We start from the raw sequence: 288,020 nt of genomic DNA, 5'->3' as shown, positions 1-288,020 counted from the left end.
CTGTTTTACAGAAAGCCATCATACTTGGTAGAATTGCTTACTTGACCATAGTTTACTGTCAATTTTATCTGATCATTTTTACAAGAGAAATGGGACTTTTGAGTATTGTGACAATAACACCTTGTGAACGCAACTTCTCCAAGACCATTTTACAGAATGCCATCATATTTTGTACTATTGTTATGCAGCGATCATGTGTAGTTGACCATATACCGTTATTTTTATCCCAACCTTTTTACGGGAGTTATGGGACTTCAACCCTTTTTTTTTAGAGTATTGTAACAATAACACATTGCGAACGCAACTCCTCTGAGATCATTTGACAAAAAGCTCTCATATTTGGTAGAATTGTCTGTGTTGTTGACCATATTGTACTGTCATTTTTATTTGACCATTGTTATGGGAGTTATGGGACTTTTGAATATTGTACCACCATTACACAGTGACACCACAACTAAATTTCTCATTTATACAGCATGGGAGGGGGAATTAGGCAACAGAGTAGCAATGTTATTGCTCTTAAATAACGGGGTTTGACTAATATTTGTGTCATTAACAGAAAAGTAGTAACTGTAAACAGAAAAAATTATCAGCAATACAAGATCTACAAATTAGTCAACTGCATGACACCTTATAGGAGTAATTACCCTTCAAAGACAATTTTACCCACTTTTGCGTATTTTGTAGAAACTATGGTAGAAAGAAATTGAAAGAAGCAAAAATATTCAGCACAATAAAATCTCCAAATCAGTCGACATGGTGGAAATTGTCAATTGATTCTCTCTAGGAGTTATTGCCCATTTTGGATGATGTTTACCCATTTTTTGCTGATACTATACCAGATAGATGGAATTTTCATGTAATGAAAATGATCAGCAAATAAGTTTTCACAGCATGAATTGTCAACTGACACCTGATAAGAGTTATTGACCTTTAAATACAGTTTTAAACCAATATTTTAGGTTTCTTTTACAAAATGATAATAAAAAAAAGAAACAGTAGGCAGCAAAAATTATCAGCGCAAAAAGATCTGCATGTTGGAGTTGTGCATCTGCAATTATGAAATTGTTTGAAGAGTTTTTTCCACATTTTTCTGGACTTGGGAACTTCGTTATCTTCCAGCAAAATTTACAAAACAGGGTACCAAATTTTGGGTAATCAAACCCTCCTACAGTTATTGCAACCCAACAGTTATTGAGTCCTTGATCATTTTTGCGATTTTATTTGTTAAAATGGCAATTAAATATCCCTCTCCACAGTTGTTGAACCAAATAAATTTATACATCAATAAGGAGACCAGGAAAAAATGCTCAGGTCATCCAGTAAAACCAATTATTGATGGTCGTCCCTTAACAAGTTGACATTTTTGTCATTTTATTTATCAAGACGATATAATAGTGTAAAAAGAGCGAACATACCAAGGGTGCAATCGGAAATCTAAAGGCAAAAAAAAACACTATGTCCCAAAATAAAAACTACGAAAAAAACGAAATATTATTTGTGCCTGAAGTTGATTAGTTAATTAACTTGACTTGAATATATATATAGGCTTTCTCAAAATATTCTTTGTTATCCCTGTTGGTCAAGATATATGTGATTTTACTAGTTATCTGACTTTTTGTGTGTGTGTGTGTGTGTGTGTGTGCATTGCTCCCCAATAATACGGACTAAAATCAAAACAATCTAAGATGAAATACTAGACCTGAGTTTTCTTGACAATGGAAAAATACTAAAGTATGTATATTAAATTTTGACAACAAAGAATGCAACCAAACAATATAAAATAAACATACGGTCTGTGTTTGAGATGGAAAAGGGAAGGCTCGTGGTATCTTATATCGCCAAATTCAAGCTGCTGGAATGTTGCTACATAGAAATGAAAGTTCACACAATTGGAAAGCTGAAATCAGCCCTTTGGTCGAAAATTTTTGTTTTCAACCCATTCTTATTGTCAATTTCTAGATGTAACTTAAGCCAAGATATGAAGCAGACTTAACTGTATCTGTGGTACCCTTCCTCTTAAGTTGGATGGATTAAATTATTCAACACGTACGGCCTTCAACAATGAGCAAAACCCATACCGTATAGTAAGCTGTAAAAGGCATCGAAATGGCAAATGTAAAACAATTCAAACGAAAAAAACTAACTGCCTGATTTATATATACAGAACAATAAACGAAAAACAAATATGATATACAGCAACAAACGACAACCACTGCATTACATGCTCCTTCATATGAATAAAAGAACAAGTCAGATTTAAAATGTATAAAGGCGCTACGGCCCTATCTATCGTATCATATTGATATCTACTTATATAAAATCGATGTTTTGACTTTCGTTCGATTTGGGAACCGAGAGGTTTCGCTGATGTGTCCATAGCACATAATTTACTTCCAGGAGGGAGTTCGATTACCATTATCGGCAAATAACAATCTGCCAAATTCGAATTTAACCTTTTGAACTAATTCCAGTTGTGAACAGAAATAAGTAAATGTGCAGACTAATTAAATCAAATACAAAAAGGGGACCACTGAATATAATTTGATGACTTCATTCCAGTGACTGATTTAAAGGGGCACTAGCTGTCAAAATCATATTCACCGATTTGACTCAAATTCTCATATTTGATTTATAAAATACTAAAACACATATCCAAATTATAACATTTCTTAAATAAACAGTTAATAGTGCATATACTAGATAATATATATCAGAATTTCGTGTGTATTTTAGTCTAGACGTCATCTAATCAACTATCGAGATGACCCCGAAAACTACCGACGATCACATAACAAGTTTTTAACATAAACATAGATATACATAAAAATGGTCCTCGTGCAAATGGATTTTTCTATGTTTGTTTGATTTCGTGTTTTAGGTAAAAAAAAATAAGTTAATTTCGATTTTACTTGCATAAGAATGATTGTTTTGTGGATCGAACCAGTCAATCAAATGATGTACCTTTGTTTCACTTTCCATGTTGACATTCTTTTCTATTAATAACCAAACACGCATAAATCATGTGTAATCCATCTCTAGCTAAGGGGTTAAATTGAAGTTCACATGAATACGGATTCAACGAGGTCGAATTATTCACTTGCAAGTTAATATTTTATCATCAATGTTTCTTAGCTTATTTTGACAAAATTGAACTGTACTGGCTGCTAAAAGCGAATTATTATTTCACTATTTCACTTTCATTAACTATTGAACAAAAAAAATCGTGATTTAAATTTTTTATGTATCTCGTAGCTAGTGTCCCTTTAAGATTAAAGATTTTAAGAGTCTAGAAAAAGAAACCAAGGTAAATGAGTAGGCGGACGTCACAGCCAAGTGGAGAAGACAGTATTGGTGGTTGGTCTGGTTTGTTGTACTGTCCAGATATTCATGGTGATTCCTGTTATCCCTTTTATGTGTTTTATTCAAAAGTAGGTATTAAATTCCAATGTAGATATAAAACAAAAATTTACAACTTGAACAAAAGCTGTTACATGGAAATGTCAATGAGACTGTTAATTATAACCTACCTATGCGAGTTTACAAAAATTAACAGACAGAAATAATTTCCTTCTTAGCAACTCGAAAGTTCATGTATATTGAATGAGTTTTTTTTTTAAATCATCTAAAAAATTGTAGGTTTGTACAGATACGGATACAGGTACTATATGTCTCTGGTCAGTATTACCAATTGAACATAAATATAAAACATTTCATTTTATTTAAAATCATTCAGGACAAATCAAAGTAAAACTTTATTGATTTTATAGCACACCTGGCTCACAGGACCATAGTGAGTTATTGACATCACTTGTCAACTTTTATAAAAATTGAACCTACTGGGTTATTAAAACAATATTTAGCTAAAGAGTGTCTATTTAAAAAAGTATGATTATGATCCGCTGATATCTTGAACTTTATCGAAGTCAATGAAACGGAAAGGATAGGTTATTAACCAACTTTTTGACTACTACACCTTCCCCGTTCCGTAAAGCATCTATACACAAAAGTCCTACTTCGAGATACACTTGAACTATAAACTTTATGAGTGCAGTGTATATTTGTTAATTTCTGAGAAAGTTGTTATAGCTTAACGCCAGTGGTACTCCAATAGTCACTATATAACGATCTTTCGACTACAGAAATTTTGGATTTTTGGAAAATTATCACAAATGAACGATCTCATAAGGGAAGGATACCGTGTAATAGTGTAAAAACATAAAGTACAATTCAAATTAATTCAAATCTGCATTGGCTTTAAACTAAATGAGCTTGTTACAAATATACAAATAGAACACACAAAAAAATACTGTTAAGACATACAGAAAAATAAAATAATAAAATAACAAAATCAAGCTAGTAAATATATAAAGATTCTCATGTCCTTACTACGCAAAAGAGATTATTTGTTCTAATCCATATTTAGAATTTGCTTTTAGGATGCTTTCTCAAAATAAGGATATCATGATTTACTTTGCATCTTTGAGTGATGTCAGTAATATTTATTGACTCATGTGAAGAAGTATTAATTAAAAACTAAACGCAAAAAACTTCTCGGTCTGTAATATCCAAACCTACATTCAGTAAATGTTTAGCTTTGTTACACATCTTCAACTTCTATTGTTTTATTTATATTGCAACCTACTGACGTCTTTTGTTCGTCCGTAGTAAAAACAGTAGAATGCTGGACTAAACATCTCTTTCTTCTGAACCATAAATGTTGTTTAAGGTTCTTTCATAGACCCGTGGTTAATAAGCACATTTAAATAAACATTGCTTTACATATAAGACAACCCCTTTTTAGTCGCCGCACATAAATAGATTTAGACGAAGATTCTGTTTTTGAGTTCTTGCCACTGCAAATCGAGAATTGTATTTTTACTGAAACCTAACTGTCCAAACATTTTTTGTTGTTTCATACTAGATTAAGACAGATAGACATGTGTTGTGTCCAAAGGAAACGACCCCTTGCAAGAATTTATGTTACAAGACAAATGCAGGCCAAGTATTAATACCCGATCGGCTAATATATGGTAACCCCCTAGAGACTGAACCCAGTATACATAGCGCATTCTATTAGTAAACCAATGACCACATTAAATAACAGAAAACTGTCAATTACCGATCGACTTTAATATAATTGATTCTTATCACGATTTAATGGACACATGTATTTAAAATATATATCATTTACATGACCCCGCTAGGGGATGGACATTCTCCTCACCCGACTGACCAAACTACTCACCCGTTATTGACGTAAAATAACTATCTTATCTATTTGATTTATACACACAGGGTGATTCACTGTTGTGAATTTCAATATTTAAATTTTTTAACGTTTATAATTCCATTTGAAATTAGATAAGCCGATAGTTGAATTATCCGGCTGGTGACATCGTTATACATATGCCTAGAGGAAACCATTTCCGACACAAAGACATAAGATGTTTACTTAATCATGAGTAACTGTTGTATCACTATATTTAATAAAAATATTTAGACCATTGCACTTTATTCAACTTCCTTTATTACCACTTTAATAGTCTACATATAAGAAAATAACTTTTTAAATTTTTGGGGTAAATTTGACCGACTTAAGAAACAGCTATTTATAAAAGTAACATTGTGATATCATATAAATGTAAATGTGAATCATGCTCAGTCGTTTTGAGATCACGTAAAGTAAAACGACATCTACATTTTAATCCTATCCATAATTTACTAGTATATAAAAAATCTGAGATCGTCCACAGTAACAGATGCTTTGGTGAAAGTGCTTCTGGTTTAAAAAAAAATAAAGCTCCTCCCCTTCCTCCACAAACAATAACTGGTGCGACTTTCTTTCCAAGCTATACATGACAACAAATTCATCAATTGTGCAAAAATTAAAAGTAGTTGTGAAAATAATTCAAATGTGATGACTTGATTATCCGGGGCATATCATAAAGCTAGGATATTTCTTAAGTCATTCACGTAGATACGTTGGAAATAGCGGTACATTGTTCTTTTTAACATACATGTAGAAAAAAAAGAATATCGCAGAATTAACATTGTTATGAAAAGAATAAAAAACAAGTCTGAAATCCACTTTAAAGTTTTAAAAGTCCGAGGCAACAGCATACGACCAATTGTGCAGACATGTGCTTATGTAGCAGACAACACCCCAATCATAAGGTCCCTTCATGTTTTATCACAGAAACGCGTGCTCATGTTACAGACAACACCACATAAATGAGACAACCATACATCCAATCACAGCCAGGTGCCTATGTAAGAGACAATATTATTCCAAAAGTAAGACCACAACACGATCAACTGCACAGAGATGTGCTCGAGTAGCAGACATTAGATCACCTTAAGATCAAGCACATTTAGCGAACAACCTACCAACCACACGATCATCGGCAATTACATAGATATGTACTCACGTGATAGACATCACCTCTTAATATTAGATCAACACACGATCAATCGCAAATTATATACTCATTAAGCAGACATAATAAAAATTAGACCACCACATGATCAATCGTAAAGCATGTGCTCATAAAGCAGAGAACATATAAAAATAGACCACCACACCATAGACATATGCTTATGTAGTAGACGTCATAAAAAAATAGATCGTCTCACGATCAATCGCAAATCATGTGCTCATGTAGCAGACAACATAACAGAATTAGACCACCACACGATCAATCGCATAAACATATGCTTAGGTAGCAGGCATCATCAAAAATTAGATCTCCTAACGATCACTTTCAAATCGTGTGCTCGTGTAGCAGACACGATCAATCACATAGGCATATGTTTATATATAAGAGACACCATAAAACATTAGATCGCCTCACGATCGATCACTCACACAAATGTGCTTATATTATCTACAACAACGTAAAAATAAAGAACACACGATCAATCACACAAACATGCTCGTGTAGCAGACATCACCAAAAAATAAGAAGACAACCACATGTTCAATCGCCCTAACATCATGTGCTTACGATGCCGACATCCCCATATCAATAAGATCCCAATACAATAAATCACGCAAAAATGACACCCTAAAATAAGACCACCACGTGACCAATTGTACAAATATGCTCATTTGGCAGGCAGCCCCCCAGAAATAAGACGATCTTACAATCAATCACATAGACGTGATAATGTAGCAGACGCAACATAAAATTTCAACAGAGTCCCGGAACATATGTTGGCATAACAAGAGCTACAATGTGTCATGTTAGTACCTGCTTAGGCATTGTAACAAGGTGGTCTTTTGTCGCCAACGTCTGTTCGTGTCTATATCAAAACTCAGTACTACAATTAGGACCAAACACTGAATCTCAGAAAAGGGTTGTCTATCTTATAAAATACACAGTGACAAACGTACGGTTTACTTAGTTTGTGATAAAGAATTGACAACAGATGTGATATAGTACTACTTATAAAATACTGTATTGGCATGAAAATACGGATATTGTTTGATTGAAATTTGCGGTTATAAAACTTTGAAAATCATTTTAAATCAAAGAATATATCTCCCTCATGCAAAGCTCTGGTCCTTGTCCTGATTTGGCTATACGTTCGGTACTTTTTTTTTTAATTTTATCAGCTTTTCAACGTTTGTGTAACGTTTTGGATTCTCAAATAGTTTGGCTTCAAGTATCTGTCACCGGGGAAAGTGGTGATTTGTAGGATTGTCAGAAATGTAAATAGAAACCAAAATATAAAATGAATAATTAAACACAATGAATTTAAGTCCAAATTGTCAGAATTGTGAAATTTCAATAAAAGTCCAAAATGATAAGAGAACTTCACGTATCTTTTTGCTTGGTCACATATATCACTGATGAGACATTAATCGTCGAAGTGCGCATGTGTCTGGTCAAGGATACAAATCATTGGTCTGGTGCAGTAAAATTGGTACCGTTAATGTGTCTACCAGGCATAACAGAGGAACACACAAAAGTTGAAGGAATAATTTCAAATAAAAACGAAGAAAAAAGGAAGAAAATGAAAGATAAAACCTTATCGGCTACGTTAATTGGCATCAAACAAACAAACGTTCGCTTTTATCTGATCCAAACAATGTCACTTCTTATCCTATCCGATAAAAAAAAACATGTATATTTTGTGGTTTGCAGGTGTAAGCCACAATTATATTAACTTGATATGTGCCAAACTATCAATTTTCTTATCTAGATTTGAAATCTGGATTGCATGCAATATGTAATTTAAACTGATGAATCATACATATATCTTTGTAAACCTATATTTTCAAAATAATAGAAATTATATGTGCTCACCTTAAGACAGTCACCATTTGATATATACATTAAAATGTGACAAGTTAATTTTACAAAAGGAAAAAAAAAACAGAAAAAGAAACATTTCATTGTTAGATTCTTGAGAAGCATCATTCCAAATAAAAGAGAATGTTACTCAGTAAGGTGAGATGGCTAAAAAATGTTGAATGATAAATGAAAATATAGAATATGGGGAAATAGGAACTATTGGTAAAAATTGTGATTGATTGACAAATAAACAATGAAACCAATATGTACGTTCTGCAGGGTAGGTCGATCGGGATGAAGGGCGGTAAATTTGGACAACCATTAGACAATTAGGGGCAGATTTTTTTACCTTGTTACAGGCAACCCGTGGATCCCTCAGAGAGCTGCAGTAGGGTTCTTTAAACGTGCACAGGGCTTTGGTTTAACTATCATATTCCGACCATATATACATGGCAGCATATCATAATACACCCCGAGCAGCAGAACGATCGTCCAACACTAGTAAGAGTTGTATTGCCGGATTGGAGAAGTCACGGGATGGCCTTACATCTCAGTCAATCCTTACAGCAGTGATAACAACTGTGCCGGTATATGAACAAAGAGAAATATAAAATTAAGGACTTGTTATCTATATATTTACCATCTTTTCCTCAGTCGTATACCCTGTTTGTCAAACACAATTTTCCAACGCTATGACAGTCAAAATGTTGAGAGAGAGAAAAGCAACATGCAATCAAAATTACTTTAGGATTTTTTATAACACCCACATCGAAGTAAAGGCTTGAATATAATTTGAAATAAATGCCAAGCCTCGCCTTGTATATGAATAAAAAGATCTGAAGTGTGCACCAATAAGTTTAGTAACCTAGTCCAGACTAACAGCATGCAACTAAGCGACACAAAATCAATAAAAAACTGGAGGCGAAGAAACGGTCATCATTGTATTTAGTATAGATGATTCAGCGGGGAGGCATATATATCTGAGATATGACAAACATTATGGACCTCATTTTTATGGTTGACTGAATCCAAAATATTAGGAAAGCATTTTAGTAATTAGGACAGTTTTTTAGTTACTACATGGGGATAGTACTGATTTAGTACTCTCATGGTTTTTGAAGTACGTAATAGGTGCAATACAGTTGGCATATAGTCTGTCAAGGGGTGGGTTGACTGACGTTCGTTAAGTTGTATACATTTTGTTTTCGTTGTGATCGAAGTGATACGTAGGGTGAATCTCTATTAGACAGCAATCCAATAATACAAGTTTACAAATAAATCAGACTAAAAAGTACTGTTTACGTGATCGCTGCTGTCTGTTACATTATATATGTGATTTCAAGTCTTCTAGTGTACTTTTCAAATTATCATCATAATTATTAAGCAGGCTGTTAAGTTCAGTTTCTCCATCCCTATATCTGTTGGATTTTTGTTCTGCTTGTAAATTATTTGTTTGTTTTGTTTGTTTTGTGTTTTTAAGGGCGGGTGTTTTTGATTTGGCTTTTTTTTTTTGTCCGTCCGTCCGTCCGTTCGTTCGTTCGTTCGTTCGTTTTATATGGTTTGTCTTTTGATGAGTAGATTGAACAAAAGACTATGTCAATGTTGTGCAGCACTTAATCTTACAAACACGAAGTGATAACTTTTGAATGATCTCCCTAAAAGTATGAAGTGAACATTATGTAACTGAAACTCCAAAATTTCGTTCGCATCGACTCACAAAATGAATTCAATTACCAGAACTATTTAATAATGTTACATTTAATTTCTACACTTCGTAAATTATGCTTAAACACGCAACTTACATTTGACATATGTCATTGTTGAAATTTTTCAGCATTGTTGTATTGTTGTTTTTGCATACCACTCTAAGCTTATCTCATGTTTAATCAATTTGTGATACATCAGATGATATCGTGGGTTTTTTCGTTTGCTTTCGTCAGACGACGGAATCGCTGCGTCTCCCTAGCCAGAGAGGGTGTTAAGGAGACCTTTGAAGTTCATACAGTGTTACATTAAAATGCACTGTAAAAAGTGAATGAATGTTATTGAAATTTCCCCTACCATGCATGTAACTTTATTGGTCCGATTCATTTGTATTTTATTTTTTTAATTTATTTATTTATTTTTCCATTGTATGAGACAATACGTTTAAGCATTAGTATAATTATGTCGTTGCCCAGCATAATCTCACAGTTTGCTCATAATGTTTAAATTCCTAAAAAGGCTGTAATGAAGATTTGAAAGAGTCTCCAATAACCTTTCAGTTTTATTCAGAGATTTCATACAATTGCTTGTCGAATTTACCATTGATCGTTTTGAAATACGGACCCATTTGGCTAGATACATGGCTACTCAAAACTATTCGCAAAACAATACAGATGCGGATCAAGGATTTTGAGAAAAATGGGGGGGGGGGGCTCCAAACTAGGCAACATTTGGAGTGGAATAGGTAAAAAAATCTTAATTACCCATAAATGTATAGCTTCATACGTCCGCATCTGCAATATGAATACGAAAATAAAAAAATTAACAAACAATTTGTTCTCTCAAAATTTGATGATGATGATGATGATGGATGGCTGCTAAACGTCCTTCGGCAAATTAATATGCATATTCAGGACGAGAACATATTAATGTAATATGAATATTAACCCTGCTATGTACTAGACCGACATGCTGAGTCGGATTTTTAACGTGATAGTTCACAAAGTAACAGTCCGCAGGAAGACATGTCACCTTACCCGGACACATTATTCTGACTCCGAGTCGACCAGTCTTTGCTCTTACTCCTTAATGCCGCGTGCTTAGTGGAGAAGCAGCAAATACCAATTTTAAAGTCTATTGTTTGACTCGGCCGGGGTTCGAACCCACGACCTCCTGCTCTCGAGGCGAACACGCTACCACGAGACCACCGAGGCGGTTTCCCAAAATTTAAGGTATGCAAAGCGTCACAAAATATTATGAAGCACAATTTTACCTGTACAATAATATGCGATACACGATTCTTTGGATTAGCTTTTTAGAACCACCAGAAGTAAGGGACTGCTTTGTTTAGGACCTCATACTTGACATGGATCTATTTATCTATTTATTTATTTATGAAATGCTGAGGGGTTGAAGGAATACAAACAATACATTACAAATATATACACAATTATAAATTATCAAACATCATATATACCGATAGTAAATAAACGTGTCTTAATTAGAGCAAGCTTAAGATCTGAACTTGGAAATAATATGACCGACAGAAGGGGGAATGTTAGTACCTCAAAAATTTATCCCAATTGAGACTCAGAGTTTTAATATTACTTTAAATATTCGAGGGCTATAGCCTAAGCCCGAGATCGCATTTTCATCACAGTTTATATGACCCTTTTCAGAAACAGTTTTCAAAATATTAGTTTAAAATAGTTTGTTGTTCTTTGTAACGGCTGTTAAATCGTTATCATGTGATCTGATGTCTTTCCTAGTCTAAACAAATATATGTGTCCTCGTAATCTATTACGGACATATCGCACAGAAATTATATAAGAGTCCATAATAAGATGTCCCATTCGTCAAATGTTGTCTGGGTATAATCGACCCAGACTAACAAGGCGACTAAATACACCATTCGTGAAAAACACCAGTCAATTTAAGGACATATGATCACAAACTTTTTATTGTGATTAAACCGCTGAAATTAATTTTATTAAAAGAATATGTATAAACCGAAATATTAGGTTCCAATTTAATGAACAAAACCAAAATAGTACATTTTATATTTGAAATTTAAGCATTTTTTTTTATAATCTGATTAATTAAATGCCATTTTTTTGAAATATGAAGACTAACTATACATCTTTAAATGAATAAAACGCTTGTTTATAAGATGTACAACTGCATCAATCCATTCATTCATCTCTCATCTTAAAAATTAATCAACACGGAAAATCTTCATAGAACTGCATCAAATTTCCTACTGACAGTCACCTTTAAAAATCGTTTGATTCAACTTACTGGCGATATGATGTAAACTGTAGGCACAAAAAAATTGTAAAAGTTTATAATGAAATTCATTATTGAATTGAAATATTTAAAGACGAATGGGATATCTTATTATGGACTCTTATATATATATAATTTAAGTGCGATATGTCCGTTATAAATTACGAGGACACTTTCTAAACTATAGTAGAGTCATTTCAGTATTATACTTTATTCATAAACAACCAAAAAAGGCCATTTTAAAAATCACTTGTGAAAAATACAGTTGAATATTTTCAGAGTTGTCGACCTTTTGGTGTTTTGTTCGGTGAAAAAAAAACAAAGCATGTAAAATTTAATTAGTATCAATGTACATTTAATTATGGGTCACACACCTGGCAAACAATGAGATTAAATTTTAAAAACTTCAAACGTTATGATAGAATTAGCACCCATTTAGTTGATTGCAAACATAACACTTTCATCTGTCAATCTTATGAATATGTATGAGGTGGGCAGTATTAAAGGCGCTTGCTATTTACAAAGTACCCATTCATATGAAAACCATAAATTTGTACAGAAGGAATAAAAACTTTGCCGTTGACGTGGATTTTAGTTCAGACTGGCGTTTGATCAACAACACTACATTCGGTTTTCTGAAGGATATCTTTTTATGAATTTTATACTTATAGGTATCATCATCTTTAACGGTTTTGAAACGCCCCCTGTGTAAGCGTGTGCTCGTACTGATAGACACGGTATTTATCACTGGCAACAAAAACTGAGAGTCTGCAGTGTTTAAGTTAGGGAATAGGTAGACTTCTCGTAAATTTGAAACTAGATGCACGAAAACAAAAATATACGTAGTTTGCATTAGCTCTTGAAAAGTTATTTATTATATTCAGGAATTTACACTTGTATCGTATCATTATATCATAATGTGGAAATCATTATCACAAGTTTTATTTTGCTGCATTTTGTCAGTAGTGCTTTATTCCAACCTCTCATGTGCACAAACAGCACAACGGACAATAAATAGGTTCCAGACTTGCAGAGATGTCAATTTTTGTTGCCCTGGACGAAATAACACGTGCTATGCTTTCGGACCTCGGAGGGACGGCAACGTAAATGAATCAAAATGTTTTTGCGATGATAATTGTAGAGCTATGAATGATTGCTGTATAGACCATGAAAGTTATTGTGAATATCAAAGAGGTGAGTGTTTCCGATCATTAATATGTATAAGTGTGTGCAAAAATGTATCTGGCAAATGAAACGCTCTGGCGTAAGATAACACACGTGATTTATCAAATGTGTAGTTAGTAGAGTACACCCAAAGTGCATTTAGATATTCATAATTGAATTCCTCACTAGTTTTCAGAGGCGGATTTAGGGGTGTGTGTGTGGGGGGGGGGGGGGGTGGGCAGGGTGCCCGTCCCTCTTATGGAGCTACATTATTGGGTTAGGCATTATGCAGACTTTTTACCTGTACCACTTGAAACTTTGCCTAGTTTAGGGGCCAGACCCCCCCCCCCCCCCCCCCCCCCCCCCAAAACCCCTTTTTTTTTTTCAAAATCCTGGATCCACATCTGGTTTTGTTGGTAATTTGGGGATTGTTTGAACGGGGATGTGAGAAAGTGCGTGTGAATAAGTTGGGGGTAATTTCTGTATTCATATTGCAATAATTCAACTGTAAAATAAGATCTAATAAGAAAAGCAACTATTTTCATACCCATTCAAGAGGAAAAGTCTCTATTGGCAAGAAAATCTAATATGTGTAAAACTTTCCACTAGCAAGAATTTGTGATGAATTGATTCTTGAAAAACCAGTCAGTTGAAAATGACAAATTATGTTCATTACCCACACTTGAACAGCAATACACACATTGTATGTGCAACAATGCCAATTTTTGGTAGCTATCTGTTGAGGAGTTGTCTATAAACATCACATAAAATAACATTATTTATTTTTACAAATACTTTGACAGAGACTTAACTCTTTTATCTCCTGAGAAAATGTCATGTCACTTTGATCTTTAATTATTTTTACCTGATGAAATCTTCTTTTACCTGTAATGAAATTGTTACACAGAAAGAATTATTTGCAAAGATGTTCTGGAAGGATGACATGAAGCTTAACACATTATTGTCTTGAACTAGTATTGTAAATTTGATCTAAGAAAAAAAATCTTGGAATGTTTATACAAATGTCAATCATGTTACAATGGATAAATAAACAATCTGAAAATGCAGCTACATACATGCATGCCAAGTTTCATTGGAAAAGGATGAAAAATTAACACCTGTAGTTGAGAAATTTACAAATCTTATTAAAATGAACGACAATATGATTAGGCAATGTATGATATATTTATTATTTGATACACCCATCTATCTTTGGAAAGATAACAAGGATCCTGTCATGTCCAGGGGGCAGGTTAGGACTTACCTGACAAAATTTAATTACATATATTACAGTTATGTCATTGTATGTGTAATAGATTTGTTGTCGACTTAAGATTAAGGTAGCTAGGGGAGGGTGGAGGAAAATTACTTATATACATTGATAGGTTTTGTTATCCTCCCAAGTTCTACCACAACAATACCTATAAATCTTTTGAAGCTTGATTCATTACTTTGTCAAACCACATCCTTTGTTTTTGTTTACCACAACATCAGTGAAACTTATTTCTGCCGAATTTGTGATGTAAATGCATTTTAATAAGATTTATGAATAATTTACAGTGAACACTCTTTAATATTTTTTGTATGTTGAAAAGTGTAGAAAAATTAAAATAAAGAATTTATATGTTGCTACAATATTTCTGATCAACGTGTGTTTTGAGTTTAGAACCTTTATTATTAACACACCAGTCACATCTGTTAAGGAGAAATTGAAACCTGGATAAAAATTGCATCTTTAAAAAAGATGTACACCTACAGACTGATAAAGTTTCTTTGTCACCAGACATGTAGGTAATAGACAAGTATAGGACAAGGTTTTGACCGCTTGACCAAAGGACCCATGCAGTAGCCTAAGGAATAATGTCACATGTATGATAAGCTATAAAGATTAAATTGTCTTTATTGTCCAGTGTCCATCAATGACACCTTAACTGTGACCAGAACATGATAACTCATCATTGGTCAGTATTGCTTTAAAACCAGACAAGTGGAAGATTTTCCTTTTGTATCTAACACTAAATTGAATGAAGCGTAGAAGATGGATATTAGACCTCATCAGGTCAGATATAAGACCAGAAGCAACTCTAGTAATGGAATATTAATAAATTTTATGAAGAGTAGCTGAAGGTTTTGAAATGAAAAAATAAAATGGTTTTACATTGTATTAACTGATTTATATCAATAATGAAATCTCAGTTTGTGTTATAGTGAAAATAATAGATGTGTAAACTGGAAAGGGATTTACTTTTGACCAAACTTTAAAAATGAAATTGTATTGGAGTTCCCTCTATGTCCTTGTCTGAGGCCAAACCGAAGACTTAAGTTGGTATTGTCATTTCTTTACCAAGCAGTGGTATTAAAAGCAAAGACCATTTAACTTAAAATCAGAATGTTTCTCGTCTTCTTGAAGCTAGCTGTTAGTCTTTTGAATCTAGCTTAGGTGAGATACAAATGTATATATACATTTACATGTACATCACATTATGTTCTTATCTTGAAATCTGATTCTGCCCTAGACCATTAATATCTCTGATTCAGGTGGAACACCGTAACTTAGATAGATATCTATATATTTTTTGTACATTGATTTTGACCAAAGATTAGTTTATACTATATCAGCGTAATACTCAGTCCAAAAAATGACCCTTAACTTCATGACAAAGGCAACTAGTGATAGATCACCATCTGTAAGTTTGACCATCAACAGCAATTTGAACACAAAGCATTTTGGTCAGAAGTTTTTAGCAGATTTGTTTTCTACTAATTGATGATCACTGACCAATTTTGCAGTGCATTTTTTACCAAGTTTCTTTCCTTTTTATTATGGCCAAAAAGTTAGATATTCAAATTTGGCTCAAATATTATTTTGTTTTCTAAATTTCTTAATTCATTGAACAAGTTTGAATAATCATATAGCTAAAAAACTTAAGAACATGTGTAAACTTATAAGATTATTTAACTTTTAATCAGTTAAATATTTATTTAAAGTTCTTTATTCATTGACACATGAACTAAATATTGTTATACATGTTTTTAAGTCTCAACTGGAGGAAATTATCCCTGCCCTTACACCTGTTTGTTAGGTTATGCAGGAGCACTGTTAGGTCCATTTTAAGATTAACTTATGATTTCTTTAAATTATATGCCTCACTGGTAATCTATTGGAGAAGAGATTGGATTAGTTCATATATGAAAAGTTGAACCTACAAAATCATGTTATATAGTGCAGTTTATCCTTATAATAACTAGCCACAAGCTAAAAGTAACTTGTATGTTTCTAATACTTCTATTTAACAAATAACTACATTTATTAATATACAACATAAGTAAATTTAGACCACATGAATATTTATCCTTACTAAAACATTGTAAAAGGGAAAAATCTCCAGGGAAAAGTATGCACACATTAATGAAATAGAAAATGGAAACATGCAATGTGTCAAAGCTACAACAACCTGCGACCAAAGAGCAGAAAACAGCCCCAGGCCACCAATGGTTCTTCAACTTAGCAAGATAATATTGCACGGGGAAGTAGGGTTCAGCTGGCCCCTAAACAATAATGTATACTAGTTCAGCAAAATGGATGCAACACTAAACTCTGAAACATACAAAATGAACCAAAATTTAAAAAAAAACACAAGACTAACAAAGGCTAGAGGTTCGTGACTTGGGACTGGCGCAAAAGTTCGGCGGGGTTAAACATGTTTTGTGAGTTCTCAACCCTCCCCCTATACCTCTAGGCAATGTGGAATAAACAAACACACAGTACAACTCAGTTTAAAAGAAGTCGGTGTCCCATGTTAGATTAAGTAACTGAGGAAAGTGACTAAGCAAAATGTATAGATGAATTTTAATTTCTAAATACTCCAAATTTCTTGCTGTTTCTTTGGTGCATTGAATATCATCAGCTATTAACAATTACATAATTACTCTTCAACTCTTTTGAAAAAAAACAGGTAACAGATGGTACATGTTTCAATAATAGTTGGAGGCAAATTTTGCAAATCAGACCATAAAAGGTCCCTGATAAACCATAGGTAACATTAGGGCCAACAAGCAGCTTTACTTAACTTCTCATGAACAATAATAATACTCCAAAAAAAAAATCAGGGTGAATTCAGTAATTTATGAACATATTCTGAGATAATTACTTCAATGCTGTGAGGTGAATAAAAAGACTACAGCAGACACCTAAGTACTTAAAAACTACATGTATACAGTGTACTTTTTGATAGGTCAGACACTTTCCATGTTTGTATTGTGATAACACACAACCAGGGTTATCAACTTATTCTTTTAACACAGATAACAGTAGTTCAGTCAATATTTACACCAGAATGAATCTAATAAATGTTTACTTTAATAATAAAGACTCATGTCCTAAGACAACAGCAAACAGTTGTAAATTAATCATATCCACAATCCTGATAACATGCTTGCATACTTTATCCAAATATTGTGTGCTTAGCAAAATTGTCTCATTTGGTATCTAGGGTGGGGATGGGAAAAATAGCTTGATAGATTTTCAACAATCAGAAGATTAACTTTTGTCCAAATTTGTTTTGATGAAAGAGCTGTAATCCTTATTTAATTTTAGTGTAGTTAAATGTTCATTTGGAGGTTTTTCAATTCATGATGTCTACCAATAAGAAATTTGATTTTTCTGATAAAGTTGGAGTGTTAGTTACAATCTCAGTTGTTGATCATATTGTTTGCATGCTAGAATCTGCAGTATTTAGACCTTATATTGCACTGATCTGTTTTAAAATGACATGACTTTTTTTTAGCTTTAAAGAATTAACTTTATTAAGTTTAATAAATAAGTTTGTTAATTGTCCTGACATTTTTTTTCACCTAGCTTTCAGAAACTTTACATTTCTGCCTCAACACAAATTTATGACAAAAAGTTTTTTAGTTTTCATCTTGTAACAAATACGAAAAGTCTGATTTTTTTGTATGAGTATGGAATCTGCAATAAGCTGAGGTCCTTCAATGAAGTAATTAGCTTGAAGCAGAATTTTACAAGTAGGATCAAACATCTCTGTTGCCCCAGCCTGATCTGCCATTGTCTAAAAACATTCTCATATTCAGTGAGATAATTGAAGACAGATGTATAAGTAAATGTTTTGACCCATTATGTGCTTGACCACATGTTCTTGGCATAATTCACCTTTAAATGTAGACACGATGACCTGACTTTCTTGCCCAGGCAGTTCTTCTGGTAACCAGTTAAGTAAAAGTTTTAGTACCACTAAATCAGTGTCCATATCTATTTATACAACTTGCAAGGCTGCATTCATGGATAATTACAAACAATGAACGAAAAAAAGTAGGTCTGAGGATAAATTTGACCTGGTAATGAGTAACTGTTATCCTTTTGCTTATCTTGTAACCTTGTTGCAGGTTGAGGGTTTTTTGGTGTTAAACTCAACATCTTAATAATACTATGCTACAAACCATTGCTGTATACAAAGATTGATGTATAAACCCCAAATTACTATTCATAGTAATATGCACTAAGTTTATAAGATAAATACAGGTTTTGGGGTTTTGAATGATAGATCATAGATGTATAGATCTATGGTCAGGTGAACAATGTAACATTAACGTTGAATACTCTATAAATTTACTGAATAAGAATGAATTGTTAGTGAAAAATATTGAAGTTCATAAGCCAAACATGAAATTTTGTAATAAAAAGCTTCAGTAAATATAATTATAGGTATTTTATTTTTTTTTAAATTATTCAGATTCATGCTTTTTCTTAACTTAATTATAGTTTGCTTTGATATATTCACCTTGATGTAAATTGACGATCAGATTATTTAAGGATTTGGTAAAATAGAAAATTAGCGGTTAAGTCCTTTAAAAATCTTGGCCATTAATACCAGTCTTCAGGTGACAAGAATAGAGTTATGTTAACAAATCTATATGGGAAGAATTAGACATTTTGTTGTATGCAAGTTCATTGTGTTGAAAATTAGTATTATTGTTTAAAATTGTATAAGAAATTAGACTTTTTTTCCTGATCATTGGTGGATTTTGGACAGCATATAATTTGTTGTGCCTCCAAGGATTCAATTGACATCTTATGAATCTGATTTAAAATATTTTAAAACTGACTTTCTATCCTGCTATAATGTTCAGGTCATGATAGTTTTGTGTTATAGTTTTAAAATTAAGTATGGGGTTAGTTTTAATGTAGAAATTAATTGCAATTAGATTTAGATTATGATTAAAAAAAAAAGTATCCCCATTACAAGATCTGCTCATCATTACTCTCAGCAAAAGTTAAATTATGGAAGTACATGTATGTGGTATGAACGAGAGGGGAGATAAATCTAAATGAAAAATATAAAGGAAATAACTCCTAATGCTTTGTAAGTTCAATATATTAAATAAATTTATACAAAATGTAGATAGACATACAGAAATAAGTGTGGTCATTAACAGTCAATTGATCAACAAAGACAACACTGTTTATAGAAGTTTAGAGTAGGTAAAGTTGGTATTTATTTGGATTGAAAATATTTTCCCAATGCCTGGCAATTCCAAACAGGAAAAATATACTTTAAGTAAAAGTGATAAAATCTTAATGATAAAAGGAAGCTTAATAAGTGTAGTGAGATGAAAGAGGATATAATCCATGCATGCTAAATTGTAAATATTTTATTATCTTCATAATTTTTAGATCTTTTATGATTTATGATGTATAAAGTGATGACACTATAATTAATGGGTATATTTTTTACAAGTTGTGTTAGTGATAAGAAAATCTAAATATTAAGGAGGTAGACAAGCCACTAAGATCTCTTTTTTTTTTTTTTTTTTTTAAAGTATTAAATTGTTAAGATGTAAAAAAATACTTTTGAAAATTCCTGAAAAGTTTGACCATAACAGTTCAGTTTAAAAAAAAAAATCATTCAGCTTTTTTTTTTTGCAAGTATTAAAAAAGTATAAAACAAAAATTATATTTATGAGAAGTCATTTTCAGACTTCTTTGTATATGCTTAACAATTTTTCATCACAACAAAAAGTAAAATAACAAAAATACAGAACTCCAAGGAAAATTCAAAATGGAAAGTCCCTTTCTAATGGCAAAATCAAAAGCTCAAACACATCAAACAAATGGAAAACAACTGTCATATTCCTGACTTGTTACAGACATTTCCTTATGAAGAAAATGATGTATTAAACCTGGTTTTATAGCTAGCTAAACCTCTCACTTGTATGACAGTCGCCTAAAATTCCATCATTTTGACAAATATGTGTGAACAAAACAAACAGCAAATGGCTGTAATTTTAGTTTTTTATATGATACTGTTATTGTGTGCACCATTACCCCATCTTCTGAAGCCTCAAAATATTTGATTTCCAGACAGATAAGCTAATAAAACATGACTTCCACATGGTTAACTAATAAGTAGAGGTGTATAAACTCTCCCAAACACCTGTTAAAATAACACTTATCTTCTGCATGTTTAGATTGTGTGTGTGTGTGTGTGCATGTATTTTGTTAAAACTGCAAAGCTAATCCAAATTCTCAAAGGTAACTTTTGTGGGTTTCACCTTTTGCTTCTGTCATTTGATGCTGTCGGCAAACTTCCTCTGAAACAACAAGTTGGCATTTAACTTAGTGAGTCATTCATTTGCTATTCACAGTAAAAACTCCATTTTATGATGTAACGGACCTGAGACTACCATTACACATGTTATAGTAGTCTCTGAACGGACCATTATCAACATGGCAACTGGTACTATAAATAGACTTACAAAATGCATTAAGGTTGTAATTATTAGACACCAGTAATCATATTTTTATATATTGTGAAAAATAATCTTTTGTTCTGAATCTGAATTTAATGTGTTGGCTAAAATATGTTTGAAAAGATTGTCTTCATCAATTACTATACTAAGTAACCATTTGTTGAGTTAAGATGTTTGTTTTTATTTATTGTTGTGTATTTGGGTAGCTGTCTTGTTAATATATATCCGAACATATCTCCTTTAGTTCATATTTTGTGATATGCTTGATAAACCTTGGTTTCAAGGATAGATATATACATGAATGTGGGTTTATTAGGTGAAACACAGTGCATTTCTGAGTAGTAGGTTTTATGAATGGAAATCTCTCTAGTGAGCTTATATAGAAGTAGTGTGACTGTGTGAAGTCTTTAAATATGTCAAGGTATACAAAAGGTATATCTGGGTACAATTAAATGCCATTTTAAGTTTGATATATTTTCCACCACCTGCAAGTTAAACAAAAATTATCTGTCTGTAGATACTCTGAAATGAACAAAGCTAGCCAAATGTAAATGCCCTCTGTTAGGTAATTACGATATATGTTTTAGACTTTTAAGCAGATGTTAAATGAATAAATTCAGCTTTTTGATAGTGTCATATTAAATTATGTATTTATTTGAGCAGTTTTTTATGAGTGTGTCTGAGTAGGGTATAATTATAATATTTCATAAGTTTCCTGTTGTATAACAGTATATAAGCCATGGCAAAGGGCTAAACTAAGACTCAAAGGTTACTTGGATGTTGGCCATTTGTAGATTTATAATGTTATATGAAGTACATTGGTGAATTTCTTGATGATTAAAAAAATAAATTAAAAGCTTTCATATTTGTTTACTGAAAGTGTACATTCGAATATCCATTCTCTAGTATATATAAATATATCTTTCAAAGGCCAGTATACCTTAAAAAAGGTGCTTCTGGTGTGCAGGGAGGTGTATTTTTGTATTTGCTACTCAATACCTATATTGATTTATACAACTGTCAAGATAGGTAGTTTACTTTCATAGGTGCAAGCTTGTTTTAATAGTAACTTCAGAACTTTAACATACTAGGAGATGAATGAGCCTGGCCTTATTACACAGAAAGATTTTTTAGATAGAGCAGTAAATGACATAATCTGATCATAATTTAAATTTATATCTGTTATTTTGATTTATGGATAATAATTTCAAAGTGTTCATTTAGAGAGCATACTTGTATTTTGGGAAGACCTTGGGTTATATAATGTTTACTTGTCTGTCTAAAGCATTAATGGTTACAGAACATCTTAACTACCTGAATGCTCATTAAACTGGTACAATTCCTGATCACTGTTCTTTGTCAAGATCTATATATATACATGTATGTAAGTGCTGTGGTAACTCTTACATCTGATTAGATTTAGCCCTTTGTAATTGTGTATGTGTACTTTCATTCCTACATGTAGAACATCTGGTAGTGAAATGCATGATTATTTTTCTTCTTCACACTAGTGTATAATTCTATGGGAAATGAAACTTTTAGGAAAATATGTTGGAGGGGATTTTTACACCAAGTGTATTTCTTCCAAAGGATAGAGTACAAATTGAAAAGATTCATTGTTACACTAGGGGGGATTTTTACACTAGTTTTTCTTCCAAAGGATATAGTAGATTGAAAAGATGCATTGTTACACTTGAGGGGGGATTTTTACACTAGTGTATTTCTTCTGAAGGATAGAGTACAGATTGAAAAGATGCACAGTGTTACACTAGGGGGGATTTTTACACTAGTGTATTTCTTCCAAAGGATAGAGTACAGATTGAAAAGATTCATTGTTACACTACGGGGGATTTTTTCACTAGTGTATTTCTTCCAAAGGATAGAGTACAGATTGAAAAGATGCATTGTTACACTAGGGGGGATTTTTACACTAGTGTATTTCTTCTGAAGGATAGAGTACAGATTAAAAAGATGCACTGTTACACTAGGGGGGGATTTTGACGCTAGTGTATTTCTTCTGAAGGATAGAGTACAGATTGAAAAGATTCACTGTTACACTAGGGGGGATTTTTACACTAGTGTATTTCTTCTGAAGGATAGAGTACAGATTGAAAAGATTCACTGTTACACTAGCACATCATTATAAACTTATGTTTGTCAGATTTTATTATAAAGTATAACTGAATATGATAATTTGATTTACAGTGATCAGTTTACTTGTATAATATAGTGCAAATATACAATTGATCAGTTTAATAGTAATTACTTTGTACTTATGAAATTAATAAAAAATGCCTAGAGTCTTTCCTTTCTGTTGTATGTTTTCAAACAGAAGCAAAATTATACAAAAAATTTAATCAAGGATCAAATTTATTATACTATAGTAAAAAATTCTCCTTGATATAATGAATCATTACATTAATGTGGTTTACCTCTAACCACAACAATATTTAATAAAAACCATCAAACTTTAACAGCTCATAATTTTAACAAAGTCTCAATTGACAAATTGTTTATTAAAGGTTGTATGAGAAATTTAAGATGTTCCTTTTCTCTCAAATCTTGGTATGTGGTTAAAGGGTCATTTTACAGTAAATCTGTATTTTGAAATCCAATCATAGTTAGAAATTTTAATAAGATTTTATACACTGCTATATTGAAAATTAACTTCAACAGGTGCTTTTAAGATTTAACTATCATTTATCAAAAGAACAAATTTCCAAAATTAATTTATATTTATCAATATACTGTTGTGTCTGGAATGTGAACTGTAGAATATGTGAAGCATGAGGATAAGGCCTTTCATTTATTTTACTAGTAGGCTTAGCTAGACAACAAAAGAGTGCCAAGGACACTGTAGTTTGAGCCTTAACTAGATCATTGTAATCTTAAATCTTTACATGCAATGCAGACAGCTTTTTCATACCATAAGGCAACTGCCATTTTCCCATAATACTGGCAATGATACTGGCTTTAGTGCTATCTTAAATTAATCTAAAATAGCAAAACAAGATCTATAAACTATTTCAAAAGGTCAAAAACTCCAGACAACTCCTTATTAGAGTTATTGGCCTTAAATTACAAATTTTAAGTTTGGGCTTTTACACTTGAAAACAATATCAGATAGAGAGAAGCTCTTAGTAAAAAGCAAAAAAGATCAGCTATACCAGATCTACTAAAAAGTCAACTTGAGCGAAATTGTCAGTCGATTCCTTATAAGAGTTATTGCCCTTCAATGACAATTTTTCCCATTTGTTTGTGTTTTTTTGGGGGGCAAACTATTGATCATAAATCTTTGGTTAATAGAGAGAAACTGCAAACAGCAGAAATGATCAGGAATATTAAATAAACTATTATATGATGAAGAATAATCAGTAAGACAAGATTTTGGTCCACAAAGTTTTCCTTCAGCACAAATATTCTTGTTACATTGTATTGTGGTAATTGTATGTAAAAATACCAGGATATCAATACAGGACACTTCTTAGCCTCTAGTTTTTTGCTCAAATTTGAATCTACAACATATTGCTTCAATCTACTTTCCTCTTATGTTTGGTAACAGTACATTCATCTGCCACTCTGATTTTTATGCCCCCGCCGTAGTGGAGGGGGCATCAAGTTTTACCCTTGTCCGTCTGTACATCCCGAAATTGGTTTCCGTTCTCTAACTTTAGTTTGCCTCGACCAAATGTTATGAAACTTATACACAATGCTTATTACCTAAAAACTCAGATCAAGATGAATTTGGGTAGCGTCACTTTTACTGTTCTTGAGTTATGTCCCTTTATAACGTTGTATGCAAGTGGGGGCATCATCTGTGTCCCACGGACACATTCCCCATTTATTTTTTATTAACTTCTTTTTACATGTTTTAAAGAACAGAAAATGTTTTCTAAAAGAGTTATTAAGCTTAAAGCTCATTCTTAGAACAAAATTATAGTCTATGTCTTACTAGCTAAATACAGGTGTTACATGTTGACATAGCTTACCTGTTATGTTTCTCACCTGTAATCAAGGTTACCTGTCAAACTTCATTAATCTTATCATAATTACACAATCATTTATTACCTAAGTTGTCTATAAGTATTAGGGTGTTGACTTTTAATCCCTATTAATTATGCTGGGTCAATATTTGTTCAACAGTAAAGTGGTCTTTTGAGTCAGTTTGAAGTAGGGATTTTAGGTGAATTGAAATGTTTCCATAATATAAGGGTTATAGACAAGTATACAACTGGGCAAACTGTATTTTCAAAACCAGACTTATTAAATAGAGATGGGTATGGTCATCCACATACTAATTGCCAAAACATTGCATAATATAACTAAATATTATGCATTGTACTCATAAAGGGATATTCTGTGAAACCATGAAATAAATGTACTTGTATTCCCTTATGAAGAAACGACTCAAAGCTGTAAATTACATATAAATACACTTTAAACACAGGACACATTTACTGTGTTTATACCCCTCTTTTCCTACATTAGAAGATGAAGGATTTTAACATTTGACCAAATATTTATACTTATTAATCAACTGATTCTGGGTATCACATGTTGTTCTCAGTTAATTTTACAGTAATTATACTAATAAAATATAAGCATAATTTACACAAGATAATTCACCAAAACGTCTTCAAGAATGGTTTTCACTTCAGTATTCATGAAGTAGATGTAAGTATACTTTCCATCTGTGGTTGGTGAAGTGGTGTTCATTCAAAATACCAAGTTGAAATGACATGAAACTAAAAAAGATATTAAGGAAAATGGATAAAAAAGGTACAAAAAAAATTTACAGGAAATGGTAGTGAAAATGAACTTAAGCCAAGGATGTATTTTTCCTGTCTTCCATGTATATTTTCTGTCTTCCATGGCTAGTATTCAGTATAATTCTGGAAGAAACCTTTATTTAAACATTGTTTTCTTTTGCAGGACAAGACTGTGTGCTGAGTAAATGGACTGAATGGTCTAAGTGTGACAGTCAGTGTGGCAAAGGTATCCAGAAACGTAAACGTCATGTCATAGAGTCAGCAGCCCATGGTGGCAAACCCTGTGGTCATCAAAGACAGAAGCGTGTCTGTTATAACGAAAACTGTGAAGATGTACAAAGTGTAGAATACTCAGCCAGAGAATTGAGAGGTTTGTGGTTAAAGATAGGGATAGCAGCATTCATCGCATAAACTGCTGAAGGCAAATATGTATGGTCATGTACCATGCACCACATGAAAAAAGGAAGCTTTAAAACTGTGATATTGTATCTGTTTTGGGGAGGGTAGGGTGTTCATTTTGTAGACAAAAAGTTGGGGTCACACCTGATGGGAAATTGTTGACCTGGCTATGTATCAGTGTCCCTGTCCAATTTGGTATCACTGTTCAGAGATTTTCCTTCTTAATTTATTATGTCATGTATATATAAGACTTAAGTTATCAATCATTTCCAGTTTTTGCAAACATTCTGAATGGATGTAAACTTTATTTTCAACTATTAATTTATACTTCACCTCTCCAAGGCACACACCCATTATTTATTTTCAATTTTCTAAGCACCAGTGCACTTGGAATGAATGCTGTATATCATAACACAATAGTTCTGTGTATATATCTCTGTAAACATCACAGACAAACCACTATGTATATACATTCTAATCAAAGAAATGCAAGTTTGTTTAGCACTCATACTGAGATGGTTTATTTGTAAGATAAAAAATAACCCAATAATTCTACCAGATACAGGTTGTAAGATGTGAAGAAATACCCCTCAAAATGAGAAATAAGTGAAATATGAAAAAAACATTTAACACTTGACTAAGGTTTGTGACGAAGAAATTAAATATATATTTATCTACATATGACCATCAAGACTTATACATGTATTAACTTCTAAAGGTTGCATTAGCCCTTTGGTTTTCATCTATAAGCAGGAAGCACTCAACAGTTTTTACTTTTTTGAGTCCCTGCATTTTCATTTAGACTTTGTCAGCTGGTACCAGTCATCTCTTTCATTTAAGGTTAAAACTGTTTTAAAATGAATTTCCTTATTTTATTTTGATGTTGAGACTTGAGGATGACTTAAAGGCGTTGCTATTGTTTTTCTTCTGAACTTCAGACTTGCCATGCCAACAATAACAAGTTTCTACTCTTTTGAAGTGGTTTAGTTCCACAGTGAGAACCTAAGTAAGGCAATCTGGTAATGCATTTAAAGCTTGCACCTAAAGATTTGTTGATATTATCAGTTGTGTAAAATTCTTTTTATTTTTAGTGTATTAAACAATGAAAAACAATCATGATAGTCCTTAAATTTCTAAATCAGTGAATTATCAGTAGGAAAGGAATATTTGTAGCTTGTGCAGAGCAGAATTTTCAGTTGTATAGGAACCAAAACAGATAAAAATGGCATAGAAATATTGTAACAAACATGAATTTTTCTAAACAGTTTCAGTTCCTTCCTTTACAACAGCTTGCATGATTTTAATGTTGATAGTTAAACAAGAGAATTAAAAGACACTTAATTTTACGATGAGCAAGGTGTAGATCTAGAGAGAAAGTTTATTGGTGGTGTAATAATGAAGTAAAACTTTGATGGTAAAGTGAAAAACTTGGTCAAGTAATATTATGACGCAGATAACAGCGGTGTATAATATTCAGAATGAGGCAATACAACTATGTTGGTTTTGCGTATTTGCAAATATGTTTTTCATCGTGGCACCCTTTTGTGCATAACTTACATGACTTGTTGACTTGGTTTGTTCTCTTTTTCTTTGTAAGAAGGTCATTAGATGCTTAGACCGAAATGTTAATGAAAACTGTGTATAGCATAAAAAAAATATTATCTGACATATTGTTTATATCACTATGTTGATTACTGGTTAAAAGGGGAAACATTATGGCACTGGCTTTACAAGTGTTTTGGTAATTAGTTCATTGACTTGGCCCTACTAATCAAACCTCTGATAGTAATTATGTTGGTTACTTTTAACCATTTTCTTCATTGACTCAGTTATGTACAGGTGTTCTTTTTGATATAGTACTGCTTTTTGTTTTCCAATTAATTACAATTGTCAGGTCTGCACGTCTGTTAAGGATGGCTAAAATTAACAAAGAGGTTATTTGTTTTTGTATAAAAAACGCAAAATTAAATACTTTCATTTGAATGTTGGAGAAGGACTTGTAAGTGATAAGTCTGTGTTTTTCTTAATCTATTGACAATTGATTAAAAATAAATGTTACCAAGAAAATTTTGAAGAAAATGTTATTTCATAAATTTTGGGGGTAGAAGAAAGAGCTCTGAACAATTATTTTGAAACCTTTCCCAACATTACCAATTTTATTTCAAACAAAAACATTTTAAAGTAACAAATTCACAATTTTGAATCTCTTGTCTCATATTGGCAACAAAAACTAAGATATTCTACCAGAAAAAGAGAATTGTATCAATTCCATACATCTAACCAGGGCATTGGTCTCATGTTAGAGTGCTAACCTCATGTAGGGGAATTCCTGGGTTCTACCCCCAGCGAGGTTGAGAAAAGAGACTTCAAACTGATATTTTCTGCTACACGGCTAGTCTTACAGTATTTAGGAGTAAGAGCAAAGACTGGATAGCTGTGTCTGGGTGAGGTGAAATAGTTTCCTGAAGACTCGTGTTACTTTGAGAAGTAGCACGTTAAAAATCCTGCCCATTTTGTTGGTTTAAAACAAAGCAGGGTTCATATTCATATCACATTAATGTAGTCTTGTCCTGATATACATGTAATATTTGCCCCTGGATGATAAACACAAAGCCATTATCATTATCTTCTGTCAGTTATTTAATATGCAGTTTGCATCCATTAGCAATCAAAAACTAATTAATACCCAACTATGTTTGCATCAATATCAATAATTCACCATGTTTTTCACATTTAAGAGTAGTTGAATTTCTCAATAGGGTAATTGTAAGCACTTTTTCAACAGTTTGTATTTGCAATTGTATTGTGCAGTGATTTGCATCCTGGTTAAAGTCTACAGACTCATGGGTAAATTTGCATATTGTTGATATTTCTTCTTTGATTGAGTCCCTCTGGAAATGAAGCATCAATATTTACCCAGCAAATTTGTTTTATTTCTATTTCAATTATGGTATGACCTGGTTGAATATTGACAAAAATTGTTTGGCAAAAGACAGCTTTTTCCATTCTTTCTTTTACCAAAGAAATTAAATTATTCTAAAATGGATTTTGTGTTTATTAGAAAACAAATACTACTTCTGACTGTTTTCTATGATTGAATATAAGAGACATTGAGTACACTGAAAAACCATTATAGTATTTATTTACAACTTGAAATAAATAAAAATTACCTTGCTTGAATAAATTCAGAAAATTGGTTGCAACTAATATTAAGGCCTTCCTTCAAGTTTGTATCCAAAGAACCTTAAGTTTATTGTTCATTTGACAAGTGTAAATTTTGTGTAATGGTCAAATCAAGATCAGCATTGCCAATGTTTTCCAAGGTTTCTTAAAAGCAAAATTGTTATTAGAATGATGATCATTGTTATGAAGAAGGCCTTCAGATAAAAATTCTGAATAACTTGTTGGACAACAAAATGATGGTTTAAATGTGGCTATATTGATATCAAAATGACCATCAGTATTTGTAGAATTTTAATATAGTTGTGATTTTCACCTTGCTACTGGCATTTTGCAGGTGTGGGTTCCTTGAAAAGACATATTTGTATTAAAAATATTTTTTTGGATCAAAGCAGACTGTCACTTCTTGACACAAGAATAACAAACCTTGTCAAACTTTGTCTGAAATGATTTATGGAATCTAAACAACCAAGATAATAGATAAAGTGTTTGGTGGGTACTTAACTTTTATAACATGTAAATGATAGTTGAACAGAGACAAATGATCTTCAGGCCACTTAGAAATTTACATGAACACAATAACTGTAAGACAGTCAACAATCAAAGCAACCCATATCAGTGATTGTCAGGTCATTTTGTTATAGGTATGAGTACACTATATGTATACTTATTTTGGGATAGTATGTATGGTGTCTCATGCACATCTAAGCATCAACTCATAATGCACACATGGGTATGGTGACCTCTAGATGTCCATCTGACAGAATTTGTTTTGTTCATTTGCTATGGCAAAGATATTTATCTTACATCCTTTTTCATTAGTTATGTATGATTTTCTCTTGTCAATCAAGCCACTTAGATCACAACCAGAAATGAATGATTCTCTGAGCTTATACATCCAATAATTAAGTTATATTTGTTATCAGCCTGTGGCAGAATCGGTGAACCAATAAATATTACCAATAATGAAATGTTGCACCAAGTTATCCTTTTTATATGTGTCAATTACAACAAAAAACAGGAAAAATAGAAAGCTACAGAGCTGGTTAAGTTCATATAAGAGACTAATGTTTGATGAGTGCAGGTTTACTCTTGCAGAAAACTAGGAAATCATTATTTTTTGTTAAAAAAAAGTTCATTTCTTTCAATGACTGAATGTTATGCATGTGATTTGATGTGATGGATATTTTTTTTTGTGATCACTCAAGTATTGCTGATGTAAACTTAATGAGATGTTAAGTTCTTTAAGTAAATAAAAATGTAAGAATCAGTGCATTTGTGTGTTCTTTGTGGTCTCCCCTAAAGATGGGCTTGTTTTTGACACTATATATTCTTTGTTGCCATACAGCATCATCACAGTGATAGTTTAAAAGTTAAATTAAGTACAGACTATTGTGCTATTGTAAACTTCCAAATGACATCCATTTATTATTCAGAATGATTTGTCCAAACCAGCACTGAGAATAATTTATCAATCTTCAGGATAACATCACTGTAATATAAACCACAAATGTAGTGAAACCTGGTATATTTGTATACATTTGAAAAATTAATTTTACTAAATCACGTCATGAAAATTCTGTAAACAAAGACTGTAAACAATGCAATACAAATAAGATTGAATTTTATATGGTAAGGACTGTCAAAATTTAATATATAGAGAAAGTTACATCATTACAAACACACTTCAGAGATCTTTGTTCTTCATGTTTGGTCTTTGTGGTTTGTGGTGTCATCAAGTTCATCAATACAACAAATAAAGTGTGATCTATAATGTTAAGTGAGAAATTTAACACTTAATACATCAAATTTAGTGTGTTTTTTTTTTCAAATTGGTAACAAATTAGTTCTATTAGTATAGACATATGATTTGAAGGTTTCTAGATCTGGTGTTATCAAATTCTGAACCCACTTTTTAGCTCACCTGGCCCGAAGGGCCAAGTGAGCTTTTTTCATCACTTGGCGTCCGTCGTCCGTCGTCGGCGTCGTTTGTCGGCGTCGTCGTCGTCCGTCGTCATTAGCTTTTTACAAAAATCTTCTCCTCTGAAACCACTTGGCCAAATTTAACCAAACTTGCCCACAATCATCATTAGGGTATCTAGTTTTTTTTTTTTTTTTAAATGTGTCCGATGACCCCGCCAACGAACCAAGATGGCCGCCATGGCTAAAAATAGAACATAGGGGTAAAATGTAGATTTTGGCTTATATCTCTGAAACCAAAGCATTAAGGGTAAATCTGACATAGGGTAAAACTGATTATCAGGTCAGGATCTATCTGCCCTGAAATTTTCAGACAAATCTGAAAACCTGTTGTTGGGTTGCTGCCCCTAAATTGGTAATTTTAAGGAAATTTTGCAGTTTTTGGTTATTATCTTGAATATTATTATAGATAGTGATAAACTGTAAACAGCTATAATGTTCAGCAAAGTAAGATCTACAAATAAGTTGTCATGACCAAAATTGTCAGTCGACCCCTTTAGGAGTTATTGCCCTTAATAGTCAATTTTTAACAATTTTTTGTAAATTTTTGTAATCTTTTACAAAAATCTTCTTCTCTGAAACTACTGAGACAAATTTAACCATACTTGGCCATAATCATTATTAGGGTATCTAGTTTAAAAAATTTGTCCGATGACCCCGCCTTCCAACCATCATGGCCGACTTGGTTAAAAATAGAACATAGGGGTAAAATGCAGTTTTTGGTTTATATCTCTGAAACTAAAGCATTTAGAGCAAATCTGACAGGTGGCAAAAATGTTCATCAGATTTAGATTATCTGCCCTGAAATTTTCAGACGATTCCGACAACTCGTTGTTGGGTTGCTGCCCCTGAGTTAGTAATTTTTTACAAAAATTTTGCAGTTTTTTGTTATTATCTTAGATATCATTATAATATCTAATATCTAATACTATTAATTTTGATTTTAACCTTATTTTACGTGATTTCCAAAGCATCAGTAAATACAGGTGAGCGACACAGGCTCTTGAGAGCCTCTAGTTTTATGAGACGGTGCATTTGACTTGAGGCCAAGAGACTGATTACCAGTCAAACCCCTTTAATGTGGTTTCCTAATTATATCAACAAGCATCTTTTTTTGGACATAGTTCAAAAATTGACTTTACCAGCTATAATTCTAGCAAACTTTTAGTCTTAGATACATGATTTCTCTATTAGTTGTTATTGGCTTTGAACACCCAAGCTTTAAGTAGATGAGAATACTCTCAGATCTTATATGTTTCTTTTGTGTTTTTGTTACTTGTAGTTGTTTTTGCTTTGTATCAATGTGATCAGTTGAGCCCTTTTCAAATGATTTTTATAGTTTTTCTTATGTCGTGCTTTTCCATCACTGAGTGTTCTTGGTAAGGGGAGGGTTGGGCGTCTGCAAACATGTTCAAACTCGCCATATTGTGTATGTGCCTGTCCCAAATCAGGAGCCTATTATTCAGTGGATGTTATTCTTTGCTGTAAATCATATTTGTTTTTCATTTATTGTTTTGTATATATAAATCAGGCCATTAATTTTCTCATTTGAATCGTTTTACATTTGTTATTTCAGGGCCTATATATAGCTTGCTATGTGGTATGGGTTTTCCTCATTGCTTGAAGGCCATGAGGTGACCTATAGTTGATAACTTCTACATCATTTGGTATCTGGTGGAGATTTGTCTCATTGGCAATCATACCAAATCTTATTTTTATATTGAATCATTTAAATTTCCAATCATATAATTCTTAGCCACACGTGAGTTATAATGCTTCACTATGCAGTGGTTGTGTTTACTTCAACCTTTCAGGAAACTTATGATGGTATAAAAGAGATATTTGACTTTAGTAGTATTCTTAGTATTATTATGCCAAAGTTTGAGCTGTTTTGAATTTGGACTATGAACTGCATTGAAATTTGGCTTGATTTTATTTTTAGCCAGCAGAGCAAAGTGCCATCACTGCCATAACTTATTATTTCTGTGTTAACTTCATTAAATCTAGACTAATTCAACAGCTCCCTGTGGTTTGTCTGTTTCTTTCTTTGTTGAATCTTTTTATTTTATTACAGTTATTATTTGCTATAGACACTGTTGGAAATGAGATGGGGAAAATTTCATTAAAAATGTATTGAACTGTGTATGCAACTTCACACTTTAATAGTCTGAAGCATGAAGATGTAATTGAATGTTTTGAACACATGATGGGCTGAATTCAACTTCATAATCTATTGAAAAAATTATATTAAAAAGAAAACTCTTGATACTATTTATACAACGAATATTAATAGCTTTTAAGCATCAGTTTTTATTTGCTGCTGAAGACCATGGTGGTATATCAAAGAAAGCACTTGAAAATGTTGTGCGAAGGAACATAATTGGCTGATCTTTTGTTTTCTGTAAAAGGAAATATATTTGGTTATTTGGTTAGATTAAATCAATTCAGATCTTGTAGCTAACCAGTAATATTATAAACTAAAATCTTATTACACACATTTAACTCAATAAGCTATATAATATTGCTACTAAATGACTTATAGCCATGTTTATGCTCTTATTAGATTTACTTTGGATTTGATTAATAAAGGATCACAAATGCATTTATTCTGTATTTAGTTGGTTTTGTAAAAAAAGGTATACTCAAATCAAATTTTTTTAATAATATTTAATAATTAGTTCATAAAGTCGCTTTTATCAAAATATTATTAGCCTTTGAAGACTGCAATCACTAAGAAAACCTCATTATTTTTTACATCCCTATATGTTATTACATTGAAATTCATTATTTATTGGATCAGCTGATGTTAACTTTGCATTTCTGGTCTGTTTTAACCTATTTTGTATTAAAGAAGGGATGTCATTCTGGCTTATCAGATGTTTCAGTGAAGTTCAGTTCCATTCATCCGTAAACACATCTGTTCATTAGAATCTAAATTGTAGTTAAACTGTTGCCCCATTTGTAAATGAAGTTGTGGTTCGATAATAACCAGTAATCCAGTGTGAATGCTTTAAAAAATGGGGAAGACAAGAGAAATGACAGCTTTGCTCCCCCAGAGAATTAAATGATATTTTTTACACACTTGCAAAATGGGAAGGTAGTTAGTCGCCTGAAGCATAATATTTATTGGAAATTCTCAATTCAAAAATGATTCAAGGGTCTTGGGGTTGGATTCACTTCAGTATTTATTTGAGTTTGATTTCCCTGAAATGAAAAAAAAGAAGTTTTCTAAAGATATGCTTTCATAAGTCTCTTTACCTTTGTATGATACTGAAATACAAAGAGGTAATGTCATTTTAATAAATGATTATTGTATAAATTAGGCAATACAGCCTCCTTGATTAATGTGTGACATTTCTTTTTCTACCAAAATGTGAGAACTGAAAGCTCTGACTTAAACTAAAGTCAAATTTAAAACTGTTGCATATTAAAGTAAAGACAATAAAATTACTTCAATGATCCTTAAATATAACTATATGTAGATACCACAACCCTCCCTTGAAATTTGTAAGTACATCATTTGTGTTTATGGGTAGTGTTAGAACTTGTACAAGACATGACATTTCTAAATAATAAGGAGACAAGAATTAATAGGGGCTTTTGAATTGATATTTTATTACCATTTTTTAGCTACTGGACATAGAGAATGGGTGTAGTATGAAAGTTAATACTAAATCTTAAAGCTTATGTGAAACTCTTGACAGGTCATTTCTTTAAGTTTAACTTTTAATATCCCAATAAAAAGTTACTGATGACCCAAACTTTGGTATCAGTTTATGACCTTTTGATAAGTATATGTGATCTTTCAATAACTATATGTGGAAATCTGTTGAAGGACAATAACATTTTCAGCATGGACAAATCTTTATAAGACATTGAAAATAATTTTAAGGTTACAGTCAGATGATTTTCAGCTTGCAGAGTTTATTTCTAATTGACAATGCAGAATAAGATATATACAAATACTTAAAAGAATAATATAGTCCCATGTACATGTCCTTTTTTTCCAGATATAGTGTGAAATATCTTTAGAACATTTCAATTGATTGCTTCAAAACTAAAATTTGAAAGATTCCATGTACCGACTTCTCCTTTTACTCATATAGGGACAATCAACAGCATATAGTCTGACCTGGAAAAAGGCTTGGTTTTATATAAACCTTATTGCTTATTTTTATTCTTGTACATGTAAAAGATTTTTACTTTTTGCTTTAACCTATGATGTGATTAGAAAGGCTTTGGCATTGTTACAGTTATTTGTTTACGATATATGTAGACTTGTATACTACTAGGAGATTTAGCATGTTATTTTTTTAATGTGTTTTTATTATGATAAACCTACCACTGAAAAATGACTTTATATGATGACAGTCAGAAGCAATTTTACGGCACAATTTCGCTCTCTTTTTGTGCTATCAAGTTTTTTTTCGATCAGTTCAATTTTCTCAACATTACCAAAAAAAAAAGCAAGAGAAAACAACATTTAATATTTTAAAGTATGAACTTTTATAAGGATGTTCAAAGTCTGATGTAACATCATCATGTAATTTCACTTTTTTCACTGTAAGGGGGACAAGTAATTCTTATCCCCACATTCAGAAAAAATCATACAATATTATACAATATACAGTGATAAAATGAACCTTTGTTTAGTTGATAATATTGGTGACATCGGAAGTGAGGTGTCTCATCTGTTATAGGATAACATAAGATAACCCTTTGATAGCCCATAATTATATAATCAATGGTTGTTACCAACTAAAACAGGATTATCACTTCTTTGCATATTACACAAAAGAAGTGAAGCTTTATTATCATGTTTTGAAAGGAGGATTATGCAGAGAATTTTACTGGATAAGATAAAAATATTTATTTAGGAGTTTTTAAATAATATTTGGGAATTTAATTGAAATTTTTCACATGCCACTGATTTTGATTTTTGTTGATATAGCAAATTCGAAATTAAATTTGAAATTCTGCATTAAATTATGATCAATATATCATTCTACAAGTCTGTCATGGCATGATTTACTCTGCAGTTTCATAAATTTTGTCATAAAGTTGCAAATGCTTTTCCTTTCATTTGAAAAAGGGTCCAATAAAATTTGCTCTACTGAAAAATTAATACCCTATTAATCTTGGAAGAAAAAGAGGTATAAAGTGAAATGTCTGAAAAATTGGTGGTTGGTAATTGTCATATAGATTGTTAATGTACTTTTTAATGAAAAAGTCAATATCAGGACAAGCTTTTTAATAAGTCTTCATTGAAAAGCTTCTTGAACTAATTTCTTTGAAAGAGATGAAAATCTATTTAATGTAAAAATGTATTAAATTAAAAAGTCAACAAGAATTGTTGTAAGCCATGAATCACAGACATTGTCCGTGCTTGATGGGAAAATTGATTGGAAAATCGGTTTTCGAGATTGGTTATGAATTGCATCGTTTGGTTTTATGTGTTGCTTCCAGTTATGTTATCCTGTTAAGTGTGATTTAAAAGTGTTTCTTTTTTTAAGAGACTTTTTAATTTAAAAATTGATCTGTGCATGCATGGTACACATTATTTTTTCTTCAGGTAATTAGAAAGAAAAGATAGTAGCATATTGAAAAAAAATTATAATGGGGCTTTATATATCAATATATAATACTATTATTATTGAATTGTGATAATATGATTTTAATGTCGACATTTGGATGATTTCCACAAGTTTATTGCAATTGCTGGCTGTTGTAATATATTTGCATAAAATGCCCCAGGTTTAACCTAAACTGTCTTTAAGGCAAGACAAGTTATAAAAAAAAAACTGTGGTTGAATAAAGTAAAATTAATCGGAAGTCATATAAATTTCCACCCCATTCTCAACTCTGATTGTAATTGACTAAGATTGTCATTGATTTTAATTGACTAAGATTTTCAGTTTTTATGCTGAAGGTTTTTGTTCTCTCCATTGGCAATTCTCTCTCCACCAATAAAAACTGGCTGCAATGATATGTCCTGAAATTGGTGTTTAACACCAACAATCAATCATAATTTGCGGGATTGTATGTTTGCACTACACAACAATATAGCCAACCGATTCTCTAGCTGGCTTTCATTCTATATCTGATCTAGGACAAGCACCTTTAGTACTTTGTCATAAAACTATAGAGATTTCTCACTTTCAAGGTGTTCTGTGTGAAATATACATGATCAGGATAATTTACCACTTGAGAGATGAAAGAAAAACCCAGGTATAAGATAGATATGTGGGTAATTATAACCTGTTACTGATCTCAATTGATGATCTTTGTTAACTGGAGCAGAGAAACTGTTAGTACAGGTCTTCATGGCTGAAATTTACAATTTTGTATTGAGACTAAGATGCTTGTGTTGAATCTGCAGATTTTTATATACTTCAGTAATTGATGTTTTTTTATCCTTATTAAATGGGAATTGAGGTGGCAGGGGCAGTGCATTTGTGCCATCCAGACACATCTAAACTTATATTTACACCTTCTCAAGATTTTATGTGAATAGAAAAAGGGGCCAGTGTATTTGTGCCTTCCAGACACATTGTAACTTATATTCATGTCTTCTGAAGATTTTATGTGAATAGAAAAGGGGGCAGTGCATTTGTGCCTTCCAGACACATTGTAACTTATATTCATGTACGTCTTCTCAAGATTTTATGTGAATTGATAAGTCTTTAAATGAAAATATGAAAAATAAAAAGAAGGTGCACATCTTTATTTTCTTTTATTGAGAATACTTGATGCAGTTAGATATAGTATCCAGGCAGTAAAACCAGCAAATATGTTTAACTTGCAAAGATTATAAAGATAAAAGAAATTTAAGTAACTACAGTTTGCCATTTTTGCAGTAACTCTGCAACATCTGAAGACACTGATCTAATTATATCTGACTCAGATTGTAATAGAACACTGATTTACATGTGATGAATTTAGATGAACCTGACTTGCCTTTGAGATTTCCCCTGTAATTTGTACAATTAATCAAAAAACCTTTGAGATTAGCCTGCAATATGTCCAAATTGATTAGGAAGAAAATCATTTGTCACCAGAGACTTGCAATGACCACCCCTAGTTATGATAAATTGTTTATTGATATGAGCTGTTGGTCATTAGTTACACCATGGTACTGGTAATTAGTACCTAAATTATTGAGAGGTGTCTCAGGATAAATGGAGAAATGACTAGCTTATCAAAAGTTGTAAGACCGAATTATGTTATTTACAACATATGATTAATTTTACACCATAATTGAATGCTTGGCAGTGCCTTCTTAGTCCAGGACTTGTAATTACACTGTTCCAAAAGAAAAAGGTAATTAATACTGAATACAGGCACCAATCCAGGATTTGATGTTAGGGAGGGGGCACTCTTTAGAATTAGGAAATTATTGACCTAGTTTTGACACAAAATTGGCTGTAATTTAACCTTTATTATACCCATTTTTCCCCCTCTTTTTAAAGGGGGGGAGGGGGGGGGGGCGCTTGCAACTGTGTTGCACCCCTGTCTGACTCTTACGCCTGGAATGTGTTAATTTTTCTAACAAAGTCTTTTATTTGTGCGATTACATGTTGGCCTCATTTCTTGGAACAAATTCTGAAAAATGGTTTTGTAATGTTATGGAAATATACTCACTGAGAAATTATGTACCAATTTTTAAGTCCAAAGCAGAAAACATGGTCAAGGATTAAATAGCAATATTGGAGTTTTGATATATAAGCCGTTTTAACATTAAGGTTCATAATTTGCATCTTGAGAAATTTTCTATGCATCTGCTGATTTTTTTCACAGCTAATTAAGCAACTTAAATTAAATTAATTAATTAAAAAGATTTACCACTTAAAATATGTGATCACTCTTCTAAGTTGACCCTGCTTTCCCTGCTGAAAACCTACAGTTATGTGACATTAAGTTGATATTTCATGCAAATGTGTTATTTTTGACATTATCATGTGACTGGTGCATTTAAAATGAGATGGGACATTAGAGAAGGGGAGTCGTATAGTTTCCTCTTTTTTGTCTAACCTGTATCTCTTAATTTTGATTCTGCTGGTGTTAAATAGATGTTAAAATTAAGACTTAACTATTTATAATGAAATTCAAAAGCTGATTTAACTTCACCAAGTCAGGACTGGCGATTTAGATTTTGGTGTATGGTATAGATACAGTCATGTCTTATGTTGAAGACTGAATGTTGACCTTAAGATGTGTTGTGGGTTTTTTTGCGTTTCATTTGGTTGCTGTCTCATGGACACATAAACCCAATCATATCCTTTTATTCATACTAATCATATTTATTTACAAAAGTTTCAGCATTAAGACTACGACGACGTGAGTATTGAACATACCAAAATACAATAATGTACTTTTATAGATCGCTTCAAACATTTACCTTCAACTAACTATCCTTGCATTACAACATGTAAAAATTTTGTAATTTATATTCCAAATTGTTATAGATTTTTGTATTTGGCTGTATCCAATTATATCTTTAGATAAGCTGTTTAATTGTAATAGTTAATGTAATTCCTCTTAGATTTTATACCTTTGCTTAAAAATAGGTGGAATTATAGTAAATAGTCCAAATTTTTGGCACAAATTACAATCGAAAAAATCATAAAATTGAAATAGACTTATATATTGTCAGTTCTTAGTTGATTTTTATTTAAGTCTTTACTTTTTGAAACCAGGAAAGATTGTGTGACTGAAGGTCCCTTTTAGTGAAAAGTATGCTATCTTTGGTGATTGTCATGTGATCTATTAACTGGAGGGAGTTACCTAGCAACCATTAGTTCATTGACAGTATGTACACTGTACACCTTTTCATGTGGATGCTAAAGTAAAATTTGCTGATTAAGTATATTTTATCTGAATATAAATCGGTCAGTTGCCTAACATTGACAAAGCCACTAGATGTCAATGAAAAATACTAAATATTTTTATGCTCAATTAACATACAACTATAGAGTAAAAGTAAATCTGATCTATTGAGGAGGGCTTCCTGGATACCCCTGCTGATGTTAGTGAATTATACTTTTGTCCAAAGATTAGATTTCCCTCATTTCATATTCCTCCCCTACTTAATTAATTCAATTCTGTGTTGAATTGGTGTAAAGATAAAGTAAAATATGAGTCAAAGGTAAAAACATAGTTTAAATCTGTCTATATATTATTAGCTCAAAAAGTAGGGATCATCTCAAACTATCTCTAGTATAAACTACTGTACCTGTTCAGTTTAGATCTGATGAGCCTGCAACAACTTAAGTGGATATCCTTTCTAGTTGGTAGTTTTGTATACAGGGGTATATGGTCAATATATTTTGAAAGTTTGTAAACATAAGCTACCTGCATTATATATTACAGGTTATTAAATGGTTTTAATTTACTTGGGGCACCCTGTACTTTTTGGTTGGGGTTCCATTAAGGGTTAGGTTAGAGTTTGTTTTAGGTTAGGACTTTAATTTAAGGTTAGTTATGGGTAAGGGTTAGGTTTAGAGTAAGGGTTAACTAGTTTAGTATAGCCCTATATAGGTTGGGACCGGTAAAGTAAATGACAGCCAGAAACTATCACCTTGGTTGCAGTTGGGATTAGCCGTACTTTGGATGCAAGCTATAGATATTGAAACTGCAACACGCACCAGAATCTAGTAACAACAAGTCTCAATTTGTGAATAAAGACATTTGTGGGTAGGGAAGATTATATCCAGAAGCATCCTGTACCCTTATTAGAACTGATATAAATTTCATTGATTATGACTTCACATTCAGTTTAATTGACATTTGAGAGTGGAACACATTAGCATAGCATTAAAGACAATCTTCACATACTACGTAAGTTTAAGGAAATGTTGAATGTCGAAACATTTAAAATTACTAAAAATTCATTTGTTGATTCATGTTATTTTCTATTGAGATTCACAGGTGTGCATTATGTATATCTTTTAGAAAATATTTTGTCAGCTGTCAAATTCAATAATACTTATTTAATTTATATCTGTAAGAAAATATACTAACCAGGTGGAGAAAGAATAATTTGCTTTTCACAATTAGTGCAAGATCTTTTTAAAATGTTAGTCCCTTTAAAAAAAGAAACTCTTGCACAATGCATATATTGTATAAAGATTGTGCATAAACTGACATTTCTGATTGATTTACGACTTGGGTACAAGGGACATCATGTTATGTCAATGAAATTTTCATTCATCCAGTTTTCTTTAATTGCAACATTTTAAAGAAAAAAAGTCCCATTTGTTCAGATCTTCAGATTTTATCAGTGAAGTATAGCTATCGTGACAGGGACTATGTTTGATACTGTTTTCATCCAATACATATCAGAAAAAATCTAATACAACCCCACATGTTTGATCACCTAAGATAGCATTGTTGTTAAATGAACCTTAAAATCATTTGAATAGTTTGCCATTCTACCAATTTACTGTATTTTTTATGTAGGTCAAGTTTTATAAGTTAATTACAAGAAGATCATTTACTAAGAGCAATGTCTTGAAATGCTATGAGGGGGTGGAAGTGGATTTGTATTATGTCATTTGGCTTTTGCACAAAACTTGAGTAGGAAACGAATTAAGGCTAAGAATGTGATTTTTCATGTTTACCAGTAAAATTAGCTTGGTTCTTTAATAATACAGGATAGAGGTCAATAGTGAAAACTTCTGGTATTGTAGCAGATCAGATCTAAGAAAGGATGTTTTATCTTCTGTGAATTAACATTAATCATTCCAACAACAATTAATTCAAAAGTAGGAATCCAGTAGTAATTCATGGGACATCACAGCAATAAATAGTCTACCTAATGTCAATGAATAGTACACCTAATATCAGTAAATTGGGACATCACAGCAATAAATAGTTACGCATAATGTCAATAAATAGTACACCCAATGTCTTAAATTGGGACATCACAGCAATAAATAGTACACCTTATGTCAGTAAATTGGAACATCACAGCAATAAATAGTTACACATAATGTCAATAAATAGTACACCCAATGTCGTAAATTGGGACATCACAGCAATGAATAGTACACCTAATGTCAGTAAATTGGGACATCACAGCAATAAATAGTTACACATATATAAATGTCAATAAATAGTACACCCAATGTCAGTAAATTGGGACATCACAGCAATGAATAGTACACCTAATGTCAGTAAATTGGGACATCACAGCAATAAATAGTTACACATAGTGTCAATAAATAGTACACCCAATGTCGTAAATAGGGACATCACAGCAATGAATAGTACACCTAATGTCAGTAAATTGGGACATCACAGCAATAAATAGTTACACATATATAAAATGTCAATAAATAGTACACCTAATGTCAGTAAATTGGGACATCACAGCAATAAATAGTTACACATAGTGTCAATAAATAGTACACCCAATGTCGTAAATTGGGACATCACAGCAATGAATAGTACACCTTATGTCAGTAAATTGGAACATCACAGCAATAAATAGTTACACATAATGTCAATAAATAGTACACCCAATGTCGTAAATTGGGACATCACAGCAATGAATAGTACACCTAATGTCAGTAAATTGGGACATCACAGTAATAAATAGTTACACATATATAAATGTCAATAAATAGTACACCCAATGTCAGTAAATTGGGACATCACAGCAATAAATAATACACCCAATGTCAGTAAATTGGAACATCACAGCAATGAATAGTACACCCAATGTCAGTAAATTGGAACATCACAGCAATGAATAATACACCCAATGTCAGTAAATTGGAACATCACAGAAATGAATAGTACACCCAATGTCAGTAAACTGGGACATCACAGCAATAAATAGTACACCCAGTGTCAGTAAATTGGAACATCACAGCAATGAATAGTAAACCCCTAATGTCACTTTCATTGTATGTTTTAAATTAAGATTGATTTTTTTTTTAACAGTTGGTTGACTATATATCTTCTGCTTATAATATAAGTGGTAGTATTCTGGTGAGGATAAGAATTGAAAAAGTAAGATCCTTATACAAGTTCACTTACATTCTGCCAGGGCAAATTGTGGTACAAAGATTCAGTAAGCGTGAGGCTTTTTTACCCACTTCCTGATAGAACTATGGTGAGACCATTAGCTGTGCATGAACATATCCATAACATCACATAAAAATGACCTCTTTGGGATGGATTAACCAGGGATTTATCTTTGACTAAAGACTTCAGAAATAAACAAGGAAACAGATTGTACATATTTCAGTCAAAACAAACACAATGACACCATTCTTGCACCCTTATGAAAGTTTAGGACCTTTTTATGGCTTACTTTATTTGTGGAATGAAAGTAAAAATTTTATTGTAACATATTTTACTTTTATGCATGTATTTATGATAATATTTGACTATAAAAACGACAAGGATCTCAGTATTTTTATTGTGTACTTTAATATCATTAAAGGAAATTTTAATATCCTGCCAGATGCACATCATAAAATTTGGACAACTATAAGGTGTGTTTATGATGATTGTATTAACTGCTTTGTTAAATTTGAATACAATTTGCTTTATAAAATACAGGAATAAATTAGCTGTTATTTTCATTAAACTTTTAAGTTTCTGTTAATGATATTATGTATCCCATAATATGCACAGGTTGGAAACAGGCTTACATTGATTTCTTGGTCATTATTTTCCTTAAATGAGATGTAAGTGGTGACTTTTCAGCAAGCAGATTTACATTGGTTCACTAAATGCACCTTTTTTTTTGGTAAATGATTGGAGTGAATGATGTGTACTCAGATATATGTTAGTTAGCCTTAGGGTCATCTAGACCCAGTTTTTACTTAAATTTTGGTAATGCTAAAATTTATACTGCAGCATTATATACCTGTTCAGTTGATATAGTATTGTGCTATAATTGAGAGCTAATGCTAGCATTCAGAACAGTTTGAAGAATAAAGTTAACTAAAAATATAATCCGAATTTCCTCAATACTACCTTACAGAAAGTTTTGTTGAGACATGTCCCTCTGAGGACAGCAAACATATCTAAAGACCATTTGTTTTATGTAATGACTGAAGAGGTAAATAACATAAACCTGTCAGTTAATTGATAATGGGTAGGTGTGAAGTAGGTAGTTACCACATTGTGGTGTAATTACTGATTTAGTATACCTGAGTGTCCAACACCTGGTCACATCTGTAAACTTGTCAGGTGGACAATTTAATAGCTGACTTGTTTGCATACTAAAAATGCAATGATTCGAGAGAATTCAACATGCAAAGTGGAACATTCCTACATTTGTAAAAAAAATTTATAAAAGGCCGGGCTACCAAAACAGGTGATCAGATCCAATAAATCACGAGGCAAACATTTAATTTGCAAAATTACCATTCCTAGAAACATTTATAATATATCATCTAGGGGAAATTGGGATTGAACTTGAATACATGTTATATCAGATTCTTTAGTGGATTTTGTGCATTACATTGTAACCCTGTAGTAACAGATCTCTAGACTATATATTTGTTCTATTGATTATAAAAATTTTTTTTTTGCAAAAGGGAATTTTAACTTTTTAAATACTTGAAAAGTTTCACATTTATTTTGTTCTTCAAAGAAACAGATCTTATTTAAGGTGTCTACACCACAATGGTGCTGCTGGTCATTGGAGTGTCTCTGATAACTTCTGTTGTTAGATTCTGCTGAGTCAGTATAATTCTTACTTGTATTCTCTAATTGTATATAATGGAAAGAAGAGAAATCATCTCAGTCAAATATACATACTGGTATAGAAATTTATGAAAAATTAAATACTTATGATAACCATATTAGCTAGAGTCATTTTGCCACAGCATTAAGATATTAACAAGGATTTGTATAGTAAATCTTACTATACAAATCCTTGATATTAATAATTCAGTACAATACTTAAGTCATTAGATCATAACACTAATTTCATTATAAAATTGAGGTAAATTTGTTGTGATTCCTATACGCATGGTTCCGGCTTGAATTATAAATGAAAATTTCTAAGAAACAAAACATTAAAACAGAACTTTTACATCAAATGGAAGAATAAAATAGTTGGCTTGACAGTTATGTTTGTGATTGCTTGATTATAAATATTTAAAGCTTGGGATTCCAAAAGAGATACAACTACAAAATTAAACAAATACCCAAAGATTTAAATGGCAAGTCTCTGGAAAAACTAATTGTAAAAGACACCCATTAACTTGAAAATTCATTTGGATTTGACTGAACTAATAAAAAAAGGCATCTGAAAGAAAAAATACTGGTTAAAAAAGTTTCTAATAAGCAGTTATGCTTTACATTTGTTATCTAACACATTATTTCAGTGACTCAATAGAAAAGTGTTGTTTGTGTCTTAGTTGTTATTTCCTGCTCTATTGTATATATTATGTTATCGCTTTTATCATTGCACATTTTTATACTGAGCAGAAAATTCCCACAGCAATTGGACGGCTGAAGTCAAATTCATCACCCAGTATGATTGCTTGGCAATATCAGATACAAGAGCCAGTATTAATGGGTCTATAACTTGACTAACTAGTATATATCTTGTAAAACTTCACTCCAATGATAAATAGTTTAAATATCATTAACAGTGATTTATAGTTTCTTTGCTGAACAAAATCACTTTTAAATTGTAACCTTATTTAGACAATTTCAATAATTGACTTGTATTAATGTTAAAAGTAAGGATATTTTTTGTACTTTGAAGGTTAAGTTTGGTTCACAAGCAAAGCCACACCACACAGTTTACACATTAAGTAGTTAAATCACCATATTTTGAAAATTTAATTGAGCTAGCTGGTGTTATTTTTGGAAAAAAGTTGTGTATTAATAGTAGGAAAAAGCTTTCTTTATGAACAAACATGTTAAACAAAACACATACTTGACATGCTTTATCCCAAGTACCGGTAATCACTTTTGTATTTTTGTTTTTCATTATAATACTGTTTTGTATAATGTATAATAGGTTTCTATTGAAAGTTTTTCATTTGGTTTAGTCAGGTCCTTTTAAGGTTTTCTGTAGGATATGTGTCTTTTCTTATTGTTCAGGACTCATTTACAGAGACCTGTTTTAAATTTGTTTTTGTACTGCAGGTCTATGTGGTTGATAGTTGGCAATTATGGCATCACCTTATTTAAGATAAACCTGCAGCTTGTCATGATATTGATTAGTATACTACCGTATAGGGGGTTATTTTCGCGGGTGTAAAATTTCGCGATTTTCATTGAATAAGGTATACAAAATATTTTTGCGGTTATTATTTTGGCGGATTAAAATCTTTTATCAATACCATTACATGTGCACTTTTAAATTGGCGGAATTTATTTTGGCGATTTTGTTCTATCCGCGAAAATAAGCGAAAATTTACACCCCGCGAAAATAACCCGCTATATGGTATATAGACTTGCATATACTTGAACCGACTGTGCAAGACCCTCATGGGTAGTCAAGGTAGTTAAAAATCCTCCTCCTGGTATATACTTGTTGTGAATAATTTAACAAAATTTGATTAAAAGATGAAAGAAAATATTGACTTATTCCAGAAAATTATTAGAAAATATTCATCTTTGTATTAGTTTGGAAAATTAGATGGATATGATGTATCGTTTGTATTCTGACAACTAAAATGAAACCATTTAAAATTGCTTTTATGCAGCAATCATTTTTAAGCAAACTGAAAGCAACCTGAGTGTAATGGATGGAGTTTGGATGCTGTATGTCGGCCATTTTCAAGAGAGATTATTCCTAAAACTCCTCTCAGTGTTTTCATAGATTGTTTAAATATTTCATGATATGAGCTGTACTGAATTCCTCTAACAGCTGTAATGTTGCATATTATGTAAATGTCAAAACTACATAGATTAAAGACACTAAAATATTTAAATTTTTAACAAATTGTAAGAATCTGCATACTCAAGAATAGAAAGTATTCGATAAATGTTTAGGTTTAGACCAGGGTTACTAAGACCTCATAATAAATTTGATTTTTTTAAATTTCCCATCAGAAAAATCAATAGGATTAGACAATTTTTTTTTCAACAGACAGTCTAATAGATTGCTCCTAAAGTATTGCAACAGCAATTAAGTGAACTAAACACTACTTGTTTTTGATTGATAGATCTGATTCCAACTTAATGTAGCTGCATATTTAAGTTGGTATCTTGCACAGCCATAAACATGACCTACTAGGGAGACAGACTACTTGATTACAGTAATCCTGAGGAAGCAGCTACTTCAGTTTTTGTATAACTTTTTTGAAAAATAACAAACGATTGTCACAAGTCTTTTTGTGCTTAGAAAATGAGATTTATGCTTGTTTGGCAAATTTTTTTAAGACTAATGTTCACTGATAAAAGTGAAATGTTTTCATACTTTTGTCATTTATAACTTTCACATGAACCACCAGACCACAGGCTAAAAACAGGCTATTAAATGGATTTTTATGAATGTAAACATTAAACCCATGACAATGGTAAAGTATATTGTAGACACATAAATCCCTGTTTTCATGTGTGTTGGAATATCAATGAAAGATTTAAGATCATATATGGAAAATATAAAATAGGGTCGAGTACAAAGAAGATATAAAAAGATTTAAAAGGTCAGAAAAATGATAAACGGTAAGACAGACGATAGCCCAATTTGTCAGGACCCTTTACCCACCTATCTCTTTTATGTGAAAGAAAAGATTTTTTTCCAAATGATAAATTACTTTGATAGAACAGATAAACATAAGATAAAAACATTTAGCAGAATATGGGTCATTATGCCAGATTGTACTGGGGTAGACAGGTTAAAATTGTTGTGCAGTAATTATGCACCTTGTGCACTATAGGTTTTACAATACACTGTTATAATTCAATAATCCAAAATAAACATTTATAGGTCCACAAGACTTTTAAAGTACTTGAATTGCAAATTTGCAAGATAATGCTTAGTGTTTCATCAATTTGCTGTGAAGTTAAAGTAACAAACATCTTATTTTTTAAACATAAATTCTAGTCATTTGAATGCATTCTTGTTGAAATTGTTCGTCTGTCCAAGAAAATAATTGTTCAATAGAAAATCTTGTGTTTTTGGCAGTTGGGACGAATAATTAGTAACATTAAAGTTTGACTGTTGTATGACCAATAAGATGTGACTGTTCAAGTGTTGTATGTCCATTAAAGTTTGACTTTTGTTTGTTCACTAAAGTTTGACTGATGTGTATCCATTAAAGTTTGACTGATGTATATGCATTAAAGTTTGACTGTTGCAAGTTGACCGATGTAAATTCATTAAAGTTTGACTGTTGCAAGTTGACCGATGTAAATTCATTAATGTTTGACTGATGTATATCTATTAAAGTTTGACTGATGTGTATCCATTAAAGTTTGACTGATGTATATCTATTAAAGTTTGACTGATGTATATCCATTAAAGTTTGACTGATGTATATGCATTAAAGTTTGACTGTTGCAAGTTGACCGATGTAAATTCATTAAAGTTTGACTGATGTATATCTATTAAAGTTTGACTGTTGTATGTTCATTAATGTTTGACTGTTGTATACTGCTGTAGTTATGCCATTTTGGCATTTTTCATTTGAAAAACCAGCTGTAAAATGTTAGGTGGTTTAGTATTTATAATAAATTTGGAAAATGTTCATTACAATGCAGGAAGGAACCCAACAGTTGATGAGAATAACTAGTTTACCATTTTGATATTGTAAACAGATTGAAGTGTTTCAGGAAGATGTTAGAGTTTTGATTATGGCTCACATCTGGCAATGTATATTCTGTGTCTGACACATGCTTATGTAACATGTATTGTAAAATACATTAGATCTACTCTAATATTTGCTGACATGAAGTATTGAGGACTTGATGTGATTAAGCTACTTGATTTTGTTGTGTACAGTTTTAGTTGGCATGTCTACTACAAAAAGGTGGTGTTGACTACTATTGGCATGTACTACAAAAAGGTGGTGTTGACTACTATTGGCATATACTACAAAAAGTTGCTGTTGACCATCATACAATGCCAAGTATTTGTTGCTAAACTTGGAATTGTCATTCTACTGGCTCTGTTGGTCTGTGGTATATAGCATATACTTATCAAAGTATGGTACCATTGGTAAATGGGGGCAAAATTTCTACAAAAATGCTGTTGACATAATCTGTGTGTATGTGCTGTTTACCAACAGTGTCCAATATTTGTTGATATCAGAGAAACTTGAAGCTTAGAATTCCTATCACTCAAGACAGTTTGTTCTACCATAGTAGAACCTTTGCTGCTAGTTAAGATTTGATGGATGTAAATTACAGACAGTTTGACACAAACCTTATTTTATAGGGGCTGATCAGAAAAACCCATTGAACCAAATGCCATGCTCCAATACAGAAAGTCTTTTCAAAATGTTTGGTTTGCATTTTAAGATCAACATGCTACCAAATGTCTTTCACAATTCTTTGATAGTGATAATTATAATTAAGTGTGTGGATATGAAGTTGATCTTTAATCAATCTTCCGATTTGAAATGATGTGTAGTTTATGGGATTATTCATATGTGGATGTGTAGATTTTACCTTCATGTTATGGATTTTAAAAATATTTTTGGGTGCAACTGGTCCAGAAAACTTCACAATGGCCAAAAGAACTATTGTTCATTAACTTGCAATTGTTAATGTATTTCATGTTTTTCTGTTCTATTGGTCAGAATCATTGGCTAAAATGTTCTTTTTTTTGTATTACAGAAGTAGGAAGAATACTGCCTGCAGAGTTTGGTATTTTCAGAACAAGTGAAGTCTATAATCCACTTAAAGGCATCAGAAAGAATTTACCATTCTTCCAAGATCTAAAGAATGAAGTGCCTACTGTCACAGCGTAAGTAATAAGATCATAAAAGGTCACCATGGACTGGAATATGGACTAATTGGTGCAGATAAGTGTTATCCATTCTTATCCTTCCTTGATTGACATTTGAAAATTGAACAGTTGTCCAGACTTGTTTTCATCATGTCTATACCAGAAGTTATTAAACTGATTTTTGTTACTATGGATTCATTATAATTCATGGGATATCAATTTTTTTGGTGAATTCTGTGGGTACAGGTGAACCACAAATTATTTCAAGGAAGTACAAAATTTGCTAGTCCAAGAAATCAAATATCCATGGAAATAACATTTTTCTTCAATTCACAAAAATTGGTACCAATCATGGAGGCAATCAAATTATTCCACACATCTACATGTAGTCTTTCAAATGCAAAAAACAAGCGACTGCTCCTCAACCAACTTTTGGTACTCAGACAGTTTTAGATAAACTGGAAATATATTTACTTCTTTTTGTATGGTTGGCATATTTGAGTTTTAAAACCAATTTTATATACAAAAATGATCTTGAGTGTTTGACAAGATGAAAGAAAGTTATATTTTTTGTCAGAGAGATTTCTACTTTTGAGTTTAATAATTAATGTACTCCAATAGTAAGATTGAGCAGATAATTTGACATGGCAGATGGGTATAGTTGTTACCATTATCTTTAGATTAAAAGATGTTTTTGTGACATTATTCAACCATGTGTTGACTAGAATGTATTGGCTATTGAGTTGAAGACATTTATTGTCATCAGATTGTGGTATTAAAAAAAGATTCATTATTTTACTTGGACATCACTCTCTTCCCTGACACAGAACATGACAACTGAACTAAACACTATCATTACTGACAATAAAACTGGACAGTGGCCATTTATTGGCAACTTCTTTTAACAAAAGCTTTATTTATCACATTCAAATTGCTGGTCTAAAGGATTATTTTACTTTAAAATTTAATGAATATTTTCAACAGCAAATTGATACCCAGGGGCGAGCATAAAAGATATAGCATTGACCAGTTTGGGTAAACCTGATACTTAAAAATTAATTTTAAAAGTGTTAGATTTTCCCTCGGTAGCTATATTGAGACCCATCTTTAGTAAAATGTTTGTCAAGGTTAATTGCTGAAGGTGTTATTTTAGAATTGATGGTAGATTAGCTGAAATAAAAGCATATCAATTAAGCCTTAAAATTCCAGTGAGTAGCATGAACTGTGTACTTAAAAAATTCAAAATGGAAGTTTGTCACAGGCAGTGAGTCTTTGAAATATTGATTTAATGTGTGATGCAGGGATTGAAAGGGCTACAAATCTCTTAAATTTTTGAAGCAAGAAATGATAATCTGTTGTATCTCAAAATGGAAAGGTCCCTTAAAAGGGGGTCAATATTTCTTTGCTAATTTAGTACTATATAGTTGAGTATTCATCTCATTTTTATCGCAGGTATTTTCAAGCTTTTGCTGTAAGGGCTTTTGTTATACTTCCTAATATTCACTACAGCTAAAGTAATGGATTCCTTATTAAATCTCTGATCTCCCATTACCGTTCATCAGATAACTGTGCAGGAACTACCTGCTTATATTAACAAAGTAAAAAATTTTTATGGTAAAAAAATTGAAAGATCAGCAGTTTTTAGTTTGATAACATTTCAGCCCCTTTAAATGTACAAGATAAAAGTAGATATTTAAACTTTAAAACTAGTTTATCAGTCTTCTCATCTTTGTTGAATTGACTTAATCATTTTTAACCTGAAATAAATATTGAAAATATATATGGTTTTAAAATGTTTGAAATATATAATGTGTAGTGGTTCAAATGATTTTAAAGCTTCCAAAATTTAAGATTTAGGTATTAAGATGTTCCCATCAAATTTTTGGCAGCCTAGTGATAGTGAAAAATGTTATAAATCATAAACTTTATAACAGTATAATGTCACTAATAAAATTTTCAAGATCAAAAGCAAATATTAAATTTACACATCATGAACTATAATTAACTGGTTTTAATAAACAGATAATTTTTTTTTTAATAAAGACAAATGGACAATAAAAAAATTAAATATTTGTGATGGTGACTGACAAAAGCAAGTAAAATGAATGGTTTTGTCTACCATTGGCTATTTATTGCTCATGCATGTATCAACAAACAGACATTGTCTTATTAAGTTGAAAATGATCTAAAGCCACCCAAAGGGTAGAAAAATAAAACTTTTTACATGATCAGATCAAGAATATGGTTAATTTTCTGCCACAAGGTTGAATTCTTTTAAGCATTAACCTTAAATAGAGGTGTAAGCATGACTTTTTATCTATCCAGATGTTATCACAAAAATATAAATATCTATATCAAAGTGACTTTTCTTTGATTATTTGCTATTAAAAAGTGATTTACATAAAAAGTATTTAGCTACTGCACTGATAGTCATTAATTTGTTACATGGCAGGCTGAAGTTTAGATTTTAACATCTTTTTGAAGATATTTGTCATACATGTTGTGATTTTCTGAGACATCTCTCAGATATTTATTTTTTGTGTGTTAGTTTTGATGCATGGTAATGATATTTTCTAGGCCTTTCAAATGTTTTTTTTAAGTGATGTCTTTGCCTTTTTTGTTCATTTGAATTCTTTTAAATAAATTTTTAAAAAAAGTTTTAAAGAACCAATTTTTGTGCTTGGGATTTTGATCTTCAAGATTTGAATTAAAAGGAAAATTTCTTCAGACTTATGAACAATAAGAAATTGTTACAATGGTCAAATGGGAAACATTCTAATGTGGAATAAACATCTGCATTATATTTTAATGCAGAGGCAGATTCAGGCATAAAACACACCAAAATTTCCAGGGTTCGCTCCCACTAACCACAAATTCTGGATTGCCAACTGTAATACTTGTAAAATTTTTTAATTTTTAGGTTTTCTTTTTTTATTTAATTTGTAAAGAGTGTGCTGTATATATAAAAACTTAGGAAACTTTAAATATCAGTGAAAAGGGATATAATCAAATTAATGTCGTCTTTATATAATATTTTCTTTCCAAAAGACTGATAATGAATATCTTTTTTATTGAACTCTGTAAATAGGCTATCAAAGTAATAAAGACCATTAGTTATAATTATCTATATTTGAAAAGAGATATCATGGGATATTTTCACCTACCACTTCACTGACTACCTACCACCCACTGTCTGTGCAGTTGTATCTTAAATTACTGGGTTTTAAGGAAGTCATAGTAATGTGTTTTCTTGCATTATAAATATAGGATATTGGTATTTTTGGTAATGTTTAATGGATGGTATTAATTTAAAACAGAATATACTGAAAAAATAACAAATGACTGTTTTTCACCATGTCTACACTTAGTTAGGAGTTCGAAACAGTTTCTGTACATCTATAGTCATTGCCTTTGAGTGCAACATTACTGTTCATTAAAAAACTAAAACTTTGTTGATAGGCACATTTATGAAGCCTGCATGACAGCAATTTTCTTCTCCATTTGCAATTAACATGGATAATTTGTGAAGGTTGTCATGACCTTTGATGACTTATTTTCTTGTAGACAGATAATTGAGAGTGATAGTTATGGATGCAGTGGCCTTCATTTTTATTATATGTCCATCTTCCTTCGAAGACAGGACAAATTATGGTATACCAAAAACCTTCCGTCAACACTTCTTACAATAACTTAAATTTTGATAAAAGAATAGCTCCCTTTCATTTTTTTTAATTTTCTGGTTTGTTATTCCAGAGTCACAGGACTTTAATTGTCAGATTTATGTAGATTTTTTACTGGTCACTCCAGAGTTGTGGGACTTCAACAATCATATTTGACACACTATATGTGCGTCTAAGGATATCCTCATACATATTTTTCTACAGAGCTATTTCATTTGCTTAAATGCCTTCTAAATATCCCATTTTATTTTTACAACAATTTCGATATGCATAATAAGGGTATATCATGCACTTTTGGCACAGCTGTTAATTTCATTTTTATAAATGGCCTAACATACAAATAATCAATTAGCCTATGCTATACTGGAGAATGAGAGATTTGACCTATGTTCAAAATCTTGCAAAACAATCCCTGATTTTCATTTAGATGGGCATTAAATAAATGTAAACTATTGGTTGTCATATTTTAATTTGCTATCTTTTACCATTTTTGCTGACTGAATTTAATTTTAAGACATCAAATCATGGATTGACAGTGGTCATTTAATTCATTACAGTTTTGTAGTACAGATTTGTTTTTGAACTGGTTTCTTTTGATCAATATTCAGTAACTTTGATATTGCTATTTTTCAGTCAGTATTCAACAAGGGAATTGCATAATAGTTTTCCCACCTTTAATTTAACTACATTTTGAATTCAAATGTAGACTGATAGTGATCAAATTTTATTAACTACAGAGAAAAGGATGGTCCCATTATAGGACTATCACACTTTCTATTTTAGAACTTGAAAAGTTTGATTAGCTCAAGTCAGACAGAACAAACTGTATTCCTATCAATAACTAGTTTCATGCATTATTCAACTAGTTAAAGATAAGCACCGGAAATTTCACAGTTACATGATTTGGAATAATTTTGATTCATAGAACATAAATCAGTTTGCAAATTATGATGTAAATAATGAAAGTTTTGTCTGCCAGATCAATAATAAACTAATTTGTTGCCTATCTTATCAATGCAGAAATAGATAGTGCCATGTCTGGGGATTTATGAAAACTCTATCAAATTCTTTGTTTGTTATCTTTATATCTTGTATACTGGCAGAGTCTTTGAAAACATTCAGTTCTTTTGGCAAGACTGGTTGTTATGCAAATAATCTACTTGTTGAAAATGTTGGGCTGCTCTTTCTCACACCATATAAGCACAGGCATTTTTAGAATATATAAGGATTACTTAAGGGCAACTATTGTTGACCCAGTCACTTTGGCTCTTAAATAATGAACCTTAACCAATTGATCATACTTAGTAATTTATTTCATTTGATGCCTTTAATAATAAAACATGTTTATCATGGTTTGTAATAGTTATTTTTAAATGTACATGGTGCCGTTGTTATAGAGATATACCCATAATTATATTACACTATATTAAACTTGATTTGCAATTTTGAAATCAAATTGTGAAATTTTATGACAAAATTTGAGATTAAAGTGTGAGATAGAATTCGGTTCTTTCAGCAAGGAGAAATAAAATCTGTCACACATGCTGATAAAGATATTGATTCAGTAAGAGAGGATCTATTAAAAAGCCTTATTTGGAAGAAAGTGTTATTGTGGATTATGTAATTCATTGTTTAGGGTGAGTGACTCAGTGACAACAGCGTGTAAAAAGTCATGTAATTTGATTTAACAACAGAAATGTTTATTGCTTTATCAGAAAATAGTGGCTTTATTATATTTCGTCTTAAAATCCCAAAAGGTTATGTTGATGAAAGATTTCAGAAAAAGTATCAAATTTATAATGAAATAATTATGAAAATGGTGTCTGAAAGTTCAATAAAGTATAAAATTATCCATTATAAGGACAAATTTTAATATGCTAAAGTACTATTTTAAAAGTAATAATATTCTTGACACATGTATGAGGTTGCATAGTGAATCATCAGTCAGTAAATTTCAAGCACTACTCTAATAAGGTCAATTTGCTCTTAAATGCATAAGTTATTCTTTGGGAACATATTTTTATAAAAAATAAAACGAACTATATGATTGTATTGGCTAAGAAATTATTCAGATAATATCAACACTGGTCCATTAACATCTTTTTTCAGTCATGAAAAATATTTTTACAGGTGTCCTCTAAAGAAATAGAATTATGTCATTAATATTTGAAATAATCATAACCATTCAGTCTTGAATAATAAAGTCGCTGTTAATTTCAAAATTGTCATAGATGGTCGATACTCTAGATACAAAAAAAAATTTGATGCTTGTCATTGCTTGATTTGAAAATATGTCAGTACATGTGCTTCTTTGAAACTTCTGTGTCTGCAGCTGGTGTTTGACTTTTACTGGATAAACACCATACTTTGTCAGATAAGAATTTTTGATAGATCAGCGATTTTGATTAACTTTTTTAATTCCCAAACCTCAAAGTGTTTGTAGTTGGCAATTATTGATAAGTAAATATGTAAAAAGCTAACTTTTCTCAAGTCAGTTCTGTATGAATACAGAAAGCTAAATTTTCTCAAATTATTACTGATGAATGAATAAAGAAGGCTAACTTTTCTCAAGTCAGTGCTGTATGAATACAGAAAGCTAACTTTTCTCAAGTCAGTTCTGTATGAATACAGAAAGTTAACTTTTCTCAAGTCAGTGCTGTATGAATACAGACAGTAAACTTTTCTCAAGTCAGTTTTGTATGAATACAGAAAGCTAACTTTTCTCAAATTAGTACTGAAAGAATACAGAATGCTAACTTTTCTCAAGTCAGTGCTGTATGAATACAGAAAGTAAACTTTTCTTAAGTCAGTTCTGTATGAATACAGAAAGTAAACTTTTCTTTAGTCAGTGCTGTATGAATACAGAAAGTTAACTTTTCTCAAGTCAGTGATGTATGAATACAGAAAGTAAACTTTCTTTAAGTCAGTGCTGTATGAATACAGAAAGTTAACTTTTCTCAAGTCAGTGCTGTATGAATACAGAAAGTTAACTTTTCTCAAGTCAGTGCTGTATGAATACATAAATGCAACTTTTCTCAAGTCAGCACTGTATGAATACAGAAAGCTAACTTTTCTCAAATTAGTGCTGTCTACAGAAAGTTAACTTTTCTCAAGTCAGTGCTGTATGAATATAGAAAGTTAACTTTTCTCAAGTCAGTGCTGTATGAATACATAAATGCAACTTTTCTCAAGTCAGTGCTGTATGAATACAAAAATCTAACTTTTCTCAAGTCAGCACTGTATGAATACAGAAAGCTAACTTTTCTCAAGTCAGTGCTGTATCATACAGAAATGAACATGATTTGTTAATGTACTTCTAGATCTGTGAATACAGAAAGTTTTTAGATCCAAAATATCTTTCACAAGTTATTATATAGCTAGTTGGGAAGTATGAAATTATTCGATTATCCTAATCTGTAATACTGTGATAAATATTAAAAAAAAAACCAAAATGTTCATTTCGATCAAAACATGAGACTCCAAAATATTAAGAAGTTTTAAGATTTGACAAAATATATAATTATTGGCTGTCTCCAAGTACCAACCTAAATTTAAATGGAGGAGCTAATAGCAATAACAACAGAAATGTTGCTCTTACTTCTTTATGCATAGTGTCTGCCGCATGCAGCCTGTTCAAATTTACATTGTTTGGTTAATGTGAATTATGACTAACAGTAACAAATTTGAAGATCAAAGACATTTCTAACAATGTGATTTCATCTCTCACAGTTCTGGAAGTGTGATTTTCATTTTCTAGATCTAATTTATCCAGATCACCTGCCTAATGCCTTTTTGTTATAACAATTAGAAATCCATGTAATTTTGAAATTCTGGTGGGAAGCTGAATAATTAGTTTCGTTAGATCCTTTGACAAATCAACTCTTATGCAAAATTAGACATTTGTAATGTATTTATGAAAATAGGAAATTGATTTTTCTGCTGTGTCTTATTTCATTTGTTTATTTAGATGTTTCCTTTTGTTGTGTAGATTTAATGGTTGATGCACATAAGTCCCAACTCAAGAAATGTGTAAACAAATCAACTTTATTGGATTGTGAGGGTTGGGATAAGTTAACATGGAAGAAAAGTACAATATAAATATGACAATTAATAGACAAAAGTTAAGAAATATGGTACCATCAATTTCTAGATATCATATGTCACCCTAAAGCTTAATCAAAGTACTGAAGTACTGAACATCGGATGACTGCAAGTTCTTGTGGATGGTCACAAGCACTTGTCTCAGAAAAAAAAATCACATCTCTATACATATATGTACCTGAAAGTGAGGTTAATGTACAGATATATTTTTTTTCTTGGACAAGTTCGTGCATGGATGATAAATAAATGACAGGGAATTCAACCTCACCGTAATAAATATGATATTGAAGTGATACAAATCAGTATGTCTCTGGTTTGTTTTTATATATTATATTAATATTTGTATATTACAGTTACATGTATATATAATTTTCATCCATTTGTATATCATTCTATTCTACTATATTAGTAATAGTGCAGTCAAGTGCATGGTGGACACTCTTCTGTAATAATTCGATTTTTCTAATAGATTGGATTTGAGTAGGCATTCATATTTTCCCGCCAAACTTTCAATCTCCCATGCAGAGTTATCGGTCCTTGAGAGAGAGCGAGGATCGATAACTCTGCATGGGAGATTGCAAACGTTCTTGAGATATTCTTCTGCATGCGTTAACACACATTTTCTGTACGTGTGCATAGATATTAAAGATTTTTTACTTATATATATATTTCTAACGACAAAACATTTTCATATTATTAATTTATGTTCTAAAAAAAATATTTTTAGGAGTATCCATTGAAAAAATGAATTTATAACAAGCGATAAGGAATGTTATTTTGCACTCGATAATGTCCGCGTATTTATCATGTTTATAGACCGGTTACAATCCCAACACGAAAGTTAGTAATGGAAATCTAGGCGACAGCAATACACCGGAATGCCCTCACGGTCATCCGATGTAAAAAACAGCAAGACACAATTTAGGGTAGCAGGGGTGTAAATTGTCTTAGGAGGGATACATAGGTTGCATGTTGCAGCAAACATCTTTATGCACTCATTTTATAGTATCTGTCAAGTTCTGGATCACTCACCTTTCACAAACTTAATTAACACTATTGTTAGGTTCTCATCTTAACTTATGAAGAATACATATACTTTATATACCCCGGTATATCCTTTTTGAATTTAAAACATTATTCAATCAATCAGAAAGAGAGATAAAACCAATTTTTAACAGATCATCTAGAAGACAGTTATAAATAGGGCTAAACTGGATATGAAGTAACATGATCAGTAGCAGAAAAAGAGACAAAAAGGAGTGGAGAAGGAACCACAAAACTTTGGACCCACTGTTTGTCGTTTGTCAAAACACTCACTCATTCAGTCCTCATGTGTCATTTCTTGTTTGAAGTATTTGATTTATTGTTATTCAGAACCAATCATACCCTCACTGATAATGAGGGATTTGCACTGAGTAAAACACAATTGATTTGAAGGGAATACTTATGAATATCTATATAAGTATACTTCAAAGATACCTAAAGGTAAACTTTTTCATTTTGGGCATTAGGATAACACTTCATCTAATAATCTGGGCCAAGGGGTACTTTACATTTCTGAGTTGTTGTCTTATAGTAGATTTGAGTTGAATAAACTGCATATTGATCCTTATGAAATGGATAGATACAATGTCTAGAGAAATTAGAAATAATACCTTTCATTACAAAATGGATGGAATTATACATTAAGTCTCTCAATAATGCATTTATGCAAATTGAGTTGTGCATAGACATTAGAATATATGATGCATTTTGAATAGATAATAAATTATTTAGAAGAAATATGCAGTGTTTGGTTCCTTTACAGAATAATTTGAGAAGCTTCTGGAATAGATTAATTTTATATTGGACAGGGATTTAAGACATAGGCAGTCTTGGCATTCCATTTTAAATGTGATTAGCAGAGGCAGATTAAGCAGGGGGCCAGGGCCCCCTTTTGTGGGAAAAATTTGGTTGATTATTTAGGGAATGACTGGAGCGGGACCCCTCTTAGGCAGTCAGTGGGCCCCCACTTATGAAAATTTCTGGATCCGCCACTGATTAGGTTTAGAAACATTGAATGCCTCTACTGATCAGAATGTGAGAAAACATATGTAAAAGTCCTGAAATGACACTAATTTGTGGTTTATTTGATTGAATAAACATTTAAAAATCATTGTATGTATTGAAATATGATATTGGGTTATTTATATAAGTAAGGACAATGAAAAATCTAGGTGTCCAACTAACCTATATATCTTGCTAGGGTACAATTTCACTTTTACTGTCAGTTATAAATCACTTGATCTGCCAAATACTTTTTCAAATGTTATTTCTCAGTAATAGTAGATATTGTTTTGTTACTAATAATATTTTTCAGACTTAATTTTCTGTTACTTTTATGTTGATAAAGGTCTAGTATTTACTGTTTTGTTTAAATACACTTCTTTTGTAAAAGGTGAGAAAAAAAAAATGCCACTAAATGCCTTGAATATTGTCAGTCCTTTAGTCCTACAATAAGATCTCCTGCTCAGAAGCACTGGTTTGGTAGCACTTTTTGGACAACGTGACAAAAATTATAATAAAAATAAGCTTTTGTAATCCTTGAAGCTACATAAAAATCTGTAAAACTTTCAACATTCGACCATTTTTTGTACAGATGCTATGCCAGTTGGAAGCATTAGAAGTGCAATATAAAAGTGTTCTTGTTATATAAGATAAACAGGACAAATTTACTTTATTTAAGATTATTGAAAATGCAGTGATATTTGACATTTTTATTTAGGAGGGAAGGTCACATAATGTAGGAACTTCAAATTGGACAGAGAAAAGGTCAAATGATTTAGGCCTGCAAATCTTTAAACAAAAGATCTCACGATTAAAATAGGTAGTAATTTATATACTGTACATGAATTACTTTTATCTGGTAAGATTTTTTGTGAAAAGTCTCAGTCTCGTTTTTAATAGCACTAGAAGTAGTAACAGATTTAATCTTTAACAAAATTTAAGGTAGACTCAGATAAATATATTTACATCTAGGAATTCTAGATTGTACAAAATAATGTTAATGTTATAATTTCTTCCAATAAGGATGTCTAGGTCAAATTCTGTCAGAACAAACTTTGTAACATGCTAGAGACACCTTAAGGTTAAAATATTGATCACTATAGTAACATGAAAATGACATAATGTAGAGAAATTAATGTAAGGTTATAAAAATAAACATCAACTTTTAGACATAAGTAATTAGAAGGCTATTTAAATATTTTTGGAAGCTAAAATTGGTAATTAGTAATGACAAAGAAAAGTGTCCTGTTGTAATATCGTCTGGCCTATCTATTATTTTCTTTGAAAGAAGTAGTTATAGTCTTTGTAATATACATACACATTAACAAATAGTATGAGTATAATGAGTGATATAAAATAAATGTCACTATGACAGCAACCTAACTACTCTTTTATACCATTTGAAAAATAGACATCTAAAAGGTACTTAAGTCCTTGACTATATGAAAAGGTTCTAACCATATGGCATACTAAAAACCGACACACTGAATGAGTTAGTAGTAGCAAGGAAAAAACAGTAGGTGACAACCACTGATATATCTGATACATACACATATAGCTTATTGAGTACTCCCCCACTATCTCTGTCAGTGAAAAAAAAACAGATGGTATGGTGTAAGTGCTATTATCAAGTTATCAACCTTCAAGATGGAATATAAGCACAAATTTATACAGAGGCAAAATTTAGTCTGGCATAATATGCACACACACATCAAGAAATAAATAATCACTTGAGCTTAAAATATACAAATCAGATATTTTAAGGTCATCTGCCTGATTGAAGGCCCATGTTAACATTGGTTCTATAAGTGTATTGTACTATGAACAAAAGAAGGTTTTAAATGAAAATTATGAATTAAGTTAATGTTCCTCCTGAAACCATTTGTGTTTACAGAAATAACAAAATATCAGATTCAGGGTAGATAATTGTGTAATTGTGGTGGTTAGTTTGACACTTTTCTGAGTCACTTTTTGATAGGCAATTTTCATATCAATTATCGTTTTACAAGATGTCTCCATAATCTTTGAATGTGTGACCATTTACTTATATCCATTATGTCAGATCTTTTAAGGTATGACCGTTTACCAATCTATTATGTCAGAACCACAGGGTGTCAATTGTAAGTGAAAAGTCTCATATTTCTTCTCTGAATGATTGAGTTTTGTATATTGTAAGTAAAAAGGTCATTACACTTTGTAAAATATGAGATAGTTAACCTCAAAGAAGGACAAAAAGAAAGGTCAATATGTTTTTGTAAGATACACAAATCATACTGTATACCAGAAACTCAGCATAGTGTACAAATGTCTCTCTATGGTGCATGGAACATAGGACAGCTTCAAATTACAACAGCTTAGGATTTTATGTCATATTCAAATAGCTATGTTATTGTTGGTCCCTTTAATATATTACTTTATATTCTGCTGATTAAGATATTAGGCACACTGGTACTTAATTTTGTATTACATCCTTTGCATTTTATATTGGCCTCCAATCAATTATGTACTTTTATTAATGATTTATCACCTTTTTAAATAATAACAATAAAAATAGACAAATTGAACTTTAAAAGTTGACAAGGCACCAGATGTTCCAACTGTTAAGGGTGTACTTTAGTCTATATTTTTGTTCCAGTTCCAATTCATACAGGTGTAGTCACACCTGGGTAATTAGCTCATTAAGAACAGGTAGGGAGTGTTACAGTATTATATACCTCTTAAATGTAAAAAAAATCATTTAATAAGTAAAATATACAATAAAAAGGTAAAAAATTGTTTTTCTTCCTTAGATCACCCAAATTTTTTTTAGCTACTTAAGTCAATTTGTTTAAGAGTCTTTCTCTCGAAATTAATGTCAAAATGTTCATCTTTTTCATAGAAAGGTTTTATAGTTAATGCAGATCCTATTTTATATTTATGTATGCATTTTTATGATTTTTTTTTAAAGTTTTACAAGTATTTTTCTTTGTCAGCTTGCATTATATTGGTCATTTGTTTCTTTTTGGATGGTGTTTTATATATGTGTCAGGTACTTGTAACTTGTCAAGACAATTACATGAATTGCAAAATCATTGATTTTTAAGAAGTGAAAAATGATTCATTAATAAAACATTGAAATTATACATTTGCTTATATAAGTGTTCATATTAAACAGTACAAGTTATAAAGACAAATTATTTTGGTGCAATTTTTTTTCAAAAATCCAAGGACCTTCCATACATGACTGGTTCCACTTGTGAAACCTTCTGGAGCACATGAGTTTACCCATGGATTTTGGTGGGGTTTGTGTAGCACAATCTTAGTTTTTTCTGTATTCAGGTGTTAAATGGACTGTTGTTTGTCCTTTTGTCTTTTTCTTTTGTCTATATTTGTTGGTGTAGGCTTTTAATTCATTCTTGGAGTCTTCTTACTTCTTTTATTCCTATTAGTTCTAGTTAATGGTCAGTGTTTTCTGGGAAAAGATATCAGTGTCAAACATTAACAGAAGATGGATGCTATAATGGTAGCAATAGGTCATGCTGTCCATTTGGCCATCAGTCAAGAAGTGGTTATATATTTAGTTAATTTTAAATGGAATGTTCTTGCTCAATTTTTCAACCAAAATCAGACACAGATTTTTTTGTGTTGTTTCAACAAACAGACTTGACCAACTAGTAGTTATCCTTTTAAAAGCTTATGGTATAGATTACACATTATGATTTCGTTATTGAACACAGCTGATATGCAGATTTGAAATTCATCTAAATGAAAATACTGAAAAAAATTGGTTTTAAGAAAAAAAATCTTTTGAATAAAATAGGTACTTTAAAGTTTTTATTGATTAAAGATTGAATTTGTTTGATAATTACTGTACAAGATAATTTCAAAAATCTGCATTCTGGTCAGTTGACTGAATAAAGAGCATCTTCAAATAAGGATAGCTCTTTGATTACATGAACTATCATAGCTGTTTTTATACGCCCATTTACAGGACGTATTATGGTATACCGTTGACCGTCTGTCCGTCCATCCGTCGGTCTGTCCTTCCGTCGGTCTGTCCGTCCGTCGTCAACATGTCGGATATTAACTCAAAAACGCTTTAACCAATATGCATGAAACTTTATTGAATTGTTTATATTCTCATGAAAATTTGGTGAATTATTTATAGCTATTGATGTAATCTCCCTATTGATTTTCATAAATTTCAAATATGACATTGAGAAGAAATATCTATTGATGTGAGCTCCCTTTCATTTTTTTTAAATTTCTGATTTACCGTTTCCGAGTTTTGGGGTTTTATTCATTAAAAAAGGGGGGATTTTCCAGTTTTCCGACAATAACTCAAGAATGCTTTCACCAACTTGCAAGAAATTTTGGTGAATTGTTTATATCTATTGACATGAGCTCCCTTTCGATTTTTATGAATTTTAGATTTTATGTTTCCGAGTTACAGGGTTTTATTCATAAAAAAGGGGGATTTTCCAGTTTTCTGACAATAACTAAAAAATGCTTTCAGCAGTTCTCATGAAACTTTGGTGAATTATTTATATCTGTTGATGTAAGCTCCCTTTAGAATTTTATAAATTTTAGATTTTACATTTCTGAGTTATAGGGTTTTATTCATTAAAAAAGGGGGGATTTTCCAGTTTTTCGACAATAACTCAAAAATGCTTTCATCAGTTCTCATGAAAATTTGGTGAATTATTTATAGCTATTGATGTAATCTCCCTATTGATTTTCATAAATTTCAAATATGACATTGAGAAGAAATTGAACTTTATTTGTTTATAGTCTGACAACAGATTTACTTAGTATTGCACAACAGCACAGTGTATTGCACAACAGCAAGAAATCTTTAATTGAATATAATTTCAATTCATATAACTAATTTCAAGTTCTTTGAATACATTTATTCAGCAACCTTTAATATGTCAAATATTTAATTACAATCCAAATTCAGACCTGTGTCAAGCTTGAATATTGTGTCCATTTTTGCCCCAACTGTTCAGGGTTGAACCTCTGCGGGTGTATCCAGCTGCGCTTAGCGAAGCAGTTTATTCTAGTTTTCTTATGTATTGATCACCAGTATATCGATTTATTTTATTTTACAGATACTGTGGAACCTACAAAATAACAGAATCCTCCAGTAAATGTACCAATACTACACAAGAAAATCATAGCTGGGCTAATGTGCTGAAAATTAATGCTGAAGTTTGTGCCGAATGTCAGCCTTTTGCCATGCATAAACATTTTGGAATGAGATGCAAAGGACATGGTGTACCCGGAAAGATTACACGCTGGAGAGCCATTGATGTACCTCACTGCAGTGGAAAATGGGAGCTGAAAACTATTGATAGGGGTTGCACCTGTAACGTTCACCAAAACAAAGATTTCATCTTCATCTGAGCTCTTGGTTTTAAGAAACTTGTATTTGAATTCATCTTAAGGAAAAATAGATCAGTGTACTTGAGATGCTTGAAGACTAGTACTTGAATGTCAAATTGGTTGAATGGTTTTAACTGTAATGAGTTTTGCGCATCTGAATTTTTTTATTTTTTTTTAAATCATGTTTTTTTTTGGTTTTTTTTTTGGAGGATATTTCATTACAATGTATTTTATTAATTTTGTTATTTGTTTGTATATTAATCAAAATAAGGATAAGATTTATGATAATCCTCTTTTATTTTTACTCAGACATTTTAAAGTCATATATATCATGTATTGAGTATCGTTTGCTACAAATATTACAAATAACCTATCAGAATTTAGTGCTACTGTTGTGATTAGTTTGTGACCAGAAAACATAAGATATATACCCTTGAAAAAGAGAGGCAGAACATACTTAAGTATATATATGCAACTAATGCAATTAAGTTTGTTTCTCACTTTGTACACAGAAAACAGAAATCTAAATCATGACATCAATTTAGCACCTAAAAACCAACTTTTTCTCTACACAATAATGTTGAAAAGATAGAAACAGATTTTATTGTCCTATAATGGACTATTAACTGATAATCTTTATAGTAAGGCAATTTTGGATGAGTCTTTATATAGATATAAAAAGTTATGAATGTATGAATTTTGAAGACAATTATTAATATATGTTTGGAGAACTGCAGTTGTTTACATTTAAGGTAAAAGTAATAAAGATGTTCAAATTCTCAAACTGCTAGTGACATAAGCCGTTTTTAGCTCCAACGTTTAATAAACTTTAAATCCAAGCATCCAGCACAAAAATTCATGAACCACATTATTGTTCGCTGAGAATGGAATTTGAACATATCTGTAAACACTTTAGATGATACATTTTGCATTGTGTAAAATACTTTATTCTGCTGTAGTAATGTTTTACATCTGCTATGGTAATGTAAAAGCTTCACCATGAAGTTTTCATTGGCCAGTAATTTTCTCTTTATATGTGCATTTTCCTTGAGAGTATATGTTGAAAATTATAATAATTTCAATAACTGTCAGTGTGTCTTTTGCAGCATCATTGGCTTGTATAGTCATAGATAAGTCATCTTAAAATTGTGAATGTGAATCTTACTGGTTTTGCTAACTGGTCTATATGTCCAATCATATTAAGTTTAAGCAGCAGTAATTAGGTTACGTCTGTTATTTATAATTTTATTAATTAGAATCACATTAGATGTAGGCTTGAGTGATATATATAGCAATGTTTAATGTACCTGTATGTAACCTATATTGCATGCTCATATACCACATTTAATGTTAAATTCTGAGATATACTCACATAACTTCACAACTCAGTGTACAAGTTGTCTGACTCACATAACTTAACATCTCAGTATGCAAGTTGTATGACTTATTTGCTTTCACAGCTTAGTGTACAAGTTATCTGGCTTACATGTACCTTCCACACACAATGCACAAGTTTTCTGACATTGTTTTCACACTTAGCATACAAGATATTTACTATCATTGTTTCACACTCATTGTGCAAGTTGTCTGCTAACATACTTTCACAATCAGTGTACAAGTTGTCTGACAAATAACTTCATAACTGTAAGTACAAGTAGGTATGATTGTTTTATATATCAATGATTCCCTGAAGATTTTTGTGTACAATTTGCCTCTCATTTTATCAATTTCAGTGAGTCACAAACATTTAATGAAGTTTCATATCTAATGAGCATCTTTATATGATGGTTTTTGGCTTAAACTTTATAATAATGCAGCAATATATGTCTTGTATTTTCAGTACTAATTGTACAATTTATTGATACATTGACATCTTTTTTTATACATAAAAAGGAAATTTTAGATCTGAGTTATAGCCAGAATTTGTTTAATCAAATGCCAGATCTATCTCATAGTTATGTTAAATATGTTATTTTTGTCTAGTTTACATACTTCATCACAAAATACAGCAATTTGATGATTTCACCATCTGTTTTGATGCAATCATAGAAATTGAACATTTTTAAAATTAAAATATTTTCCTCATTTTTTACTGTCAACAAAGAACTTGTTCTTTTTACTTCTTTTTTTGTAAAATGGTGAAGTCAAAATATTGAATGTGACTTTTTTCTTCAAATTAACCATTGGTTAACAGGTTTGAATTTAAGAGTTTAAAATTTTACCAATTTAGCCAATGTAAAATATTTAAAATTTACTAGATAATGGCATTGATGAAATTTATATTAAATTTTAAATGGGTTCCTGAAATGTCAGTGGCAAGGAAAATGTAGTTAAAAAAAGAAGTTGAATTGTTTATTTGAGATTTTGTGTATGTAATATACATGTATTTGCTATCAATGTATATATATATGAACAAGGATTTAATTTGAAATAATTTTTGACCATTTTGTTGATGATGTTTGTAGTAGATTTTTATCAATAGCTTGAATATCACTATGATACCATAGTTGTATAATGGGTGATTATCTGTTTATGGTCACATATATCTAAATAATGAACTCGGCATGAACGTCAACTACATTCTTTAGGTAAAAATAGGAAATCCATGGTAGTTTGCTTGAACATTGTTTGTGCACATACTTCAAAAAGGGTTTTAATGTTGAGTTTCTGATATGAAGGCGACATTCTATATACCGATAAATCAAGAGCTTTCTATCTAAGCTACCTTTCAGGTTTCCAACAGTTTAGGCATATACAAGGGTGGTGATAAATTAATGTAAGAAAATATATAGAGGATATGTGTAGTTTATAGAAAGGGTGAAGACAACAAATGCTGATAAAAAAGGATGACATGTAAACATTATGGGGAAAGGCCAAAAGATGGTCTTCAAAGTGGAAATACAGAGAATATAGTATAAACTTTCTATACATAGCATTTTTCAATTCACTTTCATTCTCAATTTTTTGAGATTTCAAGTCTCTCAAATCCCACACAATTTATCTGAGAGGCACACATTTTTATCCCACATGTTTGGAAAATCCCCTTAATGTTGTATGTTTCCCCTTTGATCTTCATTCATTTTATCAAACTTCACGAAAATGGATTTCCAAATTTTGACATGCCTATGACTTTATACAGAAATGCTACATCATTAAGAAGTTTTTCAAGGTAACCCCTAATATTCTTTCAAAAGTGAACAGAATCTATTGTATTTTATCTATTTTAATATCAAGAAGATATTTAAGGAGTGATGATAGACTTTTATCTTTTATATAGTGTAGTCATGTGCAGTGTAGCAAGTCTTGTACATCTATGGTCTAGAATTATTCTTTTGTACAGATATTTGTAAATATTTTCTCTAAAATTTTTGATGCCATTGTTTATACTAGCATGTCTAGCATATATACATATAGGGGTAGATGTTAGCCTCTGTCCTGTTATATATTGTGTAAATAACTCAGCATTTCAGTTTTATACACTAAATGGACTTTTTAACAGTAATAAATACATTTATTTCATACTTGTTTTAAATTTTCTGCTAATGTATATAAACAAGAAGTTTGTGTAACAGACACACTACTTCATAAGCAGACAAAATCAAGACATCTAGAGTCGGCATACAGTCTATAATAATGGACATATGTATGTAAGTCAAGCACTTAACAAGAGGCTGTCCAGTGACAGCAAACCGGATTTTCTTGCAGAGGTCGAACCCTGAACAGTTGAGCAAGTATGGACACAACATCTAAGCTTAAAATAGCTGTGATTGAATATTTATAATAGATTTTTATCTAATTAATAATGAAAATGATATTTGCAAATCTGAACCCCAAACAGGATCATGTAAAAATTAAACATTAACACACACAACAAAAATAAAATACCACATAACAACTGTGACATCTATCTTTATAACACACATGACTTATTTAAAATAGTTATAAAAAAATTTTGATGTTACAAAAAATGTATCGTTACTGGTACATGGAATAACTTTGAGTTATTTCCTAAAAATAGTTCTCTAAAATTAGATATGATGTAACACAATGTATATCTATTTTCAAATTATAATCAAATATAATTATTAGTTCCAAATAATTTTTCTTTCATTTGTCACAAACTAATATAGATCTGCAACTTATCTATCAACTTTATCTACACAATGTAATGTAATGAAATATATCATTTAATAAAAATAGATTATAATCTAATTAAAGAAGTTCACTTCATAAAAAAAAATTATATATATATAGCATTCAGAAAATTAGTTTATACAGAATAACAAACAAACTTCCACAAAATTCTTCAAACAATTTACCCAAGAAAAGAAAAAAAAATCCAAAATGTCATTTATCACTAACACAATGTCTTTTAAAAATCTTTCAAAAAATGAGTTATTTCCCTTTGTACAGAAATGGATTAATTCATCAAAAAATGAATTCTTGGGAATGGGCTATTAACTGAACAACGAGAAAAGCTAAAATCATGAAAATTGAACTTGACCTTCATTTAGTCACAGGAAACAACATATCTAAATTTAAAAAATTTCTTCAAAGCATTTTCATGTAAATGAACAGACACTGATTGGCAGTCGCCTGCCCGCCCGCCCGCCGTTCATCACCAAATCAATAACCGATTTTATTTCGAAAATCCGGTTAAAAATGACTGGAATTTAGACATGCACTTTCAAGAATTAGTCCTGAATGGGCAATAAAAAAAAATCACCACTTATGATGGTTTGACGTAAAGAATCACTGATATGGGGGATGATAAAGTTTTATGAGTTCTTAACCCTCCCACTATTATTTCAGTTCAAAGAAAAATAGATCGAAAAAAATCAATCGTTCCAAAAAAAAATTCTAAAATGCTGGAGGTAAGACTCCACAAAATCAGGCCACATTAGACACAATACTAGACAACACCATATTAAAGAATGATTGCAGTCATTGACCACATGCTTATTGACATAGAAACCATTATTGTAGTTATTATACTACAGGAAAGTGGCTTTATTGTTCAGTTTAAGTTCAAGTATGTTAATGTACATCAAGCAAAAAGGTTGATCAGGAACAACTACACAATAAAAAAAAAGTGAAAAAAAAATCAGAAGTTGCCAGACAATAAGATGGATTGCTTTGTTGGATGAAGCAAAATTTGACCTCGCCCTTTGTTTCTGTTAACTGCAACTTTTCAGCAGACCTCAAACCCATTGACGTATTTGTCAGTTTCTTTGTTCCTCATGTCTTGTGGAAACTGTAAGGTTATAGTTGCATAGATAACATACATGGATCATACGTACTGCACCACCTTCATCCATTTAAAAACAGATCAGATGCAACTACTTACACAGATAAATTATGTGATACATGTATATCCAGTGGAAAATTTAGAGGATTCCTTGAACAAACCCTGCACTTATTAAAACTCCATTAAAAACAACAGGGTTGGATGATTTTGGAAATTTTTTTGCCCCCGCCATAGCGGAGGGGGCAATAAGTTTTACCCTTGTCCGTCCATACGTCCGTCCATACGTCCCAAAGTTGGTTTCTGTTCTCAAACTTAAGTTTGCCTCAACCAAATGTTATGAAACTTATACACAATACTTATTACCACAAAACTCAGATCAAGTACAAATTTGGGTAGCGTCACTTTTACCGTTCTTCAGTTATATGTCCCTTTATAACTTTATATGATATGCAAACAGGGGGCATCATCTGTGTCCCATGAACACATTCCCCATTTATTTGAATTATTTCTTGTAATGTAAGGCATTAATGTTTGTACTTGAAGTCATTGATATGGTAAGGAAGAGTGAATTTTTTAATTTACATGTAGTTGTGAAATCTGTTTTTGACAGACTTTTAACCAGAACTATTTTCTTTTGAAGGTATATATTTTTTAATATAATGTTTCAAATAGCTGAAAATGTAATAAATTATTCTTTGTATTTTTAAGGACACAAGTACAGATCTCTGTAAATAACCTGTTTTCACCCTTTTTTACAGTAGATAAGCACAGTGGGTTATATTTAATATAGTTCATTCTTATCTACATCTCCAGAAAATAATTGATTGTCATTGTTATCAACCAAATCAGCTCATTAACACAATTAATGATCCGACAAACGCATTCACAATCCTTCAATTTCACTCACCCATAAAAATACAATGTATTCATACAGGCAAAATATTAATTAGTAAATCTCAATTAGTATCTGGTGATTTAAGACTTGTGACATGCTTGGAATTTAATGTTACAATGTCAACTCGGTACAGTTCACATATACTGTAAATATTTCATAGGGTAATAAACCCAAATGTAATAAAGAATTATTATCTTTTGAATAATTCAAATTTTGATAATATTTACTTTATGTCGACAAAAATCAAATAAGAATTGTATGCTGATTTTAAGTATGAGTTGACCAAGGAAAAAGTTATGAAAGTTCTAGAGTTATGCCCCTTGACAAATCGAAAAAATTGCTAAATTTTTCATTTCTGACTCCTCTAACTTTAGTTTGCCTCAACCAAATGTTGTGAAACTTATGCACAATGCTAATTACCACAAAACTCAGATCAAGTTCGAATTTTGGTGGCGCCACTTTTACCTTTCTAGAGTTATGCCCCTTTACAAATGGAAAAATTGCTAATTTTTCGTTTCCGTTCTCTAACTTTAGTTTGCCTCAACCAAATGTTACGAAACTTATGCACAATGCTAATTACCGCAAAACTCAGATCAAGTTCGAATTTTGGTGGCGCCACTTTTACCTTTCTAGAGTTATGCCCCTTTACAAATGGAAAAATTGCTAATTTTTCGTTTCCGTTCTCTTACTTTAGTTTGCCTCAACCAAATGTTACGAAACTTATGCACAATGCTAATTACCACAAAACAAAGATCAAGTTTGAATTTTGGTGGCGTCACTATTACTGTTCTAGATTAATGCCCCTTTACAAATGGAAAAATAGCTAAATATTTTGTTTCCGTTCTCTAACTTAAGTCAAGATTGCCTCAACTAAATAGTACGAAATGTATACACAATGCTTATAACCACAAAACTCAGATCAAGTACAAATTTGGGTAGTGTCACTTTTACAGTTCTTGAGTTATGTCCCTTTATAACATATGCAAGCGGTTGCATCATCTGTGTCCCATGGACACATTCCCCATTTATTTCTTAAGAGTTTACCTACAGGCTTAAAATGGAGGAAAACATGATCACAGCCCACATTTTTGTCCTGCTCATTTTTATAATATTGGGTATTTTTATTATTTTTTTCTATTCACCTTTACTTCACACACATCCTTTCAAAAAATCTGTGGGCCAATTAACTATAAAACCATGCAGTAACCAAACATTGTATAAAACTGTGAAAATTAAATGACTGATATAATAAATCATAAAAAGTAAAAGTACAGTACATGTAGTAACTGATATTTTAGCCTGTAGGAACAAAGACTGCTTCTGTGTTGTCTTGTGTTAGTAATATAACCATCTATTATATTGCTTTTTATCATTTGGTCAAAAGTGTTCCAAGGACTACCATATGTAAATAAATAAACTAATTCTGTTACTTATCAGTTGACACTTCAAAGCTATCTTTTGCACAATGAAGTCTCTTTATCTATTTGTGTACATAATAGGTGCACATTTATTATTTAGATAAATGATATATGAACATTATTAGCTAAGTATCCCACCAAATCTTGTGATCAAATAGAGCCATAAGATCTGTTATGCAGTAAATCTTCCTCCTGTCAAACTACCAAACCATACCTTACTTATGGCAAGTTGATTTACTATTTATTCTAATTTCAAGATATCTAATAAACTTTATAAGATATCTCATATAGTTTATACGATATCTTATATACTAGTAGTTTATAAGATATCTTATATACTTTATGAGATATCATATATATTATATGAGATATCTTATATAATATATAAGATATCTTATATATCTAGTTTTTGTCTCGCCTTGACAGAGTCAAAAAGTGAGACGTTGGTATGCTGTTTCCGGCGTCGTCAGTGGTTTCAACAATGTATTAGTTTGTGATTAGGTCTAGTTTAAGGTGAACCACTAGTGGTTGGTCAATGATATTTGGTATGCAGTTGTATTAGCACTGGCACATCTCATTTCCATGGAGATTATTTGGCCCTGCCCCCTCAGCCATGGTCTATTGACTTTGAAACTTTTGCTTAGTTTACGTGTATTAGTTTGTGATTAGGTCAGTTTATAGGGAACCACTAGTGGTAAGTCAATGATATTTGACATGCAGTTGTATAAGCATTGTCATATCTTATTTCCATGGAGATTATTTGGCTCCGCCCCCTCAGTCATGGTCTATTGACTTTGAAACTTTTGCTTAGTTTACATTTATTAGCTAGTGATTAGGTCAGTTCAAGGGGAACAACTAGTGGTAAGTCAATGACATTTGGTATGCAGTTGTATAAGCATTGGCACATCTCATTTCCATGGAGAATATTTGGTCCCGACCCCTCAGTCATGGTCTATTGACTTTGAAACTTTTGCTTAGTTTACATGTATTAGTTTGTGATTAGATCAGTTTAAGATGGACCGATAATTTTAAGTCAATGATATTTGGTATGCAAATTTATTGCAAGTCTCGTTTCCATGGAGATTATATAGCCCCACCCCCTCGTCATGGTTCATTGACTTTGAAACTTATACAATGTTTGTGTTTAGGTTTGTTGAAAGGGAATGACTTATGATAAGTCTATGGTATTTGGTATGCAGTTGTATTAGCATTGGCACATCTCATTTCCATGGAGATTGTTTTGCCATGTACCTTCAGTCATGGTTCATTGACTTTGAATATTTGCATATCTTACATGTTAAAGTATTGCTATTTTAATTTCAACATTTTCATTATCAAAAGTACAAAAAGGTGAGACATATCTCTGTGTTAACAGTTTATTATAAGATATCTTATAAAGAAAATTATATGATATCTGATATTTTTTTCTTTATAAGATATCTTATAAACTTTATATGAGATATCTTATATAATTTATATGAGACATCTTATATAATTTATATGAAACATCTTATATAATTTATTAGATATCTTATAAAGTATATAAGATATATTATTAGGTATATAAGATATCTAATTAAGTATATACGATATCTTATAAAGTATATAAGATATCTTATTAGGTATATAAGATATCTAATTAAGTATATACGATATCTTATAAAGTATATAAGATATCTTATTATAAAATGCTCCGCTGGGGCGCAGCTTGATCCAACCACAGAGGTCGAACCCTGAACAGTTGGGGCAAGTATGGACACAACATTCAAGCTTGATACAGCACTGAATTTGGATTGTAATTAAATATTTGACACAGCATAGGTTTCTCACACAGAATGAAGTTGGTCTAAGAACTTAAAAATTTTTAATTTACCTATTCAAACCATATCATTATTATTTGTTTTTATATATAAATCAGAAATAACCAATTTAAAATGGAAAATTTTAAAGAATAAAAAGAAAAAAAAAATCCCCCCCCCCAAATTTTTTGAACCCCCTTATAATTCATCACCCCCAAACTCAATCCCAGCTTTCCCTTTGTGGTATGGTACCTTGCAGTACAATTTCAGAGAGCTCCATACACTTGAACACAAGTTATTGTCTGGAAACTAGAAAAATGCTTGTTTTTGGGCCCCTTTTTGGCCCCAAATTCCTAAAAATTTAGAGCAATTACCCCCAAACTCAAACCCAGCTTTCCCTTTGTGATATGGAACCTTGCAGTACAATTTCATAAAGATCCAAACAATTACACACAAGTTATTGTCCTGAAACTAGAAAAATGCTTGTTTTTTGCCCTTTTATGGCCCCTAATTACTAAAATTTTGAGGGAATTACCCCCAAAATCAATCCTAGCCTTCCCTTTGTGGTATGGTACCTTGCAGTACAATTTCAGAGAGATCCATACACTAGAACACAAGTTATTGTCTGGAAACTAGAAACATGCTTATTTTTGGCCCCTTTTTGGCCCCCAATTCCTAAAATTTGGAGGCAATTACCCCCAAAATCAATCCCAGCATTCCCTTTGTGATATGGAACCTTGTGATACAATGTCAGAGAGATCCATACACTAACACACAAGTTATTGTCATGAAACTAGAAAAATGCTTGTTTTTGCCCCTTTTTGGCCCCCAATTCCTAAAATTTTGAGGCAATTACCCCCAAAATCAATCCCAGAATTCCCTTTGTGATATGGAACCTTATGGTACAATGTCAGAGAGATCCATACACTTACACACAAGTTATGTCTGGAAGTTACAAAAATGCTTATTTTTGGGCCCTTTTTGGCCCCTAATTCCTTAACTGTTGGTACCATAACCCCCAAAATCAATCCCCACCTTTCTTTTGTGGTATTGAACCTTATGGTAAAATTTCATTGAGATCCATTCACTTAAACTAAAGTTAGAGTGCGAAAACTAATGTGTCTTCAGACTACGACGACGACGACGACGACGACGACGACGACGACGCCGACGACGACGCCAACGTCATACCAATATACGACCACAAATTTTTTTTTGCGGCCGTATAAAAACTAGACTATATTAGATATCTTATATATCATATGAGATATCTTATATCTCATATGAGATATCTTGAAGTTAGAATAAATAGTAAAACGGATTGTCATAATAGAATAAGAATAAGAATATTTATTATTCCAATCAAGGGCCCTTGATGGGCAGCATGACATGTATACACACAAAACAATACATAGTGATGTGTAACAGAAAACATTTTTTTTACATTAGAATGAAATATTAAAAGTTCAGATAGATGTTATCATGATAGAACTACATATATTTCTTCATTTTATATAAGTCATGTACATTGAATTCTAGGCAGGACCAGAACCATAAAATCATTACAATTATTATTGTTATTACATATATTAATTTACATTTCGTCTAACATCTAAACATTCAATAATATAGTTCCCTAAATATTTAAAGCCAGGCAAATTTTCATTTGTAAATAACCAAACAAATTTTGCCTCATTTGAGAGATATGAAAAATTAGGACAAATACTGTTTATCTCCTTGAAAAATATCTCCCTATCATCTTTGTATGCTGGACAACTAATAATAAAATGTTCAACCAAATTAAGGGTACATTTCTTATCTCTTTCTATATATAAAGTTTTATACCTGTCTCTTTCTATTTTGAGATCATGGGCACTGATTCTGATTTTACATGTGGCGCTTCTCAATATGAAAATTGTTTAAAGATAGATACATTTCTTTCGAAAAACAAGTTTTTAGTTTGAAATAAGTATCATTTACTACTATTTGTATCTGTTCTTTTTGTTTTCCAAAATTTACAAAACTATTACAAAGTTTTTGCTTAACTGACTTGATAAAAAAGTTAAGCTTTACCTCCAAATTATGAATATTCAGCTTTTTAAAAATGTAATGTATGGATGAATACCAGCATTTAATATTATTAGTAAACATGTTTTTGTTACACATATAGGTATCATACAGTAAACCATCTTTCATATTCTTTATTCTAAACCAATATTTCAACATTGATTGCCATACTTATTACCAAAAGGCTAAATATATCTGATGATGAAGTAAACAATTCCCATTTTTATTGGTTAATACAAAGGAAAGGGTAAAATGCAGTATTCAGCATTTCTGTGTTGACCTGAATAATCATTGATATGTTCATATATATTAACTGTTAACAAAACGTTGAATTTTTCGAAATACTAAGGATTTTCTACATCGAGAATAGTTTACTTTAGCTGTATCAAAATCTTTTGTAATTTTAGGTCTTCAATGCTCTGCAATTTAGTATTTTATTTTCTGTTTTTACCTTTTTTTATTCAAGCGTCATTGGTGAGTCTTTTGAAGACGAAACGCACATCTGGCGTACAAATTATTAATCCTGGTATCTATAATGATTTTATTCTACTCTTAACACAAGATTCAGCAGGTAACAATTTTTACATCGCGATGACCGTGAGGGCATTCCGATGTATTGCTATCGCCTAGATTTCCATTACGTAATATAATTTTCGTTTTGGGTTTGTAACCGATCTATAAACATTATAAATACGCGGATATTAACGAGTGCAAACTAACATTCCTTATCGTTTGTTATAAATACATCTCTTCAATGAATACTGATAAAAATATTTTTGTTTAGAACATAAATTAATAATATGAAAATGTTTTGTCATATATATATATAAGTAAAAAATCATTGATAATATCTATGCACACGTACCAAAAAATTGTGTTAAAGCATGCGGAAGAATATCTCAAGAATCCCGCCAAGGACCGGTAACTCTGTAATAGTTTTTGCGGGAAAATATGAATGCCTACTCATATTCAATCTTTTAGAAAAATCGAATTTTTACAGAAGAGTGTCCACCATGCACTTGCACTGCACTATTATTAGAATAGTATAATAGAATGATATACAAATGGATGAAAATTACATATATATGTAACTGTTATATTAATATAATATATAACAACAAACCAGCGTATTCTGATTTGTATCACTACAATATAATAGTTATTACGGTGAGGTTGAATTTCCTGTCATTTATTCATCCACGCAAGAACTTGTCTCAGAAAAAATATATCTCTGTACATTAACCTCAGTTTCAGGTATAGAGATGTGATTTTTTTCTGTGACAAGTGCTTTTGACCATCCACAAGAACTTGCGGTCATCCGATGTTCAGTACTTCAGTACTTTGATTAATGTTACCCTTTCATATGAACCAATAAAAAAAAACTTACAAAGCAAACACTATTTATTTAAAAGACAATAAAAAAAAGTATTCAATGTAAAAAGTTGAATAGAAAAGTACAACAACAACAAACAACCAAAAAAAAAATCCAAGGTAATATTTCAAAATTATATAAAAACTGACAAAATCAAAAGTTAGACTTTATCGACCAACAGAACGAATGGAAAACAACTGTCATATTCCCGACTTGGTACATGAATTTTCCAAAGAAAATACACAGCTGAGAAATTGATAGAGCAGATTGTTTATCGTCTAAAAAACATCGTAAACCTGTGCTTTACCTTATTGAAAACATGTTTCTTGACTATCCAATCTATAACCCTCTAAGCTATGTTTTACCATAGATATAATAGCCATAGCTATGGCTATTATATCTATGGTTTTACTTATATAATAACCTGAATTTACCTTTTCTTGTATGTGTTTTTTTTTATTCCTTGACTAAAACATTATGAAGTAATCAAATATAAAATTTATAATGGTACTGTTTATTTTTTCAAGGTAATGTTGGGGCTATTCATATTGGTAATTGCATTGTTTCTTTATAAATGTAATGTCACTGTCCATCTATAAGGGTCAATAAGACAGCTATTCATGTTGGAAATTTTATTGTTTGAAATAACTGGTGAATGTCACTCCATCTATAAGTCCAATAAGACGGCTATCCATATTGTTTATTTCATTGTTCATTTATAACTGTAATGGCACTGTCTATCTAAAAAGCTAGTGAGACAGCTATCCATAAAGGTTATGCCATTGTTCATTATAACTGTAATGTCACTTTCCATCTATAAGGCTAATGGGCAGCTCTCCATATTGGTAATTTCATTGTTCATTATAACTGATATGCCAATGTCCATTTATAAGGCCAATGAGACAGCTATCCATATTGGTTATTTCATTTTTCATCATAATTGTAATAGTATTGTCTATCTATAAGGCCAATTAGACAGCTATCCATGTTTGTAATTCCATGTTCATTTCAACCGTTATGTCACTATCCATCTATAAGGCCAATGAGACAGCTATCCATATTGGTTATTTCATTTTTCATCATAATTGTAATAGTGGTGTCTATCTATAAGGCCAATTAGACAGCTATCCATGTTTGTAATTCCATGTTCATTTCAACCGTTATGTCACTATTCATCTATAAGGCCAATGAGACAGCTATCCATATTGGTTATTTCATTTTTCATCATAATTGTAATAGTAGTGTCTATCTATAAGGCCAATTAGACAGCTATCCATGTTTGTAATTCCATGTTCATTTCAACCGTTATGTCACTATCCATCTATAAGGCCAATGAGACATTTGTCAATGTTGGTAATTTCATTGTTCATTATAATTGTAATGTAATTTTACATCTAAAAGGCCAATGAGACATTTGTCCATGTTGGTTATTTCATTGTTCATTATAACTGTAATATCACTGTCAGTCTTTTAGGCTTGCTACGAAAGTCGCAGAATGCGAGACATCGAGATGCTATCCGGCGGCGGCGGTGTAAAAATATTTTTATAAAGCTTTATATTCCAGAAGGTAGAAGACCTACATTGTAGATGCTTCTTACCTTGTATGCAGATCGATACCTTATGTTACGAAGATTCCGTCTGTTATATGTCCATTTTCCTGACCTAATTTTTATGGTTCAGCGACTACTTGAAATTTAAAAAAAAATGTTTGTCATGTGAATTTCTCACTTATTATGATAAATAGGATAACTATATATTTGATATATGGGCTCTTTGCAACGTCTTTATCAAAAAGAGATTCCAGCCATCTGTTCAGATAGTGTTACACTCAAACTACAGACATTGTCACTGTCCATCCACACCAGTAGTGTCATTTTCAATCTATAAAGAATATCTATGGTATCATATAGGTAATAGTGGCATTGACCTTTTATAAAGTAATGTCACTGTCCGTATATATAGGCTATAATTAATGCAGTTATCATAGGCGGATCCAGGGGGGCCCTGGGGGGCCCGGGCCCCCCCTTTTGTGGGAAAAATTTGGTTGATTATATAGGGAATCACTGAAGCATGACTGGACCGCCCCCCCCTTTTAGGTCAGTCAGCGGGCCCCCCCTTATGAAAAATTCTGGATCCGCCACTGGTTATTTCTGTTTGACGCATATCTTATATTATGTAATACAAACGATCATATGGGAAAACTGTTCATTCATAGATATTTTCTCAATCTTAAAATACTCTTAAAAAGTAATCTATAGTTTACACTAAACGTGTACTTATAGTTCAGAAACGATACCGACTTGTCACTGATTATAATAAGTCTTGACAGATCAAATAGATATCCCTTTTTTCAGGTATGAAAACTTGAGGACGTACTTGTGAATTTCTTTGTAGTTTACATCTGGTCATATAAAATCTGAAAGAAAAGAAAAACTGACTTGATTGATGGTATATAAATCAGTATTGAGTTACTATTCTCTCTATATTTAAATAAATGTGATTAAAATTACTGTCAACAGAAAAATGGAATCGCTAAACCATAAATTGTAATCGGTGTCTCAGAGCCAAAAGAGCACACCCCATGGGTCTTCCCAGATGAGCGATTTACGTTAAACTTCAAAAGTACAGAAGAAATATGATTCCAAAATTGGAACTTACATTAGGATACATGATATTTAAAAGATATAATAACATTTGTATTAACACCGTAAGCATTTTTATTAATGAATTGTCTATTTCACTCGCATAAATAAATATAACAAAGGTCGAGTTCTTTTAACGGGGGAATTGTCACTGTAGTACTGATTATTTTCAAATACATTTTTTTAATTTTATTTATTCAATAATTTTTATTTTATAAGTGACGTTAAAAAAAAATTATTTATAAAGTTACGGGTTTAATGGGAACACAAGCATGAGCAAGAGGTATTAATTGAAAAGCGGTAAGAAACGGGTAATACTTTTCTTTAAAAAAATGTTTTTTTATTGTTTGCTTGTTTTTTTTATTTTGTTTTCAACCTGGAGATCCGGGCTATGGTTCCATTAAATAGATCTGAAACGTCTTTATCCTGAATACGTACAAATCGATTGATTGATTGTTATTTGCTTGACATTCAGTGGCGAATATTCCATGCATGTTCTCGGAGAAAATAAATTAACAATAAATCCAATAGGTAGATTCTGCAAAGTGGATTGATAAGTTTCAAAGTTTCAAAGAGAATCATAGACTGATACTGGAAATTTTATGATATGTTGGATAGGCAGACATATTACTTTACAACAGACCAACGAACTTCGCAAAGAGATGTTGCACAGTTCTTTAACATGCAGAATGGGGTCGCTCTCTACACGAGGCATCGATTTAAGATCATTTAAACGTTTCCATGAAGCCCTTTTCCGCGTGAATTTAACTTTAACGGAGAAACCAGATGTCCAAATTTCCACACCCCAAGTCAACCCTTTGGGTATAAGTGCAAATTGAGAAACCGGAGTGTATACTGCAACAAAATCCTCCCCACATATAATACACTGTTGTCAGGGGGAAAATGCAAAAAGGGTTATTTTTTATTAATTATATCAATAGCTGTTATTATTTATCTTTACTTAAAAGTTATTCAGAGTCAATATGAACAAAAAATATTATCATTTAAGGATTTGTCAGATGCTGTCAGTACATAATGCATATCCTAGTAAAATGGAATTACAGTAATACATGTATATTATAAAGATACATTTCTCGGATATTTAAATGTGGTGTCTTCAAAAACCAATCACTTTTTGTTTGGCAAGTGCATGTACCAACACCATTTCAGTCGATCATTAATTGTTCCACTGTTGGTCGTTCGAAAAGATCTTCCCGTTAGTGCACATGGACTATTTATACCATTGAGTCTGGTACTTGTCTAGTTCCCTGTGATCCTTGTAAGATTTTAGAAAAATATTCACCAAATCACCCCTGAGTCAGGGTACTGCTATTTTGCATGTTGCATGTTGCATGTTGCGTGTTGCATGTTGCGTGTTGCGAGTTGCGTGTTGCGTGTTGTATGTTGACTTAAAGGATAAAGTTAAATGACATTTTTTTGTTTGTTGTTGTTTGATTTCTGTTTCAATGATGTCATTCAAAATTATATTACAATACCTTCATTGCATGTTAGATGAATGGTGGGTTGATTTTTAAGGGTGGTTCATTTATTATCATGAGAACAAATTTATGTATTTTATGTTTTTACCAGTGTCTGTAAATTTAAAAAGTAACAGAATCTGAAAAATAAAGGCTAAAAATTTTGAATATTCATTTGTTAAATTTACATGAGGTTCAATGTTTAGGTTTATATTATAACTAAATGTATATGAGTCAAATTTATTCTGCACTATATTATTCTTGGTAATAAATGGATCAAACATGAAACTATCTATTGACATAGTGTATCCTTCAATTTATTTGAAATTTATAATTAACCTATCAACAAAAGTCATCAAAACTTGGATTCTGGAGATTGATCTATAGTATTAATTAGATGATATGGGATAATTTGATAGAATTTTATGACCTGTTAATTATTTTCAATGACAGATTTTCTCTCAACATAGAGATTTTTATATTCCTGCTAAAATAAATAAACAATCAAGCTAAAGGTACATAGGTTTGCTCAGAATTAACCCCAGATTTAACTTGTGTTTTAAATTACCTGTTGTTTAAATCATGAGAATATCAACCTTAATGTCTCTTATTTTTGTAATATTGGTACATATCAGATCATTTATAATATCAGAGGGGCCTCGGTGGCCGAGTGGTCTAAGTAGTAACTACTGTAATCACTAGCCAGTCAACACTGAGGTTGTAAGTTCGAACCCCGCTCGTGCGGGTGCACTCGACTCCAATCTTAATTGACTAGGATTGTCAGTTTTCCTATCGAAGGTCGGTGGTTTTCTCCGGGCACTCCGGCTTCCTCCACCAATAAAAACTGGCCGCCACGAAATAGCCCAAAAGCGGTGCTTAAAAGTGGCGTTAAATCACCAAAAATCAAAAATCAAATAATATCAGAAGTATTATTCGTTTATACAAATATAAAAAAAAAACATTTTAAGAATGCAGTCTGGATTCAAACACAGCTGATATATATTTTCAAACATGTATGTTTGAACAAATGCTTTACTATTAAAAAGTCTACTTTATACGATTTATTTGTCCATTTAGGTATCTCCTACCAGTTCCTTCTTATTTGGTAGATATTCTAATAAATAATTAGCAATGTTTAATAGTTATTTTTGGAAAATTCAAATTTGCTTACAACAAGGATTTTATTCTGAATGATGGAAAACTGTATAAAAATAGTTATTTTATTAAGTACATCCTTCAGAAAGCAATAAGTTGCCACTCATTATAATGATTTCATAAAAAGAATACATATTTACGTATCTATGTTAACATATATTTACAGTAATTTTTATTGATTTTTTTTTTTTATGAGTCAGAAAATATCAGTCATATGTTGCATAAAATTGCACCGAGTGTATACATGCCATGCTTAATTAAATCATTATATATACATTCTAAAAAGTGATATTTTAACTTTTTATAGAGTGAAAATGAGATTTTTACAAATCAAATGACGACAAATAATGTACCGTTAAGTTGAATGATGTCACCATGTTCTGCCAGTTTATATTGTGTCAAACTTATCGAGTCAACTTACAATATAGGAGAACGTGGTTGCAGAGACTATCAAGGAATGTTCATCATGGTAACATCTTACACAACAGTAGTAACATAAGATTTAATCACGGGTTCTCAATTTCACAAAGAAGTTCAAATAAGGTTACATTGGAAAACATTATAGAATTACAACCTCATGCTGATGTAAATGACAATCACTTCGATCATTACCATTTATTATTTATATTAGACACGGGGGTCTCAACATGGGATTTTGGGTACAGTTGTGCAGCTGGGATTTAAAAAACACCCCCATTCATATATTGAATAATTGTGAAATCCCTACCTATATATATATATTTCACAGTGAAATCATAACCCATTCATATATTTATCAGCTCAAATAGTAACTCTATGCATATACAGTCTTATTATATATTAAAAACACTTTTCAATTATATAATATACTTTAATTATATAAAATAATTGAACTTTTCAAACAATAACAAGTAAAAACCCTGTTTTGAAGGTGCAATACTACCTATTGATATATTTCCTCGGTAAAATTGCACCCATTGATATATTTGACGTATCAAGGGATCCATTCCAGCGGCACATATGTATATACCTTCATATAGGAAGAGACCCCCCCCCCCCCCCTGGTGATATTAGAACCACATATATATCGCATAACTCATTTTAGTTATCTGTATACCTCTTTGTTTTGTCAAATTACCTCAGTCACTGGCCTGTGTGGTCTGGATGATACAGGATGTGCAATTATTTATTTCAATAATCGCTTTATCATAAAATTACTTACATAGATGGGTTATCTTTAGCAACAAAAGTTGCAGGTTTTGTTAATAATTTAAAAGACATACCAATAAAGCATAAGCTAATGAGAAGTGATTCACACACACACACACACACACACACACAAAACAGTTAGTGGTGACATTGGAATTATAAAAAACAATTATGATAAATTTCCAAAACGCAATTATTAATATAATATCAATTGCTGCTTTAATTGAGGCTGAATACATAAGATATTCGTTTATCTGTTTGCTTAATTTTTAATTTGTCTGTTTTATCGACTTTTATGTCTCACTGTTATGTTTGCTAAAATTATTTTTAAGTTGTCTATTCTTGTTTGAGATTTTTTTCTTGGTTTACTTCATCTTTTTAAGATATAATAAATAGATAAATAATATTATTGTCATATAAACAAATTAAACATGTTTGTGACAAAAACAAATATATATAAATAGGTTTGAACGTTGTTTTCAATTTCAATTTAGACATATATCTATAAGTACGTCCAAACAAGTTACAACCCTACGATAGATCCATCTATTGGATCACCAGTGAAGTGATACACGGCTGAAAACACATATTATATTCATAATTACTCTAAATATCAGCACACAATGTTAAATCTGCAAATTTGCGGGAGCAAATTTTTGTTCTTCCCTCGCCGGGATTCGAACTCATGCTATTGGGATATCGTAACAACACCGCCTGCACTTTGTCCAGCGCTCTTTTGTTTTTTTTGTTTTTTTATCTTTATTCAATAAAACATATAAAATCATAATTCACATTAATAATAAAAGAATAAAATATTCAATAGGGTATCACAGTATTTTTTAGGATGTCATTAAAAATGAAATATCAAAACACCATCCATTTCAATCACTTTACAATTATTCTTTAGAAAGTTCCTTTCAAAAATGTTCATCTTGTTTGTAATCTTACAGTACACATGATAATATGAAATATAATGTTTCAGTGTATACTTGAAAAATCTCATAAGATCTATATTCTTAACATCATTTTTGATCATTTGTCTCCTTTTGAAAATACAAAGTCTTGCCATAGAAAGTACAAAATTAACAAAATAGGTATTTACATCAATATAATTACTTGTTATACCAAGCAAAAACATCTGTCTATATCCTTGATTGACCAAGACATCAATTTTACATTTTTCTAGAAGTTCACATAAAAACTCAAACACATAGTTGTGAAAAACATCTAGATCCTGACAGTTCAAAAATAAGTAAACACATCTTCTACTACAGAATTACAACTATCACAAATGTCTGAGTCAGAAAGTCCTATTCTTTTTAGTTTCAAATTTGTAAATATTCTATTGTGAACAATTTTAAAATCTAATTGTACACAGTCTGGAGATTTCCAATAGCAGTGAACACTTGTCCATAAGAACTTAAAAGGAACATATTGGACATTGAAACTTTCTAACCAATATTGATGAGCATCAGGTTCAACATAACATTTATCTATTAAAATACCATAAAAATCTTTTGTTCTACAACATACAAAATCTTTTGTTTTGTTATTATAAAACCACTCGACCACCTAGACTGAACAAAATTCAGCTTTTGGTGGCCTAGTGTTACCTTTCCTCGTCAGTAGAATCTAGAGTTGTAACACAGTACATGATATATTAGACACGGAGATAGAATTTGTTGCAGATTAGTTAAATTATCTGTCGTGAAAGGATCGTAAGATGCAGTCACAGAAATAATTATTTGATAAATACGTCTAAACAAGTGATATATATAAATTTACAGTGATTGTATTGATCATTCCTGTATACTTAAGAATACATTTGTGTATTGCGTTTAGATGTCCTTGTTTAATTTCTACGAGAAGGTAACACCTACCGAAATAAAAGCTGTTTTTTATCATTTATAGTTAGGAGAGAGGGTAAGGCGTCTGCGCAATGCTAGGCGGTGTTGTCGTAAAAGTATGAAGTGAAAAGTACAGGTTCCAGCCGCGATCGGGAGGAAGTAAAGAATTACATCTACTCTAACATTAGGTTGATTTTCTAGGCACTTTATATATATATAAAATTGAGAATGGAAATGGGGAATGTGTCAAAGAGACAACGACCCGACCATAGAGCAGACAACAGCCGAAGGCCACCAATGGGTCTTCAATGCAGCGAGAAACTCCCGCACCCGGAGGCGTCCTTCAGCTGGCCCCTAAACAAATATGTATACTAGTTCAGTGATAATGGACGTCATACTAAACTCCAAATTATACACAGGAAACTAAAATAAAAAATGATACAAGACTAACAAAGGCCAGAGGCTCCTGACTTGGGACAGGCGCAAAAATGCGGCGGGGTTAAACATGTTTTTTGAGATCTCAACCCTCCCTTATACCTCTAGCCAATGTAGTAAAAACAAACGCACAACAGTACGCACAGTAAAACTCAGTATAAGAGAAGTCCGAGTCCGATGTCAGAATAGGAAACAAAAGAAATAAACAAAATGACAATAATACATAAATAACAACAGACTACTAGCAGTTACTGACATGCCAGCTCCAGACCTCAATTAAACTGATTGAAAGATTATGTTTCATCATATGAATATCAGGCACAATCCCTCCTGTTAGGGGTTTAGTATTATACCGTCATAAAATATATGAGAAGAACATAACCCGTGTCATGCCAACAACTGGTTTTAGAATAAATGTGTTTAATTTCGATGCAAAGACCCTATAAGTGAATCAATATTAAAGCCAAAATATGCAATCTTTAATGACCTGACAACAGTATCGTAACTATATCCCTTCTTAATAAGTCTGTTTAAAGGTTTTGTTAGCTTTTGAGGTGAATACTGACATTTTTGTGCTTTGTAAAGAATATTACCATAAAAGATTGGATGTGAAATACCCGAACGTATAAGATGTCTGCATGTTGAGTTATATTTACGAATGATGTCCTTGTACCGATGATAAAATTTAGTAAATGTTTTGACTAGTTTATGATATCGAAAACCCTGGTGTAATAATTTTTCAGTAATACATAAATTTCTCTCGCTAAAATCTAATACGTTGTTACATACACGAGCGAATCGTACAAGTTGAGATATATAAACACCATAAGATGGTGACAAGGGAACGTCACCATCTAAAAATGGATAATTAACGATAGGAAATGAAAAATCATCTCTTTTATCATAAATTTTTGTATTAAGCTTCCCGTTAATGATATAGATATCAAGATCGAGGAAAGGACAGTGGTCATTGTTAGTATTAGCTTTATTTAAAGTAAGTTCAACAGGATAAATTTCTTTAGTATACATACTGAAGTCGTCATTATTGAGAGCCAATATATCATCCAAATATCTAAAAGTATTGTTAAATTTTTGTATCAGATGTTGTTTCGATGGGTCTTTGCTGATTTTAGTCATAAATTGTAACTCATAACAATACAAAAACAGGTCCGCAATAAGTGGTGCACAGTTAGTCCCCATTGGAATTCCGATAACTTGACGATATACAGAATCTCCAAAGCGAACAAAAATGTTATCAAGTAAAAATTCAAGGGCAGATATAGTATCAAAGCATGTCCAATTGACATAGTTCTTTTGTTTGTTGCTACTAAAAAATGACCTAAAAGAGTTTGAACATATGTATTCGCATTCCGACTTTTTAAATGCCCATTTAATTAGGTGTGTGAATTTTTTCTTAATAAGAATATGAGGCAAAGTGGTATATAGGGTAGAAAAATCAAAACTTTGAACAGATTCAAAATCACCAATATATGCATGTAATTTATCAAGTTCTTCCAATGAGTTTAGACACTCCAAAAGTAATTAATTCCACTATTTTCAAAGGCCTTATTTGAACAATTTATTATCAGGTTTTTGATTGTACCAAGTGTACTAGTAAGTAGAATAGACAATTTAGTAGTGGAACAATGACTTGAAGACGAAATAAATCTATATTTGTAAGGTAATTTGTGTAGCTTCGGAAGCCAGTACATAGTTGGGACTTTCATTGTATTTGGTTCTGCTTGTAAAGAAGTAGCTAATAGTTTATGTTTGTTACAGATATCGTTTTCTGAAAATCAGTTGTTCGACCTGCTTAAACAAGTCTAAATTGAAAGCAACGTCCAAACCTATATATGATTGCGTTGGATAAAAACCGCAATTTTTATACGTGTGCATGCAAAACAAATTTCTTTTTAGAGGTGTCTAAATACAGCACAAACAACATTTTCCAAAAGACCAACTTGAAAAAGTGAAAAAGTATATTTTAACAAAACGCATTTGACTAACAGGTCGAACAACAAATGTTCTTAAACCCTGCTGACTGCCATCGGCGATTGCCAAATAAACAGATCACAAGGTGTAATAAATGGATCTTAACTTTAAATTTAATACCAAACAGAAAACAATAAACTTGCGGCAAGATGGTATACCGCAAACAAAGGTGCAAAGATTTTTTGTACACCATATCCGGATTTCGACAATTAATGTCTCTTCAGTGATGTAAGGAATCGAAACGGTTATTGTAAGGCCACATAATTTACCTCAATTTAGGATAGACTCTTGAATTTGAGGAGTCAAAATAGGATGAACGGATCATATAAACCCGAAGGCAAATATAATACAAGCCCAAACGAAAAAATATAAACAATTCTAAATTGAAAACAACGTTCAAACCTATGATTGCGTTGGATGAAAACCGCAATTTTTATATGTGTGCATGCAAAACAAATTTCTTGTTAGAGGGGTCTAAATACAGCACAAACAACATTTTCCAAAAGACCAAAAAAGTGAAAAAGTATATTTTAACAAAACGCATTTGACTAACAGGTCTATATATATCTGTCAATGTAATATAAATTGAACATGCATCATTAATGCAGTCAAGAAATATATATATATATATATATAAAAACATGAATACTTGTTATGAGGAAATGTTATTTTTTCCCCTAGATGTATAAAAAAAAATAACAGCCTTTGATCCGACTCTGGTGTACAACAGATTCCATCACAGAAATAATTATTTGATAAGTACGTCTAAACAAGTTTCTTTGAAACGGTCTATATGCAATAGGAAAATCAGTGGCATCTTTTCGGTTAACCTTAAATATAAAAAACGCGCCAAATAGTGACCTGAGACCTCAACATTTTTTTGAGAGTATGCAATGTATTTTAGTAGGATAATTTTTTTTTTAAAAACCATTGTTCTGCATCAGGGTTTGTGCTCCAAAACTGTTAAGTAACTATATAAGGTACAAGAATATGGCAAACACACAAATACTGGTATCTTTAAAACAAACATGTGTTATAAAAACATATCAGAAAATCGGATTTACGGATTTTCTGATATCATTTATCTTATCCAAAATAGTTTGATAACTTTACCAAAGAGAGACAATACACGTTTCCATGTAAGACAAACAGATTTATCTCTCGTAGGTCCCGAAAAGGCATTATACTGCTGGAGTTTAACCGAACATGTTGTTAATAAAGGAGTAGGGTAGATTCCCTTGTACTTGTTTCATTATCATGTTTTTCAATTTTACATATTTCCATAAAATCAAAAAGTTATTCAGCGGAACATGTTGTTGCTTGGTGGATTCTGATATAACATTGCCAATTTGTCATGTTTTTGTAAAATTTTGCATCGAAGGAAATCGCTGACCAAAATAAATTAAGTTTATCAGAGACAACACATATAGCTTCAGATAAGTTGCAATTGCAATTATTCAATGTGGTGAGCAGTTACTGAGTATACCTCATAGTTAAGTATGTTGGTCTGTTTTTACTTATTAGTCGAGACTTCTCCTTAAGGTACCAACTCTTTACGCCTTCTGTATATCTAATGGTCACAATACACTTCCCTGGTGTATATTTGGGTCTATGTCAACATAATATTGTTCTATTATAAAATAATGTGTACCCGAATATAAAAAAGAAGATATGGTATGATTGCCAATGAGACAACTCTTCACAAGAGACCAAATGACACAGGAATTAACAACTATATTTAAAAAAGAAGATGTGGTATGATTGCCAATGAGACAACTCTCCACAAGAGACCAAATGACACAGAAATTAACATCTATAGGTTACCGTTCGGCCTTCAACACTGAGCAAAGCCCATACCGCACAGTCAGCTATAAAAGGCCCCGAAATGACAATGTAAAACAATTCAAACGAGAAAACTAACGGCCTAATTTATGTACAAAAAATGAACGAAAAACAAATATGTAACACATAAACAAACGACAACCACTGAATTACAGGCTCCTGACTTGGGATCACTGTACGGCCTTCAACAATGAGCAAAGCCCATACCGCATAGTCAGCTATAAAAGGCCCCGAAATGACAAATGTAAAACAATTCAAACGAGAAAACTAACGGCCTAATTAATGTACAAAAAAATGAATGAAAAACAAATATGTAACACAGCAACAAGCGACAACCACTGAATTACAGGCTCCTGACTTGGGACAGGCACATACATACAGAATGAGGCGGGTTTAAACATGTTAGCGGGATCCCAAACCCTCCCCCTAACCTGGGACAGTGGTGTAACAGTACAACATAAGAACGAACTATAAAAATCAGTCGAAAAAGGCTTAACTCGATGGATACATGTAGACAGCTCTCTCACAAGCCAAAAACCCTAACTGTAAAAATATAAAGGCATACACTACAGGCACGGGGACACATTCTACTGCATCCACACATAATATTTGTTTTAATATGCTGTTAATTTCGTTTTTATTTATTATTACATGTCTAGTGTCTAGATTGCATATATACAACTGTTCTAAATTGTCACATCATATTGTTTATGTTATGCCCTCCAAAGACCCTAATTTGCCGATTTTTTTGCATCTCCGATACATTTTTGGGATAAAAAGGGGGGAAGGAGGGGTGTCATCCCAAATTCCCAAAAAAAATAGAGCATTCTTTGCCAGATCCCGATAAGATCCTGAATTCCCGCAAAAATAAAGGTCCAATCCTTCTGCTCCTCTATAAATATTGAAAATTTGTCAAAATCTCTCAAAATTTCGGCTTTGGTAATTCTTCAAGCGTTTAGAATTTGAACACTTGTTTCGAAATAAGCTAACATATTATTAGAACCTTAAAGTACAATTTTTGGGTTGTTATGCGATGTGTGAAAAGAGTTCAAGGGAAATTGGCCATATTCCATTTTCATCATATTCCCGAAGTTTCCGATCATCTTTATGTAAAGAGAACTTGTTATTATGGTTTTATAAGAAAGACAACAGCACTGAAGAATTGTAGTTGCCAAACTGGGCCCCTTTCAAAACAGAACTCTCCGCATGAGCGATTAGGAGGGAGAGGGGTGGGTTGGTCCACAAATTTAACATGATTATGTTGTACCTGTCAAAAGTCAGCAACATCGTTATAATTGTCTTCAGCTTAACTTAATTTAAGTTTGGTGTTCGAGGTAGTCCTTTGGTAATCTCTTTTGAATTTTGTTTACAGCTTAGTTATACTCGGGTTGGTTTACAGCTTGACATGTTATGTAGACATTTGTCTGTATTTTGGACCATGTGTTGACCTGTAGACGTCATCTGATTTTTGTGAATCTATATCATACAAAAACCATACAAGTTAATTCAACAACATCGGGTTGCTTTCATTGGCGTATACAAAATATTTATAAGATATCTTATAAAGTTTACAAGATATCTTATTAACTTTAGAAGATATCGTATAAAGTATAGAAGATATCTTATATATAAGATATCTTATAAAGTTTATTATATAAGATATCTCTATCTCTATTATATGAGATATCTTGAAGTTAAAATAAATAGTAAAACGGCTTGCCATAGGTCTGACATGGTTAAGAAGCAACCATTTAACTTCAAAGGGGGGAGTTATGGTTTTTTGTCTGAGTCAGAAGTCTTTTTTCGCGCAAAGCAAGAACAGTTTTAATTAGTTTTTCAACGCTATCAATCAAATAATTTTTTTTCAATATCTAACACTATAAGGTATGGGGAAAATCTGGATTCAGAATATATTTTTTTGTCATCTGCTTGACCAGAATATTTTTTTTCATCAAATTGGGGATCAGAATATTTTTTAGTAAAAAACCATACCCCCCCCCCCCCTTTTTGAAGTTAAATGGTCGTTCCCTTAAAATGACTGTTAACCAAAGAACCTTGAATATGAGGTGAAGGTCACTTTTAAGGAAAACTCTTACTCTTTAAGATGTATACCAGAACTGAGAACACAGCAGACCTACCACATGTGAGGACAACTGCATATGGCCTACAATCTTTAAGGTATGCGGGTGCTAAACTTTGAAATGAGCTGCCAGATGAGCTGTGTAAGCAATCATCTTTAAATCAATTCAAACAATTGACAAATTCTTGGTCTGACAGCTCATGCCAATGCTTTGCCTGCAAAATCAGTTAATTCTGTTCATTGTTTTAGTTTAATGCTTTGTTTTCAGCCTGGCAAATTGTTTGCTTCTGCTACATACTGATATGAATGTATTGTATAGATGATACAAATGAATGATTTCAGAATAAAAGGTGCACAAGAAAGATTAAAACACATAAACATTTATGAAATATTGCTTAAATCAGATAAACTAATCAACACAGTCAAAATAAGCAGTTTGTAAGTATTAAAGCCAAATTATATGATTAATTTATCTCAGTTTTAGTGAAAAGAAGCAATAGTTATAACATAAAAGTAAATATAAAATAGTGTTTGGTATCTGTTTATATGTGTGTTTTTGTGCTCAGCTATAATATATTTTTGAACAAGCTTATTGTGTTCTGATGCTGTATGCTTTGCTTTACGTGTACTAAAACAATGTTTTTATAGATTTTAATAGAATGTTTTTAAAAATGACTATCAGTAGAATACTTGTTAGAACTTAATATGTTATGTATGATTTATTATGAGTTAAAAATTTCTCACGGTTTACATTCTTTATACATAATTTTAATCCAAAATACTGAAAACTCACAGTGACCACAGTTTTCCAGTAGGAAATATTTGAGTTGTGTAATTTTGATATTGTCATCTTAAATGAACAGAGTTATCTTTCTTTGTACTGTATTGCAGGGTTATTATAAAAATTATTGACCTGTAGTTTTATATAAATATTTTTAAATATTATGCCTGTTTGTTAACCCTAATTCATGTTTTTATGTTTTGCAGGAAATCATTAATAGCAACTGAATCAAATGAAAAATCTTCAGAGTTTAATAAAAGAAAGAAAATAGTAAGGAATAGGCATAGAAAGCAAATATGAAGATAGATGACATAAGGAGAAGCAGTTAGGAATTTTGAAATTGGTATAAAGGAGAGGTCATACATCAGAGAAGACTTAAAGTAAAGTTCACAGGTAGGAGACTTGATTGGTTGATTTTTATCAATTGTCATAAATTGAAGAGATGTGGTATGATTGCCAATGATACAATTATCCACTAGTGTCGAAATAATGCACATTTAAGCAACTATAGTTACTTTACGGCTTTCAACAATGAGCCTAACCCATACCATATAGTCAGCTGCCCCAATATACCTTGTTAACTGTACTGTGGCTAATGTTTCATACATATTCAAGATGATATAAAAAAAGTAATAGATCACTTAAGTAGCTAGTGCAAATTTTGAAAAATTTGTTGGAGATGGGAGGAACTATCACTGAAAAATAGGATTTAAAGGTGATTGTCATAAATTTGCTTTGCAACAAACTTTCTGCAGATTCTTCATATAAAGAGTTGTTACACAGGAGACTTAGAAATAGGAGCATTTTTTATCAGTAATTTCCCTCAAAATCTTTTTTTTTAGATCCCTTTTTCTGTTAAAACATATTAGTATGCAATCCTATTAGCATTTGCCCGTCTCATTTCTATAAAGATTATATGGTCCTGTTCTTTATCATGGTTCACTGACTTTGAAACGCTTGTATTGCTTATATTTTCAAGGTTTTTTTTGTCCTGTTTAAAGTGAACCACTTATAATAAGTCAATGGTATTTGGTCATGTTGGTATTAAGTTGTATTGGCATCGGCATTTCTCTTCTCCACAGAAATTATTTAGCCCTGCGTCTCAGTCTTGGTTCATTGGCATTGTCAGAAACAATGGTTTTATACTTCTTTGGCATAGTTTACATGTTAAAGAATATCCATTTTAATTTCAGGAGAAAATTTAAGATTTAAAATATTTTGCTCATTTTCCATATTTTAACTTGGACTAATATCTATTAATTCCTTGTTTTACCTGTTACTATTATACTAGTATATAGGGTCAACATTTTGACCCAGTCCATTTAATTTGAATTTTACTTTTAAATGTTGGCATGGTTTTTTTGCAGTCAATATTTTGGTACAGTCTGATTATAAAGATTTTAAAACTTGAATAACTTTGTCAAAAACCTCCATGGAATTAAAAAGAAATTGGGACAGAAGCTTCTTCATAATCACGAGAGAATAGCCTGATCAAAATTTACTTTTCTTATTTATTTACTATATTTTACTAATAAATGGACTCAGGTTTTTGTCAGTCAACATTAAACTTTTGCACTGACAGTAGTAGTTGTGGGCAGGACACTGATTCTACTGAACCCTTTACTACCTGTTTTCAATCTGTACTAAAATTTAATCTTATTAAACATTTTATAAAGATATCTTATTTACTGTAATAAATCTGTTTTACGTTTTACAATATCTTATTGAGTAAAAAAGATATATTCTTCATCTTAACTGATCTTATATATTCTTTTGTTTTAAAGATATCTTATAAAGTAGATAAAATATATCTTATAAAGTAGATAAGATATATCTTATAAGCTAAATAAGATATCTTGTAAACTAAAAACGATATCTTATAAATTGAAACATATATCTTGCAAAGTAAATAAGATACATAGTATTCTTTATTTGATATCTTATTTAATTTGAAGTTAAAAATTTTAGATATCTTAAATACTTGATGAGATATTTTTATACATTTAAGATATCTTATATATTAAATAAGATATCTAATTAACTAATTGAGATATATTATAAACTAAAAAGATATTTTATAAAGTAAATAATTATAGGTTTCTTAACGAGTGAGAATTGGATATCGCTTGATATCAACCAGAGTTATTTAATTTCAATATAATAATAAACGAGCCTGTTTCTCATTGCCATTTAAGGCATCAGATACCTATTACATTGTCTAATTGACGGAGTCAAAAAGTGAGACATAGGTATGCTGTATCCGGTGAGGACACGATTATGATTTGTGATTAGGTCTAGTTTATGGTGAACCACTAGTGGTTGGTCAATGATATTTGGTAGTTGTATTAGCATTAGAACATCTCAATACCATGGAGATTATTTGGCCCTGCCCCCTCAGTCATGGTCTATTGACTTTGAAACTTTGCTTAGTTTACATGTATTAGTTTGTGATTAGGTCAGTTTATGGGGAACCACTAATGGTAGGTCAATGATATTTGGTATGCAGTTGTATAAGCATTGGCATATCTCATTTCCATGGAGATTATTTGGCCCCGCTCCCTCAGTCATGGTCTATTGACTTTGAAACTTTTGCTTAGTTTTCTTGTATTAGTTTGTGATTAGGTCAGTTCAAGGGGAACCTTTAGTGGTAGGCCAATAATAATTGGTATGCAGTTGTATAAGCATTAGCACATCTCATTTCCATGGAGAATATTTGGTCCTTACCCCTCAGTCATGGTCTATTGAATTTGAAACTTTTGCTTAGTTTACATGTATTAGTTTGTGATTAGGTCAGTTTAAGATGAACCAATAATGTTAAGTTAATGATATTTGGTATGCAAATGTATTGGCATTTGCAAGTCTCATTTCCATGATGATTATATAACCCCAACCCCTCATTATGGTTCATTGACTTTGAAACTTTAACATAGTTTACAAGTTAATTTTTGTGTTTAGGTTTGTTCAAAGGGAATGATTTATGAAAAGTTAACGGTATTTGGTATGCAGTTGTATAAGCATTGGCACATCTCATTTCCATGGAGATTGTTTAGCCCTGTACCTTCAGTCATGGTTCATTGACTTTGAATATTTACATAACTTACATGTTAAAGTATTGCTATTTTAATTTCAACATTTGCATTATCAAAGTAACAAATAGGCGAGACATATCTCTGTGTTAACAGTTTATTTTTTTTTTATAAAATATATTTCATTTTGTCTTTAGTTCCTACATGTATAGACATGTTTACCCTATGACCACCCTTATTCTCCTTTTGCATTAATCTGACATTAAAATTTGTATTTTGCAATTATTTAATAATCAGTTGGCATTTAATAAAGTTTCATGTTCATTTACTAATTCAAAATTTTTCAAACTGAACTTTTTATATGAATGTTTGATTTAAAACTGATTAAACTCCAACAAGCAGCATACTTTAGGATTATAAATGTTGTTTTTACTTTTCAGAACGTTAAGAGAAGTTCAGAACAAACTTTTTTTTTTGAAGAGGAATCACAGTGGTCAGGATTTCATCTGAATAAAGTGAATTGTATTAGAAATGAAGCCTTAGCAGTCATGAGACAAGAATCAATATTTAATTGTTATTTAAAAGACTATGTGGATGTAATCTGACTAGTATTTTAGTATTTGTATGACTTAAATGCCATTTTTGATATGAAGACTAACAAGGCAAAGAATTGGATGTGACAAAAATTGGTATGCTTTAGAAAGACTTGAAGAACTTGTACTGTCTTCTGCAGATTTCAGGAGAATTTGTTTAAGACAGTAAATTGTGTGTCTGAAATGAAAAATGTGTGCTCATTAAATTAATTATAAAAATTATGTTTTTGTTCTTGAATTTATAAAAACAACATAAAAGATAGACAAATTTCTTTCTATGTTTCATAACACTTATTACAGAATGAATTCTTATACTTATTCTTGATAGATGTGCTTCGAGAAATTCCACACAAGGTGCCTTTTTCAAGTCTATTTAATACCTTAAATTGTCTCTCAATAAGTTATCAACACAGAAATCTACAGTTAACTCTCCCCCATTTAAAAATATGGAGATGTGGTAGGCTTGCCAATGAGACAACTATCCCTAAAGGCCAAAGATCAAAGATTATTAATTAATAAATTATAGCTTATCATGGATTTCAATACAAAAGAAAGATCACCATGTAACATTCAAATACCATTAGGTACTATTTAGTTATAATAGTTTATTGTTGAAGACTGTATTTTGACATTTTTATATCTTTCTGGTTTTGCTCTATTGTTGAGTTACTGCCACACTGTGTTTACCCAAAGGCAACATCATCTTCAATCCTTATGAATACCTTCAAGAAAAAACTTAGTAAATCAGAACTTTTTTAGAAATTTTTTTTCTTCACCAAGACACTTCTTACCTCAGGAAACTTAGAATCGTGGATTTTATGCTATTATTGAAATACGTTCTTCAGTAGTTACATTTTATAAATTATTTTCAGTGACTGATATGAGAAACATGATAACGCCACCTATCAGTAAGCATGGGTACTTGTATACACGTATGGGAAGTTAAGCCGCTCTCTGTGTTTAGGGTTCACAGATGCTATACCTCCCTTTTAGGTATATTAACATCCCCTACCAAGTTTCCACTGCAGTACTGGTACACACTGAGAGTGAGGTGGCTCGGTCAAAATAATTTTTTGTGGGTGGGGATATTTTATCTTCCATATGTACCAAGGATCTGCTATAATTGGTACAAACTGAGTGAGGTGGCTCGGTTTTTAACAGGGAAGTGGAATTTTATTTGTTTTACCAAATTTTAATTGGAGATTTTACTGTTTTTATCCAAATTTAAATTGGGGATTTTTTACTGTTTTTATCCAAATTTTAATGGGGGATTTTTAACTGTTTTTATCCAAATTGGATAAGTCTCAGATACTAGAAGCAATAGGTCTAGCATATTCGGTGTATGTAAGGACTGTAAGGTGTCATCTAATCTTGACCTCATTTTGTATGGTTCAGTGGTTATAGTTAAGTTTTTGTGTTTTGGTCTGTTTTTCTTATACTGTATGCAATAGGTCTACTATATTTGGTGTATGGAAATATTTTATGATGTACATGTCAGTCTGGCTGGTTTTATTTGACCATGACCTCATTTTCACGGTTCATAGCTTAGTGTTAAGTTTTTGTGTTTTGGTCTGTTTTTCTATTACTATAAGCAATAGGTTTACTGTATTTGTTGTATGGAAGGATTGCAAGCTGTACATGTCTGCCTGGCATGGTTCATCTGACCTTGACCTCATTTTCATGGTTCATTAGTCAATATTTAGTTTTCTTGGTTAAGCCTGTATCTTAGAAACTATAAGCAATAGGTCAACTAAATTTAGTGTATTGAATTATTGAAAGGTGTACATGTATTTCTTGTTTGGTTTATATGACCTTGACTTCATTTTATTGGATCATGTTAAGTTGTAGTAAAGCTTTATATTTAGAACTATCAGCATAATATCAATGATTAGTAAAGAAGGCAAGACATTTCAGCGTGTGCACTCTTGTTATCTAAATTTTAATTAGGGGAGATTTTACAGATTTATCCGTATTTTAATTGGGGATATTTTACTGTTTTTATCCAAATGTTAATTTGGGATGTTTTACTGTTTTTATCAGAATTTTAATTGGGGAGATTTTACTGTTTTTATCCAAATTCTAATTGGGGGAGATTTTACTGTTTTTATCCAAACCTTAATTTGGGATGTTTTACTGTTTTCATCCGAATTTTAATTGAGGAAGATTTTACTGTTTTTATCCAAATTTTAATTGAGATTTTACTGCTTTTATTTTAATTGAGATTTTACTGCTTTTATTTTAATTGAGATTTTACTGCTTTTATCCAAATTTTAATTGAGATGTTACTGCTTTTATCCAAATTTTAATTGAAACAAGGAATTAATTGAATCTGGAATAATTATATATTATGGAATATGAAATGATTTGGTGTATGTTGTTCTAAGCCTTAGTTATAAAATAAAATTAAAAAAAGTGATGAATTTTATGAAGTTATTTACAAATATGATTATCTTCAAATTGTCAGGCAAATATATGGTTAAGTCTGTAATTGATGCCTTGATCTAACTTGAGTATGGCTAACCCTTAGTTGGACTTAATAAAATATATTATTACTGTTCAACTAACCCTTAGCCATGCGTGCATGGCTAACCCCCTTAGTTGGACTTTATAAAATATATCATTATTGTTCAACTAACCCTTAGCCATGCACGCATGGCTAACCCCCTTAGTTGGACTTTATAAAATATATCATTATTGTTCAACTAACCCTTAGCCATACATGCATGGCTAACCCCCTTAGCTGAATTTTATAAAATATAATAATTATTGTTCAACTAACCCTTAGCCATGCGTGCATGTCTAACCCCCTTAGTTGGACTAAAAAAAAAATTTTGTAAATAAATAAAAAAAAATTTAAATGCAAAATTACAAAAAAAATCAAATTTTTCAAAAATTCATAAAAAAAAAAAAAAAAGTGCAAAAAATTTTTTTTTTTTTTTCAAAATTTAATGGAAAAAAAAATTTTAAATGCAAAATTACAAAAACATTTAAATTTTCAAAAATTCATAAAAAAAAAAAAAATTAAATGCAATTTTTTTTTTTTTTTAAATTTAATAAAAAAAAAAGCAACGTATTATTCTGTTGTGAAAATGTATAAATGCCACATTGAAATGGGAATATTAATGGCTGCCAAAAGATTGGAATGTGTTCACATATCATTTCAATGGTAAAAACTCTTCACTGAACAGAATGATTGGAGGTGGAAATTTGTTTGCCATAACCTGGACAGAAGCTGGAATCAATTCATGAATGTTCCTGTTCATTTAGTAGTGGTAAGTGTTGTTTTTGTTTATTGTTTAAATTTATTATGTCTGTATAACATGTATAAATCAACATGTTTTGTTGCTCTATGATTTGTCTTTCATGCTATGCTACATTGTAGATCCTTTATATTAACCTTGGTCTCTTTATCATGTAACTTCTAATGAATAGTCGTCGGATAAATATCAAGTCCAATGTAAAAACTGTTTACTGAACAGAATGGATAGGGTATGAAATGTTTTTACCATATCCTTGAGAGGAATTGGAATCAATTCATGAAAGTTCTGAATTATTTATTAGTGGTGTTCCTTTTTTTCATTGGCTATGAGCTATGCTAATTCCTTTATATAGAAACATAGATATTGTTGTATTTTGCATCAGCCTTTTATAGTATACTTACTATACAATAACATACTTGCTACATGTAAATAATGCAAGCTGTATGTTAACCTGCAATTTTAAATCTGAGTCTTAAATAGACAGTCATAGCCAATCATACCACATCTCCTTATTCTTTTATGCAATTTGAGATATATTTGCAAGTTGAAGAAACTTTGACTGACATTTATCATTTCAATCATAGCAAAATATTCTCTCATGTGTATAGATGATCCTTGCAGTTACTATATACTTAACTTTCAATAAATATAAATAAAACTACAACAGATGCATGTATGGAAGGTCTTACATGTACACATGTTGAACTTTACTCACAATCATCTTTCATCTATAAATGCTAAACCATGCAACTTCTAATGCAAAGAGACAAGAGGGTTGCCAATTTTTTAAATGTATAAATAGTTTTATCTTCCACTATCTTTTTTTAATATTAAAATAAAAATAACTAAAACTGAGTATTTATTAACAAACATTTATTTCAGATATAATTTCCTTCGTTAAGAATATTTTGAACCTCTTTCTATATACATACATGATACATTTTAAACAAAGAATGGCTGTCGTCTGGAAGGAAAACAACTTGTTTTTTTAGAACTAAAATGTATGTCACAAATAAAATTTACACCTATCAAAGCAATAAGCATGCAACAAATATTTTCCTTTAACAAAAAGTGCAAACAAATTGCAAAATTCTGTGTGACATTTTGATTGGTGATCTTTTTTTTTTACTTATCTATAGGCAAGCATGTTATTAGATATGATCAAGAGACAGCAAAAAATTAGTATCTCAATACTTAATAGTTCTATTTTATTATGGAATATTTAGAAGGCAGCAGTATGGGCTTTGCTCATTGTTGAAGGCCGTATGGTGACCTATAGATGTTAATTTGTGTCATTTGGTCTCTTGTGGAGAGTTGTCTCATTGGCAATCATACCACATCTTCTTTTTTATATATCAGAAATAAATGAAATAGCTCTGTAGAAAGTCTTGCATGAGAAAATCCTTTGGCATATATGATAAAAAAGTTGGGTCAAATATAACTGTTTAAAATTCCCATAACTCTGGAAATGTAAACCAGAAAATTCACTAATCCCAAAAGCAGTGCAAGTTTGAAGTGGTTTGATCTAAGCATACAAGAGCTAGTGCATGGCTTTTACCAGGGTTCCACAAAATTGAAATGAAAATTCAGAAAATCTTCAAAATGTTACTGTTTCTTACTTTCACCAGAAGTCAGATATTCGGAATCCTCATAGTTTTATCCATGTAGTGCTATTAAAAGGTTTTGCCTGCTAATCCCAACTTTTATGTATATTTCTTTTTACATATATGGCATAAAAATCCATTTTTGAAAATCTTATAAAATCCTTGCTTTTTTTAAAACTATCAATAACAGTCTTTCAAAAAGCTTGTTATTTTGAAACAGAGAAGCGAACATCCTTAAAAAGCCTATTAATCTTGAATGACAACCAGAAAACATTTTTCTTTGCTTAAGGGAGCTTTCTCTTATAAATCTTTTTAAACAATAGTGTCAAAATTTGATGAAATCCATACAAGCATACTGGACTTTGTGTGTGAAATGTGAAAAATATCATAAATCTGAGACTTAAAATCGAGGAATGACACAACTAAAAAATTAAAAATCAAAAGGGAGTTTTTTTCCATCTATCCCAACATTAGTGTCAAGTTTTGAGAAAATCAATTAAAGCATACTTGAGTACAAATTTTTAAAATACGTCAATCTTAATGTTGTGTCATAATTTCATGAGAATCATTTAAATCTAATTGAAGTAATTGTACAAAGCATTGACAGAGGAACAAATATACCACCATTAAGTCTAAGACGGGCATATAAAAATAGTTTTAAAAAGAAAGGTATTTAATTGTCACACTAGGGCTATTCCAGAAAAAAATGTATGAGGGGGTTGGGGGTTGGAAAGCAGTTTGTTTCAGCACCTGCCACCCAGACAATTGTAATTGAGAATCATAGTGCATTATAGTGTAATAAAATGCTCCGCTGGGCACAGCTTGATACGACCGCAGAGGTCGAACCCTGAACAGTTTGGGCAAGTATGGACACAACATTCAAGCTTGATACAGCTCTCAATTTGGATTGTGATTAAATATTTGACACAGCATAGGTTTCTGACACAGAATAAATGTGGTCTAAGAACTTAAAAAATTTTAATTTACCTATTATGGTCCAATATCCAAAATCTAAATACATGGTTAGATTCAGTACATCAAAGAATCCAAAGAATTCAATTTTTGATGAATCAAACAAAGTTTAATTTTGGACCCTTTTGACCTCAATGTGGACCAATTTGATAACGGGGCCAAAAAAAAAATATACATGGTTAGATTCAGCATATCAAAGAATCCCATATATTCAATTTTAGTTGAAATCAAACAAAGTTTAATTTTGGACCCCAACTTGGACCAACTTGAAAACTGGACCCATAATAAAAAATCTAAACACATGTTTAGATTCAGCATATCAATGAACCCCAAGAATTCAATTTTTGTTAAAATCAAACTAAGTTTAATTTTGGACCCTTTGGACCTTAATGTAGACCAATTTAAAGAACAGGACCCAAAATTAAAAATCTAAATACACGGTTAGATTTGGCATATCAAAGAACCCCAATAATTCAATTTTTGATGAAATCAAACAAAGTTTAATTTTGGACCCTTTCGACCTCAATATGAACCAATTTGATAGCCAGGCCAACAAATAAAATATCTAAATACACGGTTAGATTCAGCATATCAAAGAACCCCATATATTCAATTTTTGATGAAATCAAACAAAGTTTAATTTTGGACCCCAATTTGGACCAACTTGAAAACTGGGCCCAAAATCAAAAATCTAAATACATGTTTAGATTCAGCATATCAAAGAACCCCATATATTCAATTTTTGTTAAAATCAAACTAAGTTTAATTTTGGACCCTTTGGACCTTAATGTAGACCAATTTAAATAAAATGCTCAGCTGGGGCGCAGCTTCATACGACTGCGGAGGTTAATTTTTGCTTTTATATATAAATCAGAAATAACCAATTTAAAATGGAAAATTTTAAAGAAAAAAAAAAGGAAAAAAAAATCCCCCTCAAATTTTTTGAACCCCCTTATGATTCATCACACCCAAACTCAATCCCAGCCTTCCCTTTGTGGTATGGTACCTTGCAGTACAATTTCAGAGAGATCAATACACTTGAACACAAGTTATTGTCTGGAAACTAGAAAAATGCTTGTTTTTTGGCCCCAAATTTCTAAACGTTTAGGGCAATTACCCCCAAACTCAAACCTAACTTTCCCTTAGTTATATGGAACCTTGCAGTACAATTTCATAAAGATCCATACACTTACACACAAGTTATTGTCCTGAAACTAGAAAAATGCTTGTTTTTCTGCCCTTTTATGGCCCCTAATTCCTAAAATTTTGAGGGAATTACCCCCCAAAATCAATCCCAGCATTCCCTATGTGGAATGGTACCTTGCAGTACAATTTCAGAGAGATCCATACACTTGAACACAAGTTATTGTCTGGAAACTAGAAAAATGCTTATTTTTGGCCCCTTTTTCCTAAACGTTTTGGGCAATTACCCCCAAACTCAATTCCAGCTTTCCCTTTGTGATATGGAACCTTGTAGTGCAATTTCATAAAGATCCATACACTTGCACACAAGTTATTGTCATGAAACTAGAAAAATGCTTGTTTTAACTTTTTTGCCCCTTTTTGGCCCCTAATTCTTAAAATTTTGAGGGAATTACCCCCCAAAATCAATCCCAGCATTCCCTTTGTGATATGGAACCTCGTGATACAATGTCAGAGAGATCCATACACTAACACACAAGTTATTGTCATGAAACTAGAAAAATGCTTGTTTTTTGCCCCTTTTTGGCCCCTAATTCCTAAAATTTGGAGGCAATTACCCTAAAAATCAATCCCAGCATTCCCTTTGTGATATGGAACCTTGTGGTACAATGTCAGAGAGATCCATACACTTACACACAAGTTATGTCTGGAAGTTACAATAAAAATGCTTATTTTTGGCCCTTTTTTGGCCCCTAATTCCTTAACTGTTGGTACCATAACCCCCAAAATTAATCCCCACCTTCCTTTTGTGGTATTGAACCTTATGGTAAAATTTCATTATTGAGATCCATTTACCTAAACTAAAGTTAGAGTGCGAAAACCAACGTCATATCAATATACGACCACAAAAATGTTTTTGCCGTCATATAAAAACGGGACCCAAAATTAAAAATCTAAAAACATGGTTAGATTCGACATAACAAATAAATAAATGTGGTCAAAGATTTTACAAATCTAATGCGCCATACTGTGCAATTAAAGATTACTTCTTGAAATTTTTCAATATTTGAAATTTGAAAAAAAAATATTTGAAGAATAATTCTTTTTAATTTCTGAAATCTGAAATGAGAAAAAATTGACCCCCCACAATTTCTTGTTTACCACACCCCCCCCCCCCCCCCTTTTTCCCCAAAAAAATTCTTTCCCTCAAGATATGGTAATTATCGCAATTCAAATTTCCAATTACCCATTTAAATTTACCATAGTGCTAACTTAATCTATTTTATAATAGAATTTAAAATATGGTGTCAAATCTTTCATATGGATTTTTTTGTAAAAAAAAAAAAGATGCAACATTTGCAGATATTTTTACTGCTTTTCCTTTATAAATATGCATTTCTTTAAACACAATTTAAAAGCAGTGTAAGGGAAGTAATCAAAACGTTGTATGTGGATAACCTCCCTTACACTGTTTAAAATTGTCTTAATTGTTCATTAACCATTACTTTATACATTATTTAAAAGCAGTGTAAGGGAGGTAATTCAAATGATGTATTTGATTTGTCTCCCTTACACTGCTTTAAATTATGTTTTGTACTAAAGTATTTGTCCAGTAACCAGGACAACCTTGTCTTTCCCCTATTTTGCCCCTAATTCCTAAACGGTTTGAGCCATAACACCCCAAAGCAAATCCTAACCATCCCTTTGTGGTATGGAAACTTGTGGTATAATTTCAGAGAGATCCATACACCGTTCCACAAGTTATTGTCTGGAAACTAGAAAATGCTTATTTTTGGCCCCTTTTTGGCCCCTAATTCCTTAACTGTAGGTACCATAACCCCCAAAATCAATCCCAACCTTCCTTTTGTGGTATTGAACCTTATGGTAAAATTTCATAGGGATCCATTCACTTAAACTGAAGTTAGAGTGCGAAAACCAATGTGTGACTGTCTTCGGACGACGATGACGTCATACCAATATAAGACCCCAAAATTTTTTTGCGGTCGTATAAAAAGTTGCTCTGATACCCATCACCCATGTATTATTCATACAAAGTGCCTTCCAACCACCTAACACCCCCACCTTACATGTTTTACTGGAATAGCCCTTACATATTTATGTAATAGCTAAAAATACAATGTATGTAAGTTGTCTTAAAAATATTGAAATATTGATCAACAATTATTACAAACTGCAGCAAAATAACAATAAAGGCATCACCCTACAAAGCACATCATCTGACCAGCATGATGTAGTCAGTTCAAAAAAAGAAATAATTGACATTACTTAACATCTATTTTGAATCTATAGGTTGGTATCTGGTTACACATACCGGTACATGTCATATAATTATAAACAAGTAGTGATAAAAAATACACAATGTCTCAATAATTTAAACAGAGCTACCTTAGCACAACTTGACCGTTGATTTGTTGTTAATGTTCAAACAGTAGTCTTAATCAATCTAATTATAGTTAATATGAGAATACATGTATGTACATTATAAGTGTCCATTAAAACAAAATTTTACAGAAAACATTAGATATATATTTATACAGCATGCATGACCTATACAAGGTGCCATGTGACAAGATTTCAGTCAGAGACTCCCAAATTTATTGTAAAATTACCATTTTGTAAGAACAATGTAACACATTTCTCTCTCTTTTCAATTCTGTGTTGCAGCAGTCATCTTTTTCATTGTCAAAACATATTTATTTTCTTATTATATAATATGAGTGACACAGCCACATTGACAATTGGAATATTTAATGTGGCAGTTTTTGTCTGATAAAATCTCTTTGATGTCTATATTGTCTAATGGGATTTTAATTATTTTCAAATGAAATTCACAATAAAATGTTAAAATTTCAAAGTTTAATATTTTTTATAAAAAAAGACTAGAATTTTGTTTGGGAATGTAATGGTCACCTAGGCTCGTCCCCAATAGCTGATTTTCTAACTTATTTGAGATAATTCTAATATGCAATAAATTTCATAAAAATATATCAAGAAATGAGGGTAATAGATCTACTAGATTTGAAACCAGAGGAACACCAGGTATTCCCCACTACATGTTGAAATAGTTGAAATATGTATATTTTGGAAAAATGTATTTTCCTTTCATTTGAACTTGATTTGCCCCATTTTCTTAAATTTGGCATAATTATTAATCAAATGACATTTTCAACTTTTATAATATGATTTATGAAATAAAGGAAATTTGTAGAACATATTGTCATGATTGTTGTTAATTGATTTGTCATAATTTATAACATCAACATATATTACAAAAGCATCTTCCTTTGCATGACTGTCTACAGGAGCTTGTGTTTCTGTATCTTTTCCTTAAAGAATTATAGCTCGTGTTCCCTTCACCTTTAATATCTTTGCAGACATTAATTAGATCTTCAGGAAGATATTTCCTCATTATATCTTAATCTGAAATAAAAAACCAAAACAAATAGTATGCTTTGAAATAGTTTCACATTTTTTTTACAAGACTGTACATGCTGAAATGTCTTGCCTACTTTATGGTCATGATTGAATTTTATGTTGCAAGTTTCCATATGAAGATTATACCACAATTAGTTCCATACAAATATATACATGAACATTTTTGTACTAACAGGATTTTTATTTATTTACTAAACAAGATGACAGTAGATAATGGAGAGTAGATAAATATATGGATTAGCTTCTCAATTTTAAATTGATATCAACAAAATGTATTATGGCTATTTTTCACTTATGATACAGGTAACCATGTGTTAACAGGAAGTTAATAAGCTATAGCAATGGATGTGAAAATACATTACACTGTATAGAATGCAAAAATGAAGCTCCATACAATATGTTTAAGAAGGAAACTATTGACTAGTAGTTTAAATATTCTTTTTGTTAAAATATAAAGTTTAGTAGCCATTTAATTCTTTTAAATTTAAACAAGTCTGAAGTACCGGTCTGCTTGGAATATTTGCAGATGCTGTAATGACACACTTCTTTTAACATCAGTAACGGTTATAATCATACCTTTGCTGTTCCGCACTTTGGTATTTCTTGAGTTCCTTTTCCCATCTATCATAGTATCAATATTATATATAGCATATCACCATCCTGATGCATTCTCTATTACAAATAGTTACTCAACAGTTTTATCCAAGCAATATTTTTGGTTTTTTATCAGGAACTACATGTTCTATGTTCTTGGAAAACTTACAATGCACAGAAAAGCTGAAATTATAAATAAGGTAATAATTATGATACAACAAAATCAGCTTTTTAAATGTTCATACATGGTAACTTTTTGAAACAATATTTGGATATTAAATTTCAGTTTTTGTCTTGCCAGAGTGTCCAATATTAGTGCTAAAGTATGTATATTGCTGACTTGTGCCTGTGTCACTCACCTTTGTCTATATGCATATTCAACAAAGGACACTCTCCAACATTATAGACGAGAATAGAATTCATTTCATGACAAAAATCTGTTTTGCTGATCTTGAATTGCTAATCATTTAGTCTGTTTAGTTTCTCTCTATCTTCATTAGTTTTTTCTCAAAACACAAAAGAAGGTGAAAAATATCCTAATTTAAGGACAATCACTCCTATAAAGAGTGACAGTCTGCTTACTGTATTGGCAAAATTTGACTTGTTAGTAGATCTTGTCTTGCTGACCATGTTTGCTTATTTAAGTTTCTATCTATCTATTATAATTTTTACCATTTAAGGCAAAATGCCAAAAAAAAATGATGAAAATTGTCATTAAAGGGCAGTAACTCCAATAAGGAGTTGTCAAACAATCTTAACAATTTGTTTTTATTGTAGATCTTGTCTTACTGATCATTTTTGCTTATTTAAGTTTCTATCTATCTATTATAATTTTTAAGATATAAGGCAAAACGCAATAAAAGTAAACATTTTCATCAAAGGGCAATAACTCTAATAAGGAGTTGACTGAAGATTTTAACCATTAGATTTTTTTGTAGATCTTGTCTTGCTGTTCATTTTGGCAATTATAAGTTTCTCTCTATCTATTATAGTTTTCAATATAATAGGCAAAAATGAAAAAAATAATTTTGTCATTTAAGGGCAATAACTCCTGACAGTATTGACTTATATGCACAATTGGAAGAGCTCAAAATGCTGAGCATTCTTGCCCTCATAAGATTTTCTCTTTTAACGGTTTTCAAAATAATAGACAAAACTTGCATTTTACCCCTATGTTCTATTTTTAGCGATGTCGGTCATCTTGGTTGGCAGGCAGGGTCATTGGACACATTTTTAAACAAGATACTCCAATGATGATTGTGACCAAGCTTGGTTAAATTTGGCCCAGTAGTTTCAGAGGAGAATTTTTTTGTAAAAGTTTACAGACGAGTTATGAGAAAAGCTCACTTGGCCCTTTGATAACTTGATACTTGCACTACACTAACGAAAGTAACAGTGCTGTTTAACTCATTTTATCATAAATTTTTTTTTAGACACCGGACCAAAGTTGATACGACGGGGACAAATAATTTCCTTGTAAATGAGATACATAACTGCATACCAAATATATTTAAAATATCATAAACAGTTCCTGTTAAACTTTGCCTAACCAGAAACTTGACATTCAAACTATGCAGAAATTTCAAAGTCTGAGTCAATAGGGCATTATTCTGAGCAGGACTACATTTGTAAGGATATGGGGTAAATAGTAAGTATGAAATTGATCTGGTGAATGCAGTTAAGGTGGATTGTTTGTATTCCTTAAACTTGGATTGTAAAATAGAACACAGTTTGTCTGGATCTTTAATACTATATACAAATTTTGAGAAAGGAATGTTCATCTATATGATGAAAATTATGAGTTTTGTGTTATAATCACGATTGATCTTAAAAAATGCTAATTGTTCTTTGTATTATCATTTTTTTTTCTTCGAATTTGCAATATAAGGGGAGATAACTCATATAATACAGGGATGGAAATTAACAAGGGGCGACTAGCCCATGGCCCTTAAATTACAGCTGGACAACTAAATTTTTCCACATTTTTGATTGAACATTTAAGAGGCCATGTCAATAGGCAACGAGCTACGTACTGTACAAACCTTAAATGTGCATAAATTTAGATTCAGTTTAAAAGCCACAGAAAAAATAAGCTTAGCTAAGATAGACGAAAGATACAAAATAGATAATCAAACTCATAAGTCGAAAACAAACTGACTGGTTTTGCTCATTGTTGAAGGCTGTACGGTGACCTATATTTGTAAACTTCTATGTCATTTGGTCTCTTGTGGCGAGTTTTCTCATTGGCAATAATACCACACCTTCTTATTTTTATATGGACAATGCTTTGACAAAAAAAAATACCAAAAGACACACAACAGTATACAAAACACAACATAGATAAACTGTTTACACAGAGATATGTCTCGCCTTTTTGTACTTTTGATAATGCAAATGTTGAAATTAAAATAGCAATACTTTAACATGTAACTTATGCAAATATTCAAAGTCAATGAACCATGACTGAAGGTACAAGGCCAAGTAATCTCCATGGAAATGAGATGTGCCAATGCTAATACAACTGCAAACCAAATACCATTGACTTTTCATAAGTCGTTCCCTTTAAACAAACCTAAACACAAACATTAACTTGTAATCTATGTAAAAGTTTCAAAGTCAATGAACCATAATTAGGGGGTGGGGTTATATAATCTCCATGGAAACAAAACTTGCAAATGCCAATATATTTGCATACTGAATATCATTGACTTAACATTAGTGGTTCATCTTAAACTGACATAATCACAAACTAATACATGTAAACTAAGCAAAAAATTCAAAGTTAATAGACCATGACTGAGGGGTAAGGACCAAATATTCTCCATGGAAATGAGATGTGCTTATGCTTATACAACTGCATACCAATTATCATTGACCTACCACTAACAGTTCCCTTTAAACTGACCTAATCACAAACTAATACATGAAAACTAAGCAAAAGTTTCAAAGTCAATAGACCATGACTAAGGGGGCGGGGCCAAATAATCTCCATGGAAATGAGATATGCCAATCCTTATACAACTGCATACCAAATATCATTGACCTACCACTAGTGGTTCCCCATAAACTGACCTAATCACAAACTAATACATGTAAACTAAGCAAAGTTTCAAAGTCAATAGACCTTGACTGAGGGGGCGGGGCCAAATAATCTCCATGGTAATGAGATGTGCCAATGTTCTTCTTCTTCCATATACTGCCCACATTCAACTTTCTGAATATACTGGCAAATTTAATAAGTTAATAAAACTACATACCAAATACCGGGTATCATTGACCTACCACTAGTGGTTCACCATGAACTAGACCTAATCACAAACTAATACATTGTTGACGCCGCCGCAGCCAATGCCGGAAACAGCATACCTATGTCTCGCTTTTTGACTACGTCAAGGCGAGACAAAACTGAAGACTTAGCAACACAAATCCCACCAAAAACCAGGGATGATCTCAGGAGTTTCAGAAGGGTAACCAGATCCTGCTCTACATGCAAAACCTTTCACGTTACTCCTAGAAACAATATGTTAATAAGTTATACCATTGTAAACGATCTCATATTTTATCTTAAAATTCTATAAATACATCCAGATATATTATAACTGTTATGGTCTTCAGTTGTTTTATATGAAATACCTTGTATTCAGGGTACTCTACAGTGCAGGGTACTTTACAGTGCAGATCAAAGGAAAATATGTGGCAAAATTTTTAACAAACTTTTATAAACATACTCTTTCCAAATAATAAGCAGTATTCAAGACAAAAAAATAAAATAAAAATAAGAGTGAAAGGACCCAGGGCAAACAGTTATGGATTTTCTGTTTTGAATTTTCCTCAGAGTTCTATATTTTTGTTATTTTACTTTTTTATAAGGGCGCACGGACCCAGGGCGAACAGGTCACTAATTTTAGGGCGAACGGAATTCGTGTGGTGCAATTGTGTATATAAGTGTATAAAGAAGAATTCTATATTAAATAGAAGTGCCATAAATTCAAAATTAAGGGATTCTTTTTACTAGTTTAACTGAAGTGGTTCATCTGATAAAGGTGGAATTTACAGAATATGTAACAGGTAACTGACACTAAGGCAATAAAAAATGATCATTACTTGACAAGCAATTACCGCACGGTAGGTTGGTATGAGAGTCTCAGAGAGACATTCTGACACTGCGACTAAGACCAGATACACATTTTTATTTTATGCAGTCTCAGCACAGGAATCGGAAATTCTATCAATAAAATTCTGTAAATAATAAAGTCGACTATCAATAGAGCTTCTCTACTGTGGTCTCAGGTTTTAAAATTAGCGATCCTTTTTTCACTTGGTCTAAATCTTACCACGTAAATTCGTTTACTCTCTTATGAAATTGCAATTTAATGTAGGTTTTGTTTGTTTCAAAATAAACTGTTTTTCCTTATAAAATATTTCAATCTTGCAATCAGCATGATCAGCCAAATCTTGCAATCAGCCAGTCTTCGTGTTGACAGACGACGCGAGTACGAATAGCAATCTATCAGCAAAGTTCTAAATGCACATAAAATAGTCCGATGCGAGTTTTGAATACTTTTGAGAATGACAAGACATTTCATCGTTCCTTATAGAACAAAATATAAATCAATACACGTTTTTATTTCATTGATCTTGCTTGGGATGTTTCGACTTAAATGTTAATGTAGTAATCTTCCTTCACCTTTCCGTACGAAAGGAGAGCTACGTAAAGACGCAATGAACTAGAAACAGATGAAGAAGGAATTTCATGTGTTATTTGGTAACGTAACATGCATACAACTTAAATTTTCTCCGTTAAAAGTCACTTGCTATTATTGCTTTTTCAACACTGTCTTTCAGGAAACTCGCATTAAAATAGCGAAATAACGAGGTATCCCCGAGGAACCAGTAATGACGCACCTAAGGTTGTTTTTTTCTCTGCATTTAATCCACCATTTAAAAGAATTAGAAAAACGGAATGGAATAAAAGATTGATAACTATTAATATATTTCAGTCATTAAGCAGTTGATATTTGAAACGGTAACAGCAATAAAAATCATGTTTGCTAACATTACGTACGGACTGCCAACTAATGATGGGTACCAGTAATGACGCATTGTAAACAAACCAGTAAAAACCACTTACACGTACCTGATAATCGAAAAATTGCTTCAGTCTGGATTCTTTAAAGTTAACACTGTTAACAAATTCAATTTTATTAACAACTTTTGAGATTTTCATTCACTTTAATAATAGTAACACAAAAGCAATGTGAATTTAATATTAATTGTTTATATTGTTCCCTTGATTGATAAAAATAGAATGTTATAGCTATGGGTTCTCTTATTCCTCTGTTGAGGTACTGTGACAAGGACATAAAAAAGTGTCATGCCTCCTAAGCACGGTTTTGTCACAACAATATTTCAGATGTACCCAATGACCACAATTTTCGAGTGTACACTGTCCCCAATTGGCAAACACTATAAAATTACAGTTCCTGAGTTCTTGAGGTAGGCCAGTAAGTTTGCATACGCAGCAAGGTTCTTCATCTTCTATTACATCAGAGTCCATTGAATCATCAATACTTATGGGCCCTCCTCGCAAATTAAGTCCAGAAGTACCAGCACACGGCTCATCAACAACTGTTATTGTCTTTTTTGGAACTCTTTTTGACTTCACTTGTTTTGATGATTTTGAAGGTTTAGCTAACTGTTTTCCTTTCTCATTTGATTTACTTTTCTGACTTTTCTGACTTGGTTTTCTGCTTACATTCTCCTTATGTTCTTTAATTTTTTCAATTGTATCATTCTCTGTAATTGCCTTCCCACTTACAACTTTGCTCAGATAGCGTCTTTGTTTAGTTCTAGGTTTCTTTTTGAATAGGTTTTTCTCTCGATCTTCAAAAAAAGTGTCATTCTTCTCCGACACTGTTTTTTCTTGTGTTTCATTGATTGTTAAAGCATGTTCATTTTCTTCACATTGTTTATGTTAATTTCAATTTCTTCAACAGGTACATCTATATCTTTCTCAATTGGTTCAATTTCATGTACAGGTTCTCTGTCTTCAGTTTCACATGTTTCTTCTATGGAATCTTCTTGAATGAACACTTGTGCTGGTGCAAAATTGGAACGATCAACCATGTGAGGATCATACGGGTAAATCCCAGTTTTTCTAAATGCACTTTGCAAATTGCTAGGTGAAAGTGCATGGAGATAACCCTTACAAGCCAGACCACATATATTATAACGTGTTATTGGTTGTGAACAGTTTTGCCGCATAAATTTGTGGCACTCATTATTAAAAATCCTTTCAAAAGGTCCAAAGCATCCTACATCCATAGGTTGGAGAATGTGGCTTGTATGTGCAGGTAAGACAAACAAAATAATATTTTCTTTTCTTGCCCATTCAATTAGTTCCAATGAAATATGGGATTTATGTCCATCAAAAAGAATTAATACTGGAACATCAGATGTTCTGTGGGGTATGTATTTCAAAAGATGATTCTCCATGTATTTGCGGAAAATTTCTGTATTAGACCAGCCGCTTTCTGAAACATCACCGTCTGCACCTGTTGACTTATTTTCAAGAAGTTCTTGTCTCATCCTGTTACCAGGAAATACGAAGAACGGTGGCACACTGTGGCCTTGTGCATTTCCACACCCTAAGACTGTGACCAAGTGTTTGTCCCCTGAAGTAATAGCTGGTGGTGTAGATCCTGTAGCTGCAATAACATATGGAGACTTATGGTTAGTGCATATTCCTTTTTCATCAACATTGTAAATTCTTTCTGGTTAATCAAACAGATCATATTTTTCCAAAATTTTGTGAAGTTCAGAGTAATAGTTCTGCACATTGACCTCAGATGTAGCTTTTGCACGCTGCATTTCAAGACTATTTTCTGTACGCTTTAGTAAATTTCTGAAAATATTATTTTTTAATCTCAATTTAATTGTTACCTATAATTTTTATTCAAATTTAATATATAATTGTTCAAAATTTATGAAAGTGATATATCTTCCAATATATTTGACAATAAAAAGTAATTTTATTAATAAAACAGCATTGGCAATAATACAATTATAAATGTATACTTCATACATCGAACGAAAAAAGTCGATAAACCATAGAAAATTATATAAGCGACGATCATTTGTTCTACAGTGATTCCCGCTAAAATGTAAAAACACATCACATGACAGTCACGTGACTTTAAAAACACAAAATGAGGAAGCAGACGGCTACATACTTTTATTGACCAAAGTGGATATAGGACTGATAATCACTCGGGGAAAGGTAGGATGTTTTTGACCTTAATAAAATGGCGGAAATTACATTGTCTATAATATTTTAAGTAATAATTACCTTTCTGGGCGGAGTTTTAGGCATCTTCGTTGTAGTAAGACGACCTTCACCATAACGTTATGAACAGCAAATGTTGATGACGTCACGGCTTTTGTTTAAAAATATAAAACCGAAAACTAAATCGGTGCGTCATTTCTGGTCCGCGTCAAAACAGGTACCAGGACGATATAGAAAAAAGGGGGAAGTATCTGTCAACAGATTCCGAGTACGTTCGCCCAGGAACATATATATTGAGATATACTGTTCCCAGGTTCGCCCTGATAATGTGATATTTATTTTATTTTGCTATCATGTTGTGAACGTAAATTAATTAAATTAAATATGTGGAAGTTTGTTGAAAATTTCGCCGAATATTTATGTGGTTTTGCTGCTACCAGATAATCATTTTTCATTGATTTGTCACAATACACCTAGAGTGGGGCGCACATATTCGCCGGGGACACAATTTCGCCGTTTTATGATTTTCAGGTGTAGAAACTTCAAAGGATTGCTGAAATGGAAGAAACATGCCGGTAAATTATATTTCTATAATATCCTCGTGTATTGTATTTTCGACCTACTAACATATTTCTCCGAATTTCCCTTTTATAAATTATATGTTTGAACATAGACATGACTAATATTTTGAGAGTCACTAGTAAACTTGGGCATAAAATTATTGTATCTGAAATATATTTCGATCTTTAATTATTTTTTTATTTGAGTTAATTAGATCGATGGCACGTTTGTTGACAAAAACTAGCGTTTTGTGTTTTCGACCTCTCTAAGAAACTGGTCCAAAGTCGGAAATGACATGTCGTACAAATCCGGAATTGGTTAAAATTTGATGCCAATGTCTATATCAAATTATTTAAATTGTTAAGAGGCGATCAAACTTATGACTCAATGAATTAAATGGTTACATATACAACTTTAAGATAAAAAATATTATTTTGATATCTTCATTTGACTAGTTGTACACATTTCACTTAAGGCACTTTGGAAGCAACAGAGACATATATATATGTCTCTGGAAGCAAGTTTGATCTTGTATACAGTCATTTTTTTTTTCAATACTTTAGTGAAGGCATTGTGGAGTGAGTATTGTCTGTAATTTCCACTGACAGACTGTTGTTTCTGTTAATTAAAATTAATCTATATTTTATTTTTTTAGTAAAAAGCTGTAAGGATCATGCAGATTTCCGTATTAAAAATAACTTTAAAGTATTACAACTAACCACCTGAAGACGGTCGAAAACACAATACGAGACGATAAATATGATTATTTTTTAAACTAAGAAAAAATTTCGGCACTTACCGCAAAGGACCGAAAAACGAACAATGATTTTCGGCCAATTTCCTGAATGAAAAAAAAGATTTCAAAGAAGTATTTCTTAGTAATTCTTTGACTGATTGCCCTAAATTTTAGTTCTTTACACCTTTGAAATGTCTGCTATTCATCTATAATGAAATTGATTTGATAAATATTGTTTAAAGCTGCAGTTATTTGGTTTTAAATAGATGTGTAAATACGGCGAATGTGTGTCCCCCTATGACAAAACATCAGGAAATTTCAAACAGCCTTTAATCTAACTTTTCAGATGATTTTTTTCAGAGAAACACGTTTTCAAGCTAAGAATATTTTGCTTTTGATGTTATCTTCATATAGAAATATCAGTATACTTCAAAAACTTAATGGTCTGAACATAAACTGCAGAAAACATGGAAAATTATGGCGAAAATGAGCACCCCACTCTAATCGCTATTTATTCCATTCCGGATAAGTTCTAAAATTACACAACTTTTTCATCCAGTTGAAGCTATCTTGGGCCCTGTTTAAACAATGCACCATGCATGATACTTTTTAATGAGATCTGTTTAAAACATCGTAAATACTTCAAACAAAATATTTTTTGACTATAATTTGAGTTTTGAAAAAGTGGATCATAATCTATCAAAATTTCGTATTGATCGCTTTCTAAATTTTTCCCTTCCTCAGCTCGTTACTGATGACCTTTGTTGTTTACCTGTTCAAGGCCTGTTGACCCAAACAGGAATTTGTCTAAATGACTGTTTTTCCGGATTGGACTAAATAGCGATAAGGTGTATTGTGTAAAGGGACACTTCCTATATATAAGGTGATAGGACGTGCCGCTGGAATAGGCCATATTCTCTAGCTTGAAAATATGTGAATACGTGGTGAAAATTATCAGAAATATATATTATGAGGTCAACAAATAAAAAAAAATAAATGAAGATGTGGTATGATTGCCAATGAGACAACAGTTAACAACTGTAGGTCACCGTACGGCCTTCACAAATGAGTAAAACCCATACAGCAAGTTCCCATTACTTGTTATAAATTTGTATGAAAAGCCCTGTAATTTTTTCACAGCCAAATGTTTTGCCGTAAGTAAATATTACATAAGGAATCTGAAGGTGTTATTCCACTTTTCCAACACACTACAAGAAATTCAACCAATATGGGAAAAGGTTACATTTTTACCTAATCAATATATGAAAAGGTATACATTTTCAAAATCTAAATTAATTATATGAAAAGGGTGGGGTAACAGAACCCCAGCTACACCCCTATCATATTAAGTATTGATGAACTCGCCCCATCCCCCCAAAAAAAATCAAATGGTCGTCCCCTAAATGAACATAATGTCACATCATTGGTTGAATTTCCATTATTTAGGAAATATATAACCAATCAAGAGGTCTTGGTGTACGCTTTTGAGAATATTACCAAAAATGCATTAGATTCTGAAACAGGGAATTGGGAGTATTACATTGTATGTTGTGATCCCAGCTGATATCAGAAACATATTACATGAATATTATTTTGGCAAGTGAGGTCTTTTTAAAAAAAGTTGAAAAATTTTACAAAACATAAAATAAAAAAAAATAAAATGCAATTTTGTATCAATATGTAGCTATATAGTGATGATTTATATTTTGATTGAATTGAAAGATGCAAAATTGGAATAAAAATGTTTTTATAAGTATTATGATATACCATACTCTTTAAAAGTCAATTTCAAGAAGGATTTGACAACTTGTAGATTTTTCTTACAAGTGAAATAAATACACGGGAAACTAAACCTACATGAGTTTATCTACATGTACCTTTTTATTGGTGTACACACCACAATTTTTTTATGAGATCCCTCAAACACATCGATACCACCAGATTTTTGACGATATATGTTTGAAGGTAAATCCAGAAAATCCCTTCTGACATTTTAAATTAATTGAGTGTTATTTTACATTTTGCATTAAATTTGCCTTCAATCAAGTACATGGCACAACCATTTAGGAAACTGTTGGAAAACAGCACAGCAAAAAAAATAAAATTATAAAGCCTTACAGTAGCAGATTAACAAGACTGCATTGTATTGAAGGGATTTTAGATGACTCAAATACTGCAATCTACCCCTGTCTATCAGTGTGTCCTGTTCGTCTGTCCCATGAAATTTTGGAAGTATAAATAGTCAGTGGCCTTTGGCTGTTTTTTGCTCTTTGGTCGTGTTGTTGTCTCTTTGACAACTTCCCCATGTCCATTCTCAATTCTCAATTCTATTTGTCTGTTTGTTCCAAAAACATCAAAAGAAAACTTGGAAACTTCACAGAAAGCTTGCATGCTTGTAAGGATTATTTGTCATCATATTCTGTTGACCATACTTATTAACAGTCAGTATAAATAAATAAAATATTGTTTAAATTAAACTTGGGCCAAAAATACTATTGTTTCCTGCCTCCATATCTACCCTTACACATGATGTTGTGGATATTTTGGTGAGACCGGGTTCTTTTCACCTGACCTAGACCTCCTTTCATGGATACATTTTGTAAGTGATCAAAGTTAAAATTACTTGATTTTTAGGTCCGTTTCTCAAATACCGTAAGCAAAAGTTCAACTATGAGTAGTGTATGGAATGATTGTAAAGTGTACATGTTAGTCGGGCAGGTTTCATCTGACCTTAACCTCATTTCGATGGTTCATTGTTCAATGTTAAGTTTTTCTGTTTTGGTCAGTTTTTATGCCCCACTTAGGGGCATTATGTTTTTCGGTCTGTGCGTCTGTTTGTCCGTCCGTTTGTCCGTCTGTCCCGCTTCAGGTTAAAGTTTTTGGTCAACTCGAGGTAGTTTTTGATGAAGTTGAAGTCCAATCAACTTGAAACTTAGTACACATGTTCCCTATGATATGATCTTTCTAATTTTAATGCCAAATTAGAGTTTTTACCCCAATTTCACGGTCCACTGAACATATGAAATGATAGTGCGTGTGGGGCATCCGTGTATTATGGACACATTCTTGTTCAATAAGCAATAGGCCAATTTTATTTGGTATATGGGATGATTATAAGGTGTACATGTCTGTCTGGCAGGTATCATCTGTGGCTCTGCCTTTGACCTCATTTCCATTGTTCATTGGCCAGTATTAAGTTTCTGTAGTTTGGTCCTTTTCTCAGATTCTAAAAGTAATAAGTTAACTATATTTGGTGTATGGAATGATTGTAAGATGTACATATCTTTCTGGCAGGGTTCATCTAACCTTCACCTCATTATCATGTTATGATTGCCAATGAAACAACTATCCACCAAAGTTCAAATGAAGAGGATGTAAGCAATTATCATGATTATAGGCAACCGTACGGCCTTCGTCAATGAGAAAAATCCAAACTGTATAGTCCGCGGTGAACGGTCCAGACATGAAAAATATGAAACAATTCAATTGAGCAAACTAACGGCCTAATTGTAACAAAACAATCAAGTACTAAAATCAAATCTGACAGACTTGAACCAACGACAACCACTGAACTACATGCTCATGACTTAGGACAGGCACATAAAGAATGTGGCAGGGTCTGAACTTGACCTTATTGTTGTAAATAATTGATAATGTTAAGTTTATGTGATACTTGTAGTAAAAACTTTATCTTTAAGGCTTTCAATATTAAGTCAATCATGGTCAGTAGAGCAGACAAGACATGAACGTGTGCACTCAGACTATCAAATAGTCTATGTAAAATATAAAAAAACATCATTTTACCTTCTCTTTTTTTACTGCCAGATAAAGCTTTTTTACTGCCAGATAAAGCAGGAATTAAGTATATTAATTGTCCATAAGAAACACTGTACCTGGAATGAAATTCACACTCTTCAAACAATTTTTCCTTGTAAATGTTGCAGAAAATACAAATGATGCCAAAGAAGAAAAGAGAAAAGGAACTTGGACTGTACCATTTTCTTTGCAGCTCCTAAGGTGAAGTATTGTGCAATAAAACATTTATATAAATGTTTATATAAAAATAAGAAGATGTGGTATGATTGTAAATGAAAAAACTCCTTCAACCAAAGACCAAAATTAACAACTATAGGTAACCGTACTGCCTTCAACAATGAGCTATATAAGGCCTTGAAATGACCAATGTGAAACAATTCTAATGAGAAACTTACAGCCTGATAAATCTACAAAACATTAAACGAAAAACTAATATGATATACAGCAACAAACCACTGAATTACAAGCTCCTGATTAGGGACAGGCACATGGAGTATGTAAAAACATTAAAAATGTTTGCTGGCACCAAACCCTCCTCCTAACTAGGACAGTGGTGTAACAGTACAACTTACAAACTATAAAAATCAGTTGAAAAGGGCTGAATTCTTTAGACCAATACAAAGCACAGAAAAAAATCCTAACAAAAACACACAAAGTACAGATCAGAGAGTACTAACAGTTACCGAAAGCAAGTTCAATTGGTCAATATTTTATCCATGTCCTAACACAATCTGCTGAATTTCTCTTAATAGTTAACCTAGACCTACAAATGTATGGTTATAGCCATCACTTGATGTCATCTGTTGTTGGAAATTAAACAAATAATGACTTCTCTGAAACCAACAGATCAATTTCAACCAAATTTGTGCTGAATGATCCTTAGTGTCTTGTACAAGTTTGTGTTCTTTAATTTGAACAATGAGCACAGAAAAATGGCTAACATAATGACAGGAAACAAAGTTAAAATGCAAGTAATTGTCAAATATATTGAAAACCACAATTGATTAGGAAAAACTTGTATGTCATTTCCATGCAATAATTTGAGAACTGTTCAACCAATGGTTTTTTTTTAATTCTTGTATGTTCTGACTGATACCAAAGGTCAAGTTCTATAAAGAAGATTTTCACTTTTGTCGTTCTAGAGTTATTTCCTTTCCTTGCTTTTACAATGACACTAATAAATGTAATTAAACCTTGTTTGCTGTCATTTTTACAGCCTACTGTTTTTAATAGCTCACCTTGACCAAAGGGTCAAGTGAGCTTTTCTCATCACTTGGCGTCCGTTGTTGTAACTTTTACAAAAATCTTCTCCTGTGAAACTACTAAACCAAATGTAACCAAACTTGGCCACAATCATCATTGAGGTATCTAGTTTAAAAAATGTGTCTGATGACCCCACCTGCCAACCAAGATGGCAGACATTGCTAAAAATAGAACATAGGGCCGTTAAATGCAAGTTTTGTCTATTATTTTGAAAACTGTTATGTAAAGAGAAAATCTGACTATGACGTCAATATTCAAGATGTTGAGCTCTAACATTTGTTCATTGACGTCAAAACTGTCAGGCGACTTCTTGTAGGAGTTATTGCCCTTAAATGACAAATTTTACCATTTATTTTCATTTTTGCCTTTTATCTTGAGAGCTATAATAGATGGAGAGAAACTTCTAAGTTGCAAAAATGATCAACAAGACCAGATCTACAAATAAATATGCATGATCGAAATTGTCAGGCAACTCCTAATTATTTAAATTAGCCACAGAGTTTTTTGTATGGTCTAGTTTTAATTGTACTTTTATTGTAGATCTAGGAGGTGAATTTCCTTCTGTTGAGGAGTCGGAAATTTAGACTGTCCTGAAGATATTAAATGAAGGTAAACATAACTTTAAAGTAATGTTTATATTGGTAATAAAACTCAAGTATGCATCAAGGATGTATATGGTTAGATGGTAATTACTGTATGTGAAACAATAAAATGTGTTCAAAGTGGGCAGTACATGTAACATACCATCAAAATTAGCATAGCCAAAAATGCAATCGCTTCTTAAGTTTAAGTTACATAGATCAAAGGCCCATGTGATCAGCATCATTTGTTGTTGATGGGTTTTATAGTATGTTGTCATAAACTTTAAAAAAAAATCTTAAATCATTTATACCGTTCCCAAGTTATGGTACTTGATTGTTAGAAAATAATTGTAATTTTTGTTTTCTATAAACAAATTCCTAAAGCAGAGATGCAGATAAATTTTTTTCCCTGTCAGACATAGGGGCCTGCAAGGTAGACAGTTTTGACAGACCTATCAACTGTTTGCCAGACCTACATTTTTTACCATTTTTTCTTCTTTTTTTTATCAGCTTTTTATACAGTTAAAACAAACAAGATAGGATGTCTTCATAGTGACTGCTGCTTCAGTGGATATCTTCATACTTGCCCAAGTTTTTAGGAGATTATAAACATTAATTTTTCTAACATGTATGATGTATATACTACATAATACATTACAACTAATTTAAATCATTCTTCAAAAACATATTTTGAAATTATTAAAGTAGCTATTTTGTTTGTTCATTCTGCTCAAATTCAAAGTTGGATTCATAACATTCTCAGTTGCAACGTAGGTTAACCAAGGACAACCCTCCTTCCATTTGGGGTTGAACTACAGCTTGGGTCGTTTTCCTTTTCATTAGCTACCAGCTTCACTTTTGTGTTTTTGCTTGCATTACTATTTTTATCAATTAAAACAAGATTAGATTGTTTTTTACCAGGTTTAGACCCCTCCTTAAATGTAATTGGCCATTCAGCCATGCTATAAGAAACATATTAAATATTTTTACCGGAGAATAAATTTAAAAAATTCAGATATGAACTGGTTCCCCAGATTAAGTGAAAGAGACGGGAAGTATTTGTGTAAAAAAGCATTGATAAATGCAAATAATTAATGTTTTCAAATCAGAAAATTATCAATATATAGTACAGATATGTTTAAGGATGTACTTAGGTGAAGTTTAGTAATTTGTGTCAGATGTTCGGACTCCTTCGTTTTTTTCCTACGATACAGGGTAAAATATTTTGCCCCATAACACCCTCTTTTTTTTTAAATAAGACTACAATAGCTCATAAAAGGTCATTTATCAAAATTAAACCAGATTATAGATTTCTTTTCTTTCGATTTGAGACCCAAATAATACCAATGGCAATGCTAATATAAGGTAAAAGTCTGAGTCAGCCTTTTCCCGCCAATTTTTAAATCTCAAATATGTCGAAAAGGAGCTCCATAACTTATCAATATTTTTAGCTTATTTTGTTCCTTAACTAATGCTATTTCGACTTCAGATATCAATTTTAAATTCTAGATTTTTTTAATTTCACCTCAGTACATCCTTAAATGCATCCCTTTAAAATTATTTGCCTGTTATTATAATATATTAATATTAAATCTAATAATTTTCAGATCCAATAATTTTCAATAAATCAAGGTTTTCTTAAATAAAAAACCAAGCCAAATGTTTTGAAAGTGGTGTTCAAAACTAAACAAACAATCAATCAATCCATACTGCAGCCATTTACCGATTTGATGACACATTTTATACAATTTTCAGAAACTACAAGGCTAATTTGAACCAATTTTTGCATGTCTGAATTAATTCTTTTGCTCAATTAACCATGACTGATTTTCAAAATGATCATCATGTAAAAATAAAGAGATGTGATAAGATTGCCAATGATAACTATCTGTATGAACAATGTTAGTTCACTGGTTTGCTTTCAACAATAAGCACAAAGGAATACCATATATATTGTAGTAAGCTATTAATAAAGGCCCCCTCCTTATAAAATGTTAAACAATTAAAAAGTGAAAAACAGCGTCCTGATTTTTGCTCAAATAAACGTTTGCCTATGGAGATATCCTAAGTTAATCCCATATAGGAGTCAATAAAATCTATAGCTGATATAAAAAGTCCCTAAACTTTGTTTTAATTTGTATTGATGTTAATCATATAAAAGTTTGTACATTATTGAAGTTACTGTTAATTTTGTGTATTTCAGATTATTATTGAAAAAAAGAGCACCTTGAAGTACTAGAAGAATTTGAAAACAAATTAACTTGGTGAAATAGTCCTACTGGATATGACAGAACACCAAGAGAAATGGTGAAAAATTACACAACTTATCACAAGAAGATAAAAGCTTTTTGCAATTTTCGGTGGTTCTGAGATCAGTTACAGTCAAAGGAAAAAAAAATACTGAACATGTATTAACGATTCATCGATCTTATGATGTATCTTGATTGATATCTTAAAACATATTGACTGTAAACTAGTTACAAATTCACCAATTATATCTGTTGTTCACAAAATTTGTTATTGTTGTTAGTTGGAAATATCTGTTGAATGTTTTGAAATTAAAATGTGTAAATTTAAATGATGTTCATTGAAGTCTTTAAATGATACAAAAGGAAGGATACATGGAATAATTGCCATTGAGACAACTACTTTTCCTGCATAGGAGGGCAGTGATGTAAACAACTACAGTTCACCTTAAGCCTTCAACAATGTGCAAAATCCATAAGTTAAAGACAGTTATAAAAGGTCCCAAGATAATGGTACTTATACTTATACATCCTTGGCATTCAAATTTTTGGTTTGAGTGTTTCTGATGAAGGTAAATTAAAAAAATGCACAGCAAAACTTAATTTATAAAATGTTTTTTTTTCAATTTCAAAAGAGAATACTAATGGCCAAATTTAAGCAAATACCAAAAAAGAAAATCGATTATGGCAGACAGCAACCAAACACAACCACTGGACTTTATGATCCTGTTTTGGAGTGCTCAAACTGCACCATAACCTGGGACTCATAAACATCTTATATAATACTGAAAGACAGAAAAGTGTAAAGTGTCTTTCTTTCAAATTATCTGCTCTTTCTTTATGTTTAAAATGTACATTGTAAAACGCATACAAGAAGTTTACTGCTATTGAGACAAAGGCAAAAATCATAGAGTTACAGAACATATTGATTACAGACATAATAACAATAAACAAAAACAACACTTACCACTACTAAATGATCAGGAACTTTCAGGAATTGATTCCAGCTACTATCCAGGTTATGTTAAACAAATTTCCACCTCCCAACTGTTCTGTTCAGTGAAGAGTTTTTACCATTGAAATGAAATGTGAATACATTCCAATCTTTTGGCAGCCATGAATATTCCCTTCACATGGCGGCATTTATACATTTTCACATAGGTACCCAGGTAGCTATATGCTGGTATTTGTACAGTAATGTTGTTTTTCTTAGACAATGAACAGAGAACCAGGTCATGGGTACCTTTATCCGGTGGTGATGATACACAGTGAAAATGAAACATTTTTTTCTTTCTTTTTATTAAATTTTGAAGAAAAAAAGAAGAAAAAATTTAGCATTTAAAATTTTTTTCTGAATTTTGGAAAAAAATATTTTTTTTGTAAATTTTTCATTTTTTTTTTTTTTTTGAAATTTTGAAGAAGAAAAAATTAATTATAAGCATTTTTTTTTTTTTTTTTTTTGAAATTTTGAAAAATTTGATTTTTTTAGTAATTTTGCATTTAATTTTTTTTTTTTTTATTTACAAATTTTTTTTTTAGTCTAACTAAGGGGGTTAGCCATGCACGCATGGCTAAGGGTTAGTTGAACAATAATTATTATATTTTATAAAATTCAACTAAGGGGGTTAGCCATGCATGCATGGCTAAGGGTTAGTTGAACAATAATGATATATTTTATAAAGTCCAACTAAGGGGGTTAGCCATGCACGCATGGCTAAGGGTTAGTTGAACAGTAATAATATATTTTATTAAGTCCAACTAAGGGTTAGCCATACTCAGGTTAGATCAAGGCATCAATTACAGACTTTACCATATATTTGCCTGACAATTTGAAGATAATCATATTTGTAAATAACTTCATAAAATTCATCACTTTTTTTGAATTTTATTTTATAACTAAGGCTTAGAACAACATACACCAAATCATTTCATATTCCATAATATATAATTATTCCAGATTCAATTAATTCCTTGTTTTGAGGAGATTTTACTTTTTTTATCCAAATTTTAATTGGGGATATTTTACTGTCTTCATCCGAATTTTAATTGGGGATGTTTTACTGTTTTGATACAAATTTTGATTGGGGAGATTTTACTGTCTTTATCCAAATTCTAATTGGGGAGATTTTACTATTTTTATCCAAATTTTAATTGGGGAGATTTTACTGTTTTTATCCAAATTTTTACTGTTTTCATCCGAATTTTAATTGGGGATGTTCTACTGTTTTTATCCAAATTTTAATTGGGGGAGATTTTACTGTTTTTATCCAAATTTTAATTGAGATTTTATTGCTTTTATCTAAATTTTAATTGAGATTTTACTGCTTTTTTCCAAATTTTAATTGGGGAGATTTTACTGTTTTTATCCAAATTTTAATTTGGGAGATTTTACTGCTTTTATCCAAATTTTAATTGGGGGAGATTTTACAGTTTTCATCCAAATGTTAATAAGGGGATGTTTTACTGTTTTTATCCAAATTTTAATTGGGGGAGATTTTACTGTTTTTATCCAAATTTTAATTGGAGATGTTTTACAGTTTTTATCCTGAGTTGGGGATGTTTTACTGTTTTTATCTGAATCTTAATTGGGGATGTTTTACTGTTTTTATCCAAATTTAAAATAGGTCATTTGATTGTGTTTAAAAGGGACTGGGTATTTTATTTGTTTTTATCCAAATTTTAAATGGGTCATTTGATTGTGTTTTAAAAGGGACTGGGATTTTATTTGTTTTTATCCAAATTTTAATTGGGGGTGTTTTATGGTTTTTATCCAAATTTTAGGATGTTTGTATCCAAATTTTAGGATGTTGTACTGTTTTTATCCAAATTTCAATTGGGGATGTTTAACTATTTTATCCAAATTTTAAATGGTTCATTTTGTTGTTGTGTTTTATCAAAATTTTAATTGGATTTTTCTATCGTTTTATCCAAATCTTAAATGGGTCATTTTATTGTTTTTAGAAGGGACTCAGTATTTTATTTGTTTTTCAAAATTTTAAATGGGATATTTACCTATTTTACCAATAGGGGATATTTTAGTGGTTTTATCAATTTTAAATGGGGACGTTATATTGTTTTTATCAAAATTTTCATTGGTTGTTTCATTGTTTTAATCAAAATTTTAATTGGGGATGTGGTACTGTTTTTTCCAAATTTTAAATGAGTCATTTTATTGTTTTATCAAAATTTTAATTCTGGATGTGTTACTAGTTTTATATTTGACCTTTTTTTACAAAGTTTTAATTCATGAGATTTTATTGTTTTTTTCCAAATTTTGAATAGGATTTTTTACCATTTTATTACCATTTTTAATTACCTTTTTTTTTAAACTTGCCTGTATAAGTCATGCCAAAGTCAAATCAGAGACTTTAAAACTGGTACTCCGAAAGGAAGAGACAGGTGTCTTACTGTGGGCGATTGTCTTGGTGAACTAGCATCTTAAAGTCCAGATAACCCACAGGCCAGCTGACTTAAGTACAAGCAGATAGGTACTTTTGTGCCATTTGGCATTTTTAAAACTTTTGGAAATTATTACTTTTGGCATTTTTTACTTTTGGACTTTAACCTTTTTCTATTTGAAATTTTTTTTTAATTGTTTTTAAAATATTTTTTACACCTTTCAGTTAAATACACATTTTGGCTGCATTATGGTTATCCAAGGATAATTTCTTTTTATAAAATTTACATCACACATTTTGGCTTATTGTAACTTTGGCTGTAACCTTAGATTTTAAGAAATAATATAACCATTTAATATTGAAAATAAAAACTACAACTTCAAAATTGGTTAAAACTAAAAAAAATCCAAATTTCATGTAAAAACGTTTTGATCTTCTTTTCAATGTTGAAATTTGAATTCATCCATGCCCGGTACTTCATGATTAAAATCTTTTCATCAACTAACAAACTTAACATAGGGGAATCTAACACATATATTAGGCTTATATAGGTGGCTAAGGTTGGTATGGATTAGAGAGAAATGGAGGGAGGGAGAAGCAGGAAGAATTGAGAGGGTGATGGTAAATAATGAGTGGAAACGGTACGTAAAGATGTATGTTCTATAGGGAGAAAAAAGAAAAATTGAGAGGATGAGGGTAATGTTGAGAGAGGTATGTAAAGAAGTAAGTTTGAAGGGAGCATAAGAGTGAGAGAATGTTAATTTCTTTGTAAGGGCTTGATGTACTGGTCAAATGGAAGTGCAGTTTTCTCTTTTCTCTCGTGTAGTTTCTATTTTCTTCAGAAATCTTTTAACATTTTAACTTCTGAAATTACTACTGTCTAAAAATTGACAAGTTAACAGCCTTTCTTGTTACTAATTATGTGCTGCTTTTATATAAACATTGTAGAACTTCTCAGTGACTAGATAGGGTAGCAACTTTTCATCAATTTTAACAGCATCATCTAACAGTTCTTTATGCAGTGATATAAACACTTTATGAATGTTTCTTTCATTCTGAGAAATTTTGTTTTCCAGTCGTTTTCAAATGCATGCTCAGCATCTTTTTTGGTCTTAATTCTTCTTTGTGTGACTTCTTTGCTTTCTATATGGGTTTTATATCAGGCTGAAAATGCTGTAATTTTTTTGCAGTTATGTTTATTTCATGGTCAACTTCCAATAGTAAAACTAATTCTGTAAAAATATTTCTACCACTAACAAGGAAAAATACAAAATGGTATATGCAAACCTATTTTAAACCGGCTTGGTGGTCCTGTGGTAGTGTGTTCACCTCTGTTAAGGAGGTTCTCAGTGTTTGAAGCCCAGCAGAGTCGAACTTGAATATAAAATAGGTATATGCTGCTTCTTCACTAAGCATGCTGCATTAAGAAGAAACAGCAAAGACAGGTAGGGTGACACATTTTCATGTGGACTGTTACCTTGTGAACTAACATGTTAAAAAAAATCCAGCTCAGCGTGTTGGTCTAGAACAAAGCAGGGTTTTAAGAGAAACTTTTCATAACAAATAATGATCAGCAGGACAAGATCTACAAAATGATCAGCAAAACATTATCTACAAATATCAGAAAAAAGGCAAAATTGTATGTGCTCTCCTTATAAAAGTTATGACTTTGAATAGTCCCCTTTTATTATTGCCTAGCAACCTTCCTAGGCAACAACAAAAGTGGACAATTACAATATTGCCCTGTATATAAGTACAAGATTTTTTAGCATTGTAACTGAAAATATGGTAAAATTCTTTCCAAGATCTTAAAATTTTATATTTTCTGTAACTTGATGTGACAATTCACTTTTCTCCTTAGCAACAGACATAATCCTAAGGTACAGGTTTATGTTTTTTTTTTAAATAAATTTAATATATCTATTCGGCAACACTGGACCCCTTTTCACACCCACAAATAGAATGAAAATTTGAATTTAACTTTCAATAGATATTTTAAGACAGTGCAGATTCAACAAATTTTAAAAACACTTAGCAAAGGAAAGACGAAAGATACCAAAGGGACATTCAAACTTATTAAATAAACTAACAACGCCATGGCAAAAAAAAACCAAAAGACCAAGAATAGTATACAAAACACAACATAGAAAACTAAAGACTGAGCAAACACTAATTCGGTAGTCACATTCGGGGAAAAGGAGTACAGAATTGTGGTTACGCCGATTGGAACATATCCGTCATCATCTGTGAAACAGATATTCCATAACAGTCAACCAACTCGTGATGGCGTCCGTAAAATTTCCGAAAGGGATGATTTCAACTTCACCACTTGGAACTCTTAGTTTAATAGCTTCCTGAGCAGCAACCCTCTATCAAGGAAATAATTCTAGGAAACGCATGCCCTGGAATATCTTATCAACTGGGAGTTATATACTCCATATGCTGCTGGAATGTTGCTACATAGAAATGGAAAGTTCACAATCGGGAAGCTGAACTCATCTTTTTTGTCGTAAAGTTTTGTTCTCAACCGACCCTCATTGGCAATTTCTAGATGTAATTCAAGATATGAGGCAGACTTAACTTAACATTGAATCAGAGTGATTTTTTGCAAAGTACAATTTATCCCTCCCTAAGACAAGATACTTGTATCTACGTTGGCCGTTCTATTTTTATGAAATAAAATCAATTTGTCTTTTAGTTTAGAATGGGGAATACTTGTGTAAAGTGTAGAAAAGTCAAATGTTTTAATACTAATGCAAGGTGAAAGAGCCTTTAACTCTTAGATTGTATGTACTCTAACAAACCTTTGGAATTTTTTAGTATCCACATCTGATTCTAGAATAGGTAGTTTCACAGTAACTTTGAAGCCCAGCTTTGATTGCTGATAAAATCGATATTAAAAAGAGGTTTCGTGGAGCACTTGGAAGACCCAGCAATATAACGTTGTTTGTAAGGACACTGAAGTAATTTAGGTATCCAGACTTACAGTGAAGGAAGATCCAGTTCTCCATACTTGGTAACAACTTTGCCTATAGCAACAGTTATCTTCTTCTTGATTATGAAAGTGCAGATAAGCCGCTGAAAGATCATGTTTGCACGGAAATCGAGTAGAGACTACTAAAATAACATTGTTTTTTTTTATAAAGTCTATTCATTAATTAATGAAACAGGAAATTAAAGAGAAATTATGGTCCCCAGATAGTGCTCTCTGAACCATTTGTTTACATATTACCACATTTGGCATGATAATGCCCTATGGAGTGAAGAAAACCTCTACTTGTATCCTGCATTTTGTGTGACAGACTATTCATTATCATTCTGATTCCTTCAAGTTTAATTGATTGCAGCTCTTACAAGATAAAAGTAAGGAGATGTTGAGGCAAATGTCATTTAACTTTTATTAAGTTGAAAATTAAAGGTTTGGTATTTTAACCTTTTCTAATTTTTGTGGTTAATCTTGGACCATTTCATTATATTTATAATTTATTTGGAGTTAAATCTCTGCATACCTTGTCTTGCAAAATTTGATGAATATTCTTTCAATGTTACTTCAATAATAGGAATAAAATTAAATGAAAAGATTTTTTCTACACAAATATATTTTAATCTTAGTTCGATGTTATTTTTTATCTAATTCTTCAGATATAGGGGAGATCACAGAAGAAGGTATGATATGGGACCAAATTGGACCAAACATTTAATATAAACTGTACTGATTCTATATACTAGTAAAAAAAACATTGCAGTTTAATTTTTAGAAACAACCTTCTCTTCCATATATATATAGAAATTTGTTTTGCATGCACACGTATAAAAATTGCGGTTTTTATCCAACGCAATCATAGGTTTGAACACTGTTTTTAATTTAGACTTGTTTATATTTTTTTCGTTTGGGCTTGTATTATATTTGCCTTCGGGTTTATATGATCCGTTCATCCTATTTTGACTCCTCAAAATTCAAGAATCTATCCTAAATTGAGGTAGATTGTATGGCTTTCCAAATACCGTTTCGATTCCTAACATCACTGAAGAGACATTAATTGTCGAAATCCGGATATGGTGTACAAAAACCTTTGCACCTTTTGTTTGCGGTATACCATCTTTTCCGCAAGTTTATTGTTTTCTGTTTAGTATTAAATTTATAATTAAGATCCATTTATTACATCGGAGGTCCGTTTATTTGGCAATCGCCAATGGCAGTCAGCAGGGTTAAAGAACATTTGTTGTTCGACCTGTTGTAGTCAAATGCGTTTTGTTAAAATATACTTTTTCACTTTTTTGGTCTTTTGGAAAACGTTATTTGTGCTGTATTTAGACCCCTCTAACAAGAAATTTATTTTGCATGCACATGTATAAAATTTGCGGTTTTTATCCAACGCAATCATAGGTTTGAACGTTGTTTACAATTTAGACTTGTTTATATTTTTTTTCGTTTGGGCTTGTATTATATTTGCCTTCGGGTTTATATGATCCGTTCATCCTATTTTGACTCCTCAAAATTCAAGAGTCTATCCTAAATTGAGGTAAATTGTATGGCTTTCCAAATACCGTTTCGATTCCTAACATCACTGAAGAGACATTAATTGTCGAAATCCGGATATGGTGTACAAAAACCTTTGCACCTTTTGTTTGCGGTATACCATCTTTTCCGCAAGTTTATTGTTTTCTGTTTAGTATTAAATTTATAATTAAGATCCATTTATTACATCGGAGGTCCGTTTATTTGGCAATCGCCAATGGCAGTCAGCAGGGTTAAAGAACATTTGTTGTTCGACCTGTTGTAGTCAAATGCGTTTTGTTAAAATATACTTTTTCACTTTTTTGGTCTTTTGGAAAACGTTATTTGTGCTGTATTTAGACCCCTCTAACAAGAAATTTATTTTGCATGCACATGTATAAAATTTGCGGTTTTTATCCAACGCAATCATAGGTTTGAACGTTGTTTACAATTCAGACTTGTTTATATTTTTTTTCGTTTGGGCTTGTATTATATTTGCCTTCGGGTTTATATGATCCGTTCATCCTATTTTGACTCCTCAAAATTCAAGAGTCTATCCTAAATTGAGGTAAATTGTATGGCTTTCCAAATACCGTTTCGATTCCTAACATCACTGAAGAGACATTAATTGTCGAAATCCGGATATGGTGTACAAAAACCTTTGCACCTTTTGTTTGCGGTATACCATCTTTTCCGCAAGTTTATTGTTTTCTGTTTAGTATTAGATTTATAATTAAGATCCATTTATTACATCGGTGGTCCGTTTATTTGGCAATCGCCAATGGCAGTCAACAGGGTTTAAGTACATTTGTTGTTCGACCGGTTAGTCAAATGCGTTTTGTTAAAATATACTTTTTCACTTTTTTGATCTTTTGGAAAATGTTGTTTGTGCTGTATTTAGACCCCTCTAACAAGAAATTTATTTTGCATGCACATGTAAAAAAATTGCGGTTTTTATCCAACGCAATCATAGGTTTGAACGTTGTTTTCAATTTAGACTTGTATATATATATATATATATATATTACAGTTATAAAATGAGATTATATTAGCGTTTGAAATGAAGACATGGAAAACTGACTTTGAAAAAAAAAAGATATGTAGGCTACAAATATACAAATACATGGATTCAGAAAAAGCTGGTAAACTGCTCATCATACTCGTCCGATTATTTCTTTATCAAAAAGTTACTAAGCAACCATTTTATTTCAGATTATTCTTTTATAACCTGAATGTGTGCTTAGAGTCATGACTTATAATACAAGGTTCATATTTGAATAAATTGGGGAATCATATGTTTCCTTAAAAATATTTCATTGAGAAATCGAGCTAACAAAAATTTATAATCAGATTTTTTTGAAGGGACTACAAATTTACATTTTTTAATGCTTACCCAATTCTATTTTTTCAAATAATTGTGTGGACCTGTCCTATCAAGAATACAGCCAGGAGTAATAAAATTGCTATCCTGATTTTTTAGATAAAGGCAATTAAATATTATGTGGTTAATCCAACTATTTTAGGTTGCCATAGCAGTGCTTCAAAAATATTAAATTGCCCAATACTATGCAAAGTATATCAAGGCAAGATATCCTCTTTACAATATTAGAGTTGAGAAATGACTTTTTGCAGTATTGATTTCCTGCTTAACTTTGAAAAATGCATATTTTACGACTTTTTTTTGTGGTATTTTTACAAGCATCTCAGGAAATTAAATTTGTTGCCTTGGAAACCAGTGGATTTGAAAAATATACCATTTTCATCTTTTTTGTTACATTACCTGCAACACATCATTAAACACTAATTTTATAAAAAAAAAAATTTTTGACATTCCATTCAAAGCTCAGTGCTTGCTGACAAATTGGTCTTTTAACTTTTATCAGCATAAATGGTTGTTGTTTACTTAATGTCCAGTAGCAAATATTTCATGCATATTCATGGAGTAAGTGTACTTATTTGCAAGAATATATATTATTGCAGCCAAAATCGAACTGGCAGATTTTCTATGGATTCCATTATTACACCACAAGTATGTTGTATTTCTGTAGATTTCATACGGCCCATGAAATAAGGCCATTTTATTAACCTTCTGTTAAAAGAAGCCTATGAATTAAATAAGTCCCTGCATAATGATGTTATAATAGTTGATATAGTTTTGCTCTCAATATATTTAGTGAGACAGGATTAGATTGTGCAGATTTTGACACTTTTGATTAACCCGATATAGCAAAATTAAATATCCCTTAAAGATGAAGTTTAAACAGATATCACATGATGTCTTTATTTACAAAAAAAGGTCTTATATAAACTTTCTTCTATTATAGACAGTTCAAAATTATTTCTATAGAGCCAAATAAAATTTGAGATTAAAATAGAGGACAACTGACTTATTAAAAGAATCAAATTTTTTAATATCTAAATTTAGGGTAAGTGACCATATTGAAGGCCGTACCTTGACCTATAATGGTTTACTTTTATAAATTGTTACTTGGATGGAGAGTTGTCTCATTGGCACTCATACCACATCTTCCCGGTATATCTATAACATAGTTAGTTGGGATAGGAAGTATAGAAAAATACCCAGAAACCAAAGGATGTGTAAATTTTGTAATAAACTTGATGATAAATATCATATTTTTCTAGATTGTAAACTAAACTCATTTTTAAGAGATTAGTTATTATTAAAAATCGATAATAAACAACCTGGTTTTATAAATTCTCAACCACTGTTCAATGCTAAAACAACTCAAGTTTAGATCCTGAATCTGAACTTTCGACAGCAGTTGGTGACTTTATGAGGTAATGTTTAGAGTTGCGAAAATGAGGTCCATGTCCATCAAAAGTTGCATTAACATAACTATGTTTTTGTTTGATATTTAAACTTTTGTAAATTTAGTGTTATGTTTTGTGTTGTTTTTTTGCTTGACCCATATGGGTGTAAATTGCAAATAAAATATTATTATATTAGAAATACTTATTACTTAAAAGGGAATATTACTACTTGTACATTTATTAATAAATGCGTCCTGGGACTATTATACTAACTACAATATATTTATGTCCCAGATGCGCCAAACAGGAGGTTATTTCAGAGGTTTTAAAAAACATCTTGTAAGGAAATTGTATACCTCTTGTTTGTTTGAATTAGCTCCCCTTTTTGCAATCTTCATTTAATAAAAAAATGGCAGACCAAAACGATTGGAGAAGCGAAACTTTCCGCCGAAAAGTCATACAGCAGATGTAAGAATTATAGAATCACATAAACAGTACAATTTTAATGATACTTAAGTATTAAACTCACAAGGAAACCATCTTTGGATCATGGAACTCCGGCATGTCGATTTTAGCTCCTTTTCTGGATAAGATGAAAACATCGCATAACACAATTTATGATTATGACATGTTTTCAGGAAGTCTAGATTTATAACAGTATATTTGATATATTGTCCTAGCAAAACCCTTCGCTGCATCCTGTGTTGAGAGCCTTGTAAACACTCAAAGGGTAGGTTCTGAATCATGAATTATGTATTAATGTAATAGCACTTTCTATGCTAATATACACAACAACAATACTTCTGAGGTGGATTCGTTTTATTTCCGGACAAAATTCAGGGTGATAAACAATAACTATAAATCAATACCCTACAAAATAAATACAATAATAAGATTCTTTTTTTTTTTTATTCTAATTTTTTTTTTTTTTATTCCAAAGAATAAGATTCTGACCATTTATTAAATTAATAATCTAGGACATAGGTTTCTATCCATGTAAGGCCAAAATTAAGATTAAGTTTGTTTCCCCTTACCCGACCGACCCACTAAAAATCCGCCGACTGAAATAATTTTTTCGAAAATCACGTTGTTGTTTTTTTTTTTAGTTTTCGCTCAAAAGTTCGTTTTTTAAATTCGTTTCCTTGAATGGTCCGTATTTTCAACATTCCGCGAAATCATTGTCGCCCGTGTGTTTGCAGCAAAGGGTAAACTACGTATGCAAGGATACTGAAATTGGAATGGAATAATGTTTTTAATAAATGCATCCGAGCAATCTTAACTACTCTTCCATTCTAGCTACGCCTCCAATAACAAAATGCGTATCGAGAATGGCAGAGAAGTTACAATTGCACATCTGAGCTCACCCTTGAGCTAAAATGTTAGGCCCGGTGTTTCTGAAATTCTGCCGTGTTTGTGGTAAATCCCTGAGTTCGTCTTTATCAGTGGGCGACTCAATAAGTTGTATATTGGCGTGCTATTTATGCTATTTTGTTTCATTTCGTATGTGATATTGGACCATACACTAGTTGTCTTTGGATAAAATAGTAGTTGATTTTTTTCGAGCTCAGTATCATATTGTGTTGTGAAAAGTCGAGATGACTATTCCAGCTAATGCTTTGATAAAAGTTCTTGTAAGTTCTTATGTCTTTTATAAGCTATAATGGGCTGATGATTAAATATGGTCACATGTTCAGGGTTTTGTGAAATAAGATGCCAGTGTTTCATTATTATATTTTTAGTTTCTGTATAGATGGGTTGAATTTTGTTAACACTACTAGTGGTTGCTCCCGTTTCGCTGGGCAATGTGTTAGCAAGTTTTCCCTTTCTGTATTTTGTGTTTGATAAAAAAAATCGTTGATTTCAGATATTTGATATCCTCGTTTGAGCTTCTTACTGTTTTTTTATACGACCGCAAAAAAATTTTGTGGTCGTATATTGGTATGACGTTGTCGTCGTCGTTGTCGTCGTCTGGCGTCGTCGTCCGAAGACACATTGGTTTTCGCACTCTAACTTTAGTTTAAGTGAATGGATCTTTTAGAAATTTGACCATAAGGTTAAATACCACAAAAAGGAAGGTTGGGATTGATTTTGGGGGTTATGGTACTAACAGTTAAGGAATAAGGGGCCAAAAAGGGGCCAAAAATAAGCATTTTCTAGTTTCCAGACAATAACTGTGGAACGGTGTATGGATCTCTCTGAAATTATACTACAAGTTTCCATACCACAAAGGGATGGTTAGGATTTGCTTTGGGGGGTTATGGCTCAAACCGTTTTATGGGTTTAAGGAATTAGGGGCAAAAAAGGGGGAAAAACAAGGTTGTCCTGGTTAATGGACAAATACTTTAGTACAAAACATAATTTAAAGCAATGTTAGGGAGATAAATCAAATACATCATTGAAATTATCTCCCTTACACTGCTTTTAAATTATGTATAAAGTAATGGTTAATGAACAATAAAGATAATTTAAAACAGTGTAAGGGAGGTAATCCAAATACAACTTTTTTGTTTCTTCCCTTACACTGCTTTTAAATGATGGTTAAAGAAATGCATATTTATAAAGGAAGACCAGTAAAAATATCTGCAAATGTTGCATCTTTTTTTTTTACAAAAAAATCCATATGAAAGATTTGACACTATATTTTAAATTCTATTATAAAATAGATTAAGTTAGCACTATGGTAAATTTAAATGGGTAATTATGGTTGCCAACTCCATTGGAAATTTGAATTGAGATTATGACCATATCTTGAGGGAAAGAATTTTTTGGGGGAAAAAAGAGGGGGGGGGGGGGATAAAAAGAAATTGTGGGGGGTCAATTTTTTCTCATTTCAGATTTCAGAAATTAAAAAGAATTATTCTTCAAATATTATTTTTTTTTCAAATTTCAAATATTGAAAAATTTCAAGAAGTAATCTTTAATTGCACAGTATGGCACATTAGATTTGTAAAATCTTTGATCACATTTATTTATTTGTTATGCCGAATCTAACAGTGTATTTAGATTTTTAATTTTGGGTCCAGTTTTCAAATTGGTCTACATTAAGGTCCAAAGGGTCCAAAATTTAACTTTGTTTGATTTTAGCAAAAATTGAATGAGGTTCTTTGATATGCTGAATCTAAACATGTATTTAGATTTTTGATTTTTGGCCCAGTTTTCAAGTTGGTCCAAATTGGGGTCCAAAATTAAACTTTGTTTGATTTCAACAAAAATTGAATATATGGGGTTCTTTGATATGCTGAATCTAACCATGTACTTAGATTTTTTATTTGTGGACCCCGTTATCAAATTGGTTCATATTGAGGTCAAAAGGGTCCAAAATTAAACTTTGTTTGATTTCATCTAAAATTGAATTATTGGGGTTCTTTGATATTCCAAATCTAACCGTGTATTTAGATTTTTAATTTTGGGTCCTGTTTTTTAAATTGCTCTACATTAAGGTCCAAAGGGTCCAAAATTAAACTTAGTTTGATTTTAACAAAAATTGAATTCTTGGGGTTCTTTGATATGCTGAATCTAAACATGTGTTTAGATTTTTGATTATGGGCCCAGTTTTCAAGTTGGTCCAAGATAGGGTCCATTATTTAAACTCTGTTTGATTTCAACAAAAATTGAATATATGGGGTTCTTTGATATGCTGAATCTAAACATGTATTTAGATTTTTGATTATGGGCCCAGTTTTCAAGTTGGTTCAAATTGGGGTCCAAAATTAAACTTTGTTTGATTTCAACAAAAATTGAATATATGAGGTTCTTTGATATGCTGAATCTAAACATGTATTTAGATTTTTTATTTGTGGGCACTGCTATCAAATTGGTTCATATTGAGGTCAAAAGGTGTAATACCACCATTGATTTTCCCCTATTAGTCTTTGTTAAATTTGCACTTTTCAAAAAATTGTGCAGAATTTATCTTTGTTTCAAATAAAGAAATACTTGGCATGAGTAAAGTTTGATCCTGTCCAGTACTATAGAAAAAAATTCACATAACATTTCATTGCATATAAGAAAATAACCATCACTGGAAGTTAACCAATCAAATTTTCCCCCTTTTTTAACCTGTGTACAAGCTTTAGTAACCATGTAACCTCAAGTTTCCAAAATATTCTATAGAAACCCCAAATAAAAAAATAATGGTGCTGTGAAATACCCAAGATATATTTTTATGACCCAGAAATGTTTTACTGCAATGAAATGTAGGATCAATTACCTACAACTGTCAAATTCAAGGGAATATTTTTTTTCGACCTATTTTCGTATGCAACCGGATGTGACGTACTATGATTTGGTGGTATTACACCTAAAGAAGACTTTTTTATACGACCGCAAAAAAATTTTTGCGGTCGTATATTGGTATGACGTTGGCGTCGTCGTCGTCCGGCGTCGTCCGAAGACAGTGGTTTTCGCACTCTAACTTTAGTTTAAGTGAATTGATCTCTATGAAATTTTACCATAAGGTTCAATACCACAAAAGGAAGGTTGGGATTGATTTTGGGGGTTATGGTACCAACAGTAAAGGAATTAGGGGCCAAAAGGGGCCAAAAATAAGCATTTTTGTAACTTCCAGACATAACTTGTGTGTTAGTGTATGGATCTCTCTGACATTGTACCACAAGGTTCCATATCAAAAAAGGAATGCTGGGATTGATTTTGGGGGTAATTGCCTCAAAATTTTAGGAATTAGGGGCCAAAAAAGGGGCAAAAAACAAGCATTTTTCTAGTTTCATGATAATAACTTGTGTGTAAGTGTATGGATCTTTCTGAAATTGTACTACAAGGTTCCATATCACAAAGGGAAAGCTGGAATTGAGTATGGGGGTAATTGCCCAAAACGTTTAGGAATAAGGGGCCAAAAAGGGGCCAAAAATAAGCATTTTTCTAGTTTCCAGACAATAACTTGTGTTAAAGTGTATGGATCTCTCTGAAATTGTACCACAAGGTTCCATATCACACAGGGAATGCTGGGATTGATTTTGGGGGTAATTGCCTCAAAATATTAGGAATTAGGGGCCAAAAAAGGGGCAAAAAACAAGCATTTTTCTAGTTTCATGATAATAACTTGTGTGTAAGTGTATGGATCTTTCTGAAATTGTACTACAAGGTTCCATATCACAAAGGGAAAGCTGGAATTGAGTTTTGGGGTAATTGCATTAAACGTTTAGGAATTTGGGGCCAAAAAGGGGCCAAAAAACACATTTTTTTTAGTTTCCAGACAATAACTTGTGTTCAAGTGTATGGATCTCTATGAAATTGTACTGCAAGGTACCGTACCACAAAGGGAAGGCTGGGATTGAGTTTGGGGTGATGAATCATAAGGGGGTTCAAAAAATTTGGGGGGGGATTTCTTTTTTTTCTTTTTTTCCTTTTTTTTTTCTTTTAAAATTTTCCATTTTAAGTTGGTTATTTCTGATTTATATTTAAAAGCAAATAATAATGATATGGTAGGAGATACACACCAAACAGGATGTGTAAATTTTTATATAAAAAGTATTGTGCAATAGCAAGAAATTTTCAATTGCACAGTATTGCACAATAGCAAGAAATCTTCAATTGCACACTATTGCGCAATAGCAAGAAATCTTCAATTGCACAGTATTGCGCAATAGCAAGAAATATCCAATAGCACAATATTGCGCAATAGCAAGAAATTGTCAATTGTACAGTATTGCGCAATAGCAGGAAATATTCAATTGCACAGTATTGTGCAAAAGAAGATACTTCGTATAAATTGCTTATTTCTTGACCAATTTCACTGGGGTTTTATTCTTGAATTCTTGGGGTTCTTTAATATGCTGAATCTAACCGTGTATTAAGTTTTTGGATTTTGGGCGCCGTTTTTAAATTGGTCCACATTGAGGTCCAAAGGGTCCAAAATTAAACTTTGTTTGATTTCATCAAAAATTAAATTATTGGGGTTCTTTGATATGCCGAATCTAACCGTGTATTTAGATTCTTAATTTTTGGTTCCGTTTTCAAATTGGTCTACATTAAGGTCCAAAGGGTCCAAAATTAAACTTAGTTTGATTTTAACAAAAATTGAATTCTTGGGGTTCTTTGATATGCTGAATCTAAACATGTATTTAGATTTTTGATAATGGGCCCAGTTTTCAAGTTGGTCCAAATCGGGGTCCAGTATTTAAACTTTGTTTGATTTCAACAAAAATTGAATATATGGGGTTCTTTGATATGCTGAATCTAACCATGTATTTAGATTTTTGATTTTTGGGCCCCGTTATCAACTTTGTCCACATTGAGGTCAAAAGGGTCCAATATTAAACTTTGTTTGATTTCATCAAAAATTGAATTCTTGGGGTTCTTTGATATGCTGAATCTAACCATGTATTTAGATTTTGGATATTGGACCATAATAGGTGAATGTTCAATTTAAAATTTTTAAGTTCTTAGACCACATTCATTCTGTGTCAGAAACCTATGCTGTGTCAAATATTTAATCACAATCCAAATGCAAAGCTGTATCAAGCTTGAATGTTGTGTCCATACTTGCCCCAACTGTTCAGGGTTCGACCTCTGCGGTCGTATCAAGCTGCGCCCTGCGGAGCATTTTATTGTTAAATAAACTGAATGTGACTTTTTTCCTTTGTAATACTGGTTATTTCAAGCATTCCTGTCAAGTTTTGTCATAATCAGTTCAATAGTTTGAGAAAAATCTAGTATAATGTAAGACGACATCTACAGCGATTCGAGCTAAATTTCTTCGAAAAATCCAAACCAAGCCGCATCATGATAGAATATAGTGTGGACCAATAAATGATCAAATATTTATCTAATCTGCCTACAAACAGTTGAATATGACACAAAAGATGACTTTAGGATGATAAATACTACTAATGAACCTCTTTGTCTTCCTTATAAGGTCTCTTTTGGTCCATTTATACCTCTCATTTCCTCAAAATTTCTACTTTATAGGCCAATAAATAAAAATTTGGGGGTAACTTTCACTCATTTATGATAGAAATGTTATAATAAATGATTAATTGAAGTATTCAAGCTGCATGAACTATCCGTATAAAAGTTTACTGTCTCCAAGGAGGTTTCAATAAGTCCTTACGTAAAACTTAATTTACGCCGCATTCCAGAGAGGGACATAAAAAGCTTCTCTTTTGGTGAATAATTTGTTGTTACTGCTTTAAAAATAATTTCATTTACTTAAAACTATATATTTATTAAAGTATTTCTTAGGAAAAATTTTCTAGTATAGCAGAATATAAGAAAAAAGGAGAAAAAGCTCCCCAAAACTCTAAGTATGGCTTATTCTGTCAACTAATATTCATGGTAAAGTCCTATTTCAAGGAAATTTTCTCATAAAATGTGTTTTGAAGACTCAATCCACTCAGAATATTTCATTATTAGTAATATTTCACTTAAATAGCAAGAAATTTTAACACATGAGAGTACTCACAAGCTCAAAGGTGCATGTACAGCTTCCCATATTAGGTGTAATACCACCATTGATTTTCCCCTATTAGTCTTTGTTAAATTTGCACTTTTCAAAAAATTGTGCAGAATTTATCTTTGTTTCAAATAAAGAAATACTTGGCATGAGTAAAGTTTGATCCTGTCCAGTACTATAGAAAAAAATTCACATAACATTTCATTGCATATAAGAAAATAACCATCACTGGAAGTTAACCAATCAAATTTTCCCCCTTTTTTAACCTGTGTACAAGCTTTAGTAACCATGTAACCTCAAGTTTCCAAAATATTCTATAGAAACCCCAAATAAAAAAATAATGGTGCTGTGAAATACCCAAGATATATTTTTATGACCCAGAAATGTTTTAATGCAATGAAATGTAGGATCAATTACCTACAACTGTCAAATTCAAGGGAATATTTTTTTTCGACCTATTTTCGTATGCAACCGGATGTGACGTACTATGATTTGGTGGTATTACACCAAAAGGGTCCAAAATTAAACTTTGTTTGATTTCATCAAAAATTGAATTATTGGGGTTCTTTGATATGCCAAATCTAACCGTGTTTTTAGATTTTTAATTTGGGTCCCGTTTTTTAAATTGGTCTTCATTGAGGTCCAAAGGTTCCAAAATTAAACTTAGTTTGATTTTAACAAAAATTGTATTCTTGGGGTTCTTTGATATGCTGAATCTAAACATGCGTTTAGATTTTTGATTATGGGCCAAGTTTTCAAGTTGGTCCAAGTTGGGGTCCAAAATAAAACTTTTTTTGATTTCAACAAAAATTGAATATATGGGGTTCTTTGATATGCTGAATCTAACCATGAATTTAGATTTTTTATTTGTGGGCCCCGCTATCAAATTGGTTCATATTGAGGTCAAAAGGGTCCAAAATTAAACTTTGTTTGATTTCATCTAAAATTGAATTATTGGGGTTCTTTGATATTCCAAATCTAATGGTGTATTTAGATTTTTAATTTTAAGTCCCGTTTTTTAAATTGGTCTACATTAAGGTCCAAAGGGTCCAAAATTAAACTTAGTTAGATTTTAGCAAAAATTGAATTCTTGGGGTTCTTTGATATGCTGAATCTAAACATGTGTTTAGATTTTTGATTATGGGCCCAGTTTTCAAGTTTGTCCAAGTTGGGGTCCAAAATTAAACTTTGTTTGATTTTAACAAAAATTGAATATATAGGGTTCTTTGATATGCTGAATCTAACCATGTATTTTGATTTTGGACATTGGACCATAATAGGTAAATTAAAAAAATTCAAGTTCTTAGACCACATTCTTTCTGTGTCAGAAACCTATGCTGTGTCAAATATTTAATAACAATCCAAATTCAGAGCTGTATCAAGCTTGAATGTTGTGTCCATATTTGCCCCAACTGTTCAGGGTTCGACCTCTGCGGTCGTATCAAGCTGTGCCCCAGCGAAGCATTTTATTAAGATCAGTTTTGCTGCTTGTGTTTCTGAGATACCTCAATACTTCACCCTTGATAAATCCTTTCAATGAAAACACTTTTTGGGTGTGAGCAGTGTCTGTGCAGATATTGATATGTTTCAGTTGGTTTGATATTGGTTTTAATGTCTTGTATCATACTATGCCTAAGTTAAAGAATCTTTCTCCTTTGTATAATTATGACAGTGTCTAAGAATATTATTTCATTACAGGAAAATTAGTAAGTGAACTTCAACTATCATTATCATTTTGTTTCTCTGTGTTGAAAGCGTTGTAAAATGTGTTCAAGAATTAACAAACATTTTAAGGCCTGCTAACTCAGCGAATGCTGATCCGCACATAGGCACGCCCAAGGTTTCATGGTAAAGTTTATTGTTAAAAATAAATTCATAGTTTTCTAGAATAAGCCTTAATAGGCGTAGTCATACTCGCTTGGATCACGGTTTGTGGCTTCTAGTATTTCCTTAAATGAAAAACAAGTGTACATATTTTTTGCATCGAATGTTTCTAGGTAGCAGTCTCGTTGGGGTTTTATATTTTCAATTGAATTAATAAAACTATAAGAAAAATATAGAACCGTGTCTCAATTTATATGTGGTCTACTCTTAGTCACAAAGACATTGATATTTACAAACATTTTCTAGTCTGAAATTGTAGGGTCTTCTAGTCATGCATAATCATGATAATACATTATACAGTATGTTGTTTTAGTATCAATAAAGTTCAATTTGTTTTTTTTCTGTGTTTTCCTGTGTGTTAGATATATTTCAGGGATTTTGTCTAAAAAAAAAAAAAAAGCCTACCTACCTACCCACTTCCAAAATGGTGGGTAGGGTAAGGGGAAACAAAGATATTTTTAATTGCGGCCTAATATGATAGGCAAATGATTTACTATTAAAAATATAAATAAATCTGTTCTGCATATATTTACAACAATATGATTATAATGACAAAGTTTAGTCCATATGCACTTAATGACTCATATTATATAAACAAGTCTAATATACGAAAAATGAAAATAAGCAGTTATAGCAAACTTTAACATAAGCAAACTAACAAAACTTCAAGCAAAAGCTGCATGCTGTATAAATGCTGTAGGCATAAAAATACGAACATTACAAAAATAACACTTAGCTTACCTCGCATGAGGTGCAAAGGCCTCTTGAATAATCTATATGGAATTAACAGCCCTCAATTTAGTCTACTGAAATGGTCGCCTGGGCGACTTAAAAAGCTGATTGGCGACCAAAAATTCATAACTGGTCGCCATTTAGGCTTTTAGAATATTGAAAATCTGGCGACCGTAAATTTTGCCCTGATCAGAGTCAGGTTTTAAAAAATAGTCTGAGCGCTTGACAGTAACACAAATTTTGCTGTATTTCAAGCGCTTTTAGATTTCAGCTTGATCTTGTCAGCACTTTATTGCATCAGGTAATTGTAGTTCATTTGTAAGCAATTTGTTGTTGTTAAGTTTTTAATCCTCCCAAGTCTAGCTATGATATATAGAACAGTTGTGAATATATGTAAAAAAATATCTTATAGGAAAAAATGAATTTAGATATTACTTAAAACAATGAGGAGGGTCAAGAACAAACTTCTAATAGTTGTTTTGAGTTTTATTAACTATTTATACTATATATATGCTATATGAGAGAAAGAGAAATAAAAGAAAATTATAAATTTCAAAGACTGAAATACTGTTGGCATTCAGTTAAAAGATTTATTTAGATTGTATGTTTTCTACAAGAATTGTAAAACAAGTATAAACATACAGATACTATGATCGCAAAACAAAAAGACATTTTACATACGAACGGTCTCTCACAAAAGATTATGTCAATCCAGCATGGTAAGCTTTGAAGGATAAGTACGATAAGGACCTTATTTGACACCCAACATTAATAATATAGTAAATAGATGTGAAAACATGTACAAGTAAGGCCAAAATTAAAATTAAGTTTGTCTCCCCTTACCCGACCGACCCTCTAAAAATCCGCCGACTGAAATAATTTTTTTCGAAAATCACATTGTTTTTTTTTTTCGTTTCGCTCAAAAGTTCGTTTTTATACGACCGCAAAAATTTTTGCGGTCGTATATTGGTATGACGTTGGCGTCATCGTCGTCGTCGTCTGGCGTCGTCCGGCGTCGTCCGAAGACACATTGGTTTTCGCACTCTAACTTTAGTTTAAGTGAATGGATCTCTATGAAATTTTACCATAAGGTTCAATACCACAAAAGGAAGGTTGGGATTGATTTTGGGGGTTATGGTACCAACAGTTAAGGAATTAGGGGCCAAAAAGGGGCCAAAAATAAGCATTTTTGTAACTTCCAGACATAACTTGTGTGTTAGTGTATGGATCTCTCTGATATTGTTCCACAAGGTTCCATATCACACAGGGAATGCTGGGATTGATTTTGGGGGTAATTGCCTCAAAATATTAGGAATTAGGGGCCAAAAAAGGGGCAAAAAACAAGCATTTTTCTAGTTTCATGACAATAACTTGTGTGTAAGTGTATGGATCTTTCTGAAATTGTACTACAAGGCTCCATATCACAAAGGGAAAGCTGGGATTGAGTTTGGGGGTAATTGCCCAAAACGTTTAGGAATAAGGGGCCAAAAAGGGGCCAAAAATAAGCATTTTTCTAGTTTCCAGACAATAACTTGTGTTAAAGTGTATGGATCTCTCTGAAATTGTACCACAAGGTTCCATATCACACAGGGAATGCTGGGATTGATTTTGGGGGTAATTGCCTCAAAATATTAGGAATTAGGGGCCAAAAAAGGGGCAAAAAACAAGCATTTTTCTAGTTTCATGATAATAACTTGTGTGTAAGTGTATGGATCTTTCTGAAATTGTACTACAAGGTTCCATATCACAAAGGGAAAGCTGGAATTGAGTTTTGGGGTAATTGCATTAAACGTTTAGGAATTTGGGGCCAAAAAGGGGCCAAAAAACACATTTTTTTTAGTTTCCAGACAATAACTTGTGTTCAAGTGTATGGATCTCTATGAAATTGTACTGCAAGGTACCGTACCACAAAGGGAAGGCTGGGATTGAGTTTGGGGTGATGAATCATAAGGGGGTTCAAAAAATTTGGGGGGGGATTTCTTTTTTTTCTTTTTTTCCTTTTTAGCTCACCTGACCTGAAAGGTCAAGTGAGCTTTTCTCATCACTTTGCGTCCGTCGTCCGTCGTCCTGCGTCCGTCGTCCGTCGTCCGTCGTCCGTCGTCCGTCGTCCGTAAACTTTTACAAAAATCTTCTCCTCTGAAACTACTGGGCCAAATTTAACCAAACTTGGCCACAATCATCATTGGGGTATCTAGTTTTAAAAATGTGTGGCATGACCCTGTCAACCAACCAAGATGGCCGCCACGGCTAAAAATAGAACATAGGGGTAAAATGCAGTTTTTAGCTTATAACTCAAAAACCAAAGCATTTAAAGCAAATCTGACATGGGGTAAAATTGTTCATCAGGTCAAGATCTATCTGCCCTGAAATTTTCAGATGAATCGGACAACCCGTTATTGGGTTGCTGCCCCTGAATTGGTAATTTTAAGGAAATTTTGCTGTTTTTGGTTATTATCTTGAATATTATTATAGATAGAGATAAACTGTAAACAGCAATAATGTTCAGCAAAGTAAGATTTACAAATAAGTCAATATAATCGAAATGGTCAGTTGACCCCTTTAGGAGAAATTGCCCTTTATAGTCAATTTTTAACCATTTTTCGTAAATCTTAGTAATCTTTTACAAAAATCTTCTCCTCTGAAACAACTGGGCCAAATTAAACCAAACTTGGCCACAATCATCATTGGGGTATCTAGTTTAAAAAATGTGTGGCGTGACCCGGCCAACCAACCAAGATGGCCGCCACAGCTAAAAATAAAACATAGGGGTAAAATGCAGTTTTTGGCTTATAACTCAAAAACCAAAGCATTTAGAGCAAATCTGACATGAAGTAAAATTGTTTATCAGGTCAAGATCTATCTGCCCTAAAATTTTCAGATGAATCGAACAACCTGTTGTTGGGTTGCTGCCCCTGAATTGGTAATTTTAAGGAAATTTTGCTGTTTTTGGTTATTATCTTGAATATTATTATAGATAGAGATAAACTGTAAACAGCAATAATGTTCAGCAAAGTAAGATTAACAAATAAGTCAACATGACTGAAATGGTCAGTTGACCCCTTTAGGAGTTATTGCCCTTTATAGTCAATTTTTAACAATTTTTCGTAAATCTTAGTAATCTTTTACAAAAATCTTCTCCTCTGAAACTACGTGGCCAAATTAAACCAAACTTGGCAACAATCATCATTTGGTTATCTAGTTTTAAAAATGTGTGGCGTGACCTGGTCAACCAACCAAGATGGCCGCCACGGCTAAAAATAGAACATAGGGGTAAAATTCAGTTTTTGGCTTTTAACTCAAAAACCAAAGCATTTAAAGCAAATCTGACAAGGGGTAAAATTGTTCATCAGGTCAAGATCTATCTGCCCTGAAATTTTCAGATGAATCGGACAACCCGTTATTGGGTTGCTGCCCCTGAATTGGTAATTTTAAGGAAATTTTGCTGTTTTTGGTTATTATCTTGAATATTATTATAGATAGAGATAAACTGTAAACAGCAATAATGTTCAGCAAAGTAAGATTTACAAATAAGTCAATATAACCGAAATGGTCAGTTGACCCCTTTAGGAGTAATTGCCCTTTATAGTCAATTTTTAACCATTTTTCGTAAATCTTAGTAATCTTTTACAAAAATCTTCTCCTCAGAAACAACTGGGCCAAATTAAACCAAACTTGGCCACAATCATCATTTGGTTATTTAGTTTTAAAAATGTGTGGCGTGACCTGGTCAACCAACCAAGATGGCCGCCACGGCTAAAAATAGAACATAGGGGTAAAATTCAGTTTTTGGCTTATAACTCAAAAACCAAAGCATTTAAAGCAAATCTGACATGAAGTAAAATTGTTTATCAGGTCAAGATCTATCTGCCCTGAAATTTTCAGATGAATCGGACAACCCGTTGTTGGGTTGCTGCCCCTGAATTGGTAATTTTAAGGTAATTTTGCTGTTTTTGGTTATTATCTTGAATATTATTATAGATAGAGATAAACTGTAAAAAACGATAAATGTCGGCAAAGTAAGATCAACAAATAAGTCAACATGACCGAAATTGTCAGTTGACCCCTTTAGGAGTTATTGCCCTTTATAGTCAATTTTAACCATTTTTTCGTAAATCTTTTACAAAAATCTTCTCCTCTGAAACTACTGGGCCAAGTTAATTATAGATAGAGATAATTGTAAGCAGGAAAAATGTTCAGTAAATTAAGATGTACAAACACATCACCATCACCAAAACACAATTTTGTCATGAATCCATCTGCGTCCTTTGTTTAATATTCACATAGACCAAGGTGAGCGACACAGGCTCTTTAGAGCCTCTAGTTTTTTTCTTTTAAAATTTTCCATTTTAAGTTGGTTATTTCTCTGTTTTATATTTAAAAGCAAATAATAATGATATGGTAGGAGATACACACCAAACAGGATGTGTAAATTATTATATAATAAGTATTGTGCAATAGCAAGAAATTTTCAATTGCACAGTATTGCACAATAGCAAGAAATCTTCAATTGCACAGTATTGCGCAATAGCAAGAAATCTTCAATTGCACAGTATTGTGCAATAGCAAGAAATATCCAATAGCACAATATTGCGCAATAGCAAGAAATTGTGAATTGTGCAGTATTGCGCAATTGCAAGAAATATTCAATTGCACAGTATTGTGCAAAAGAAGATACTTCGTATAAGTTGCTTATTTCATGACCAATTTCAATGGGGTTTTATTCTTGAATTCTTGGGGTTCTTAAATATGCTGATTCTAACCGTGTATAAAGTTTTTGGATTTTGGGCCCCGTTTTTAAATTGGTCCACATTGAGGTCCAAAGGGTCCAAAATTAAACTTTGTTTGATTTCATCAAAAATTGAATTATTGGGGTTCTTTGATATATATGCCGAATCTAACTGTGTATTTAGATTCTTAATTTTTGGTTCTGTTTTCAAATTGGTCTACATTAAGGTCCAAAGGGTCCAAAATTAAACTTAGTTTGATTTTAACAAAAATTGAATTCTTAGGGTTCTTTGATATGCTGAATCTAAACATGTATTTAGATTTTTGATTATGGGCCCAGTTTTTAAGTTGGTCCAAATCGGGGTCCAAAATTAAACTTTGTTTGATTTCAACAAAAATTGAATATATGGGGTTCTTTGATATGCTGAATCTAACCATGTATTTAGATTTTTGATTTTTGGGCCCCATTATCAACTTTGTCCACATTGAGGTCAAAAGGGTCCAAAATTAAACTTTGTTTGATTTCATCAAAAATTGAATTCTTGGGGTTCTTTGATATGCTGAATCTAACCATGTATTTAGATTTTGGATATTGGACCATAATAGGTGAATGTCCAATTTAGAATTTTTAAGTTCTTAGACCACATTCATTCTGTCAGAAACCTATGCTGTGTCAAATATTTAATCACAATCCAAATTCAGAACTGTATCAAGCTTGAATGTTGTGTCCATACTTGCCCCAACTGTTCAGGGTTCGACCTCTGCGGTCGTATCAAGTTGCGCCCTGCAGAGCATTTTATTTAATTTCGTTTCCTTGAATGGTCAGTATTTTCAACATTCCGCGAAATCATTGTCGCCCGTGTGTTTGCAGCAAAGGGTAAACAACGTATGCAAGGATACTGAAATTGGAATGGAATAATGTTTTAAATAAATGCATCCAAGCAATCTTAACTACTATTCCATTCTAGCTACGCCTCCAATAACAAAATGCGTAGCGAGAATGGCCGAGTAGTTACGATTGCGCATCCGAGCTCACCCTTGAGCTTAAATGTTAGGCCCTGTGTTTCTGTCGTGTTTGTGGTAAATCCCTGCGTTCGCCTTTATCAGTGGGCGACTCAATAAGTTGTATATTGGCGTGCTATTTATGCTATTTTGTTTCATTTCGTATGTGATATTGGACCATACACTAGTTGTCTTTGGATAAAATAGTAGTTGATTTTTTTCGAGCTCAGCATCATATTGTGTTGTGAAAAGTCGAGATGACTATACCAGCTTATGCTTTGATAAAAGTTCTTGTAAGTTCTTATGTCTTTTATAAGCTATAATGGGCTGATGATTAAATATGGTCACACATTCAGGGTTTTGTGAAATAAGATGCCAGTGTTTCATTATTATATTTTTAGTTTCTGTATAGATGGGTTGAATTTTGTTAACATTACTAGCGGTTGCTCCCGTTTCGCTGGGCATGTGTTAGCAAGGTTTCCCTTTCTGTATTTTGTGTTTGATAAAAAAAATCGTTGATTTCAGATATTTGATATCCTCGTTTGAGCTTCTTACTGTTTTTTTAAGATCAGTTTTGCTGCTTGTGTTTCTGAGATACCTCAATACTTCACCCTTGATAAATCCTTTCAATGAAAACACTTTTTGGGTGTGAGCAGTGTCTGTGCAGATATTGATATGTTTCAGTTGGTTTGATATTGGTTTTAATGTCTTGTATCATACTATGCCTTCGTTAAAGAATCTTTCTCCTTTGTATAATTATGACAGTGTCTAAGAATATTATTTCATTACAGGATAATTCGTAGGTGAACTTCAACTATCATTATCATTTTGTTTCTCTGTGTTGAAAGCGTTGTAAAATGTGTTCAAGAATTAACAAACATTGTAAGGTCTGCTAACTCAGCGAATGCTGATCCGCACATAGGCACGCCCAAGGTTTCATGGTAAAGTTTATTGTTAAAAATAAATTCATAGTTTTCTAGAATAAGCCTTAATAGGCGTAGTCATACTCGCTTGGATCACGGTTTGTGGCTTCTAGTATTTCCTTAAATGAAAAACAAGTGTACATATTTTTTGCATCGAATGTTACTAGGTAGCAGTCTCGTTGGGGTTTTATATTTTCAACTGAATTAATAAAACTATAAGAAAGATAACCGTGTCTCAATTTATATGTGGTCTACTCTAAGTCACAAAGACATTGATATTTACAAACATTTTCTAGTCTGAAATTGTAAGGTCTTCTAGTCATGCATAATACGTAATACAGTATGTTGTTTTAACTTTTAGTATCAATAAAGTTCAATTTGTTGTTTTTCTGTGTTTTCCTGTATGTTAGATCATAGATATATTGAAGGGATTTTCTCTAAAAAAAAAAAAAAAAAAAAACCTACCTACCTACCCACTTCCAAAATGGTGGGTAGGGTAAGGGGAAACAAAGATATTTTTAATTGCGGCCTAAAACAATAACAAATTATACAGTATTAAACGGTAAAGTGCTTAATAACGTGTTTGGTAAAATTTGTTGATTCTATTATCTTAAAGGCATCATAGTGAAATCTAAAATAGCATTGCAGAACTTATCACCTTCTTTATAACAATGACATTATTATAATTTGAAAAGATGTAAAAACCATTGGAAATATATTACTTGTGTTCTAATATGTTTAAATTTTACTACATTTCACTCTCTATGCATTCTATGCATATTATGAATGAAAAACATTCAGGTGAAAGCGTCATATTGTTCTTACACAAAGAAATAAACAAACAACCAAAGAAAAAGTAAACGAAAAACATATCTGTTTGAAAAAAAATTGATAAAGATACAAACGCAGATGATTAAGACATCACCCCTCCCATTCCAGTGTTAATATATTCCCCCCAAAAACATTGGTAAATCTAAAAAATTGTTTTAGCCTTTTATAATTTTTGTAATCCACTACAATTTATATACAACATGTACAAGGCATTCTGAATGAATTAATCTACGACAGTGAGAACACTTTCCACTTTCATCAGCTAAGAGACGGCTAGCTTTTTGGAAAAGCTATTACTTGTTATATATGTCACCATCACATTGCATAGACTAAATAAAAGTTAATAACCATGTAATAAAAGTTTTCGGTCTCTTCAACAGATACAATTCAATGTAGTGGATAAATTGGAAGACAATTCAAGGTAAAAATTATTCAGGCTATATACTAAAAGTAAACAAAGTAACAAAATATTTTGTATACATATTCAGGACACTGAAATGTTAATGTGATGTGATAACATTATGTTGCATTAGACAAACACACTGGGTTAGCTTTTTGTAGGTGCTAGCTCACAAGTCAGCAGTCTTCAGAGTAATTGGAAATAGACGTATCAATATTTGCTAATGTAGGGACATTTATTTTTCTTACAGAGATGAGGCTGTGAGACAATCAGCCACACCAATGACTAAATCCAGTCTAGAAATGGAAAACCATGTCTTCATGAAGGCAAAATCTAGGGTAAGTGTGGTCAAGTGTAAAGTTGAAGAAATAAGTCTTTTATTTGATGCTCTATGCTCAATTTACATTTTTCAGTATCTTTATACCCTGCGTTAGGTGTAAAATATTATACATAATTATATATTATATAATGCCTACCCGTTTTAGAATGAGCATAGAGCATGGCATGATAGAATTATATCTATTCTATTAGGAAAAATTATAACTTTGTACTTTGAATCTGACTTATAAGACACGTTCAAAAAAGAGAGGCAAAAGATACCTAAGGGACATTCAAACTCATAAGGTGAAAACAAACTGACAAAGCCGTGGCAAAAAAAAAAAACCTCAACCAGCTGGTGATAGTGTTTGTAAAATTTTTGAAGGGATTTCAACTTCACTACTTGAAACTCTTGGTTTAATAGCTTCCTTGTGAGCAGAAACCCTCTATCAAGGAAATCTTGATAGGAAATGCAAGCTCTGGAATATAGTATCAACTGGGAGATATATACTCCATGTGCTGGGTCAAATTAGGCTCATATAAGCTTAGGGCAACCTTTTTGAATTGATGAAGCTAAAATTTATAGAAAACCAACCTTTTCACATTAAATAAAAAAGGAAAGATATTAATTTTCTTACTTTAAAAATGATTTTATTTAATTTCCCAGCGAGCAACACAAACAGAAAGCGTCCCTTTTTGTCTCCCCTTGACATAAAAAAGGTGAGACTTAGATATGCTTTTCAGGCATTGATGTTAACAAATTTTTATGGTCGTCACCGGAGGGGGCATTAAGTGTTACCCTTGTATGTACTTCCCTCCGTCCATACGTACATCCCGAAATTTATTTCTGTTCTCTAACTTTAGTTTGCCTCAACCAAATGTTATGAAACTTATACATAATGCTTATTACCAAAAAACACAGATCAGGTTCAAATTTGGGAGGTGTCACTTTTACAGTTCTCGAGTTAGGACGTTATATGCAAGCAGGGGCATCATCTGTGTCCCATGCACACATTCTCCATTTATTAAAGTTTGTGATTAGGTAAGTTGGGAACCACTAATGATAAATCAATGAAATTTGTTATGCAGTTGTATGAGCATTGGCAATTCACATTTCTATGGAGATTATTTGGTGCTGCCCCCTCAGTCATGGTCTATTGATTTTAAAACTTTTGCATAGTTTACATGTTATTAAAGTTTGTGATAAGGTCAGTTTAAGAGGAACCACTTATCATAAATCAATGATATTTGGTATGTAGTTGTATAAGCATTGGCACATATTGTTTCCATGGATTTAGCCCTGTCCCTCAGGCATATTGACTATTGACTTTAAAACTTTTGTATAGTTTACATGTTACAGTTTGTGATTGGATCAGTTTAAGGGGAACCATTTATGATAAGTCAATCATATTTGTATGCAGCTGTTTAAGCATTGGCATATCTTGTAACCATGGAAATGGTTTGACCCTGTACCTTCAGTCATGGTTCATTGTCTGAATATTGTGCATATTTTGCATGTTAAAGTATCACTCTTTTAATTTTAACCTTTGAATCTAACTATCAAAATTACATAATGGCGAGACACATCTCTGTGACAACATTTAATTATCTCAGGCCTTCATCAAAATACAACTGACATTTTAATTAGTCCCCTACCGACGAAGTCGAAGGGGACTTTAGGTTTGCACTCCGTCCGTCTGTCTGTCTGTCTGTCAATCTGTCAGTCCGGCAAATCAGTTTTCCAGACTTTTTTTCTTCGTGCTTGAAGATATTGATTTGATATTTGTTTTATTGATTTATCATAACAAGTTACAGGTAAAGTTCAATTTTCACGATTTTAGCTTTTCTCTTTGTTCAGTTAAAGCCCTTTCCCTAGAATTAAATTTTTGATGAAATACTTATTAATTAGTAGATTTCTGTTCAAAGGGAAATCACTCATTTTTTAAAAGACTTTTAAAAGACAAAATGACATTTTGGATTCTTTTCCTTTTCTTTGGTAAATTGTCTGAAGAATTTAGTGGTAGGTTTGTTTGTCATTCTTGAAGATATTGATTTGATAATTAGTATATAGTTTTATCATGACAAGTTACAGATCAAGTTGGAATTTTGTTCCAGTCTGTTATTTTGTGCAGAGTTATGGTCTTTGGACATAGAAAATTCACTTAAATGATCAGTTTTCAACAGTTTTTTTCGTCATGCTTGAAGATTTTGACTTGATATTTTTATGTAGTTTACACCATGACAAGTTATAGATCAAGTTAGAATTTCGTTCCATTACAATGAATTTGTAACCGGTAGGGGACTATTTATTGACATGCAATACTCACAGAATGCTTGTTTTAATTATGATGTCAATCACCTGCATCCCATATTCTATCATAGGTTTGTTTACAAAGTGAAAGAACATCACATAAGAATTAGACACACAATATGTATAAAAATGTGTAGAAACTTAACTAAATGTTTGATGTATATGTTGTTTAATTAACAGTCATTATAAAAGTTAAAGGGATCATTCTTTATATCTAAAAAACCAAGGGTACTTACACAAGTATAAAAACCTTACTTGTAAAATGTAGCAAAGTAAAATTGATATTTGGGATGTTAACCAAATTGAATCTGGCATCTCCTCAATGCAGAAGAGTTATTCCTATTCTACTGCATAGCATAAACAATAATAGACTATTTTCATATTACCGACTTTTGACTCCGGATTATATAATTTTTTGACAGGTTACCTTTTCTGTGGTAAGACGTCCTGGTATTGGTCAAGTAATAGCAACCAAAATAAGTAAAATTAAACATATAATCGGTGTAATTTGAAGGGAAGTTTACTGTTTTCCAATGATTTTGTTGTGTAAAGAAAATATGAAGCAGTTAATTTTCCCCAAAAATTGTACCGTTTGAAAGTTTGATTTTACTTCTTTACGTTGCTCTTACTTGACATGGTACCAGGATGTCCTACCACAGAGTAAGTAACCTGTCGAAAAAATATAAAAGTCGGAGTCAAAAGTCAGTAATATGAAAATGGTCTATTCCATAACTCTCTTATCAAGACATGTCAATGCATCAAATAATTAGTGACAAGTGAACTATTTGCTGCCTATTCATGTTAAATAGGAGTTATCTTTCTTTGAATAGATATGATTAATGTATCGCCTTCCCATAATAACTTTTAAGCAGGACTGGCATATTTTGTGAAATATTTGTGTAGTACTCTGGTAATTGCATGATTAGAATATGGAATTTTTCTGTAAATTTTAAGCTAATAAATCATTTGATTATACTAAAACTCCTTCAAAGTTGACTTGATGGTTTTGTCTATTCTGTTCTTAGATGAAGGTGATTGTAGAAACATGTGTTTTTTGCACATATTTATATAAATATATTTATGAACGGAAATGGTGGTCAGAACAATAGACTGGTTTTGTAAAAGTTTTGAACTTCAGATAACAAGACACAGGTTAATAGAATTTTGAGAAAAACTAAATCCCAATTATTTAATTTAATAATTTTTCCCATTTCAGGAAGAATATTTAGCTCTTGTGGCTAGACTAATACTTCATGTTAAAGAAATCAGTAAGTAAAAATTATACTACCCACTGCATAGCAAAGTAATAAAGAAACTCCATAGCATTACTATACTGAGAGCAAATTATAGTATTTGATTGGTGGATATTCACTTTACAAAGATGTAAATTTTAACCTGATAAACAGGTTTAGACGATTAAAAGAAATTTACAAATCTGCTAGATTTTCTCTAGTCACATGAACTGACAAGGATTAATGTTATCATTTATTTGATATGAAATCATGTTATATTTTCTGTATGATATTTTAGACCAGGAGAATTGGGCACATTGCATTTGGACCAAGTTTTTAAAATTGCAGTATTTTATTTGGGCCAAAAAACAAATACTGCTTTAGTGCCAATTTTGTCTAAATTAGAAATAAAAAGTTTTAATATAAATTGTATCCTTAATATATGAACCTCGTTATGAAATTTTGTAAAGTATACCCTAGATAAGTGAGTGAGAGTTCCACGAGGAGAGTTCATACTTATTTATTATACAAAACTGAGCATCACTAAGAGGTATAAAGTTGTAAAGTGTTCACATAAACTGAGACAAGGTGTATAGATGTACCTCAAAAAGTTGCAAAGGTAGAACCACAACAGATGTGGTCAGCAAAACCATTATAAAACAATGAGTGAGTCAACCACAGTTTAGAACAGCAGGAAGTAGAATCTTAACATACTTATATCATGTGACATTTATTGTACATAAACATGAAACAACCAATTATCTGACATTCAGTTGATATATTTACATTTTAATGACAATGACAAGTAAAGCTTCTTTGTAAGTGTATTAAGTGAAGGTGCTCTAAGTTCTTCCAATGTTTTGAGAAGTTGACCATTTATTATATAAAAGAAAAACTAATTAACAATTTAGTTTTTAAGTGGATTTTTATGCCATGCCTACACTCAGTAGAGGGGGGTTATGTTTTCCTGTCTGTGTGTCTGTCCATTAGTTTGTCTGTTGTCTTGTATCAGGATAAAGTTTTGGTTCAAGGTACTTTGTTGTCATGTCAGCATAGAACTTCAATGATAGGTGGTACTAGTGTATGCAGGACATGTTATCTTATGGTATATATGTTCCTGGATAGAGTCAGCAATATCTTCCAATCAGATAGTAAGAAGCATTCAGCCTGCAGACTGTCCATTGTTCAACTCTTAATAACATCTCCTCGGAGACGTTAATTATCATCAATCCCAATACTGGTAAATGTAGTAAGTATTCAAGGCTTTTACAAATGAAAATATTTTCAAAAAACAATTGTATTTATATTGGATTTGTATGCGAAAACAACATTTAAGAAGCAGTTTTGCATTTTAATGTATTGAATAATTGAAATTAACACTTTTTGATAAATTGACCCTTCAAACAAAAATCTTGGCAGTAAAAAGTGTTGTGTCATTAACAAAATTATGTTACATCAATTATATATTCATATTTCATACAGTGCTTGTGTGTACATACCCAGTTTGTGTGTGAACATTATAAATCATGTTTATTGTCTCAATGTATGCTTTAAAGACATTGTTGAAGGTCGTACAGTGACCTATAGTTGCTTAATTCTACATCATTTGGTTTTTAGTGGAGAGTTGTCTCATTTTATGTCACATTGAATGCATATTCAGTGCATATGTGTACGTATCTGAGAGTATGCATGTACAGTACATATGTATACATATCTTAGTGTATGCATGTACAATACATATGTGTACATATCTGAATATGCATGTACATAGATATAAGAAGATGTGGTATGAGTGCCAATGAGACAACTCTCCATCCAAGTCAAAATTTTAAAAAGTAAACCATTATAGGTCAAAGTACGGTCTTCAACACGGAGCCTTGGCTCACACCGAACAGCAAGCTATAAAGGGCCCCAAAAATTACTTGTGTAAAACCATTCAAACAAGAAAACCAACGGTCTAATCTATATAAAAAACGAGAAACGAGAAACACTTATGAACCACAACAACAAACGACAACTACTGAACATCAGATTCCTGACTTAGGACAGGTGCAAACAAATGCAGTGGGTATAAACGTTTTAATGTACAGTACGCATGTGTTCATATCTGAGTGTATACATGTACAGTATATATGTTTACATATCTGATTGTATACATGTACAGTATATATGTGTACATATCTGAGTGTGCATGTACAGTACATATGTGTACTGTACATGCACACTAAAATTAAAAATTAAAATTAAAAATTAAACTCCAAATTATACACAAGAAACTAAAATTAAAAATGATACAAGACTAACAAATGTATTGAATAATTGAAATTAACACTTTTTGATAAATTGACTCTTCAAACAAAAATCTTGGCAGTAAAAAGTGTTGTGTCATTAACAAAATTATGTTACATCAATTATATATTCATATTGCATACAGTGTTTGTGTGTACATACCCAGTTTGTGTGTGAACATTAAAAATCATGTTTATTTTCTCAATGTATGCTTTAAAGACATTGTTGAAGGTCGTACAATGACCTATAGTTGCTTAAGTCTACATCATTTGGTTTTTAGTGGAGAGTTGTCTCATTTTATGTCACATTGAATGCATATTCAGTGCATATGTGTACATATCTGAGAGTATGCATGTACAGTACATATGTATACATATCTTAGTGTATGCATGTACAATACATATGTGTACATATCTGAATATGCATGTACATAGATATAAGAAGATGTGGTATGAGTGCCAATGAGACAACTCTCCATCAAAGTCAAAATTTAAAAAAGTAAACCATTATAGGTCAAAGTATGGTCTTCAACACGGAGCCTTGGCTCACACCGAACAGTAAGCTATAAAGGGCCCCAAAAATTACTTGTGTAAAACCATTCAAACGGGAAAACCAACGGTCTAATCTATATAAAAAACGAGAAACGAGAAACACTTATGAACCACAACAACAAACGACAACTACTGAACATCAGATTCCTGATTTAGGACAGGTGCAAACAAATGCAGCGGGTATAAACATTTTAATGTACAGTACGCATGTGTTCATATCTGAGTGTATACATGTACAGTATATATGTTTACATATCATTTTTAATTTTAGTTTCTTGTGTATAATTTGGAGTTTAGTATGGCATCCATTATCACTGAACTAGTATACATATTTGTTTAGGGGCCAGCTGAAGGACGCCTCTGGGTGGGGGAGTTTCTCGCTGCATTGAAGACCCATTGGTGGCCTCCGGCTGTTGTCTGATCTATGGTCAGTTGTTGTTTCTTTGACACATTCCCCATTTCCATTCTCAATTTTAATTTTATATCTGAGTGTAAGCATGTTCAGTACTTGTGTACTTATCTGAGTGTATGCATGTACAGTACATATATGTGTACATATCTGAGTGTAAGAATATTCGGTACATGTGTACATATAGGGAGAAGGTTTGGTACCATTAAAACGTTTAATCCCGCTGCAAATGTTTGCACCTGTCCTAAGTCAGGAATCTGATGTACAGTATTTGTCGTCTGTTTATGTAGTTCATACCTGTTTCTAGTTCTCGTTTTTATATAGATTAGACCGTTGGTTTTCCCGCTTTAATGGTTTTACACTAGTAATTTTTGGGGCCCTTTATAGCTTGCTGTTCGGTGTGAGCCAGTGCTCCGTGTTGAAGGCCGTACCTTGACCTATAATGGTTTACTTTTATAAATTGTTACTTGGATGGAGAGTTGTCTCATTGGCACTGATACTACATCTTCCTATATCTATATATCTACAGTACATATGTGTACTTATCTGACTGTAAGCATATATATGTTCCATACATGTGTACATATCTGAGTGCATGCATGTTTTTCTTCACCACATAAGAACAATAGCTGAAATAAGTATTTACTTGTGTGTCTATCATGTCAAGTTATGAAGATGACATTTGTAAACTGTTCATAAATCAAGAACCTTAACTTAAGATAATGTTGTCGTCTTACTGTCTTTATTCAACATGAAAAATTTAAAAGTGTCTGATGTATTGAATATATATAATTCACATGTACCTTTCTTTTTAGCTCACCTGGCCTGAAGGGTCAAGTGAGCTTTTCTCAACACTTGGCGTCCGTCATTCGTTGTCCGTCGTCTTTAGCTTTTTAAAAAAATCTTCTCCTCTGAAACCATTGGGCCAAATTTAACCAAACTTGGCCACAATCATCATTAGGGTATCTAGTTTAAAAAATGTGTCTGATGACCCCGCCAACCAACCGAGATGGCCGCCATGGCTAAAAATAGAACATAGGGGTAAAATGTAGATTTTGGCTTATATCTCTGAAACCAAAGCATTTAGAGTAAATCTGACATAGGGTAAAACTGATTATCAGGTCAAGATCTATCTGCCCTGAAATTTTCAGACAAATCTGACTACCTGTTGTTGGGTTGCTGCCCCTGAATTGGTAATTTTAAGGAAATTTTGCAGTTTTTATACGACCGCAAACAAATTTTGTGGTCGTATATTGGTATGACGTTGGCGTCGTCCTTGTCCGGCATCGTCGTCGTCGTCGTCCTTAGACACATTGGTTTTTGCACTCTAACTTTAGTTTAAATGAATGGATCTCTATGAAATTTTACCATAAGGTTCAATACCACAAAAGGAAGGTAGGGATTGATTTTGGGGGTTATGGTACCAACAGTTAAGAAATTAGGGGCCAAAAAGGGGCCAAAAATATGCATTTTTATACGACCGCCAAAAAATTTTTGTGGTCGTATATTGGTATGGCGTTGTCGTCGTCGTCGTTGTTGTCGTCATCGTTGTCGTCGTCCGAAGACACATTAGTTTTCGCACTCTAACTTTAGTTTAAGTGAATGGATCTCAATGAAATTTTACCATAAGGTTCAATACCACAAAAGGAAGGTGGAGATTGATTTTAGGGGTTATGGTACCCACAGTTAAGGAATTAGGGGTCAAAAAGGGGCCAAAAATAAGCATTTTTGTAACTTCCAGACATAACTTGTGTGTAAGTGTATGGATCTCTCTGACATTGTACCACAAGGTTCCATATCACAAAGGGAATGCTGGGATTGATTTTGGGGGTAATTGCCTCCAAATTTTAGGAATTAGGGGCCAAAAAGGGGCAAAAAACAAGCATTTTTCTAGTTTCCAGACAATAACTTGTGTGTAAGTGTATGGATCTCTCTGACATTGTATCACAAGGTTCCATATCACAAAGGGAATGCTTGGATTGAGTTTGGGGGTAATTGCCTCCAAATTTTAGGAATTAGAGGCCAAAAAGGGGCAAAAAACAAGCATTTTTCTAGTTTCATGACAATAACTTGTGTGTAAGTGTATGGATCTTTATGAAATTGTACTACAAGGTTCCATATCACAAAGGGAAAGCTGGTATTGAGTTTGGGGGTAATTGCCCAAAACATTTAGGAAAAAGGGGCAAAAAATAAGCATTTTTCTAGTTTCCAGACAATAACTTGTGTTCAAATGTATGGATCTCTCTGAAATTGTACTGCAAGGTACCATTCCACAAAGGGAAGGCTGGGATTGATTTTGGGGGTAATTCCCTCAAAATTTTAGTAATTAGGGGCCATAAAAGGGCAAAAAAACAAGCATTTTTCTAGTTTCAGGACAATAACTTGTGTGTAAGTGTATGGATCTTTATGAAATTGTACTGCAAGGTTCCATATCACAAAGGGACAGCTGGGTTTGAGTTTGGGGGTATTTGCCCTAAACGTTTAGGAATTTGGGGCCAAAAAGGGGCCAAAAAAACAAGCATTTTTCTAGTTTCCAGACAATAACTTGTGTTCAAGTGTATGGATCTCTCTGAAAATGTACTGCAAGGTACCATACCACAAAGGGAAGCTGGGATTGAGTTTGGGGGTGATGAATCATAAGGGGGTTCAAAAAATTGGGGGGGGTATTTTTTTTTCCTTTTTTTTCTATAAAATTTTCCATTTTAAATTGGTTATTTCTGATTTATATATAAAAGCAAATAATAATGATATGGTTTGAATAGGTAAATTAAGAATTTTTAAGTTCTTAGACCACTTTATTTCTGTGTGAGAAACCTATGCTGTGTCAAATATTTAATTACAATCCAAATTCAGTGCTGTTTCAAGCTTGAATGTTGTGTCCATACTTGCCCCAACTGTTCAGGGTTCGACCTCTGCGGTCGTATCAAGCTGCGCCCCAGCGGAGCATTTTATTGTAACTTCCAGACATAACTTGTGTATTAGTGTATAGATCTCTCTGACATTGTACCACAAGGTTCCATCTCTCAAAGGGAATGCTTGGATTGATTTTGGGGGTAATTGCTGCAAAATTTTAGGAATTAGGGGCTAAAAAAGGGGCAAAAAACAAGCATTTTTCTAGTTTCATGACAATAATTTGTGTGTAAGTCTATGGATCTTTTTTAAATTGTACTACAAGGTTCCATATTGCAAAGGGAAAGCTGGAATTGAGTTTGGATGTAATTGCCCTAAACGTTTAGGAATTAGAGGCCAAAAAGGGGCCAAAAATAAGCATTTTTCTGGTTTCCAGACAATAACTTGTGTTCAATTGTATGGATCTCTCTGAAATTGTACTGCAAGGTTCCATATCACTTAGGGAATGTTTGGATTGATTTTGGGGGTAATTGCCTCAAAATTTTAGGAATTAAGGGCCAAAAAAGGGGCAAAAAACAAGCATTTTCTAGTTTCATGACAATAACTTGTGTGTAAGTCTATGGATCTTTCTGAAATTGTACTACAAGGTTCCATATCACAAAGGGAAAGCTGGAATTGAGTTTGGGGGTAATTGCCCAAAATGTTTAAGAATAAGGGGCCAAAAAGGGGCCAAAAATAAGCATTTTTCTAGTTTCCAGACAATAACTTGTGTGTAAGTGAATGGATCTTTATGAAATTGTACTACATTGTACAAGGTTCCATATCACAAAGGGAAAGCTGGATTTGAGTTTGGGGGTAATTGTCCTAAATGTTTAGGAATATGGGTCCAAAAAACAAGCATTTTTCTAGTTTCCAGACAATAGCTTGTGTTCAGGTGTATGGATCTCTATGAAATTGTACTGCAAGGTACCATACCACAAAGGGAAGGCTGGGATTGAGTTTGGGGATGATGAATCATAAGGGGGTTCAAAAAATTTGGGGGAGGGGGGGATTTTTTTTTCCTTTTATTTTCTTTAAAATTTTCCATTTTAAATTGGTTATTTCTGATTTATATATAAAAGCAAATAATAATGATATGGTTTAAATAGGTAAATTAAAAATTTTTAAGTTCTTAGACCACATTCATTCTGTGTCAGAAACCTATGCTGTGTCAAATATTTAATCACAATCCAAAGTCAGTGCTGTATCAAGCTTGAATATTGTGTCCATTCTTGCCCCAACTGTTCAGGGTTTGACCTCTGCGGTCGTATCAAGCTGCGCACAGCGGAGTATTTTATTGGTTATTATCTTGAATATTATTATAGATAGAGATAAACTGTAAACATCAATAATGTTCAGCAAAGTAAGATCTACAAATAAGTCGTCATGACCAGAATTGTCAGTCTACCCCTTTAGGAGTTATTGCCCTTTATAGTCAATTTTAACAATTTTTTCGTAAATTTTTGTAATCTTCTTCAAAATCTTGTTCTCTGAAACTTTCTACTGAGACAAATTTAGGTATCTAGTTTAAAAAAATTATCTGATGACCCAGCCTTCCAACCATCATGGCCGACTTGGTTAAAAATAGAACATAGGGGTAAAATGCAGTTTTTGGTTTATATCTCTGAAACTAAATCATTTAGAGCAAATCTGACAGGTGGCAAAAATGTTCATCAGATTTAGATTTATCTGCCTTGAAATTTTCAGACGAATCCGACTACCCATTGTTGGGTTGCTGTCCCTGAGTTAGTAATTTTACAGAAATTTTGCAGTTTTTATGCCCCCGCCGTAGCGGAGGGGGCATTAAGTTTTACCCTTGTCCTTCTGTATGTACGTACGTACGTCCCAAAATTGGTTTCCATTCTCTAACTTTAGTTTGCCTCAACCAAATGTTATGAAACTTATACACAATGCTTATTACCACAAAACACAGATCAAGATTGAAATTTGGTAGCGTCACTTTTACCGTTCTAGAGTTATGCCCCTTTACAAATGGAAAACTTGCTGAATTTTTCATTTCCGTTCTCTAATTTTAGTTAGCCTCAACCAAATGTTATGAAACTTATACAAGATGCTTATTACCACAAAACACAGATCAAGTTTGAATTTTGGTGGCGTCACTTTAACCATTCTAGAGTTATGCCCTTTAGAAATGGAAAAATTGGAAAATTTTTATTTTCTTCTAAATATCTAGTAATTTTTAAAATTGGAGATATCTTCCTTTGTCCATGATTATAGTTGAATCAACAACAATCAATGCTTTATACAATGCAATGTTTAATTTTGACTTCCACTGATAAAACACAGATCAAGTTGAATTTAGGTAGTGTCACTTTAATCATTATTGAGTTATGCCCCTTTATAATTCGAAAGATTGCAAAATTTTTAGTTTCCATTCTGTAACTTAAGTTTGCCGCCTCAACCAAATGTTATGAAACTTATACACAATGCTTATTACTACATAATACAGATTAAGTACGAAATTTGGTAGCAACACTTTTACCATTCTTGAGTTATGTCCCTTTATAAACATAAAAAAATTTTCGTTTCCGTTCTCTAACTTTAGTTTGTCTCAACCAAATGTTATAAAACTTATACACAACTGTTCTAGAGTTATGCGTGTTTACAAATAGAAAAATTGCTGAATTTTTATACGCCCGTTTACGGGACGTATTATGGTATACCGTTGTCCGTCTGTCCGTCTGTCCGTCCGTCTGTCCGTCCGTCGTCAACATGTCGGACATTAACTCAAAAACGCTTTAACCAATTTGCATAAAACTTTGGTGAATTGTTTATATCTATTGACGTGAGCTCCCTTTCATTTTTTATAAATTTTAGATTTTATGTTTCCGAGTTATGGGGTTTTATTCATTAAAAAAAGGGGGATTTTCCAGTTTTCGGACAATAACTCAAGAATGCTTTCACCAACTTGAAAGAAATTCTGGTGAATTGTTTATATCTATTGACATGAGCTCCTTTTCGATTTTTATATATTTTAGATTTTACGTTTCCGAGTTACAGGGATTTATTCATAAAAAAAGGGGGATTTTCCAGTATTCGGACAAAAAATCAAAAATGCTTTCAGCAGTTTTTTATGAAACTTTGGTGAATTGTTTATATCTATTGATGTAAGCTCCATTTAGAATTTTATAAGTTTTGCGTTTTACATTTCTGAGTTATGGGGTTTTATTCATTAAAAAAGGGGGGATTTTCCAGTTTTCGGACAATAACTCAAAAATGCTGTCAGCAATTCACATGAAACTTTGGTGAATTATTTATATTTATTGATGTAAGCTCCCTTTACATTTTCATAAATTTCTAATATGACATTGAGAATTAATTGAACTTTAATTGTTTATAGTCTGACAACAGATTTACTAAGTATTGCGCAACAGAACAGTGTATTGCACAATTTAACAGCAAGAAATCTTTAATTGAATATAATTATATATATATTCATATAACCAATTTCAAGTTCTTTGACTACATTTATTCAGAAACCTATAATATGTCAAATATTTAATACAATCCAAATTCAGACCTGTATCAAGCTTGAATATTGTGTCCATTTTTGCCCCAACTGTTCAGGGTTGGACCTCTGCGAGCGTATCCAGCTGCGCTCAGCGAAGCAGTTTATTAGTTTCTGTTCTCTTCTTAAGTTTGCCTCAACCAAATGTTATGAGACTTACACACAATGCTTATTACCACAAAACTCAGATCAAGTTCAAATTTGGGTAGCGTCACTTTTACCGTTCTTTAGTTATGTCCCTTTATAACTATATGATATGCAAGCGTGGGCATCATCTGTGTCCACATGTGGACACTATTCACATTTTTTGTTATTATCTTAGATATCATTATAATATCTAATATCTATTACTATTAATTATGATTTTAACCTTATTTTACATGATTTCCAAAGCATCAGTAAATACAGGTGAGCGACACAGGCTCTTGAGAGCCTCTAGTTATAATATTAACAATACAACAATTATCTAGTGAAATGAATAGATTCCATTGAAATATTCTGAGTCTCATATTAGGACTTTTTATGTATGACCATCATTAGATGTATCAAAGCATATGAATGAATATTAATGATTCTCTTTCATGCAAAGTACTAAAGTAATAACTGAATACAGTCATTTAACTGTGAAATTTATCTGAATGTGAATAATGTTATTTTGTCATTATATTTATGTAAGTGTTGTATTGTATAAAGGGCTTACATAGGCTTAGCCTATTGCCAAATCCAATTTATTTTATTTATTTCATTTCAAATAAAATATTGTTTATACAAAAATAATCTGAGTAACGGATGCAGGAAAAAATGCCTCATTAGTGAATGGATACAAAAGGAATTATTTTATATCCTCACCTGAAAGTGTTGATGTCAAAACATACAATGGTAACCTTGAGAGATTATTTGTCTCATAGATGGTTACTCTATATTCAATTAAGCTGTCCAATATATTGATATCGATTTATCATTGGCTTCCTTCACCAGACTTCACTTATCAAGTCCACAGATATTTGTGGTGAAATCATATATTGTCGTGATTGTAATTAGAATTGGTTTTGTCTGTAAAATTACTTTGGGACCAATATAAACCTAGAAGATTGTTACTTTTAAAGATTGAAAGATTATCTTGGGTATACATCAAGAGACAGCAACCTATTGACACAAAATGCCATTCGAAGGTTGACATTTAGTGGAGAAATGTATTTAGAGACAATATTTCATGCACTAAATAGCCTGTAGTGGACAACTTCTAAATTTGCTGTATCTTCTCCCCCTCCCCCCTTTTTTGCTATCAATGTCTTCTTCCTATTCTTCCTACAATTTTAATCAAAATTAGTAGGATAAATGTCTGCTATGCATATATTAGTAACCCCCTTCAGCAAAGAAATAAATATCTTTTTACTGCAAAGTGATATAGATAAAAAAATGCTCTACTTTTTCTCAAGCTACAATATCTGCAGGTAAATGGAAAATATTGATTAAATGAAATGCGAAAAATAGTAATATTGGACCTATAACCAATTAGGAATATAATAGATTCTTTTTTAATCAATCAATAAACATCATATTCATATAATATAATTACATGAAGGTAAAAACAACATTTCTTCCTTCATTAAAAAAAAATTAATAATCAAAGGTGATGTTTCCTTATTTGTTAACTTTTCAATTATTTTAGCATGACTTTGTTTATTGCACTTAACTTTTTGCCTCAAGCTGTATGAAAGTTCCAGCATAGAGATTCTTAATATTATTGACTTCTTGTATGAACTATTTCCCCCAAAAACAGACACCTATAAACCATTTAAGGTTTAAAATAAATCACTTCATAACTTATAAGTCACCAATTCAATGCAACTACATGTTGATGTCTCATTTTCTACAAACATTTTAAAAGCATGAAAATTTGAACAAACTGCTTTTAAATACTGACATGTACCACATTGAAAATAAGAACTATTTTTCTAATTTTTTTTCAACTTTATTTCATCTGGAAGTTCCAGACTGGAACAAATACATTGTACATGTTGCAGGATCTGTTTACCCTTCCTGAGCACCTGAGATCACCCCTGGTTTTGGTGGGGTTTGTGTTGCTCAGTCCTTAGTTTTCTATGTTGTGGTTTGTGTACTGTTGTTCGTCTTTTTGTCACTTTTTGTTATTTGCCATGGCTTTGTCAGTTTGTTTTCGACTTATGAATTTGAATGTCCCTTTGGTATCTTTTGCCTCTCTCTAAATTAATAATAAAATCTTCCTTTTATATTACCTTTTATAACACACATTCATGAACTCCCTTTTCATTCTTAAATAAAGCATGCATGAAACTAAACAAAACTCTGGAGAATAGGGTGAGTGGTGTACTGAAATTTTGAAGTCTCTAAACAACTCACTCTATTCTCTATATTCCAACCTACTGATTTTGGAACTCTAAATGAAGCCTAGCAATATCGTGAAAACGATAATGCTTATACAACATAGCATTTGACGCACTCAGAGAACAAAAATCTCCTTTGCGTTTTTTCAACACATTGCCCATAACACTAACATTTGTTTAACATCACAATATCATGACATCACCAATGACGTCCTTGAAGACATTACACAATCAGTTCACGTTCAAGATGTCAGGACGTGATTACCTTTGTTATACATGCCAGGTTAGTTACAAGCACAAGAGCAGCCTCAGTAGGCATATGAATCTACACAGCCTACAAACATATGATTGCTAAATATGCAACGTTAAATTTAGATCAGACAGTCTCCTTAATCATAAAAGGCAGATTCACGAAGCTGGTAAAAGTAAAATGTTGATATCACTTGACGACATAAGCACAAATGCCAAAAAACAAGGAATTAATTGAATTTGCAATAATTTTGAATTCTGGAAAATTGTTAAGAAATGTATGATGAAAACTAACCCAACTAAATAGGGTTAGCCATGAGTGCATGGATAAGGGGGTTAGTTAATTCATACTGAAATATCAGTGGAAGTAAAATTAACATTAGCCATGCGCACATGGCTAACCCTATTTAGCTGGGTTAGTTTTCATCATACTTTTCTTATCAATTTTCCAGAAATCAAAATTATTCCAAATTCAAATAATTCCTTGTTAAAAGTATGACTTCCAAAAAAAAAAAATCGTTGTAGATGAGCAAGTAGCATTGTGCTCGGGGATTAACAAAACCAATTTCCCAACATCAGAGATCAACGAGTCCCTGATAGTCCCAACACCGCAACCCAAGATAGGACAATCAAACCTTGTATATCAACCCAGTACGGTCAAAGTTACTGATCAAGAAAATTCAGACTTCATTGATAAATTCCTGCAGCCGGTTGTACGAACGTGTCATTTGTCTAATGAGTCATTAAGTCTTCATTAGCCTAATGCATCATAAAGGCTTAATGAAGACTTACTGACCCATTAGGCTATAAAGCCACGTTCGTACAACCGGCTGCTGGAGGATATACAAGCAACCGAACAAACTTCCAAAGTTGGAGATTTCCCTCTGTGGAAGATTATCAGGAGGGATATTTGCCATAGAACCTGCATCTGAAGGTTTTTCATAATCTTTTAACTTACTTTTGGTTGTTGAATTATTGATTGTGTAAGAAAAAAAACAGTCAACATTTAAAATAAAAAAAGCAACCCATTTCTTTTATTGAAATAATGAAGAAAGAGATAGAAATATCTGTTTATTTTTATACATGAGGCCAGGTATGGAATTTTCATTAATTTTTCTCAGGAACTACAAATCAGAGCCTCCTGAGTTTTGGTATCATGCTTCATGTGAGCATGCTGTACCCTGGGATACATTTTAACATCCATTGATCATCAACTTCCTGTTTAACAAATACTTATAATAGGGATATCACTTGTGGCCTTAGACCACAATAAACTCCCTTGTTCGTGGTCTATGAATATAGCAGTTCCCAAGTATTATATGTGGTGTTTCATCCTGATTATTCTTGCAACGGTTTTCTTTGTTAAGTAGAATATTTAAGTGGTCCTACAAAGATATTGAAATAAGTGAAACATGTGAAAAAATTGATTGTTGAAAGTGAAAGTAGGGTATAAATTAGCTGTCAGCATTTATTTAAGACTGAAATCCTTCCCTTTTGATGTTCACAGTGCTCTCAAGAGAAAGCAGCAATAGATTTTGCTGAGAGATGTATATTTTATTAGAATATTTTAATAGAATAATACTGTTCAGTAAGCAGGTGAATTTATTTCATATTTGATGCTCTGTCAAAACAATTGTTGCCTGAAGCATCCATCTTGTTTAAATTATCTGGAGGCTCTTACCATTATTTGAAGAGTTTCAGTATTTCATACATGAAATATTATACAGTTATTCTGGGCGTTGCACATAGTCATAGCTTCTTGTATTTGCACATAATCATAGCTTCTTGTACTTGCACATAGTCATAGCTTCTTGTACTGTTTCTGACATTTCTGTATAAACATTTCTATAAAGTACAGCCACATACTAGTATAATAGGGTATAGGAGGGTACTAAGACAGCATGATTTCAAATCAGCAGGTTAATATAAATAAGAAGATGTGGTATGAGTGCCAATGAGACAACTCTCCATCCAAGTCACAATGTGTAAAAAGTAAACAATTATAGGTCAAAGTACGGCCTTCAACACTGAGCCTTGGCTCACACCGAACAGCAAGCTATAAAGGGCCCCACAATGACTAGTGTAAAACAATTCAAACAGGAAAACCAACGGTCTAATCTATATAAAAAACGAGAAACAATTATGAACCACACCAACAAACAACAACCACTGAACAATAGGCTCCTGACTTAGGACAGGTGCATATAAATGCAGCGGGTTTAAACATTTTAACAGGTGCCAACCTTCTCCCTAACCTGAAACAGTAGTGTAACATTACAACATAAAACGACACACTATAAAATATAGTACTTTTGTACATTGAGTTTGCTATGATTCTTTGACACCATATTCTTTGAAACTTAGGTATACAGTTAAGGGGTCAGAAAGTGCTGAGGATCTAAAAAAAGTCAGAGTAATGACCAAATTTGGATTTTACTGCAATTTTCAATAATAAGCTGCCATAAATCTAGTTATATTAAAAAGGTTTGAATAGCAGATGTTTGGCTTTACATGGAGTAATAAAGAAAATGATTTGTTATTTGATAGATACATCCTACAGCTGTAGATGGATTGTATTGATTATCATTAAAATCTTCATCTTCAGGCAATGCACTTTCTACTGAAAATAAATTATGATTATTTTGGTTTGTTTTACTTTAAAATCTGTGACATATTTGTTTTACTTTAAAATCTGGGGCAAATTTGTTTTGTTATGAGATTGTAAATGATATTTCATGGAGACAAAATGGAACAAGTTATTGATAGCCTTTTGTTCTTTATGTAAATTGTAAACAAGCATTAAGAAAGTGATGAATGGCTCAACACACAGTAATCCTTATACAAACCCCAGCAATTTTGGAGAATTTGTTAAAAGCACATGAACCTTGTGATTCTTTCTTCAATAACTTGTGATTGAAGATAAAAGTGACCAAATTTCGTTTAACTCAAACAGTACCATATTATATATTTGTTAATTTTCTGTCAAAGAGTGAATCACTACTATGCACTAGGAGAGGCTATCCTGTTAGCATCCACATATGGCTTGAAGCATATTCACAGAGAAATCCCAATGAATGTACAAGGAGTTATAGAAACATTTCACCCAAAAACAAGAAAATGTCAGTGCTCACTACTAATACTGACTTTGTACTCTTCAAATATATTTTACTTCTTAAGTATTGACTGTCAATATTCATGCTCTCTGGTTCAAGCAAAACACTGCAAAAGCAGTGATTTATACAATTCTGGTAACTTTTATTCACAAGATTGTACAAATCTTTACATTTGATTGTTTGATAACTCTACTTATTTTGACTGAAGTTTTCTTTATTATATATATATATGGAAGCTGAGATACAATATGTGGTTTGCATTTTTATATTACACCTTACCATTTATGAAAATTAATTATTTCATGTGTCCAATAACAAAATTTTTGCATAAAAAAGGGGGAAAATTTAAGATGAAGTCAAAATGATTAATAGAACGACACCATTGAAATGAAGACTTTTTATTACATGTATCTTTAAAGTTTTGATTTTTTTTTATCGATTGATTGTTTTATCCCACATTTCTTTTTAAACATATTTAACAGTAACTGCATGGTTTGGACATTTTTGCTTTAAAAACCAATGACCATTAGATTCCAAATCAACACCATGAATGAATTCTACATGAAAATAAACAAATTAAGTCTCGAAATAATGTTGCTATTGATGAGTTTTTAATGACAGCAATGATATCTATTTCCCAATAACATGTTAGCTTCTTGGGGCTAAGCCTCCTTGCTTGAACCCCAGGAAAAGATTAGCTTAGCTGTATTTGGCAAAACCTTTCGGAATTTCAGGTCCTCAATTTTCTTCAGCTTCGTACTTAATTTGGCCTTTTTAACTTTTATTTTATTCGAGCATCACTGATGAGTCTTAAGTAGCGGCCCCAGACCTTGCCAAGGTTTGGGCGTACATTTACAAATGGCCTAGCTACGCCACTCCTAAAAAAAAACAGTTGAATATGATACAAAAGATGACTTTGAGATGATAAAACACCACTAATGTATCTCTTTGTCTTCATTATAGGGTTCCTTTTGGTCAATTTATACCTCTCATTCCCCCAAAAATTGATCTTTTTAGACTAATAAATCAAAATTTGGGGGTAATTATCACACATTTATGTAAGAAATGTGATAATAAATGAATAATTGAAGTATTTAAGCTGAATGAACTATCCATATAAAAGTCTACTGACTCCATGGATGTTTCAATAAGTCCTCACGTAAAACTTAAGTTTACACCTGTTCCAGAGAGGGACATATAATGGGTCTCTTTTAGTGAATAATTTGTTGTTACTGCTTCAAAAATCATTTCATTTACTTATTACTGTATATTTCTTAAAGAAGTACTTAGGAAAAAGTTTTCTTGTATAGCCAAATATAGGAAATAAGGAGAAAAAGTCAGAAAATTAAGCTCCCCAAAACACTGAATATAATTTGCTCTGCCTATTGATATTCATGGTAGAGCCCTATTTCAAGGCAATTTTTCCTCAAATGTGTTTTTAAGACTCTCAATCCTCTCAGAATATTTCATTTTTGCAATATTTCAGTGAAATATCATGAAGTTTTAAAAATTGAGAGTACCAGTACATGCAAGTTCAAAGGTGCATGTGCAGCTTCTCATTTAAGTTAATACAACCATTGTTTTTCCCCTAATAGTCTGTTAAATTGGCACTTTTCAAAAAAATGTGCAGAATTTATCTTTGTTTCAAAAAAAGAAATACTTGGTATGAGTAAAGTTTTATCCTGTCCAGTAATACAGACAAAATTTCACATAACATTTAATTGAATATAAGATAATTACCATCACTGGAAATTAATCAATAAAATTTTCACCCTATTTTTTCCTGTTTACAAGCTTTAGTAACCATGTAACCTCAAGTTTTCAAAAATGTTTTATAGAAACACCAAATAAAGAAATGATACATGTTTATGTCTCAGAATTTTTTTTTTCTGCAATGAGATGCAGGGTTAATTTCCTACAGCTGTCAAATTCAAGGGAATATTTCTTTTCTACCCTTTTTAGTATGATACCAGATGTGACGTACCGTGATTTGGTGATATTGCACCTATATGGAATTTGCAGATCCATTGCAGTCCATGTTATGGAGCACTTTAATTTCAAAATTTTGAAGGAAAAATTGGGTTATTGATTTGGGGGATGTACGGTGGGCGGGCAGGCATCCGAGCGGGTGGGCGGCTGCCAAACAGTGTCCGTTCATTAACTTGAAAACGCTTTGACGAAATCTTTTCAAATTTAGATATGTTGTTTCCTGTGACTAAATGAAGGTCCAGTTCAATTTTCACTATTTTATCTTATATCGTTGTTGAGTTGTTGACCTTTAAGTAGCGAAAAGTGATACTTCGAGCGTTGTCTGTGCAATAACTTGAAAACGCTTTGACGAAATCTTTTCAAATTTAGATATATTGTTTCCTGTGACTGAATGAAAGTCTAATATGAATTTATGTAGGGAAAAATGATACTTAGATTGATTTTGGCTTGTCCATTTGTGAACCCTACAAAAAGTCATTTATTTTTTTTACTTGATCCTGTTTGGGGGTCTAGATTTGCAAATATCATTTTCATGCAGGAAAATCGAGTTTGCGCTCACTCCAACAGCCTCTTGTTTTAAATATAATATAATAGGTGCTAAAATTTAAAGACTGTTAAAGACTTTCTCAACAGAAAAGCAAATGGGTAATAACATGGGCTCTACAGTTCATTAGGAGCCTGAAACTTTACCTTCGATTGGAGTGTGAATCCTGGATTCCCAAAACATTGATCAAAGGAGCTCAGAGCTCATAATATGGAGCCCTGAGCCCAACGAAAAAATAAGGATTGAGCCCAGAGACCCGTGTTATCCCTAAAAAGTAAAGTCAATCCTTATTTGTTCATAGATTCAAGAATCTCCAAATGACCCAAATTGTATGGAAAAATTTCCAGATCCTTGGTTTGAAGCACAAATTTTGTACAAGTACTGAGTGAAGTTTTATGACCGCAAGCCCTAGATTGCCACACTCTGAAGATTATATGTAGATAAGCAAAACATAAGGGACTCTACTTTTATGTCTCCTACGACTACAGTCCTAGCTCCGGCTACAGTCCTAGCTCAATGTTAATAATGGCAGAAATCTTTCTCTCTAATAGTCTTTCAGTAAAAACATGTGCAATGCTACTAAAATTGATGAGTTATTACAAGCACAGCTTTGTCAAATATGGTTTCCCACTAGGGAAGGATTGATGATGAGATTATTTATTTCTTAATTACCACAGAAAATGATGAAGAAAGTCTCATGGCTTCATTAGGACATAACCACCTTATAACAAGTAAATAATTGATTATTGTGATCATCATTTATTTAGATTGTGATGGAAGCCATCCTATAAATGTGTCATGTATTATTAGAAGCACTTTAGTTATTAATCACAGATATACATTTTGTAAAAATTTTGAAAGTTTTTCCATCATCTTTAGTCTTCTTTTGTCGTTGTGGTTGGCCTTTTTTTCTTTTTTTCTTTTTTTAATCTTTTCAAAAATCTTCTCTTCTTAAACTTTAAAATTTGAAAGACAATAATGACTGAATGTTCAGTATAATTAATTAAATAACACAATTAATTAAGTGAGAGGGTGATAGAGCAGATTGTTCCCCCTCGAAAAAACATTGTCAACCTTGGCTTTGTCTCAGTTGACAACATTTTCTCAGGGTAACAATCTGCTCTTTCACCCTCTCATCTATGTGGTATTTGTATACTGTTACCTGAATATGTTTTTATACAACTGCAAAATTTTTGGTGGTTATTGTCCTAACTGTTTAGGAATTTTGGGGCCAAAAAGGGGACAAAAAAAAGCATTTTTCTTGTTTCTGGACAAAATAATTACTTGTGTATAAGTGTATAGATCTCTATGAAATTGTACCAAAAGGTTCCATACCTCAAAAGGAAGATTGGGTTTGATTTTGGAGGTTAAGGCGCAAACAGTTTAAAAATTAGGGTACAAAAAGGGGTTTATAATTAAAAACAAGGATTTTCTGGTTTTCGGACAATCATTTGAGTAAAAGTGTATGGATCTCTATGAAATTGAAGCATAATGTTCCATAAAAAGGAAGGTATGGTTTGATTTTGGCAGTTATGGCCCTAACCGTTTAGGAAAAATTTGCCAAAAAAATACTTTTCTAATACTTTGTATAACTTGCTTATTTCTTGACCAATTTCAATGGTTTTCAGTTCAAAGTCTTGAATTCTACAAAAGACTTATCAGTGACGCTGGAATGAAAAAAGATAAAAAGCCCAAATAAAGTACGAAGTTGAAGAGTATTGAGGACTCAAAATTCCTAAAAGTTTTGCCAAATACAGCTAAGGTAATCTAATCCTTGGGTAGATAATCCTTAGTATTATGGAAATCCAAAGTTTTGTAAACAGTTGATTTATAATTATGACCATATCAATGACCATGTATTTAGATTTTTGATTTTAGGCCCTGTTTTTAAAATGGTCCACATTGAGGTCCAAAGGGTTCAAAATTAAACTTTGTTTAATTTCATCAAAAATTGAATTATTTGGGTTCCTTGATATGCTGAATTTAACCGTGTAATTTGACTTTTAATTTTGGGCCCGGTTTTCAACTTGGTCCACATTAAGGTCCAAAGGATCCAAAATTAAACTTAGTTTGATTTTAACAAAATAGAATTCTTGGGGTTCTTTGATATGATGAATTAAACGTGTATTTAGATTTTTATACGACCTGTGGTTGTATATTGCTATCATGTCGTCCTCATCCGAAGACATTTGGTTTGCAGACAATAACTTTAGTTTAAGTGTATGGATCTCTATGAAATTTAACCAAAAGGTTCAATGCCACAAAAGGAAAGTTGGGATTGTTTTTGGGGGTGATGGTCCCAACTGTCTAGGAAATAGGGGCCAAAAAGGGGCCCAAAACAAGCATTTTCTAGTTTCAGGACAATAACTTGTGTATAAGTATTTTGATTGCTCTGAAATTGTATCACAAGGTTCAATACTACAAGTAGAAGGTTGGGATTCATTTTGGGGGTAATTCCCCACACCATTCAGGAATTAGGGGCCAAAAAGGGTCTAAAACAAGCAGTTTTCTATTTTTCAGACAATAACTTGTGTTCAAGTGTATAGATGTCTCTTAAATTGTACCACATTTTACCAAAATTTTGTTTTGTTTTTTTGGGGGGCGGGGTCAATTTTTTTTCCCCTCAAGATTTTAGAAATTGTGAATTGTTTATAATTAAAAACAAGGATTTTCTGGTTTTCGGACAATCATTTGAGTAAAAGTGTATGGATCTCTATGAAATTGAAGCATAATGTTCCATAAAAAGGAAGGTATGGTTTGATTTTGGCAGTTATGGCCCTAACCGTTTAGGAAAAATTTGCCAAAAAAATACTTTTCTAATACTTTGTATAACTTGCTTATTTCTTGACCAATTTCAATGGTTTTCAGTTCAAAGTCTTGAATTCTACAAAAGACTTATCAGTGACGCTGGAATGAAAAAAGATAAAAAGCCCAAATAAAGTACGAAGTTGAAGAGTATTGAGGACTCAAAATTCCTAAAAGTTTTGCCAAATACAGCTAAGGTAATCTAATCCTTGGGTAGATAATCCTTAGTATTATGGAAATCCAAAGTTTTGTAAACAGTTGATTTATAATTATGACCATATCAATGACCATGTATTTAGATTTTTGATTTTAGGCCCTGTTTTTAAAATGGTCCACATTGAGGTCCAAAGGGTTCAAAATTAAACTTTTTTTAATTTCATCAAAAATTGAATTATTTGGGTTCCTTGATATGCTGAATTTAACCGTGTAATTTGACTTTTAATTTTGGGCCCGGTTTTCAACTTGGTCCACATTAAGGTCCAAAGGATCCAAAATTAAACTTAGTTTGATTTTAACAAAATAGAATTCTTGGGGTTCTTTGATATGATGAATTAAACGTGTATTTAGATTTTTATACGACCTGTGGTTGTATATTGCTATCATGTCGTCCTCATCCGAAGACATTTGGTTTGCAGACAATAACTTTAGTTTAAGTGCATGGATCTCTATGAAATTTAACCAAAAGGTTCAATGCCACAAAAGGAAAGTTGGGATTGTTTTTGGGGGTGATGGTCCCAACTGTCTAGGAAATAGGGGCCAAAAAGGGGCCCAAAACAAGCATTTTCTAGTTTCAGGACAATAACTTGTGTATAAGTATTTTGATTGCTCTGAAATTGTATCACAAGGTTCAATACTACAAGTAGAAGGTTGGGATTCATTTTGGGGGTAATTCCCCACACCATTCAGGAATTAGGGGCCAAAAAGGGTCTAAAATAAGCAGTTTTCTATTTTTCAGACAATAACTTGTGTTCAAGTGTATAGATGTCTCTTAAATTGTACCACATTTTACCAAAATTTTGTTTTTTTTTTTTGGGGGGTGGGGTCAATTTTTTTTCCCCTCAAGATTTTAGAAATTGTGAATTTTCCAAAGAAACATTGGGGGTCACAATCTATTTTGCTAATTCTTTGTATATAGTCTGAAAACAGATTTACTTAGTATTGCACAACAACACAGTGTATTGCACAACAGCAAGAAATCTTCAATTGAATATGAATTCAAATCATATAACCAATTTCAAGTTCTTTGACTACATTTATTCTGTGTCAGAAACCTACAATGTGTCAAATATTTAATTACAATCCAAATTCAGACCTGTATCAAGCTTGAATATTGTGTCGATTTTTGCCCCAACTGTTCAGGGTTGGACCTCTGCGGTCGTATCCAGCTGCGCTCGGCGAAGCATTTTATTGATTCTGGACCCAGTTTTCAAGTTGGTCCAAATGGGGGTCCTAGATTGAACTTTGTTTGATTTCAACAAAAATTGAATATATGGGGTTCTTTGATATGCTGAAGCCATGTGTTTAGATTTTGGATATTAGACCATGACAGGTTAATGTCAAATTTTTAAGTTCCTATACCACATTCATTCTGTGTCAGAAACTTATGTGGTGTCAAATATTTAATCACAATCTAAATTCAGAGCTATATCAAGCTAGAATGTTGTGTCCATTCTTGACCCAACTATTCAGGGTTCAGCCTCTGCAGTCTTATCAAGCTGTGCCCTGTGGAGCATTTCATTGGTTGATGTTTTAAAATATATAAGAGATACAGAGAGAAAAAACAAGCTCAAAACGATCAGAATGCCATTATCAACTAATTTGTCACATGTATATAGTATGTTTATAAGACAATAAAGACCTAATTAAATTTGTTATGAATATTCAATTGACTCTATATGAGAATTATTGCCCTTGAATGACAAAATTTTCCAATTTTTGGAAGTTTTGCCTTTTATCTCGAGAGTAATTTTTCTCTAAAGATTTTTTGTGAAATTGATGATTCCAACCCTTGCTTACTCAAACCAAATAAATAGTTTTAAATTGTTATTTGCTGTTTCTCCATCAAGTCTTTTAGAGTAAGAATAAAGACTGGTTGGCCTGCATTTGGAATAGTATAAAAAGGCAGGTTGAAATCGTGAATTAATGTTAACCTGCAGACTGTTGTTTAATGAGGTAACATGTTAAAAGATACTCAGCTGTCAGTCTCACACAAAGCAGGGTTCATGATGAAAATGCATAAACATGTAATCCATCTTAATGTGTATGTAATTTTTGCTGCTCCACCCTACAATCAGTCTTATATTTACAAAAAAGAATTAGCCATTTTATATTTATTATCTTACATTCTACGCTACAAATAAAAAACAACGGAACTACCAAATATATCAGATGGTACAATTTTACAGACAAAACCAAATTAACCAGTAATACAAGACAACTTCTAAAAAAGAGATCTACAAAGCAGAATAATGAAAAAAACACATAGTCCAAATACAACTAAGCCCAAGAAATCACATCAAAATGATGTTGGGTTGAAAATCAGGATATCAGATACACCACTTAGAAAACACTTAGCCTGACTTAGAATGTGGTAGGGTTAAATCAGTATTGCAAGGCAGAAAGCAACCCTTAGTCTATCTACATACACAAGACTTTCAGAAATACTGCTTGATTTCCAGATTATGAAAATTTTTCAGCCATTAAATTTTCTCTGACTAAGCTACAAGATTTTGACACCTTGTATACTCTCACCCATGAATCTAGAAAGTAAAACAGAAAATTTGCAACCAGCTACCAACAGGATGGCCGCAAAGTTCATCTGGAAAGAAAATTGCACTTGATAAATGCAAAGATTTATGTTTTTGAACTTATAGGATATCAAAGTAAAGTCAAGAAGGATTGTCCCTAGAGGGGGTTACATAATTCTGTAGTAATTTTGTTTGCATGTTTAGACTTGTTCACACTAAATAACACAGATTATAGTATGATTATGAATTAGCTCAAATCACTAGAGCATCATATATATAGTATGATTAATATGGAAATTGTTTTTGAAATATGTAAATTTTTAGTTGTTTGTTCCAGTGTAACATGTAAAATTATACACATGCATTTCTAATGACAGGCATTTTGATTGATATTTATATGAATAGAACATATAAAACCAGAGATTTCACATAAATTCTTTCTCCTGTGAATAAAAGAAAATTGGGCATATACATCAATGAATTAGAGAGGCCTTGGTGGCAATGTGGTTTAAGTACTTGAACTACTGTATCACTAGCCTGTCTACACTGAGGTTGTGAGTTCGAGTCCCGTCAGGTGCGCTCCACTCCAATCTTAATTGACAAGGATTGTCAATTTTCCCTTCCTAAGGTCGTGGTTCTCTCTCAGCTCTATGGCTAATTTCCTCCACAAATAAAAACTGAACGCCACAAAATAACAATATATACCTGAAAGTGGCGTTAAATGCTAATCAATCAATCAATGAAACAGATTTCCAACAACACTGCAAAATAAAAAAAAAGACAACATAGGTTCAATATTAAACAAGTCTACTACATGTATTACCCAGAGTCTTGAGTCTCTTGAAAGTTTGTAAATAAAGGTACACTTAGATTGGTACTTTGTTTCTTGACTTTAGTCTTTTTGTTAGTTGTTTTGGGGCAAAAATGATAGATGATAAAGAGAAACTATTCACAGTAAAAATGATCAGCAAGACATGATGAACAAATGTCAACAAAGCCAAATTGTCAGTCCACATTTATTTATAGGATTTACTGCCCTTGAATTATTATTTTACCCATTTTTATACGACTGCAAAAAAATTTTGCGGTCATATATTGGTATGACGTTGGCGTCTTCGGCATCGTCGTCGTCCGAAGACACATTGGTTTTTGCACTCTAACTTTAGTTTAAGTGAATGGATCTCTATGAAATTTTACCACAAGGTTCAATAACACAAAAGGAAGGTTGGGATTGATTTTGGGGGTTATGGTACCAACAGTTAAGGAATTAGGGGCCAAAAAGGGGCCAAAAATAAGCATTTTTGTAACTTCCAGACATAACTTGTGTGTTAGTGTATGGATCTCTCTTACATTGTACCTCAAGGTTCCATATCACAAAGGGAATGCTGGGATTGATTTTGGGGGTAATTGCCTCAAAATTTTAGGAATTAGGGGCCAAAAAAGGGGCAACAACAAGCATTTTTCTAGGTTCATGACAATAACTTGTGTGTAAGTGTATGGATCTTTCTGAAATTATACTACAAGGTTCCATATCACAAAGGGAAAGCTGGAATTGAGTTTGGGGGTAATTGCCCATAACGTTTAGGAATAAACCTGGGGCCAAAAATAAGCATTTTTCTAGTTTCCAGACAATAACTTGTGTTCAAGTGTATGGATCTCTCTGAAATTGTACTGCAAGGTACCATACCACAAAGGGAAGGCTGGGATTGATTTTGGGGGGTACCGGGTAATTGCCTCAAAATTTTAGGAATTAGGGGTCAAAAAGGGGAAAAAAACAAGCATTTTTCAAGTTTCAGGACAATAACTTGTGTGTGAGTGTATGGATCTTTATGAAATTGTACTACAAGGTTCCATATCACAAAGGGAAAGCTGGGTTTGAGTTTGGGGGTAATTGCCCTAAACGTTTAGGAATTTGGGGCCAAAAAGGGGCCTAAAAACAAGCATTTTTATACGACCGCAAAAAAATTTTTGTGGTCGTATATTGGTATGACGTTGGCGTCGTCGTCGTCGTAGTCGTCGTCGTCGTCGTCGTCCGGCGTCGTTGTCGTCCGGCGTCGTCGTCCGAATACACATTAGTTTTCGCACTCTAACTTTAGTTTAAGTGAATGGATCTCAATGAAATTTTACCATAAGGTTCAATACCACAAAAGGAAGGTGGGGATTGATTTTGGGGGTTATGGTACTAACAGTTAAGGAATTAGGGGCCAAAAAGGGGCCAAAAATAAGCATTTTTGTAACTTCCAGACATAACTTGTGTGTAAGTATATGGATCTCTCTGACATTGTACCACAAGGTTCCATATCACAAAGGGAATGCTGGGATTGATTTTGGGGGTAATTGCCTCCAAATTTTAGGAATTGGGGGCCAAAAAGGGGCAAAAAACAAGCATTTTTCTAGTTTCATGACAATAACTTGTGTGTAAGTGTATGGATCTCTCTGACATTGTATCACAAGGTTCCATATCACAAAGGGAATACTGGGATTGATTTTTGGGGGTAATTTCCTCCAAATTTTGGGAATTAGGGGCCAAAAAGGGGCAAAAAACAGGCATTTTTCTAGTTTCAGGACAATAACTTGTTTGTAAGTGTATGGATCTTTATGAAATTGTACTGCAAGGTTCCATATCACAAAGGGAAAGCTGGGTTGGAGTTTGGGGGTAATTGCCCTAAACGTTTAGGAATTAGGGGCCAAAAAGGGACAAAAAAACAAGCATTTTTCTAGTTTCCAGACAATAAATTGTGTTCAAGTGAATGGATCTCTCTAAAATTGTACTGCAAGGTACCATACCACAAAGGGAAAGCTGGGATTGAGTGTGGGGGTGATGAATCATAAGGGGGTTCAAAAAATTTGGGGGGGGGATTTTTTTTTCCTTTTTTTTCTTTAAAATTTTCCATTTTAAATTGGTTATTTCTGATTTATATATAAAAGCAAATAATAATGATATGGTTTGAATAGCATACATGTGAACCTCCCGACAGGAGTACAATAATCCTGTTTTCAGGAGTCTCCTCCCGACCTCCCGTTGAAGAGGAAAATTATAATCCCGTGTATGAAATTTTTCATGAATGAAAAATTTCTGCCCAACATATCATCTCAGGCATCTGGTGTAACTCACATTACCTGAAGTTATATTTTACCTGTAAATCAATTCATATGCATAATTATATGGCTTCACTTGTCAGCTTGGGTGTCAAACATACTGGTAATCAATGATTTTTTACCTCAGGCTAACTGCCGTTGTGTAACAAAAACTGTGTATTTATTGGGTTACTTCCCTTGATTTATCCTGTTTTAAGTTACTTTCCTTTTAATAATGAAAATTTTTAAAAGAATATAAATAAAATATAAATTGAACAAATAATCATAAAAGGATGGTAAATAAATGATTTTAAATGTCTTAGGACAAATAAAAAAATAATAATTTGAAAATTATTTGAGGATTCTATACTTCCTTTCAAGGCTTAAATTGAAATTTATATAAGAACTATGACCCTTGTTTAACAGTTAGATTGATTTTCTGAGTATGCAAACAAAAGCTACTAATAAAGATAAAAAAAACAAAAAACAAAAGCTATTTGCAGATAGTTAAACAAATGTTCTGGTTGCAATAAATGTTTTATAGAATATGAAGTAAAAAATTTAAAGAACATACTGAAAAAAAAAAAATGTTAGATTGAACATGTAAAATATAAAGATGGAGAAACTTTATAAGTACAAGGGTACTATAAACATAATAAATTGGATGGAAAGTTGAAGAAAACACACTTTAAAAGACCATTTTTACAGCACACGGTTACATTTACGACAAAATTTAGGTCGATTAAAAACCTCCTGATCTGAGTTTCACAGTCCATCACATGTATGAATAGGTAAATTAAAAAATTATAAGTTCTTAGACCACTTTCATTCTGTGTCAGAAACCTATGCTGTGTCAAATATTTAATTACAATCCAAATTCAGTGCTGTATCAAGCTTGAATGTTGTGTCCATACTTGCCCCAACTGTTCAGGGTTTGACCTCTGCGGTCGTATCAAGCTGCGCCCCAGCGGAGCATTTTATTGTAGTTTCCAGACAATAACTTGTGTTCAAGTGTATGGATCTCTCTGAAATTGTACTACAAGGTACCATACCACAAAGGGAAGGCTGGGATTGAGTTTGGGGGTGATGAATCATAAGGGGGGTTCAAAAAATTTGGGGAAGGGATTTTTTTTTCCTTTTTTTCCTTTTTTTTTCTTTAAAATTTTCCATTTTAAATTGGTTATTTCTGATTTATATATAAAAGCAAATAATAATGATATGGTTTGAATAGGTAAATTAAAATTTTTTAAGTTCTTAGACCACATTCATTCTGTGTCAGAAACCCATGCTGTGTCAAATATTTAATCACAATCCAAATTCAGTGCTGTATCAAGCTTGAATGTTGTGTCCATACTTGCCCCAACTGTTCAGGGTTCGACCTCTGCGGTCGTATCAAGCTGCGCCCAGCGGAGCATTTTATTGAGTTTTGGCAAAAGATATAGAAGATAGAGCGAAAACAGAAAAATCAATCAGCAATACAAGATCAACAAAAAAGAGATTTTTGTCATGAATTATAGCTTAGTATACAATGGCCACTGTTGGAGATGCACATAGAACCATGTGAGCTACACAAACTCTCTGGAGCCTTTAGTTTGTGCTTTATGTCTGATGATTCCAACCCTTTTTATCTGATTTTTATAAGACCGCAAAAAAATTTTTGTGGTCGTATATTGGTATGACGTTGGCGTCGTCGTCGTCGTCTGGCGTCGTCCGGCGTCGTCCGAAGACACATTGGTTTTCGCACTCTAACTTTAGTTTAAGTGCATGGATCTCTATGAAATTTTACCACAAGGTTCAATACCACAAAAGGAAGGTTGGGATTGATTTTGGGGGTTATGGTACCAACAGTAAAGGAATTAGGGGCCGAAAAGGGGCCAAAAATAAGCATTTTTGTAACTTCCAGACATAACTTGTGTGTTAGTGTATGGATCTCTCTGACATTGTACCACAAGGTTCCATATCACAAAAGGAATGCTGGGATTGATTTTGGGGGTAATTGCCTCAAAATTTTAGGAATTAGGGGCCAAAAAAGGGGCAAAAAACAAGCATTTTTCTAGTTTCATGACAATAACTTGTGTGTAAGTTTATGGATCTTTCTGAAATTGTACTACAAGGTTCCATATCACAAAGGGAAAGCTGGAATTGAGTTTGGGGGTAATTGCCGAAACGTTTAGGAATTGGGGGCCAAAAAGGATTCAAAAAATAAGCATTTTTCTAGTTTCCAGACAATAACTTGTGTTCAAGTGTATGGATCTCTCTGAAATTGTACTGCAAGGTACCATACCACAAAGGGAAAGCTGGAATTGATGATGGGGGTAATTGCCAAAAATTTTAGGAATTAGGGGCCAAAAAGGGGCAAAAAACAAGCATTTTTCTAGTTTCAGGACAATAACTTGTGTGTAAGTGTATGGATCTCTCTGAAATTGTACTGCAAGGTACCATATCACAAAGGGAAGGCTGGGATTGATGATGGGGGTAATTGCCTCAAATTTTTTAGGAATTTGGGGCCAAAAAGGGGCCAAAAAACAAATTTTTCTAGTTTCCAGACAATAACTTGTGTTCAAGTGTATGGATCTCTCTGAAATTGTACTGCAAGGTACCATACCACAAAGGGAAGGCTGGGATTGAGTTTGGAGGTGATGAATCATAAGGGGTTCAAAAAATTTGAGGGGGGGATTTTTTTTTTTTTTCATTTTTTTTCTTTTTTTTCTTTTTTTTTCTTTTAAAATTTTCCATTTTAAGTTGGTTATTTCTGATTTATATTTAAAAGCAAATAATAATGATATGGTAGGAGATACACACCAAACAGGATGTGTAAATTATTATATAAAAAGTATTGTGCAATAGCAAGAAATTTTCAATTGCACAGTATTGCACAATAGCAAGAAATCTTCAATTGCACAGTATTGCGCAATAGCAAGAAATCTTCAATTGCACAGTATTGCGCAATAGCAAGAAATATTTAATTGCACAGTATTGTGCAAAAGAAGATACTTCGTATAAATTGCTTATTTCTTGACCAATTTCAATGGGGTTTTATTCTTGAATTCTTGGGGTTCTTTAATATGCTGAATCTAACCGTGTATTTAGTTTTTGGATTTTGGGCCCCGTTTTTAAATTGGTCCACATTGAGGTCCAAAGGGTCCAAAATTAAACTTTGTTTGATTTCATCAAAAATTGAATAATTGGGGTTCTTTGATATGCCGAATCTAACCGTGTATTTAGATTCTTAATTTTTGGTTCCGTTTTCAAATTGGTCTACATTAAGGTCCAAAGGGTCCAAAATTAAACTTAGTTTGATTTTAACAAAAATTGAATTCTTAGGGTTCTTTAATATGCTGAATCTCAACATGTATTTAGATTTTTGATTATGGGCCCAGTTTTCAAGTTGGTCCAAATCTGGGTCCAAAATTAAACTTTGTTTGATTTCAACAAAAATTAAATATATGGGGTTCTTTGATATGCTGAATCTAACCATGTATTTAGATTTTTGATTTTTGGGCCCCGTTATCAACTTTGTCCACATTGAGGTCAAAAGGGTCCAAAATTAAACTTTGTTTGATTTCATCAAAAATTGAATTCTTTGGGTTCTTTGATATGCTGAATCTAACCATGTATTTAGATTTTGGATATTGGACCATAATAGGTGAATGTCCAATTTAAAATTTTTAAGTTCTTAGACCACATTCATTCTGTGTCAGAAATTTATGCTGTGTCAAATATTTAATCACAATCCAAATGCAAAGCTGTATCAAGCTTGAATGTTGTGTCCATACTTGCCCCAACTGTTCAGGGTTCGACCTCTGTGGTCGTATCAAGCTGCACCCTGCGGAGCATTTTATTACAGTTTGCTCTTATGTTGTGCTGTTACACCACTGTCCCAGCTTAGGTAGCATGTTGAGCGTTCACAAAAATGTTTAACCCTGCCACATTTTGTATGTGCCTAGATCAAGTCAAGAGCTAGTTATTCAGTGGTTGTTGTCTGTCCTATTTGTTTTTATACGACCGCAAACAATTTTTTTGGGATCGTATAATAGTATGATGTCGTCGTCTGCGTCTGTGTCTGCGTCTGCGTCATCGTCCGAAAACGCATTGGTTTGCGGACAATAACTTTAGTTTTAAGTGAATGGATCTCTATGAAATTTTTTTTAGAAGGTTCAATATCACAAAATGAAGGTTGGGATTGATTTTGGGGATGATGGTCCCAACCGTTTAGGAATTAGGGGCCCAAAAAGGGGCCAAAAACAAGCATTTTTCTAGTTTCAAGATAATAACTTGTGTATAAGTATTTCGATTGCTCTGAAATTGTACCACAAAGTTTAATACCAAATAGAAGGTTGGGATTCATGTTGGGGGTTATGGGGGCCAACAGTTTAGGAATTAAGGGCCAAAAAGGGGCCAAAAACAAGAATTTTTCTAGTTTCCAGACAATAACTTGTGTGTAAGTGTATGGATCTCTCTTACATTGCTCCAAGGGGGGTTTCAAAAAGTTGGGGGGAGAATTTTTTTCCCAATTTTTTAAGGGATCCATATTTTTGTTTCAAAATTTTTTAAATTTCAAATTTTTGAAAAGTTTCAAGAAGAAATCTTCAATTGCACAATATTGCGCAATGGATTTATAAGATCTTTGACCACATTTATTTTGTGTCAGAAACCTATATTATGTCAAAAATTTGATCACAATCCAAATTCAGACAGTATCAAGCTTGAATATTGTGTCCAAATTTTGCCCCAACTGTTCAGGGTTGGACCTCTGCGGTCGTATCAGGCTGCGCTCAGCGAAGCATTTTATTCAATTATTATTTTTGTACATAAATCAAGCCATCGGTTTTTCTCATTTGAATTTTTAAACATTTTGTCATGTTGACCCATTTTTATAAGACCACAAAAATTAGCAGCCGTATAATGGGATGGCGATGTTGTTGTTGTCATCATTGTCCAAAGACATTTGGTTTCCAGACAATAACTTGAGTACATAAGTGTATTGATCTCTATGAAGTTGTACCACAAGGTTCCATAAAACAAAATCAAGGTTGGGATTGATTTTGGAGGTTATGGCTGTATCTGTTTAACAATATGGCATTAAAAAGGGGTAATAAACAAGCAATTTTTGTCTCGCCTGCGATGAAAGTCGTGGAAAGCTAGACATAGGGATTGCTTTTCAGGCGACGGCGACTCTGTGGCATCAACAATTATTAAGTTTTCTGCTTAAGTTAGTTTAATGGGAACTACTTGTGATAGATCATTGATATTTGATACAAAGTACCATTACAATCAGTACTTATCAGTTTGACGACTATTTTGAGGCCCTGCCCCCTAGGTCATGGTCCAGCAACTTTGAATTAATTAGCAATTTTCAATGTTAAGTTTCCTGCTTAAGTTAGTTTGATAGGAACTAGTTGTGATAGATCATTGATATTTGATATGAAGTTGCATTACTATCAGTACATATCAGTTTGACGACTATCTTGAGGCCCTGCCCCCTAAGTCATGGTTCAGTGACTTTGAATTAGTTAGCAATTTTCAATGTTAAGTTTTCTGCTTGAGTTAGTTTGATAGGATCTACTTGCGATTGATCAATGATATTTTCTATAAAGTTGCATTACTATCAGTACATATCAGTTTGATGACTATTTCAAGGCCCTACCCCTAGGTCATGGTCCAGTTACTTTCAATCAATTAACAATTTTCAATGCTAAGTTTCCTGATTAAGTTAGTTTGATAGGAACTACTTACAATAGACAATATTTTCTATAAAGTTACATTGCTGTCTGTACATGTCAGTTTGTCAATCATTTCGAGACCCTACCCACTAGTTGGTGCGGCGACTTTGAATTAATTAGCAATGTTGCTGTTCATCAGATTGTCTTTTTCTGAATTTTATGCAGACAGGCAAGACATATCTCTGTGTCAACAGTTTATTTAAAAATTTTTTGAAATGCTTTTTTCTGACCAATTTCAATGGGGTTTAAATAGTCTTGAAATATTGGGGTTCTTTTATATACTTCATCTTACTGCACATTTAGAATATTGATTTTGGACGGTGTTTTCAAGTGGGTTCAAATTAGAGTGCAAAATTAGACTTTGATTGATTTCAATATACTGAATTTAATAATGTATTTAGATTTTGGATTTTGGGCCCATTTTTATACCACCACAAAATCTTTATGATCGTATGATGGTATGATGTTGTTGTCGTCATCATCCAAAGACATTTGGTTCCCAGACAATAAGTTGAGTATAAGTTAATGGATCTTTATGAAATTGTACCTTAAGGTTCCATAAAAAGGAAGGTTGGGATTGATTTTGGGGATTATGACTCAAACCATTTAGGAATTAGGGGACAAAAAGTACCAAAAACATAGGATTTTCTGGTTTCCAGACAATAACTTGAGTTTAAGTCTAATAATGGATCTCTATTAAATTGTACCACAAGGTTTCATACAAAATAGGAAGGTTGGGATTGATTTTTAGCGGTTATGGAACTGTTTAGGAAAAATTGGCCAAAAACAATACTTTTCTAATACTTTGTATAAATTGCTTATTTCTTGATCAATTTCAATGGGGTTTAATTCAAAGTCTTGAATTCTTAAGGTTTTTATAGTATGCTGAATCTAACCATGTATTTAGATTTTGAATTTTGGGCCCTGGTTTTAAATTGGTCCACATTAAGGTCTAAAGGGTCGCAAATTAAACTAAGTTTGAGTTCATCAAAAATTTGATTATTGGGGTTCTTATGATATGCCGAATCTAACCCTGTATTTAGATTTTTTTAAATTTTGGGCCTGGTTTTCAAATTTGTCCACATTAAGGTTGAAAGGGTCCAAAATTAAACCTATTTTGATAATTTAACAAAATTGAATTCAAGGTGTTCTTTGATATGCTGAATCTAAACTTGTATTTAGGTTTTTGATTTTTGGCCCCTTTATCAAATTGGTCCACATTGAGGTCCAAGAGGGTCTTAAATTCAACTTTTTTTTGGTTTGATTTCATCAAAAATTTAATTTTTGGGGTTCTTTGAATTGCTAAATATAACATATGTATTTAGATTTTGGAGATTGGACCATAATAGGTAAATGTCCAATTTTAAACTGACCACATTCATTCTGTGTCAGAAACCTATTCTGTGTCAAACGAGTAATCACAATCCAAACTTAGAGCTGTATCAAGCTTGAATGTAGGGTACTTGTCCCGACTGTTCAAGGTACTACCTCTGAGGTTGTATCAAGGTGTGCCCCACAGAGCATTTTATTCAAATTGGTCTACATCAGGATCCAAAGAGTCCAAAATTAAACTTTGTTTGATTTCAACAAAATTTGAATTGTAGGGGTTTTTGCTATGCTGAATTGTTTATATTCGATCAGTTTCATTTATTTACATTAAGAGTTACCTCCCTTACAATGTTTTAGCTTATAATTTATGTCTTATCTTTAAGGTGATATGCAAATGAGCAGCTGTCATTTCATTTTTGAATGTTGCTTTTTGCTGATTCAGATATTAATTTTAGTGATTATTGTTCATGCATTGTTCTTTTTTAAGAGTGTTAACATGTATATAAATGATTTTCAGTTTTTTTACCACATTCATTCTGTGTCAGAAACCTAGTCCTATGCTTTGTCAAATATTTAATCACAATCCAAATTCAGAGCTGTATCAAGCTTGAATGTAATGTCCATAATTGCCCCAACTGTTAGGGTTTCGACCTCTGCAGTCGTATCAAGCTGTGCCCAAGGGATCATTTTGTTATAGCTTACTAGCAATATGGGTTTTGCTCATTATTGAAGACTGTACAATGACCTATAGTTGCTTACATCTACGTCATTTGGTACCTAGTGTATAATAAGTTGTCTAACTGGCATTCGTACCACATCTTCTAATTTTTTTATCCTTTCTTTAATTAGATATAAGGAGATGTGGTATGAGTGCCAATGAGACAACTCTCCATCCAAGTCAAAATTTATAAAAGTAAACCATTATAGGTCAAAGTGCGGTCTTTAACACGGAGCCTTGGCTCACACCGAACAGTAAGCTATAAAAGGCCCCAAAAATTACTAGTGTAAAACCATTCAAACGGGAAAACCAACGGTCTAATCTATATAAAAAAACGAGAAACGAGAAACACTTATGAACCACATCAACAAATGACAACTACTGAACATCAGATTCCTGACTTAGGACAGGTGCAAATAAATGCAGCGGGTTTAAACGTTTTAATGGTACCAAACCTTCACCCTTTTTCTAAAACAATAGTGTAACATCACAACATAGAAAGACACACTATAAAATATCAACTGAAATAGCTTAACTCAATCAAAGGAAATATTAACACCAGTGAACATACACTGAACAAATAAATTTGACACTGGAATTGTTTGTAGAGTGACATATTGTGTAGATTAAGTCCTTTCTTTAACACTGGAATTGTTTGTAGAGAGACATATTGTGTAGATTAAGTCCTTTATTTAACACTGGAATTGTTTGTAGAGAGGCATATTGTGTAGATTAAGTCCTTTCTTTAACACTGGAATTGTTTGTAGAGAGACATATTGTGTAGATTAAGTCCTTTCTTTAAAGGGGCACTAGTTACGAGATATAAAAAAATTATAAAATATGATTTTCTTTTGTTCAATCATTTATGAAAGTGGAATAGTGAAATAATAATTCGCTTTGAGCAGCCAGTATTGTCTAATTTTGTCAAAATAAGCAAATAAATATTGATGATGATGCAAGTGAATAATTCGACCTCATTGAATCCGTATTCATGTAAACTTCAATTTAACCCCTTAGATAGAGTTGGATAACGCATTAATTGTGTGCATGTTTGATTATTTAAAGGAAAAGAAAGATAACATTGAAAGTAAACAAAGGTAATTCATTAAATTGACTGATTCGATCCTCAAAAAAATCATTCTTATGCAGGTACAAATGATGATTAACATATATTTTCAATCTATAAATGAAATTAAATAGACCTAGAAGAATCCAATTGCACGAGTTGCGCTATCTATTTATATCTTTATTTATGTTTATATCCCTTATATGGGCATCGGTGGTTTTCGTGAGGTCAACTCGACAGTTAATTAGATGGCGTCTAGACTAAAATACACACAAAACGAAGCTACATATTATCGACCCTATGCCCTGTAAATTGTTTATTTTAGATTTTTTTTAATTTGGATAAATGTTTTACATTGTTATATAACAAATATGAGAATTTGAGTCAAATCGGTGAACATGAATTTGACAGCTAGTGCCCCTTTAACACTGGAGTTGTTTGTAGAGAGACATATTGTGTAGATTGAGTCCTTTCTTTAACACTGGAATTGTTTGTAGAGTGACATATTGTGTAGATTGAGTCCTTTCTTTAACACTGAAATTGTTTGTAGAGTGACATATTGTGTAGATTAAGTCCTTTCTTTAACACTGGAATTGTTAGTAGAGTGACATATTGTGTAGATTAAGTCCTTTCTTTAACACTGGAATTGTTTGTAGAGTGACATATTGTGTAGATTAAGTCCTTTCTTTAACACTGGAATTGTTTGTAGAGTGACATATTGTGTAGATTAAGTCCTTTCTTTAACACTGGAATTGTTTGTAGAGTGACATATTGTGTAGATTAAGTCCTTTCTTTAACACTGGAATTGTTTGTAGAGTGACATATTGTGTAGATTAAGTCCTTTCTTTAACACTGGAATTGTATGTAGAGTGACATATTGTGTAGATTAAGTCCTTTCTTTAACACTGGAATTGTTTGTAGAGTGACATATTGTGTAGATTAGGAGATACCTTATTCTTTGTTTTAAAATGAACCATAACTTCACAGTTTAACCTTTCTATAAAGGTATATGGAGTACTTTGCAGTAAAAATTCCTATATTTACACCAAAATGTCATTAAATGTTACTATATATTCTGTATTTATCATGTTCTTCTTAAATTAAGGTCAAAGTGCTGAAAATCTCCTAAAATATTGAAATGAATCATTTACAATAACTATAATATCTTGATGTATATTAATTTCACCTAATCAGCTAACGCCCTGCCCTCATGGGTATATCTAAAACCTAAATTTCTATTTATTTCCTTATTTGCAACCTAGGTTCTCTGTACCAGGCAGGTTATATTAACTCTCTCATTTACTAATTACAATTATATATTAATATTACCAGTATTATTAATTTCTATTTTCTGATGCTAAACAGATCTATCAAAAACTTATCTTTTATTTATCTCCAAAAAAAGAAAATAGTTGAAAAAAAAATTTTTGATTATAGAAATTTTACTTTTTTTTACATTGAACATGCAAAGATGTTTAGACTGTCAAACAAGTTCTTTGTTATTTATATTTTATATAAATCAAAGGTGACAGGCCTTGACAATGTATTTATGTATAAAATGATGTATTTCATGAGTAAGAACTGAAAACCTTAAAACTAGTTGTCAACTGCTGTTTGTCTGATAAAGATGCTAAATATATGGATATTTTTCAAGGGATTAAATGAGGGGAATTATTGCTTATTATAGAATATTGATTGTAACAGTATCATTCTAATAGATGGATGAAATTGAACCTGAATATGTCACAGCCTGTATGCTGAGTTTTGTTTTCCAACTCCTCGGATCCATTGTTTGTTGTTGTTAATTCCAGATATATCATTTACATTTTGAGTGGAATTTCAAAGTCATACATGTTTTTATCTGCTTCAGCTTTAAAAAAGACATGCAGCATTAATTATGAGCAAACTTTGTGATTTATTTCCACATTGGATAAAAGTTGTTTGTGTTGAAAGAAAAAGAAAAGTTTGATTTGTTTATTGTTCCAGTGTATTGGATTTTTTCTGTAAGCTGAGATTTATTATTAGATTTTTTTGGATACAAAAAATAAATGAGATTTATTTAGCCAAATTATCATTAAATGAATTGGTTTTTTTTAAACCTCTTAGATTTAACTTCTATATAAATTTATTTTGACTTTTTTAGCTGATAGGTTTAATTTTAGTAAAATAATGAAATAATATAATAAATCATTGATAATTGTTATTTTGAAATGATGTTTTTTTCACAAGTGTTTGCTTATTAGTTTAGAATTCTGGCAAATTGTATTGAAAATACATTATGTCTTACTTAACGTCTAAATAATGATTTCGGTTTTTCATCTTGAAAATCTTTTTTCATCGGATTTTGAAGCATCTTAAGTGAACATTTGATGCTGAAGAAAAATTTGGATTACTGCAGGGAAAGGACAAGCAGATTGTAAAAATCTTAAAATTGATTGCTTCATGGAAAGACTTTCTTAAACTGTCAAAAAACTTATTGACGTCATTTTTCGATAATGTGCACATTTTTTTATTTTGCAAATACATGTTAATGCACTATAAGAGAAAAATATAACTGCAGAAGGTTGGAATTGAAAACTATTGTCCATGCTAGGAGTAGATTCAATTATTCATCCATCAATATATAACTGTCCTCAAGTCATTGGATAACGACAGAAAAAATATCAGGATTTAATCGAAACACCATGCATACTAGGAGAGAAATGGCTGGTCCACCTTATAGCATGGGATGGAATCCTCAGATGTACTATTACACATGTATGTATCATTTTTTGTTTACTTAATTGTAAAGTTTTATGATGATCTTGTCAATAACCAAAGGTGATAAACCTCTGTAAATACTGATTATATTTATTGATGAAATGTGTATTGGGGAATATGATGTACCATAATCCATCAAAAGTTAAGGCTGCTGTTCTCAGTTATGAATACAAATTTATACAATGTGAGATAAACTTGAGAGCAAATAAATAGAAGTAGGATTAAAATTATATTATAAAAGAAGAATACTTTATTAAAAATTAATGGGTCAACAAGGGGCAACAATATTACAAGTACAGAGAGAAATTCAAATATGTACTAAATGTCTTGGTGTTTGTGTATTTTTAATTCCCAGTTTTGTTGTGTTTAATTGCATCTCAGTTTAAATCATATGTATCCAGCACTGTTACTTCAGCAGACAAACTTATGTTTGATAAAGGATAAAAATGTTGGTGTTATGTAAAAAAAAAAATAAGGGCAATAGGATGTAGAAATTTAGTGTGTTGGTTCCAAAGGTCACTTATCACTGGTTTAAACTGATTTATGCTGACTTTAGTCAATATCTGACAGACCATCAAAATGACTGATGATCTTTTAACCTTGACTTTTAAGCTCCATATTGGACTTACTACTGTAATATGTACCTAGTTCTAGTATATTTATATCCTCAAGTATTTACAATAAAACAGAAATTTATTTATGAAAATACTTTGCTGCAGGTTATACTGTGATTTGTTGTCATGAAAGATTGAAGTTAATTAAATAACACATCTGTGAACCATCCTACTTGAACATCTTTATAGAAATCTATAATTTTTTCCACATGCAAGATACCATATTTAAAAAAAAAATTTTTTTTTAAAAGTGACATTAAAAAACAGTATTAAGACTATATTAAATTAAATAAGTAACAAGAAAAAAGTGCACATCTTACATTAAAGAACTTATCTATATACATGTTAGCTTGATACAGCTGTTAATTGGCCAATCAATTAATATTATTCATCATTGATAGATCAAGGAAGAAACATTAGGGCATACTATGGTGGAAAGTTATTTTTACTAATTGTTCACTACATGAAGTAGAGGACAAGATTCCTTTCTTATTCTATGTTAAGCATTCACAGGACAGAAATTACCTATTATATTTAATCTCAGATATATAACTGTAAAACTTGTGTGAGCATGTCAAATTCTTTTTGCTGATGAATTGTGAAGATAATCATATCCTTGTCTGTCTTGCCCAGTTCATCTAAAAATAATGATTGAAAACTCCAGAATAAACAAATATTTCACTATGTTGCCATTGGTATTACCATCCCTTCATAAACACTAATTCAATGCCACTTCATTATAGATAAAATAAGGAAATGTGGTAGCATTGCCAAAGAGACACTATCCACCAGAGACCAAATGCTGTAGATGTATATTCTTATACATGTTAGCTATGTTTGAAATGTTCCTGACCTTTGACTCTGGAACTACAAATTACAGTTTCCAGAAACTGTATCAAGCTTCATTTGAACATGCTTTCCAGTATGATACATTTTCAAAGCCATGGCTCATGAACTTCCTGTTTACCAAATACTTATATATATGTTAAAGAGAAGTGAAAGATACCGGATAATCACACTCATAAGTGGAAAATGAACTGAAAATCCCATGGCAAAAAACTAAAAAGACCAAAAGACAAACACATGAGTATACAAAACACTACATAGAAAACTCAAGACTGAGCAACACAACCATACCAAAAAACTGGGGGAATCTCAAGCTTCATGTGAGCAGACAACACTGTGTGATGTGTTTTCACAGCCATGGCTCACCAACTTCCTAACCTGACCACATTCTTATATATTCTTTCATATAATTGCAATGTATGGAACTTTCTTTTGCATTTTTCTAAAGACCTAAGAATCTGGGCTTCCTGAAATTTGGTATCAATCTTTATATGAGCATGTTACACTGTATGATGCACTTTCATTGCTTTCCATTGCTGCTGCCACTTCCTGAATGCTTATCATTGGTGAGCTGTACCCCTTTAATTTATGCAGGACACATATTTCTTTTCATTTCTTCATAGTTACTTAAATAAGGCTTTATGGAAATCAGAGGAGCTTATTGGTCTTATACTTTTTCATGAAAAGCTGTAGTTGGAAGTGGAAAGTTGTTTTATTCATGCAAACTGTTTAGCTACTTGATTCAAAGTAGATAACACTCAATTAAATTGGTCAGTTTATGTTATCAGGTGACATATTAAAACTACCAATCAATGATTCTATTTAAGGAAACCGAAATTGATTGATATACATCAATATTATGGGGTTTTTGTCGAGCCTGCGACTTTTGTCGCAGAAAGCTCGACATAGGGATAGTGATCCGGCGGCAGCGGCGGCGGCTACGGCGGCAGCGGTGGCGTTAGCTAACTTCTTAAAAGCTTTATATTTTAGAAGGTGGAAGACCTGAATGCTTCATACTTTGTATATGGATGCCTCATGTTACGAAGTTTTCGTCAGTTACATGTCCAATGTCCTTGACCTCATTTTCATGGTTCAGTGACTACTTGAAAAAAAAGTTAAGATTTTTTGTAATGTTAAATTCTCTCTTATTATAAGTAATAGGATAACTATATATGTGCGTACCTTGCAAGGTCCTCATGCCTGTCAGACAGTTTTCACTTGACCTCGACCTCATTTCATGGATCAGTGAACAAGGTTAAGTTTTGGTGGTCAAGTCCATATCTCAGATACTATAAGCAATAGGTCTAGTATATTCGGTGTATGGAAGGACTGTAAGGTGTACATGTCCAACTGGCAGGTGTCATCTGACCTTGACCTCATTTTCATGGTTCAGTGGTTATAATTAAGTTTTTGTGTTTTGGTCTGTTTTTCTTATACTGTATGCAATAGGTCTACTATATTTGGTGTATGGAATGATTGTAAGGTGTACATGTCTAGCTGGCAGGTGTCATCTGACCATGACCTCATTTTCATGGTTCAGTGGTCAAAGTTAAGTTTTTGAGTTTTGGTCTTTTTTTTCTAATACTATATGCAATAGGTCAACTATATTTGGTGTATGGAAATATTTTATGATCTATATGCAGTCGCGCAGGTTTCATTTGACCTTGACCTCATTTTCACGGTTCATTGATCAGTGTTAAGTTCTTGTGTTTTGGTCTGTTTTTCTTATACTGTATGCAATAGGTCTACTATATTTGGTGTATGGAATGATTGTAAGGTGTACATGTCTAGTTGGCAGGTGTCATCTGACCTTGACCTCATTTTCATGGTTTGGTGGTTTTACTTAAGTTTTTGTGTTTTAGTCTGTTTTTCTCATACTGTTTGCAATAGGTCTACTATATTTGGTGTATGGAATGATTGTAAGGTGTACATGTCTAGCTGGCAGGTGTCATCTGACCGTGACCTGATTTTCACAGTTCATTGCTCAGTGTAAATTTTTTTATGTCTTGTTCCATTTTTATTCTTATACTCTTTTTGATAAGTGAACTATATTTGATGTATGGAATGTTTATGAGGTGTTTATGTCTGTCTGCCAGATATCATATGACCTTGACCTGATTTACATGGCTCATTGGTCAATGTTAAGTTTTCCTGCTGAACTTTGTCTTGGTTAAGTCTGTTTTTTAGAAACTATAAGCAATAGGTCAACTATATTTAGTGTATTGAATGATTGTAAGGTGTACATGTATTTCTCTTTCGGTTTATATGACCTTGACCTCATTTTCTTGGATCATGTTAAGTTTATGTGATAGTTGTAGTAAAGCTTTATATTTAGGACTATCAACATAATATCAATGGTTAGTAAAGAAGGCGAGACATTTCAGCGTGTGCACTCTTGTTATGGAAGGTTTAGTGACAGAAAATCTGTTGTCCAGGCTTTACATGAATTGTTTCTATTTTAATAAAGCCTTTATACACATATCATTTGAAAACGTATTAGACACATTATATAAGAGATACATTTAGGACGCAACTAGCCCTGAAAATTTGAAGCATCAAAATTGTTCACTGTAACTTTTAATGTCATAGAATTTACAGGTTTGTGCTGTAAAAGTAATTGTTAAGACAATTAACTCAAAGACACCAATTTTGCGGTTTGTTTATTGGTTTGCATGTATATGTTGCTTTTATTTTCAGTTTCAGACATTTTGTTTTTCTATGTTTATATATTAAGTCTGAATTTCTGTAGACTTTAAATATCACTTAATTACTACTAAGTGTTGGATTTAATATTAAATAAAGATTAAGTTTAGATAGCAACAAACTGTCATACTGTTATTAGACATCACGATAAAAGGGTGGGTAACTGCTTATATCTTGTAAAAAAAACCAATGAATTTATACTCTTTAACAAGGGAGATCCTTTTATATTCTGACAATACAATACATAGAAATCTATAGCTATTACACATTCTTTTACCATCCATGAAAAACTTGGCTTTCTACTGACTCTTACTTGTATCTTTGAAGACCAGATCAAGTCTTAAAAAACATATCCCAATAATGCACTTGAAACCAATGATTTAGGATGGCAAGTTTTGCTGTTGAAAAAAGACACAATGGATATTTGTTTATTTGTTAAACCATGACATTTATTGAGATTGTATAAATAGTAATACCGAGGTCACTTCTGGTCAAGGATAAAACACAAAAATAGATATATTATGATTATGATGGATGGTTAAATGAATACTGTTGACATCTCAAAACATTTGTTAGTATCATCATTTACAGACTACACTATATACTATAGCTGTTTTATATGTCATTTACAGACTACACTATAGACTAGAACTGTTTTATATGTCATTTACAGACTACACTATAGACTAGAACTGTTTTATATGTCATTTACAGACTACACTATAGACTATAGCTGTTTTATACGTCATTTACAGACTACACTATAGACTAGAACTGTTTTATATGTCATTTACAGACTACACTATAGACTATAGCTGTTTTATATGTCATTTACAGACTACACTATATACTATAGCTGTTTTATATGTCATTTACAGACTACACTATAGACTATAGCTGTTTTATATGTCATTTACAGACTACGCTATAGACTATAGCTGTTTTATATGTCATTTACAGACTACACTATAGACTATAGCTGTTTTACATGTCATTTACAGACTACGCTATAGACTATAGCTGTTTTATATGTCATTTACAGACTACACTATAGACTATAGCTGTTTTATATGTCATTTACAGACTACACTATAGACTAGAGCTGTTTTATATGTCATTTACAGACTACACTATAGACTATAGCTGTTTTATATGTCATTTACAGACTACACTATATACTATAGCTGTTTTATATGTCAATACAGGAATTATTTCCAATTGCCTAATTTGGGTTCCATTTTAGTTAAGGTGGAAAGACCTATTGGAATTGATTTATTTCATGCCAGGGTCATTACATCAAGAGTTTTTTGAAATTATTAAATTTCACAGCATCATTACTTCATGTTGTACACTAAGTTTCAAACAGCATTATGGCATATTTCTGGAATCATGTAGATTTAAACACATTTTGATTTTATAGATACATGTTATAATTATAGAAAAATCTTATTTATATATTACATGTAATGAGACTGTTTGATATATAAATTCAAATGGGTTTCAAAAGCATTTCCCAATGTAAGTTCATGTTGACCAATATATGGGGGCATTGGCCATACCTGTTTTTGTAGATCATCTCAACTTTTGGTACTCTGGCTTTCAACTCTTTCTACCCCAAGGGTTGACTTAATAGGTATAGAAATATGGTAATCCCTAGACTTAATGTCTGGCAATAAAAGTTTGCTGAAGTGGGCCCTCTGTTTGGATGTGCTAGATATTTGAATTTGCAACCAATTGTCCCACATTCAATCCATTCCCTTATGTGGGACAAATGCCATACACTCTGCACCTGCAAACACAAAGGTAGTCTCTGCAATAGACTAGGCAACATATATGCCCCTAATCAACATACATTCTTTTTCCATTGGCTGTCCAAATTTCCAGCCTTCATCCTACTTGACCCATTTTGCCCACCTTTTGCGTTAATTGTTTATTTGTTGAATGTCTTGTCCTGAATATGCATGAAATATTAGCCACTGAACATTAAGCAAACATGTAACAATCAATTTTGACCGTATGCATGATATATCTAGTTGATCTAAGCAAATTTAGAATGCACTATCTTGCATGGATGTGGAGGGATATTTTGCTGTAAACTATTGAACTGAAAAATTGGTTTTACCATAATTTCTGCTTTTATGATGAATTAGAACTTGATCATATTTCATTTGATAATGTTGTCGATTATACAAACCTTGCTGTCATCATTTTGAATGTTGTATCCATGCAAGGACCATCTCTTTTTACCCTCATTATCAGTCTGGATCATACTTCACAAATATTGCTTATTAACATTCAATATGTTTATTAACTATAAATTATATTTCAAAATCATAGTGTGCAAAGATTAAAAAAAATAGAAAATTAATACAAAACTGGGCAAATATGTTAATTTATATCAAATTTTCAGTATAGATACTGTAAACTCTGTTATTTTTTAGGTGTCATTTTTATACGACTGCAAAAATTTTTTTGTGGTCGTATATTGGTATGACGTTGGCGTCGTCCTTGTTAGTCGTCGTCCTTGTTAGTCGTCGTCGTCGTCTGGCGTTGTCCGAAGACACATTGGTTTTCGCACTCTAACTTTAGTTTAAGTGAATGGATCTCTATGAAATTTTACCACAAGGTTCAATACCACAAAAGGAAGGTTGGGATTGATTTTGGGGGTTATGGTACCAACAGTAAAGGAATTAGGGGCCAAAAAGGGGCCAAAAATAAGCATTTTTGTAACTTCCAGACATAACTTGTGTGTTAGTGTATGGATCTCTCTGACATTGTACCACAAGGTTCCATATCACAAAAGGAATGCTGGGATTGATTTTGGGGGTAATTGCCTCAAAATTTTAGGAATTAGGGGCCAAAAAAGGGGCAAAAAACAAGCATTTTTCTAGTTTCATGACAATAACTTGTGTGTAAGTGTATGGATCTTTCTGAAATTGTACTACAAGGTTCCATATCACAAAGGGAAAGCTGGGTTTGAGTTTGGGGGTAATTGCCCTAAACGTTTAGGAATTTGGGGCCAAAAAGGGGCCAAAAATAAGCATTTTTCTAGTTTCCAGACAATAACTTGTGTTCAAGTGTATGGATCTCTCTGAAATTGTACTGCAAGGTACCATACCACAAAGGGAAGGCTGGGATTGATGATGGGGGTAATTGCCTCAATATTTTAGGAATTAGGGGCCAAAAAGGGGCAAAAAACAAGCATTTTTCTAGTTTCAGGACAATAACTTGTGTGTAAGTGTATGGATCTTTCTGAAATTGTACTACAAGGTTCCATATCTCAAAGGGAAAGCTGGGTTTGAGTTTGGGGGTAATTGCCTCAAACGTTTAGGAATTTGGGGCCAAAAAGGGGCCAAAAATCAGCATTTTTCTAGTTTCCAGACAATAACTTGTGTTCAAGTGTATGGATCTCTCTGAAATTGTACTGCAAGGTACCATACCACAAAGGGAAGGCTGGGATTGATGATGGGGGTAATTGCCTCAATATTTTAGGAATTAGGGGCCAAAAAGGGGCCAAAAAACACATTTTTCTAGTTTCCAGACAATAACTTGTGTTCAAGTGTATGGATCTCTCTGAAATTGTACTGCAAGGTACCATACCACAAAGGGAAGGCTGGGATTGAGTTTAGGGGTGATGAATCATAAGGGGGTTCAAAAAATTTTGGGGGGGATTTTTTTTTTTTTCCTTTTTTTTTCTTTTAAAATTTTCCATTTTAAGTTGGTTATTTCTGATTTATATTTAAAAGCAAATAATAATGATATGGAGGAGATACACACCAAACAGGATGTGTAAATTATTATATAATAAGTATTGTGCAATAGCAAGAAATTTTCAATTGCACAGTATTGCACAATAGCAAGAAATCTTCAATTGCACAGTATTGCGCAATAGCAAGAAATTGTCAATTGTACAGTATTGCGCAATAGCAAGAAATATTTAATTGCACAGTATTGTGCAAAAGAAGATACTTCATATAAATTGCTTATTTCTTGACCAATTTCAATGGGGTTTTATTCTTGAATTCTTGGGGTTCTTTAATATGCTGAATCTAACTGTGTATTTAGATTCTTAATTTTTGGTTCCGTTTTCAAATTGGTCTACATTAAGGTCCAAAGGGTCCAAAATTAAACTTAGTTTGATTTTAACAAAAATTGAATTCTTAGGGTTCTTTGATATGCTGAATCTAAACATGTATTTAGATTTTTGATTATGGGCCCAGATTCAAGTTGGTCTAAATCGGGGTCCAAAATTAAACTTTGTTTGATTTCAACAAAAATTGAATATATGGGGTTCTTTGATATGCTGAATCTAAACATGTATTTAGATTTTTGATTTTTGGGCCCCGTTATCAACTTTGTCCACATTGAGGTCAAAAGGGTCCAAAATTAAACTTTGTTTGATTTCATCAAAAATTGAATTCTTGGGGTTCTTTGATATGCTGAATCTAACCATGTATTTAGATTTTGGATATTGGACCATAATAGGTGAATGTCCAATTTAAAATTTTTAAGTTCTTAGACCACATTCATTCTGTGTCAGAAACCTATGCTGTGTCAAATATTTAATCACAATCCAAATGCAAAGCTGTATCAAGCTTGAATGTTGTGTCCATACTTGCCCCAACTGTTCAGGGTTCGACCTCTGCGGTCGTATCAAGCTGCGCCCTGCGGAGCATTTTATTTCTTCTTGAAATTTGTTGATGATCTAATTAAGCCAATAAGTATTAAGAACCTTGAAAGAATTGGTTAAATACAGCTAAATATTAAGAACCTTGGAACAAGCCAGTTTTCTCAATAGTGATGTTGTTAATGTTTATACTATGTCACATGCTTATAGTTGTAGAGATTATTGAAATACTGCAAAGAATTGATACCCAGTACTTCCAAAGTATAGGAAATAAAGTTTAAGTTTTACACATATATTATAAAGGATAGCACTGCATGATTGAACAAATATTGAAACAGATGCCATATTGACTCAGATGATATACAGAAATAATTTTCTGCTGATGTAAACAGCACTGTCAGCAGTCAAGTATATGTGTGATAAAGGACATTTTATTAATCATACTATGATGTTTCCATGTTAAGCCATGTGAATGATCTGCATGAAGTGAAAAAAACTAAACATGTTATTTTATTTTTAAATTAACTTCAGTCATTCATATATACTGTGGATTCTTTATTATCTGTAGGATACCAGTTTCCATGGATTTTGTGGGTAAACCACAAATTTCACTGTTCAATGCATTACAAATGTGCTATAGGCTAACTGAGTGTATGCATACTTTTGCAAAACCATGAAATCAGATATCCTCAAAGTTTTTTCTCAATCCACGAAAATTGGTAACTACAAAAATAAATGAATCCACAGTACTAAATGAAGTTTTGTTCAATGGTTATGTTTGTCTTGACTCTAGTACAAGAGATATATATATAACCTTAAAGTGTACATTACAGCTGTAACATAAGTCATGGAAAAGAAAGAACATGATGCATAATAATTCAGGACACAAATTCCCTACTCATACTTAAAACACCTCACCATTTCCAGTCACAGTGAGATATTCAAAACAAGAGTAAAAGCTCACAGATCACTTCATGAAGTTCAAGACTAATCTAGGCCCAAGTTTGAGCCAAACTCTTTGCTAGCTGTTGATCATGTTGCATCTGTGCTTTGAAAATCTGAAGAAATGTTGTAATATAATCTGGATCTATAAAATGTGTGCTCACAAAATTTTTATAAAATTGACATTGTGACTGTTCTACCAACTTATGTTTACCCTATTTGTCTATAGAATGTCTATAAGTATGGTTTTTATGGTACCTTGAACTGTTATGACATTGTTGAAACCTGCATAAAGACCACTTGATGTTCACTCCAGTCAAAAAAAGAAGAAACATGCACATCTTTCAAAAAGATAAAATGATTCTTGTAAGATTTGCTATGATATTGCATGACAATCTGAGCCTACAAAAGTGAACTCTTGACTTCATAGACATTTACCTCTAGCAATACTCTATTAGATTATTCTTCATTGAATTATTTACAGTCTGATGGAAAGGAAACCATAGTAATATTTAGTTCTGGAGCTTATACAACCCTAGACATTATGGAAATATGTGATAAACACATACTTATATGCAGATTTTATATAGGTGGAAAATGGCAACAATTGTAATAGAATCTAAAATTGCTTTAGACATTGTGGAACAAAGTGTTAAACACAGTTGTTTGCACATCTTTTATATTAATTAAAGGTAGAAAGAGTAAGCAAAAATTGATTTATCAAACATAAGACTCAATGAAGTTATTCATTAATTTTTGTTTATATTAAGATTAGCAATTTATCTTTATTATCTGTATAAAATACTAATTTTCAATTTGTTTTTAGCACAAAGTATGGTACTGACCAACTAACACTAGTGATAAAACCATATGAATTTTCCTGCCATTTTAATCTCAATTATGATATAAAATGTCTGATGGTAACATGTGAAAGAGTTTTTTTGTTTCCTACCATAGCATATAAGTTTGTGGGTATGGTAAAGCTTTGTGTTTGTCTATATAAAGTATTGAGAGGCCAAATGGCATGGAACTCCGAAGTAAGCAGCCATAGTTCACCATATGGCCTTCAAAAACCCATACCACATAGTAAGCTATAAAAAGCCCTGACATATCAAAAATTAAAACAATTTCAACTAGAAAACTGATTGCCTGCATTGAATTAATTACTATTTTAGTTTTTTATACAACAGCAAAAAATTTTTGTGGTCGTATATTGGTATGACTTTGGCGTCGGCGTCGTCGTCCGAAGACACATTGGTTTTCGCACAATAACTTTAGTTTAAGTGAATTGATCTCTATGAAATTTTTACCATAAGGTTCAATACCACAAAAGGAAGGTTGGGATTGATTTTGGGGGTTATGGTACCAACAGTTAAGGAATTAGGGGCCAAAAAGGGGCCAAAAATAAGCATTTTTCTAGTTTCCAGACAAATACTTGTGGAACGGTGTATGGATCTCTCTGAAATTATACCACAAAGGTATAGTTAGGATTTGATTTGGTGGGTTATGGCTCAAACCATTTAGGAATAAGGGGCAAAAAAGGGGGAAAAAAGGGTGTCCTGGTTAATGGACAAATACTTTATTACAAAACATAATTTAAAGCAGTGTAAGGGAGGTAATTCAAATACATCATTTGAATTACCTCCCTTACACTGCTTTTAAATTATGTATAAAGTAATGGTTAATGAACAATTAAGACAATTTAAAAGCAGTGTAAGGGAGGTAATCCAAATACAACGTTTTGATTACCTCCCTTACACTGCTTTTAAATTATGTTTAAAGAAATGCATATTTATAAAGGAAGACCAGTAAAAAAATCTGCAAAAATCCATATGAAAGATTTGACACCATATTTTAAATTCTATTATAAAATATATTAAGTTAGCACTATGGTAAATTAAAATGGGTAATTATGGTTGCAAACTCCATTGGAAATTTGAATTGGGATTATGACCATATCTTGAGGGAAAGAATTTTTTTGGGGGAAAAAGGGGGGGGGGGGGGGGTTAAAAGAAATTGTGGGGGTGAACAATTTTTTCTCATTTCAGATTTCAGAAATTAAAAAGAAAAATTCTTCAAATATTATTTTTTTTGCAAAAAAAAAATGTGTGTTGTGGTGGTGGTGGGGTTGGGTTGGGGGGGTTGGGGTTGGTTAATACGCAACGCAACAGCATAGTGTATTGCACAAAAGCAAAAAAAAAAGGAGGGGGGTAAATTTAATTTTTTTTTGTGGGGGGAGGGGGGGTCATTTCGCAACAGCAAAGTGTATTGCACAAAAGCAAAAAATTGAATATAAATTCAAATCATATAACCAATTCTAAGTTCTTTGACTACAGTTATTCTGTGTCAGAAACCTGTCATATGTCAAATATTTAATTACAATCCAAATTCAGACCTGTATCAAGCGCGATTATTGCGTCCATTTTTGCCCCAACTGTTCAGGGTTGGACCGCTGCGGACGTATCAAGCTGCGCTCGGCGAAGCAATTTATTTTACATCAGATTCTGTTGAAATTTATTCACAAGCTTTTGTCACTTGGTTTCATGTAAAGTTTCCAAACAGTATAGTATTTATCATAATATATATTAATCATAACTAACACTTTGATTCAAATCAAAATCACAATCAATATAAACAAAGGTATGTGGTTGACATCAATAAGACAGTAACCCAACAATAAAATATTTGATCAAAACATGGATATTTAGGTAATGGTCAATCAGTCACTATACAGTATGGGTTTTACTCATTGTTGAAGCCTACATCACTACACAGTATGGGTTTTACTCGTTGTTGAAGCCTACACCACTAAACAGTATGGGTTTTACTCATTGTTGAAGCCTACATCACTACACAGTATATGTTTTACTCATTGTTGAAGCCTACATCACTATACAGTATGGGTTTTACTCATTGATGAAGCCTACATCACTACACAGTATGGGTTTTACTCATTGATGAAGCCTACATCACTACACAGTATATGTTTTACTCATTGTTGAAGCCTACATCACTATACAGTATGGGTTTTACTCATTGATGAAGCCTACATCACTACACAGTATGGGTTTTACTCATTGATGAAGCCTACATCACTACACAGTATATGTTTTACTCATTGTTGAAGCCTACATCACTATACAGTATGGGTTTTACTCATTGTTGAAGCCTACATCACTACACAGTATATGTTTTACTCATTGTTGAAGCCTACATCACTATACAGTATGGGTTTTACTCATTGATGAAGCCTACATCACTACACAGTATGGGTTTTACTCATTGATGAAGCCTACATCACTACACAGTATGGGTTTTACTCATTGTTGAAGCCTACATCACTACACAGTATGGGTTTTACTCATTGTTGAAGCCTACATCACTACACAGTATGTGTTTTACTCATTGATGAAGCCTACATCACTACACAGTATGAGTTATACTCATTGATGAAGCCTACATCACTATACAGTATGGGTTTTACTCATTGATGAAGCCTACATCACTACACAGTATGGGTTTTACTCATTAATGAAGCCTACATCACTATACAGAAAGGGTTTTGCCCATTGTTGAAGACTCCATCACTATGCAGTATGGGATTTACTCATTGATGAAGCCTACATCACTAAACAGAATGGGTTTTACTTATTGTTGAAGCCTACATCACTACACAGTATGGGTTTTACTCATTGTTGAAGCCTATATGGTGACTTGTAGTTGTTCACTTCCTTTATTTTTCTTGTGTGAAATGTTATCTCAGTGTCAATCATACTACATCTCCTTATTTTTATACGACCGCAGAAAAATTTTTGTGGTCGTATATTGGTATGACGTTGGCGTTGTTGTCGTCGTTGTTGTCGTCGTGTGAAGACACATTAGTTTTCGCACTCTAACTTTAGTTTAAGTGAATGGATCTCAATGAAATTTTACCATAAGGTTCAATACCACAAAAGGAAGGTGGGGATTGATTTTGGGGGTTATGGTACCCACAGTTAAGGAATTAGGGGCCAAAAAGGGGCCAAAAATAAGCATTTTTGAAACTTCCAGACATAACTTGTGTGTAAGTGTATGGATCTCTTTGACATTGTATCACAAGGTTCCATATCACAAAGGGAATGCTGGGATTGATTTTGGGGGTAATTGCCTCCAAATTTTAGAAATTAAGGGCCAAAAAGGGGGCAAAAAACAAGCATTTTTCTAGTTTCATGACAATAACTTGTGTGTAAGTGTATGAATCTCTCTGACATTGTATCACAAGGTTCCATATCACAAAGGGAATGCTGGGATTGATTTTGGGGGTAATTGCCTCCAAATTTTAGGAATTAGGGGCCAAAAAGGAGGGCAATTCCCTCAAAATTTTAGTAATTAGGGGCCATAAAAGGGCAAAAAAACAAGCATTTTTCTAGTTTCAGGACAATAACTTGTGTGTAAGTGTATGGATCTCTCTGACATTGTACCACAAGGTTCCATATCACAAAGGGAAGGCTAGGATTGAGTTTGGGGTTAGTTGCCCAAATATGTAGGAATTAGGGTCCAAAAAAGGGCCAAAAACAAGCATTTTTCTAGTTTCCAGACAATAACTTGTGTTTAAGTGTATGGATCTATCTGAAATTGTACTACAAGGCTCCATACTACAAAGGAAAGGCTGGGATCGAGTTTGGGGGTTATTGCTCCAAGGGGGGTTTCAAAAAGTTGGGGGGGGGGGGGGGGGGATTTTTTTCCCCAATCTTTTTAGAGGATTCAAATTTTATTTTCAAAATTTTTCAAATTTTGAATTTTTGAAAAGTTTCAAGAAGAAATCTTCAATTGCACAGTATTGCGCAATAGATTTGTAAGATCTTTGACCACATTTATTTTGTGTCAAATCTATATTATGTCAAAAATTTGATCACAATCCAAATTCAGACAGTATCAAGCTTGAATATTGTGTCCAAATTTGTACCAACTGTTCAGGGTTTTGATCTCTGCGGTCGTATCAGGCTGCACTCAGCAAAGCATTTTATTATACCGTATTAAGATATTTCTGTCTTATTAATTATCTGACACTCCACTCGTTTAACTTGTGATATAATAAATGAGTCCATATTCACAGTTACCAGTATGAGTTTGTGACACTGATTTAAGTCCTCAATCTGGCCTTAAGTAGTTATAATTACTGAGACTGAAAAACGAGTATTGTTTAATAGGGGCTAAAACTTTGCCTTGCATCAAAGCCACCTATGCATCATATAAACTTGATTATATTTTTCCACCATTAGTATGAACCCTGCTCGGAAGTTGAATGTCATTAAATGATTAAATACAACATGTTCTACATTTGTAATGTTTGTCTGATAGACAAATTTGAACAAAGACTGTTGGCAGAACAATATTGTTTTATTGAATTTATTATCTGGGTTAGATTAAATAAAGTAGGAAGGTTTTATCCTAAAACATATGTATTTGGTACAGACTGAAATGAAAGCTTTACTATTATTTTTTCTTGAAGCATGAAAGCCTGATCCTATAATGAAGGTGTGGTAATCATGAAAGAAAAATAGAATTAAGATTTTGTTTTCTTGAAATGTTCAACCCAACACCCCTTTTGGTACACTCTATATATAGTCAAGAGACAACATCAAAAGTAATTTAGCCTAAAGCAATTGTATTTTGTTCGGAAAAGATCATTGAAATTGATAAGTTACATCATAATAATGCTATACATGTGGTTTGACCTTTTATGATGACAAAGTATTTTTAGCTATGAATTTTAATAGTTAAAACAATAACGAAGGAACGACCAATAACTTTATCATGTCCATTTTTTTGTATGCCTTTGTTGTTAGATTTTTGTAGCATTAATGTTTATCCTACATGCTTTATAATAGCATCCCTAAATGGATCATTCTTAATGTATTAGCAGCCCTAAATGGATCATTCTTTATGTTAGCAGCCCTAAATGGACCATTCTTTATAATAGCAGCCCTAAATGGACCATTCTTTATAATAGCAACCCTAAATGGACCATTCTTTATGATAGCTGCCCTAAATGGACCATTCTTTTTATCATCAGCCCTACATTGACCATTCTTTATAATAGCAGCCCTACATTGACCATTCTTTATAATAGCATCCCTACATTGACCATTCTTTATAATAGCAGCCCTAAATGGACCATTCTGTTCACTCTTTTTTAAACTGGTGATCCATACCTTCTCCATAGATAAGGACACACAGTAAAACAGGAATTTGTTCATGTTTAGTGATGAAATATTGTATTAGTTGTAATTTCAATAAAAGCACATATTGATTTGACATAAATATATTTTTTAGTTTTTGGGAGATTTAATATAAGCAAAGCTTTCTTTTTTGTTTTGTTTTTTTTAATACAAAAAGTAATACAATTTGTCTTGGTTTGAGAATATTTAAACAGCTGGTTTCTTATACTTAAAGGGCAAACTGTAAGAAGCCAGTCAACATGTATTTAAATGAAAGCAGGCTGTCATCAGATCACTGCTGGGTAAACAGTCTAAATACTGTGTTGCCCTGCAACTAAATAGAATTGATAAGGAAATCTTTGAAAAAAGTTGAAATGTCCACTTCTTTTTATTAATCAATTACATAAGACAATTTTATAAATGAAGAACACAATGCCTCATGAAAATGTACCAATATAAAAGAAACCTTGACAGTTAAAAACATTGCATTTAACCTAAGAAAAAAGTATTTTACAGGTTCTATAAATTTATCAGAATGCAGAGCTGGAAATCTATAAACACTTGATAAATGAGAGATTGTTTTTAGAAAATATAAAATAGTTTTGTTTGTTAAAATTGGCAAAGCATGATACTGCCAATCATTCACAGTTACGAAAATTAGAAAATTAATGTTTTGAAAGCATTGTTTTGATGAAAATGTAAAAATCAATGAAAAAGTTTGTTAAGAAAGATTTGTGTAGAAACAAATTACACTTGATGTGAAGGCCAGAGATTGATAAAACATGATGATTGTTTCTCAGTCTGATTTACCTTGTATTTTGACAGATTCTCAAAGAGAAAGAAGAGCAGCACCTGGTGGAATGCCTCAGGTCGGCATGCAAGACCCCATTAATGCCCTGCAGAATCTGGCAATGCAGGGCACCCCAGGTATGGGACAACAAGGTTAGTCAAGTATGTATTTCATTAGGTTTCCATGTTTTATATTAGGGTATTACTCATTTACTTTAGACATTCAATTGTGTTTCCTCATCTAATTCTATAACAGAAGATAATAATGCAGCTGTAAAACACATCTCATGTTCCTGTTTCATACATTAAATACTTTTTTTTAAACTTTGAGAAAATTAAATCCATTTATTCTTTTAACGGTTTAAGTTTTGTTAATGAATTATGGTCATAGATATAAAATGTATCTGAATATTTAGAATTGTAGAGGAAATTAAACTCAGCCTATTCTATTCACTTCTTAGAAAAATTAGGATACTGTGTCCAGCATATATGTAAAATAAAAAATTTCATGCAGGGAAAATAGTGTTTGTGAGGACCAAAAAATTGTGTTTGTGAGAATGAGAAAAAAAGTGTTTGTTAGAATAAAATATAGTTAACAAGTGAATGTTTGTTATTTGTTTTGCTCAACTGAAGTTACTTGCATCCACATCATTTTGGACTCTGATGGATAGTTTTCATATAATGTTATGATGTTGTTAGTGTTGTAGTCGTTATTGTTGTCAGATGACATTTGGTTTTCCAGACAATAATGTGAGAATAAGTGTATGGATCTTTATGAAATTGTACCACAAGGTTCCATACCACAAAAGGAAAGTTGGGATTGATTTTTGGGGTTATTGTCCTAACTGTTTAGGAATTAGTGGCTAAAAACAAGCATTTTTCGTGTTTCAGGACAATAAGGGTATGGATCTCTATGAAATTGTACCACAAGGTTCCATATCTCAAAAAGAAGGTTGGGATTGATTTTGAAGGTTATGGCTCAAACCGTAAAGAAATTAGGGGCCAAAGAACTTGGATTTTCTGGTTTCTGGAAAATAACTCGAGAATAAATAGATATAAGAAGATGTGGTATGAGTGCCAATGAGACAACTCTCCATCCAAGTCACAATTAGTAAAAGTAAACCATTATAGGTCAAAGTACGGCCATATATAAGTCTATGGTCATGTGATGGATAGTTGTATTATTGGCAATTAGGCCACATTTTCTTATTTTTATATCTCAACAGAGTGTGACAAACAAAATAATTATGATTTAAAGACTCATTCAATAATAAAAAAAAAGTCTTACATATGAATTGTCAGAAAATATGGTAATGAATTGTTAATGTCAGAAATTTAAAAGAAAATTGTGGGGTTTAATTTTTTCTAAACTGGATTCATTGGTCAGTTTTTTAGGGTATTTGCAATCAAGCATGATGTGCCACCTGAATGATTTTGTTATATTTTAAAAGACTTTAGAAAAAATAACATAATGCTTCTCTTAATTGTTGTTCTACCAGTTCAGATGTTTCAAAATTTTACTCTTAGATTTATTTTGGTACCACCTGAAATTATTGTCTCACCTGCTATGAAAGTTGCAGAATGGGAGACACATTATAACATAGATGCTAATCCAGCAGTGGCATAAACTATTTGTATTAAGCTGTATATTTCAGAAGGTAGAAGACCTTGATGCTCCATACCTTGTATAAAGATCCCTTATGTTACAAAGTTTCCATCTGTCAATTGGTATTTGGGATCCTTTTTCAATGTCTACATCATCTATCAGACAGGGTTCACCTGACTTTGATCTCATTTCATTGATCAGTGATCAAGGTTAATATGTTATGTGATTAGGTCTGTTTCTCAGATACTTTAAGCAGTAGGTCAGTTATATTTGGTGTATGGAAGGATCGTAAGGTGTTCATGTACACAACTGTCTGATAGGTAGTTATCTATCCATGACCTCATTTTCATGGTTCATTGGTCAATATTAAGTTTTCTAGGTTTGGTCCATTTCTCAGATACTATAAGTAAATGGTCAACTATATTTGGTATATGGAATGATTGAAAGTTGTTCATATCTTATATCCAAGGTTCATCTGACCTTGACTCAAATTTCATATGTGAATGTTAAGTTTTCGTGGTTTGTTTGGTTTCTATAAGCAAAAGGTTAACTATTTTTGGTGTATTCAATAATTGTCAATGGTACATGTCCCTTAGTCAGAGTTCATTTGACCTAGTCCTCATTTACATGGGTCATTGTTAATGTTAAGTTTATGTGATGCCCTTAGTAAAACCTTTATCTTAAAGACTTTTAACATAAAGTTAATCATAATCAGTAAAGTAGGCAAGACATTTCAGAGTGTGCAGTCTTGTTCATACTTCTTATAATATATCATTTATGTAGTCATCTATTATTGAAAAATTTGTGTCTCCTGGATAAACTTTGGTCCCATACCACTAAAGCTTTTGAAGCCCTGACTGTTGTATTTAAAGTATGTATGCACCTTGTTTTCATTGACCAATGTGGATATTAGATTGATATGACACATTTTATGGTTCCTAGGAAACAGACACATAGCTAATGCACAATACTTGTATTCCCTTTCTTGCATTGTAATTTTTGAAGGTTTATTCTTTCTATCAGATGTAATTGAAATAATACAAAAGGCAATCTGGTTTACCTTATTGTCATTTACTGGCTTATTAACAAGAAAAAGATAAAATTACGACAACAGGTGTATGTGTATACATCAGCATGTATTGAATCCTTAATCATGTAAGCAATATGCGTTATTGTTCAAATGAATTCATCCAGCAATTATTGACAATCAATGAAGAAAAAATGAAATATTATATCATTTAGGTTGGGCAACAAAAAATGAAACATTACATCTGTTAGGCTATGCAAGAAAATATCTTATGTTTGATCCATTCAAAAGGTAACATCTGCTTTGAAAGTACACCTCTAAATACTGCCAAACGGACTTATACATGTGTCCTTTGACAAAATTCTGTCTTTCCCTACATTTGTCTTGAGTGGTTATTTTTTTTTAAAATTTTGTGATAAGACTAACTAATCCAATTATAATGAAACATGGTGGTCAGGCAGTATCACACTAACATTTGGGTACCAGTCCTAGTATAATGAATCAAGGTGACCAGGCAGTCTCACACTAACATTTGGGTACCAGTCCTTATATAATGAATCAAGGTGACCAGGCAGTCTCACACTAACATTTGGGTACCAGTCCTAGTATAATGAAGCAAGGTGGCCAGACAGTCTCACACCAATATTTGAGTACCAGTCTTAGTATAATGAAGCAAGGTGGCCAGGCAGTCTCACACTTACATTTGGGTACCAGTTCTCGTAAAATGAAGCAAGGTGGTCAGCAAGGTGGCCAAGCAGTCTATCTAATACTTACATTTGGGTACCAGTCCTAGTATAATGAAGCAAGGTGGCCAGGCAATCTGATATTTACATTTGGGTACCAGTCCTAGTATAATGAAGCAAGGTGGCCAGGCAGTCTAATATTTACATTTGGATACTAGTCTTAGTATAATGAAGCAAGGTGGCCAGGCTGTCTCGTACTAACATTTGGGTTTTTTAACACAATCTATAAGTCTTGCCCAGGAGTTCCAGGGCTCTTTTCATAAAAAATCTTAAGATGAAAATTAATTGTAAGTTAGTTTTACTTAAATATTCATGACTTGCAAGTAATTTTCTCATCAGATTTTTTGTGAAATGAGTCGCAGATGTTTTCAAAATACAGATGGATAATGATTTTTGAGCAGATGAAGATGCTTTCTTTTAGTTGCAATCAACAAAACAATAGATGAGAGTGAAATTGGTATAACACTTTTACAAAGTTATTGAACAGTTTGATTATTACGACCCACATTTAGTGCACAGATGATTCTTGCAAAATAATTTTACTATAATACTTTCTTATCCTGAATATGGATGAAATATTTGCCACTAGATATTAAACCAACAGCAATCAATCAATCCAATATTTTCTATTTGTTGGACAACTGATAAAATATACACCTCTGAATGAAACACTCTGGGGATTTATACACTTCTGAATGAAACACTTTGGTGATTTATACACCTCTGAATGAAACACTCTGGGGATTTATAAACCTCTGAATGAAATACTCTGGAAATTTATACACTTCTGAATGAAACACTTTGGAGATTTATACACCTCTGAATGAAACACTCTGGAGATTTATACACTTCTGAATGAAACACTCTGGGGATTTATACACCTCTGAATGAAACACTTGGGAGATTTATACACCTCTAAATGAAACACTCTGGGGATTTATAAACTTCTGAATGAAACACTCTGGAAATTTATACACCTCTGAATGAAACACTTTGGAGATTTATACACCTCTGAATGAAACACTTGGGAGATTTATACACATCTAAATGATTTATTCACCTCCGAATGAAACACTCTGGGGATTTATACACCTCTGAATGAAACACTTGGGGGATTTATACACCTCTGAATGAAACACTCTTGGGATTTATACACTTCTGAATGAAACACTCTTGAGATTAATACACCTCTAAATGATTTATACACCTCTGAATGAAACACTTGGGAGATTTATACACCTTTGAATGAAACACTCTGGAAATTTATACACCTCTGAATGAAACATCAGGGGATTTATACACCTCCAAATGAAACACACAAAGATACAAAGAACATATATTTTGTTAATAAATGTTTGTTGTTTAAATGATACATATATATTAGATTTTAATAACTTATGATCAGCTTTAGTAGTCAATATCGGTTGAATAATTGATATTATTATAAAATGTTGCATAAAGAAAATCCATTAAACATCAAGTTACAGTGTCTGTTCTATCTTTTAATACTTCCCCAAAAATTGTATCACATGTTTTATAAATAATGTACATGTACATGTAAAAATTGAAAAATTGTCAGGAAATTTTAATTTGATTGAAAATGTTCAATAGGAAAACAGGTTTGTTTGTTTTGTATATTTTACAAGTTTTATGTATGAAAATAATTTGACAAGAAGGAAATTTTACATATAATTTGAAGGGTGTGGTTAAAATTATATTTGTGTGTTGAATAGTACTTTCTTCACCAGAATAATTGTTTCATATCACTTAATCAACATATATACATTTATATCAACTAATGCATTTAAATTAAACAGTTTATACAAAATTCTCTTATGTTTAGCTATAGGAATGTTCAGTTTTTTGAAAATCATCATCATTATAGCCATAGTCCTCTCACCATCAGCATCTGGTGGATCTATGGTTAGAAAATCATCCAATAAATGCAAAATGCTATTAACTTTGTAATTGTTTTCTGCAATATGACACAAAGCTTGGGATAAATGGTCAAAAATTTTAGGGCTTGAACGACATCCAAAAGTTAAACGGACATAAAAATAATACATTTTTTCCCATTTTATGCAGAAAAGAGGCCACTGACTTGGTATAATAGGACAATTTTTAAACGCGTCGGATATGTCGAACTTGCAAAGCCAGGAATTTCTTCAAAATTTCAAAATAACATCAATCATGTCAATGGCGTCATCTATTCTTACATAAGACATTGAGCAATCTTGTTTGTCAATAAGATCATTAATGCTTAGATGGTTGTCATCATTATGTGGTGAAGATAAGTCCAATATTAAGCGCTTTTTACCAGAATATTTCCCTTCTGCAATACCAATTGGGCTTACCCTATATTTTTGAAAAGGGGGATCCTTAAAAGGCCCATACAAGAAACCTTTAAAAACTTCTTTCTCTATCAACTCAGAAACCACATCTGGTTGTGTCCTAGCAGATAAACTATTCCTACATTCTTTTGTAGGTATATCTGTTGTAGCTACCATAGTATCAAAACCTTTCTCTAAGCCATTGCATAAATAGTTAACAAATTTTTTGTCAGGATGAGATACTAATTCTTTTGCAAGTTTAATAACATTAATTAGGGTAGTTGCCAGATGTGGAAAATCATGTAGTCATTGACCTTGCTTATTTGTTGTTATTTTCTCAAACTTTAGTGGTGAAGAGTTAACTGTATGTGGCTTAGATTGTACTTCAGTCCTACCTTGAGAGGGAAAAACTTTTTGACAAGCTAATAGGGTATGACCAGCGACTTTACATCTACTACAGATATGTGAAAAATGACAAAAACTCCTGGTACAACCCCTACTGGTATTAAAATTATTGCACACCTCCCTCCCAGAATGATAACTTATCAGTATTGTCTACCTGCCTTGATACTTTATCTGGGTAGTCTTGATACCCCATGGAGGTTTGCATAGGACAAAAAGCTGTAGTGTGATCAACCAAATTACAAATTTTGCAAACATTTACATTCCCACCAGCAACTATTAATGAAAGAAGATCCCTATCTCTTTTGCTCCAGTCAACCTTAATCCTTCTCTCCCTTAAAAGAGCTGCTGATTTTGCAGAAAACAATTTGTGGTAATCATAAAATCTATCACCATAAAAATTACTAATATCTATAATCTCATCTTCATAAGCATCCAGCTCTGCTCTACGATCAGGATAAGCTGATGACATAACCCTTTTAAACTTGCCAAATGCCTTAATGAATTCTTGAATTGTGAGTTTCCTATTTAGACGGGGATCTGGCTTCCCAGAGATATTTAATTCTAACCCATTAGCTGCAACAGAGTGAACTTGGGGACTTTCATAATTTGGGATAAGAAGAGATGCCAAATTAACATCCTTACCGTCAATGATTTGCTTCTGAATAGATGGAGATATAATGTCCACATTAGAGTATTCATCAGAACGCACTCCACATGAAAAATTTCCAATTTGTGTTCCTGAGATGAAAGATGCATTCTCTGTATTTCCTTGTAAACTGTTGTTATTTCCCCTGTTAGAAGTGTAGGTTTCACTCCTATTTCCAATCCCTGCATGGTTATACCACTGTTGAAGGTTGAATTCGCGATCTCTACTCGTGTCATGAGTATTGTCTCTGTAAATTAACTGTTTGAAGGTCTCTTGAAGCCCTGCAAAACACTGAGCTATGTTTTGTGATTCTGCAGTCTTGTTCCTGTCTGTTCCACCATTCTCATTTTCGCCATTCGATACACTGCTTCTGTGTTGATGCACTGATTCTGCCAAGTTAATCAGAACAGTGTTCTCTGGTGAGGAATCTGTGTTAATCTCATCACTAACGTTCTCTGTCTGTTGTGTCTCTATAGGTGTTACTCCTTCAATACTATTCTCTATGTAAAGTTGTTTTAACACTTGTTTTGACATTCCAGTAGGTGTTCTTATTCCCTTTTTTTTTTTTTTTTTTTTTTTTTTTTTTTTTTTTTTTTTTTTGAATTAAAACTTTTATTTTATATATATACATCACTAATTTGAATTTTTAGCTAAAACACTACTAGAGCCAAGATTAGTCTAATAACTGCTTAATCTGCATTTAAATAAATGGATACTCAAGGCAGCATACACAGGTTTTTAATACACAACTTCTTAATGGGATACTCCTATGTGGGAGGAGTTAAAACTGCACCCAGGTTAATGTATAAAGAACAAAGGACAAAGAAAGCCAAATGCCACAAGTGGTCACTAATTAACAAGACATGTATATTTGTATTGGAACTGATGTAATTAAACCTCCTGCTAAGAACATGTGATAAACTTCACATCTAACTGATTGAGATATGATAATAAATCTGTTTCATCTCAACAGTAAAGAAAACACACATCCTGGGAAAATCCTAAAATAATGACCACTGAGTGTAATGAAAATCAAACTATGTATAAACATTACTTATATAACATATAAGTACCTATTTAATTATCAAAACTTTGATAAAACTGGTTGACTTGGAAACAGCACAACTTCTATGTTAGATGAACAGTATGGCATGCAGAGATATATGGGGCATATTCTTTATGGGATTATATTTTAAAACAATATCTTTGCACAAGCACATTTACTGTATATATAAGAAGTTTTAAAACTATATGAACACAATCAAAATATTTTCACCTGATGATGCAATGTTTTGTAGAATCTACAGGATAAACATTGCTATAAAGAACATGTGGTATATATATGTTTAAGTTAATGCATTTTATTTGATGAGAAACATTGTTCTACCTTAGATCATCATCACGGTGGCTGTTTTGAGCAAACTCCTCCATTTCAGTGAAACCTTGGCATAATATTAAATAATTTTTGGACAGGAAATAGAATATAAAATTTAAGGGTCAAGCGTAATTAAACCAATGTTTAATGGATATGCAAAATATGATGCATGCATCAGTAAGGTTTGACATGATGATAAAAGTTTATGTTAGGATAGGTCTCAGTGACTTCATTTTGTAGGTCTAACAAGTTGCTTTCTTTAAAAAAAGAAAAGCAATATGTGACCCTAAGACAGCTGACTGGTCACCAAAAGATTGTTGCTGAATTTTTGTTTGCTTTTGAATTGAAGTAATTGACTGTGAATAGAAGGAGATAATGATGAAGTTAAACTACCTTTATTAAAAATATGAAGTAGTGTGTACATTCTTGCACAAGTCAGTTGAAAGCAATGTTGGATAGGTGTGAATAGAAAAGTGTATATACAGCTACTATTTGAATATACATTTCTCGACTATTTCATTTATTGCTTGGGATTGTACATCATTTTTTTTATAATCCTATTGCAAATCCCAGTTTCTACAAACCGGATGTATAATGCAAATTGCACATATAAATTTAAGCACTCAGTTTGCTTTATAATCTGGATGCATTTATTTTATCTATCACATCTTTATATTTTGTTTCCTGCATGGATGCCTTCATATTCTCAACTCGTTATTGAAGATGTCTGTACTCATGGTAGATGTTGTACAGATAAATTTAAAGTCCATTTTCCATGTGAAGTGAAACCCTGTGGCATGCAACTTATAAGAAGGTTTCGTATATTTTTCTTGAGAGTAACACACCAGCTTCATTTGGACCTCTTATATAGAGACTTATTTTGGTCTCATAAAACATCTCAAATTTTAAGGATTTCCTGATTTTACTTAAATCAATCCAAATATTTTACAGGGAAACTTGGTTTTGAAGAATATCTTATTTTCAGAAGTTTTATGAATACCTGAACATACTCTCAAAAGAACCAATTTATATAAAAAGACATGTAGATATAAAAAAATACCAGGATTAACTTGTTGTACGCCAGACGCGAGTTAAGTCTCCAAAGAATCATCAGTGACGCTCAAATAAAAAAAGTTAAAAAGGCAAAATAAAGTATGAAGTTAAGTAATCTATTCCTTGGGTAGAAAATCCTTGGCATTTCGAAAATGTCAAAGTTTATAAAAGGACAGTGACTCAAAAAAGAAAACAAAAGAGAAACAGCTAGAGGTCAGAATACCGTAAGCAATGATGACAGTGCATGAAAGTCATATGGCAAGCTCTTATTGCCGTGTCTTGAATTTAGATAAGAAAAGCAAAAATTCGCATTCGCGAGTGAAATTAATATTTATGCATGAACGTGGTATTTTTGCGCAAGAAATAGTAAATAGAAAGCATACGCACTGATACTCTGGATAAGAATACACATTTGCGTCATCACATATATTAATCTAATAGTTGAATTCGGATGTCAAACTACCTACCTCAAGTGCTTTGACTCCGGATTCATTGACATTTTATCCTGAATTTTTGTGAACACAAACCGATAGTGTGCGTGTGAACAAGGTGATGTATAATGTGAATGAAGCTGACCAACACAATGAATACAATTTTCAAAACCGTATCATAGTACAAATATTTAGATGCTATAAGGTTGAACTAATAAAAGAAGAAGGAAAAAAAAAAAAAAAATTAACATTATGATAGTTATTATATTTTGTTATGATTATTGTAAAATATTAATTACGTTTTTTGTGAGATGCAAGGATTTAAAATCCTAGTGAATTGAAACCACGCAAGTATTTTTTTCATTCACGACCGTTTCAAATTTAGATATTTAGCTAACTTTGGGTACGCATCCCTGCTCATTGGTGCTCATACGTTACGTATCATTTTCATAAATGTAATGACTGATCAAACCTGTGAGGCATTATGCACGTATACATTACAATTTTAATTATATTCTATAATTATTAGGAATAAATTCAGTCTCAGTTTTACCTTAACAATGAATATTCTCTTAGTCTGGTAGTATCTATTAATGAAATTAGATATTTTTTTTACGGAAAAATCCTTTTGTTTGATTATCTTTCTGCTTTCCAACCACTGTGTTTCCGACCTTAGATAAATATTTTTAACAGAAATATTGTTTTCTTAATTTTCTTCATTCTTTACGACATTTTCTCATGCTATGATTGAAATACTAAATATCAAATGATAAACATTCAGAAATAATCAGTTTATTCTTGGTCATTGTATATCAATAAACTATTACCAGGTTTAATAGATACAACACACATAACACGTAGAGGGACCACCTCAAAGCATGAATTATATAATTGGGTTATCATTATACTTGATATTTAATAAACATTCACATTATTAAAAACATATATGTTTTGTCAAAAGGCAAATAGGTTCTAACATATAAATGATTTTTAAAATGCAACCTAGTCTTTATTGTTTTACTGTCAAATCTACAAATGAACCGTTTGTCGGATTGTTGAAATATACAATGTCACGTTATAGCCTATCCATAGAGGGACCGTATCAAAGACATAAATAACTACCTATATAAATGATGGAAAATTTCGAGACGTTCCGAGAATCATGATTCCGAGGATATTGAGTGGCCCATAGACATTTCCAAAACTCGCCAATATATAAGCGCAAAAATTCTGATATATGTTAGACTGTTTGATCCACTGATATATATCTATATGTATGGTTAATATTACGGTTCCTATAGACTGTTTGATCCACTGATATATCTATATGTGAGGTTTATATTACGGTTCCTATAGACTGTTTGATCCACAGATATATCTATATGTATGGTTAAAGGTATGGCTTTCCTATTGACTGTTTGATCCACTGGTATATCTATATGTATGGTTAATATTACGGTTCCTATAGACTCTTTGATCCATTGATATATCGATTTGTATGGTTAACGGTATGGCTCCTATTGACTGTTTGATCCACTGGTATATCTATATGTATGGTTAATATTACGGTTCCTATAGACTCTTTGGTCCATTGATATATCAATATGTATGGTTAACGGTATGGCTCCTATTGACTGTTTGATCCACTGACATATCTATATGTATGGTTAAATTACGTTTCCTATAGACTGTTTGATCCACTGATATATCTATATGTATGGTTAATGGTATGGCTCCTATTGACTGTTTGATCCACTGACATATCTTTATGTATGGTTAATGTTACGGTTCCTATAGACTGTTTGATCCACTGATATATCTATATGTATGGTTAATATTGCAGTTCCTATAGGCTGTTTAATGCACTGATATATCTATATGTATGGTTGATATTACGACATCTATAGACTGTTTGATCCACTGATATATCTATATGTATGGTTGATATTACGGTTCCTATAGACTGTTTGATCCACAATTCTGGTTCCTATAGACTGTTTGATCCACTGATTTATGCAAAATAATATACATGTGTCAGTAAGGTTTGACATGATGATAAAAGTTTATGCTAGGATAGGTCTCCCAAGTGACTTCATTTTCTTATGTCTTATGTAGGTCTACAACTTCTGATATATGTTAGACTGTTTGATCCACTGATATATCTATATGTATGGTTAATATTGCGGTTCCTATAGGCTGTTTAATGCACTGATATATCTATATGTATGGTTGATATTACGGTATCTATAGACTGTTTGATCCACTGATTTATCTATTTGTATGGTTAATATTGCGGTTCCTATAGGCTGTTTAATGCACTGATATATCTATATGTATGGTTGATATTACGGCAACTATAGACTGTTTAATCCACTGATATATCTATATGTATGGTTGATATTACGGTTCCTATAGACTGTTTGATCCACTGGTATATCTATATGTATGGTTAATATTACGGTTCCTATAGATTCTTTGATCCATTGATATATCGATATGTATGGTTAACGGTATGGCTCCTTTTGACTGTTTGATCCACTGGTATATCTATATGTATGGTTAATATTACGGTTCCTATAGACTCTTTGATCCATTGATATATCGATATGTTTGGTTAACGGTATGGCTCCTATTGACTGTTTGATCCATTGACATATCTATATGTATGGTTGATATTACGGCAACTATAGACTGTTTAATCCACTGATATATCTATATGTATGGTTGATATTACGGTTCCTATAGACTGTTTGATCCACTGATATATCTGTATGTGAGGTTTATATTACGGTTCCTATAGACTGTTTGATCCACAGATATATCTATATGTATGGTTAACGGTATGGCTCTTATTGACTGTTTGATCCACTGGTATATCTATATGTATGGTTAATACTACGGTTCCTATAGATTCTTTGATCCATTGATATATCGATATGTATGGTTAACGGTATGGCTCCTTTTGACTGTTTGATCCACTGGTATATCTTTATGTATGGTTAATATTACGGTTCCTATAGACTCTTTGATCCATTGATATATCGATATGTTTGGTTAACGGTATGGCTCCTATTGACTGTTTGATCCACTGACATATCTATATCATGTATATGTATGGTTAATGTTACGGTTCCTATAGACTGTTTGATCTACTGATATATCTATATGTATGGTTAATGGTATGGCTCCTATTGACTGTTTGATCCACTGACATATCTTTATGTATGGTCAATATTACTGTTCCTATAGACTCTTTGATCCATTGATATATTGATATGTATGGTTCATGGTATGGCTCCTATTGACTGTTTGATCCACTGACATATCTCTATGTATGGTCAATATTACTGTTCCTATAGACTCTTTGATCCATTGATATATTGATATGTATGGTTAATGGTATGGCTCCTATTGACGGTTTGATCCACTGACATATCTGTATATATGGTTAATGTTACAGTTCCTATAGACTGTTTGATCCACTGATATATATCTATATGTATGTAGATATAGGAAGATGGTTTATATTACGGCTTCTTTTGACTGTTTGATCTTCTGACATATTTATATGTATGGTTAATGTAACGGTAAAGTGGACTATAATATTCAAAACTAGCATGTTAAAAATCTCACAACAGTTTGCTCTAAAACACCAAATGGGTATAATTTGTTTGACTTTCGTCAAAGACGATACAAAACAACGGAGATAAATTTTATACAGTGTAAGCTCTATCACTATGATAGCTAAGGATTTGAAATAAGTCTTTATTTTTATGCCCCACCTACCATAGCAGTAGGGGCATTATGTTTTCTGGTCTGTGCATCCGTTCGTTCATCCGTCTGTTCGTCCGTCCGTTCGTCCGTCCGCCCGTCTGTCCCACTTCAGGTTAAAGTTTTTGGTCAAGGTAGTTTTTGATGAAGTTGAAGTCCAATCAACTTGAAACTTAGTACACATGTTCCCTATGATATGATCTGTCTAATTTTAATGCCAAATTAGAGTTTTGACCCCAATTTCACGGTCCACTGAACATAGAAAATGATAGTGCGGAGTGGGGCATCCGTACTATGGACACATTCTTGTTTAACATAAGTAGCAGATGTTCCATATGTTTCTTAGATCTAAAAGCCCTTATGAAAATCAGATGATATATGCCAGTACTTTGCAATATCATAGATCAGAGGTTTTTTTTTTAATTACATGTTTGAATTATTATATTTGATGTCAGATCTTATATAATATAAGAATCATGCGATTTTCAATATTTTCTAGTTTTAGAAATTTCCTCTTTGATAAATTTACCAGTGCATTATGATGTTTAACAATTTACTTGCATAACTGAAATCTAAGGTTACCAAGAACAATGAGATGATTTTAATCTGACAGTTCTGTCCAGTATGGTTGAGTATTGATTTAGTCTCCACTGACAGCTTAGTTTACCAAGTACATTGACCTCACATCCAATTTGGATCATCATTAAGACAAAATTAATACATTTTATCAGCAAAATAGCCAATATACTTTTGTTACATTAGTTGTCTTGGATGAAATGTCCACATTTTATCTTATATTGAGATTGAAACTATCATTAAAACATTCATTAGTGTTCAGTTATTCAGGCCAAATTATTATAAATGTTTTCTGTCACCCTGTTAGATTTTATTGATTAATTAATACATGTTTAATGTCCAGCATCAAATTCTGGACAATATGGTCTTAATGTGACGGACCAAAATGCTGAGGAATTTCAACATGCTAGTTTGCAAGATGTCATAGTCCATAGGTAGACATGTTCCCATACCTACACACATTATCCTGACTCTAATCTCTTACTCCAGAAAACTGCATGCCTGGTGGAGAAGTAGCAAATATTAATCTTAAAGCCATTGGTTTGACCTTGACAGACATCCTGCAATCAAGACACTATAATACAGAGGCATTTATACAATTATTTTAAAAAACTTACAGGTTGAGGTAAATCTAAGATAAAATCACCCGAGTCAGTGGGCTTCAGGAAACCAGGTATGACTGGAAGGGGACAGGATGATTGCACTTTTTATGTCCCCGCCATAGCGGAGGGGGCATTAAGTTTTACCCTTGTCCGTCTGTACGTACGTACGTACGTCTGTACGTCCCAAAATTGGTTTCCATTCTCTAACTTGAGTTTGCCTCAACCAAATGTTATGAAACTTTTACTAAATGCTAATTACCATAAAACACAGATCAAGTCTGAATTTTGGTGGCGTTACTTTAACCGTTCTAGAGTTATGCCTCTTTATAAATGAAAAAATTGCAAAATTTTTAGTTTCTGTTCTCTAACTTAAGTTTGCCTCAACCAAATGTTATGAAACTTATACACAATACTTATTACCACCAAATACAGATTAAGCTTGAATTTTGGTAGTGTCACTCTAACCGTTCTAGAGTTATGCCCCTTTATAAATGGAAAAATAACAAAATTTTTAGTTTCCGTTCTCTAACTTAAGTTTGCCTCAACCAAATGTTATGAAACTTATACACAATGCTTATAACCACAAAACACAGATCAAGTTTGAATTTTGGTGGCGTCACTTTAAACGTTCTAGAGTCATGCCCCTTTACAAATGGAAAAATTGCAAAACTTTTAGTTTCCGTTCTCTAACTTAAGTTTGCCTCAACCAAATGTTATGAAACTTATACACAATGCTTATTACTACAAAACACAGATCAAGATTGAATTTTGGTAGTGTCACTCTAACTGTTCTAGAGTTATGCCCCTTTATAAATGGAAAAATTGCAAAATTTTTCATTTCCGTTCTCTAACTTAAGTTTGCCTCAACCAAATGTTATGAAACTTATACACAATGCTTATTACCACAAAATACAGATCAAGATTGAATTTTGTTAGCGTCACTCTAACAGTTCTAGAGTTATGCCCCTTCATAAATGGAAAAATTGCAAAATTTTTAGTTTCCGTTCTCTAACTTAAGTTTGCCTCAACCAAATTTTATGAAACATATACACAATGCTTATTTCCACAAATGAAGATCAAGTTTGAATTTTGGTGGGGTCATTTTAACCATTCTCGAGTTATGCCCCTTTATAAATCGAAAAATTGCAAAAGTTTTAGTTTCCGTTCTGTAACTTAAGTTTGCCCCAACCAAACATTATGAAACCTATACACAATACTTATTACCCTTAAACTCAGATCAAGTACAAATTTGGGTAGTGTCACTTTTATCGTTCTTGAGATATGTCCCATTATAATGTTGTATGCAAGCGGGGGCATCATCTGTGTCCATGGGGACACATTCTCCATTTATTTACCTGTAATACGAAAGGACATTTGTGCTCCAAAACTATGGACTTTTGCACTTTAAACTTTGATACACCTATATGAAATTGATGGGACATTTGTGTTTTTTATCAATAAAAGTTAACCTGTAATTGAAATTATTATTTCTACATTTACGACAAATTTAGGAGTGTTTGTGTTGTGTTTTAGAATATTCAAATATTGCCATAAATTAATCAAACAGATTTATACGATTCATGGAGTTAAAAATGGAAACTGTACTCCTCTTCTTGTGTTCATGTTGAATTTGAAGAAAGAGTCATGGTTGTTATTAGGAATTTATTTTTAACTTCCCTTTTGAAGTGATTTCGTTTTCAAATGTTATGTTAATAAAGCGCAAATGTCCTGTAGAAAAAGTGCAAATTTGCTTTTTATGCCTCCACGGAGTGGTGCAGGCATTAAAGTTTACCTACCCCTTGTCTGTTCGTACTTACGTACTTATGTACATCTTGAAATTGGTTTCCTTTTTCTAACTTTAGTTTGCCTCAACCAAATGCTCTGAAACTTATACTTTTAAAATGCTTATTACCACCAATCACAGTATGAAGTCAAATTTTGGTGGTGTTGCTTCCACTGTTCTTGAGTTATGTCCCTTTATATATATATAAATGGAAAATTTAGCAAATTTGTCGTTTCTACACTAACTCCAACTTTACTTTGCCAAAAACAAATGTTCTGAAACATATATACAATGTTTATTACCACCAAACACAGATAAATTTCGAATTTGGGTGGGGTCACTTTCACTGTTCTTGAGCTATGTCCCTTTATAAACGGAAAAAAATGGTGAATTTGCTGTTTCTGCACTCTTAACTTTACTTTGCCCCAACCAAAGGTTCTTAAACTTATATTCAATGCTTATTACTACAAAACACAGATCAAGTTCGAATTTTGGTGGTGTCACTTTCTCTATTTTTGGGTTAAATCTCTTTATAAATGGAAGAATTGGTGAATTTGTCGTTTCCGCATGCTAACTTTACTTTGCCTCAACCAAATGTTATGAAACTTGTAGACAATGCTAACTACCACCAAACACAGATCAGGCTCAAATTTGGGTGGAGTAACTTACACTGTTCTTGAGTTACCTCATTACTGTTTGTTATTGAACAGTTTGCAATCTCTTATGACAAAATAGAGAAATGAATGTCATTAAGTTTCAAAGAAAACAAAACGTCAATAGGTATGAATTAGTACATTGACCTTGCATATTTACAAGCGGGGGCATCTGTGTCCTATGGACACATTCTTTTTTTATTTCAAAAGCGCAAATTTCCTGTAGAAAAAGCGCAAATGTCCAATTTGATGTAAAGGTGCCTGAAATATTTGTGTATCTGATTATTTATTATTATTATTATTATTATTTGTTGGGAGATGTATTGTTTTTGTCCTGTCATTCTGTCAATCACATAATAACAGTGTATATATAAATGAAACAAAAATTGACAGTTTCTTATCACATTAATTGTGAAGTTTTTCAGTGCAGAATCAAAATCTGTAAGTTTACATAGAAGTGGAACAAACTTTACAGAAATGCTTTGTAACGTTTTTACATTTTAATACTTTAATATGTTTTTAGAGCTATTGCACACTATGATTCAGCCACAAATAAAAGGTAGACTTATGTTTTTGTGTCAAAAATTAAATTTGATTTTGTACTGAAATGAGCTCAAGCAATTTTACTATTCAAAGGGCAGACAGCAGGGGAAGTCAGTTTTTTCCATGACCTTAAACAGTTGATAATTTATTGTAAAAATCTATTGAACCTCCTATGAGAAATGAAGGAATGTGTGAGAAAAGTTTACACAGAATTAACAAGTCTTGCAAAACATTCTTATAAACTGTCAAACCAGACAGAATCACATACTTAAATGCTTAGATGTTTGAAGAATCGTAAAGTGGCCATCGAAACTGTATGATTGAGGAAACTGTCTTACTATTATTGAACTGAATGAATCATTGTCACGAATCAAATATCAGCATTTCATTCATTAAGTCTCAGATAGTTTTTAAAAAGTCATTTTTATTTGGAGATGCATACTTAAAGGTCAGTTGTATAAGATTTTCTATAACTTGGTTTTGTATTGTAGCCATGATGACTCCACAACAGCATGCTCAGCTGAATGTAAGACAACAACAACTATTTAATCAACAACAACAGATTATGAACAGAGCCAATGCGTTGGCACAGGCACAACCAAGGCCTCCTCTTCAGGTAAAATTAGGATTTGATTTGATAAATATAAGAAGATGTGATATGATTGCCAATGAGACAACTTTCCACCAGAGACCAAATGATGTAAACGTTAGCAACTATAGATCACTGTAAGGCCTTGCTAACAACTTCAAATTTCACTTTAGGTCAGCTATATTGTATCTTGCATAGTAGCAACTCAGAAATTCACTTCCGAGTTAAAGTATACATAAAAACTAGTGTTGTCAAATTGAACAATTTTGTTTAACCGGCTACTCGAACAATCTTTCGACCTATTAACCAGCCAGTAGTTACCGTAAGTTAATGTTTTAAAGATCTTCATTACTCTCTACAAATGCATGGTTTAATGATAAGATGAATTGAAGTATATGCTTGGGCATTATAAGGCTTGGCTTTGAGCAGCTCTGGTAAAGTATCATTTTTAATAATCCAACACTTATACCATATCTACTATGATGTTTGTAATAACTTCAGATTTAGAAGAAGAAAATCTTCTTTAAATTAATGAATTGATAAAGACTGAAACCGGTGATTGTTTCATTTTCTGTGATGTCTCAGGAAATTCTGTGGAGTGTTTCAATTTGAGATGATTAAACGAGTTACAGTTACTCATACCACACTGTATTGTACATTAATTCCATTCATATATAATGCGGCGTAAAGCAAACAACAATCAATCAATCCATTCATATAATTTGCATTTTACCATTTTTGAGTCGGCATTTCGTTTAATGTATTACAAACTTCTTAGATAATGGATGTGGCATTATTACATGTATGTCTACACAATATCATATCAAAGTGAAATAATGAAGTAAATCATAAAATTTAACCAGCATACAACAGTTCTAAATATTTGTACGCTAATTATGTTTACTTTAGATCTTGCCCCAAGCTGATGGACAAGATGTCTTTGTGTTAATTAATTTTGTAAAATTGGAGTGTTTTCAAGGTTACCAATAGTAATCAATATACTGGACAATTGATATGTCAAATTATTTAGCAGGACTATCATTTTAAACATTTATTAATGATGTCAATACACATTTATGTCAAATCTATTAGAATTGAAAAAAGGTCCTGTTAACCGGTTAACGTTTTTGGTATTGGATATTCTGTCCTTCCGATGGTTAACCGGTTAACCGATTAACCGATGACAACACTAATAAAAACCAAGGAATTCAGGTAATCTATGATGCTAGTTTGTTATAGGCAAAATCAAGGACTCTTCTTTGGATAAATGAAGATGTTATTTATTTCACAGGCACATTTAAAGCCTCACTTTAGGTAAAATTGTGATGCTACTTTATCACTTTGTAAAATGTATTGGACTTTGACACAGGTTTATCCAAAGCCTCGATGCCTTATAAAATTACAATGTAAAAAAGGTAATAACAGGCATCCATTTATTTAAAGTTTGATTAAATCATTGTCAAAAAAAAAAGGCTTCTAGTATAAACATTATGTGTTATAACAATAGAAATATCAAGCATCACTCATCTGCCAAAATTGTATTAAGGGATTGGCCTTAAGTTGGAATTTTCTGGTTTTTATACGCCCGTTTACGGGACTTATTATGGTATACTGTTGACCGTCTGTCCGTCCGTCGTCAACATGTCGGACATTAATTCAAAAGCGCTTTAACCAATATGCATGAAACTTTGGTGAATTGTTTATATCTATTGACGTGAGCTCCCTTTTGTTTTTTATAAATTGCAGATTTACCATTTCCGAGTTTTGGGGTTTTATTCATTAAAAAAGGGGGGATTTTCCAGTTTTCAGACAATAACTCAAAAATAATTTCACCAATTTGCAAGAAACTTTGGTGAATTGTTTATTTCTATCGACATGAGCTCCCTTTTGATTTTTATAAATTTCAGACTATACGTTTCCGATTTATGGGGTTTTATTCATTACAAAAAGGGGGATTTTCCAGTTTTCGGACAATAACTCAAAAATGCTTTCAGCATTTTCTATGAAACTTTGGTAAATTGTTTATATCTATTTTGTAAGCTCCCTTTTGATTTTTATAAATTTTCGATTTTATGTTTCCGAGTTATAAGATTTTATTTGTTTATAGTCTGACAACAGATTTACTAAGTATTACGCAACAGCACAGTGTATTACACAACAGCAAGAAATCTTTCATATAACCAATTTCAAGTTCTTTGACTACATTTATTCAGAAACCTATAATATATCAAATATTTAATTACAGTCCAAATTCAGACCTGTATCAAGCTTGAATATTGTGTCCATTTTAGCCCCAACTGTTCAGGGTTGGACCTCTGCAGGCGTATCCAGCTGCGCTCAGGGAAGCAGTTTATTATGCCCCCCCCCCCATATCGGAGGGGGCATTAAGTTTAACCTTGTCCGTAGGTACGTTCGTACGTACATCCCAAAGTTGGTTTCCCTCCCCTTACTTTAGTTTGCCTCAACCAAATGTTATGAAACTTATACACAATGCTTATTACCACAAAATACAGATCACGTTTGAATTTGGTGGTGTCACTTTAACCGTTCTAGAGTAAAAATGCCCTTTACAAATGGAAAAATTGCTGAATTTTTCATTTCCGTTCTCTAACTTAAGTTTGCCTCAACCAAATGTTATGAAACTTATACACAATGCTTATTAACACAAAATACAGATCAAGTTTGAATTTTGGTGGTGTCACTTTTACTGTTCTAGAGTTATGCCCCTTTACAAATGGAAAAATTGCTGAATTTTTTGTTTCCGTTCTCTTATTTAAGTTTGCCTAAACCAAATGTTATAAATCTTATACACAATGCTTATTAACACAAAATACAGATCAAGTTTGAATTTTGGTGGTGTCACTTTTACTGTTCTAGAGTTATGCCCCTTTACAAATGGAAAAATTGCTGAATTTTTTGTTTCTGTTCTCTAACTTAAGTTTGCCTCAACCAAATGTTATGAAACTTATACATAATACTTATTACCACAAAACTCAGATCAAGTACAAATTTGGGTAGCATCACATTTACCGTTCTTCAGTTATGTCCCTTTATAAATTTATATATGATATGCAAGCAGGGGCATCATCTGTGTCCATGATGTCCCATGGACACATTCCCCATTTATTTTTTTATTTTTAAAACAACAGTATAAACCACTGTTCACTTGTAAAGAACATATAATGAAGCCCAGCCATCTGAGTCTTGACTCTTTTAGGTCTTTTTTTTATGAGAACAAAATATGATATAAACTTACATGTAATTCTTTACATAAATTTGAGCAATTGGTATACAATGTATTTATTTTTAATTCAGATACTTCCTAGAGATTATGTAATCATTTCTACTTAAATTGGTTCTCTTATAAAACACTTGAAAAGGCTGTAATTAAATTTTTTTATAAACACTTTGATAATAAATCAAGGATTTTCATGCAAACTTTCCATACTTATTACATAATATTTACCTGTTTTGCATATATTGTGTTAGCCCACATTGTCCTTAGAGACATTTGTTCAGTTAAGAGTACATGATTTCAATGTACTTTAAAAAAAGGAATGGTTTCATCAGTACTATTGATAGAAATTGTTATTCTTAGTTTTTGATGATCTTTCTGTATAGCACTGTGACATTTCTTGTGATGTAATGAGAGAAAAACTAACCAAAGCATTGCTATTACCATCAGTTTCAAGATATTTTGCTTTCAAGCTGTTTTTCTTCAATCAGATTTTATTGGAATAAACTTTCATCGGCAAATATATTTGCAATTTGTACTTTTATAGATTGGAGAGATTATATTACATGCCAAAACGATGTTCATTTTTTGATTTTTTGGGGATAACTGATTTATTGAGATCAGTAGTTTATTTGTTTTTGGATTTGTGTATTAGACACATTGTCCAAAAAATATATCATCTACCAAATTACTTTACATTCTTATATTCTATCAAGTCATATATGTTTGTTAGGCCAAACAAGATGATGATGGAGATGATGGATTGGTGTTTAATGTCCAGTGGCAAACATTACATGCATATCAAGACAAGAAATTGTCAAGATAATATGAATATAAACCTTGCTTTGTACTAGGCCATCACACTGAGCCAAATTTTTAAGGTGATAGTTCACAAGGTAACACTCCACAGGAAGACTTGTCAAAATACACTCATTTCACAAAAAATCTTAGGAGAAAAAATACTCCCATGAACATGGAAAGTCATGAACATTTCAATATAAGGCCATGGTTTTTTAAACTGTTGGTTTATGGATTTTTCATATGAAAACGTTGGGTCGGTCAGCCGAAAAAAAATAAGGAAAAATTAAGAAAAAAAACATCTTACAGACATAAATATGTATATAATGAATATATATTTCAGCCTACTGATAATATATTTGGTACACTATTTTGTCTTCATTTCTTAAATTTTAGTTTTAAATGTTATTGCTCAGCTGTTTTAAACATACAATGCATGCCATCATCATATAATTTTGTAAAAAGAAGGGTATGTCCAAGGACAAACAGGAAAGTTAATGGTTATTTTAAAAACGAGAAAAAACAGCTACACGTTGCTTTTTATCAAGTTTCAGGAAACATGGTGAATAATATGCTTCAAGCACAAAAACATGTGAAATAAAAATTTCAGACATCACACTAAAATAACTCTTTACCATCTGTGTCAAAAACAAGGTAGACTTGTCCACTGGAAAGACGAGGATATGGGTTTCATGCTTTCTCAGGCAATCCCATTTTTAGTCCCCTACCGACGAAGTCGAAGGGGACTTTAGGTTTGCACTCCGTCCGTCTGTCTGTCTGTCCATCTGTCTGTCTGGCAAATCAGTTTTCCAGACTTTTTTTCTTCGTACTTGAAGATATTGATTTGATATTTGGTTTATTGATTTATCATGACAAGTTATAGGTCAAGTTTAATTTTCACGATTTTAGCCTTTCTCTTTGTTCAGTTAAAGCCCTTTCCCTAGAATTAAATTTTTGATGAAATACTTATTAATTAGTAGATTTCTGTTCAAAGGGAAATAACTCATTTTTTAAAAGACTTTTAAAAGACAAAATGACATTTTGGATTTTTTTCCTTTTCTTTGGTAGATTGTTTGAAGAATTTAGTGGTACCGGTAGGTTTGTTTGTCATTCATCATGACAAGTTACAGATCAAGTTGGAATTTTGTTCCAGTCTGGTAGGGGACTATGTATTGCCATGCAATACTCACAGAATGCTTGTTTATATCCAAATGGATGAAATTTTTTTTTAAATCTATGGAAAAGAAAATTCTAAATTGTTTGTGGATATCTCTTACTTTTAAGTTGTTGTCTTTCACGTTTGGACAGGTCAATTTCATTTATGAGATGAAAAATCATACAGAATTATGACAAAAAAGGAAAACGAACGTTTTGTAATGGGTTTTTAACATAGGTTTCGTTCGACAAAATTATTTGCCCAAACAACATTTAAGGTCTATTTTTAGAAACACAAACTACGGATTATTTTTAGATTTTAATTTTTTTGAACAAAATATGTGTCATCATTTCTATTAATGTTTAACATGCTAAAATAATGCATTTAATTTCATTAAAATGCTGCTAGGCAGAAATTTTTATTTTTATTTCAGGCATAATGTATTTGTTAGGGACGGAGGGAATAAAAAAGCATGAAATGTCAATATTTTTCTTCTTCTGAATATTGGAAAAATAGGGTTGGCGGATCTGTAAACAACAAAGTAAAAAACCCTCGCCTAACTTAAGATAATTTTTTATCGTATGATTTTTGGTGAAAAGAACCCCGGGGACACATTATTCTGACTCCAAGCCAAACAGTCTTTACTCTTAATCCTAAATGCAGTGTGCTTAGCGGAGAAGCAGAGCAGCAAAACCCAAATTTCAAGTTTTTGGTTTGACTCGTCAGGGGATCAAACCCTAGACCTCTATCACAAAACCACAAAGCGGTAATAACTAAACGATTGGGTGTAGGTTTGATCCCCTGATGGGTCTTGAAAATTGGTATAAAAATGAGAAAGTTGTGGAGTCTAATTGTAGATAATAGAACATACACCTTTAATATAATAGAAAGTCTTCTTGTCTGAAACCACAAGCTTGATTAGGACCAAACATGCATTGAATTGTGCTGATTTATTTCCAAACCAATCAAGGAAATGACTGCTACATTTGAAAATAGAAAATGATAATGACATGATCTACACTATCAACAAATATCATAAAAACAGCATTGTTGCAATACTTGTGATAAATGATACAACTGTGAGATCTCCTTTTGAAATTATTGTTTATGATCAGAATCAAAAATCTAGAAAATTGTTTGAAAATCTTAAAAATCAGAGGGTCAATTGCTCTCAGAGGTGAAATATTAGACTGAAGATCTGCTTAATATAAATTGTTTCTGACAACTAATGCTGCAATAAAACATGTCCACTGTAATAGCACCATTGTTACTAGAAATAGAAATAAAATCTAAAGAATTCCAAAAGGGCTAAATGATTGATAATTTTTAGGGAAATTTCACAACTTTGACTTCTTTAAGGAATTATCATCGAGAACTGCTATCAAACATATTCTACCAAAAATATTCAAATTAAAGGAAAACCCATGTGAAAGGAACTACCAAACTTATGGGAAATGGAGTATTTGTGATACCATTAACAATATGTGACAACCCTAAATGCACTCAAAAATTGACTTCTATCATTATTTTCATAGCTGAGAATAGAAAAGTTTCTACTGTCTTTGTGTAAATTGATGCAGAAGTTTGAATTGTAACAATAAATATAGTATAAAAAATTGTGCAGCTGATTTTCACTGATTTATAAAATAAGGCATGACATTAGCCAAGAAAAACATTGTTTGAAAATGTTGTAGGAAATATGTTGGCTAATTTTGACTATCTTTGATGATGTTGTCCTTAGATGGTCCTTTTTCAATATTAGTCTTGCCACGGGTTGCAGCATTGTCAGCATCAACAATGTATTAGTTTGTGATTATGTCAAATTATTGAGAACATTACTAATGGTAATTCAAAAGATATTTGGTACAAAGTTATATTAGCATTTGCAGATCTCATATTCATTAAAATTATTTGGCTTTGAAACTTTTGCATACCAGTAGTTTACATTTTTAGGTTTATGTGCAGGTCTAGATTAAAAGGAACAACTTATAATAAGTTAATGGTATTTGGTATGCAGTTGTATTAGCAATAGCATTTCTAATTTCCATGGAAATTATTTAACCTTACACTTTCAAATGGTTTATTGCCTTTGAATAATTCGGAAAGTTTACACGTAAAACATGTATTGCTATTTTGATTTCAATATTTGCACTTTACCACCAAAATTACATGCTGGAGAGACATATCTCTGTGGCAACAGTTTATTAATTAACCAGTTATCTAATGTGACTAATTGATAGAAATAATCAATTCAGGGAAACAATAATTTAATCATTCCTGTTATCTTTTTTATGTATTGTTCAACTTTCAATGTTTTCTCTCACTACAATGATCGTAAATTTGGACAGGAAGATTAGAAGGAGTTTTAAAAAATTTAAGTGTCAGAACATTTTTCAGGGAATATCCTTATGCCCAGTGACTGATATAGACTCTTTCAAAACTTAATAAGTCTGATTTAAAAGTAAAAAAGTATCATTTTAATAGAAATTGTAATGTTTTACCATCCTGTTCAGCTGCATCAATATAAGCTGCATATTTGATGTCTGTCATACAGATGATTTAACTGGTAAATTTTGTATTTCACTATTAAGATAAAGCTGAAGCCACTAAAGTTTGTAGTTTTTACACGAGTGGTTCAGAACAACTCACACTGCACACTTTGCACATTAGTTTTGTTCATGTACTCATTCTCATCACTGGCAAAAAAGAAAGATATAATTTAGATATATTTTGTCAAACATGACATTTCCGCCTTGTTAGATCCTTTCAAGAACCCAGCATTATAGTATTGTTGAACGACATAGAACTTTTAACACAATAGTTTTTGGGCTGACATTATATTTTACATTGTAGAGACAGGATGCTTTCATTGTAACCTCAGCTCAGCAGCATGTACCACAACAGGTATCTCAGGTCCTACCAGCTGCTTCTGTAAGCTCTTTTCTTTGTTACAACTCTGTTCACATTGACCTACATAAGTTATTGTTTCTTTTATGCCTCGAATGCACTTGTCCATTTAGTTTGATTGCACTTGTATATTTAGTTTGATTGCACACCCTGTACATGAAAACTGGAAAGCACACTCACATTTTATTGCTGGTAACCTATCAAACTTGATTTAAATTTTTGTAGTTGTTAATTTTCATTTCTTTATTTTTCACAATTGAAAAAGATGAGCTTGAAAACACAATATATTTTGCAGTTACTTACTGTTTCTTTAGATGTAATATTGGAAACTGCATTTTTACACGCGCGTTTATTGTATGTTTACAGGACGTATTATAGTATACCGTTGTCCGTCTGTCGTCAACATGTCGGAAAAAAAACACTTTAAACAATTTTCATGAAACTTTGGTGAACTGTTTATACCTATTGACGTAAGCTCCTTTTTTTTTTTTTTTTAAATTTTAGATTTTACGTTTCCGAGTTGTGTGATTTTATTAATAAAAAAGGGGGAATTTTCCAGTTTTTGGACAATAACTCAAAATGCTTTTAGCAGTTTTCATGAAACTTTGATGACTGGTTTATATATCTATTAAAATAAGCTCCATTTAGTTTTTTATAAAATTCTGATATGACATTGAGGAGTTATGAAACTTTATTCGTTGAAAAAGCGACGGGCATATCATGCGCTCATGGCGCAGCTCTTTATTAATACATAACATTGCATGTAGAAAAGTACACATTTTGAAACTTTGTTATGGAAATAATGCAATTGCAAACTGATAACAATCATTATCTATAAATCCTTCATGTGTTTTAATACTTTTCTTTAATTCCTAGCCGATTTATACTTCGCCAGAACGATTGATTATTTTTTTATAATCAATATTTTGTTGCCTTAATTTCAAATCTTCATTGGTATAAATTCATTTATAACATTAGTTTTCTTGCATTCCTTTGATTTTGCTTTTGTGACATCACTAAAAAAGGCAACTATGCCTGATGATGTCATACAGACCATCATCTTTTTGTAGATCAAAGAAAACAAAAGATAAAAATTTACCAACATATGTCTCAAAGTCATTTAAGAAACAGGATTCCACCACAGTAATTCTTATAGTACAATATTTCTCCACTCTGAATGGTTAAATTAAAAATATTAATAGCTCTCGGCAAGGCTTGTGTTTTAAATTTGAAATTTAACTGTCTTGAGAAGTATTGTTTCAAACTCATTAAGCATTATCCACGTTTCTGTCAATACATAACTGTCCCGTAGGTGCTTTATATATCACAATTATGACCTTTTCATAAGTAACTATTATGTTCATAAGTAACTATTAAGTTCATAAGTAGCTCTTATGTCAGTATTTTAGCCATTTTAAACCAAACATCATCAAAATCTTTGGTCCTTTGGTTCATTATAGACAGGTTTCACTGTTAAAATGAAAGCACAGAACATCATGAATATATACACCCTTTCTGTTTGTGGTATTACTTAGTAAGTGATAAATTCAATGCAAACACTGATACCATTGTTTTTTGTCGAGCCTGCAACTTTTGTCGCACAAGCGAGACATAGCGATCCTACATTCCGTCGGCGGCGGGGTCCACAAATATTCACTCAGTGGTTAAATTTTTTGAAATTTTAATAACTTTCTTAAACTATCCTGCATTTCAACCAAACTTGGACAGAAGCTTGTTTATGATCATAAGATAGTATCCAGAAATAAATTTGGTAAAAAAAAAAAAATCCTGTTTATCCTTATTTTACTCATAAATGGACTTAGTTTTTCTGCCAGTTAACATTACATTCACTCTGTGGTTAAAGCTTTTCAAATTTTAATAACTTTCTAAAACTATCCTAGATTTGTACCAAACTTGGACAGAAGCTTGTTTATAATCATAAGATAGTATCCAGAAGAAAATTTTGTAAAAAAAAATCCTGTTTATCCGTATTTTACTCATATATGGACTTAGTTTTTCTGCCAGTTAACATAACATTCACTCTGTGGTTAAAGTTTTTCAAATTTTAATAACTTTCTTAAACTAACCTGGATTTGTACCAAACTTGGACAGAAGCTTGTTTATGATCAAAAGCTAGTATCTAGAAGGAAATTTTGTAAACATTTTACAAAAATTTATTTCCTGTTTTTCCGTATATTACTTATAAATGGACTTAGTTTTTTTCTTCCGGTTAACATTACCGGTACGTACAGTCTGCAGTTAAAGTTTTAAAACATTTATTAGCATAAAACTTCTTGGATTTTTACCAAACTTGAACAGAACTTCTTACAATCAAAAGATAGTATGTAGAGGAAAAGTTTGAATAATTTTTTCCCCATTTTTGTTGAGCCTGAGACTAACAGCAAAAGTAGGCGAGACACTTGGTTCCGCAGAACCCTTACGAATTTTTTAAAGTAAAGATCTGTTCAAGGTAATAAAAAAATTGGGTATCAGAGAAACTACTTGTAATGTCTGTATATAAAAAGAAGAAGATGTGGTATGATTGCCAATGAGACAACTCTCCACAAGAGACCAAATGACACAGAAATTAACAACTATAGGTCACCGTACAGCCTTCAACAATGAGTAAAACCCATACTGCATAGTCAGCTATAAAAGGCCCTGAAATGACAAATGTGAAAAAATTCAAACGAGAAAACTAATGGCCTGTGCATATTTGATGTTACCTTTCCTTTTAGGCATGTACTAAAGTACAAATGATACCAGTTTTTCCTGTTTCTATTCTGTTATAACAGGACCTCAATATTGCAACATTTCAGTCTTACCTAATCTCTATGGGTATTAGCAATTTTTGTCTCGCCTCCGAAGAAAGTTGCAGAAAGCAAGACATAGGCGACAGCGTCAACAATTGTTAAGTTTTCTGCTTAAGTTAGTTTGATAGGAACTACTTGTGATAGATCATTGATATATAATATAAAGTTGCATTACTATCAGTACATATCAGTTTGATGACTACTTTGAGGCCCTGTCCACTAGGTCATGGTCCAGTGACTTTCAATTAATTAGCAATTTTCAATATTAAATTTTCTGCTTAAGTAAGTTTGATAGGATCTCCTTGTGACAGATCAATGATATTTTGTATAAAGTTGAATAACTATCAGTACATATCAGTTTGACAACAATTTGGAGGCCCTGCTCCCTAGGACATGGTCCAGTGACTTTGAATTAGTTAGCAATTTTCAATGTTAAGTTTTCTTCTTAAGTTAGTTTGATAGGAACTAGTTGTGAAAGATCATTGATATTTTATATAAAGCTGCATTACTATCAGTTTATATCAGTTTGACCACTATTTTGAGGCCCTGTCCCTTAGGTCATAATCCAGTGACTTTGAATTAATTAGCAATTTTCATTGTTAAGTTTTCTAGTTTTCAGTTTGATAAGAACTACTTGTGATCTATATAGATCAATTATATTTTGTATCAAGTTGCACTACTATCAGTACATATCAGTTTGACGACTTTTTTGATGCTCTGCCCCCTAGGACATGGTCCAGTGACTTTGAATTTATTAGAAATTTTCAATGTTAAGTTTCCTTCTTAAGTTAGATTGATAGGAACTACTTACAATAGATAATGATATTTTCTATAAAGTTACATTACTGTCTGTACATCTCAGTTTGTCATGTTGGATCATGGTCCAAGGACTTTGAATTAATAAGCAATGTAAATTGTTGCTGTCCGTCAGATTGTCTTTTTCTGAATTTTATGCCAACAGGCGAGACATGTTTCTATAGCAAAAGTTTACTTGTAGTGAAGAGCAGATATTTTGAGCCAGCCGTTGTAGGTCTGTCTCATTCTTTAAGTTCTACTGAAGAAGATGAGATGAAACTTGGCTGGTTACTTGTGTTGCTAGTGATGACAAAGTGACCTTATAAAAAAAAAGAGTTCTATTTTGACCAAAAACCATTAGTTTTTTACCTCAGGAGACAACCAACCAATATGGTTGCAGGCATGAGATTCACATTATACTGGAGCCTATGAAAGATATGATGAAATAAGGATTGTGTGAAAATTCTTTTTGCTAAAAAGCCTACCAAAATTGTATGGTTGCATATGTGAGATGCCTACCAAATTTAACTTTACTGCTTTTCTAAGTGACTGGCATTGGACTTTAGATTAGAGCAAAGCTACTTCAATGTATATAGAGGTCATTTGCAGAGATTCCAATTTAAAAAGTGTTTTTTCCAAATATGGGAAAAATATGTCAGATCTGTAAACAAGCTATTAGCAACCAACATTGACATTGACATATATACAGTAACGTTAAGTCCCTGTTTGCATTATAGTATCATTTGTTCTTATTTCTTTGTAGCAAATGGGTTTCAATCAGCAGGTACAGCCAGGCATGCAAAGACAGGTAAGTTTTCTAAATCTGGGATTGGTATAAATTGTGAATTGTACCCCTTCATCTGCTTCTCTATTTTAGACAAAAAAGGAAAACATCTGGACAAAGGTTAGACTTAGAACCAGTTTGACCCTTTTGTCCGTCTTGAACATTCAAAATTCTCTGATTAAAATATTATTTCATTATGGTGTTAATATTAAAAAAAGAGATGTGGTATGATTGCCAATGAGACAACTACCCATCAGAGACCAAAGGACCAGTATGTAAATGACTTTTAGTGGACCAAAGTGATTGATTAATTGCTTAACATCCAGTAGAAATTTTTCATGTATATTCAAGAAGAGTGATTTTAGATTTTGCAAAAGTCCAAGGAAAGAAGGAAAGAATTGTATATGTGCAGTTCTTGTTTCCCTAAGGTAATCTTTAGAATCCTAGAATTTAGATAAAGATAGGGAGGATTCTACTTTGAGAAGATGATCGAAAACAAAATGGAAACAGCCTTGACAATTTGGAATTCTCTCAAATTTATATTTGGGTCAGATTAAGTTTTTGAGTTTCTCAAACCAAGACTGCCATTTCTGCTCATTTTATTTGGAGAATTGTATAGAGTCTTCCATGAAAAAACTTGCACATTTTCATGTGCTTAAATAAAGGTCACATACTCAGATGCTTTTGTTTAAGTTTCCATACTTATTATTAGCTTATTTGTAGCTTAACTTGCAATTTTGGTTCTCATACACTAAGCTACCTTCTATCATATAACAAGATATAATAATTCATCTAGGAGAGTATAAAAGCATCCCGTGAATAGTTGGTTACTGTATTTTACAGCTTACACTTATACTTAGATTGACATATTGAGTTATGTTCTTCAGACTACAAAGTGACCTATATTCATAGCTGTCAGTAATGATTGTCTACGGAAGTATAAATGCTCGCCTTTAATAGTAAGACACACTGACTTTTCATTGACTTACATTAAGCTCCACATCTAAGATCTGAAATAGCATGTGACCTACAACTACTTAAAAATACATTTATAAGAGTGCATAAATAGTGAAAATAATTGAAAGCTGGTTTTTACCCATTTATGGGTATTTTGCTGAAACAGTAATAGATAGAGAGGAACTGTCAATAGCATGAATGTTTAGAAAAATGAGATAACAGATAAGTTATGTAGCCAAAATTGTCAATTGACTCCTTAAAGGAGTTTTTTTTCCCTGAGTGATGAATTGTACCTATGGCATTTTTGTCAAAAACTATAGCAGTTGGAGTGAAACTTTGAAAAGCAAAAAGATCAGCAAAATAATACATTTTGTGAATCTACAAGTAATGCAACAAAGCCAAATTGTTAGACTCCTTATAGGATATATTGCCTTTTTTTTCTTCACTAATTATACGACCACAAAAAAATTTTGCGGTCGTATATTGGTATGACGTTGGCGTTGTCGTCGTCGTCGTCCGAAGACACATTGGTTTTCGCACTCTAACTTTAGTTTAAGTAAATGGATCTCTATGATATTTTACCATAAGGTTCAATACCAGAAAAGGAAGGTGGGGATTGATTTTGGGGGTTATGGTACCAACAGTTAAGGAATTAGGGGCCAAAAATAAGCATTTTTGTAACTTCCAGACATAACTTGTGTGTTAGTGTATGGATCTCTCTGACATTGTACCACAAGGTTCCATATCTCAAAGGGAATGCTGGGATTGATTTTGGGGGTAATTGCCTTCAAATTTCAGGAATGAGGGGCCAAAAAGGGGCAAAAAACAAGCATTTTTCTAGTTTCATGACAATAACTTGTGTGTAAGTGTATGGATCTCTCTGACATTGTACCACAAGGTTCCATATCACAAAGAGAATGCTAGGATTGATTTTTGGGGTAATTCACTCCAAATTTTAGGAATGAGGGGCCAAAAAGGGGCAAAAAACAAGCATTTTTCTAGTTTCATGACAATAACTTGTGTGTAAGTGTATGGATCTTTATGAAATTGTACTACAAGGTTCCATATCACAAAGGGAAAGCTGGAATTGAGTTTGGTGGTAATTGCCCAAAACGTTTAGGAATTAGGGGCCAAAAAGGGGCCAAAAATAAGCATTTTTCTAGTTTCCAGACAATAACTTGTGTTCAAGTGTATAGATCTCTCTGAAATTGTACTGCAAGGTACCATACCACAAAGGGAAGGCTGGGATTGATGTTGGGGGTAATTCCCTCAAAATTTTAGGAATTAGGGGTCATAAAGGGGCAAAAAAATTCGTAAGGGTTCCGCGGAACCCAGTGTCTCGCCTACTTTTGGTGTTAATCGCAGGCTCAACAAAAATGAAGAAAAAAATTAATAAAAATATTCCCCTCTATACTATGTTTTGATTGTAAGTAGCTTCTGTCCAAGTTTGGTAAAAATCCAGGATAAATTATGAATCTAATAAATGTTTTAAAAACTTAAACTGCAGAATGTATGTAATGTTGACTGGAAGAAAAACTAAGTCCATTTATAAGTAAAATACAGAAAAAATGGAACAAAATTTTATCAAAATTTCCTTCTAGATACTATCTTATGATCATAAACAAGCTTCTTTCCAAGTTTGGTATAAATCCAGGATAGTTTAAGAAAGTTATTGAAATTTCAAAAACTTTAACCACAGAGTGAATGTAATGTTTCCTGGCAGAAAAACTAAGTCCATTTATAAATAAAATACGGAAAAATGGAATTTTTTTTTTACAAAATTTACTTCTGGATACTATCTTATGATCATAAACAAGCTTCTTTCCAAGTTTGGTAGAAATCTAGGATAGTTTAAGAAAGTTATTGAAATTTTAAAAACTTTAACCACAGAGTGAATGTAATGTTAACTGGCAGAAAAACTAAGTCCACTTATAAGTAAAATACGGAAAAAATGGAATTTTTTTTTTACAAAATTTACTTTTGAATATAATCTTATGATCATAAACAAGCTTCTGTCCAAGTTTGGTAGAAATCCAGGATAGTTTAAGAAAGTTATTAAAATTTCAAAAACTTTAACCACAGAGTGAATATTTGTGGACGCCGCCGACGACGACGACGACGCCGACGGAATGTAGGATCGCTATGTCTCGCTTTTTCGACAAAAGTCGAAGGCTCGACAAAAACAAGCATTTTTCTAGTTTCAGGACAATAACTTGTGTGTAAGTGTATGGATCTTTATGAAATTGTACTGCAAGGTTCCATATCACAAAGGGAAAGCTGGGTTTGAGTTTGGGGGTAATTGCCCTAAAGGTTTAGGAATTTTGGGCCAAAAAGCAAGCATTTTTCTAGTTTCCAGACAATAACTTGTGTTCAAGTGTATGGATATCGCTGAAATTGTACTGCAAGGTACCATACCACAAAGGGAAGGCTGGGATTAAGTTTGGGGGTGATGAATCATAAGGGGGTTCAAAAAGTTTGGGGGGGGGGGATTTTTTTTTTTTATTTTTTTTTCTTTTTTTCCTTTTTTTTTTCTTTTAAAATTTTCCATTTTAAGTTGGTTATTTCTGATTTATATTTAAAAGCAAATAATAATGATATGGTAGGAGATACACACCAAACAGGATGTGTAAATTATTATATAATAAGTATTGTGCAATAGCAAGAAATTTTCAATTGCACAGTATTGCAGAATAGCAAGAAATCTTCCATTGCACAGTATTGCGCAATAGCAAGAAATCTTCAATTGCACAGTATTGCGCAATAGCAAGAAATATTCAATAGCACAATATTGCGCAATAGCAAGAAATTGTTAATTGTACAGTATTGCGCAATAGCAAGAAATATTCAATTGCACAGTATTGTGCAAAAGAAGATACTTCGTATAAATTGCTTATTTCTTGATTAATTTCAATGGGGTTTTATTCTTGAATTCTTGGGGTTCTTTAATATGCTGAATCGAACCGTGTATTAAGTTTTTGGATTTTGGGCCCCGTTTTTAAATTGGTCCACATTGAGGTCCAAAGGGTCCAAAATTAAACTTAGTTTGATTTTAACAAAAATTGAATTTTTAGGGTTCTTTGATATGCTGAATCTAAACATGTATTTAGATTTTTGATTATGGGCCCAGTTTTCAAGTTGGTCCAAATCGGGGTCCAAAATTAAACTTTGTTTGATTTCAACAAAAAATGAATATATGGGGTTCTTTGATATGCTGAATCTAACCATGTATTTAGATTTTTGATTTTTGGTCCCCGTTATCAACTTTGTCCACATTGAGGTCAAAAGGGTCTAAAATAAAACTTTGTTTGATTTCATCAAAAATTGAATTCTTGGGGTTCTTTGATATGCTGAATCTAACCATGTATTTAGATTTTGGATATTGGACCATAATAGGTGAATGTCCAATTTAAAATTTTTAAGTTCTTAGAACACATTCATTCTGTGTCAGAAACCTATGCTGTGTCAAATATTTAATCACAATCCAAATTCAGAGCTGTATCAAGCTTGAATGTTGTGTCCATACTTGCCACAACTGTTCAGGGTTCGACCTCTGCGGTCGTATCAAGCTGCGACCTGCGGAGCATTTTATTAATTTTAGTTTCTTGTGTATAATTTGGAGTTTAGTATGACGTCCATTATGCAATCTTTAATGACCTGACAACAGTATCGTAACTATATCCCTTCTTTATAAGTCTGTTTAAAGGTTTTGTTAGCTTTTGAGGTGAATACTGACATTTTTTGTGCTTTGTAAAGAATATTACCATAAAAGATTGGATGTGAAATACCCGAATGTATAAGATGTCTGCGTGTTGAGTTATATTTACGAATGATGTCCTTATACCGATGATAAAATTTAGTAAATGTTTTGACTAGTTTATGATATGGAAAACCCTGGTGTAATAATTTTTCAGTAATACATAAATTTCTCTCGCTAAAATCTAATACGTTGTTACATACACGAGCGAATCGTACAGGTTGAGATATATAAACACCATAAGATGGTGACAAGGGAACGTCACCATCTAAAAATGGATAATTAACGATTGGAAATGAAAAATCATCTCTTTTATCATAAATTTTTGTATTAAGCTTCCCGTTAATGATATAGATATCAAGATCGAGGAAAGGACAGTGGTCATTGTTGGTATTAGCTTTATTTAAAGTAAGTTCAACAGGATAAATTTCTTTAGTATAGGTTTAGGAATTTTGGGCCAAAAAGCAAGCATTTTTCTAGTTTCCAGACAATAACTTGTGTTCAAGTGTATGGATATCGCTGAAATTGTACTGCAAGGTACCATACCACAAAGGGAAGGTTGGGATTGAGTTTGGGGGTGATGAATCTTAAGGGGGTTCAAAAAATTTGGGGGGGGGGGGGGGGGTTTCCTTTTTTTTCTTTAAAATTTTCCATTTTAAATTGGTTATTTCTGATTTATATATAAAAGCAAATAATAATGATATGGTTTGAATAGGTAAATTACAAATTTTTAAGTTCTTAGACCAAATTCATTCTGTGTCAGAAACCTATGCTGTGTCAAATATTTAATTACAATCATAATTCAGTGCTGTTTCAAGCTTGAATGTTGTGTCCATACTTGCCCCAACTGTTCAGGGTTTGACCTCTGCGGTCGTATCAAGCTGCGCCCCAGCGGAGCATTTTATTTTTATATTTTTGCCACTTATTTTTCAAAACATTAAACAGAATAAATTGGAAACAATGAAAATGATCATCAATACAGGCTCTACATGAATGACAAGAAATAAGATTGATAAATAAGAAAACACAACTGATTGCAATAAAAGTAAAATAAATTTCAAAATGGTATGTTTACAAGGGGAGCGAAGCAGGTTCTATGGAGACTCTTGTTATATTCCTGCTTTTTAGGTTTACCCCTAGCTGTCCTTCCCTGCATCTTATGACCAGAGAACTACAAATCAGAGCTTCCTGAAATTAGTTATCAGGCTTCGTGGAAACATGCTTAACCATACTATGAGTCTCAGAATTCAGCACTCATCAATTTTCTGTTTACGGAATACTTATATTTTACTACACATAATGGTCATGTATGAAATTTTCATTGCTTTTTTGTAGGGACTTCAAATAAGAGCTGACTAAAGTTTGTTATTAGGCTTCATGGTAACATGCAAAACTGTATGGTGCATTTTCATATCCATCTTCCTCTTTAACAAATATTGAAAGTTTGGGTATATTTGGGGACCAATAAAAGCGCTGTTCATATGCTTTTTGTGTTTTTTTTTTTTTTTTTTTTTTTTTTTTTTGTTGTGCATGTACTGATTTTGTGTCATGGATGGATACCCCATATCCTTTGTTTTTCCATAATAGCTCACAGTTCTACTTGTTATGAATGAACTGCCCCAGTTAACCTGGGGTCATTTGTGGAAATCTTGTCATAAGACATGTGACATGAAGATATGCTTTTTCATGTCAATTTTTCTAGAAAAATGCATTAATTGAAAGATCATGCATGCACAAAATCCATGATGTTATAGTAAGCTATAAAAGGCCCCTGCATGACAAAATGTGAAAAAAAAATGTTACATAAATATATAAATGTTTAAAAACATTTTTTAAAAATCATTTCCTTGTCTGATTTATCTTAAAAATAAAACTCTTTATTATTATTTAATTTTAAAAAAAATAAGATGTTTACCAACTACTTTTTATGTGTACATGGATGAATTGATTTCTTTCCTACTTTTTAAACATGCATTATAAAGTTAAAGCTGAGACGACAGTTATGTTCTGTAGGATACAGTATTACAAGACTTATGCAATATTTCTAATCATAAAACCACCAGACTACAAAACAGCAGATTATGTTGTAGTTTAATTCCCATTTTTTGGTCTCATATGGATTTTTCAGATAGTTATACTCTTTAACTTATAATATAATACCATACTGGTAACAAGTGATGCATACTTAGACAGTAAAATGAATATTTTGTAGTTAAAACAATCAATAGATTGACATTCAAATTTATTCCAAAGATGATTTAATCCCCATAGCTTACCTGTCATGTTCAAATCCTACTCAGTCTGCCCAGTATTATCTTTCATCTACTTAGCTCCCTCAGCATTTAAGAACTATTGAAATTTTTATGTATTTTTGTAAATGAGAGTTTATAAGAAATTAAACACTTTAATGAAATCTCAAAACAGGAGACCCTTCATCAAAAATCCCAGAAACAAAATCAAGCAAAAAAAAAACAAATAAAAGATTGCTTTCTTAGCAGGTGAATTTGATCCTGATTTTGTGCTGAGTCTATAATCTATTTTCTGTGCATATTTTATGTTTTGATGAATCATTTCTGTAATTAGACAGTAAGTAAGAGTTTTCTCCTGTGTTTTTATGCCCCCAACACTGGGCAGTCTGTCACATTTTTGTTTCTGCACTCTAACTTTAGTTTTCCTCATGCAAATTTTATGAAACTCGTACACAATGCTAAGAACCAAAACTAGCAGACAGAGTTTGAATTTGGGCAGTGAGTCACTTACTGTTCTAGAGTTATGCCCCTTTATAACTATTTCTGCAGTTTCTAGCAGTGACATCAAATGCTCTCAGATAGCATTTTGATGTATTATAAGCAAGCTTGAGAAGGGGGGGACATTTCATTTATTGTGATTTTGATAAATCTGGATCCAAATAACAGTTCAATAATAAAATGTAACAAGGATTTTGTATTTCTGCAATTTTTGTCTCACCTGCAGCGTAAGTCACTAAAAGCAAGACATAGTTATTGCTTTTCAGATGACGGTAGATGAGGATGCGTCAACAATTGTTAAGTTATTTTCTTAAGTCAGTTTGATAGGAACTACTTATGATAGATCAATTATATTTTGTATAAAGTTGCATTGCTATTAGTACATTTAAGTTTGACAGCTATTTCTAGGCCCTATCCCCTAGGTCAAGGTCCAGCAACCTTCAATTAATAAGCAATTTTCAATGTTAAGTTTTCTGCTTAAGTTAGTTTGATAGGAACTACTAGTGATAGATCAATAATGTTTTCTATAAAGTTGCATAACTATCAGTTTATATCAGTTTGACTGCTATTTCGAGCCCCTGCCCCCTAGGTCAAGGTCCAGCAACTTTTAATTAATAAGCAATTTTCAATGTTACGTTTTCTGCTTAAGCTAGTTTGATAGGAACTACTTGTGATAAATCAATGATATTTTCTATAAAGTTGCTTTACTATCAGAACAACTCAGTTTGATGACTTTTTCAAGGCCCTGCCCGCTACTCAGGTCATAGCCCAGCAACTATGAATTCTTGCAATGTTGCTGTTCGACAGATTGTCTTTTTTCTAATTTTCTCTTTGTCAACAGTTTATTTTTATAGAATTGAAAACTTTGCAAGAGAAAATCAATTCTTGTGGTGGTATTAATGGCAATGTCAAGGTCACATTTAAAGATTTTTTCCCAATTCTGACATCTTTTTTGGAAGCAAACCTAAAAGTTGAAAAGAGGAGATGAAAAAAACATTATGCATAAAGAATTTAGCATGAAGAATTTTATGGTTAAATGCAAAAGATAATGATAAAATTGATTTATTTTTATAGAGTTACAATTGTAATCTTGTCAATTATGTATTGGGAATTCAATCTAGCTCTGTATAAAAATACAGATATCAGCATTGATTAGATTCGTTCCTAAGTGAAAGCTACATGGAAATCAATTGTTCATCTTACAAATTTTCTCTTACAAATCTAATATAGATTTATAATTTAAATAATATTGGCTATAGTCTTTAACAATATGAATTACATTTTGATTTCCTACAATATGTTAAGTTGATGGTTATCAAATAAGAACAGTATTTTCAATTTTTAGGCCCCCGCCGTAGGCATGGGGCATTTAGTGTTACCATCTTTCTGCCTGTCCGTCCTTTGCTCCATCCCATTTTCGTTTCCGCACTCTAACTTTAGCTTGCCTCATCCAAATTTTATGAAACTCATACACAATGCTAAAAACCACAACACACATACAGAGTTCAAATTTGGGCAGTGAGTCATTTACCGTTCTAGAGTAATGTCCCTTTTTAATTTGAAAACTGCAAAGCTTGAGCGGGGCCATTCAGACACGTTCTGCTTTTATTTTTCAAAAAGAGCAATTGAAAATGACTTTACTCGGATTTTGTCTTTTTTGTCTCACCTTGATGGAGTCAGTTTAAGGGGAACCACTTATGATAAGCCAATGATATTTGGTATGCAGTTGTATTAGCATTGGCATATCTTACTTTTATAAAAAATTATTTGGTCCATGACCTTCATTAACTTTGAATATTTTGCATATTTTACATCTTAATGTATCATGATTATTGGCATTTGAATTTCATTTTTATGCATTTCATAATAAAAATTACATACAGGCAAGATATATATCTGTATCAGCAGTTTATTTAGATTTAAGAAGGTTGTTGTTTGAAGTATGGATTTCAGAGAAAGTATTATAGGTTAAGATATAGAATACAATAACACCAAGGTGTGAATTTTTTTTTTTAATAAATCTGCTTGATTTGCAGATTTTTTTCAACATTGTCACTGAAACTGATTAATAATTTTCTTTTCTATCTGTCAATATAACTATATATATATGAAATATAATTACAAATAAAATGAAGTGGTTATCAGATAATTTTTTCTTATGACTATCACATTTCTGTACAATTTTTAATAACATTAAACTTCTAAGTGGATGATATGTACTATGTAACATACTACACATTAAACTGAGTAAATCGTGTATTACAGTTTGTACAATTAAAATTATAATTTTGGTCATCCAATAAGTCTGATCATTTAATGTTATGTCATCAAAATGCACGGTTTTAGCAGACAAACTGAATTAAAAAACTTGAATTTAAGTAATTTAAAACTTAGAAGCATAACAATATATAAGTTAACTAAAACCAGGATATCAAATGTTTTGGAAGGTTAAGCATGGTTAAGCATCAGACTTATATCTAAGTAACAGATAAATGGATTTATAAAAAATATATATTGTTCAGTGACTATTATCACCTGATACAAAAAGCTAATGACTTACAAGAAAAAGAAATACAATTAGCTAATGTTTTAAACTTAAGTTTTGGGATATACAAATTTCCATTATTAAAATCAAGAATGATAACAGGTGCTTTGAAATGGTAAGAACATCATGCATAGGATGCCCATAGTATTGGAAAGTGGTCAAAGCTAGTAATGAGTCATTCAGTAATTGTAATAACCAGTACAAGGTTCTGAAAAGCAGGTACTTTATTGTGTAATCAACTCCTCCTACATTTTTCAACTGAGATCTCTGAAACTACAGTGAAATATTGCATATGCGTTGTAGTTGTGCACCTGCTATTATGGGATTGTTTGAGGAATTTCTTCTTATTACACCTTTTGTTGCGTATGGTATATTGTTTTAGATCAATCAGTCAGTCTGTCTGTCAGTCAAGTTCTTGTCATCGCAACTCCTCTGAAAACACACAACAGAATTTCATGAAACTTTATAAATAATATGGACATAATATGTATGTGTGCATATTAACAGGAATTATGATTTGATTTTTATGCCCCCGCCGAAGCGGAGGGGGCATTAAGGTTTACCCTTGTCCGTACGTACGTACATCCGTGCGTACATCCCATAATTGGTTTCCATTCTCTAACTTAAGTTTGCCTCTTCCAAATGTTATGAAACTTATACACAATGCTTATTACCACAATACACAGATCAAGTTTGAATTTTGGGGGCGTCACTTTTACTGTTCTAGAGTTATGCCCCTTTACAAATTTTTTTTTTTTCCCAAAATATCAATGTCATTATTCAAGTAATTTTAAAATTGGAGTTATCTTCCTTTGTCCATGATCATTGTTAAATCAACTACAATCAATGCTTTATACAATGCAATGTTTAATTTTGCCTTCCACTGATAAAACACAGATCAAGTTGAATTTGGGTAGTGTCACTTTAACCATTATTGAGTTATGCCCTTTATAAATAGAAAAATTGCAAAATTTTTAGTTTCCATTCTGTAACTTAAGTTTGCCCCAACCAAACATTATGAAACCTATACACAATATTCATTACCACAAAACTAAGATCAAGTACAAATTTTTTGTTTCCGTTTTCTAACTTTAGTTTGCCTCAACCAAACGTTATGAAACTTAAACACAATGCTTATTACTACATAATACAGATTAAGTACGAAATTCAGTGGCGTCACTTTTACCATTCTTGAGTTATGTCCCTTTATAAACATAAAAATTGCTGAATTTTCCGTTCTCTAACTTTAGCTTGTCTCAACCAAATGTTATAAAACTTATACACAACCGTTCTAGAGTTATGCATGTTTACAAATAGAAAAATTGCTGAATTTTTTTGTTTCTGTTCTCTACTTAAGTTAGCCTCAACCAAATGTTATGAGACTTACACACAATGCTTATAACCACAAAACTCAGATTAAGTTCAAATTTGGGTAGCGTCACTTTTACCATTCTTCAGTTATGTCCCTTTATAACTATATGATATGCAAGAGGGGGCATCATCTGTGTCCACAGTGTCCACATGTGGACACAATCCACATTTATTTTTTCTAGGAATTATGTCCTCTGAACTTAAAATTTTGACCTAAATAAACGACTGCAACAGTTTTTCATTGCAACTCCTCTGAAACCACACAACAGAATTTCATGAAACTTTGTTGTTAATATGAACATAATATGTAGATGTGCATATCCTCAAGAAATTTTTATCAGTTAACTTTTGTATGAGTTATGAGTCTTTGAACTTAGGCATCTGGTAAGAGTTTGTTTGCCCAGTGACAATGTGGGGGCATTGGGTATGTGTGTGTGCTAACAAAGGTTCTTTAATTTACCATGTGGTAACATTATATTACTCATGTCAAAATGACACTTGTTCTATTTTCTTTTTATATAACATGCTGAACTGCTGATATCTTTATCAAATATGTGATATTATTAGTTACACAGTCACTGTGAAGCAAGACCCGAACCCCATATGGAATTAACTGACCCCATATATATTGTATTAGGTCACTAGCACACTGTGTAATGAATTTATCTTAACGACTATCTTAACATTTAGACTAGTGGCCTATCAAAATGATCAAGTCTTCAATATTTAGAACCTACTTCCATTGGTCTATACAAAAACAAATGCCAACAATAACCACTTGTTAGCTTTAATGTGTTTTCTGCATTTATATTCAGTCATTCATCAATTTCGTCATCTGTTGTTTGGGCGAAACGTTTCAGATTTTTCTTCAACATCATGTTATTTTATAAAGGGAGGTAACACTGCTACTAACCCATATTAAAAGATAAAACATGCCCACTAACCCCATATTAAATATACAGGGTCTCCACGTGTTTGCTTTTAACCAATGATATTCGTAGAAATGTATAGGAGGTAAGGTAAATGGTAATATTATATTATACTCTTATACAGTGAAACCTTTGTAATCTGTAAACCATGAACCGGTCTTAACTAAACTTTTGTAATCTGTAAACCATGAACCTGTCATAACCAAACTTTTGTAATCTGAAAACCATGAACTGGTCTTAACTAAACTTTTGTATAAAGAACTACAACAAAATGATCATAACTTTTTAGTAATTACCTGTATAAATATGTTACTAATAAGTAATCTCTGTAATCGGAACAAAATAGTCAGTACTGCAGAGATTTTATTTTATTTAAGTTTGAAATCAAACTATTCTGTCACTTCAGTCATTAAACTTGTATTGTGAATTGTTTACCTGTTTACCGTTAATAATTGACATAAAATTAATTCATCAAATACATCTCAGTCCAATATCAAATACATCTCAGTCCAATGTCAATTACATCTCAGTCCAATATTAAATACATTGCCGTCCAATCTTTAATTCATTCTTCAAATACATCTCAGTCCATCAGTGCTATCTTTAATTCATTCATCAAATACATCTCAGTCCAATATTAAATACATCTCCCTCCAATCTTTAATTCATTCATCAAATACATCTCCCTCCAATCTTTAATTCATTCATCAAATACATCTCCCTCCAATCTTTAATTCAGTCATCAAATACATCTCCCTTCAATCTTTAATTCATTCATCAAATACATCTCAGTCCAATTTTTAATAATAATTACAGACTGATTAAGTTTCTACAACCTTTCTACAAATCATGCTTTTTAGGTACAATAACAAGGCTGATTATAAAATACAGATGTATTTATACATTTTGATCTTGAAAAAAGGAATTTTTCTATTTCTAATCATGACTTTATTTATTGCAGAATCTGAATCAGAATGCAGCTGCAGGACCACAACAGACCATGCAGTCCCAGAATCCACAATCAATGGTCCATTCACCAGCACCGCCAATGTAGGTTACAGATTATATGATTATCAATGTAGAAAATAGTTTTTATAATTGTGAAATCACCTGTAACATATCAAACAGTAACGGCCTCTGGCCGAGTGGTATATGTAGTCAAACTACTGTATCGCTAGCCTGCCAACACTCAGGTTGTGAGTTTAAATCCAGCATGTGGCAGCTGTTTAATTGACTAGGATTGTCAGTTTTCCTACCAAAGGTGGGGTTCTCTCTGGGCATCTCCACCAATAAAAACTGACTGCCATGAAATTGCCAACAATCCTGAAAGTGGCCTTAAACACCTATCAATCAATCTATATAGAGCAGTAAAAAAATGTTATTCTTTGTACACTAATTAATGAATTTGATAAGCCAAAAAAAACCTCAAGAACACAGAAAATAAATAATTGTCTAGATAGTTTAAGTTTATTATGGTCATATATGTAATAAAGGTTTAATTAAAAAGAGCAATCTATGACTAAAGAATTGGAGTATTGATACATATGTTTAATATCATTTTATATTTAATTGTTAAGCTACACAATATTTTGAAGGAATTATACTTTTACAGTTTTCATAGCTGCAGATTTCATTATCGGTAAACAGTTGAGTTGTGTTTGGACAGCATGGGTAAACTTGGAAAAAACATTCTTTTCTCTTTTTCATTTTTAGTTATATATATTTTTTTAATTCTTGCATTTCTTTTCTTTCTTGTGTGATCTTTTCGGAGAGGAAAGAACTGAATACTGAATGTAAAATGTAAAGTCATGTATTTTATGTGTGAAACTGTCTATGGTGTTTGGTTGGTTATTTCTTTAAATCAGTGATGTCAGAATTATTACTAATGGTCAAAATGCACACTGTACACTCACTGACATTGATGTAAAGGCTAATGTCAGGTGCAAGTTTTTATTGTGGAATATCCTCTTAGTAATCCTTATTTTTTTGCAACAAGTTAAGGCAAGAGCTATAAACAAAGTTGTTACATGTTGAAATAAAAATTTCTATGATAAAACAGCTGGATTTAGGCAACTATGTCTTTATTTATATTTACCTAATTTCTGCCTGAGAAATAGTGTTGACTAACCTGGCCCAGAGGGCCATGTGATCTAACTGCCATCACTTGGCAGATGATGAAGTTAACTTATAAAATATTTTCTATGAAACTAATAAGACAATTTCGACCAATCTTGGTATGAATGATCCTCAGTGTATCTAATATTTTTTTTTTTTTTTATCAGTCAACACATTTCTGCCATGGCTAAAAATATAGCACGAGGGTAAAACACATTAATTGCCTTATATCTTGAAAACTAAAATAGATAGAGAAATTCCAAAATGGGCAAAAATGCTCAGGATGTCAAGATTCATATTATCAGATGACTCATAACGGAGTAATTGCTATTAAATGATGGATTTGTCAAATGTTCATGTTTTTGTCTTATAAAATAGATAGGTAAAGGCGTTGTTCAAGCCAAAAATGATCAGAAACACTAGATCCACAAAAGTGCTAATATGACCAAAACCACTGGATGACTTCTGGAGGAAATTTTTGATGAATTTTTATGTTTTTGTTAACTATCTGAATATCTATAAAAGATAGATTAAAACTGTAAAAAGCAAAAAAGATCAGCAATACAGGATAAACTAAAAAGCGGGAATAAGCAAAACCATTGGTAAAAACTAATATCAAAATCTTTACCAGGTGAGCGATTCAGGCTCTGAGGAGCCAGTAATCAGGTTTCTTTAATCAGCTGTTGGTAAATTGACCAGGTGTAGGTAAGAATGGGCTAGTTGTTTGCCTCCTTGTCAGTTGTCTAATTGACAATCATTCCACATCTTGGGTGTATATATTTAGGTATATGTATTTTCATACTAATATTATTGAGTTGGATATTTGTTTGTGAAAAAGACAGGTAGATTGATGACCCCACCATGTTAAAGTTAGGGGAAGGGTTTAGTACTAACAAATTTGTTTAACTCCGCCACATTATGTGTGTGCCTGTCCCGAGTCTGGAGCCTGCAATTCAGTGGTTGTTGTTGTTTCATGTCTTTCTGTAAATTATATTGTTTTAAATTAGGCTGTTAGTTTTCTCATTATACCCCCGCTTTAAAAAAGTGGGGTATACTGTTTTACCTCTGTCTGTCCGTCAGTCCGTCCCATGAATATTTTTCGTCGCATCTTTCTCAGGAACTACATCATAAGGGTTTCTGAAATTTGGTTTCAGGGTTTATATGAGGTCAGCTATACCGTGTGATGCGTTTTCAGATTCATCACTCAACAACTTCCTGTTTACCGAACACTCACATCATTTTACACATGACATCCAAGTTGAAAATTTTCGTCACATTTTTTCTCAGGAACTGCATTACAAGGATTTCTGAAATTTGGTTTCAGGGTTAATATAAGTCAGCTAAACCGTGTGGTGCGTTTTCAGATTCATCACTCAACAACTTCCTGTTTACCGAACACTTACATATTTTTACACTATTAAAATTATCCACTTGCAGCGGGGGTATCATCAGTGAGCAGTAGCTCGCAGTTTCACTTGTTTGAACTGTTTCACATTTTTCATGTAGGGGCCTATTATAACTGACTATTAGGTATGGGTTTTCTCATTGTTGAAGGCTTTGCTTATATCCATGTCATTTGAAATTTGGTGGATAGTTGTCTCATTGGGAATCATACCACATCTCCTTATTTTCATACTGTCTATATCTGGACATTGTTTGTTCCATCAATTTTATTGTGCCCTTGACTTTACATGTAACTATTTTAAAATCTGTTGTACCTGATTGATTCTGGTAAAGTATAAATTATATTAGAATAGATTGATTGATTGATTGATTCTTTTTAATGCCCCTGACACATTAAGTTTTACCCTTGTCCATCCGTCTGTACATCCCGAAATTGGTTTCTGTTCTCTAACTTTAGTTTGCCTCAACCAAATGTTATGAAACTTATACACAATGCTTATTACCACAAAACACAGATCAAAGTTTGAATTTTGGTGGCGTCACTTTTACCATTCTAGAGTTATGCCCCTTTACAAATTGAAAAATTGCTGAATTTTTCGTTTCCGTTCTCTAACTTAAGTTTGCATCAAGCAAATGTTATGAAACTTATACACAATGCTCAGATCAAGTACGAATTTGGGTAGCGTCACTTTTACTGAGTTATGTCCCTTTATAACTTGTATGCAAGCGGGGGCATCATCTGTGTCCCATGGACACATTCCCCATTTATTGTTTTATTGTGATTGACAAATATTTTATGACAAAAAATACTATATATAATTAGAAATACCTAACCACACCAAATCCAGACTTGCTTAAAAATGCCTTGCAATGTTAATAGCACTTTGTATGAACTCAAAAAAATTATTTTGCAGTTTTTATCTTTCCCAAACCAGTTTTTACAAGATTTGGACAAGTAACCTATGACTTCTATTGCAGACTTAAATACTTGAGATATCGTAGATAAAATACAATATTTTACTTCTTTTTCTATATACAGAATATTGATATAGGGTTAGATGATGCCAAATAAGTGCTCCTCTAAAAATCAACATGTTTCCTATAACAAAGAATTTGTTTCATTTGAGAAAGGTTGTATAGCCTTTATTTATATTGACATCATATGTTGTACATCACCATCTATATTTGTAAGTTAATAGTCATAGATACTTTATATTATCATCACAGGTCACAAATAGCATCATCACCAATGTCTATGATGACACCATCACCGGTAGCTCCTTCTCCAGCTGCCAGAGGTCAAGGAATGTATGGAGTACCCTCTCCCAGTAGTAACATGAACACACCAGGTTGGTAGATAATGCTCCCTCGCAGTCATTTGGAATCGCTGGGCAAAAATATTTCATTTTATAATTATGAACCGTTATTCAGGTGAAGAGACACTAACAGCTATACAGATTTAAAAAATTTGTTTTTCTTATAAACCTAAAAATTACAACAGCAGTAAACATATAATGAAGAACAAGTAAGATTATCACTACACAAGTTCTTGGGTTACCATTATGAATGGGTTGAGCATTACAATCTTAGTTTCTCCACTTACAAGTCTAACTAAAACACTGTCATACACAGTAATTACAATATTCGTTAGGTTCCCTGCATTGACACTTACTATTTTAGCTTTGTCATAGACACTATGACAGATTCATTGGGTTCCCTGCTTTGACACCATTTTAACTTTTTCATAGACACTATTACCAGATTCATCAGGTTCCCTGCTTTGACACTTAATAATTTAACACTGTCATAGTCTGTTCTATGGTCGGGTTGTTGTCTCTTTGACACATTCCCCATTTCCATTCTCAATTTTATTACCAGATTAGTCAGGTTCCTTGTTTTAATACTTACTATTTTAGTACTGTCATAGACACTATTACCAGATTCGTCAGGTTCCCTGCTGTGACACTTACTATTTTAACTTTGTCATAGACATTATTACCAGATTCATCGGGTTCCCTTCTTTGACACTTACTATTTTAACACTGTCATAGACTATTACCAGATTAGTCAGGTTTCTTGTTTTTATACTTACTATTTTAGTACTGTCATATACACTATTACAGGCGTTCTCCATCAGATAACCTCCGTTTATACAGGGCAACACCACAAATTGCACTTCTTTCATCTGAAAATCTGCCCAACAATGTTAGATTTGCAAATTTGTGGTAACAAACTTATTCTTCTCTCAGGATTAAACCCATACTTTTGTGATATCCTGCCAACACAGCCTGCACTGAGTTCAAGGCTCTAGTACAGGTGGTGTTGCCAAGATGTGACAGAAGCATGAGTTCAAATCCTGACAAACAAAAATAGCTGATTAGCAAAAGTATTCAGTCTACATGCCACAATACATCATGCCCTGTGTTACAACCCTAGTTAAAGCTGACAAGAAATGGTATTACTTGACTAATAAAAGCTATATTTGTATACAGCTTAGTAGAGTGTTCTAGGTCACTAGACACAGTGGAGGGCTGCAGGCTGAGTTGCCATGATGTCACAGAAGCATGTGTTCAAATCCATCTGAGAGAAGAACAAACATTTTAATATGTTAACTTATTTCAGGAATAAAAACAAAATTGGAAGAACCTTTTCCATATTTTTTTCTTGTTTTTTTCTCTCTCACACAAAATAGTGTAAAATTTTGTTATTTTATATTAATATTAAGTTCAATTATCTTCCCTTAATGAAACATATTTTTTGCAGGTTATCTCTTATTGTGAAATTTTTATGAATAAGTCAAGAATTGTAGTATTGAGAATAAGACAAAATGGTAAAATGTGTTGATTTGTAAGAAAATTGTAATAAATAATAAGCTTTCATATTCACATAATGTTTTTTATTTTATTTTTGGAAACAAGCAACGAATCTAAGATTGCCTACACCCTATAATGTTCAGTTTAACATTATATTTATTCAATGAGTGTAATGCCCATCCTTTAGTCATTCATTTGATTTGTAAACACAGCTGTTTGTTAAAAAAAAACTCATAAAATTTAATATTCTTTGTGAGAAAATGGTAATAATAGTACAGCTATCTGTATTCAATATATATATCTATTGTATATTTTAGCCATGAGTCATGCAAGTCCTGCTCCACGATCTGTAGAAGAACAAGCCTACTTAGACAAACTACAGAAACTTTCACGTTATGTAGAACCATTACGAAGAATGATCAAAAGACTGTCTACTGATAAGGATGAAGGTAAAGTACAGACTAAAGTTTTCCTTTTCAGTTATATATTGTAGACCATGCTGTTTGCAGGAATGAAGAATGTTGAAATATACTGTTATATATGTTTTGGTTTTTAGTGCTGTTTGATTGATGTATTACTCATGTCTAATGATATTCACTGGTCTAAAAATTTACAAAAATTAGGCCAGGAAATGATAGATGTTTATAAGAAATATATAGAAGTTTCATTGTAAAATTACAAAAGCATTTGAGTTTTTGAATTTATAATACTATTGTGTTGTTGGATACCAATGAAGGTCAGATTTGCATGTAATAAATTAATAACTCCTGCAAAAGTTCTTTCAAGAGAATGTTCCCTGGGTTTTGGTGAATATTAAATTTGGTTCTGACATGATTTATAACAGACATTTCTAAAATTCATTGTGGAGAAATTAAGAAATTATTCAAAACTAAGGTCCTAACTCCCAGAGTCAAAGTTGACCTTAGATAAATTTGGCTATTCTTTTTTGGTCCCTTTTTAGCTCACCTGACCTGAAAGGTCAAGTGAGCTTATCTCATCACTTTGCGTCCGTCGTCCTGCGTCCGTCGTCCGTCGTCCGTAAACTTTTACAAAAATCTTCTCCTCTGAAACTACTGGGCCAAATTTGACCAAACTTGGCCACAATCATCATTGGGGTATCTAGTTTAAAAAATGTGTCCGATGACCCCGCCAACCAACCAAGATGGCCGCCATGGCTAAAAATAGAACATAGGGGTAAAATGTAGATTTTGGCTTATATCTCTGAAACCAAAGCATTTAGAGCAAATCTGACATGGGGTAAAATTGTTTATCAGGTCAAGATCTATCTGCCCTGAAATTTTCAGATGAATCGGACAACCCGTTGTTGGGTTGCTGCCCCTGAATTGGTAATTTTAAGGAAATTTTGCAGTTTTTGGTTATTATCTTGAATGTTATTATAGATAGAGATAAACTGTAAACAGCAATAATGTTCAGCAAAGTATGATCTACAAATAAGTCAACTTGACCAAAATGGTCAGTTGACCCCTTAAGGAGTTATTGCCCTTTATAGTCAATTTTTAACCATTTTTCGTAAATTTTTGTAATCTTTTACAAAAATCTTCTCCTCTGAAACTACTAAGACAAATTTAACCAAAATTGTCCACAATCATCATTAGGGTATCTAGTTTAAAAAATGTGTCCGATGACCCTGCTCGCAAACCAAGATGGCCGACATGGCAAAAAATAATACATAGGGTAAAATGCAGTTTTTGGCTCATATCTCTGAAACCAAAGCATTTAGAGCAAATCTGATGGTATAAAATTGTTCATTAGGTCAAGATCTATCTGCCCTGAAATTTTCAGACCAATCAGGCAACATGTTGTTGGGTTGCTGCCCCTGAATTGGTAATTTTAAGAAAATTTTGCAGCTTTTGGTTATTATCTTGAATATTATTATAGATAGAGATAAACTGTAAACAGCAATAATGTACAGCAAAGTTTAATCTACAAATAAGTCAACATGACCAAAATTGTCAATTGACCCCTTAAGGAGTTATTGCCCTTTATAGTCAATTTTTTACAATTTTCATAAATTTTGTAAATTTTTGTAAATTTTTACAAAATATTTTCCACTGTAACTACTGGGCCAAGTTCATTATAGATAGAGATAATAGTAAGGAGCAAGAATGTTCAGTAAAGTAAGATCTACAAACACATCACCATCACCAAAACACAATTTTGTCATGAATCCATCTGTGTCCATTGTTTAATATGCACATAGACCAAGGTGAGCGACACAGGCTCTTTAGAGCCTCTAGTTGTCATATAGAATCTAATGTTCCTATCTTTTTTTAACATCCCTGGCTTCTGATAATGGTAAATCCAGAGAAGAGCTTTGGACACACTTAATTAATGAAGTGTTATTTCATTTACTATTCGATACCTCTGCTAGTGGACTGTTATTCCCTGAGTGTATCATCAAATCAGAAGTCAGTGCTTTGGTACTGACTTCATTTAAAACATACATTTCTAAAATTCTCTGCTGAATAATAGTTAAGTTAGTACTAGTGACCATCATGGTCTTTATGTAGTGTTGGAGTTCTTTACTTATGTTGAAGACTTTCAGTAAATATCAATGTGAAAAATAGCAGTAAAAGAACTTTTCCAGTATATTTTTGGAATATTATCTCATTTTCAGCTTCTTAATGTCAGTTTCCTCAATTTTTATGCCCCTGCCGTAGCGGAGGGGGCATTAAGTTTTACCCTTGTCCGTCTGTACGTCCGTCCGTCCCAAAGTTGGTTTTCGTTTTTCCAACTTTAGTTTGCCTCAACCAAATGTTATGAAACTTATACACAATTATTACCACAAAACACAGATCAAGTTTGAATTTTGGTGGCGTCACTTTAACCGTTATAGAGTTATGCTCCTTTACAAATGGAAAAATTGCTGAATTTTTTGTTTCCGTTTTCTAACTTCAGTTTGCCTCAACCAAATGCTATGAAACTTATACACAATGCTTATTACCACAAAATACAGATCAAGTTTGAATTATGGTGGTGTCACTTTAACCGTTCTAGAGTTATTTAAAAGAAAATTTAATCTACTGTAAACAGAAACCTAGAGAGTTGGTGACTATATAACTTTAATATACTATTATCATTTATTGCGAACCCAATGAAAGTTTTCCACAGTGCCATCTCTATCTTGACCAGGTATTTAAACTTTTGTAAGTTCACCTGTCCTATTGAATAAATACAATAGCTATTTTTCTCTGTGTAGTTTATTCACTGGGACCTTTAAATTTCTTCTAAGTTACACCCCAGTTCTATTGTTATACTTCATAGTTTCTATTTCTGAAAAAAGTGTAAATTGAATAGATCTATTGTTACGAATAACAATGGATTTTGACCACAGGGTGTGACGAGCGGGGTTTCTGGAAACCCCTGCTTCTACATCCCCAAACAAAGTCCATTGTTATTCATAACAATAGAAATTGATTATTTTTTAAATAGCATGAACATAAGAAATTACTAATGTCACTAATAGTGTTCATTACAAATTGTTTCGTGATATGAAAAAAAACCCACATTTTAGGAAATTTAAAAAATACCTGGTCAAGATAGAGATGGCACTGTTGAAAACTTTCATTGGGTTCGCAATAATGAGATTTTTTTTTTTCCAGATCATAAGAAAGACATAAGTAAAATGAAAAATTTACTCGAAATTCTAACAGATCCTTCAAAAAGGTAAATTAGCAACAAATTTTGTAAATAATTGTTAATGATAGATAGTGACTTTCATTGTACTGCAGGATGTATACATGTATTTATATGCATTTGGGCTGTCTGTGTAACTTCATGGTATCTTTGTGTAAACATCATTGCCATTCATCAGTAATTTGCACAGATATCTTTTTCCACGTAATGTAAACACAACACATTATACCCTTATATGATCATGTGAAAAATAATGTCATGCCTGTAGGATAAAACTCAATGTATTCATTTGTAAGATATACGTCTTTTACAGCTTCCACAACTTTGAGGTGAAATATTTAATTTATGGTCTGTTTACTTAAAGAAAGTAATCACCATTATTTAAATTCTAATCCCTTTAGATAGATGAACAAAGCTTAATCCTTTATTTTAGATTACCAATGGCAACCTTATTGAAATGTGAACAAGTCCTGGAAAAATTAGAACTACATCACAGTAGTACCAGAACTGTAAGTACACAACAGGGGGATATGCTGTATGGTTTAAAATTCAAAACTTTTTTTTTACCAGCTATAAATAATATGATGAAAAGTTGTTTTATGTCCAATTTAAAAAGTTTTTATGCCCCCGCCATAGCAATATTCATTACCACAAAACTAATATCAAGTACAAATTTTTTGTTTCCGTTTTCTAACTTTAGTTTGCCTCCACCAAATGTTATGAAACTTATACACAATGCTTATTACTACATAATACAGATTAAGTACAAAAATTGGTGGCGACACTTTTACCATTCTTGAGTTATGTCCCTTTATAAACATAAAAATTGCTGATTTTTTTAGTTTGTCTCAACCGAATGTTATAAAACTTACACACAACCGTTCCAATTTTATGCGTGTTTACAAATAGAAAAATTGCTGAATTTTTATACGACCTCAAAAAATTTTGCGGTCGTATATTGGTATGACGTTGGCGTCGTCCAGCGTCGTCCGAAGACACATTGGTTTTCGCACTCTCATTTTAGTTTAAATGAATGGATCTCTATGAAATTTTACCATAAGGTTCAATACCACAAAAGGAAGGTTTGGATTGATTTTGGGGGTTATGGTACCAACAGTTAAGGAATTAGGGGCCAAAAAGGGGCCAAAAATAAGCATTTTTGTAACTTCCAGACATAACTTGTATGGATCTCTCTGACATTGTACCACAAGGTTCCTTATCACACAGGGAATGCTAGGATTGATTTTGGGGGTAATTGCCTCAAAATATTAGGAATTAGGGGCCAAAAAAGGGGCAAAAAACAAGCATTTTTCTAGTTTCATGACAATAACTTGTGTTAGTGTATGGATCTTTCTGAAATTGTACTACAATGTTCCATATCACAAAGGGAAAGCTGGAATTGAGTTTGGGGGTAATTGACCAAAACGTTTAGGAATGAGGGGCCAAAAAGGGGCCAAAAATAAGCATTTTTCTAGTTTCCAGACAATTACTTGTGTTCGAGTGTATGGATCTCTCTGAAAGTGTACCACAAGGTTCCATATCACACAGGGAATGCTGGGATTGATTTAAGGGGTAATTGCCTCAAAATATTAGAAATTAGGGGCCAAAAAAGGGGCAAAAAACAAGCATTTTTCTAGTTTCATGATAATAACTTGTGTGTAAGTGTATTGATCTTTCTGAAATTGTACTACAAGGTTCCATATCACAAAGGGAAAGCTGGAATTGAGTTTGGGGGTAATTGCCCAAAACGTTTAGGAATAAGGGGCCAAAAAGGGGCCAAAAATAAGCATTTTGTCTAGTTTCCAGACAATAACATGTGTTCAAGTGTATGGATCTCTCTGAAATTGTACCACAAGGTTCCATATCACACAGGGAATGCTGGGATTGATTTTGGGGGTAATTGCCTCAAAATATTAGGAATTAGGGGCCAAAAAAGGGGCAAAAAACAAGCATTTTTCTAGTTTCATGATAATAACTTGTGTGTAAGTGTATGGATTTTTCTGAAATTGTACTACAAGGTTCCATATCACAAAGGGAAAGCTGGAATTGAGTTTGAGGGTAATTGCCCAAAACGTTAAGGAATAAGGGGCCAAAAAGGGGCCAAAAATAAGCATTTTTCTAGTTTCCAGACAATAACTTGTGTTCAAGTGTATGGATCTCTTTGAAATTGTACCGCAAGGTACCATACCACAAATGGAAGGTTAGATTGAGTTTGGGGGTGATGAATCATAAGGGGGTTCAAAAAATTTGGGTGGGGTGGATTTTTTTATTTTTCCTTTTTTTTTTCTTTTAAAATTTTCCATTTTAAGTTGGTTATTTCTGTTTTATATTTAAAAGCAAATAATAATGATATGGTAGGAGATACACACCAAACAGGATGTGTAAATTATTATATAATAAGTATTGTGCAATAGCAAGAAATTTTCAATTGCACAGTATTGCACAATAGCAAGAAATCTTCAATTGCACAGTATTGCGCAATAGCAAGAAATCTTCAATTGCACAGTATTGTGCAATAGCAAGAAATATCCAATAGCACAATATTGCGCAATAGCAAGAAATTGTCAATTGTACAGTATTGCGCAATAGCAAGAAATATTCAATTGCACAGTATTGTGCAAAAGAAGATACTTCGTAATAGACGTATAAATTGCTTATTTCTTGACCAATTTCAATGGGGTTTTATTCTTGAATTCTTGGGGTTCTTTAATATGCTGATTCTAACCGTGTATTAAGTTTTTGGATTTTGGGCCCCGTTTTTAAATTGGTCCACATTGAGGTCCAAAGGGTCCAAATTAAACTTTGTTTGATTTCATCAAAAACTGAATTATTGGGGTTCATTGATATGCCGAATCTAACCGTGTATTTAGATTCTTAATTTTTGGTTCCGTTTTCAAATTGCTCTACATTAAGGTCCAAAGGGTCCAAAATTAAACTTAGTTTGATTTTAACAAAAATTGAATTCTTAGGGTTCTTTGATATGCTGAATCTAAACATGTATTTAGATTTTTGATTATGGGTCCAGTTTTCAAGTTGGTCCAAATCGGGGTCCAAAATTAAACTTTGTTTGATTTCAACAAATATTGAATATATGGGGTTCTTTGATATGCTGAATCTTACCATGTATTTAGATTTTTGATTTTTGGGCCCTGTTATCAACTTTGTCCACATTGAGGTCAAAAGGGTCCAAAATTAAACTTTGTTTGATTTCATCAAAAATTGAATTCTTGGGGATCTTTGATATGCTGAATCTAACCATGTATTTAGATTTTGGATATTGGACCATAATAGGTGAATGTCCAATTTAAAATTTTTAAGTTCTTAGACCACATTCATTCTGTGTCAGAAAGATATGCTGTGTCAAATATTTAATCACAATCCAAATGCAAAGCTGTATCAAGCTTGAATGTTGTGTCCATACTTGCCCCAACTGTTTAGGGTTCGACCTCTGCGGTCGTATCAAGCTGAGCCCTGCGGAGCATTTTATTAGTTTCTGTTCTCTACTTAAGTTAGCCTCAACCAAATGTTATGAGACTTACACACAATGCCTATTACCACAAAACTCAGATCAAGTTCAAATTTGGGTAGCATCACTTTTATTGTTCTTCAGTTATGTCCCTTTATAACTATATGATATGCAAGCTGGGGCATCATCTGTGTCCACATGTGGACAGTACTGGACACTATCCACATTTATTTAGTATCATGCACATCATTATAATGTTATTGTAGATCAAAACAATTACTAAAATGTTTTGTAAGTAGTGATTCACAGTATATTGAAGTTATGGACCTTTTGGAATCAGTCATCCTACATAGTTTATTGTGTTGGGATGATTTCTATACAAGACCAGAGAAACAAATCAATTAATTTGAAGGATTTATTTTTCTTTGCAGACACCTAGTAGTACAACAACAGTTACAACAGTTAGTTCACACATATGTGCTCCGTTGCTGGAGGCTGTAACAGCACACATCATGTCTCCAATGTTTAACCACTCCCTACACAGAACATTTGGTCCAGCCATGACAGCTCTATATGGTGCTCCAATAAGGTAGGAGATTGATATATTAATACTATGTAAAAATTAAAAGACTTCAAGATGTTAACATACAGTCTTCTGCAATAGAAAAACAAGTTTAGACAATTTTTTAAATGAGACTTCAAAGATCTGCTATCCCCACCAATTTGTTGAAAGCATAAAAAGGTAAAATACCAAGAAAAACGCACTACTGAAGAGGTTCCAAACTTGGAACTGATTTTTAGTTTTTACTAGTTTTCAGAACTCAAAACTACCCAAATTGTTTTACCAGTACTTTAAGAAAATACTTGTTAAGACAGATGACCAATACATGGTGCCATTCAAATAAGAAAAAACTTCACATTATAGCAGTTCTTAAAGCCTAGAGAAGTATTTCATCTAACATTTTTACAAACATATGCTAGAAATTTTCTCATTTACATTTTCTTTACTAAAAATGGTTCATATTGACAAACAGTTTCTTGACAAGAATGTATGAAATTATCAAACCACATAATGAAAATCTTTTGAGTAGAAATCTTAATTTGATTCCTTAATGTTTTTTTTTTCTATTTATAGAGCACCAAGTCCTCCACCTAGAAAGCGGAGGAAGATAGAGGAATCTGATGAGGAGGATGACATTCCACATATCTTGCAGGGAGAGATAGCACGACTTGGGGCACGCTTTAAAGTCAACTTAAATCCTTTATATAACAGTAAATCTAAGACAGTACACTTAATATGTAAATTAGGTAAGTGACAAAAGTAGAAACACTTCAAAGGTCCCAATATTCTATGTATTAAATACAAATAAATTACAGGATTAAGCTGGGGTCACACATTCACGATTTTTACTGCCGCCCTTGACAGGACCATTCCTGATTAAAGTTTATCGAAAGTCTGATCAAGATCCTGTGAATCGTGGCTGGAAATTCAAACTTGAATTAAAATTTGTTAAAACATTTATTGAATCCCGACAACTATCTGATATTGTTCAGGAAGCGTCCAAGATCAGCCGTTTCCAACCGAATTTGACCCGATTATCACGTTCTCAATCTGATTCTAATCCGATTGATATCTTTCGCAGGGTACAAAATGACCGAATCTGTCCCGACAGTGTCCTTATTCTACCAATTGTTGTCCAACAGAGATCAGACAGTGAACCGACGCTGACGGAAGATATCCGTTACAAAACTGTCGTCATATTCGGGATGATCAGGTACTGTCAGAACATCACAGTCTGCTGTACCGCATTGCACACGGCTTTGTCTGGACTCAGTCGTATTGTGTCCTGTAATTGTCGGGACTCGTGACGTGGGTATCATTGCCAAATTTCGTATTAATAACGGGTCTATTCCAGAACAGTTTCGGCAAAAACTGTTCACATTCGGCAAGATCTGGATGCAATCTGGACTCAATCGACAAAAAAACAGCAATGACAAATTTGTCCAGATCATAAAATTGAGAATGGAAATGGGGAATGTGTCAAAGAGACAACAACCCGACCATAGAGCAGACAACAGCCGAAGGCCACCAATGGGTCTTCAATGCAGCGAGAAACTCCCGCACCCGGAGGCGTCCTTTAGCTGTCCCCTAAACAAATATGTATACTAGTTCAGTGATAATGGAGGTCATACTAAACTCCAAATTATACACAAGAAACTAAAATTAAAAATGATACAAGACTAACAAAGGCCAGAGGCTCCTGACTTGGGACAGGCGCAAAAATGCGGCGGGGTTAAACATGTTTTTTGAGATCTCAACCCTCCCCCTATACCTCTAGCCAATGTAGAAAAAACAAACGTACAACAGTACGCACAGTAAAACTCAGTTTAAGAGAAGTCCAATTCCAATGTCAGAATAGGAAACAAAAGAAAATAAACAAAATGACAATAATACATAAATAACAACAGACTACTAGCAGTTACTGACATGCCAGCTCCAGACCTCAATTAAACTGATTGAAAGATTATGTCTTCATCATATGAATATCAGGCACAATCCCTCCTATTAGGGGTTTAGTATTATACCGTCATAAAATATATGAGAAGAACACAACCCGTGTCATGCCAACAACTGGTTTTAGAATAAATATCTTTAATTCCGATGCAAAGACCCTATAAGTGAATCAATATTAAAGCCAAAATATGCAATCTTTAATGACCTGACAACAGTATCGTAACTATATCCCTTCTTAATAAGTCTGCTTAAAGGTTTTGTTAGCTTTTGAGGTGAATACTGGCATTTTTGTGCTTTGTAAAGAATATTACCATAAAAGATTGGATGTGAAATACCCGAACGTATAAGATGTCTGCATGTTGAGTTATATTTACGAATGATGTCCTTTTACTGATGATAAAATTTAGTAAATGTTTTGACTAGTTTATGATATCGAAAACCCTGGTGTAATAATTTTTCAGTAATATATAAATTTCTCTCGCTAAAATCTAATACATTGTTACATACACGAGCGAATCGTACAAGTTGAGATATATAAACACCATAAGAAGGTGACAAGGGAACGTCACCATCTAAAAATGGATAATTAACGATAGGAAATGAAAAATCATCTCTTTTATCATAAATTTTTGTATTAAGCTTCCCGTTAATGATATAGATATCAAGATCGAGGAAAGGACAGTGGTCATTGTTAGTATTAGCTTTATTTAAAGTAAGTTCAACAGGATAAATTTCTTTAGTATACATACTGAAGTTGTCATTATTGAGAGCCAATATATCATCCAAATATCTAAAAGTATAGTTAAATTTTTGTATCAGATGTTGTTTCAATGGGTCTTTGCAGATTTTAGTCATAAATTGTAACTCATAACAATACAAAAACAGGTCCTCAATAAGTGGTGCACAGTTAGTCCCCATTGGAATTCCGATAACTTGACGACATACGGAATCTCCAAAGCGAACAAAAATGTTATCAAGTAAAAATTCAAGGGCAGATATAGTATCAAAGCATGTCCAATTGACATAGCTCTTTTGTTTGACCTAAAAGAGTTTGAACATATGTATTTGCATTCCGACTTTTTAAATGCCCATTTAATTAGGTGTGTGAATTTTTTCTTAATAAGAATATGAGGCAAAGTGGTATATAGGGTAGAAAAATCAAAACTTTGAACAGATTCAAAATCACCAATATATGCATGCAATTTATCAAGTACTTCCAACGAGTTTTTGACACTCCAAAAGTACAAATGTACCGTAGTTAATTCCACTATTTTCAAAGGCCTTATTTGAACAATTTATTATCAGGTTTTTGATTGTACCAAGTGTACTAGCACGTTCCACAGGACAACTTCCAGATAACACAGAACATTGTTATGATTATAATCAGATACATCAGAATCTGTCACGACATGGTCAGGATTGTAATCTGACTAGACAAAATTGGCTGAGTTTCCCTGAATGTTGCTGGACACACCTAACTGTCCGGGGGGGGGGGGGGGGCTTGGCCAACCTCTCCGGACCATTCCGGATCAGTAGGAATCTTTTACGAACGTATACAACTTCGTTAAGACAATGTTAGGACATTCCAGATCAATGAGGATAGTTATCCGACTTTTTAACTTTTCATGTCTTAATGCTGTCTGATCTCAAACGGGAGCCATAATTGGCACTGTGTGAACGCCGCATTACACTGGTAAACTGAACAATTAAGTAAATCCTGATGGAGGTTCAATGTTCAGTCTTACAATATCCTCTGAATAACTGAAAACTAAGAAGGCACATTATGTATGAAAATTACGGTACTGGTGTTTATTGTGTATTTTTCTCTATACCCTTGTTATTTCACTGATTAAGACATTAAGAGAAGAGGAGAATACTCACATTTTCAAAGTCAGGAATGATGTCAGTGCTATTCCTTATAAATGTTTTCGTCAATGGAGGAGTTGGGTGTTTATCACAGTCTCAAAGGAATTTGTTCTTAATTTATGAAGACTATTGGGGGTTTAAAGCTTGACATATGGTTTGGACATGTGTCAGCCATTTGTTACAATTTGTTGACATCTATAGTGTGTGATAAGATTTTGTGAGGGAATTCGATGTTTGCTATACCATGGTTCACTTAAACGCACTTCATGACAATAACGCTGAATAAATGTTTTCCAGTATTTTCAAAAATGATTTTGCTATGTATCCGTGTATTATATGATAATAAATTAATGCTTTAAGAAGGTTAATTTTCTGTATAAAGTCAATAATTTTGACGACTTTTGAAGCCCAAACTTTCTATTGCTTTAAATACACTAATGAGAGATCGAAAAACAATGGCAATACAGACATATAGGTGTTTGAACTTCTAAAAAAAAGTTTGGATGATGAGTGTTTTGTAGTATTAACAAGAAATTGTCTTAAAAAATCTCTCATTTTCTCCCTACCCAATTTACCCCTAACACTCAATTTGATATGGACTGGTCATTGTTATTAAATCTTACGCAATTCGATTGGATGAAGTTATTATTGCTTCACCTTTAACTGTTTACCTGTTCAAATTTTCCTGTGTGTATTCTTTAAGCACACAAAATTTTATTACGTAATAATAATTATTGTTTATGAAGACAAAATTAAGGATGGCAACTCTAGCTCCGAAGTTAAAAAATCTTAAAGAAATTATAAAATTGCTCTTGTTTGTGGATAAACAATTATAATTATGGTTTGTCTTTAGTTTTCTGTCCTCATATTGTACTAAAAGGTCAACATGGTCAAGTTGAATTTGAATTATTATTTTATTTTAATAAACACGACAAAACTAGATTAAGCTAGATTTAACTAGAGTAAAAATTAAAGAATATAGAAATGAAGATCCCAATCCATGCCTTAAATGTATAATTATATTTTGTATATCTGAAAACTGGTTAATTTGCATTTCTTTTTACATACACGTGTGGTTTAATTGATCACCAAACTGTACACTGGAAGAATTCATGATATTTTTATGAATGAAACAAAAGGTAGAAAGGGTTCGGTTTTGCTATTCTTACTTTTTCATGATTTTTTTGTACTACAGTGAAGTTTTACAATATTGAGAAAGCGTGTTGACCAGAAATTTAGAAACTTGACAGATCATGTGTTTTCATTTTTTTTATCATTTTGATGAATATAGCATTGAAATATATTTTACGCACGTCTACAGAAGGTAAAACGCTTGTGTGTCTTAACAGAAAATAGCATTTTTCAGTCTCGTCAAGCTGTTATCAGTCCAATTTAATCCAAATGAAAGCAGTAAGTTAATTAGGTCAAAATATGACCAATCTGCAGATTTTTGTACATACATTTTAAGACTGGATTTGTCTACCCCATAAAATTATGTTACTCACTATAGATGTTTTTTTTTACAAGTTGGGATTGATAAAAGAAAGCTCCCTTTCCATTTTGATTTTTTTTCTTATTTGTCGTTCCAGAGTTACAGGACTTTAACAATCAGATTTAAGGCATTTTTTCACATTTTTGCTATCTACTGATTAAAAACCTTCTAAATATTCCACTTTATTATTGCAGCAATTTTATTATATAACAGAAGGGAATATATGCCCATAGTGCAGCTGTTTATTTCCAATCAGGAAGCAAATAAACATATGTTTATTAATTTTAGCTCATTTATATGTTTTGGAGTTTAGTGTTATGTCCATTTTCATTGAACTAGTACACATTTTTGTTTAGGGGCCAGCTGAAGCCCACCTCCGTGTGCAGGATTTTCTCATTGTGCTGAAGACAAATTGGGGGCCTTAGGCTGTTTTCTGCTCTTTGGTAGGGTTGTTGTCTCTTTGACACATTCCCCATTTCCATTCTCAATTTTATATATTAAAAATTAATTGTGCATGTTTTTAGGTTGTTTTCTTTAAATTATTTGTAGGAAAACTTTCATAATCAATATCTAATTTTCTTCTTGAAGAATTTCTTTTTGGTAACCTTTTGAAACTACTTGAAGCCACTGCAGTCTAAAATACCAATTCTATCTTTAGCTTATTAAGATTATTATTATTCAATTATTCTGTTGTTTCCTGAAGACCAAACTTCAGAAAAATTGAATTATGATCTACATTAGCAGAATTTGACAGCAGAATCAATATTAGTCAGATTTTAATGGCTTTAGGGAATTTTTAATAGGAAACAGAAGCTAAATCTCACTCGAAAAAGTCAGAACATGTATTTAGGAAAGATTCATGTAGATGGTTTCAAACAAAAGAATCAAGAAAAATGTCAAATTTAATCCCTTTTCTTGAGAGGCCCTAATACACTAGATTTTGTTTTTCAAACTTAAATCAAAGTGCTTTTTGTTAAAACACAGTTTTTGTTTCTCTCATTTAGGAAACACTGCAGGTAAAAAACAAATTATTAAGTCATAAAGTTCCCATATTGTTCTAGAACTTTGCTGTAAACCTAGGGATTTAGTTTGCCCTATCGCACATTTTCCATCTGTTTAAAGGATAATTTTAGGCTATTAACTGAATATGGTTTTTGTCTCGCCTTAAAGGAGCCAAAAAGCAAGACATAGGTATGCTGTTTCCGACGGCGTTGGAGGCAGTGTCAACAATGTATTAGTTTGTGATTAGGTCAGTTCATGTAGAACCACTAGTGGTAGGTTAATGATATTTGGTATGCAGTTGTATTAGCATTTGCACATATCACTTCCATGGAGATAATTTGGCCCCACCCCACTCAGTCATGGTCTATTAACTTTGAAACTTTTTCTTACTTAACATGTTAAAATTTGTGATTAGATCAATTTAAGAGGAACGGCCATGTTAAGTCAATGATAGTATAAGCATTTGTAAGTCTTCTTCTCCATGGAGATTATTTGGCCCCACCCCTATCAGGGTTCATTGACTTTGAAATTTTTACATTGTTTACAAGTTAAAGTTTGTGTTTAGGTTAGTGTTAAGGTAACCACTTCTGATAAGTCAATGGTATTTGTATGCAGTTTTATAAGCATTGACATTTCTAATTTCCATGGAGGCTATTTTGTCCTGCACCTTAAGTAAAGGTTCATGTGTCAACACTTTATTTTTGTCGAGCCTTCGACTTAAGTCGAAAAAGCGAGACATAGCAATCCTACATTCCGTCGGTGTCAGCGGCGGCGTCCACAAATATTCACTCTGTGGTTAAAGTTTTTGAAATTTTAATAACTTTCTTAAACTATCCTGGATTTCTACCAAACTTGGACAGAAGCTTGTTTATGATCATAAGATAGTATCCAGAAGTAAATTTGTTAAAAACAAAATTTCATTTATTCAGTATTTTACTTATAAATGAACTTAGTTTTTCTGCCAGGAAACAATACATTCACTCTGTGGTTAAAGTTTTTAAAATTTTAATAACTTTCTTAAACTATCCTGGATTTGTACCAAATTTGGACAGAAGCTTGTTTATGATCAAAAGCTAGTATCTAGAAGGAAATTTTGTTAACATTTGTACCTGTTTATCTGTATATTACTTATAAATGGACTTAGTTTTTCTTCCAGTTAACATTCTGCAGTTAAAGTTTTTAAAACATTTATTAGATTAATAAACTATCCTGGATTTATACCAAACTTTGACAGAAGCTTCTTACAATCAAAAGATAGTATCTAAAGGAATATTTTTATTGATTTTTTTCCTCATTTTTGTTGAGCCTGCGATTAACAGCAAAAGTAGGCGAGACACTGGGTTCCGTGGAACCCTTACGAATTTTTTAATTTCCTGCATCATACATTTTGAAGGCAAGGTTTTGGAAGTTGTCTTTTTAAATTAAATTATTTGAAGTTGATCATTATCAATATGCCTAGGAAACTGAAAACTTTTAAATTTCATTTAGTCTTCATTGGTTGGAAGAAGTTTTAAAACAAGGCACTTGCTACGATTACCCGCAATAGGTAACAATAAGAAATAATTATTGTTACTTTGGAGACTATTAATATATATATATGTCTCTGAAATATGTAAAACAACCTGTACGGGGCAATGACATGAAGGCAGTACAATGTATCAAGATGCTACACACAAAAAGACATAATTTGCAAATATTATGTTAAATTTTGCAGGTAATAATAACTGCAGGGAACTATAAAAAATGATAATATTGTTACCTGCAATTTCTGTACGAAATCTGGTCCCTGTCCGGAAATACTTTTCGGGAATTTGTCCCTGAAGTAACCATTATTATTTCTTATTGTTACTTTTTGCGGGTAATGGTACCTTAAAACAAAGGGGTAAGATTGGTAAAGTGCATATTTGGCCCCAATTATTAGGTTCAATTTTTCAAGATAAAAAATGTTTTAAGTTAATGAAAAGACATGTGAGAAAGTTAAATAGAACTGTTTTTGTCAAGTTTTATTTTAAAGCGTTCATTTTTACATCCCAAATTGGCCAAAAATAGAGATTTTTGCGAAATTTGACAAAATCGCCAGATTTCAACCAGATTAATGCCCAAGAAACATAGAGCGCAGGTTTCGACGAACTAAATTTTCAAGTCAAATATGTTAGATAACAAACATTATGTTAAAAGATATTTTTTGTGGACGCATGCACTCTATGCTTCCTGTCAAAAAAATCATTGGAAATATACCCGTTTTCACTGAAATTTCATGGAAAGTAAAAATGAGTACTATTTGGGATGTCATGAATAGAACGCAAGTATGTAAATTTTCAACAAAAAGACATATTTTCTATTAAGTGATTGTACTAGCTTATATGCATTGTAATATTAGTTAATAAATCCTAATTTGAAATTGTAGCTAGAAATAGACGCCATTTTAGAACCTTATAGAACCTACTCCTTCGTTGAAATTAATCAGAACTTAAAATTTTAAGTTGCTTTTTGATTTTGTTCTTAATCAACATTACCCAAATAAACCAAGTTTGTTTTCACTGAAATTTCACACATTTCCATGAATGAGTTATTGCGCATTGTAGAGAGATGGGTATAATTTATTCTAAAAATGTCTGTATATGGTCAAAAGAGATTGATTTCTTCAAGTCAACAAAAGTGTATGGCCTGCAGTGACAGTGTTAAGTTGTGAAACTCCTCTGCCAACAATGATGTGCTAGGAAAGGATTATGATACATTAGATTTACCTCCCTTTGGATGTAAAAAATCCAAAATTATAAAAACTGTTTATACTATCCTAGTATTACTGACTAACATTGTTTGAATCAAATACCCAGGATGTCTGATACAATTCCTGATTACCTGAGACATGACAAAACTTAAGACTGACAGTATTGACAGGAAATCTTAGACATCTGAGGGTAAGACGCTTAATCGGGCGATAGTTCCCTGAATCAGAGATACTAATTCTTACCTGGAGGGTATTGAGATTATTTCCTCTAAACTTTAAAGAAAATCAAAAAGCAGGAAATTGACCATGTGTGAGTTCTGTTCATGACAGTTTGGAGAGAAGAAATATCTTCATAGGATGTGGGACATATCTCCTTAAATAACTATGTCATTTGAGTGGCTATTGTCCAAAATTAAGTAACCTTTAAAATTAAATGCATTGATTAAAAGCTTTCTGCATAATTTAGAATCAATAGTATAATCGCTTTTAATCATCTGAATTCTAATCATATGTAATTTTTTTTTATTTGCAGATGATAAAAATTTACCCAGTGTGCCGCCTATAACTGTGACAGTACCAGAAAATTATCCTGATACCAGTCCAGAATGTGACTCCAAACTTCCTGAATATGGTAAGTGCCTGACAGTGAGAGGTTTTGCTTATATAAAAAAGAAGATGTTGTATAACTGCCAATGAGACAACAATTTACTAAAGGACAACTGTATGACTTCAAAAAAGACCCTGGGATGGCAATTTCTTCGTAGCCTTGTCTTTCCTATTTTTATACGACCGCAAAAATTAAAAATTTTTTGGTCGTATATTGGTATGACGTTGGCGTCGTCGTCGTCGTCGTCGTCGTCGTCGTCCGGCGTCGTCCGAAGACACATTGGTTTTCGCACTCTAACTTTAGTTTAAGTGAATGGATCTCCATGAAATTTCACCATAAGGTTCAATACCACAAAAGGAAGGTTGGGATTGATTTTGGGGGTTATGGTACCAACAGTTAAGGAATTAGGGGCCAAAAAGTGGCCAAAAATAAGCATTTTTATAACTTTCAGACAATAACTTGTGTGTAAGTGTATGGATCTCTCTGACATTGTACCACAAGGTTCCATATCACAAAGGGAAGGCTGTAATTGATTTTGGGGGTAATTGCCTCAAAATTTTAGGAATTAGGGGCCAAAAAAGGGGCAAAAAACAAGCATTTTTCTAGTTTCAGGACAATAACTTGTGTGTAAGTGTATGGATATTTCTGAAATTGTACTACAAGGTTCCATATCACAAAGGGAAAGCTGGAATTGAGTTTGGGGGTAATTGCCCGAAACGTTTAGGAATTGGGGGCCAAAAAGGGGCCAAAAATAAGCATTTTTCTAGTTTCCAGACAATAACTTGTGTTCAAGTGTATGGATCTCTCTGAAATTGTACTGCAAGGTACCTTACCACAAAGGGAAGGCTGGGATTGAGTTTGGGGGTGATGAATCATAAGGGGGTTCAAAAAATTTGGGGGGGGGGATTTTTTTTTTTTCTTTTTTTTCTTTTTTTCCTTTTTTTTTTCTTTTAAAATTTTCCATTTTAAGTTGGTTATTTCTGATTTATATTTAAAAGCAAATAATAATGATATGGTAGGAGATACACACCAAACAGGATGTGTAAATTATTATATAATAAGTATTGTGCAATAGCAAGAAATTTTCAATTGCACAGTATTGCACAATAGCAAGAAATCTTCAATTGCACAGTATTGCGCAATAGCAAGAAATCTTCAATTTAACAGTATTGCGCAATAGCAAGAAATATCCAATAGCACAATATTGCGCAATAGCAAGAAATTGTCAATTGTACAGTATTGCGCAATAGCAAGAAATATTCAATTGCACAGTATTGTGCAAAAGAAGATACTTATAAATTGCTTATTTCTTGATCAATTTCAATGGGGTTTTATTCTTGAATTCTTGGGGTTCTTTAATATGCTGAATCTAACCATGTATTAAGTTTTTGGATTTTGGGCCCCGTTTTTAAATTGGTCCACATTGAGGTCCAAAGGGTCCAAAATTAAACTTTGTTTGATTTCATCAAAAATTGAATTATTGGGGTTCTTTGATATGCCGAATCTAACCGTGTATTTAGATTTTTAATTTTGGGTCCCGTTTTTTAAATTTGTCTACATTAAGGTCCAAAGGGTCCAAAATTAAACTTAGTTTGATTTTAACAAAAATTGAATTCTTAGGGTTCTTTGATATGCTGAATCTAAACATGTGTTTAGATTTTTGATTATGGGCCCAGTTTTCAAGTTGGTCCAAGTTGGGGTCCAAAATTAAACTTTGTTTGATTTCAACAAAAATTGAATATATGGGGTTCTTTGATATGCTGAATCTAAACATGTATTTAGATTTTAGATTTTTGGCCCAGTTTTCAAGTTGGTCCAAATTGGGGTCCAAAATTAAACTTTGTTTGATTTCAACAAAAATTGAATATATGGGGTTCTTTGATATGCTGAATCTTACCATGTATTTAGATTTTTTATTTGTGGGCCCGCTATCAAATTGGTTCATATTGAGGTCAAAAGGGTCCAAAATTAAACTTTGTTTGATTTCATCAAAAATTGAATTATTGGGGTTCTTTGATATGCCAAATCTAACCGTGTTTTTAGATTTTTAATTTTGGGTCCTGTTTTTTAAATTGGTCTACATTAAGGTCCAAAGGGTCCAAAATTAAACTTAGTTTGATTTTAACAAAAATTGAATTTTTGGGGTTCTTTGATATGCTGAAGCTAAACATGTGTTTAGATTTTTGATTATGGGACCAGTTTTCAAGTTGGTCCAAGTTGGGGTCCAAAATTAAACTTTGTTTGATTTCAACAAAAATTGAATATATGGGGTTCTTTGATATGCTGAATCTAAACATGTATTTAGATTTTAGATTTTTGGCCCAGTTTTCAAGATGGTCCAAATTGGGGTCCAAAATTAAACTTTGTTTGATTTCAACAAAAATTGAATATATGGGGTTCTTTGATATGCTGAATCTTACCATGTATTTAGATTTTTTATTTGTGGGCCCGCTATCAAATTGGTTCATATTGAGGTCAAAAGGGTCCAAAATTAAACTTTGTTTGATTTCATCAAAAATTGAATTATTGGGGTTCTTTGATATGCCAAATCTAACTGTGTTTTTAGATTTTTAATTTAGGGTCCCGTTTTTTAAATTTGTCTACATTAAGGTCCAAAGGGTCCAAAATTAAACTTAGTTTGATTTTAACAAAAATTGAATTCTTCGGGTACTTTGATATGCTGAATCTAAACATGTGTTTAGATTTTTGATTATGGGACCAGTTTTCAAGTTTGTCCAAGTTGGGGTCCAAAATTAAACTTTGTTTGATTTCAACAAAAATTGAATATATGGGGTTCTTTGATATGCTGAATCTAACCATGTATTTTGATTTTGGACATTGGACCATAATAGGTAAATTAAAAAAATTGAAGTTCTTAGACCACATTCTTTCTGTGTCAGAAACCTATGCTGTGTCAAATATTTAATCACAATCCAAATTCAGAGCTGTATCAAGCTTGAATGTTGTGTCCATACTTGCCCCAACTGTTCAGGGTTCGACCTCTGCGGTCGTATCAAGCTGCGCCCAGCGAAGCATTTTATTTATTCCAAAAATTATATTGAGAAGTGCCCTTGCATACCTTACACTAGTTCATTTGACCAAGTGAGCTTTTGCCATCCTTTGGCATCCATGGTCCTTCATTGTAACTTTAAAAAAATCTCTTCTGAAACCAAAATACCAACTCCCTCTGTCTGTCATAGTAAACTTTAAAAAAAAAATCTTCACCTCTGTAACAACTGGGACCAATGTTACCAAACTTTACCTGAATGCAACCTAAAATAATAATTGTATCCAGGGTGTGATCCATCTACAAACATGGCAGCTGTTTTTAAAAGTAGTACATAGTGGTAAGATGCCATTTTTGGCTTGTCATAACCAAAATCATTAATCCACTCCTCAAAAAAAAAAGAAACTTTGTCTTTATATTCCATATGGTGACAGTTGAATCTTTCAGGCACCTATGAGCCTCTAGTTTATACAGCAGTTTTGATAACTGAGTAATTTGTAGTAATCATTATTGCCTGTCATTATTATTGATAATTTGCTGTTTTCTACCTTGACATTTTTCATTTCTCACACTTGACCATTTATCTTTAATTCTGGCATTTGTTTCCACAACAGTGTAGGATTGGCTTCGTTGCTTAGACTTAATTTGTTTCAGATAGCAACTTGAACAATTTCCAGGTATCAAATTTGTGTAACTGTGCTTCATTTGTAAATATTTATTTGCTGCTTATGTAAGCAGAATGAAAGCTTTACTTTAATTATTGTTGATTATTTTATTTAAAATTGGCAGATGATAGACAGTTTATATTGAAGTTTATTTGTGGAAAATAACAATAACATATCAGGTTGTAAGGGAAGCAGGGAGGTGCAGACAGAAACATGTTACATTCTTTTTATAGAAGCATTCTGGATAAATGTTCACTTATTCAAGTTTATTTGTTTATATTGCCAGGGTGCTGGTGGAGATATGTTTGTTATTCTGTAACAGCTCATGCAATTAGTACTTATAAAAGAATTGTATCAAATTGCAACTTCCTGGATAAAAATAAAAAAAATTGATGTCAAATGTAATGTATATTGAAATTGGTATCCAGAAGAAAAACTTTTTTCTTTGACTGAAATCTCATCACTGGGAACATTAGTTGTACATCAAAATTGATATACTTGACACATTCCCCGTTTCCATTCTCAATTTTATACTGATTTTCCACAATTTTCATTTCTTACTTATATAAAGGAAAAATTAAGACAAAATGTGTGACATGGTCTCTCCAATCCAGCACATTTAAATCAACCCCAACATACTTTACAGAGAACCCTCCACAAACTAAAGATAAGTTACCTCCAGTCACACAAATGTGCACCTATAACTTGTCCTTGGGTTTATGCTTGGTAACAGTTTTGATTACTATTCCTGAATAACTGCACTGTATGTCTGGGTAATTAGAATTCATTATCACTTATGGGAATGGAGCAGTTCTCTGTGTTTTTTCTCAGTTAAACAGGTTAAAAAAAAGATAGTCCACACATACACAATTTATTAAATCATAAAAATTTCTTTATTTTAAAAAAGAGCAATGTTGCTATATTTATCCCCTAAAACAGTGTCAGATAGTGTGTCAGCCTAAATTTGATTTGACATTGACTAATTGAATGAATCTCTCAGGTGATGATTATCCAGAAATCAGGATTAAGGTGTAATTGTCACTTGATACCAGTAGAATTATTTATTTAAACCATTTGTTTGCATGAAAAGATTTTGATAGAACAAAAATCTATTTGGTATAGTATTACTTGATAGTAAAATCTTACATTTTCCTTGCAAACATTTGTTTGAAAATATACATTGTATTTCCTTTCGTAAGTATTAGAGATGCTATAAAAATGTTCAATATTGCATTCTTATTGAATTTGAAAGAAAGAAGAAAAATCAGATTTCACCAACAATTTCCTTAGTTCTGTTTCTTTAGTTATAGTAGTTTCTACAATGCATTTTGTGCTACAGATTAAAATAGATTTTGTTAAAAAAAAGTGTTAAATTTGTTATATGTATCCGTGTCATATAGATCAGATTCAACATTTAAACCTATGAATATTAGGCAACATTTAAATGAAGCAATATCTGTTGAATCTTTTTGGCCAAGATTTTGACCGGTATCTTTTAAAGCTTAAATAAAACCTTCGAGTTAAATTGCTGTAATTTTATCAGTTGACTGCAAGTAATCCTGATGGGTAGCCATATAATGGTTATGTTTACCACCAACAAAGGCTGCAGTTTTGGACATAATGACAAGAATGCCCATGTTTGGAATCATATTATCTTTTTTTAACAACTTATATAACTAACAATACTCGGAGCATATTTGATATATATATATATATATATATATACATGTGTTTTTTAGTTGCAGTTAGTAATTAGGCAACTTGTTTTTGTCCCCTGCGCAACGTGTTGCAGGGGACATAGAAATACCGGGACTCCGTCTCTCCGCCTGTACGTCTGTCTGTCCAGTCTTGTTAGCACTCTCACGTGTACCATTCTTGCCAGATTTTTATGAAACTGATATCATAGGTTTATATCAGCAATGTCTTGGACAAGTTCGAAAATTTGTGCCAATCATATATTTTTAAAAGAGTTATGCCCCTTGGAAACATTGATTATATGGAAAATTGCATCGTTAGTGCTCTCATTGTACAATTCTTGCCAGATTTTTATGAATCTGATATCATAGGTTTATATCAGCAATGTCTTGGAAAATTTCGAAAATCAGTGCGGATCAATTATTTTTAAGAGTTATGCCCTTGGAAATATTAATTATATGGAAAAATGCATTGTTAGTGCTCTCATTTGTACAAATCTTGCCAGAATTTTATGAAACTTATATCATAGGTTATCTCATCAATGTCTTTGACGAGTTCGAAAATCAGTGCTGATCAATTATTTTTAAAATAGTTATGCCCCTTGGCACTATTGATTATATGGAAAATTGCATTGTTAGCACTCACATGTGTACAATTCTTGGAAATATTAATTATAATGGAAATTGCATTGCATTTGCTCTTAAGGCTTCATTTCTCTAAGATTTATATTAAAAGTTTTAAAGAACAATTAAAAACTGATTTTTTTTAGTAATTGCCCTTGTACCTTGGATAGATAAAATATGTGCAACACAGGGGACATTGGAACTCTGTTCTTTTATTGTTCTTAGCATCAGAGAGAAACTTGCTTATTTTACTTATATTTATAAGTTTATTACATAACATGTAAGATCTGTCTTTGAATAGTTTGGCAGTTGTTCCCAAGATAATGCTAAAAATGATAACTTGGACAATAAATTGTTAATAAGTTAAACATTTAATGTGATGCAAGTAACAGATGGTTGTCTCTGGTGATTAAGTTTGCAGGATTTATTAGAGACTTTCATAAATAAGAATAAAGAAAGATAAAAATACCCAAAAGACATCTAGAGGTAAAAAAATGGACAGTTTGCTATACAATATGTCAAGTTCTAATCTGATAGGGTAGATGAGCTACTTACACCACTAGGCTACTAAGGCCTAGGCTACTAAGGCCTCCTTTACATTTGACGTGGCTCTGTACTTATGCATCCTGTCATTGTGTTGTTTGTATTATTTTTCATTTTTACTTATGTGCTTTGTCCTTGTGACTTTATATGTTTCTTTGATACATATGACATGTCTCTGTACTTTAAACATCCGGCCATTGTGTTATTGTTTGTGCTTTTGATTTTGCCATTTGATTAGGAACTTTCCGTTTTGAATTTTCCTCAGAGTTCAGTATTTTTGTGATTTAACTTTTTTCTAATTGTCACTAAAACATTTAATTAAATATATGAAATAAAGGGGAACAAGGTGGCAGTATTACATGCATTGAATGTTTGTGTAAGCCAAATATATTGAAAATGTGCACATTGATACATTTATTCATGATAAAAGGAGCTCGTCTTTCAAGCCCATCACTGCACCCAGCTACTGAATATAAGTGTTAATTTTTGCAATATTTCATTAAAATCAGGGACATTAAGCATTGTTGGCAGAAGATCACTACATTCAAGCAAATTTTCCAAACACTCCATGTCACTGATGACGTGCTTTTGGGAATTCTTATGGCATGGTATTTCGTTTAATGTTATCTGAGAATAGTGGATAAACATTCCCTTAATTCTCATGGCCATATCATTTACCTGTTCCTAATCAAAACAATTAGTGATGTAACATTTGTTATATAATAAAGCTGTTTTATTAGATCATTATCATTATAACAACTAATGTATGACATCACAATCCTACTTCAAATATAAATTGATTCTAACAATTGTAGCAATAAAACAAAAACAAAAGTATACTGTAATTTACATCAATAAATTGAGTTATTGATTTTTTTTTTCAGAAACAAATGCTTTCCTGAAATCAGTTCATCAATCCATGTCTGTTTTATTACTGAGAATGCCAAACAGATACACATTTACAGAGCTGCTTGATAAATGGGTAAACAAATATTACTTCATCTTGAGATTGTCAGTAAAAATTGATGGAAACAGTAGAATATGTCCAAGCGTACCATGTTTGCAATGATGTCTCAGATATTTTTATTATAGAAATTAATTGATTAAAACTTTTACCAATTTTTAGCTTGCCTGGCATCAGTAATCTTTCATTGTATGTCGTCGTCCTTTTAAAACATTTTTTTTACAAACATCTTCTCCTCTTAAAACAACCTTGGCCTAATTTAACCAAACTTGACAAAAATCATCAATTGGGTATCTAGTTTAAAAAAATATGTCTGACAACCCTGCCTGCCAACCAAATTGGCTGACATGGCTTATAAAAGATCATAGGGCTAAAAATACTAAAATGCAAGTTTTGTCTACTATCTTGAAATCACTGTAGACAAGAGAAAATCTGACTTGGCAAAAGTTTTCTGAATAACAAGATCTACCTACTGTCTGTTTACATCAAAACTGTATATTACAGAATTCCTAATACAATCTTTTAAGGATGGACATAGGCACTCACCATAGGGCAAAGTCTCAATTGCAAAAATGACTAACAAGTATTGAATATGACTTTAAACAAAACAATATTCAGAATAAACCAAAAAAAAATGAAAGTGACAGCAACAATCACTGATGTGAAACTTGACTAAGGACAGGCACAAAAAATGGCAGGGTTTAGCCATATTTATAAGTACACAAATTTGTTCCTATAATCTTGATCAGTAGTTGAACAAATACAACTTAAAAATTTTCAATCAACATTGCTCAGTACATTAAAAAACACAACCAATGTTTTTGAAAATAACATAGAAATTCACAAGTCATATGCATAATAACACTGTCTCAGTATAATGAATGTATGACTGATTTTTTTAGGAAATGAGTGTAAGGAAAGCTTGTGCTGCTTCAGTTTGAACTTGCTATACTGGTATCTGATGATAATACAAGTGTACTTGGAACCAGCTGGTTCATTCCTAGCAGAAGGTTATTTCAGAACATTGAACTACTTAGATAACATTGTGTTGTTCTGATTATGACATATGGAAGCAATGATTTGATTCAGGAGACTTTGCTGGACAAAATACATGGACATAGACACAGCTGTTATATAGCTATATATTTTGTATAATAAATTCAAAAGAAAATGGTTTGAAATTTCATTGTTTATTATAAATTGTCAAAAGCAATAATGCATCAGCCAAAATGATGAAGGTTGCTTGAAATATTAATGTATCAGAAAATAGTTGTACAAAAATTTGTAAATGTGGCTCCAGTCAGATATCAATATCAAGCATGACCACCATTGTCAAAATAAATTTTTCTGGGTTGCTGATCTTCTTGAGAAACACTCATTTCATTAAATTGAATATGACAAAAGGATCTTATATGATGCTAACAGAGTGTTATGCAACTTTGTTGACATTTGGTCAAACAAACTTGTAGTTTGTGAGGGCTTACTTTTTTTTTGAAGACTGTAGAAAATATTTGTAAAATGCAAAGTTTATAGAAAAATATTCTTTCAATTGAAATCCAAATCAGAAGAGGTGTAGGTTACTTACAGCTTTTTCATACTTTGGAACCATTGGACTAACCATGACGTA

At 32.2% G+C, this 288,020-nt stretch overlaps 2 protein-coding genes and 2 long non-coding RNA genes across 9 annotated transcripts; all 4 read left to right on the top strand.

Moving 5' to 3' along the window:
• Positions 1-12,808: 12,808 nt before the first annotated feature.
• Positions 12,809-69,136, top strand: LOC127712177 (somatomedin-B and thrombospondin type-1 domain-containing protein-like). Its single transcript, XM_052218475.1, has 4 exons — positions 12,809-13,484; positions 26,154-26,360; positions 50,315-50,444; positions 65,344-69,136. Exons 1-4 carry the CDS (start codon positions 13,208-13,210, stop codon positions 65,636-65,638), a joined length of 909 nt encoding a protein of 302 aa, XP_052074435.1. The 5' UTR covers positions 12,809-13,207; the 3' UTR covers positions 65,639-69,136.
• Positions 69,137-121,027: 51,891 nt separating this feature from the next.
• On the top strand, positions 121,028-125,802 carry LOC127712187 (uncharacterized). The gene is made up of 3 exons (XR_007986979.1): positions 121,028-121,103; positions 122,706-122,774; positions 124,950-125,802. It is a non-coding gene; the product is annotated as an uncharacterized LOC127712187 (long non-coding RNA).
• A 10,260-nt stretch (positions 125,803-136,062) lies between these two features.
• Positions 136,063-287,567, top strand: LOC127712162 (mediator of RNA polymerase II transcription subunit 15-like). Of its 6 annotated transcripts, none has more exons than XM_052218450.1 (18): positions 136,063-136,128; positions 153,819-153,906; positions 157,414-157,465; positions 212,341-212,457; positions 230,340-230,464; positions 238,480-238,557; positions 242,905-242,949; positions 256,190-256,278; positions 256,841-256,867; positions 259,975-260,096; positions 261,878-262,009; positions 265,184-265,247; positions 265,651-265,726; positions 269,115-269,272; positions 269,819-269,991; positions 278,822-278,920; positions 286,314-286,411; positions 287,296-287,567. In XM_052218450.1, exons 1-18 carry the CDS (start codon positions 136,070-136,072, stop codon positions 287,332-287,334), a joined length of 1,641 nt encoding a protein of 546 aa, XP_052074410.1. In that variant the 5' UTR covers positions 136,063-136,069; the 3' UTR covers positions 287,335-287,567. The 6 variants fall into 6 exon arrangements, with proteins under 6 accessions (XP_052074410.1, XP_052074412.1, XP_052074411.1 ...); XM_052218453.1 differs by lacking the exon at positions 136,063-136,128 and adding an exon at positions 136,185-136,390; XM_052218452.1 differs by lacking the exon at positions 238,480-238,557.
• Positions 163,333-166,591, top strand: LOC127712190 (uncharacterized). The gene is made up of 2 exons (XR_007986982.1): positions 163,333-163,440; positions 164,677-166,591. It is a non-coding gene; the product is annotated as an uncharacterized LOC127712190 (long non-coding RNA).
• Positions 287,568-288,020: the final 453 nt, after the last annotated feature.

The sequence above is a fragment of the Mytilus californianus genome, unplaced genomic scaffold (assembly GCF_021869535.1).
Source record: "Mytilus californianus isolate M0D057914Y unplaced genomic scaffold, xbMytCali1.0.p SCAF_8, whole genome shotgun sequence".
Classification (NCBI taxonomy): domain Eukaryota; kingdom Metazoa; phylum Mollusca; class Bivalvia; order Mytilida; family Mytilidae; genus Mytilus; species Mytilus californianus.
The sequence above is the reverse complement of the archived record's forward strand: the minus strand, read 5'-3'. Positions and strand labels throughout refer to the sequence as shown.

Coding starts and splice junctions, on each gene's coding strand:
- LOC127712177 (XM_052218475.1), top strand. CDS start 13,208: ATGTGGAAATCATTATCACAAGTTTTATTTTGCTGCATTTTGTCAGTA. Junction 13,485..26,153: donor TTATTGTGAATATCAAAGAG/GTGAGTGTTTCC, acceptor TTTCTTTTGCAG/GACAAGACTGTGTGCTGAGT. Junction 26,361..50,314: donor CTCAGCCAGAGAATTGAGAG/GTTTGTGGTTAA, acceptor TTTGTATTACAG/AAGTAGGAAGAATACTGCCT.
- LOC127712162 (XM_052218450.1), top strand. CDS start 136,070: ATGGCAGACCAAAACGATTGGAGAAGCGAAACTTTCCGCCGAAAAGTC. Junction 157,466..212,340: donor ACTTCATGTTAAAGAAATCA/GTAAGTAAAAAT, acceptor GTATTTTGACAG/ATTCTCAAAGAGAAAGAAGA. Junction 278,921..286,313: donor CTCCAAACTTCCTGAATATG/GTAAGTGCCTGA, acceptor TTTTTTTTTCAG/AAACAAATGCTTTCCTGAAA.